Source organism: Rhinoderma darwinii, chromosome 3 (genome assembly GCF_050947455.1).
Source record: "Rhinoderma darwinii isolate aRhiDar2 chromosome 3, aRhiDar2.hap1, whole genome shotgun sequence".
NCBI lineage: Eukaryota > Metazoa > Chordata > Amphibia > Anura > Rhinodermatidae > Rhinoderma > Rhinoderma darwinii.
Genome location: NC_134689.1, coordinates 292,157,422 through 292,443,046, shown reverse-complemented (window position 1 = coordinate 292,443,046; position 285,625 = coordinate 292,157,422). Strand labels below are relative to the sequence as shown.

General features: G+C 42.8%; 3 protein-coding genes and 1 long non-coding RNA gene across 6 annotated transcripts; 2 read left to right on the top strand and 2 right to left on the bottom strand.

Annotated features, from left to right (window-relative positions):
• The first annotated feature begins 7,534 nt into the window (after positions 1-7,534).
• Positions 7,535-28,470, top strand: C3H15orf40 (chromosome 3 C15orf40 homolog). The gene is made up of 4 exons (XM_075855238.1): positions 7,535-7,849; positions 19,790-19,916; positions 20,797-20,924; positions 28,237-28,470. Exons 1-4 carry the CDS (start codon positions 7,565-7,567, stop codon positions 28,330-28,332), a joined length of 636 nt encoding a protein of 211 aa, XP_075711353.1. The 5' UTR covers positions 7,535-7,564; the 3' UTR covers positions 28,333-28,470.
• A 17,328-nt stretch (positions 28,471-45,798) lies between these two features.
• On the bottom strand, positions 45,799-50,406 carry RAMAC (RNA guanine-7 methyltransferase activating subunit). Its single transcript, XM_075855237.1, has 3 exons — positions 50,298-50,406; positions 48,393-48,551; positions 45,799-46,091 (listed from the first exon to the last, which is right to left on the bottom strand). The coding sequence occupies exons 2-3, from the start codon at positions 48,548-48,550 to the stop codon at positions 45,899-45,901; spliced, it is 351 nt and encodes a 116-aa protein (XP_075711352.1). The 5' UTR covers position 48,551; positions 50,298-50,406; the 3' UTR covers positions 45,799-45,898.
• A 26,272-nt stretch (positions 50,407-76,678) lies between these two features.
• On the bottom strand, positions 76,679-86,075 carry LOC142748108 (uncharacterized). Its single transcript, XR_012882140.1, has 3 exons — positions 85,819-86,075; positions 76,979-77,071; positions 76,679-76,764 (listed from the first exon to the last, which is right to left on the bottom strand). It is a non-coding gene; the product is annotated as an uncharacterized LOC142748108 (long non-coding RNA).
• HOMER2 (homer scaffold protein 2) lies at positions 85,724-277,102 on the top strand. 3 transcript variants are annotated; one of them, XM_075855233.1, is made up of 9 exons: positions 85,724-86,024; positions 155,749-155,905; positions 199,517-199,648; positions 229,866-229,958; positions 243,944-244,083; positions 259,057-259,213; positions 263,252-263,362; positions 270,110-270,190; positions 275,365-277,102. In XM_075855233.1, exons 1-9 carry the CDS (start codon positions 86,020-86,022, stop codon positions 275,551-275,553), a joined length of 1,065 nt encoding a protein of 354 aa, XP_075711348.1. In that variant the 5' UTR covers positions 85,724-86,019; the 3' UTR covers positions 275,554-277,102. The 3 variants fall into 3 exon arrangements, with proteins under 3 accessions (XP_075711348.1, XP_075711350.1, XP_075711349.1); XM_075855235.1 differs by lacking the exons at positions 85,724-86,024; positions 155,749-155,905 and adding an exon at positions 170,419-170,453; XM_075855234.1 differs by lacking the exons at positions 85,724-86,024; positions 155,749-155,905 and adding an exon at positions 182,954-183,106.
• Positions 277,103-285,625: the final 8,523 nt, after the last annotated feature.

Below are 285,625 nucleotides of genomic sequence, written 5' to 3'. Positions count from 1 at the left end.
ACTTAGATACCGGGCCATCCTTTTCACCCTCACCGGCGCCTCCCCTGGACCAACGGCAGAAGACTGAGGGCCCGGCCGCCTACCTTTCGCATGCCTTTCCCGGCCCAATGCAAGGACCCGTGGCGCTCCCCACAGACACGCTCAAATCTACACGTGGCACCAAACTTACATCGGCCATCGTGAAATTGCCATCAGAACCCCCACTTTGACCCAGAGCCCTGTCCGGACTGACTAGACTGACCACCTTGCCCACGCTCCCGGGAAAGGACTGCTTAACCGGGCCGCAACTCGTAACCACCGCGCAATATCCTTTTTGATCGCCTGATCGCCGGCCGGACCGCAACCAAGCCTGACAAAAGAGGATAGAGGCCAGTCAACCTCTAGGACAAAAAGACAACACCGAGAAGTGGAGACTGCCATGTTTTTGGTAGCGACGTACACCGTACAATGCCCCTGAACAATCTCCCTTCCCCCCGTACGCCCGATAGGCCAACCCGATGGCATACCAATAATAAAACAATGCCGAGCAATTTTTCGGCACCTTTTCTCCGATCACGCTTGCCAAATAGCAAAACTTGGGACCAATTGACGAACGTCTGCGGGATAAGCCTATACCGCCGACTTTCCTCTTCCCCCTTCTTACTCTCATCCCACTTGCCATTCCAAAATGACTTTAGCAAGCGGCAGAAAAGAAAATTACCACGTACATTGTCCTCCAAATCCGGTCACGGACCTCCCGGGGACCCCGCTGGAACTACAGGTGCCGCTGCCCTATCCAATCGCCCGACCAACTCGCGCAAACAACCCACTAAAACTGTTATGCATCGCGCCACCGCCCGCCGATACTTCCGCGCTCGCTGCCCCCACCCCCAACACCCGACATGAAAATTGCTGAATACGGTAGAGTAAGAGTTATACACTCACCAGGCTGCCCAGGCGCTGTGTTCCCACCAGCCGGAAAATTCTGACCGCGTTGTGACTCATCCAGCTCCCCCATCTTCCAGATCCTCTCTTGCTGCCGATTGGTACTCGCACCGACATCTCCGCACAGGGATCCAGGCACGCTGGCAGAGGAGCCGACAACCTGCCGCCCGACCTCAGGGACCCAGATTCCCGACCGAACCTGTTGCCGCGTCGTCGTCGCCGATCTTGACGTCCTCACCGATGCTCTTGAGGAAGCCTGCCCCCTGGCCGGAACATCACCATGCGGGGCGGCCGTGGACTGCATGCCGAAAAACTGCCTCTGATTGTGGAAGTGTGACAGGGAGCCCGGCCTGCGACTCCCTGTTAACCGCCGAGCTCCGTTGCGGCTGGGGATTCCTGCCAGGACGCAAGCCCTGGGAGGAGGCGCCCGTCCCAGCAGCCTGGCCTACAGCGTCCCTAAGGGCTCCGCTTGCGACGCGGGCCCGCGGGGGCCACATCAGGACTCCCCCGATCAGGTGGCGGGACCTCCGGGAGCGGCGGGGTGACCTAGCCTGAGCTACCGCCGCTCCCCTGACACCCCCTGCTTTATCGGAGCAGGGGCATTGATCCTCACCTCTCCCCCCACCGACCTGTGACCAGCGTCTGAGACAGGGGCGGGGGAGGGGAGCGCATCCCTGCGGGCCGCCGACACAGAGCACCGGGTTCGGCGCGAAGACGGGCCCGCCTGAAGGATCCGGGCCAGCGTATCAGGTAAGCCGGAGCAGGGGAGCTGATTATTTTACTTGCTGCTCCTCCCGCTGCTTCCGGCTCAATGCCGAAAACAGCGGGAAGAACAGCAACACCCCCGGCTCCTCCCCGCTCCATCTCCTCCCTCTCCCTGCCTCAACTAACCCTCTCTTGCCCTATTGGCTGTCCCTCCTATGGCAGTCATGGAGGCTTCCCGTTAAGCCCTCCGTGCTGCCGTCCAGCCTCTTCTTGTCGCTTCTTTTTCCCACGAGTGTTTTTTAAAATCAATGGCAGGCGATTTTGGAAATTTTTTGCCACGGTTTCCCATGCGGTTTCCGCTGCAAAAACCACACCAAAAAAACTCTGTTTGAACAGGGCCTTACAGTCTGCTGGCCAAAAGCACATTGTGTCATGGCCTGTTTGCATTAACTTTTTATTTTTTCTATTAATTTATTTATAGAATAGGAAATCATAGAGATTTCTAATATACATGTATTTAAAATTCTGCTCATATTCCTTTCTTATATCTTTATATTTTCGAAAAATAACAAAATGGTATAGCCCACAGACTTGTCCATAAAAAAGCACGCATAGGATAATTGAATGGACAGTCATGTGACCCCCTGGCATTCATTTGAGGCTTTATTCAGACGAATGGGAAAAACGTCCGTGCAACGCGCGTGATTTGCACGCGCATTGCACGGACCTATATGTGTCTATGGGGCCGTGCTGACATGTCCGTGATTTTTCCTCAGCGTGAGTCTGCTGAAAAAAAGTCACGACATGTCCGTTCTTTCGGCGTTTTGCGCGCATCACGCACCCATTGAAGTCAATGGGTGCGTGATTCGCGCAAGAGCTGTCAAACTCTGAATGTAAACAGAAAAGCACCACATGCTTTTCTGTTTACAAACATCCAAACGGAGTGTCTTTGAGATGAGCGAACCCGGACAACCGAACCGAACTTCACCGGGTTCGGCCGAACTCGTTTTGACCGAACCCGGCAAAAAAATTTCCGGTACGCGACGTCAGGAGATAGTCACTGTCCAGGGTGCTGAAAGAGTTAAACTGTTTCAGCACCCTGGACAGTGACTTCCGATCACAATATACATGAACGTGTAAAAAAAAGTTCTGACTTACCGATAACTCCCTGCTTCTTCCTCCAGTCTGACCTCCCGGGATGACAATTCAGTCCAAGTGGCAGCTCCAGCCAATCACAGGCTGCAGCGGTCACATGGACTGCCGCGTCATCCAGGGAGGTGGGGCCAGATGTCAAGAGAGGCGCGTCACCAAGGACGCGTCACCAAGGCAACGGCCGGGAGGGAAGTTCTCGGTAAGTACGAACGTCTTTTTTTTTTTTTTAACAGGTTGATCGATATTGTGATCGGAATTCACTGTCGAGGGTGCTGAAAGAGTTACTGCCGATCAGTTAACTCTTTCAGCACCCTGGACAGTGACTATTTACTGCCGTCGACTAGCCTCATCTCTATGATGGCGGCTGCGCGAAACACACGGAGCTGTCAAGTGGTTTCTGCGCGCGCAAAACGCCGCGTTTTTGCATCCGCAAAAACGCCACGCTCGTGTGAATCCAGCCTGACACTGCCCAGGTTTGTAACAGGTTAAGTAGTAGATTGAGGAGCAGAAGTTATAAAGTATTTCTACCTCCAGCAACATCTCATCATCATGTCTGTCAGGCCCCATGGACACGACTGCAAACCCTCTCCGTCTTTTGTGGGCCGTACTCCCATACTTTGCATGGGAGCACGGCACAAAAATGCGGCCGGCCGTGCTCGCAATCGCGGGCCGTGATTATGGGCACAGTCGTGTGCATGAGGCCTTAGTGTCTATGAGGAGCAGATCTGACATTTTTCTTACCTGTCACCTCTGTGTGTTGTGTGTGTTTTTTTTTTATTTTTACTTAACTTTATTAACAACATGGCAACATCACCTAGAGACAGGGAGTTCTTTTAGAAATCATCTAGAGACAGTGAATACAATCACAGTGAATCAATTGTTTATCATTATTCCACAATGATATCCTATTCTACAAATAAGTCAAAAAATAAAAATAAAAACTGGACAACTCCTTTAACCCCTATCCGCACGAGGACATAACTGTCCGTCGTTGCGGGAGGTTACTTCCCACATGAGGACGTACAGTTACTGAGTTTTTCCCGGTGCACACTGTCGACGACAGTGTGCACCGGGAACCGGGAGGTCAGCTGTCGCCGACAGCTGAAACTCCACTCTTGCTGACCAGCGGTCCTTTGCCGCTGCTTTCGGCGAATTAACCCCTTAACTTCAGCGATCGGGTGCAATCGCTGAATTTTGGGGGTTTCTAACATATCGGCAGACCCCGGTCCGAAATCGCGGGGTTTGCCGATAGTTACTATGGCAAACGGAAGCCAAATAATGGCTTCCGGGTCTGCAATGGACGGAAGCCCATCAGGACCAACCTTCGGCTGGTCCTGATAGGCTTCATGTCAGAGTGACAGGAAGTCACTGTGTCGTTCCCGATGGCACACTGTCGGCGACAGTGTGCATCGGGAACTTGGAGATCAGCTGACACTCCAGTGTTGCCGATCAGCGGCTCATCGCTGCTGATTTCGGCAATTAACCCATTACATGCGGGGCTCGATTGCGATCTCCGCATGTAGCGGGTTTGTAGCGCATCAGCAGCCCCCATGCAATCGTGGGGGCTTCTGATGTGGCACCCGGAGGCCAGACAACGGCCCCCGGGTCTGCCATGTATGTCCGCCTATGAGGATCAGCCTCTGCTGATCCTCGTAGACCAACTGTCAGAGTGACTGTGGCGTCACACTGACAGTTGGAATACGTTACACTACCTAGGTAGTGTAATGTATTCTAGCAGCGATCAGAGCTGCAGGTAAAAAAAATAAAGTGTAAAAAGTTAAAAAAAAGTGAATAAAAATGTTTTATAAAAGTGTAAAAATAAAAGTCATTTATTATAGGGAAAAAATGAAAACGTTAAAAAAAAGTACACATTTGGTATCACCGTATTCGTAACGACCCAAACTATGAAAATATAATGTTCATTTTTCCGCACGGTGAACGCCGCAAACAAAATAAACGGAAAACGGTCAGCATCGCTATTTTTTGGTCACCACCCCTCCCAAGATATAGAATAAAAAGTGATCAAAAAGTCGCATTTACCCCAAAATGGTACCAATAAAAACTACAACCCGTCCCGCAAAAAACAAGACCTCCCACAGCTTTATTGACGAAAAAATAAAAAAGTTACGGCTCAGAATAGCGTGTCTCAGAAAATAAATTATTTTATAGAAACTTAATTTTAAAAATTCCTTGAGGGGTGTAGATTCCAAAATAGGGTGACTTTTGGGGGGTTTCCACTGTTTTGGTCTCTCCGGGGCGTTGCAAACCCGACATGGCACTGAAAACCAATCCAGCAAAATCTGCGCTCCAAAATCCAAAAGGCGCTCCTTCCCTCTTGAGCTTTGCTGTGGGTCCAAACATCAGTTTACGACCACATATGGGGTATTGCCGTAATCGGGAGAAATTGCTTTACAAATGTGGGATGGCTTTTTCTCCTTTATTCCTTGTAAAAATGAAAAAATTCTATGTTTCCACAGAAAAATAGGTGATTTTCATCTTCACAGACTAATTCCACTAAATTCTGCAAAAAAACTGTGGGATCAAAATGCTAACTATACCCCTAGAAAAATGCCTTGAGGGGTGTAGTTTCCAAAATGGGGTCACTTTTTGGGGGTTTCGACAGTTTAGGTACCACAAGACCTCCTCAAACCTGACATGGTGCCTAAAGTATATTCATAAAAAAAGGAGGCCCCAAAATCCACGAGCTGCTCCTTTGCTTCTGAGGCCTGTGTTTCAGACCATTACCGCACTAGGGCCACATGTTGGATATTTCTAAAATCTGCAGAATCTGGGCAATAAATATTGAGTTGCGTTTTCCTGGTAAAACCTTCTGTGTTACAGATTTTTTTTCTATTACAAATGAATTTCGGCAAAAAAAATTAAAATTTGTACATTTCACCTCTACTTTGCCTTAATTCCTGTGAAACGCCTAAGGGTATGTTCACACGGCGGGGGTCCGTAACGGCTGAAATTACGGGGATGTTTCAGCCTGAAAACATCCCCGTAATTTCAGCCGTACCGGCATGTGCAGGCGCTTGAACGCCGCGTCAATTACGGCCGTAATTAGCGCTGCTATTCATTGGAGTCAATGAATAGCGGCTCCAATTACGGCCAAAGAAGTGACAGGTCACTTCTTCTACGCGGGCGTCTATTTACGCGCCGTCATTTGACAGCGGCGCGTAAATATACGCCTCGTGTGAACAGACAAACGTCTGCCCATTGCTTTCAATGGGCAGATGTTTGTCAGCGCTATTGAGGCGCTATTTTCAGACGTAATTCGGGGCAAAAACGCCCGAATTACGTCCGTAAATAGGCCGTGTGAACATACCCTAAAGGGTTAAAATACTTTCTGAATGTGGTTTTGAATACCTTGAGGGGTGCAGTTTTCAAAATGGGGTGATTTATGGGGACTTTCTAATATATAAGGCCCTCAAAGCCACTTCAGAACTGAACTGGTCCCTGAAAAAATGGCCTATTGAAATGTTCTTGAAAATATGAGAAATTGCTGTTAAAGTTCTAAGCCTCGTAACGTCCTTGAAAAACAAAAGTACGTGAAAAAAAATGATGCAAACGTAAAGTAGACATATGGGGGATGTTAACTAGTAACTATTTTGTGTGGTATTACTATCTGTTTTACAAGCAAATACATTTAAATTTAGAAAAAAGCAAATTTTTGCAAATTTTTGCTAAAACTTGAAGTTTTTCACAAATAAATATTGAATTTATCGACCACATTTTTTCACTAACATAAAGTACAATATGGCACGAGAAAATAATCTCAGAATCGCTTGGATAGGTAAAAGCATTCCGGAGTTAACATAACATAACTTACCTGCTCCTGCCGCTGCCTCCGCTCCTAGTGCTTGCTTCTGAACATATGGACGGAAGCCGCGACCGGAAGTAGTCATCTTACTGTCCGGCCGCGACTTCCGGTTCACATGAAAATGGCGCCAGATGTCGCTCGGCCGAAGACCTTCCTTTTGGACTGTGTGGGAGCGGCGCATGCGCCGTTCCCACACAGACGGCGTACGCTATAGTGAATGGAACGGCTCCCGTTCACATTCACTATGGGGATGTATGTGCCATATTCCATCTCTGTATGTGTCGTTAATCGACACATACAGAGATGAAAAAAAATCGCAGCCCCCATAGAGAAGTAAAAGATGTTCGGTCCGTAAAGTATTTCGGCCGCAAGTACCGGACCGAACACAGTGCAGGGAGCCGGGCTCCTAGCATCATACTTATATACGACGCTAGGAGTCCCTGCCTCGCTGCGGGACAACTCTCCCGTACTGTAATCATGTTTTCAGTACAGGACAGTAGTTCCACGGAGAGGCAGGGACTCCAAGTGTCGTACATAACTATGATGCTAAGAGCCCGGCTCCCTGCACTGTGTTCGGTCCGGGACTTGCGGCCGAAATACGTCCTTCAATTACGGACGTAATTAGTGTGTGTGCACATACCCTAAGGGTCTTTACATTCTAAAAAAGGAAACGCACACTTTATTGCCTGTACCTTCCATAACTTTTCTTTCACTCATAAAGACATGAACCCAGTCCTACCACCGAGACTCATGTATTGTACACACACCCAGGATGGAAACATTTTTATCAAAACTATAGCAAAGGAAAAATGGTGCCGTTGCCCATAGAAACCAATTTACTACTTTCATTTCTTGTAGAATGATTCTGCCTGCTGAGCACCGGTTGCTGTACACGAGAAGGGAATATAATGTCACCGTCTCATAGTAAATATATTCTATGCATTCATTCAGTCCTTTAGTATGAAATATTTCCCGACTGACATTGAAACGACTGAACGTGCGCCAGTCATCCGCCCCCTCCACAGCCGCGGCCTAGCACACAGTGAAGCCGGGGAGCCTCTTACACTACTGTACAGCAGAGAGGCACCTCACTGCATGCGGACAGCGCCCCCATGCGTCGCTGAAGCCGGGACTGGATCCATGCTCGTCCGGGTGTGTCGCACGGTCATCCGTGTCACTGCACCACCCCGGGCCGCAGCTTCTACAGTCCGAGCTCACACAATGCCGCGGAAGGAAAGCAAAGAGGTGACTGCTGCGGCTGTGCCTGCCCCGGGAGTAGCAGCCACACGTCTCCCGGGCGTTCCCTGGCAGGACTATTATCATTTTTTCCATTATTTTCCTATTTATGTTCAATTTCATATGATCAGTACAGCTGCGAGGCCGGAAATAGCACTGCACGAATACTACACATGGCTTGTAGTCCTCAAAGGGGAATCTTTAGATACGAGTGTGACATTGTGCCAGGCCCATAGCACTAGTTGTCAGTGTCTTGACCTATAGTCGTCTGTGATGGTAAAAGGGAGCAGTTTAGGGAAAAAATCGTTTTTGTCCACGCACTGCGTTTGCAGCATAAGCCCCCCTGCACATGCTGCAGATTTTGTTGCAAACATTTCTGCGACTGAAAATCCTAATCATCAGCCTCAAACATCAAATCTAACAAAATCGGCAGTGTGTGCTGCACATAGTGCCCCTATACAAAGTGCCCCCTGTAGATAGCGCACCATACACAGTGCTATCTTTAGATAGTACCATACACAGTGCCCCCTGTAGCTATTGCCCCTCACAGTGCTATCTGTAGATAGTACCATACACAGTGCCCCCTGTAGATAGTGCCCTTCACAGTGCTATCTGTAGATATTGCCATACTCAGTGCCCCCTGTAGCTATTGCCCCTCACAGTGCTATCTGTAGATATTGCCATACTCAGTGGCCCCTGTAGCTATTGCCCCTCACAGTGCTATCTGTAGATAGTATCATACACAGAGCCCTCTGTAGATAGTGCCCCTCACAGTGCAATCTGTAGATAGTACCATACATAGCGTCCCCTGTAGATAGCGCCTCTCACAGTGCAATCTGTAGATAGTACCATACACAGTGCCACCTGTAGATAGTGCCTCTCACAGTGCTATCTGTAGATAGTACCATACACAGTGCCCCTTGTAGATAGTGCCCCTCACAGTGCTGTCTGTAGATATTGCCATACTCAGTGGCCCCTTTAGCTATTGCCCCTCACAGTGCTATCTGTAGATACTACCATACACAGAGCCCTCTGTAGATAGTGCCCCTCACAGTGCAATCTGTAGATAGTACCATGCACAGTGCCACCTGTAGATAGTGCCCCTCACAGTGCTGTCTGTAGATATTGCCATACTCAGTGGCCCCTTTAGCTATTGCCCCTCACAGTGCTATCTGTAGATAGTATCATACACAGTGCCCCCTGTAGATAGTGCCTCTCACAGTGCTATCTGTAGATAGTATCATACACAGTGCCCCATGTAGATAGTGCCCCTCACAGTGCAATCTGTAGATAGTACCATACACAGTGCCCCCTGTAGATAGCGCCCCTCACAGTGCTATCTGTAGATATACCATACACAGCGCCCCTTGTAGATAGTGCCCCTCACAGTGCTATCTGTAGATATACCATACACAGTGCCCCATGTAGATAGTGCCCCTCACAGTGCTATCTGTAGATAGTACCATACACAGTGCCCCCTGTAGATAGTGCCCCTCACAGTGCTATCTGTAGATATACCATACACAGCGCCCCTTGTAGATAGTGCCCCTCACAGTGCTATCTGTAGATAGTACCATACACAGTGCCCCATGTAGATAGTGCCCCTCACAGTGCTATCTGTAGATAGTACCATACACAGTGCCCCCTGTAGATAGTGCCCTCACAGTGCAATCTGTAGATAGTACCATACACAGTGCCCCCTGTTGATAGCGCCCCTCACAGTGCTATCTGTAGATAGTACCATACATAGCGCCCCCTGTAGATAGCGCCCCTCACAGTGCTATCTGTAGATAGTACCATACACAGTGCCCCCTGTAGATAGCGCCCCTCACAGTGCTATCTGTAGATAGTACCATACACAGTGCCCCCTGTAGATAGTGCCCTCACAGTGCTATCTGTAGATAGTACCATACACAGTGCCCCCTGTAGATAGCGCCCCTCACAGTGCTATCTGTAGATTGTACCATACATAGCACCCCCTGTAGATAGCGCCCCTCACAGTGCTATCAGTAGATAGTACCATACATAGCACCCCCCGAAGCTAGTGCCCCTCACAGTGCTATCTGTAGATATACCATACGCAGTGCCCCTGTAGATAGTGTCCCCCACAGTGCTATCTGTAGATAGTACCATACACAGCGCCCCCTGTAGATAGTGCCCTCACAGTGCTATCTGTAGATAGTACCATACACAGTGCCCCCTGTAGATAGCGCCCCTCACAGTGCTATCTGTAGATTGTACCATACATAGCACCCCCTGTAGATAGCGCCCCTCACAGTGCTATCAGTAGATAGTACCATACATAGCACCCCCCGAAGCTAGTGCCCCTCACAGTGCTATCTGTAGATATACCATACACAGTGCCCCTGTAGATAGTGTCCCCCACAGTGCTATCTGTAGATAGTACCATACACAGCGCCCCCTGTAGATAGTGTCCCCCACAGTGCTATCCTTAGATAGTGCCCCACACAGGGCCCCCTGTCACTCCAGACCGCTAATCAAACCTCAGACGAAAAAGAATGTTATAGAGAAAATATTTCTCACCTTTTAAATCCTTCTGCCGCTCCAGTGCTGATGTTCTGGTGGTCCCTGCCAGTTCCGCAGCGATGACGTTACGTACATCGTTCACATGACCGCTGCAGCCAATCACAGGCCTTGATTAGCTGGAGTGGTCACTTGAATGATGTACATGGCCTCATTGCTACAGGACTGGCGGGGACCACCAGAACGTCGGCGCTCAAGCGGCAGAAGGATTTAAACGGTGAGTGATCTTTTTTTTAATTTATTTATACTTATATATAATTTATACATTTTTATTTATTGTTTATTTATAATCTTAACTGCAATTGGTTTAAGTTTTTACCACTCTCCAGATGCTACTTTCCCACCCAATCTGACATCGGACGTGAAGAGCCACGACTGCACGCTGGGCAGGACAGTTTCCGAGGCAACCATATGATGCCCAGCAAGTATTATGCACGGGTCCTAATAATTAGAACATGACAAATTCACGATACTTGCAGGTCTTTGGATGATTTACTCGGTAACTGTACCGCCCAGCAGTTGCAGCTCTCCACATTCTATGTCAGATCGGGTGGGAGGGTAATATTAAAGGGATACTTTAAAGAGGATCTGTCACCAGTTTATTAATTCCCTATCTCCTAAAAAATCTAATAGGTGCTATGATGCTGATAATTACAGTGTCATTTAAAAAATAAAAATAAACTTTTATTATTTTTGTAGTTATGAGCATTTTTTAAAATATTCTAATGTGGCTCTAATAGACAAATAGGAGGGGACTCTTCATTTTTCCTTTGGGTGGTGTAATGTTTTCTGTATGACGCTGTCCAATCAGCATACAGCTTCTCCCCCTTCCCTGCCCAGCAACACAGCGTGATCATATAGTATACAGCTTCTCCCCCTTCCCTGCCCAGCAACACAGCGTGATCATATAGTATACAGCTTCTCCCCCTTCCCTGCCCAGCAACACAGCGTGATCATATAGTATACAGCTTCCATTCACGACTGGTTTTTCAACTGGTGATCTCTCTGGTTGTGTCACAGCTAGAACTGTGATTCTGGTGCCATATGAAGGATTAGAATATGGCTGTTTAACCGGTTAAGGACTAGGCTGTTTTACAGCTAAATGACCAGAGCAAATTTCACAATTTTGCTATGCGCTTCTTTACATGACTATAACTCAGCAGGTGAATAAAGTTCATCTTTGAATTTTACACTCTTTTTAAAGGACAGATAGGGCTTTGTTTTAGTGGCATTTGTCAGTATATATCATTTTTTTTTTTTTCACTAAAGTGGGCAAAATTGGAAAAAAATGCAAGAATTTAACAATTGCGTCGGTTTATGCTAGCATTTTTCACACACGGTATGAACCACGGCCAAAATTAATCTCCTTTCACATTCTTCCACTTCTCCCGTGCATGGGGATACCAAATATGTGAGCCTTATTCACTGTGCGGGCATGTGCCAGGGCTTGGCATAAAAGGAGGCTTTTTGGCCTTTTCGGTCCAGGAATTTTGCATTTGATTTTAGAGCCGTATACTGTTTTCTGGGGGGCCTAATGCTGCTGAAACATTAGAAACACCCCATAAATGACTTCATTCACACAAGTAGACCCCACAAGGTTTCCTTCAAGGGGTTTATCATATTTTTAGCAAGTCCAGTTTTCTTCTGAAAGTTTCTTGAATAAGATGGAACAAAATAAAATCAGCACTTTTTTAGCAAATGCGTCAGTTTAGGCTAGTATTTTTCACACACGGTATAGACCACGGACAAAATTCATCTCCTTTCACATTCTTCCACTTCTCCCGTGCATGGGGATACCAAATATGTGAGCCTTATTCACTGTGCGGGCATGTGCCAGGGCTTGGCATAAAAGGAGGCTTTTTGGCCTTTTCGGTCCAGGAATTTTGCATTTGATTTTAGAGCCGCATACTGTTTTCTGGGGGGCCTAATGCTGCTGAAACATTAGAAACACCCCATAAATGACTTCATTCGCACAAGTAGACACCACAAGGTTTCCTTCAAGGGGTTTATCATATTTTTAGCAAGTCCAGTTTTCTTCTGAAAGTTTCTTGAATAAGATGGAACAAAATAAAATCAGCACTTTTTTAGCAAATGCGTCAGTTTAGGCTAGTATTTTTCACACACGGTATAGACCACGGACAAAATTCATCTCCTTTGACGTTCTTCCACTTCTCCCGTGCATGGGGATACCAAATATGTGTGCCTTATTCGCTGTGCGGGCATGTGCCAGGGCTTGGCATAAAAGGAGGCTTTTTGGCCTTTTCGGTCCAGGAATTTTGCATTTGATTTTAGAGCCGCATACTGTTTTCTGGGGGGCCTAATGCTGCTGAAACATTAGAAACACCCCATAAATGACTTCATTCACACAAGTAGACCCCACAAGGTTTCCTTCAAGGGGTTTATCATATTTTTAGCAAGTCCAGTTTTCTTCTGAAAGTTTCTTGAATAAGATGGAACAAAATAAAATCAGCACTTTTTTAGCAAATGCGTCAGTTTAGGCTAGTATTTTTCACACACGGTATAGACCACGGCCAAAATTCATCTCCTTTCACGTTCTTCCACTTCTCCCGTGCATGGGGATACCAAATATGTGTGCCTTATTCGCTGTGCGGGCATGTGCCAGGGCTTGGCATAAAAGGAGGCTTTTTGGTCCAGGAATTCTGCATTTGATTTTAGAGCCGCATACTGTTTTCTGGGGGGCCTAATGCTGCTGAAACATTAGAAACACCCCATAAATGACTTCATTCACACAAGTAGACCCCACAAGGTTTCCTTCAAGGGGTTTATCATATTTTTAGACAGTCCAGTTTTCTTCTGAAAGTTTCTTGAATAAGATGGAACAAAATAAAATCAGCACTTTTTTAGCAAATGCGTCAGTTTAGGCTAGTATTTTTCACACACGGTATAGACCACGGCCAAAATTCATCTCCTTTCACGTTCTTCCACTTCTCCCGTGCATGGGGATACCAAATATGTGTGCCTTATTCGCTGTGCGGGCATGTGCCAGGGCTTGGCATAAAAGGAGGCTTTTTGGTCCAGGAATTCTGCATTTGATTTTAGAGCCGCATACTGTTTTCTGGGGGGCCTAATGCTGCTGAAACATTAGAATCACCCCATAAATGACTTCATTCACACAAGTAGACCCCACAAGGTTTCCTTCAAGGGGTTTATCATATTTTTAGACAGTCCAGTTTTCTTCTGAAAGTTTCTTGAATAAGATGGAACAAAATAAAATTACCTTTTTTTTTTTTAACAAATGCGTCATTTTATGCTAGCTTTTTCACACACAAAATGGACCACGGACAAAATTCATCGCATTTCACATTCTTCCACTTCTCCCGTGCATGGGGATACCAAATATGTGTGCTTTATTCACGGGCATGTGCCAGGGCTTGGCATAAAAGGAGGCTTTTTGGCCTTTTCGGTCCAGGAATTCTGCACTTGATTTTATAGCCGCATACTGTTTTCTGGGGGGCGTAATGCTGCTGAAACATTAGAAACACCCCATAAACGACTTCATTCACACAAGTAGACCCCACAAGGTTTCCTTCAAGGGCTTTATCATATTTTTAGACAGTCCAGTTTTCTTCTGAAAGTTTCTTGAATAAGATGGATCAAAATAAAATTAGCAATTTTTTAGCAAATGCGTCAGTTTATACCAGCATTTTTCACACACGGCTTAGACCACGGTCAAAATTAATCTCCGTTCACATTCTTCCACTTCTCCTGAGCATGGGGATACCAAATATGTGTGTCTTATTTATCACATAGAGATGTAGGAGGGCGGAGGATAGAAGAAGATTATTTCACAAATCGCTTTTTTTCAAAGCTGGTTTTACAAAACTCAACAGAGTTTCTATAACACTTCCAAAATATCTGCTCTTGAAGCAGAAATCCCAAAATATTCATCTAGGGGTATAATGGGAATTTATTTTTTGGGGTTTTCTAAAATAAGAAATTTCAGGTTAATGCAAATGGAGCTCTCCAGCAGATGAACTTTAGAAAACATCAAACATGACATCCACCCCCCACCCATTCCCTCCCTCACCCTTGGAGTAAAATCAGGGGAAAAATAAAAACGTAATGTAGGGCAAATATATTTTCAACGAATTAACTAAAATCTAATAATTCAGAACAGTGTGGTATTTTTTAAAACATGGCTCAATGCACAGGCCTGGTTGCGAGGGACATGAGGGACAGAAATATCGGGAATCTTTGCGGTGCCCGTCTTTTCTGCAGACGCGGCACTTTTTCTGGGGGTTGCTTCTGGTTGCTGTTGGGGGAATCCGACTGATGAAGTGTCTTTCAGTCAGTCGCGTGACATCCTCAGACTGGGGGCATTCTCGGGTGTCCTGAACATCAAAAATGAGGCCTTCAATAATTTTTTCCTGGAAATCCAGGTATGTGTCTCTGCCGCTGTTTTTTTTGTAGAGCACAAATGAGTTGTGGATGGCCACCTGTAACAAATAAATGGCCACCTTTTTGTACCAGGTTTTAGTTTTGCGTTTTACTAAATAGGGCTGTTGTAAAACCTGGTCGCTTAAATCCACCCCCCCCATGTACTTGTTATATTCGGACACGCTCACTGGTTTGTGCTTGTCCGATGTTGCCCCTCTTTCCCTCACTGCCACTGTTCCTGCGGTATGAATCGTGCGTAGCACATACACATCTTTGCGATCCCTGAACTTGACCGCCAGCAATTCTTCAGATGCATAAGCACAGGAGTCCCCCTTTACAATGCGCTTCCCCACTAATTGCTGTGGAAAACCAATTCTGTTTTTGCGCATGGTACCACATGCCCCAGTCCTTGCAGCATGCAAATGCCTAAACAGGGGCACACTAGAATAAAAATTATCACAGTACAGGTGGTACCCCTTGTGAAGCAGAGGCTGCATTATCTCCCACACAATCTTACTGCTGGTGGAAAGATCAGGGGGGCATCCAGGAACATTTATTGTGCGGTCCCGCCCTTCATAAATCCTGAAGGCGGTGGTATATCCTGACCCGCTTTCACACAATTTGTAGAGCTTAACGCCATATCTTGCCCTTTTGGAAGGTAGATATTGGCGAAAGCTAAGTCTGCCATGAAAGTTGAGGAGGGATTCGTCCACACTTACATTCTGCTCAGGGGTGTAGAGTTGCAGAAATAAATTATTCAGGGAATTTATTAGCGGTCTTATTTTGAACAACCGATCCCGGTTTGCATCGGTACTTGGGGGGGCCTGTGCGTTGTCATTGAAGTGGAGGAACCTCATTATTGTCTCATAACGAGACCTGGGCATTACTGCAGAATATACTGGGGTGGCTTGGGCGGGTCTTGTTGACCAGTAAGACCTAATGGAGGGCTTTTTGACAATACCCATATTTAGGGTGAGCCCCAAAAAAATTTTTAATTCCTGCAAATTGGTGGGCGTCCAATCTCTGGCATGGGTGGATGAAGGTTTCTGCCTTATATATTGCGTGGCATATAAATTTGTTTCGTGGACAATCTGATTTAGGATGTCGTCCGTTATAAATAAATGGAAGTAATCCATTTGGACAAAATTTGTATTGTCCACGGTTATGCCAGGAGTGGCCGTAAATCCGTGGATTCTAGGCCCAAAAGATGGGGCAGGTGCCCATACAAGAGCCTGGACTGGAGGGACCAGGCTGTCCCGTGCTACAGCGCTACTTGGCCCTGCGCTTTCAGGTTCTGCAGTTTCGACTGCATCAGGGACAACGTCCCCTGAAGATGAACCTGAAGTGACGCTGTCATCGTCACTACCTAAAACAGGTTCCATCTCGGACGCCATCTCTGATGCGGTCTCCGACTCAGACCACAGCATGGCGTATGCCTCCTCGGCGCTAAACAACTTCCTCGCCATAACGTAACTAACACTAACACTAACTAAACAAATTTTTTTTTTTTTTTATAAAACACACAAACTAACTGCTATATATATCTACACTACCGCTAACAAAAAAATAAACCGCTATTGCTATATATATTATATATATGTGGATATATATATAATTATATACTCCCTACCTGCCTATTCTAATAGAATAAAAGAAAGAAAGGTAGATAGATAGAAAAAAAGATAGATGGATAGATAGATTGTATAGATAGATTGAAATCTATCTATACAGAGAATGTTTTAGTGTAACTGTATTTTTTTTCACTGTATTCTTCTGGCAGCAATTCTCCCGAGTCTCTTCTTCTCCTCAAACTGAAACAATGTTTGAGGAGAAGAAAAGAGGCAGGAGATTTACTGCCAGAAAAGTTAAAATAAAACAAATGTGGTCGCTGTGATAGGTTTTCACAGCGACCACATGATCAGGGACCATCAGATTGGTCCCTGATACTCTGCCCAGTGCCCAGAGCTGTTGGTAACAGCGAGGGCACAGGGCTGTGTGCACGCGATCGCGTGCACACTGTTTTCTATGCAGAAATGCATGTGATCGCTGTGATTGGTTGTCACAGCGATCACATGTTCAGGGGCCAAAAGATTGACCCCTGACATTCTGCCCAGTGCCCATGGCTGTTAGTAACAGCCAGGGCACAGAGCTGTGTGCACGCGATCGCGCGTGCACAGTCTCTGAAGTGCGGCCGTATATATACTATACGCCGGACTTTAGAGACCCTGACCGCTGGCCGTATATTTACGGCCAGCGGTCGGGAACCTGTTAAAGTGTTCCCCCTTCCCTCCAGCCTCAGTCTCTCACACTGTGTGAAGCAGCTTCATGCTGATAGGACAGCGTCAGAGGCTGTGACTTAGCTCCACCTCAGGAGAATCGCTGGTGTTACCTCCCACTTGTCTAATAAAGACTCATTTACATATTTAGAAAAAAGCTCATAACTTTTAAAATAATACACGTTTCGGGAAACAAATCTCACTAGCATTATCAGTGTGACAGCGTCTATCAGAAGTGGATAGGGCATTACTAAACTAGTGACAGAGCCTCTTTAAGTGGGTTTAAAAATCTGTGCCACTTTAGTAACAATTGTGCGTGCTCCCCTGTAGTCACTCTAGGCTGCTCAGTTTCCTGCTCCGCACCCTGAATTGTCATTCATGTGTGGGGGGGGGGGGGTGCTCATTGACTGCAGTTTTTTGGTATTGGTTATTGGTTAAAGCATGACTAAACTTTAGAAAACTTCTGACATGTCATAGTGACATATCAGGAGTTTTGATCGGTGTCGGTCCGAGGACTTAGACCACTCGATCAATAAAATGAAGCGTCAGGCGCGCTCGGGTGAGCCGCTTAGTTTCTGATTGCTTTTCCCGCAAAGCCAATGTAACGGTGTACGGGCTCATAGTCTTACTATTGAGTCGTAACACCATTACATCGGCTTTCCGAGAAAAGCTGATCAGAGACCAAGCGGCTCACCCGAGCGCGTCTGACGCTTTGTTTTAACGATCCGTGGGGGTCCCGGTGCTTGGACCCCCACCCATCAAAATTCTGACATGTCACTATATGTCAGAAGTTTTCAGAAAGTTTAGTTACCCATTTCTTTTAAGTTGGAGGAAATGTCTGGAGATATTGAGGTGTAGGGAGGGTCTGGAGATATTGAGGTGTAGGGAGGGTCTGGAGATATTGAGGTGTAGGGAGGGTCTGGAGATATTGAGGTGTAGGGAGGGTCTGGAGATATTGAGGTGTAGGGAGGGTCTGGAGATATTGAGGTGTAGGGAGGGTCTGGAGATATTGAGGTGTAGGGAGGGTCTGGAGATATTGAGGTGTAGGGAGGGTCTGGAGATATTGAGGTGTAGGGAGGGTCTGGAGATATTGAGGTGTAGGGAGGGTCTGGAGATATTGAGGTGTAGGGAGGGTCTGGAGATATTGAGGTGTTGGGAGGGTCTGGAGATATTGAGGTGTAGGGAGGGTCTGGAGATATTGAGGTGCATGTATCAGTACTGTGGCTGATATGTCTGCCCCAGTAGTCAATTCGTTTATATTATTTTAGCTTATACCTAATCTGTGATCATCTTTTTTAACCTCTCTCAGTTGTTATCACATTTGTATTAATAACAAGATAATTTTTTATGTCGAACAATGCAAAAAGTTATTGTCAATTGGTAGTTTTTCCAATTGTGACAAAATATATCTACATACTGTACATGTCCTATGTGGACTCAGTACAAGGTTTCGATCATACCATATGTGCAGCCTTCGCAGTTTCACATGGGCGCATTTGATAAAAGGGCAACTGCCACCATGGGCTTGAATTCAGACGAAGCGGATTATAGTCCCAGCCGTGTGGATGAAATTTGAACATATCTCATCCACAAACTGCTGAACGTTTCATGGACGGAAATCAGATCATGCAGCGTTTTTTCAAAACCGCAGCATGCTCAATTTGTTTTGCATGTGCACTGCCGATTTCAGCCTTTTCGATTTAGGGCCCGTCCACACGTAACGGAATTGCTGTGTTTTTTCCGTCTGGAATTGCGGACAGAAAAAACGCAGCAGTATACAGTAGCAGCAATAGTGGATCTGATTTAATAAATCTCATCCGCATGCTGTGTAAAAATTCAGAGCCGAAATTGACCTGCGGTGCGTATTTTTCATACCGCTGCATGTGAATTCCTGCTGCGGAAAGTGGACAGAATTGCTGCGTTTTTCAGAGGGGATGTCACCATCTTCCAGCAGCGAAATACACACCATATACTGCAGTAAAAAACGCAGGAAATGGTGCGTTTTTTCTGCAGCGGAAAGTCTGCTACTTTCCATGGAATCACTCCAGAAATTCTCTGCAGCAATTCCGTTGTGTGTGAACAAGCCTGTAGAAGGGTTGAAGTCTGCAGCAAAATCTGCACATAAAACGTACGTATTTTGCCGTAGAAAAACCCCAGTATTTCTGTCAAGCCTAAGGCTGCGTTCACACGAGCATGTTACGTCTGTAATGGACAGAACGTATTTCGGCCGCAAGTCCCGGACTGAACACAGTGCAGGGAGCCGGGCTCTTAGCATCATAGTTATGTAAGACGCTAGGAGTCCCTGCCTCTCTGCAGGACAACTGTCCCGTACTGTAATCATGTTTTCAGTACGAGACAGTAGTTCCACGGAGAGGCAGGGACTCCTAGCGTCGTACATAACTATGATGCTAGGAGCCCGGCTCCCTGCAGTGTGTTCGGTCCGGGACTTGCGGCCGAAATACGTCCGTCCATTACGGACGTAACATGCTCGTGTGAATCCAGCCTTAAAAGCATCTTCCTACTGTCTAATAGATCTGCATGTAAGAGACTGGGCTAGTGAGTTTCATGGATGGAGTGCTCTATGAAGAGTTATTGGCGAGTAAAGGACCCATATATTGTTCTTGCACAGGGGCTCACTGCTTCTGTGTTCCCCCTGATTCAGTATTATTTTTATGTTATCTATAAAATTAAAATGATTGTGCTTTATCCTTAATGCAATTGTCCTTTACAGGGAAAGGGTCAGAAGAAGGAATTGGCACAGGCTGCCCATCCTACAGGTCCTGTTGTACTACACAAAAGTGGCTCTGTTTTAATATCTGTACATGCCAAACCAGGCTCCAAACTGAATGCTGTAACAGGTAACTACTTAGAATAGCACTTCAGTACATTCCTCATACGTCATATTTGCTGCCCATGGTAGGCTATATCTACATAGCATAGATGGTAGTATGGCTTTAGTAAAACTGGAAGCTTGCTGTGTTACCAGACAGCCCCCCTACCCCAATGTTAGGGATGTGGCGGATGGTAGGGCATGCTACATCCCAAATCAACAGCCTCGGTTGTGTCATGGCCACTCTACAGACTGTCTAACGTATAGCCCTAGCCAGCGTAGATTGTGCCAAGAAACCTAGTGCTTGTATTGTCTACCTTTCTGGCTAGCCAGTAAAAAAAAGGCGTACCTGTCGCGACTCACATGCTGCCTTACTAGTTTTATCTCGGGTATGTTCAGACATGGTGGAAATGGTCTTTGGCAGAAATTGCCGCAAATCTACAGCAAGATTTATTGCAGACGTTGAAATTTGTGGCAAATGGAAGAAATTCCTCCATACAGAGCATGCTGCAGATTTGAAAATCTGCAACATGTCCTAAAATCCATGCAGATTTTTCCCTACACATGTAAAACACCACCCACTTGCAATGTACTGTACGTTGTTGCGAACATAGTACAGCACTCTGATACAAATCTACTCATTCTTAATCATCATATCATCTGGGCTACCAACTTTACAGGTTTTCGTCATGGCCAAGCCTTTTCTGTTCACAGGTGTGATTTCAGTGGGAATAAATATTCCTGTGTATAAGCCATAACCTATACTTAGCTGTTATGCGAAAAAATAAATCCTGCTTTTACATTCCTATCACATTTTCTCAACAACACACTATCTTCATTTCCATGCACAGATGAAATCTGCACTCTGCAATCTCAAATTCATTGACAGTATTATATTTGTACAATAGATGTGACAACAGAGGCTGTTGGAGTTGCGATTGCTGCTCCTCCATCTGACGGGGAGGCAAATGCTGAGCTATGCCGCTATCTCTCAAAGGTTCTAGAAGTAAAGAAAAGTGAAGTTAATCTCGATAAGGTAAGTCAGTAATATTTTTGTAAACAGCAGTCTCTAGCTTAACCCTTTCAGGACACAGCCTGTTTTGGCCTTAAAGACGAAGCCGATTTTTTCAAATCTGACGTGTCACTTTATGTGGTAATAACTTAGAACTTTAGCATCAATTTCTCACATTTTCAAGAAAATTTAAAGCAATTTTTTCAGGGACCAGTTCAGTTGTGAAGCTGTTTTTAGGGGCCATACAATACAAACCTGTATAAATCACCTCATTTTAAAAATTGCACCCCTCAGAGTATTCAAAACAGCATTAAGAAAGTTTCTTAACTATTTAGGCATTTCACAAGAATTAAAGCAAAGTAGGGGTGAAATGTACACATTTAATTTTTATTGCAGAAATTCATATTTAATCCTTTTGTTTCTGTAACACATAAGGTTTTACCAGAGAAACGCAACTTAGGGTATGTGCACACGAGAACTGTCTTTTACGTCTGAAAAGACAGACTGTTTTCAGGAGAAAACAGCTGCGTCGTTTCAGACGTAAAAGCTACTCCTCGCATTATGCGAGGCGTCTTTGACGCTCGTAAATCTTGAGCTGCTCCTCATTGACTTCAATGAAGAACGGCTCAAATTACGTTGCAAAGAAGTGCCCTGCACTTCTTTGCCGAGGCAGTCAATTTACGTGTCGTTGTTTGACAGCTGTCAAACGACGACGCGTAAATTACAGGTCGTCTGCACAGTACGTCCGCAAACCCATTCAAATGAATGGGCAGATGTTTGCCGACGTATTGTAGCCCTATTTTCAGGCGTAAATCGAGGCATAATACGCCTCGTTTACGCCTGAAAATAGGTCTTGTGAACCCAGCCTTAATATTTATTGCCCAGATTCTGTAGTTTTCAGAAATATCCCACATGTGGTCCTAGTGTGCTAATGGACTGAAGCACAAGCCTCTGAAACAAAGGAGCACCTAGAGGATTTTGGGGCCTTCTTTTTATTAGAATATATTTTAGGCACCATGTCACTTTTGAAGAGGTCTTGTGGGGCCAAAACAGTGGAAACACTCCCAAACAGACACCATTTGGCAAACTACACCCTCAATGAATTTATCAAGGGGTATAGTGGGCATTTTGACCCCACTGTTTTTTGCTGAATTTAGTGGAATGAGGCAGTGAAAATGAAGTTTTTTCCAATAAAAAGTAGAAATTTTCAATTTTTACAAGACATAAAGGACAAAAAACACCCCAACATTTGAAAAGCAATTCCTCCGGATTACGGCAATACCCCATATGTGGTAATAAACTGGTGTTTTGAAACACGGCAGAGCTCAGAAGGGAAGGAGCGCCATTTGGCTTTTGGAGCTCAAGTTTTGCTGCAATGTTTTTTGGGTGCCATGTCGCATTTGCAAGGCCCCTGTGGGACCAAAACAGTGGAAAACCCCCAAAAGTGACCCCATTTGGGAAACTACACCCATGAAAGAATTTATCGAGGGATATAGCAAGCATTTTTACCCCACAGGTTTTTTGCTGACTTTAGTGGAATTAGGCCGTGAAAATGAAAATCTAAGTTTTTTTCTAATAAAATGTAGTTTTAGCTCAGATTTTTCCATTTTCACAATAAATAAAGGAGAAAAAGCACCCCAACATTTGTAAAGCAACCTCTTCTGAGCACAGCAATACCCCATATGTGGCAATAAACTGCTGTTTCGACCCACGGCAGGGCTTAGAGAAGGAGCACCATTTGGCTTTTGGAGCACAAATTTTGCTGGAATGGTTTGCTGCGCCATGTCACATTTGCAAAGCCCCTGCGGGACCAAATCAGTGGAAACCCCCCAAAAGTGACCCCATTTTGGAAACTATACCCCTGAAGGATCTTATCTAGGGGTATAGGGAGCATTTTGACCCCACAGTTTTTTTTGCCAAATTTAGTGGAATTAGGCCATGAAATTGAAAAGCTAATTTTTTTCCGATAAAATGTGGACATTTTAAATTTTTACAAGAAATAAAGGAGAAAAAGCACCCCAACATTTGAAAAGCAATTTCTCCCGATTATGGCAATACCCCACATAAGTGGTCATAAACTGCTGTTTGGACACACTACAGGGCTCAGAAGGGAAGGAGCGCCATTTGGAGCTCAAATTTAGCTGGAATGGTTTTCGGGTGCCATGTCACATTTCAAAAGCCCCTGCGGAGCCAAAACAGTGGAAGCCCTTAAAAGTGACCCCATTTGGGATATTACACACCTTAAGGAATCTATCTAGGAGTATAGTGAGCATTTACACCCCCCGGTTTTTTTGCAGATTTTATTGGAATTCGGCCGTAAAAATTAGTATCAAAATGTTTTCCACTAAAAAGTTGCATTTTTTCATTTTCACTAGGGGTAAAGGAGAATAAGCACCCCAACATTTGTAAAGCAATTTCTCCCGAGTATGGCAATACCCCACATGTGGTCATAAACTGCTATTTGAACACACAGCACGGCTCTAAAGGGAAGGAGCGCAATTTGGTTTTTGGAGTGGAGATTTTACAAAATTAGTTTTCTGACCCCATGTTGCATTGAGCTAAGGTACCAGTACATTGGAAAGCCCCAAAAAATTACCTCATTTTGGAAACTACATCCCTGAAGAAATTCATCTAGAGGTATTGTGAGCATTTTGACCCCGCAAGTGTTTTGCAGAAATTAGTGCACAGTGGATGTTGCAGATTGAAAATTGCCATTTTTCCACTGATATGCCATTTTAGTGACCAATATGTTGTGCCCAGCTTGTGCCACTGGAGACACACACCCCATACATTGTTAAGTGGGTTCTCCAGAATACAGTAATACCCCATATGTGGTAATAAACTGCTGTTTGGGCACACTGTCAGGCTCAGAAGGACCGCCATTTGGCTTTTGGAGCGTAGATTTTGCTTGGTAGTAGTTTTGTTTGGGGTTTTACTGGTATTTCAGTTTATAATGTGGTGGCATATGTAATCTGTGCGGAGTACATCAGGGTATATGTAAGCTGGGCGGAGTACATTAGGGCATATGTAATCTGTGCGGAGTACATCAGGGTATATGTAAACTGTAAGGAGTACATCAGGGTATATGTAAACTGTAAGGAGTATATCAGGGTATATGTAAGCTGTGCGGAGTATATCAGGGTATATGTAAACTGTAAGGAGTACATCAGGGTATATGTAAACTGTAAGGAGTATATCAGGGTATATGTAAGCTGTGCGGAGTATATCAGGGTATATGTAAACTGTGAGGAGTACATGAGGGTATATGTAATCTGTGAGTACATCAGGGCATATGTAAGCTGGGCGGAGTATATCGGGGTATATATAAACTGGGCGGAGTACCTCAGGGTATATGTAAGCTGTGTCACGGAGCGGGTTAGTGGACCCACTAGGCCGTACCGCCGTAGCGGGGAGGCAGCTGGCCAAATAACAGGAAACCCCAGAAATACAATGTCCCGCACAAGGGTACCTGGATAGTCCAGACGGTGGCCGCAGCTCTGGCACAGATGGAGATGGGTGCAGCAGATAACGCCAAACGTGGCGGATGACACGGGTGCCGCAGGTTGCGCCAGACATGGCGGATTCCTCCGGACGTGGCGGATGACACAGGGCGTGGCGGATGACACAGGGCGTGGCAGATGACAAAGGACGTGGCGGATTCCTCCGGACGTGGCAGATGACACAGGACGTGGCGGATTCCTCCGGACATGGCAGATGACACAGGACGTGGCGGATTCCTCCGGTCGTGGCAGATGATACAGGACGTGGCGGATTCCTCCGGACGTGGCAGATGACACAGGACGTGGCACGACTAGATACAAAGGCACAGCACGGGAAACAGGAACAGGGAACAAGGCACCGGTAACAACTGGAACGGGAAACACTAAGGGACCATTTGCAAGACAGACTGGGAAAACTAACAACGCTCAGGCAAGGATTAGAAGGCCTGGGGCCTTCTTATAGACCAGGAAATCGTGGCAGTTGATGATGATGACGACTTCCTATTTGCGCGCGCTGGCCCTTTAAGGCCGGGCATGAGCGTGTGCGCGCACCCTACGGGACACAGCAGAACGGAGCGGAAGTGAGCGCTGGCGTCTCCTAGGAAGGAGATGGGGACCAGCGCTCACGGATCCATGGCTTCGGGCGTCGGGAGGTGAGTAAATCCGACATCCCGCGGCCATGGACGCTACAAGCTGTACGGAGTGCATCAGGGTATATATAAGCTGGTCATAATACAGGGTATATCTAAGTTGGGCGGAGTACATCAAGGTATATGTAAGCCGGGCGGAGTACATCAAGGTATATGTAAGCCGGGCGGAGTACATCAAGGTATATGTAAGCCGGGCGGAGTACATCAGGGTATATGTAAGCCGGGAAGAGTACATCAGGGTATATGTAAGTTGGGCGGAGTATATCAGGGTATATGTAAACCGGGCGGAGTACATCAGAGTATATGTAATCTGTGCGGAGTACAGCAGGGTATATGTAAGCTGTGAGGAGTATATCAGGGTATATGTAAACTGTCAGGAGTACATGAGTGTATATGTAAACTGTGAGGAGTGCATGAGGGTATATGTAATCTGTGAGGAGTACATCAGGGCATAATAGGATGATGTTATTAATGGGGTGAATGAATAATAAAATTAACCCCTTAGTGACCAGCAATACGCCTTTTCACGGCGGTCAATAAGGGGCCTTGGGCTAGTCCGTTGCCTTTTCACTACTTATGTAGTGCAGTGTATTGTAACTGCCATCTTCCAACTGACAGTTAGCCTATTAGGTCCTGCCTTGGGCAGGACCTAATAGGCTTCCCTACCTGGCTGACCATAAAGCCGTTGCTAGGCTTCCTGGTTGCTATAGCAACCATTGGCACCCGCGATCACTCACAGGGGGGGTAGAGAGGGAGCCCCCTCCCGCTGTCAACCAATTCAATGCGGTGGACGCCATTGACCGCCGCATTGAAGGGGTTAAACGGCGGGGATCGGCGGGTGTCAGCTGTAATGTATATTACAGTTGACACCCGCTGAAGATGAAGCGTGCACAGCTCCTGTGCCCGCTTCATCCGCATGACGGGTCTGGTCCATCGGATTGCAGTACGTTACTTGCAATGCCGCTGCACCAGAACTCTAATTTTGCAGGAAGGGGTTAAAGGGAATGTATCACCTATATTTTTTTCCTACACTCCTCAACATTGAAATTGCAACACCAAGAAGGGCAAACTGTAAGGTTATGCAAATCGAGGAAGCAGGTGTCGCTCAAATCTGCAAATGATCAAATTTCAAGCACCAAGCTCCAAACTGGCATGTGGGAGCGGCATAAAATCCAGATAGAAAGCAAAGTTTTTTAGCCACATGAAACCTCAAAAAAGCGATGCCTCCTGTTTGTTGACGTGCCAGTTCTCACCACTTGTCGCAAACTGAGAGGGACAGAATCCTTGAACTGAGAGACCTTTGTTATCACTCCGGCAAATCGCTACGCGCCTAGGCTGAGATGTCAGCACTTTTCCTGAAGGTTGGGAGAACAACAATGAACAGGAATAACAGCAAGGGGTGTGTGGAGGTGAACCTCTGCACGGACCGATCAGCTGATTGGAAAAATGATGCGTAGTGATCCATTCTGCACTGCAAGTGAAATTGAATGTCACATCCCAAGTCTAGGGCGGGGACCAGAGTCAACCAAACCATCAGAAGGCGTTTGAACAACATTGAGCTACCAGCCAGACGTCCAGCTACAGGTGTTCCATTGACAACATGCCACCGCTCTCAAAGGCTATCATGGTGCACAGCAAGACGGCAATGTAGGCTGGAATAGAGGTCTATCCTCTTCAGCGATGAGTCCCGCTTTTGTCTCGGACGCAATGATAGCCGGAGATTATCTGGAAACCAAGTGGGCAACGCCATGAAGAGGCCTTCACAAGGGAACATCACACCGGTCCTACTCCCGGGATTATGGTATGTGGTGGCATAATGTACGGTAGCCGGATCCCTCTAGTCTTCATTTTAGTTACACTAACAGCTCAGCGTTACATTGATTTGGTCGTGGAACCAGTGGTATGGCAATTTCTCCAAAGTGCCCCAGAAGCCGTTTTTCAACAGCACAACGCCAGGCTGCATATTGCTCGTGCTACTGTGAGCAACCTGTGTGGCCTAAACCTGCTACCATGGCCTGCAGCATCTCTGGACTTGTCTCCCATCAAGCACATCTGGGACATCATTGGTCGGCATTTGCAAAGGGAGCTGCCAGCAGCCAATCTTGATGATTTGCGTACCCAAGTGCATTCAGCGTGGCATAACATTCCTCAGACAACCATTAGTAACCACATTGATAGCATGCCAAGGCGTGTAAGTGCGTGTATTTCTGTACGTGGCATTTATACCCTATACTGAATAAATCAAGTTGTTTGGAATAATGTTTCCATTTTTTTATTATTTGCATATCATTAACATGTCTATCAATCGTGTGATTTCCACAATTCCAAAACTTCAATGGGTGCGTGATGCGCGAAAAACGGCGAAATATAGAACATGTCGTGAGTTTTACGCAGCGGACTCACGCTGCGCAAAACTCACGGACTGTCTGCACTGCCCCATAGACTTGTATAGGTCCGTGCGACCCGCGTGAAAAGCACGCGCGTCGCACGGACGTATATCACACTCGTGTAAACGAGGCCTAAAGCTGAGAGTCTGCAGTTTAAGCCCATATTGATTATAGAACTGTATATTCAATATGTTTTGGTAAACGGCTAAAATGCCAAAACTTGTGTCACTGTCCAAATAATTCTGTGTGTGTGTGTGTGTGTGTGTGTGTGTGTGTGTGTGTGTGTGTGTACATTTTTTTTTTTTTCATTGTTTCTGTAGAAGGTTAAGCTCATTGATTATTATTTCCACTGGGATGACCTTCTGCAACTCTTGATGTCAGTCCCTAACTGCATTGACAAGCCATTTTTGTAACTGGTCCATATGAAAATCTGTAACAATTTAAAGTACAATACAAGTGAATGGGGTTTAAAAAAAAATTCACATTCTGCAGGAAACATTTGCATATATTTTAGGGCATGCTGGAGTTTTATCCTTTTTGCAATGCAAAGGGAAAAATCTGCAACAAAATCTTCATCAAAATCCACATGTACCTAAGTTCCGCCCCGCATGAACATATCCTTATCCATTGCATCTTAACTGTTTTATTAATACTACATCACCTAATTTATGTATGAGAAGAGTAAAACCGTTCTGTGCTGATTTGGGATAGTGTGGAGCCATTTCTGACTTGCCGAAACTAGATAATATAACAGAATAATGTGATGCATATAATAAGCTAACTAACATTATTGCTTCAGGGTGGAAAAAGCCGGGAGAAAATTGTGAAGATTTCAGCTGCTATGACACCAGAAGCTGTTTTAGAAAAACTAAAGAGTGAAGCATCCAAAAGTTGAGTTGTTTTTTTTTTTACTGCTCATGGACTCTTTGAATTTGTCTAAACATTTTCCGCTGCTTACAGAGAATCTTTTTTTTTTTTTTTTATGTGACAATGTGAATAAAACAAACTTTAATAAAGACATGTCAGAAATTTTTGGGATGTGTGTCATTGAAGCTCCTGTGTCCAGGTCAAATGTTCCATTTTTGATATGCACTTCTTTAAACGATAATATTTTTGGAACCGCTTTGAATATCACCACTATTTTTACTTTGGTTTTGTTTACAAGACTTATGAGGCTTTCATTTTCTAGATTAGTTTAATTAATTCAGTGTTTTAAATTTTTATTATGAGCAAACTATTCACAAATTTTTTTTCAAAAAACTTTTTTGTAAATTTTATATATATATATATATATATATATATATATATATATACATACATACAACTACACTGTATTGCTCTGTAACAATTAGTCCTCTTCTCTTTCCGTTACCCTGGATCACAGTGAGGGGAGAGTGAAGAGGGCTATATACACACAACCATGGAAAAAATGGCAGTCAACGACGAATCAACTGTCAGTTTTTCATGGCTGTTTTGCATCAGTATGTCTCAAAATTTGAATCCATTTCCCGGCCGTCTGACCGTTCTTAACCGGCATTTACCATCCATTTTTCATGGACGTTAAAAAAATAGATGAATTTTATTCATTAGAGTTTTATGTCCCAACCCCCTGAAAACACAGTGCCCATGTTGATAGTGATGCAATACCACTGTAGATAGTGCCACATTGCCCACATAGTGTCAGTGCCCACATAGATAGAGCCCACTGTAAATAGTGCCCACATAGTGCCACAGTTCTCCCTGTAGATAATGCCCACATAGTGCCACACACAGTGCCCATGTAGATAGCGCCACAGTGTCCCCTGTAGATAGTGGCAATATATTGCCACAGTACCCACGTAGATAGTGCCACACCCCCTGTATATACAACCCCCCTGTAGATAGCACCACACGCCCTGTAAATAGCGCCACCCCCTGCTGTAGATAGCAGCATCCCCCCTGCATTTAGCAATATGCCCGCGGCAGATAGCGCCACCCCCCCCCCCCACCGTAATTGGAACACCCTTCCTGTAAAAAGCACCACTGTAGCTCCCTGTAGGACCGGAATCCCTCTGGCCAAAGATTCCGCTCCTACAGGAAGCCCCTGATGTCTCTGTCCATATATGGACAGTGACGTCAAGGGTTAACTCTAAAAGCGGAATCCCCTGCCAGAGCGGGGATTCCGCTCCAGGAGTAGCCCCTGACGTCATTGTCCATATATTGATACTGATACCAGGGGCTTCTCCAGTAGCGGAATCCCTGACAGAGTGATCTGACACAGAGGATTCCGCTCCTAGAGAGAGCCGCTGACATCATTGTCCATATATGCATAGTGAAACCAGGGGCTTCTCCAGTAGCGGAATCCCCGGCCAGAGTGTCGGCCAGGGATTCCGCTCCTAGAGAGAGCCACTAACGTCACTGTCCAAATGGACAGTGACGTCAGGGGCTCTCTCTAGAAGCGGAATCCCCGGCCAGTGCGATCTGACACCCGGGATTCCGCTCCTAGAGTCAGTTCAGGTGGTGCTATCTGCAGGGGGGTGGCACTTTCTACAGCGGGGATGGAAAGACGGCAGGGGCTCCCTCTAGGAGGGGACTCCTAAGCCAGAGCGCTGGCCAGGGATTCCGATGCTCGAGGGAACTTAGGAGGTGCTATCTACAGAAGGTTTTGCACTGCCTACAGGGGGTTGTGGGTGGCACTATCTACAGTGGGCAGTGTATTACGGGGCTCTCAAAGCCCCAGCTGACATGAGAGTGCAGTGCTGCCCACACTGAAGCAGCACTTCACTCATTAAACCCGTTCCAGGCTGTCAATATCTATACATGTGCTAACTGAACGGGGCATCGGCAGTTAGAACGTATATAGCCGTATGGCAGTCGTGAAGGGGTTAACAGAGCTCAAATCAATACATTGTTATGTAGTTACTTAGCTTAAAACTAAAAAATATTAGCCTTCCATTAACCCCTTCCCGACATCCGCCGTATATATACGGCGCACGCCGGGTCGGGGAATATGGAGCGGGCTCACAGGCTGAGTCCGCTCCATAGAGCGGGTGTGTCGGCTGTGTGTTACAGCCGACACTTCCGGGTAACGAGCGGGATCGCGTTTTAGTGCGATCCCGCTTGTTTAATCCGTTAAATGCCGCGTTCAATAGAGATCGCGGCATTTAAATTACTAAAAACAGGGGGGCGACCCCCTGTAACGTCTCAACGCCCCCCCCCGTGGCGAGATCGGGGGGAGCCGTTGGTTCGCACGGCTGCCTGGGGGCCTGACGAAGTCCCCCAGGTCTGCCATCTTGGTACTCCTATGAAGCTCTGCCTCCGGCAGGGCTTCATAGGAGACTGTCAGAATCACGATATACTGCAATACATTAGTATTGCAGTATATCGTGCAAGCGATCTAAGGATCGCTGGTTGAAGTCCCCTAGGGGGACTAATAAAAAATGTAAAAATGAGTTAAATAAAGTTGTTTTTTTTGTGTAAAAAAAAATTTAAAAGTTCAAAAAAAAAACCTTTTCCCATTTTCCCCCCAGAGCATAGTAAAAAATTAAATAAATAAACATAATTGGTATCGCCGCGTCCGTAAAAGTCTGAACTATCACAATACATCATTATTTAACCTACAAGGTGAACGCCGTAAAAAAAATAAATTGTAAACACCAGAATCTCTATTTTTTGTTCACCTAATCTCCCACAAAAAATGAAATAAAAAGTGATCAAACCATCACATTTACACCAAAATTGTATTATTAAAAACTACAGCTTATCCCGCAAAAAAATAAGCCCTCATACCACTTAATCGACGGAAAAATAAAGACGCTACGGCTCTCGGAATTTGGCGAAACAAAATAAATTTTCTTTTTTACACTTAGGTTTTTACTTGTAAAAGTAGTAAAATATAGAAAAAACTACACATATTTGGTATCGGCGTAATCGTATTGACCCATAAAATAAAATTAACATGTTGTAATTGTACAGTGAATTCCGTAAAAATGGCGCGCAAAAAACCATGGAGGAATCGCTGTTTTTTTCATTTTCTACCCCACAAATAATTTTTTTCCCGTTTCCTAGTACATTATATGGCAAAGTAAATGGTGCTAACAAAATCTACAACTCGTCCCGCAAAAATCAAGCCCTCATAGTACTATATCGACAGAAAAATAAAGGCAGTATGGCCTTTGGAAGGTGGGGAGGAAAAAACTAAAATGAAAATCTGAAAAAGGGCTGCGGCGTGAAAGGGTTAATAATCAAGCTCAAAATCTCAGTTGTTTTATATGAAATAGTAATTAACACAACTCCTTCTGCCTCCATTGGGCTGGTCTTCCTGTCTCCATTTTTGCCTAATACATTCAACTCCTTGACAGATGCCATTGTAAAGACATAATCAATGTTAGGCTGGGTTCACACGACCATATTACATCCGTAATGTACGGAACGTATTTCGGCCGGAAGACCCGGACCGAACACAGTGCAGGGAGCCGGGCTCCTAGCATCATAGTGATGTACGATGCTAGGAGTCCCTGCCTCTGCGTGGAACTACTGTCCCGTACTGTAATCATGACGGACGTAACATGGTCGTGTGAACCCAGCCTTATTCACTTCACTTGTCAGTGGTTGTAATGTTATGACTGAACAGTGTATGTATGGGGAATATATGAGGAAATGGCACCAAGATACACTATGGAAAGAAGACAAGCCAGACGAAGCAGTGTGATTCTCGGGTCAATGTTCTCCTGAAAAATCTTGGATACTGGCATTCATGTTGATGTTACTTTAACACATACCATCTACCTAAACATTGTTTCAGACCAAGTAAACCCCTTCATCGCAATGGACTTCCCTAACGGCAGTGGCCTCTTTCAGCAGAATAATGCGCCCTGCAAAAATTGTTCAGGAATAGTTTGGGGAACATGACAAAGAGTTCAAGGTGTTGACTTGGTCTCCAAATTCTCCAGATCTCAATCCGATCGAGTATCTGTGGGATGTGCTGGAAAAGTAAGTCCGATCCATGGAGGCCCCACCTTGCATCTTACAGGACCTAGAGGATCTGCTGCTAATGTTTTGGTGCGAGATACCACAAGACACCTTACATAAGCTACAGTAGATGGTCAAAAGTACGTTATTATTGAGTTCAGGTGTTTCAGCCACAACCATTGCAAACGGGCATATAGTCAAGCACACAAACAAGCAATCTACATAGACAACCATTGGTAGTAGTAGTATGGGTCGTACTGAAGAGCTTAAAGGAACAGTGTCATCACAAATTATTTTTTTATATGTTAAAGATGTTAGTGCTTTATTAAAAACGTTTATATTCATTTGTGTGTTTGTGTTTTACTTTTTCTTATTTTTACACTTTTTCTTCCCTATGGGGGCTGCCATTTTTTTTCCATTTCTGTCTGTGTCGATTAACGACACATACAGACATGGAATACGGCAGCCACAGTCCCATAGGGACTGCGAACGGCTCCCGTCCCATTGACTTCCGTGTACGGCGTCTGTGTGGGAACTGCGCATGCGCCGCTCCCACACAGTCCAATTCGAAATTGGCGCCATCCGGCGCCATTTTCCTGTGGACCGGAAGTCGCGGCCGGACAGTAATATTACTACTTCCGGTCGCGGCTTCCGGATTTGTGCACTTGGACCAGCGGCAGCAAACGGAGCGGACGGGCCGGAGGGAGCCGCGGCGGCAGGAGCAGGTAAGAGATTTCAATGTATGTTCGTGTTTGTGTGTGTTTACTACTGTATGTAAACCTACTACACTGTGTGTTAGCTCAAAAAATGGCGACACACAGTGTAGGAGGTTACACCGTTCAAACCCCTCGTTTATCCCGGCACTAGCCAGGATAAAGGAGGGGGGGATGCTGAGAGCTCACTAGAGCGAGGGCTTTTAACCCAATGTTGCACTGCTGCAATTTTGGGAATAGCTCCATCTAGTGACCAAAAATGGGTAGTATTATAAATTTAGAATTAATTTATAATATTTCCTGACTCGTGAAAAAAATAAAAAAAATTTGAACAATGTTTAATCACCCACACACTAAATGTTTAATTTAAAAAAAAACAACATGTTTTTCTGGCAACACAATGCCTTTAAGCGTGGCAAGTAAGTGAACCTCTATGTTAATGACTTCTCCAAAAGTTAATTGCCAAAAGGTGTTTCAATTAAGATTAGACTGGTAGTGTGAGGTTCACAGGTTCTTTGCCCATTAAGTAAAGGCACACAAAGCCTGGTTACTAATATCTCTGTTCTTCTCAAGAAAGATTAGTGTGAACAATGCCTCAGGGCACACAACTTTCAGAAGACCTCAGAAGAGGTGGTGTAGAGACGCATAAAGTTAGGAAAGGCTGCAAAACCATTGACAAAGACCTAGAAATGTAAAAAATTCAAGACTTGCTACTCTTCCTAGGAGTGGGCATCCTGTTAAGATCACTCCAAGTGCACAATGGCCAATCCTGAAAGAGGTTAGACAGGACCCAAGGATAGCAGAAAAAAAACTACTGAAGACTATACAAGCTGCAAAAACCTCTGTTCATGTGTCTCGTATTAAAAAAATAAAATTAACAAGAATGGAGTATATGGAAGGACACATCGAAGGAAGCTGCTGATGTCAGAAAAAACAAACAAACATTGCACCTTTCTCAACTTTGCCAGAGACCACCTGGTTGTTCCACAATGCTTCTGGGAAAATGTTGGATAGATGGACAGATGACACAAAAGTGGAACTTTTTGTCACAAATGCACAACCCTATGTTTGGAGGAAAAAGAAGACTGCACATGAAAAAAAATCTCAACAGGAAAACCTGGAGGTGGGAGCATCATGGGTTGGGGCTGCTTTTCTGCCTCAGGGCATGAATGCTTTGCCATCATTGAGGGGGCAATTATTTCAAAGGTGTATCAAAACATTGTACAGGAGAATGTAAGAGGAAAAGTATATGACCTCAAGTTGAAGAGACTTTGGGAGATGCAATTAAACAATAACCCAAAGCACACAAGTAAATCAACGAAAGAATGGTTGAAAAAGATGTGTTTTAGAAGTCTGAGTCCTGAACTTAACCCTTTTGAGATGCTGTGGCATGAACTGAAGAACACTGTGCACACAAAGCATCCCAGAAATATTAATGAACTAAAGCACATTTGCAGGGAGGAAGGTCCAAAATGTCTCTGCAGTGTTGTGCAGATTTTATTTGCAGCTACATGAAATGTTTGGTGGAGGTGATTGCTACTAAAAGGAGATCTAAAGGTTAATAAATTCAAGGGTTTACTTACTTTTTTATTTCTTGTAAACTACAACAACGTCTGCATGCGTAAATACAGTCTTAACATCACAAACTAGACATATTGTAAAATAAAGGTGAACCTAATATGCATTTCCAACATTCACCAGCGACCCCTATATGGATGAGGACCACAATACTACGAAGACACCAGACTATGATGGAAGATACCAACGGACCACACAGGATGAGAAGCCACACAACAGCTAGTGGTAAGTTATAGGCACGTGTAACACATTTCATACGTACCGGTAAATGGATTTCCCCAAACTCGTGACAATACCAGCTTATAGTGCTGACTTGGGCAAAAGGGAAATAACATGGTGTGTGATGGACGGCTATTAAAGGGTGGAGGAGGCCGGATTTTTTTTTTTTCTTCAGACACCAAATAAAGTTATCAGAGCAAGCGGTGTACCTGAGCCTCTAGAAAACCAGAAGAATAGATGTCCAGCATTCACCAGGGACCCCATTTATGGATGAGGAGCCCATTACTGTGAAGACACCTGACTAGGATAGAAGAAACCAAAGGACCCTTAAAAATGAAAAGTGACACAGCGACTAGTGATAAGTGGAAGCGATGTAACATCTGTGCTATGCCTAAGTGAGGCATGTGTAAAGAATTTCATACTTACTAGTAAATGGATTTACCCAAACTTAGGACAGCACGAGCTTATAGTGCTGTTGTTAAGGATCTGCCAGGCCCAGCTTCTGTATCCACGCCCATAGGTAATCAGTCTGCACCTGCTTCTATGTCTGTGAGACTGACTCCATCTTCCACCACTCAGGATGGCAGTGTAAAGGATCTGCCAGACACAGCTTCTGTATCAACGCCCATAGGTAATCAGTCTGCACCTGCTTCTATGTCTGTGAGACTGACTCCATCTTCCACCACTCAGGATGGCAGGCTTAGGAGTGGGAGAGCCTATCACAGCCTGGCCAGACGGAGCTAGCTCCCGCCCTCTGTCTATTTATACCTGCCTTTCCTGTTCCTCCTTTGCTTGTGATTCTTCTCTGCTGGTTTCCTGGCCCTGCTGCGGCTTCTGTACTATTTGACCCTGCTTCATATGACCCTGGCTTACTGACTACTCTTCTGCTCTGCGTTTGGTACCTCGTACACTCCTGGTTTGACCCTGGCTTTACTGACTACGCTCCTGCTCTGCGTTTGTTACCTCGTACACTCCTGGTTTGACTCGGCTCGTTCACCACTCTTGTTGCTCACGGTGTTGCCGTGGGCAACTGCCCCGTTTCCCTTTGTTCTGTGTTTCCTTGTCTGGTTGTCTGTCGTGCACTTACTGAGTGTAGGGACCGTCGCCCAGTTGTACCCCGTCGCCTAGGGCGGGTCGTTGCAAGTAGGCAGGGACTGAGTGGCGGGTAGATTAGGGCTCACTTGTCTGTTTCCCTATCCCTGTCATTACAGCTGTTTTGGGAAAAAGGGAAATGGCATGGTGTGTAATGGCTGCCTTTTAAGTGGTGGACGACGCCAAATATACTTTACCTTTAACTTAACCCCTTAAGGATGCAGCTTTGTTTTGGCCTTAAGGCTCAGAGCCCATTTTTTAAATCTGACATATATCACTTTATGTGGTAATAACGTCGGAATGCTTAAACCTATCCAAGCGATTCTGAGATTGTTTTCTCGTGACACATTGGGCTTTTTGTTAGTGGTAAAATTTGGAGGATATATTCAGTGTTTATTGATGAAAAATTGCAAAATGTAGAAAAAATTAGAAAAAATAGCATTTTTCAGAATTTAAATGCATCTGCTTCTAAAACAGACGGTTTTAATAGTTACTAGTTCACATTTCCCATATGTCTACTTTAGATCGGTATCATTTTTTGAACATTCTTTTATTTTTCTTGGATGTTACAACGCTTAGAACATAAACAGCAATTTCTCATATTTTTAAGAAAATTTCAAAACCCTTTTTTTAAGGTACCTGTTCAGTTCCGAAGTGGCTTTGAGGGGTCTATATATTAGAAACCCCCATAAAACACCCCATTTTGAAAACTAGACCCCTCAAAGTATTCAAAACAGCATTTAGAAAGTTTATTTAACCCTTTAGGCATTTCACAGAAATTAAAGCAAAGTAGAGGTGAAATTTGTAAATTTCATTTTTCTTGCTAAATTTAAATTGTATTCAATTTTTTTCTGTAACACAGAAGGTTTTACCAGAGAAACACTACTAAATATGTATTGCCCAGATTATGCAGTTTTTAGAAATGTCCCACATGTGTCTCTAGTGCGCTCGTGGACTAAAACACAAGCCCCAGAAGCAAAGAAGGACCTAGTACATTTTGAGACCTCTTTTTTATTAGAATATATTTTAGGCAGCATGCCAGGTTTGAAGAGGTGTTGAGGTGCCAAAACAGTAGGAATCCCACAAAAGTGACCCCATTTCGGAAACTACACCCCTCAAGGAATTAATTTATGGTTATTGTTACCATTTTGACCCCATAGTTTTTACACAGCACGTATTTGAATTGGGCTGTGAAATTTAAAAAAATGACATTTTTTCCAATAAGATGTAATTTTTGATAAAAATTTCTTATTTTCACAGGGAACAAAATACCCCATTTTGTTGCCCAATTTCTCCTGAGTGCAGCAATACCCCATTTGTGGCGATAAACTGCTGTTTGGGTCCATGGGTGGCCTCAGAAGGAAAGGAGCGCTGTGTGTTCTTTGGAGTGCAGATTTTGCTGGATTGGTTTTCGTGTGCTATGTCGCATTTGCAGAGCCCCAGAGGTATCAAAGCAATGGAAACCCACCAGAAGTGACCCCATTTTGGAAACTACACCCCTCAAGGAATTTATTGATGGGTAATGTGACCATTTAGACCCCATAGTTTCTTCACAGAACTTATTTGAATTGGGCTTGGAATTTATAAGAAAAAAACAAAAAAAAAAAAAAAAAACAATTCCAATGATATGTCGTTTTAGCTAAAAATGTCTTAAAATACCCCATTTTGTTGCCCAATTTGTCCTGAGTGCGGCAATGCCCAATTTGTGGTGAAAAAACTGACGTTTGGGCCCATGGGAGGGCTCAGAAGGAAAGGACCACCATTTGGCCTACTGGGGATTTTCTGGTGCGAAGTCATGTATGCAGAAGCCCCTAAGGTACCAGTACAGTTGAAACCTCTGAGAAGTGACCCCATTTTAAAAACTACACCCCTTAAGGCATTCATCTAGAGGTGTAGTGAGCATTTTTACCGGGACATACACCCCACAAACTGTAATGTGGGTTCTCACGGGTATGGCAATACCCTCAATGTGGCTGTTATCAGCTGCCTTGGCACACGGCAGGGCTCAGAAGGGAAAGATGAGGGGGATAAGATGTGCGGAGTGCATCAGGGTAAGTAAAACTGGGGTAGATTAAAAATCAAGGGATGTATGATACATTTTGAAGCACTCTTTCATACGGAGCCTTAGTTTTTCGGGACACGTGTCACATTGATATATTGTGTCCTCCCTTATCCCCCTCTTATAGCAGACTTTGTACCTCTTTTGACTTTTTCCTTTCTTGCCAGTTTGGGGAACTTCTCCTGGAAAGTGTTGCCCTGGTACGATGTGTGTGACCCCGCTTCCAGAAGTAATGGGTGCCCCCACTTCTTGGGCCCTAAAAATTAGTTTCTCGATAACCACCTCTTGAAATTCCAAGAAAGTTCCCGCCTGGCCTGCACATCGACGTAGAACGTACGCATTGTACAATGCCATCGGTATGATGTGCACGGTCAGCTTCTTATACCACACCGCATGGCCGCTGTAGGGCTTCAGGACTTGATCTGACAAGTCCACCCCTCCCATGTACCTATTGTAGTCCAGGATGCAGTCTGGCTTGGGGGTCTCTGTACTGGTACCTCGTACAGGTACATGGGTACTGGTGTGACATCTCTCTTGTCCTTGTACTTGACACACAATATGTTGCTGCTAGATTGTGCCCTGCTCTCACCCGTTCTGATTGTTTGCCCAAGCAGAGTCTTAGGGAGGCCTCTCAGATTTCTTCTAGCAGTGCCGCATGCTGCAGGACTTCTGGAAGCGAGGCAGTTGAAGAGTGGGACGCTGGTATGAAAATTATCCAGGTAGAGTTGGTAACCCTGGTCCAGCAATGGGTGCACCAAATCCCACACAATTTTTGCATTGTAAGGGGGGGCATTCTGGGGGCTGAGCACTGGTGTCCTTCTCTTCATATATCCTAAATTTGTAGGTATACCCTGATGCACTGTCGCACAGTTTATACATCTTCACGCCATACCTTGCCCTCTTACTCGGCAGGTACTGGCAGAATTGAAGCCTCCCTTTAAAATGTACCAAGGACTCATCAATAGAAATACAATTCTCGGGAGTGTATGCTTGGGAAAACCGGGCACTGAAACGGTCTAATAAGGGTCTCAGTTTATACAAACGGTCAAAACTGGGGTCGTCTTGGAGTAGGCAATGCTCATTAGGAGAAGCGAAGTATTGCCTCATTTTTATTTTAGGTTCCAGTTCAGTTCTGAAGTTGCTTTGAGGGGCCTATATATTAGACACCCCCATCAAACACCCCATTTTAGAAACTAGACCCCTCAAAGTATTCACAACAGCATTTAGAAAGTTTATGAACTCTTTAGGTGTTTCACAGGAATTTAGAGCAACGTAGAGGTGAAATTTACATATTTATTTTTGTCAGAAAATCCTTTTTATACCATTTTTTTCTATAACACAAAAGGTTTTACCAGAGAAACGCAACTTAATACTTATTGCCCAGATTCTGGAGTTTTGAGAAATATCCCACATGTGGCCCTAGTGCGGTAATGGACTGAAGCAGCGGCCTCAGAAGCAAAGGAGCACCTAGTGGATTTTGAGGCCTTTTTTTTATTAGGCACCATGTCCGGTTTGAAGGTCTTGTGGTGCCAAAACAGTGGAAACCCCCCAAAAGTGACTCCATTTTGGAAACTAGACCCCTTGAGGAATTCATTGTAGTTTTCTTGGGGTGCATGCAGCTTTTTGATCAGTTTTTATTCTATTTTTAGGTGGCGTGGTGACTAAAAAACAGCAATTCTACTATTGTTTTTTTATTCTATTTTTTTTTACAGCGTTCACCGTGCACTATAAATGACATTCACTTTATTCTGCGGGGCGATACGATTACGGCGATACCACGTTTATAATTTTTTTTTATGTCTTATGGCGTTTGTACAATAAAATACGTTTTGTAAAAAATCATTCACTTTTTGTGTTGCCTTATTCTAAGAGCCAGAACTTTTTTATTTTTCCATCAATAAAGCCGTGCGAGGACTTATTTTTTGCGTAACGAACTGTAGTTTCGATCAGTACCATTTTTAGGTACATGCGACTTTTTCATCTCTTTTTATTCCATTTTTTGGGAGGTGAAGTGACCAAACAATTGTGATTGTGGTACGGTTTATTATTATTTTCTTTTACGGCATTCACCGTGCGGGATAAATAACAAAATAATTTTGTAGTTCAGGCCGTTAGGGACGCGGAGATACCAATTATGTATAGTTTGTTTATTTATCTATTTTTATTAATAATAAAGGGCTGATAACGGAAAAAGGGAGATTTTTACTTTTAAAACCTTTATTTTCTTTTTTTTTTTACTTTATTACTTTGTCCCACTAGGGAACTTGAGGGCAGGAGGCCCTGATCGCTATTCTAATACACTGCACTACATGCGTAGTGCAGTGTATTAGAGCTGTCAGCTACTCACTGACAGCAAGCATAGTGGGTCCTGACTTTGTCAGGGCCCACTAGGCTTCCGTCGATGGCATAGCCGGACGCCATTGTTTGGTGTCCGGTTGCCATAGTCACCATCGCCGGCCGCTGTCGTGTAGCAGGCCGGCGATGGTAGCTTAACCCCTAAAAAGCTGCGATCTCTATTGAACGCGGCTTTTAAGGGGTTAATCAGCGGGGACACAGAGATCGGTTCCCGCTGTAGGAGCTGCTGAACAAGACAGCAGTTGTCACAGCTCCTGTATGTGTCGGGAGGACGGCCGAAACGGCCGTTACTCCCGAGACGTACTATTAGGTCATGGAGCGCGAACGCTATGGTTACCATTACCTAATAGTATAATAGTACATCCAGGAGCGGGAAGGGGTTAAAGGGACAGTGTCATGATTTTTTTTTTTTTAATTAATTTGTTTTTATTTAATAAAATATTATATTGACTTTATTTAATTTTTCACACACAAAGTTTTTTTTTTATTGACACTTTCTTACTGTACTGGGGGCTGCCATGTTTTATTTCATCTGTGTATGTGTCTCTTAACAACACATACACAGATGGAATACGGCAGCTACAGGGCATAGGACACAATGAACGGGAGCCGTTCATTGCTTCTGCTATCTGGCTCTGTACTGCGCAGGCGCAGTTCAGAGCCACACAGCAGAGAAGCTGGTTTGTAGGGAGATAGCAGGCGCCATTATGAAGACCGGCTGCACTGCAGGTAAGGTGTTTCCCTCCCTCTCTCTCTCACACAGACGCCCCTCTCGTGACCCCCGTGTGTGCGTGCGTGCGTGCGTGCAGCAGTGCTGTGTGTGTGCAGCAGTGCTGAGTGTGTGTGCCTGTGTGTAGCAGAGCTGTGTATGCGTGTGCGTGTCAAGTAATTGACTCAACATTTCTTTACTTACACAACGCGTTTTTTTAAAACGCGTGTGTAAAAAAACCCGCTTTGTATGTAGCAACAGCGCACTTTACCAATTATGTAAATAAAAAGCATAATCAAGCGTTTTTTTATGCGGTTTTTGACACGTAAAATGCGCAAAAAAAGTGGCAAATACACGCCATGTGAACCTGTCAACTGAAAAGTCATTCACTTCACTTTCATCATTCTTACGGTATGTTCACACGCAGTGTTTTCAGCTGTTTTTCGGGCCATAAAAATATAATAGAAATAAGGAACTTACTTTAAAAAAAAAGAAGAAGAAGAAAAAAAAGTCTCATTCGCGACACATTCCCTTTAACATCTAAGTACTCGCCTATTGAAATTTTACATCTACTGGTAATTGGATTTCCTCATTCTTATGACAGCGCTGTCCTGGGGAAGGAGGAAAAAGGTGTGGGATGGCCAGCTGTTAAGGGAGGACAGATTTTCTGTTTTGAAAAAAATAAAAACACTTTTAGTCAGCAATGTGGCAAGTTAGGTGAAGTAGTAACAACAGTAATCTATGGAGGAGGGGAAACAATAGGCTTAAAATATCTACTATCACTATAGCTCTTGCCTAATTAAGAAATGCTGATATAGTATGTGCCCCCCACTTGTGCATCCCTCCAATAGCCATATTGGTAGGCCAGTGGAAAAATGAGCACTCTGGAAGTCTCCGCAACCACTCATTTCAACAGGCAATACATAGTGTAATACTAGACTGCAGACAGGGGCAGCATACCTGAGCAATAACCGCTGAGTGACGAGGGGACTCCATCAGACCTGCCGAGGTCAGTAGGGTTGTATTTAGAAAGGGTGTCGTATGTCCCAAAATAAATTTGTGGGTAAACTTTGGAAATTTTAATCTGTTTAGAGTGTCAGATTTCATTTATTGTATTGAGGGGTGAAAGCCGCTTGTTAGTACATGGAGTTACTTGCAAATTCCCCATTTGTAAACAATTTTGTCTAGATCTTTAGCAATGCTTTTGAAGCCTATTCCAGTTTCATGCGTCTCTATAACAGGCCTTCTGAATAGTTGTTTGCCTCAAGGCATGGTTCATACTAGTCAATCTTTCTTTAGAACAACTTTGTTAGTAACTAGGCTTTGTATGCCTTTATTTAATGAGCAAAACACATGTGGAACCCACAATTCCAATCTCAGCTCAATTGAAACTCCTTTTGCTAATTAGCTGTTGGAGAAGTCATTAAAAGAGAGGTTCACTTACTTTTTATGCCTGCACTGTGGAGGAAGATTTGCTTCTCAAAACGTGCCAAATGGCGTAGCAGGAAAGTGTCCGTAGTCTAGCGTAAAGGGAGCATGGCTTAAAATGCACCATAGTTTTGGCAACAAAAAAAAACAAAACTGGGAAACTAAGCTAACCAATAATGCTGGATTCACACGAGCATGTTCGGTCCGTGAAATACGGAACGTATTTCGGCCGCATTTCCCGGACCGAACACACTGCCGGGAGCCGGGCTCCTAGAATCATAGTTATCTATAACGCTAGGTGTCCCACCACCTCCGTGGAACTACTGTCCCGTAGTGAAAACATGATTACAGTACGGGCCAGTTGTCCGGCAGCGAGGCAGGGACTCCTAGCGTCGTACATAACTAAGATGCTAGGAGCCCGGCTCCCTGCACTGTGTTCGGTCAGGGAAATGCGGCCGAAATAAGTTCTGTATTTTACGGACCGGACATGCTCGTGTGAATCCAGCCTAAGTGGTATAAGGAAGAGAAAAAGGACTAGAAATTCTAACTAGATGCATCAAATTTATCATGCACGCACCACTTTCATAAATTTGGCGTATCTTCTGACTGCCTTGTCTAAATTTACGCTGTATAAAAAAAAACTTAAAATATTACTAAATCTGCTCCAATGTGCTCAATAAAAGACATTAACATTACAACTGTTAGGGTGTTATTAGTTTAGTTACATTGTGTTTGTCTATAATTAAGTCTTCGCTAACAATCAGACCACATTTTTCTAGTAATCAATGCAGTAACCCCGGTAATTCCAGAGGGTTCTTTTTTTTCTTTTCTTGCAACTTTAATTCCTATACTATGGGTATTGTTTCAGTTTGACTTTTGTAATCTTGCTGGTCCAGCGGTGAGATGCACTTTATTGTATCATATTGGGGGAACAGTGAAAGGGGACAAATGAAGTGACGGCTAAAGTAATTTTTATTGAGAAACCATATGCAATGTTAAATACTTTTGTGTCAAAGACAAAAGTATAGAAGGTATGATACCTTTATTGGCTAACCATAAAAGTTCTATAAGCAAGCTTTCAGAGCACACAGGATCCTCCTTCAGGCAGGTTTACAAATTAGGGTATGTGCACACGTAGTGACCAAAAACGTCTGAAAATCCAGAGCTGTTTTCAAGGGAACCCAGCCTTAAGGATTTAGGAAAAACCACAACATTTAAGATGTTACACAAAGACAATTAGTACATGGTGATATATCATTAAGATAAAACGGAGGTTATAGGGGTGATGACTTAGGAGTTAAGGCATCTGGAGTCAGTCTGATGGGGGACGTGATGTGTGTCCATGTAGTAGCTCATAAATCCAGGTGTTAGATTGAGGCCTTGTGTCAATGACTGGATTATTAACAGCTTATTTTTTACTGTACCTCGTGAAAATTGAGAAATAATGAAACACACTTGAGACGACACTAATAAAAATAAAAGCAGCAACAAGAAAATAAATCTGGATAAACATCTAAGAACAGCCTATGGTTGAGCAGAAGTGAATGCGACAACAATGCCCCAAGTCAGACACAGTGACCAGGTGACGGACAGAGTTAAACAGGGAAAGCGGGGCATACTCCGTACCACCACTGACATATACACTTGTGGTAAGTACACACAGTGGACCATTCCTTGCCTTGCATTTACTGCTGGTTTCATTTAAATACTCCACTTTTTCCATGTCCCTGTATGTATTTCAATTTACTGAATAGGACAGTTTTTACATTCCAAATGTGTATCCTTCGGTAAATATTGGTACGGATATTCAGGGAGTATTCTGTTTTGCATCCTGTGCCCTCCATATTTATCTCCTATAGTTTATTTGAATAATTGTGCACATGCAAATATTATGCCTAATAAATTTGATTGCATTTATAAATACACATTGGCCATTTTGCCAATTTAGGCCTGACTTATCCATCCAACAATATTCTTTTAATAGAACCTATGCATGGTACCCACCGGGCAATGTACAGTTGCCTTCTCCAACACCCAGCATGCACTAGTGTCCCTCTACGCCCAATGTCAAATCAGGCAGGAGATTGGAATTTGAGGGACAATCTGCTGTAAATCACAGAGAAGTTCAGAGAAGTGTCAGAATTCTGAATAGACATCACGTCCTGGCTGGAGGTAATGTATATTCATTGTCAGGACACATGAGTAGCGTTATAGTGTGTATGTTGCTGCACATAGCGATATAGCTATATCGCTAGTGCAGTGTAAATGAATGGGGAGAAGTGTATGACGCTGATTGGTCACCGATTGGTCAGCGTCATACACTCCTCTATACAACGCCCACTTGGTCAAAAAGTAAAAACGCCCAGTTGTCCATTGAGAAACTCATTAGCATAAAGCTAAAATAGGTCATAACTCCGTCAAAAATGAGTTTTTCTAAATAAAAAACACTGCTGTAATCTACATTACAGCTCCGATCATATTATGTAGAAGACAGGGCACTTATAATGCGGTGACAGAGCCTCTTTAAGGACCAAGGGAATTCTTTAGATTTTAACTACATAGCTGATGGAGACCTTATATTTTGATGGTGTGATTTTTAATTTTAATAAAATAAAAAAAAATTAAAACGTTTTTTCGTTTTCGATGTTATATATAAAACATTTGCATTAGGCCTTATTTACACGAGCGCTGCGCATCTCTGACATGAAAAATGGCAATTTTTCACATCCGAGGTGCATCCGTGCTCAGCGCTGCGGGACGCGATGTCACGCATCCACCATAGTTGAGTCTATGGAGCGATGCGTGCAAAGAACGGACATGTCCTATTTTCCCACGGACCCTTCACACGGTCTGTTGAAACAACGGCTGTGTGAACGGCCACATTGAATTACATAGGTCCATGGGACGACCGCTGTTTCAACGTCCGTCCCACGGACATTAAAAATGTTCGTGTAAGTAAGGCTTTAGGATGAATTGCCCAAAGCTGTATCTTCAATGTTTCTAGATAATTTTTATTTTGCCCAAAAGGGCAACTGATCAGATAAAAGTATAAAATAATTTTCGGCAACACCACTAGTTTTCATTTGAACAAGAGTTTATTCACACAGCTGTTTTGAATGTGTCCTAAGTTCTCAAACTCCTCTAAACAACACTTTTCCACCCAGATGCCACTAAACAAACCAGAGTTGAAGAACAATGTAGAAAGCACATTCATAGATCACGATATAGGAAGGATAAAAACACTCACATTTGAGCATGTTCTAAAAATAGGTGCGTTTTATTCTAGTTCATGCAATTGCCATAGGAATTGCTGGTCATCTCCATACATGCAAACAAATACTATTACAAAAACATAACACTAATAACGATCAGGGTAAAACCTCTGGTTCCCAGAATGATAGTTATGGTGTCCTCCCTGATGGTAAGACCGTTCTTGTCTGTATTGGCTGTGGTTATCACCCCAGCCTCTATCACCTTGCTGTTGGCTATAGCTGTTGCTGGACCGATCACGTCTTCCTTCCCAGCCTCTCTGGTGTCTGTTACTTCTATACCTGTAATAGAAACACATTAAAGTTAACACCAAATATTACCCAGATGGGTTTACCTTAGGCTCTGTTCACACCTACATTGTTTTCAGTTATTCTCTTCTGTCATAGAAACAGACAAATGTAAAAAAAAGTTTTCCATCAAAGCACCCATTGACTTTAAGGGATTCATTTTAGACTCAGTTGTGCTCAGTTTGGCTCAATTCTGTCAGGTTTCCATCTTTTTGCAGGAAAAAAAAATAGCATAGTCTGAAGTGCAATTTTTTTTCCATCCAAAATGACAGAAAGGAGCTTTCAGGTTTTTTTTTGTTTTTTTTTTAACAATAAAGTCGAGACGACAGAAACAAAAAGGAATGTCTTTTGTTTGTATCTGTTAGAGCAGTTTCACACCTGCGATGGTCTCTCAGTAGTTCTGCTCCGTCAGAGGAGTGAAACAATGAAAATACCAGAAGCGCCGCTTCTATTGTACGATGGACACCACCTGCGCCAGACTGACCCCATTGGCTTTAAGTCAGGGTTTCCATGGTTTTACCGGGAGCAATATAGTTTCCGGTAATTTCAGCCAGAGCTGCGGCGGAGGCTCCTAATGGAGTCTCCAACGCAGATGTGAACAGGCCCTTATTTATTGCGTTGAACGATAGTTTTTTCCCTATTGCGCATGTTCATCACTTACTACATTAAAAAACAAAATAGATTAATAAAGGAAAAAAAAAAAAAGGATATGTTAAAAATGGAGTAGAACGGAAGGTAAAGCTTCATGGTCTTTTGACGGATTCAACACACACATCTATAAAAAAAACAGTGTACCTTCCGTTTGTTTCAGCTTGGCATCTGTTTTTGAATCAATTTCTGTTAAATTTGATAGAACCGTTAAAATACAATGTTCAACGCAAATGTGAAAAGAGCCTTAGACGAGGTATGTTTTCTTCTCTTACTACAGGGCTTTACTGTTCACACCACATTTGTGCCACGTCTGACATAAATGTAAAGATATGTTGTCGTTAATGGACCCACTGATTTCAACTCTGCAGCCCTTACCTCCCTCTAGTAACAGATTAAGCCATTAAAGAGGTTCCGTCACCACATTATAAGTGCCCTGTCTCCTAAATAATCTGATCGGCGCTGTAATGTAGAGAACAGCAGTGGTTTTTTATTAAGAAAAACGATCAATTTTGACCAAGTTACAACCTATTTTAGATTTATGCTAATGACTTTAATAGACAACTGGGCATGTTTTTACTTTTTGACCAAGTGGGCGTTGCAAAGAGAAGCGTAAGACGCTGACCAATCAGCGTCATATACTTCTCTCCATTCATGTATTCAGCACATCATGATCTAGCAAGATCAGGCTGTCACATACACCCACATTAACTTGACTGCAGTGTCTTGAGAGTGCATAGACATCACCTCCAGCCAGGACGTGATGTCTATTTACACTCCCGACACTTCGGTAAAGACTTACTCACACAGCACATTGAGATCACGCTTGCTGTCATTAAGTCCTACACAAACATTACCGAAGTGTGAATATACATCGCGTCCTGGCTGGAGGGGATGTCTATTCACCCTCAAGACACTTGAGTAAAGTTAATGTGGGTGTATGTGACAGCACATCATGATCTCGCAAGATCAGGCTGTGCCGAGTACATGAATGGTGAGAAGTGTATGACGCTGATGAGTCACTGATTGGTCAGCGTCATAAACTTCTCTTTACAACACCCAGTTGGTCAAAAGGTAAAACACACCCTGCTGGGCATTAAGAAAGTCATTAGCATAAATCTAAAATAGGTCATAACTCCGTCAAAATTGAAAGTTTTTCTAAATAAAAAAACACTGCTGTAATCTACATTATAGTGCCGATCACATTATATAGGAGCTAGGAAACTTATAATCTGGTGACAGAGCCTCTTTAAATCTAAAAGGGCAACAATGTGGAAAAAAAAAAAAAAACTAAGGATAGACCATCAATATTTTTGCCCTGCAAACCCCTTGAGAGCCATATTTAACCATACATTATAGATTGAGGGTCTCCCTAACAAAATTTTGAGGGGAAGGGATTTACACTTCATGGAGCCCCAAATCAACTATGGGACCACAGTTTCTATAGCACTACAGAGAAAACAAAGCAAGAGGTGCAGCACATTCTAATCACATTGGACACTCATGTTGTACAGTCTACACAGAAGTCCTCATGACTGACAGTTGTGCTGAACGTGCTATAAAAAGGAGGGAAGTCGTGACATAGTTAGAAGGGATGCACAAAGCAGACAACCCCTTTAAAAATGTTTCACAAGTGCAGGCACCTACCTATCCTGACTCCTCTGGCTGCCTCCCCTCCAGTCTTCAACAATAGGTGGTCTGTCTTCTGACATTTTCAAATATTCTTGATACTCGGCATCCTCTGCGGTGAAGCGGTGAGAAAACAGGTTCTCATACGTCTGCTTTATATCAGATGTGTCCGTCATTCTAAAAAAAAAAAAAAAAATGAAACAAACAAAACCTACCCGATAAAGAAATAGTCATCCAATCTCAATTAAGGTAAAAAACTCGTCCCACCCCCAGTCATTCTACTTCATGCATCCCTCCAATTCCATTCCCCTCCCTGATCGGACGTTGTGTGTGGAGAGACGCTAGTCCGTGCTGGTAATTAAAGGGGTTGTCCACTGCTGGACACCTGATTACCTATCCACCAGATAGGTCATCAGTGTAAAAATCGGTGCAGGTCCGACACCCGGACCCCATACCGATCAGCTGCCTCTGAGAACCTGATGTCCATGCCAGAAGTTGATGGCTCTGGTCAGGGAATAGCGGCCGAGCCACCGTACTGCTCCTATTCAAGTGAATAGGAGCAGAGCTGCAGTTCGGCCGCTATGCAATGTACGGAGCCAACTGCTTCAGGTGCTGAACATTGCATACTGTGCAATGACATCCGGTTCCCGCAGGAAGGCGGAGAAGCGGATTGGTGCGGGGTCCGAGCCGCAACGATGATATACAGATGGTGGATAGCTCATCAGTTGTCCAGTAGTGGACAACCTCCTTAATTATCATGGCAGCCATACAACTCCTGGAGGGTAATCCACAACAGGTGCAATTCTAATCATTAGGACCCGTGTATTATACTCTCCAAGCGTCGTATGGTTGCCATGGCAAATGTACCACCTAACATGCACTAGTCTGATCTTAAAGGGGTTATCCACTATCAGACAACTGATGATCTATCCACCAGATAGGTCATCAGTATATCATCGTGCAGGTCCGACACCCAAACCTCACACCGATCAGCTTCTCCAGTGGCCTGCGGCGCCGGATGTTAAGTCACATTATGCAATGTATGGAGCTGGAAGCAGCTGGCTCCGTATATTGCATAGCGGCTGCTCCTATTCACTCGAATAAGATCAGAGCTGCAGTTCGGCCGCTATTCCACGACTGGAGCCATCTGCTTCCCGGCATGTACGTCCGGTGCCCGGAGGCATCGGATGCGGGATCCGGCCCCCGACAGATCATGTACTGATGACCTATCCGGTAGATAGGTCATCAGTTATCCAGTAGTACACAACCCAGTGACCTGCAAGATCTCCACAGCCGCATGTCAATCTTATGTCATCGTCCACCAGCTGTGTCTTCTGTTGCAAAGGAATGGCAGCAGCGTGACAGAACACATCCTAATCAAACCGCATGGATGGGGGACAAAATATGTTTTCCACTGGTGTTCCCCTTTAAGCTTACATTACAGTTCCAAGAGTACAATGTCCTTAATTCCCATGCATCACCAATCAGAACAAATCCCCTGGGTGATGCCATCTATATAATGAATGTTGAAGGCTACATACAAAGAACTGCAGCCGGGCGCGACAGAAGTCACGAAACTTCAATAAGAACCCCAAGCAAAAAATAACGAAGAGCATGCGCCGCAAAATGAGCAGCAGCCCGTACCCGTAATGTATAGACTACCCGGGCGGGCTCTCATCGGATGTACGGAGTCTGTACCCGTAATGTATAGGCTACCCGGGCGGGCTCTCATCGGATGTACGGAGTCTGTACCCGTAATGTATAGACTACCCGGGCGGGCTCTCATCGGATGTACGGAGTCTGTACCCGTAATGTATAGGCTACCCGGGCGGGCTCTCATCGTATGTACTGAGTCTATACCCGTAATGTATAGACTACCCGGGCGGGCTCTCTGCACATGTACTCTGCCTGTAGCGTACGCACCTGAGCACAGCGTCGGAGACTGCAGCAAAGTTGTCGCACGTACACAAACGAAGCAAAAAATACTAGACCAGGCGCAGTGTAATGACGTCATGAACAGTCACGCATTTGACCATGTGACTGTTTAGTAGGCGGTCCCCAAAAATAAAGCAATGGAGTAGGCGGGGCTAGCGCTCAGCTGTACGAGGTGCGCCTCTTCCTGTACATGTTTCGCAGCCTGAGTTTTCATCCCGAGTAGTTGTTTGCGCTGATGAACTGCTCTTGTAGATATAGAATATATACATGTAACCTATAGTAGGCCCAAGCTGGACGACCAATGTAGATACGTGTCATTGGGTTACTTTGGAAGCCCCAATACAGTTGCATTTAAAGGAATGCAGTAAAGGACATTTGCTTATACATTATGATCAGGGGCGTAACTAGGAAAGACTGGGCCCCATAGCAAACTTTTGACTGGGGCCTCCCCTCCCCTGGGTGTCACACAACCCCCCCCCTTGTAGATAGTGCCTTTTTTACAGCCCCTCTGTAGATAACGCCATACAGCCCCCCTGTAGATAGTGTCATACATCCCTCTGTAGAGAACGCCATACAGCCCCCTCTGTAGATAGCGCCATACAGTCCCCCTCTGTAGATAACTCCATACAGCCCCCTGTAGATAACGCCATACAGCCCCCTCTGTAGATAACGCCATACAGTCCCCCTGTAGATAACGCCATACAGCCCCCTCTGTAGATAACGCCATACAGCCCCCTCTGTAGATAGCGCCATACAGTCCCCCTCTGTAGATAACGCCATACAGTCCCCCCTGTAGATAACGCCATACAGCCCCCTCTGTAGATAACGCCATGCAGCACCCTCTGTAGATAACGCCATACAGCCCCCCTGTAGATAACGCCATACAGCCCCCCCTGTAGAGAACTCCATACAGCCCCCCTGTAGGTAACGCCATACAGCCCCCCTGTAGATAGCGCCATGCAGCCCCCTCTGTAGATAACGCCATACAGTCCCCCCTGTAGATAACGCCATACAGCCCCCTCTGTAGATAACGCCATACAGCCCCCTCTGTAGATAACGCCATACAGCCCCCTCTGTAGATAGCGCCATACAGCCCCCTCTGTAGATAGCGCCATACAGCCCCCTCTGTAGATAACGCCATACAGCCCCCCCTGTAGAGAACGCCATACAGCCCCCCTGTAGGTAACGCCATACAGCCCCCCTGTAGATAGCGCCATGCAGCCCCCTCTGTAGATAACGCCATACAGCCCCCTCTGTAGATAGCGCCATACAGCCCCCCTGTAGATAACTCCATACAGTCCCCCCTGTAGATAACGCCATACAGCCCCCTCTGTAGATAGCGCCATACAGTCCCCCTCTGTAGATAACTCCATACAGTCCCCCCTGTAGATAACGCCATACAGCCCCCTCTGTAGATAACGCCATGCAGCCCCCTCTGTAGATAACGCCATACAGTCCCCCCTGTAGATAACGCCATACAGCCCCCTCTGTAGATAACGCCATGCAGCCCCCTCTGTAGATAACACCATACAGCCCCCTCTGTAGATAACGCCATACAGCCCCCTCTGTAGATAACGCCATACAGCCCCCTCTGTAGATAGCGCCATACAGCCCCCTCTGTAGATAACGCCATACAGCCCCCCCTGTAGAGAACGCCATACAGCCCCCCTGTAGGTAACGCCATACAGCCCCCCTGTAGATAGCGCCATGCAGCCCCCTCTGTAGATAACGCCATACAGCCCCCTCTGTAGATAGCGCCATACAGCCCCCCTGTAGATAACTCCATACAGTCCCCCCTGTAGATAACGCCATACAGCCCCCTCTGTAGATAGCGCCATACAGTCCCCCTCTGTAGATAACTCCATACAGTCCCCCCTGTAGATAACGCCATACAGCCCCCTCTGTAGATAACGCCATACAGTCCCCCCTGTAGATAACGCCATACAGCCCCCTCTGTAGATAACGCCATACAGTCCCCCCTGTAGATAACGCCATACAGCCTCCTCTGTAGATAGCGCCATACAGTCCCCCTCTGTAGATAACGCCATACAGTCCCCCTGTAGATAACGCCATACAGCCCCCTCTGTAGATAGCGCCATACAGTCCCCCTCTGTAGATAACTCCATACAGTCCCCCCTGTAGATAACGCCATACAGCCCCCTCTGTAGATAGCGCCATACAGTCCCCCTCTGTAGATAACTCCATACAGTCCCCCCTGTAGATAACGCCATACAGCCCCCTCTGTAGATAACGCCATACAGTCCCCCCTGTAGATAACGCCATACAGCCCCCTCTGTAGATAACGCCATACAGTCCCCCCTGTAGATAACGCCATACAGCCTCCTCTGTAGATAGCGCCATACAGTCCCCCTCTGTAGATAACGCCATACAGTCCCCCTGTAGATAACGCCATACAGCCCCCTCTGTAGATAACGCCATACAGTCCCCCCTGTAGATAACGCCATACAGCCTCCTCTGTAGATAGCGCCATACAGTCCCCCTCTGTAGATAACGCCATACAGTCCCCCTGTAGATAACGCCATACAGCCCCCTCTGTAGATAACGCCATACAGCCCCCTCTGTAGATAACGCCATACAGCCCCCTCTGTAGATAACGCCATACAGCCCCCTCTGTAGATAGCGCCATACAGCCCCCTCTGTAGATAACGCCATACAGCACCCTCTGTAGATAACGCCATACAGCACCCTCTGTAGATAACGCCATACAGCCCCCCTGTAGATAACGCCATACAGCCCCCCCCTGTAGAGAACGCCATACAGCCCCCCTGTAGGTAACGCCATACAGCCCCCCTGTAGATAGCGCCATGCAGCCCCCTCTGTAGATAACGCCATACAGCCCCCTCTGTAGATAGCGCCATACAGCACCCTCTGTAGATAACACCATACAGCCCCCCTGTAGGTAATGCCATGCAGCCCCCCCCCCTGTAGAGAACGCCTTACAGCCCCCCCCCCTGCAGGGAACGCCGTACAGCGTCCCGACTCCCAAAAAAATGTGACATACTGCGTGTCCTACAAAAGACATGTATCCCCTATCCACAGCATAGGGGATACATGTGTGATCGCTGGCATTGATAGGGAGAACGGGGGACCGAAAGTCCCCCGAAGTTCTCCATGACTAACCTCTGACGTCTGCGCACAAGCGCGACCGGCGCTCCATTCATTTCTACGGAGCTGCCAACACAGACCCCGGAAGTCCGAGGTTTGTGATGGAGAACTTCAGGGGACTTTTCAATGCCAGCGATCACACATGTATCCCCTATCCTGTGGATATCCTGTGGATAGGGGATACATGTCTTTTGTTTAATGGCAGAGCGGGGAGATACCTCCCTGCTCTGCCGTAGTGTTTAGTGGCATCGCGCTGTAGCTGCTGCTAGCGGAGCCTCCGGCCATGGTGGGGGCCCGTGCCGGCGAGCGACATGGGCCCCCTCATGCTGCGGGCCCCGTAGCAGCCGCTACGGCTTCTATAGCGGTAGTTACGCCACTGAATATGATATATAAGAACATTGTAGTGTTATAATACTGTGATAACTCTGCATATAGCACAGCAACTGAACTACACCAGGTACAACACCGGGTCTGCATGGAAAACCCTTACACAGTACAACTTGCAGCCTAAACGCTATTGTGTTCAATGCAAAAATGCCACAAAATTGGTCTAAACTCACAGTTGCATTCGTCTGTCATTAGAAAAAAAAAGTTTCCTGCTCAGTATACTTTTTTTTGTATCCAGTTGTATTAGAATGTGCAGATGACTAAAGGGGGTTTTACACAGGGCAATTATCGGGCAGACGAGAGTTAATATAATACTCGTTCCCGATAATTGCCCTGTGTACACGGGAACGTTCAACAGATAAACGAGCAAACGCTCAATGATCTGCTGGTCGTATCGTTTTAAAAAATATTATCGTTGTCGGCAGCACATCCTGGTGTGTAAACAGGGAGACGCGCTGCCGACATGATAATAATGTATGGGGACGAGCGATCGGAGTAACGACCGCTCGTCCCCATCCATAGCTCCATGTAACAGAAGCAAGCGAGTGCCGATCATCGATGTCTCGTTGAATGGTGCTCGCTGCATCGGCCGCTCATCGGCCGGTGTAAAAGGCCCTTAAGGCTACGTTCCCACGATAGTGAAAAAAAATGACTATTATAGGACCTGTTCACATCAGCGTTGCAGCTTTCCGTCGGCAGAACCCATGAACGGTAAGGCAAACGGAAACCATAGCTTCCATTTGCATTGCCATTGATTTAAATGGTAATGCTTTTGTTGCAAATGGTTTCCATTTGATTCCGTTCCGTAAGGTTTTTTGTTTTTTTTAGCCAAAACAATAGTGTCGACTGCTACCATGCCCCCTTTACTACAATCTGCCCCACTGCATTCCTTTTTAGGAGATACGGTCTGAAACTCTAAAAAAAAAAAAAAAAAGGAAATGCCATTCGTTTTACTGACTGTAGTATAGTGTAGTTTGGGTATACTGTATACGGATCTATTGCTTAAAATTTCAAGATTCCTGGCGACTGGAAACTCCTTTGCTTCCCTGCATTTTCAATTCCTCTTGGGGACATCTACCATCACGGGGATCATCTGCTCGACCTGCCAGCTCATCTGGACTACACTCAAGGAGATGGTGATGCCTCCACCCACACCTGAAGACCGGCTGAGGAATGCTGAGGTGTTTCAGGACGCTGCGCAGTCCTGGACGGAAAACACATCTTTGTTAAGAAGCCGTCGAACTCTGGGTCCCGTTTCTATAATTACAAAGAGTATTTCTCGCTAGTGCTGTTGGCCTTGGCTGACAGCAATTACTTGTTTGAGATTGTGGATATCTGAGCCTATGGAAGCACTGCGGATGCTCAGGACTTCCAGAATGGGTGAGCGGCTTAACAACCAACTGTTCCTACCTGAAGACCGCCCCCCTGCCCGGCTCTGCTGGACCACTCACCCTCTTCATCATTGTGGCAGACAAGGGGTTCGGACTCTCCCGGCATGTGATTACGCCCTTTCCCCAGACGAGGATTGGACATCCGTAAGCGCATATTCAATTACCGGCTCACCTGGGCCCGCCGGTAAATTGAGTGCGCATTTGGGATCCTTGCCAGCAAGTAGAGAGTTTTCTATTCGCCCATCCAGATGGATCCTGAGAATGTGGGCTTGGTCATGCAAGCCTGCGTTCTCCTAAACAACTTTACCTGGATCCATGATGCCACTTTGGATTTTGATTTGAAGAATACCTTTCCTGCTTCATCTGTCCCTTTAGACACTACGCCGCATGGAAGACCTGGATTGTCGGGGCTTGAGATTCGGTTCTTGTATGCGGACTACTTCTAGAACCCTTGAGGGTTCTGTTCCATGGCAACTATATCATATCCACTAGGGTTGCTGATTTTTTGTGGACAGTGTAACAATTCTACCTTTGTTTTACTAGTTTAGTTATGTTTGGTTTACTTAGTGTAGGGACTCGCAATACATTGAGGACCCTTGACGTGGGTTGCAAGCTAACGTATTTTTGCCAAAACATGAGGATTTTTTCTACTTTTTTTGAAGTCAGAAAATTTTTTAATTTTCCGTTATCTTTTTTTAATTTCTCTTTTTAATTTTTTTTTTTAAAACATCATTTTTATTAACATTTTTCACATTTTTTACAAACATTTCACAGAAAAATTGCGTCACAATTTGAATCTCGCGTACTTGCGAATATAACTAAAACAAAATAGAATAACATAACATATACTCATGGCATATCTCTTTGCATCTGCTTAGCAACTAAAAAGCTAAAAAGCTAAAAACATGACTTCCCCTATCCCTGAACATGACTTAGGCCATCAGATAATATCTCCGTCCCATCCATTCCCCTTCTATTATCTAGGCTCCATTTGTAAGCCTCCTAATGTGCCTGCCAGAAATTGAGTATGATACCATGCTGTGTGTCTAAAGGGCGTAACCATTTCCACCACCTCAGTCGCTGTGCATTGCGTTTCTATAAATATTTGCCATTTAGCGAATAACTTCTTGGTTCCCGTTTCTTTCCTTCTTTCTACCTCCACCCGTTCGAGAGCTAGTAATTGTTTCAAGCGAGACACAATCATGTCGAGGCCCGGTGTATCAGCTTCCAGCCATTTACACAGAAGGCACCTCAAGGCCACCAGCAAAATTGTGTGCACCAAGGGGGGCGGAGATCTCGTCCCTCGAGCCCCCTCTTCCTCTGGTGGTCGCGCCTGATGGAACAGCAGCGCTTGAGGCGTCATCGGAAGTTTCGCCTTCCAATGATCCACAATATATCTGTGTACCATCTCCCAGTATCGTTCAGTATGAGCACAGCTCCATACTCCGTGCCACAAATTCGTCAGGGGGGTGTTGCATTTGGGACAGCTCGTAATGCGATCGGCGAAGGACTGCGAAGGTAAAATATTAAAGCCATATATGGCCGAATGTATTAGTTTAAAATAGGTTTCCCTCCAGCTCTCGTTCACTATCACCTTCCGTACCGTCTCCCAACCCTCCACTATGGTCTCTCCTTTCGCCGGATCTTGCGTCCATCGTTCCCATATTTTGAACATAGCCCGTGGGCGCGGGCGGACAAAATAATCCCCGAGTGCACTATACAACCTCGAGATAGTCGCCCGAAGAACAGTTGGGCCTATGACCTCATCCAGAGTATGAGTGGTGGCTTCCTTATTCAAATCTCTGAGCCTAGAAGTACAGAACGATCGCACCTGGAAAACTTGTATAAAATCAACATTAACATTGCCCTCTAAGGGATTGAGTTTAGCTCTGATTTCCGACCCTGTTAACCATCTCCTTTCCTCTTTATGCATAAGATCCCCTGCATTACTAATACCTGCTTCCCCCCAAGAGGCAAATCTATTCCTACTGTCCACTCCCGGCAGGAATTCCGGGTGTCCCCACAGCGGCATGTGCTTGGAGAGCAGGTGAGGCAAGCCAAAACATTTACGAACCGCTTTCCAGGCTAGGACTGTATCTCTCAGGACAATGGAGGTTTTGAGACGGCACGGAAGGGAGGCCACTCTACAATGTAATAGCGCTTTTAAGTTCCAGGGTGAGGCATACTCCCCTTCCAGCTCTAAGTTGGAATAATGGCTCGTTTCATGAAGCCAATCTACTGCATGACGAAAGAGACATACCACATTGTATCCCCTAATATTGGGAAACTTCAGTCCCCCCTCCTGCTTGCCCATCATGAGTTTAGTAAGTGCAATACGAGGCCTCTTTCCTGCCCATACAAATTTTGTAAATGCGGAGTTCAGTTTGGAGACATCCCCATGCTTCAGCAAGAGCGGGAGTGTTTGAAAGGGATATAACAGTCTGGGGAAACTAACCATCTTAATTAGGTGACATCTCACCAGAAGGGATAGAGGTAACTGGCACCATCTGGCGAGTTCCGCCTGTATTTTTTTAAACAGCGGTGGATAATTCAGACCATACAGGGTTTCAGGCCCCTTCCCTATCTTAATTCCTAGATAAGTTATGCATTGTTTCACCGGGGATATCCCGCATCCCAAGGACTGCCAAAAGGCCCCGGGTAACGGTTTGCCCAACTCCAGCAGTTCGCTTTTAGCCATATTGATTTTGTATCCCGAGCATTGCCCAAAGTCCTGCAAAAAATGAAAGACCGGCATTAAGTGTTCTTGGGGATTTGACATAAACAGAATAACGTCGTCAGCAAACAAGGCTAACTTAACTGCCTGAGACCCCACCTGGATACCTTTGAATACTGCGGACTCTTCCAGAAATCTAGCCATAGGTTCCAGTGCTAGATTAAATAAAAGTGGCGACAGTGGGCATCCCTGCCGGGTTCCTTTATGCAATTGGAAGGGAGCCGATAAAAACCCTGAGGAGTAGACGCGCGCTTGGGGATTATTATAGACCCCTTTCAAAAAGATCCGAAAGGCTCCCTGGACCGTCATCTTATCCAGCACCATCGCCAGCCATTCCCATTGTATGTTATCAAAAGCTTTCTCTGCGTCTAGCGCCAAGAGTGCCGGTCGGGCCCCTGGCTGGGGATCGTGCCTTACTGTTTCTAGGACCGTCAACACCTTACGCAGATTAGTCACTGCCGCCCTACCCTTTACAAACCCCACTTGAGATTTCCCCACCAATGTTGGCAAATATATGGCCAAGCGGTTAGCTAAGATTTTTGTGAGTAGCTTCTGGTCTTGATCTATCAATGAGATCGGGCGATATGACCCCGGGTCAAGAGGATCTTTCCCCTTCTTGGGCAGCACCTTTATATGCGCTATTTTGGCCTCCGCTGGGAAAGTACCGGTCTTTAGTAAAATATTATAGTACTCCACTGAAATGGGGCTGACTTCCTCTCTTAGTGACTTATAAAATTCTCCCGTGAACCCATCCGGCCCCGGGGCCTTTCCGTTATGTAAGGTCCTAATTGTGCTCGTGAGTTCCTCCACCGTGATTTCTGCGCTCAGCAGATCGTTCTGCTCCTGCGTGAGCCCAGGTAACTTTACCTTCTCCAAGAATTCCCTACCTTTTTGGGGGTCAATGTGCGTGTCCGAATAAAGGGCTTGATAATACGTACGCAGAATAGTGTTTATTTTTTTCGGATCCGCTGTAGGGATTCCGTCGGTGTCTCTAAGGGATACAATGTGCGACGGTGCATACCTCCCATTCGCCAGGCGTGCTAATAATTTGCCCGCTTTGTTGCCAAAGCGCATAAGGTCAGCATCAAATTGAGACCGATAGATGCTTTCTCTTTTATCTAGCCACTGATCAAACTGTCGCCTGGCTTCACTCCATGCCTCCCCCAGAGACGCCGACGGATGTTGCAAAAATGCCGTATATGCACACCTTAATCGCTCGCTTGCCGTCTTGTACCCCTCAGTGGTCTTAAGTATCAGATTGGCCATAAATTGTATAATTTTCCCGCGAATTACCGCTTTTGCTGTACGCCAATACAACGACGGGTCCGTACGGTGTGACGCATTGTCCCCGTCAAATTCCGTCCACCATCCCCTTAGTTTTTGTAAAAAGTCCTCATCCGTCGCCAGAAATGAGGGAAACTTCCATATAAAATCCATTCCCTTAGCTACTGTGTCGGCCAGAGTAATGGTAATCGGGGAGTGGTCAGAGATGACAAGATCTTTTATCGTCGCGTCGCGTAATCTGCGGGAAAAAGCTTCGTTCACCAGTAAGTAATCAATACGCGACCACGATTGATGCACGTGCAAAAAGTGAGTATACTCCCTAGCATCAGGATGTAAACTCCTCCAAGCATCTGCAAGGGCAGTGTGTCTCAAAAAGTCTGGCAAGATCCTATCCCTCTGTTTATGCGAAGCGGCCCCTACTCTTCTATCTTCCCTAGAGGACCTTACAGTATTAAGGTATCCCCCTAGTATCAATAACTTAGTGCGATCCTGCTGGAGTTGGGCTTCCAATTGGTCAAAAAAACCTGTGCTGGCCGCATTTGGCCCATAGACATTATGGATACTAATAGTTTCCCCTGCATGTTCCACCACTAGATGGACCCAACGACCCTCATCATCACGTTCCTGGGACACCAATGTGAAAGCAAAATTTTTATGTATCAATATTATAACTCCCGCCTTACCATCTCTTGCCGGCGAGCCAAAAACGTGGCCCACCCAGAATATTTGTAGATATTTAAATTCTAACTCGGTAAGGTGAGTTTCCTGGAACAGGGCTACATCTGGATGCAATCTCTTCATATGTCGCAAGAGTTTGGTCCATTTCTGTGGGGATCTAAGCCCCTTGACGTTCCATGAGACTATTTTCATGTTATTGGACTATGTCTAAGATGAGCTAAGGTGTCGAAAAGCCGCGATCGGTTCGGGGAGTCGGATCCATCTTTCCCTAATCGCCATGTATAAACATAGAAAACATGGGCAAAACACGGCCTATCAAACAAAGCTAAACTCCAACTCAAAGCCAACAGACCATGTTGAAAAGGAATATAAAAAACGCCTGTGCCAAGGGCAGTCAACCCCCTAGTACACATTGGCATAGGAAACGTCACTTTTTTCTGTTGTGCACTAACACGTCCCTCCCTCCCGGACCTGCGTAGCCGAGATTACACATCACTTATCGTGACCAAGTTGCACCAGCCCTTCACCGACCAACCATCTCTTGCAGCCGATACCCGGTCTTCTATCAAAGGGTCACGCCCTTCAGCTGCCGCTCAGATTACCACGTATCATATCGACCTGAACACTGCTTCATTTCAACGTTGCCCCGAACAGCTACCCAAATAAACCCCTTCAGGAGAGAACCGGCCTTGTGAAACTCTCAGAGTACCCCACAAGTGAGCGTACTTAGAACTTAAAACAGGCCCTAACTCTGATTCCAACCCCCTGCAATGTAAATACAGCATTATATCAGAATGCATACATTTTGATCTGAGGACATTTGACGACAGACTAAAATGCTGTAGTAAAAGACCGACATATGCAATCATCAAGCATTATCTGCAATAACTGGCAACTTATCTGCTAAAGATCGGATCGGAACCTGCGAGTGCTCTACAGCGTCCTCAGAACCCTCTCTCTAAGACATAAAGGTCCTGACAACTTCACTCTTCAATCAGGAGACGTGGACCTAGTGAGTCCCGTGGCCATCTCTGCGGCTTCGGAGAATCCCCTCTATTCCTGGATCTTCCTCCGCGTTCTCTTCCGGGTGTGGGTAGTAAAGCTTCTGCCCAAGTTCGCTCCATATCCAAGCGATTTTCCAGATCCTCTACTTTGTCTCCCAACTGCGTGGTATTAGATAACACCGCTTTAAGTTTGGATTGCAGGCGTTCATTTTCATCCTCTAGCAGCGTTACCCGTTGCTCTAATTCATTAGTCCTGGACGTTACTTGTGCCAGATCCGCATGCATGCGGGTAAGAGACGCTTGCACCGTTTTTTCCAGCGCTTTTTGCAGGTCAGGAGCTATCCGCTTAGCCACTTCATGGGCCAGTGCTATATAGTCCACAGGTGCTGGTTGCAAAGAGGCTATGGGCTCTGCCTGGCTTGAAATCGGGTACAGGGGCTGGGGCTGCATCAGTTCCTCATCCTGTGAATACAGCGGGGGAGCAGTGGCGGGAAACGCCGCCATCTTACCTCCCCTGTCCACACCCGCGGCTCAATCCTCCATGGCTGGCTTGTGTGCGCTCCGGAGGAGGTATCGTTCCATATACCCCCGGGTACGTTCCTGTGTGAGGGCCGGTGTCACTGAGCTGTTTTTCGCCACCGAAGTGACTTTTGCAGGTGAGCAGGCTAGTCGGGAGCGGGAGCACACGCGTCCTGCATCGCCAGCGCCGGAACTGGAAGTCCCTCTTTTTAATTTAAAGAAAATCTTTACATTTTGTAGGCTGTTTTTCCTCCATTGACTTATATTGGATCAGTCATGTTTCCGTCAGGTATCAGTTTCTTTTGCTACTCTATTCTGACTGTCAAAAAGCAACTGAATCCTGATGAAAATGAATGGAGGTATAAACAGAGCTGAATCCGTCTCCTCTCTGCTCTACGGATTCTATGAGTAAATTTAGAGTGAGTAAACAGTTAAGAAAACGGTGGGGGGAGGAAAAGAGTCTGATAACTGGAGAAAGGTGCATTAATCTGTATGTAAGATATATTACAAAGTTTTCTTTCTCCCCTTGTATTATTGATTTATGGAAAGTTGTTTATAGTCGGAGGTACACTTTAAAGTATATGAGCATGCCGGTGTATACCTCAGGAAATTTTTCTGGCATATATTCCGCCAGTACACCATGGATGTGAAGTGAATTTAGGCTAATTGTATTAATACATACTGAGTATCACTTTGTGCAGATCACTGGAACTAACGTTAACTTGCTGAAGTTGCAGTTTATAACAGTCACATTCCAATTAAAGTGAATGGTAACTGTCACACAACTCTTGCCCTACTTTTCCTATTTTCTTTTTCTCTACCTACAGAACAGTCACATGATTGGTTCTTGTTGCTTGTGACGTAATTACACTGTGCCTGGTAAAGTTTGTGCTTTGTTCGTCTACATGAAATACATTGTGTCTACTGTATCTGCTGCTGCGTTCAGGTGAGTTCGCACACCCGTTCTCCCACTAATTATGGCAATTGTTAGGACCACCTGAATGGAGCTCCCTCAGAGGCAGAGCTAGGGGTTTAGCACAGTGGGTGCGAAACACATGTGAGTGGGCCCCAACCCAGTGGGCCCCCCACAAAGTATAATGAGCCCTTAGTGTCCTCCACATAGTATAATGACCTCTTAGTGTCCCCCACAAAGTATAATGACCCCTTAGTGGCCCCCACATATTATAATGCCCTTATGGCTGCCCCACACAGTATAGTGCACAGTGGCTCAGTGGTTAGCACTATTGCCTTGCAGTGCTGGGTTCAAATCCAGCCAAGGAAAACATTTGCATGGAGTTTGTATGTTCTCCCCGTGTTTGCGTGGGTTTCCTCCGGGTACTCTGGTTTCCTCCCACACCCAAAAAACATACCAAAATGGTAAGTAAGGACCTCTGTACAGCGCTGCAGAATATGTTGGCGCTATATAAGTAACAGAAATAAATAAATAAATAATTAATTAATATAGTGTCTCCCCTCACAGAATAATGCCCCCATAGCTGCCCTCCATGCGGTATAATGCCCCTATAGCTGTCCCTACAAAGTATAATGCCCCATAGCTGCCCACCTACAGTATAATGCTCCCATAGCTGCCCGTACACAGTATAATGCCCCATAGCTACCCCTACAGTATAATCCCCCATAGCTGCCCTCATACAGTATATAATCACCCCATATAGTATAATGCTTCCAAAGCGGCTCCATACAGTATACTTCCCTATTGCGGCCTCCCCATACCCAGTATAATGCCCCCTTAGCTGCAACCACACAGTAGAATGCCCCATAGTGTAAAAATAATAAAATAAATATTTATCTATCCCGGTTCCCACGACGAGTGGCAGAGATCACTCTCACCGCTCTGTGCAGTGTGTGGCTATGTGCAGACAGGCACAATGTCATCACTAAATTGCCCGTCTGCATCGAGCCACTCACAGCCGGAGGTGGCATTACACATTCAATGCTGGACCAAGGACCCGTCAGCTCCCTGCTCCAGCATTGGATTTAACTGTATCTGTGTCCTGAGGACACAGATACGGTTGAAACCAGGACACACCACCTCTGGGGGAACGGCCCTTCTCCCCACTATCTCAGCGGGCCCGGGGCTACTGCCCAACCCAAACCCCCCCCCCCCTCAAGCTACACTACTGTGCTCCCTGCATAGCAGGTGGTCGGGACCGCCACTGTGCAGGAAAATCTTTTTGAAGAGTCCACAGCCCAAAACCAGCAGAGCAGCTCATTCTCAGGAACAATGGAGGTTCCAGCAATCGAACTTCTACTGCTCAGAAAGTGATAGCACATTGAAAGCAATGTGTCATCTCTGTCTGTGATGGGAATAAACCCTTAGGGTATGTGCACACGTAAACTGCATTTACGTCTGAAATTACAGAGCTGTTTTCAGGAGAAAACAGCTCCGTAATTTCAGACGTAATTGCTCGTCCTCGCATTTTGCGAGGCGTCATTGACGGCCGTAATTTAGAGCTGTTCTTCATTGAATTCAATGTAAAACGGCTCAAATTACGTCCAAAGAAGTGTCCTGCACTTCTTTGACGAGGCAGTCATTTTACGCGTCGTCGTTTGACAGCTGTCAAACGACGACGCGTAAATTACAGGTCGTCGGCACAGTACGTCGGCAAACCCATTCAAATGAATGGGCAAATGTTTGCCGATGTATTGGAGCCGTATTTTCAGGCGTAAATCGAGGCATAATACGCCTCGTTTACGTCTGAAAATAGGTCGTGTGAACCCAGCCTTAATGGAAACATCCCTGTCTGTCTAGGATGATTCAAGAGATAACAGTTTCATACCTTTCCAGTGGTTTTCCAGGCCTTTTTTTTTATTTTTTATTTAGCCCTCTTATTTATGAATAGGAGGGCTTTCCAATTAGATGTTTTTTTTCTTTAAAAAAATAAATAAAAATGTCCTCCCTACAGTGGCCACTGACCTGAGTGCCGAAGCATGTAAACCTTTCCCTCTTCGTGCAATATACGGGACGCCCGTGCACTGCACAGAAAGGGTGTCCCCGCTGTGGCCATGTCACAAACTGACAGTATGACCTCAAATGGTGAATTGAGATACAAAAGATATTAGAAAGTTGCAGAACTTTTCATTTATACTGTGATTAAGCTTTACTTACATAAAAAAGAAAAACCCATTTCAAATCTTTGGATGCCATCAACATTAGATCAGAGATCTTCAGATGGTAAGATCTCCAACAAAAAGAGACATGACACATTTCATGGATCGATATTGTTGCCAGCTCAAGGATCCCCACTGATGAAAAATTATGAAATGTTTCTACATGTCAAGTTTTCTAAAACCAAAAGTACACTTTATGGCTCAGTTCTGAAAGATTCTCAGAAATGAACTGGATTTTAGAACAAGTAAAAATAAATAATTTCACAAAGCCACCTGTGCTGGAATCTTTTCTCTTTATATGTTAAAGAAAAACAAGCAAAAAAACCATGTATTGAGCATATTACGCCAGCAGGAGGTAGCAGAGTACAAAGTGCTGTCTTAAAATAACAAATACATAATATTTACTCTGTTTTCCTAAGGTGTTTTGTAATAAAGGAAGAAACACATTTATTTATTCTAGAGATCTATGCAAAATAGTTCCAGAAGAAGGAAAACTTTTTTCTTCCTTCTGGAGGAGAGCTATTTTGCATACTTTTTTCACAGAGAGCATTGCCCTTAAGACTCTCTACCAGTTGGATCTCCGCCAGTCGCACTAGTACCTTTTAAGAGCTTCTAGAAATCTAAAAACCTTTGCAAGTAACAATTATGGAATGTCCAGTTATAAAATTCAAGATTTATACATGTACACAATGAACTGTAATAGTGCAGCAGTATTCTCCCCTTCTAGGTACGGCTGGGAAATTATGAAATTAATCAAAATCACGATTAATTTAACATGTAACCTCGATTACGGTTATTGAAGGATTATTTAGGCCACACCTCTTTTTGCATGTCATGTCCCCTATTTGCATACTACGCCATTGAATTAATATTTATCCCCTGAGCCTGCTGTATACTACTGTATATAATATACCCACTGAGACTGTCCCTACACAGTATTTTGCCCCCATAGTGCTCCCCACACAGTATAATGCCCCATAAATGCCCCCACACATTATAATGCCCCTATAGCTGCCCCAACAGAGTATAATGCCCCTCATAGCTGCCACCACACAGTATAATTCCCCCATAACTGTCCTCCATGCAGTATAATGCCCCCCATAACTGTCCTCCACACAATTATAATGCCCCCATAACTGCCCTTTGTCACGAACTGTGGGTATGTGGACCCACTGGGCCGTACCGCCATAGTGGGACAACAGCTGGCCAAACAGTGTACCAAATCAATGTCTATATAGTCCAAGCACAAGGGTACCTCTGGCAGTTCAGACAGCAGTAACGGCTAGGCTCAGATGGGACCTTGGCAGCAGACACTAGGCATGGTGTAACACAGTAGGTGTGACCAATGGCACAACACGACTCAAACTTTCTAAGGCACAGGAACAACGGTAGCACGGGATACAGGATACAGGTAGCAGGTACAGGAAAACTGGCAACAGGATAACACTAAGAGGCCATTTGCAAGACTAACACGGGTAAACACAACAACGCTCAGGCAATGAGGGAAAGGGCAGAGCCCTTTTTATAGTCCAGGGTGATCATGGGTTATTTGATGATTATTTTCATGTGCGCGTGCACCCTATGGGACACAGCATAACGGAGCGGAAGTAAGCGCTGGCGTCTTCTGGGGAGGAGATGCGAGCCAGTGCTCATAGATCCATGGCTTAGGCCGTCGGGGGTGAGTAATCCCGACGGTCCGTGGCCGTGGACGCTACACCTTCCACAAAGTATAATGCCCCATAACTGCCCTCCACACAGTATAATGCCCCCATAGCTGCCTCTACATAGTATAATGCCCCTATAACTGACTTTCATGCAGTATAATGCCCTTATAGCTGCCCTCACACAGTATAATGCACCCGTAACTGCCCCATATATGCACCCAACACAGTGTAAAGTCCCCCGTAGCTGCCCCCACGCTGTATAATGCCCTCACAGCTGCCACCAATAGTGCCTGATAAAAAAATAATATACATACTCACCTAACCCCATTTCAAAGACGAGTGGAGGAGATCCCTCTGCTCCTCTAGTCTGTGCGGCACGGCTCAGACAGGCCCAATGATAACACTGCCTCGCGTCCAGTAAATGGTAGATTGGATTCAACTGTATCTGCCTCCTGAAGATGCAGATAAAGTTTAAACCGGGAAAAAAGAATTGATAAAACCATAATTCACAAGATGACGTCGATTAATTACGCTGAATTTCGATTATTTTTCTATTAATTGCCCAGCCCTACTTTTAGGGGAGAATACTGTCCATGATATAGCATGTGTTACAGCATTCCATGATTCTTTTCTCCTTACAGAATTGGTTGGAAAAAACATCTGTTTGCCTCCATGGGAAAATTTGAGGCACAGTAGAGTGCGTAGAATACTATAGGCAGTGCACTTGGAAACCATAGATCATGGATACACACATGTACATAAGTCCCAAATGCCAAAATAACCTATTGGTACATTCAGGAAGCAATTTTGCCAGCATACACATGTAAAGTGTATACTATAAACCATGTGGAGACAAGACCATATTTAAACCAAGTATACCTTGGTGCATTGACCCACAATACTTCGTACACAACCTACAGAGTGCGGGGTACAATTAGCACAACACATATATGATAGAAAAATAAAAATTTTATTGGAAATAACAACAATAAAAATGAGTCATGCAAAGCATGAATAGGACGCCTGTCAATGCAGAGAGCATATACAAACAATTATGCAGAAAATAGGACGAAAAATGCAGATTTATACACATAAAATGAGTGTATCTGGGAGGCCAAGTGAAACCCCAGTGAAGGGTGAAAACTATGTAAGGATACAAGTGTAGTACTCAAATGACGATGAGGTAAAAACATAAATTCCTTGAAGGGCCTACACAAAGCTGCACGCTGAAGATTGAAGGAAACATACCCATGTTATGCACTGTGCAGAGAGAGAACGTCAGACCCGACGCGCGTTTCGGTGGAATGCCTTCGTCCGGGGGTGACGTCTCTCCAGCGGAGGCCTCCATTTTAAGGCTCATCTGTCCAATCAGGTAAATGTAAAGATAACCACAATTAGTGATCAGTGTAGTGGGCTTGCCTGTTCTGGCGTCATGCGCCAGGTGTAAAGATGGCCGACGGCATACTTCCTGCCACGCGTCATCGAGATGGGCGTGGGTCAGCGACATCTGATGTCGTGAAACCACGCCCACCACGACAAAGACGCACGAACCGCAAGACAGCCCAGTCAATCCCCCTGACGTAAGTGCACGGCACAGCACACATTGACATGTAAGGTAAGTAAATGTATATGTCAGTAGATGCCTGATTGAATAGACAGACCGAGGAGAAAATATATAAAGAATTTAAGGAAGAGATGGAATAGCCATTTGAAGTGGTGATGCAATCACTGCTGTTATCGTATACTGACAAAAATGAAATATAATATAATAATCTGTGATGAAAAATGTTGTGAAAAAAAGGAAGAACAAACCAAATTGAAAGTGATATTAACAAACATATGAAGTAGGTCACATCTTATATTGTGTAATGTGTAGGATATGCAAAAGTTCTGATGAATATAGAAGAATCAGTGTGTGAGAAAAGTATATGTATATGCTAAAAATATACATGTGAAAATATATACACTACCGTTCAAAAGTTTAGGGTCACTTAGAAATTTCCTTATTTTTGCAATAAAAGCACCGTTTTTTTCAATGAAGATAACATTAAATTAATCAGAAATACACTCTATACATTGTTAATGTGCTAAATGACTATTCTAGCTGCAAACGTCTGTTTTTTAATGCAATATCTACATAGGTGTATAGAGGCCCATTTCCAGCAACCATCACTCCAGTGTTCTAATGGTACATTGTGTTTGCTAACTGTGTTAGAAGGCTAATGGATGATTAGAAAACACTGGAAAACCCTTGTGCAATTATGTTAGCACCGCTGTAAACCGTTTTGTGACCTTCCTTTGAGCTAGTTGAGAATCTGGAGCATTACATTTGTGGGTTCGATTAAACTCTTAAAATGGCTAGAAAATGAAGGCTATTCCATGCGAGAAATTGCCAAGAAACTGAAGATTTCCTACAACGGTGTGTACTACTCCCTTCAGAGGACAGCACAAACAGGCTCTAACCAGAGTAGAAAGAGGAGTGGGAGGCCCCGCTGCACAACTGAGCAACAAGACAAGTACATTAGAGTCTCTAGTTTGAGAAATAGACGCCTCACAGGTCCTCAACTGGCAGCTTCATTAAATAGTACCCGCAAAATGCCAGTGTCAATGTTTAAAGTGAAGAGGCGACTCCGGGATGCTGGCCTTCAGGTCAGAGTGGCAAAGAAAAAGCCATATCTGAGACTGACTAATAAAAGGAAAAGATTAATATGGGAAAAAGCACACAGACATTGGACAGAGGATGATTGGAAAAAAGTGTTATGGACAGACGAATGGAAGTTTGGGGTGTTTGGATCACACAGAAGAACATTTGTGAGACGCAGAACAACTGAAAAGATGATGGAAGAGTGCCTGACGCCATCTGTCAAGCATGGTGGAGGTAACGTGATGGTCTGGGGTTGCTTTGGTGCTGGTAAAGTGGGAGATTTGTACAAGGTAAAAGGGATTTTGAATAAGGAAGGCTATCACTCCATTTTGCAACGCCATGCCATACCCTGTGGACAGCGTTTGATTGGAGCCAATTTCATCCTACAACAGGACAATGACCCAAAGCACACCTCCAAATTATGCAAGAACTATTTAGGGAAGAAGCAGGCAGCTGGTATTCTATCTGTAATGGAGTGGCCAGTGCAGTCACCAGATCTCAACCCCATAGAGCTGTTGTGGGAGCAGCTTGACCGTATGGTACGCAAGAAGTGCCCATCAAGCCAATCCAACTTGTGGGAGGGGCTTCTGGAAGCATGGGGTGAAATTTCTCCCGATTACCTCAGCAAATTAACATCTAGAATGCCAAAGGTCTGCAATGCTGTAATTGCTGCAAATGGAGCATTCTTTGACGAAAGCAAAGTCTGAAGGAGAAAATTATTATTTCTAACCTTGTCAATGTCTTGACTATATTTTCTAGTCATTTTGCAACTCATTTGATAAATGTAAGTGTGAGTTTTCATGGAAAACACAAAATTGTCTGGGTGACCCCAAACTTTTGAACGGTAGTGTATATGTGAGTTATCAAAATAAATATGAAATGAGTGAAATAATAAGTGTTTATTAAAAGATTACATGAAAGAAAAATGTATACATGCCATCAGAATAGTGAAGTGCATATATCAAAAAATGGGCAAAAAATATATTAATGCCAAACATGAATATACCCATATTTATTTAACATATTTTTGTTAATTACTAAGAGTGTTCATGTAAACCAAAGACAAATATGGGTAAAATACAACATAAATATAACGCAAAAATAATAAAAAATAAATAGTAATAAATAATGAGTAAATCAAAAGTAATAAGAGATAATAATGAATAAAAAATGGTGAAAATGCCAAGCAGAAAATCTAGAATTAGTTCTAATACCATAGTAAACAGATGAACTTCATGTCATTTTAACATTTGGTGGCCGCCATCATCACCACATTGACAGGGTAAAGGCTAAGGAATAAGCTATGACAGTAATGTCTTATTATATGGAGAGAAGATGCTGATCAGTGGTCCATAGATGGCAGCAAGCCCTGTACATTTGTGTTTAAAATGTTTTCCACCTCCAGATGACTTTACTCTATTGGTATCTGAAAAAGTTTACCAAATATATTGCCTTATATGTTATTTCCTTACAATATTTGTAGTGGTGAATTGAGATCACTGTACAGATTTGCTTATTCTGTATGGAGATTGTATGATTTCCCTTGCTTGCCTTGTTTTCCCCTCACACTCCAAAAATATACTGTTAGGTTTACTGACTTTCTATGAAATTGTCCCTAGTATGCGTGTGATAGGAAAATTAGTTTTAGGCCTCATGTACACGACCGCATTGGTTTTGCGGTCTGCAAAACTACAGGTCTGTTGCGGTCCATCTGACAGCAAAAAGCCCTTGTTGTGCTCTCTGTGTGTCATCAGGACTCACAGATCCACAACAATTCAGCAGTATTGGTGAATCCGCAAATCCGGACCATAAAATCACATATCCTGAGTTATTGCGGTCCGGATTGGTAAACTACGGTCGTGTGCATGGAGCTATAGAAAAGAATGGGTCCGCAATTTATCCACAAAAAGCACGGTTGTGTGCATGAGGCCTTAGAGATAACTTCTCATGAGAAAAATTCTTATTATGGAGGCCTATTATCTACATTAATACAAAGGAGGCTGGAATACACATCAGTGTTTCAGCATTTTAGCCTCGAATTTCATATGAGGGAGGGATTACAAACTGTGTAAAGCACTGGAATATTTTGGGACTATATAAGTAACAGGAAATAAATGAATAAATACATTTATGGCCCTGGGTAACATGAATTCCATCGAGACACACGTTTATCCAATATAGAGCACAACATCCTTAAAGGGGTTGTCTGGGACAGTTAGATTATATCCTGAATAATTTAACATGTAAGTCCATGTCACAGAAATATACTTACATTTCCATTGCTTTTCCGATCGCCGTATCCCCAGCCGGTTACGTGATGCCTCCCACTTTCAAATTAGCAATTCCGCCAACATCAGTTCTCTCTTCTAGTGAGTGGACTCATCATTAGTGATGTCAGTGGCGGACAGATGAGGGCCCCTGTGCAAAAACAGCATATGGGCCCTTGGTCTTCAATATCTCATTATAAATCACCCCCTTATGTCTCTCTTACAATCTATGAGTAAAAATAAGCCATGAAATGTATTAGCTCAGGCATTTACATGCAATCTAATAGACAGAAGGCTGCTTTAAGGTGACAGTGGGCCCCATTACTAACTGGGCCCCTGTGCAGCCGCACAGGTTGCACCAATGGTATGTCCACCCCTGGGTGATGTCACTATACACTGGAAGCGGAGTAGTACTGCATCCTCTGTCTCCTGTGTGATAGATCCACATGATGTTTTCACCACGCATGCTCAATCTTCATCTATCACAGCGCCTGCGTCACTTGTCCTTCCCTCCCAGCTTCAGCTCAATGCCCGACTGCATTCTAAAATACTGATATCATTGTCAGAAAATAGATTGGATTTACAACCATACAGCAGCCTCAAAGAGAGCACCACATGTATTGATCTCTATGTATTTCACTACCTACAGACGGTGTCCACAGAGGCGTGTGTGTAACAGAGTATAATCATGCAGCTGCAGTCTCTGATATCTTAGCTCAGCAATGGAATTGTAATTGTAAGGCCCCATGCACACGACAGCAAAAAACCTCCGTTTTTGCGGACCGCAATCGCGGTCCGCAAAAACAGAGCCATTCACTTTCATTGAACACTGACACCTTTCCGTAGCACTACGGAAGGGTGTCAGTGCCATGGAAATGTTCCGGGAATTATGGAACATGTCCGTTCTTTCGCATTTTGCGGGCCGTGCTCCCATACTTTGTATGGGAGCACTGCCCGAAAATGCGGCTGTCAGTCAGCGGCCGGCCGTGCCTGCAATCGCGGGCCGTGATTGCGGGCACAGTCGTGTGCATGGGGCCTAAGGCCCCATGCACACGACCGTAGAATTCATCCGTAATTACGGACCATCATTATGGACCCATTGCCCACGGAAACCTTCCCGTATATTTACGGGAAGGTATCCGTGCCTTAGAAAGGCTCCACAAAAGATAGGACATGTCTTATTTTTTGCTTTTCACTGACCGTTTTTCCATACTTTATATGGGAGCACAGGCCGCAAATGCAGGCAGCTGTCCGCGGCCGTCAGTGCCAGTAATCACGGAACATGATTACGGGCACGGTCGTGGTCATGGGGCCTTAGGAATTACAAATTAAAAAATAATTACAAACTAACATTTGATTAATATTCTACCAGAAAAAAAAATCCTATTGTAAAATCTCCTTCAACGTTAAGAAACTACATTATGGATAAGACACGGCACCGCAGGTCCAAGCAGGACTCTTCCAATACAAAACTGTGTCATTGTGAATCCCAATCCAGTGAATGACAACTTATGCCGAGTGCTGGATAGGCAGGAATTCAGCAGCTTGTACTCTGTAGGCTATGTTCACACGGAGTATTTTGGGGGAGGAATATCTGCCTCAAAGCTCCAAACGGAATTTTGAGGCAGATATTCCTCCCCCAAAATACTCCGTGTGAATAGCAATGATCGCGCCGTTTTTCGCCCGCGGCCATTGAGCGCCGCGGGCAGAAAACACGCTTTCTCCTGCCTCCCATTGAAGTCAATGGGAGGTCGGAGGCGGAAGCGCCCGAAGATAGGGCATGTCGCTTCTTTTTCCCGCGAGGCAGTTTTACTGCTCGCGGGAAAAAGACGCCGACGCCTCCCATTGAAATCAATGGGAGGCGTTCTCGGGCCGTTTCTGCCGAGTTTTGCGACGCGGTTTCCGCGTCAAAAAACTCGGCAAAAGACCCCGTGTGAACATAGCCTTAAGAGGTTTGCTCTTCTTTATTATTCGGATGTCCCAGCTCTGGATGGGATTAATTCTGCTAATAGATATAAATTAGTCAATGGCTCTTTATGCAACGTCCTAATACAAGAGGTGACCTACATTTTAACATCCTGACCTGTAACAAAATTCATATAATTAAAATGCAGCTATGCCCAAGGCATTTTTATAACTGCTGAGTAAGATTTGTTAATTTCATTACACTCACTCAACACTACCCAAATATTAATTTAACAGAACACAAAACTAGAACTAAATGATCAAAGTAAATAGCTCACAGTGTTTTCTCAGTCTGCAGGATCTTCTGCATGTTCCTGAAAGAAACTGTCTTGTCGAAATCCTGCAGAGAACACAAGGGTTAATTTCCTACTGTTCTCTTCCATTTTCGGCTGGCGGATGATTGGGAGGTGGGGCTTAGTCAAGGGGCGGTACTTAGCGCTAGTTTGCTCTTATTGCAGGCAGAGCATTGAGGGAAGGATCTTTCTGCAGCCAGTTGTTTCACAGCCAAACCCAGAATTGTGAGGAGAAAGAAGGGGGAGATGGCCGATTCCTGTGACATATAGAACAAATGTTTATCTTTTTAAAGAAAATAGGATCAAAGGAAAGGAGGATATTAAGTGAGGATTTATTTTTGTCTGTATTTTCTATGTTTAGTGTTTATTTTAAGAGTACCAATCATGTCTTTTTTTAATACTTGAATTTCCCATAAAATATTTTTTAAGCATCTTATAACTTCATTCTATCCTTCCTCTCTTATTCCTCATGGAAATGTATGACTAAATTGACAAATGGACATTATCATTTCCCCTGTCAATGGACACACCCGATTGACTAGGAGAAAGGTAACACCCAATTGTGTATTCATACACTTCCAGGAGGAATAACAGAGGAAAGGCACAATGCAGAGTTCTAAACAGAGATGAATGGAAGCCATGACACTAATGTAATCAGAGCCTAAGTCATGGTATGATGTAGATGTGTTAGTATGGATCAAATGAGACTGCCACCAACATCTTTAGTTTTTCCTATTCTAAGGGCAGATACAGACGGACGTTGCGTTTTTGCGCGCGCAAACAACGCAGCGTTTTGCGCGCGCAAAAAACATTTGAGAGCTGCGTGTGTCATCCGTGTATGATGCGCGGCTGCGTGATTTTCGCGCAGCCGCCATCATAGAGATGAGGCTAGTCAATGCCCGTCACTGTCCAAGGTGCTGAAAGAGCTAACTCTTTCAGCACCCTCGACAGTGAATGCCGAACACAATATCGAAAAACCTGTTGAAAAAAAAGAAAAAGTTCGTACTTACCGAGAACTTCCCGGCCGTTGCCTTGGTGACGTGTCCTTGGTGACGCGCCTCTCGACATCGGGCCCCACCTCCCTGGATGATGCGCCAGTCCATGTGACCGCTGCAGCCTGTGCTTGGCCTGTGATTGGCTGGGAGGTCAGACTGGAGGAAGAAGCCGGGAGTTATGGGTAAGTCAGAACTTCGTTGTTTTTTCTACAGGTTCATGTATATTGGGATCGGAAGTCACTGTCCATGGTGCTGAAACAGTTTAACTCTTTCAGCACCATGGACAGTGACTATCTCCTGACGTCGCGCACCGATAATTTTTTTGCCGGGTTCGGCCAAAACGAGTTCGGCCAAACCCGGTGAAGTTCGGTTCGCTTGTCCGGCTTCGCTCATCGCAAAGACACTCCGTTTGGATGTTCGCAAACAGAAAAGCACGTGGTGCTTTTCTGTTTACATTCATCCTTTTGACAGCTGGTGCGCTGTTTCAGTCGGTTCGCACGGAAGTGCTTCCGTGCAACCTGCGTGGTTTTCACGCACCCATTGACTTCAATGGGTGCGTGATGCGCGAAATACGCAGAGTTATTGAACCTGTCGCGCTTTTTGCGCAGCAGACAAACGCTGCGCAAAAAGCAAGGACTGTCTGTACTGCCCCATAGACTTGTATTGGTCCATGCGTGCCGCGTAAAAACCACGCAGCCCGCACGGACCGAATACACGCTCGTGTGAATCCCCCCTAAGTGTAATAATCATTTGTAAATGAGTGTTATTTCTTAACATTACTTCTCGCAGCTTGCCTTGCTCGTTAACATCATTTTTCATCATCGCTGTAGTCAGTAAACTACCCAACAGATTATATAATCATAGATAAATAAGCTATATATCCCCTAGAGTCTCAATCACTAGCTTTAAATAGTCAAGTGCCACCTTCAAATAGATAATCAAGGGTTCTGCTATAAAGATAAGAGAAGAATACAATGTTAGATAATAAATAGAAAAAATCTGCCAAAGTACTTTTATTTCACTATGCACAGCTTGCCAGCTTTATCTTGTATGTAAAGAAATGGTACAAAAATCTGCATGAGAGCGAAACTATTTCATATGACAATTTTAGAAGAACTCCCTGGTATCTGCCATATATTCCTGGCTCTCCTCCCAGACTGCTTCTAAACTATGAAAACAGTTTTACATTTCAATTTAATGCACTGACATTCTACACAACCAAAGTAGCCAAACTGTGTACAATGATGTTCCCTGTATTAGAGAGTCAGGATACATGGACATATCAGAAAAGCTACTTGGCCCAGATACTATCTGAATGTAAGATCAGAGAAGCGCAGACTGTATCTTTGTCTCATCCTAAACAGTGTAGCTTTTTCCCCACTGACATCATTGCCCATAGTAATTCTGTAGGGAAGGGTATATGTACCATAGGGAATTCTTGCAGCTCCTTTGGGGCTTGTGAAGATGGCTAATATCGGCCCAATGCATCTTTCAAATGGGTGGTATTCCCTTTCCTACAAACACCACAACATACTATTTCTCTTCGTAGGAAAAGAGGGAACTCGTAAGATCTTCACCCTCGTGTCCCAACATGGTGAGGAGTGGTGAACAACATTTTTTATTTTTCCAATTGGGCACTCTTTCCATTTGTATGCCCCTGTGCTGTTGTCCAAGCACTTGTATCCATTGGGGTAAGTTTTACCCCTTATTTTAAAACAAATTAATTCTTCATGTCATGTACAAGAATGAAAACGGGTATAGGGAACAGAACATTTCTATCTGTCTTTATGTGCTTGTCTTCTGCTAAGTTACATTCTAGTCAGCAAAGATCACTTTGCCTCAGGAAAAATAGTCTGTGATGACTAAAAATAAAGCTGGTGGAAAGGGTAGTGGCACTTTAAACGCAGGAATCTCTAACGTGTCTGTGACCATGTAGGTCTGCAGCCACCACTTGAAGTCACGCTGAGCCATTCTCGTGGAATTGACAAACAAGTCCCCCAAACTCTGTTTCAGAACTGTGTAGTGCCCATTGTCCAAACTGGTCATGGGCACCTAATGAATGCAGACATTTAAAGTGGCACTATACTATGACAGTGGCACTCTAACATCACAAACATGTGGCCAGTGGGTGAGACATCACCACGCTCTTGTGGAGAGCGGAATATGTTACTCACTTAATACTGTTAATACAGCGATGTATAATTAATAAATAGCTGACCTGTGAGTAAATGTTGAGATAAGCACATCTAGAAAAGCTGCATCTTATTTTTATTTCTGTTTTATCTCTCTGTATCCTAAATGCCAATATCAGTTACATAGTCTGTAAAAGTTTGCCAGAGTCATCAAGGTAGACTATGTGGAGGTGGCAGAGTCTGAAATGATACAACACAACTAGTTGAGGCATGCTGTCAGAATGTAAAGTTAGCATCATTCTAGCATCTTAAATAGGAATTAATAAGCATTAAAGCGAACCTGTCAGCAACTTTATGCTGCCCTATCTGAGAACAACATATAGTAGTGACAGACACGCTGATTTCAGCGGTCTGTCACTTATGTGTGAATGTGCTGTCATTTTTGAGAACTTACATTTTAAGCGTTGCAGCACAATGTGAGCTGAGATGGAGTGTGTTCATGAGCTGCCGCTTCCACCGCCTAGTCACCGATGATTGACAGCTTCCCCTTAATATATTAAAGACCGCTGAATGTTAGCCTATTGTGTCCAGACAATTTAATATTTTAATATGCAACAGATTTTCATCTTTCCATAAAATATAGAAACTAATATTGATAGAATTTTTAAAGAAACAGGTTTTTTTTTGTTTTTTTTAGTTACAGAAGATTGATATAGAAAAAAATACATGTTTTACTGTAGCGTTTTACAATGCTATTAAAATTTGTCTTTAATATATAAAGCAATTTTTATAGCTAAAGCAGAGGTTAAAAATGAGAATATTTTTTTCTACTGTTTATTATTATTATTATTATTATTATTGCTATTATTGTTGTTTCTATTATTAAGACAAAAGCTGTTATAAACCAAGCATTGCATGTGGAACAGTATCAAACAACATATGGTGAACTGGAAACAGAATATCAAGTAAAAGGAAAACATATGCAACATTGTTTCTTTCTTTTGCTTTTATATTCCTTTTTCAAAAAGGTACATCCATTGTTTCAATAGCACAAAATGTTTAAAAGTCCATGCCGACTATGGAAGTTTTAAAGCACGCGGTTACCGAGGCAATCTTTCCTCAGCGTCCTTTCACGCACTTGGAGTAGGGCACGATGCAACATTTCGGTGGTCCTCCCCCTTTCTCATGCTTGAGGCAAAAATAAAATAAAATAATAATAAAATATGACCTTTCAACAGTAGGCAGCCTACTTGTTGATGGTGTCCTGGTAGCAAAGATTTGTTTACAGCCATCAAAGTGGTTTAGCAAAAAAAAAAATTAAACCTATTAACGGACATGGTAAATTTGTATCAACAGCAAGTGGTAAATGTTAGGCCGCCTTCACAATAAAGATCCTTCTCACATAAGTTGTTTTGTCATACAAAATGGGAACAGATCATTGTACAAAATAGAAGGAAAACACTCTGTAAAGGATCTGCCAGGCACAGCTTCGGGGTTAACTCCCATAATTAATCAGTCAGCACCTGAATCTACATCCCTGAGACTGACTCCTGCTTCCACCACTCAGGCTGGCAGGCTTAGGAGTGGGAGAGCCTATCGCGACCTGGCCAGACTCAGCTAGCTCCCGCCCTCGGTCTATTTAAGCCTGCCCTTCCTGTCCCTCGGTGCTTGTGATTCTTTTCGTGTGGTTTCCTGGCCCAGCTACAGCTCCTTCTATTTTGATCCTGCTCCATACAGACCCTGGCTTACTGACTACTCTTCTGCTCTTCGTTTGGTACCTCGCACACTCCTGGCTTGACTCGGCTCGTTCACCACTCTGTTGCTCACGGTGTTGCCGTGGGCAACTGCCCCTTTCCCTTGCTTTTATTCCCTTGTGTGTTTGTCGTGCACTTACTGAGCGCAGGGACCGCCGCCCAGTTGTACCCCGTCGCCTAGGGCGGGTCGTTGCAAGTAGGCAGGGACAGAGTGGCGGGTAGACTAGGGCTCACTTGTCCGTTTCCCTACCCCCCGTCATTACACACTCCCTAATGAAATGTTTGAGAATATTTCTCTTTCCTGTGATGCTTGGTAAAACCAGGAGAAAATATCACTACCGTATTTTTGCGGCCGCAATTTATCAGAATTTTTGCGGATAAATTGCGGACCCATTCTTTTCTATGGCCCCATGCACACGACCGTGATTTACATGGATAGGTGCAGGGGCCGCAATTGCGGACCAAAAAACTCAGGACATGTCATTTTACTGTCCACAAATGCGTATTCACCAATACTGGTGAATTGTTGTGGATCCGTGAGTCCGGATGACGCATAGATGCACAACAAGTTTTTTTGCAGTCCGATGGACCACTATGGATTCGTGGATTTGCGGACCACAAACCAATGCGGTCGTGTGCATGAGGCCTAATATAGATTATTCAAGTACTGCATTGGCAATAAAGTATAATTTGGTCTGTGTTCAGGGTGCAAAGCTTTGTTTACCATATACTTTATAGCTAGATGTTCCTGAGTAAGGGGCTCATGGACAGGACAGAGGCATGTACACCGAGGCTCTATGGTTGTGTCCATGTCCTGCTGTACCGGCTCTGTCGGGTGCCGTATATAAGGAGGTATTCTTTTCTAGAAGCAATGCTGCAGTCCTCCCTTGCACGCTCAGTGGTGTAGACAACATATAGAAGCTTTTATGGTAAAATCTTTGTGACACTCATTGCATCCTAGTTTGTTTGCAAGAATAAGAAATAACAGTGGGTCTAGTGAGTATTGTAATTACAACAGGGTCCGATAGAGAGTATTCCGTTTATACAGCATGTCCTAAGGTGTCAAAAAGGCTTACACTTTCTTCTCTCTCTTTAATTTTTTTGTTTAAAATAAATAAAGAGCAGTTCTGTCAATGTGCCGGGGTTGGATTATCATCACTGTGCAACATTATTCTTAACAGCTCATTACAATAGTCTCCTCACAGTCGCAAGTGTACATTACTCCAAGACATCTGACTCTTCTTAGAGTAACAGAAACCTAGGCATCTTATTTCCAGCAACACACACGAGAACCATGGCGGTCCGTCTCAGCACATTACACCACTGACAGGGATGTCTTGGTCACCAAGTTAACCTCAATACCTCTAACCTTGTGATCGGTATAAAACTGGAAAGCAGAGGGTGGTAGAGTGTTATATCTTAGGTTACTCTATATAAATTTGTAGCACATTCACTACGAATCTGATTGTAAGCAATTTGCAGCAGAATTTATTAGACTATTAATAACACTTGCATACTATACAAGATAACACATCAGCCTTTTAGATCTGTGGTGGTTTGTTTAGTAGAAAATCACCAAAATGAATTCACCGCTGTCCATTACAGTAAGATTTTCCCTTAGGCACTGCATCTTGACGTACTATGAACAATTGCAATACATGCAGTTTTTTGTCCCTTTAGAAAGGATTATCCATGTGTGAAATCATGACCAATATACATAGGCTTTACAAAGAAAAGTACATTTCATGATATACCCTGAATATTTGGTTACAAAATACAAGATCTTAGGTTACTCTATAGTCAATATATATATATAATGACAATAGAGTAGGAGGTCACAACAGAAAGGATATATGCAACTATTCCGAATATTAATAGTGATATTGACTGTACACAATAATTTTAACACCTAGCTTAAAGTTTTATATCTTTTCACTATGTAGGTCAAATAAGAAAGAGGTGCAGCACGATAAAAGGTGAAAGAATAATCCAATATACATGAGTTATGTCCTTAGGGGTCTACATATTTGCCAATCAGCTATAACATTTAAACCACCTGCCTAATATTGTGTAGGTCCCCCTTGTGGCACTAAAACAACTGACCCATCGAGGCACCAAGACGTTAGCAGCAGATCCTTTAAAGAGGCTCTGTCACCAGATTTTGCAACCCCTATCTGCTATTGCAGCAGATAGGCGCTGCAATGTAGATTACAGTAACGTTTTTATTTTTAAAAAACGAGCATTTTTGGCCAAGTTATGACCATTTTTGTAGTTATGCAAATGAGGCTTGCAAAAGTCCAAGTGGGTGTGTTTAAAAGTAAAAGTCCAAGTGGGCGTGTATTATGTGCGTACATCGGGGCGTGTTTACTACTTTTACTAGCTGGGCGCTCTGAAGAGAAGTATCATCCACTTCTCTTCAGAACGCCCAGCTTCTGCCAGATCACGCTGTGACGTCACTCACAGGTCCTGCATCGTGTCAGACGAGCGAGGACACACCGGCACCAGAGGCTACAGTTGATTCTGCAGCAGCATCGGCGTTAGCAGGTAAGTCGATGTAGCTACTTACCTGCAAACGCTGATGCTGCTGCAGAATCAACTGTAGCCTCTGGTGCCGATGTGTCCTCGCTCGTCTGACATGATGCAGGACCTGTGCGTGACATCACAGCGTGATCTGGCAGAAGCTGGGCGTTCTGAAGAGAAATGGATGATACTTCTCATCAGAACGCCCAGCTAGTAAAAGTATTAAACACGCCCCGATGTACGCACATAATACACGCCCACTTGGACTTTTACTTTTAAACACACCCACTTGGACTTTTGCAAGCCTCATTTGCATAACTACAAAAATGGTCATAACTTGGCCAAAAATGCTCGTTTAAAAAAAATAAAAACGTTACTGTAATCTACATTGCAGCGCCGATCTGCTGCAATAGCAGATAGGGGTTGCAAAATCTGGTGACAGAGCCTCTTTAAGTCCCGTAAGTTGTGAGGTGGGGCTGCAACAATGTTTAGGTAGGTGGTAGGAGTCATTGTAACATCCACATGAATGCCAGGACCCAAGGTCTCTTAGCAGAGCATTGCTTAGCGCACCACACTGCCTCTGCCAGCTTGCCTTCTTCCCATTTGGCACCAGGATGCACTCTCTCCCCCAGCAACACAACTGGTCATCCACATGATGTAAAAGAAAACGTGATTCATCATACCAGGCCACCTTCCATGGTCCAGTTCTGATACTGACGTGCCCATTGCAGAAGCTTTTCGTGGTGGACATGGGTCAGCATGGGCACTCTGTCTGGTCTGTGGCTACGCAGCCCCACACACAGGTAAAACTGTGTATGATGTGCGGAGGGAACAGGTGTGGCTGTGTATGGTGTGCGGAGGGGAAAGGTGAGGATGTGTATGATGTGTGGAGGGGACAGGTGAAGCTGTGCATGGTGTGCAGAGGGGACAGGTGAAGCTGTGCATGGTGTGCAGAGGGGACGGGTGAAGCTGTGTATGGTGTGCAGAGGGGACAGTTGAGGCTGTGTATAGTGTGTGGAGGGGACAAGTGAGACTGCATGATGTGCAAAGGTCACAGGTAAAACTGTGTATGATGTGCGGAGGGAACAAGTGTGTGCGGAGGAGACAGGTGAGGCTGTGTATGGTGTGTGGAGGGAATAGATGAGACTGCATGATGGTGTAGAGTCGACAGGTAAAACTGTGTATGATGTGCGGAGGGGACAGATGTGGCTGTGAATGGTGTGCAGAGGGGACAGGTTTGGCTGTGTATGGTGTGTGGAGGGGAAAGGTGAGGCTGTGTATGTTGTGCGGAGGGGACAGGTGAGACTTTGTATGTTGTGCGGAGGGGACAGGTGAAGCTGTGTATGGTGTGTGGAAGGGACAGGTGAGGCTTTGCTTGATGTGTGGAGAGGACAGGTGAGACTGTGTATGGTGTGCGAGGTTTGACAGATGAGGCTTTGCTTGATGTGTGGAGAGGACAGGTGAAACAGTATTATGCATGGAGTTGACAGATGAGGCTGTGTATGGTGTGCGGGGTGGACAGGTGAGACTTTGTATGTTGTGCGGAGGGGACAGGTGAAGCTGTGTATGGTGTGTGGAGGGGACAGGTGAGGCTGTGTATGGTATGGGGAGGGGACAGGTGAGGTTGTGTATGGTATGGGGAGGGGACAGGTGAGGTTGTGTATGGTGTGCGGACGGGGATAGGTGAGACTCTGTATGGTGTGCGGAGGGGATAGGTGAGGCTGTGTATGGTTTGCGGAGGGGACAGGTGAGGCTGTGTATGGTGTGCGGAGAGGACAGGTGAGGCTGTGTATGGTGTGCGGGGTGGACAGGTGAGACTTTGTATGTTGTGCGGAGGGGACAGGTGAAGCTGTGTATGGTGTGTGGAGGGGACAGGTGAGGCTGTGTATGGTATGGGGAGGGTACAGGTGAGGTTGTGTATGGTGTGCGGAGGGGACAGGTGTGGCTGTGTATGGTGTGCAGAGGGGACAGGTTTGGCTGTGTATAATGTGTGGAGCAGACAGGTGAGGCTTTCTATGATGAGAAAATCACCAAAATGAAGGACAGGTGAGACTGTATGATGTGTGGAGAGGACAGGTGAGGCTTTGCATGATGTGTAGGGGGCAGGTGAGACTGTATGATGTGTGGAGAGGACAGGTGAGACTATATGGAGGGCATAGGTGAAGCTGTGATCGGTGTTCGGAGGGGACAGGTGAGGCTGTGTGTATTATGTGCGGAGAGGACAAGTGAAGCTGTGTATAGTGTGCGGATGGGACAGGTGAGGCTTTGTATGATGTGTGGAGGGGACAGGTGAAAATGTATGATGCGTGGGGGGACAGGTGAGATTGAGTATGGCATGTGGCGTGGACAGGTGAGGCTTTGTATGGTGTGCAGAGGGGACAGGTGAGTCTGTGTATGATGTGCGGAGGGGACAGGTGAGGATGCATATGGTGAACAGAGGGAACAGGTAAAGCTTTGTATGGTGTGCGGAGACGACGGGTGAGGCTGTGTATGGTGTGCGGAGAGGATGGGTGAGGCTGTGTATGGTGTGCAGAGGGGAAAAGTGAGGCTGTGTATGATGTGCGGAGGGGACAGGAGAGGATGTGTATGATGCGCAGAGGGGTCAGGTGGGGCTGTGTATGGTGTGCGGAGGGGACAGGAGAGGCTGTGTATGGTGTGCAGAGGTGACAGGTGAGACTGCATGATGTGCAGAGGTGACAAGTGAGACTGTATGATGTGCGAAGGGGACAAGTGTGGCTGTGTATGAAGTGTGGGGTGGACAGATGAAGCTGTGTATGGTGTGCAGAGGGGACTAGTGAGACTGTGTATGGTGTGTGGAGGGGACAGGTGAGGCTTTGTGTGATCTGTGGAGAGGATAGGTGAAACTGTATATAATATGTGGAGGGGACAGGTGAGGTTGTGTTTGGTGTGCGGAGGGGATAGATGAGACTTTATATGGTGTGCGGTGGGGACAGGTGATGCTTTGCATGATGTACATCGGGGACAGGGGTGGCTGTGTATGGTGTGCGGAGGGTACAGGTGAGGCTTTGTATGGTGTGCGGAGGGGACAGATGAGGCTGTGTATGGTGTGTGGAGGGGAAAGGTGAGGCTGTGCATGGTGTGCGGAGAGGACAGGTGAGGCTGTGTATGGCGTGCGGGGTGGACAGATGAGACTTTGTATGTTGTGCGGAGGGGACAGGTGAGACTTTGTATGTTGTGCGGAGGGGACAGGTGAAGCTGTGTATGGTGTGTGGAGGGGACAGGTGAGGCTTTGTTTGATGTGTGGAGAGGACAGGTGAGACTGTGTATGGTGTGCGAGGTTTGACAGATGAGGCTTTGCTTGATGTGTGGAGAGGACAGATGAAACAGTATTATGCATGGAGTTGACAGGTGAGGCTGTGTATGGTGTGCGGGGTGGACAGGTGAGGCTTTGTATGTTGTGCGGAGGGGACAGGTGAAGCTGTGTATGGTGTGTGGAGGGGACAGGTGAGGCTGTGTATGGTATGGGGAGGGGACAGGTGAGGTTGTGTATGTGTGCGGACGGGGATAGGTGAGACTCTGTATGGTGTGCGGAGGGGATAGGTGAGGCTGTGTATGGTGTGCGGCGGGGACAGGTGAGGCTGTGTATGGTGTGCGGAGAGGACAGGTGTGGCTGTGTATGGTGTGCGGGGTGGACAGGTGAGACTTTGTATATTGTGCGGAGGGGACAGGTGAAGCTGTGTATGGTGTGTGGAGGGGATAGGTGAGGCTGTGTATGGTATGGGGACAGGTGAAGTTGTGTATGGTGTGCGGACGGGGATAGGTGAGGCTGTGTATGGTGTGCGGAGGGGATAGGTAAGGCTGTGTATGGTGTGTGGAGGGGACAGGTGAGGCTGTGTATGGTGTGCGGAGGGAACAGGTGAGGCTGTGTATGGTGTGCGGAGGGGACAGCTGAGGTTGCGTACGGTGTGCGGAGGGGACAGGTGAGGCTGTTTATGGCGTGTGGAGGGGACAGATGAGGCTGCATAATGGTGTGCGGAGTGGACAGGTGAGGCTTTGTATGGCGTGTGGAGGGTACAGGTGAGGCTGTGTATGGTGTGGGGAGGGGACAGGTGAGGCTGTGTATGGTGTACGGAGGAGACAGGTTCGGCTGTGTATGTAGTGCGGAGGGGATAGGTGATACTGTGTATGGTGTGCGGAGTGGACAGGTGCGGCTGTGTATGTTGTGCGGAGGGGATAGGTGAGGCTGTGTATGGTGTGCGGAGGGGACAGGTGAGGCTGTGTATGGTGTGCGGAGGGGACAGGTGAGGCTGTGTATGGTGTGCGGAGGGGACAGGTGAGGCTGTGTATGGTGTGCGGAGGGGACAGGTGAGGCTGTGTATGGTGTGCGGAGGGGACAGGTGAGGCTGTGTATGGTGTGCGGAGGGGACAGGTGAGGCTGTGTATGGTGTGCGGAGGGGACAGGTGAGGCTGTGTATGGTGTGCGGAGGGGACAGGTGAGGCTGTGTATGTTGTTCGGAGGGGACAGGTGAGGCTGTGTATGTTGTTCGGAGGGGACAGGTGAGGCTGTGTATGTTGTTCAGAGGGGACAGGTGAGGCTGTGTATGGTGTGCGGAGGGGACAGGTGAGTCTGTGTATGTTGAGCGGAGATGACAGGTAAGACTGTGTATGATGTGTGGACAGGACACCAGTGGCTCCCTTCCATCTCTGATAGTTCAGTGTGAACCTAAAGTAAGAAATGGAGACCCCTGTTATTACAATGTACATAATGTATGTTTGCTGTCTCCATTTCATGAATCCACAATAAGTGATCTCTCTGTGTGGTTGATGATAATATTCCATGTGACCCCAGGTGACAGTAGGATCGAAGCTGCACCTTCTGGGAGTGAGGCTGACACTTGGCTGGCAGGCGTGGGCAGGCACAGTAGTCCCGTCCCTCCTCCATGTGGGCGTCTGCCGCTGCTGGCAGCATGTGGGATCCGCTCTGTGTCGCTGCTCTGAGTCCACGATCACTTCCTACACACTTCCTACGAGAGAGGATCGCTCAGTAACCGGCAGTTACCTGATCAGCGGCCGCATGAGAGTCATGGCAGCGGGCAGCAGCCTCTAGGTCTCCGGTGTCATTTATCCTCTGCTGCTATCATTACCGTTATCAGCCGGCTGGAGCCCGATGTTAAGTAGCAGCTGATGCGAGAGCTCCTGATCCTCGGGAGACCACACACAGTCCGCCTGCTTGTGAGAGGTAGCTGCTTGGCACGGCACCATGGGGTGAGTGGCTGATAATACTTGTGCCTTCCTCTGTAGATCCATCTCACCTTATTGTATTACCAGTGCTGCCCTCACTATACTGCGGCTTCATGGAACTTTCCAAGTGCGTTCTGTACCGTTATAATGATCAGCTTTATTATAACCCAACATGCTATAGTGACGATATTATAACACAACATTCTATAATGTCCAGCTCTATTATAACACATATCATGTCCAGCTTTATTATAATATAACACTCTGTAGTGACCAACTCTATTACAATACAACACAACACTCTATAACGTCCAGCTCTATTATAACACTTTATATAATTTCCAGCTTTATTGTCCAGCTTAATGTCCAGCTTCTCTAGTGACCAGCTCTATTATAATACAACACTCTATAATGTCCAGCTCTATTATAACACTTTATATTATGTCCAGCTCTATTATAACACTTTATATTATGTCCAGCTCTATTATAACACTTTATATTATGTCCAGCTCTATTATAACACTTTATATTATGTCCAGCTCTATTATAACACAACATTCTCCAGTGACCAACTCTATTAAAACACAACGTTCTATAATGATCAGCTATATTATAACACAACATTCTATAATGATCAGCTATATTATAACCCAACTTTCTATAATGATCAGCTATATTATAATACAACATTCTATAATGATCAGCTATATTATAATACAACATTCTATAATGATCAGCTATATTATAACACAACATTCTATAATGATCAGCTATATTATAACACAACATTCTATAATGATCAGCTATATTATAACACAACATTCTATAATGATCAGCTATATTATAACACAACATTCTATAATGATCAGCTATATTATAACACAACATTCTATAATGATCAGCTATATTATAACACAACATTCTATAATGATCAGCTATATTATAACACAACATTCTATAATGATCAGCTATATTATAACACAACATTCTATAATGATCAGCTATATTATAACACAACATTCTATAATGATCAGCTATATTATAACACAACATTCTATAATGATCAGCTATATTATAACACAACATTCTATAATGATCAGCTATATTATAACACAACATTCTATAATGATCAGCTATATTATAACACAACATTCTATAATGATCAGCTATATTATAACACAAGTCTATAATAATCAGTTTATTATAACACGTTTTCTAGTGACCAGCTCTATTATAACAGTATATTCTTTAATGATCAGTTCTATTATAACATAACATTCTCTAGTGACGAGCTGCATTATAATACAACGTTCTATAAAGACCAGCTCTATTATAACACATTATATAATTTCTCTATTATAACACATTATATAATGACCAGACTTATTAGAACACAACATTCTCTAGTGACCAGCTCTATTAGAACACAACATTCTTTAATATTATATAATGCTCTATTATAATGCATTATATAATGACCAGACTTATTAGAACACAACTTTCTATAATGACCAGCTCTATTAGAACACAACATTGTCCAGTGACCAGCTGCGTTATAGCGCGACATTGTCCAGTGACCGGCCGCATAAGTCTTTGCGGATTGACATAAAAACTGAGTGGTACCGCTTTAGGCCAGTTCTCCACAGCGATATTGCGCGTTATTATTGCATGTTGTGGATATTAGATTGCAGTGCGATAGAGTACAACCGATGGGGGTTGCATGAATTAATACTTATGCATTCTGTTTTATATGCGCCTGCAATTTGCCATTGCAAATCAAAATCCAATAATTTCACACGCCCTCCTTTTGGATATTGATGCCATTTTCTAGCGATTTGCCATAATATCTATACTGAGACAACCCTGTGATCCTAGAGTATATATAAGATTCTCTGAGAACTTAGTGTGTGCATCATTGAGACTGGCGTGCGCTCTTCTGAGCAGCCAACAGGGCTATTGTTTGGGAAGTAGATTTCTTTACTCACGAGAATATCGCCATTTTTATGTTCTATTGTTGCAGCCGTTTTTGCGACAACAGGATGGCAGTCGCAGGATGGTTGTCACTTTATATTACCTTCTATGCAATTTATCACTTTCTTTTTGATTGAGCATCAGAAAGTTGGTCATTCGTTTCTGAAAAACGGATTCAAAGGTAACAACCAATATGGCTGCGCTTCTTGTTACTTGTGCAAAAACAGTCACCACAATAATGCAGAAAAATGGCACTACCTCTGTAAGGGATCCTTCACATATTCCAGCAGTGTCCGGCCAGCTGTTTTTTTGCCTGAGCCAGACACAACTGATAAAAGTGAACATGTGTTGTTTTTTTTTACCACCAGTGTACGTAGCTGAACAGAAAAATGTTGCATGCAGTGTTTCTATATGCGGCTTCAGGAGATTTTGGGCATTACTATTGATGCCGCCGGACACAAAACTGACCCTGTAGAAAATGGAACAGTTTGCCTCTGGTGTTTTTTGTACTTGCGCTGCAGGGAAAACAGACTGGAGGGCTGGAACTATGTGAACGGGTCCTAAGTAAAAGAAACAAAACTTGGACGCTATAACTTTTGATTTTCCAATAGTTAGGAATGTTTTGTGTGGAAATACTCTGTAACCGTGTACCATGTTCTTGTCTTTACTTGAGAGTATTACTTGAAGATCTGAGGTTCAGTTAGATATTAAAAAAGTATTCCCAACTGAAACATTAATGGGCATATCCAAGGGATATGGCATAAATGTCTAATAAATGTGAGTTCCAGCTCTGGGATGCGCACCTATCTCCAGAATGGGAGTCACACGATCTGTGTCCCACCTTGTGAGGTGGCTGCTGCTTCACCCTGTGAGGTGGCGGCTGCTGCTTCACCCTGTGAGGTGGCGGCTGCTGCTTCACCCTGTGAGGTGGCGGCTGCTGCTTCACCCTGTGAGGTGGCGGCTGCTGCTTCACCCTGTGAGGTGGCGGCTGCTGCTTCACCCTGTGAGGTGGCGGCTGCTGCTTCACCCTGTGAGGTGGCGGCTGCTGCTTCACCCTGTGAGGTGGCGGCTGCTGCTTCACCCTGTGAGGTGGCTGCTGCTGCTTCACCCTGTGAGGTGGCTGCTGCTGCTTCACCCTGTGAGGTGGCTGCTGCTGCTTCACCCTGTGAGGTGGCTGCTGCTGCTTCACCCTGTGAGGTGGCTGCTGCTGCTTCACCCTGTGAGGTGGCTGCTGCATCCAGAATGAATGGAGAGGGGTGCAGCTTTCTGTATTCATTCCTATGAGAGTTGTAGAAACAGCCGGGTGCGGCCATCTTTTCATTAATTTATGCATTCGTTCATTCACTCATTCTCCAACTAAATTCGCCTTCGTTCTGCAAATAGGTGCCCAGCTCTGGGACCCGCATCTATCAAACATTTATGGCATATCACGTGGATATGCCATACATGTTTTAGTTGGAAATACCCCTTTATTATTGTCTGAATTACCTTTTGTTTGGTTTATGATTGATGTAAAAGCAAGTTATTTCGGAATATTCTTCTTCTGATAAAACAATGACAATTCCTTGTGGGATCCTATTGTTTGGAGCACCAAGAATCAAGTTTATTCTGAATCAAAGCAGGGCACATTAAAAACATGCCTGTCATATTGGTGCCTGTATTCATCTCCGGTGACTGATTTCACAGATTCAATGGCTCATGTATAAAAAGTGTCAGTGGTGACAAGTGAATTCGGTCTTTAACCCCTTCCTGCAGCCATTTTGCAGATTTTCAAAAAAAAAAATTGCCGCCCCACGTTCCAAAAGCTATATCCTTTTTTTTTTTTTGTTTGCTGTCGATCTAGTCCTATGAGGGCTTGACTTTTGTGGGACGAGTTGGAATTTTTCATGGCACCATTTATTGTACAAAAAAATAAAATAATTATTTGCGGGACAGAAAATTTAATAAAACCGCTATTCCTTTGTGCTTCGTTTTTCCAGAATTCACTTTGCAATTAAAACGGCATGTTATCTTTATTCTGCGGGTCAATACGAATACGGCGATACCAAATTTTATGTATTTTTGTTTTATATTTAACTACTTTTACAAGGAAAACACCAACATAAAAAATAAAATGTATTCTGTGTGCCAAATTCTGAGAGCCATAACTTTTTTACTTTTTCGTCGATTAAGCAGCATGAGGGCATATTTTTTGCAGGGTAAACGGTAGTTTTTAATTGTACCATTTTGGGGTACATGCAAGCTTTTGATCACTTTTTATTGCATTTATTTGTGGGAGATGAGGTGACCAAAAAACAGTGATTCTGGCAGTTTTTTTTTTTTTTGTTTTTTTTTACTACGGCATATACCGTGCGGGTTAAATAATGTATTTTACTAGTTCAGACTTTTATGGACAAAGCAATACCAATTATGTTTTATTTTTATTTTTTATACAATTATTGCTTTAGGGGAAAAGTTTATTTTTTTTGTACATAAAAAAAACAACCCTTTTATTTAACTGATTTTTTTCTTTTTTCTTTATTAGTCCCCCCTAGGGGACTTCAACTAACGATCGTTGGATCGCTTGCACTATATACTGCTATACCGGAGGCAGGGCTTAATTGGAGAACAAAGATGGCAAACCTGGGGGCCTTCATTAGGCTTCTAGGCTGCCATAACAACCATCGGCACCCCGCGATTGCGTCGAGGGGCGCGATGAGCTGTTAGAGGGTGTCGCCCCCTCTTTCTAACAATTTAAATGCCGAGTTGCTATTGACCGCAGCGTTTGATGACTCAAACACGATCCCGCTCGTTACTGTGAAGTGTCAGCTGTAACATACAACCGACATCTGCATTGTATGGAGTGGGCTCAGCCTGTGAACCTGCTCCATCACCCCCCCCTGCCGCTACTCGGCTATGAGGTAGGCAAATGTTGGATGGGGGTTAAAACTGGCACATGTACTTTTTCAAGTGAATGGGGCTGAGCTGCAATACCATATACACACTATGGACAAGTGTGGCACTGTTTCTAGGGGAAATTTTTTTTTTTTTACAGTTATTGAATCCCAGACAACCCCTGTAAATTTTATTATTGTATGTGGTTCTGAGTAATACCACACTACTTTAATTCAGTCTTCGTTTCATTGTTTCATTTCTTTGTGGTATCCACTTAGGTGCATTTTAATAAAGCTGCAATATATTCTGTATTATACTGCTCATTTTATGCCTTGGGGTCCACCTTCTATGCACCGCATTATTACAATGACAAGTTACGGTTCTATTAAACTTCTGCGTTTCTCTGAATACTGTCAGCTTCTGTTTGGTTGTTTTTTTACTGTAGAGCAAGACTCATCCATCCATCAAAAGTGCCTTTCATTACCCTTGCAGGGAAAGAGGACAGAGATATGTGATGTCACCAGCGTCATTCATATAGTTTGTATAATAAATAGGATTACATCAAGGTTTCTCATGTTTTAAAGATAAGGGGTTGTAGAAGTCTGCTCTAATCTTACCAGCAGCATGATACTGACTGGGCACCTATTGAAATTCATATACATCTGCTGTCCATTGTTTTGTCTATCCTGTGTGGAGAACCGTGATCTCCACAGAGATTAATATATGTATCACATCCTTTATAGTAGTATATATGAATTTATTGCCTGCTGTTTATATATGGCCAACATATTCCTCATCGCTCAGTGCAGGGGTCTCAAACTCGGCCACATATAGAAAAAATGGGAAGTTGACGGGCCGCATTACTTTCAAATTTGATACAATACAAAATTATTGTTAATCAATTAGTTATTTGAACTACTATAACAAAACTACATTACTATAATAATACCGCTAGGTTTAAAATTTTAGATATTTCTCCACGTGCTTATTTCAACAATCCAGTTTGTGTCGCTAAATGCAGTCCGGCGGCTCAGCAGCGTTTGGCAGACACACGTGTCAAGATTGGGCAGCTGCCGCAGTGCCCTCTGCAGATGCTGCCGCAGTGCCCTCTGCAGATGCTGCCGCAGTGCCCTCTGCAGATGCTGCCGCAGTGCCCTCTGCAGATGCTGCCGCAGTGCCCTCTGCAGATGCTGCCGTAGTGCCCTCTGCAGATGCTGCCACACACACCCCAAGTAGATAGCTCCATTGGCGCTCACTCTAGGAGTGGAATCCCCAGCCAGAGCGTTGCCGACGCTTTGGCTGGGGATTCTTCTACTGTTGGAGCCCCTGACGTCACTCTCCATACACTGTAACGTCAGGGGATTCTCCTGGACGGGAATGTGATATCAGGGGCAACCCCAGAGCTGGAGTCCAGGGCAGAGCGCTAGTAGGCTCTTCCTTTGACTCCAGCGGTGCTCTTGACATCACTGGGACTTCTGCTCTGGGGAAGCCCCTGACATCACTGTCGATGTATAGACAGCGATGTCAGGGAATTCCACAGAGTCCCGGAGCAGAGCCTGTACTAGTGCTCTGCTCAGGACTCCGCTCTGGGGAAGTCCCTGACACACAGTCCATATATGGACAGTGATGTGAGAGAATTCCACAGAGTGTCGAAGCAGAGCAGATACTAGCGCTCTGCACGGGACTCCGGCTCTGGGAAAGCCCCAGACATCGCTGTCCATATGTGGACAGCGATGTCAGGGAATTCCACAGAGTCCCGGAGCAGAGACTGTAATAGCGGCTCTGTGTCCTGCGGGCCGCAGATGACTGCCCCAGGGTCTGTATGCGGCCCGCGTGCTTGAGACCCCTGGCTCAGTGCATATGTACACAAGTTAGCCTTATTACTGTGCATAGAGAGAAAAGTGTCTGTAATGGCCCCCGCTCACCACCACTGTTCCTTACTTACCTTGCTCTTGGTATCCTCCTTTTCCTGGTTGGTGCTGCTCCTCTTCTCCAAGGTCTGCGTCTGGCGGCCACTCACAATGACTATGCTAGGCTCTGGGACCTAGTGTGCGTGCTAATGCTTGCTCTCTTAAAGGGTCAGCGTGCGCCAAATCATTTTACCCAGATTTTTCTAGTTATAAAGGGTCCTCTCCTTCCTGTACTATTTGCCAAAACAGTTTGCCTAGGGAATTTCTGCTATATCATTCATTAGACTTTCTGTGTTTGACCTCTGCCTGTACCTTTTGACCATCCTTCCCTGCCGCCTGTCCTGACCTCTTGCTAGTGACCCGTGATGAACCTCTGCGCCTGCCTGACCTTTTGCTATACCTGACTCCGCTTACTGTACTTGAGCTTGCACTTTACCTGTTACGTTGGCCTAAACCAAGGGAGAATACTCTGGGGGTAGCGACCTGGGATTCCGCTGCAGCTAAGTCCAGATCCCTTTATAGGGGTTAAAGGGTGAATACCAGGTGTTCCCTTAGGCTCTGCTCCCTGGTTTAACCACCCTGTCAAAAGCCCTCGGTGACAGAGTGGGTACAGACCACCCCATCTACTAGCCATGTGACAGATTATCCCATGGGCCCCATGTCAATCCGCAGGGAGAGGGGGTTGGGAGAGAATGAACATATGCAAATAATTGTATACTTGGATTCATACATGCAGGGCTGGCAGTGCGCTGCAAGTATACGTTTTATATGCTCCTTAACTAAAGAACATTACCTAATAAGTGACAGCACCCACAGGGCAGGATACATTTCTGACAGATCCACTTTAAGTGGCATGTAGGCAGGAAACACTTTGGGTGGTTTATAACCTAGAAACAGTCATCTGTTAGTCATGTTGACCTGCTATGAGCTCACCAATAAATTCTTCCTTCGAGACACATGAAGTTCCTATTTAAATGCTCATGTCAATAAAGGGCAAATTTGAGAACACTTAAAGGGTGACATATAATGTTTTTGGTTATGACCTTGGCCTGGGAAATCTCTTCCCTTAAGTTTTCGATATTTTAATTGAATTCTTGTCGGAAACTATGTGTAGACATCCACAACAAATAATAGCAGCGAAAGTGTTGATATAAAACAGAGGCGATTATTATCCCAGCACCACAACACACAAACGTAATGACCGCTTAATAATTGGTGGCGAACCATGCCATGGACTGTTTCTTCTAAACGGCTGTATATCTGAAGCATGATGTGGTGGTTTTCCTGCGGGCAGGCTGAGATTTATGAGCATTGTGCTCCTTGTGTTGTCCCCATTCTCGTAATTAATACAGAGAAGAGAGATGAAGCGTTGTCTCCTTGTTTTATGAATGAACTTGTCAGCAGACTGCAGTGTTCCCGGTCTGCAGCTGAGCTGCTATTACCTGACTTTCTTCTCCACGTCTAGTGGGTGCAGTGATCAGACAAGCTCTCTTGTTGCCCAAGGCATGGGTTTCAGAATGCACCCCACATACTTCAGGCCCTGAGGTTCAGTATGATAGATGTCCGATGGACAATAGACTTCTCACAGCTGTCAGCCCCGATTTAACCAGTAAGGGTATGTTCACACGCTTAGCAAAAAACGTCTGAAAATACGGAGCTGTTTTCAAGTGAAAAAAGCTCCTGATTTTCAGCCGTTTTTTAATTAGCGTTTTTCGCTGCGTTTTTTTTTACAGCCGTTTTTGGAGCTGTTTTTCTATTGAGTCCATGAAAAACAGCTCCAAAAACGGCTCAAGAAGTGACATGCACTTCTTTTTCATGGGCATTTTTTAACACGGACGTTTTTTTCAAAATGGCCACATAAAAAAATGCACTGTCAGAACAGAACTCAGTTTTTGCCATTGAAATCAATGGGCAGATGTTTGGAGGCGTTCTACTTCAGATTTTTCAGCCGTTTACGGCCTGAAAAACAGCAGAAAAATAAGTCGTGTGAACATACCCTAACATGCACGTTTGGCTCTTCACATGTATATAATATGTAACGTTGTGTGGGTACCAAATTATGTATGTTTGTCATACAGCATTATAACCTGTTAGACACTTTATTGATCGTTAACTGGCTCCAGACCGGCCACGGTAATTATAAGGCGGGCGGTAAAAATCCTTAACCTGCACCATAGTATATCTGTGGTGTGGGCATTAGCTGGCTGCCCGAGCGTTCCGAAACCCTAGAGAGTAGATAGAAGCAGTAAAAAAACGCTGCTGTCTTCTATGGTTTCTTGTATACAGCGCTCAATGATTGCTGTGTATAGAATAGAAGCAGCGGCAGCTAGGGTCTAACTAGCACAGACCTAACAGTGACGATAGTCACTATAACCGGGCTGATTTCCACAGTAACTGGTGTTGCCATGCAGCCCCAGTTACGGTGGAAAAACGTGGTGTAATAGAGAAATAAAGTCCCCCATATGTCTTTTCTGACTTTTATGAGGGACAAGGCATGATCATAAAAAATAAAAGTGAAATAACGTAAAAATAAATGAAATAAAAATGAAATTTTTGTGACACTAGTCCTGAGCCAATTGGCCTAAAATAAACATGTATTATATAAAAATTTATGGTAGAGAATGACTATCACAAATAAAAGGTCTATTTTGTGGTAAAACGATATTACCAGAAAAAAATAGCTGAAAAGTTAAAAAAAAAAGCAAACCTTTTTTTTACCATTGTCAAACTAAAAGTCTAAAAATTCTAAAATAGCAAAAATGATGTGTATAAAAATGACAAAAAAAAGAAACCTGTGTTGTCTACAAACAAGTCACAAAAATCATGTTGCTAGCCCAACAAATAAATAAATAAGTTATAGCAGTTTAACTAATGCGTGCTAAAAATGGCTAAACTGTGGTCCTGAAGTCTCAAAATAACCCAGTCCTGACTGGGCTAAACAGTTAGGGTATGTTCACACGCAAACGCAAAATATGTCTGAAATTACGGGGCTATTTTCAGGCGAAAACAGCTCCTGAATTTCAGTACTCGCGTTTTTTGCGGCGTCCATTATGGATGCAATTGGAGCTGTTTTTCAATGTAGTCAATGAAAAACGGCTCCAAAAATGTCCAAAGAAGTGACATGCACTTCTTTGACATTGGTGTATTTTTACGCGCCGTCTTTTGACAGCGACGCGTAAAATTACACCTCGTCTGAACAGAACATCGTAAAACCCATTGCAAGCAATGGGCAGATGTTTGCAGACGTAATAGAGCCGTCTTTTCAGGCATAATTCGAGGCGTAAAACGCCTGAATTACGTCTGAAAATAGGTCGTGTGAACATACCTTTACAAGGAAACGTCTCCTTAAGCCCTCCTCTTTGAGAAGACCACCCCTGATCTTGACAAGTTGATGTTTTTCTATGATGGAATATAAGGGTATTGAAAATCTATGTATGTTGGCTGCCTTCTTTCCCTCTAAGGGTAAATTCAGACCTAGCATAAATACTGCAGATTTTCCGCAACTTATTTCAATTAAAAAAGCTGCAATTCCGCCACAAAAAATTGCAACTCAGAAAAAATAAATCTTTATTATACTTATTTATATTTATTCATCCCACGTGATCACTGCAGCCACATGGAATTAAACGTTATCCAAGGAGCCTGGGCTGCAGGATAACAGAGGTAGCGTCGCCATGGCTACGGGTGAGTATGAAACTTTTGTTTTAACGTGACGTTTTCTGCAGCAGAGATTTCGGCCGAAAAACTGCACCACAATTTGCGGTTTTCGGACAGAATACCCTGCGGCGACCAGGGTGGATACGCTGTTTGCTTTTATGCAGCGTATCCGCCCTGTGTGAACATACCCTTAAAGACAATATTTCACAGCAAATTTGGGTGGTCATCGTAAAGCGTTTTCACCTTATTTGATAGTTTGGGGAGTCAGGAATGATCAGTCACTTTGAGCCAATTGACCATGCTAGTAATGGATTTTTAGTAGGCGATAGAACTTTTACTAGATTGATTGTATTGTTACAATGATTCATTTAGTTTATGGGATAGACTGTGCTGAAAAATTGTTTCAGTTCATCCGTCTTAATAAGAATTGTTACTTTAATGGACTTCACAAACTGTTTGTTTCCTGAGATGGAGTGGGTTCAGATATGGCAATCTGTAGCCAGTCATATAACTGGAATGTCCTCAGCAGCATGAGTGCCCTAGTCCTGTGGGAGGTAGTGACCTGTCCACCGGTGCCTCTATGTCCGTAAAGACACAGCTGCCTGTCACTGAGAAAAATGATGTCCCAGACACAAATTGCAAGGAGCCAGGTGTTCCAGTTGAACCTAGAAAATACGTCAAGATCCTCTTGAGTGTGTGAAGAGAGGTTGTATGTCACACACACAGTTCATATGACATCTCAAGCTGCCCTTTGTCACGGCGCGGGGTGTGGACCCACTGGGCCGTACCGCGTAGTGGGATAGCAACTGGCCAAACAGGTACAATGCAATGTCTATAGTCCAGAAAGGGTACCTGAGGCAATGCAGACAGTAGCGGTGGATTCAGGCTAAGATGAGGCTCTGATAGTAGACAGACACCCGGCGGGGTGCGACACACTAGATGCAGCGGAAGATACAACACAACTTCAACTCTTGATGGCACAGAAGCACTGAATACAGGGTATAGGCAGCAGGAACGGGTAACACTGGGAACTGGAAAAAACTAGGAGACCATTTGCAAAGACAAACTTTAGGTAACACAACAACGCTCAGGCAATGATCAAGAGGGCAGAGCCCCTTTTATAGTCCATCAGCATTCTGGGCTGATTGCAGATATTCTGCAACTCTGCGCGCACTGGCCCTTTAAGGCCGTGCACGCGCGAGCCAGTCTCTGAACCAGGAAGTGAGTGTCGGCGTGTCTCAGGAGGGAGATGCCTCCGAGAACTCACACGGCCGCGGCCGTCAGAGGGTAAGTCAGAACGATGGGCCGCGGCCATAGACGTTACACCCTTACACATAAGTAGAGTTGATTGCATTTAACCGCTTGCCGCATCAGGACGAGCATACTTGTCCTGCTGATTGCCTGGGCACAGCGAGTGTGCTCAGGCAACCAGGAGCGGGGCAACGGCTGCAATACACATTGATTTGTGTATTGTGTAATACATTGAGGCCCATACCTTGTATGGGAAGACAGTCCAGGGTACTTTGAAGGGCTGTCTGACCATATTTCCTGTTAGGGCATACTTAGATATAACAACTCCCTGTGTCCTGTCAGTAATAGCATGTAGATATATGCCAGTACATTAAAGGTAAAAACCAAAAGTCCTCTTAGGGTATGTTCACACGGCCTATTTACGGACGTAAATCGGGCGTTTTTGCCCCGAATTACGCCCGAAAATAGCGCCTCAATAGCGCTGACAAACATCTGCCCATTGAAAGCAATGGGCAGACGTTTGTCTGTTCACACGAGGCGTATATTTACGCGCCGCTGTCCAATGACGGCGCGTAAATAGACGCCCGCGTAGAAGAAGTGACCTGTCACTTCTTTGGCCGTAATTGGAGCCGCTATTCATTGACTCCAATGAATAGCAGCGCTAATTACGGCCGTAATTGACGCGGCGTTCAAGCGCCTGCATATGCCGGTACGGCTGAAATTACGGGGATGTTTTCAGGCTGAAACATCCCCGTAATTTCAGCCGTTACGGACCCCCGCCGTGTGAACATACCCTTACAGGGTTATAAAAAAAAAAAAAAGTAAAATTAATAATAATAAAACAAAGTTAATGATTCTAAGAGAATCTGTAAAAAAAATATACACACATGCTCATTTTTTCCAATAAATAAAGCTTATTAAATATAGGTCCAAAAATAAAATAATATATATTTGGTATCGACGCAACCATAACAATATGCACAATAAAATTATAGAAATATTTATGATGACCGGAGTATGCTATAAAAGAAAAAACGGCAGCAGAACAGCTTTTTTTTTTTTGCATTTCTGCCAACATATACATTAGCATTTCATTTATATTACTTTATCTACCAAAATGAATTACAACTCATTTATATTAGGGCATATGAACTTTAAAGAGGGACCCCCCCCTCTATGTGTCAGAATGGAGAGCCACTCCGGTGGACCCGGCACGTCCATACATTACATGGGCAACCATTTATCTGAACGACCGACGTGTAATGCTATATTTTCACTGCAGCGTCCACTGATTACGGGCGTTTTTTTCTATCGGGGTTGTCTATTTGAGACAAACTTTTAATACCCCCTGATTCTTTTTAGTAAGCATGCATGATCATCTAATATGCACAATCATTCTGGGGATAGATTCACACCAACCAGCGGTGGTAAAGTGTATTTTTGCCAAAATTTAAAATGTTACATTATTTCTACAAGGCATTGCCAGTTTCTGGTTTCATTTATTTTAAAGATGCAGTTTTAGGAAATGTTCCCCAAACTGCCTCTATGGAAAACTATGATTGTGGTACTGTCGCAATACTGCATTGCATTTTGTTTTGTTTTTTCCTATTGTCAAAATTGCAAGAAATAGGGCATGCCACTGTGGTAAAATGCTTCATCTCCAAAATGGTATGGGTGCGTTGGTTCACCAGCTGCTGTGGGAGGATGCCAACCTGTGCAAATAATTTTTTATTGTTCTAATGCATCTAAAATAATAAATGAAGCGGCTTTGCAAATAGTCTCGATTTAAAAACATCCTACAATTTTGTGCCTACAGCATCTATGCAGAGCTACGGTATGTGTATCCATGGTTACAGGCATCAAACAAACCCAGCGTAGTCTCCTTCCTGCAGTCATCATCCCTGTGCAGTCATCTTCCCTCCGTCTTTCCCCTATATTCATTGATTATATGTAACTAAGGAGTAAAGGATGAATGGAAGGAAGTATGACTGCAGGATCAAACTACATAAGGATTATATGAAGTGTGAATCCATGGAGACGCAAGTCTGAATAGGAGACGTTGATCCAAAACTGTGGGATGTTTTGAATTCTAAATTGTTAGGCTCTTCATTTCATATGGGCTTGTCCACACTTAGCGGAATTGCTGCGTATTTTCCGTCCAGAATTGCGGACGGAAAATACGCAGCAGAATACAGTAGTAGCAAAGTGCGTGAGATTTAACAAATCTATCCACACACTGCGTAAAATTTCTGAGCAGAAATTAACCAGCGGTGCGTATTTTTCGCATGTTAATTCTTCCTGCAGAAAGTGGACTGAATTGCTGCATTTTTCAGAGGAGATGTCACCATCTCCCAACATTGGGGAAAAATTCTGCAAAATCTGCCATTTTCAGCAGTAAAAAACGCAGTAAATGGTGCGTTTTTGCTGCAGCGGATAGTCTGCTACGTTCAACGGAATTGCTGCAGAAATTTTCTCCAGCACTTCCATTGTGGGGACAAACCCTACCTTAGATGCATTATATTAATAAAAAAAGAATTGTTGCAAAAGCGTACTTATACTTTAATTTTCATGTAAATTGTGATCTTGAGGGTACGAACACACACCGCGTGAACACTGCAAGTTTTCTGCAACGGATTAATTGCGGAAAATCCGCAGCGTGGTACAGTAGAAGCAGTGTGGTTGAGATTTTAAAAAAATCTAGTCCCCACACAGCGAACAAAAGACGCTGAAAAAACGCACAAATTTACCTGCGGTGCGGTTTCTTCAGCCGAAGCATGTCAATTAATGCTGCGGAATCACAGCTCTTGTTTTGAAGATTTTCCCCATTGAATTTAATTAGGTGCTTAACCCCGCAACAAAGTAGTGTGTGCTGTGATATTTGCGGCGGAATCACCGCGATTACGCCGCAAAAATTGCAATTAAGAAAAAAAAGTTATACTTACCCAGAGTTCCCTGCTTCCTCTCCAGTCCGGCCTCCTGGGATGACGTTTCAACCAATGTGACTGCTGCAGCGGTCACATGGCCTGCAGCGTCATCCCAGGAGGCTGGACTATGCGCAGAGAAGAGGGAGGGGGTAAGTTTGACCGTTTTGTTTTTTCCCGTTGCTGCTTTACGCAATGTGGTGCATTTTTTCAGACCGCATTCCCTGCGTTGTTAAAGACGCATACGCTGCACAACTTGATGCAGCGTATTCGCCCTGCACACGCTGTGTGTGTTCGTACCCTGAAGGTGTCTGGCAGGTACTGATCCACAAACAATAATGGAACGTGTATGGTGGGCTGATCACCTTCTTGCACACTTTTTTCCTATTTTGGAGAAAGTACTTAAAGGCTGGGTTCACACGACCTATTTTCAGACGTAAACGAGGCGTATTATGCCTCGTTTTACGTCTGAAAATAGGGCTACAATACGTCGGCAAACATCTGCCCATTCATTTGAATGGGTTTGCGACGTACTGTGCAGACAACCTGTCATTTTACGCGTCATCGTTTGACAGCTGTTAAACGACGACGCGTAAATATACAGCCTCGTCAAAAGTGCAGGGCACTTCTTTGGACGTTTTTGGAGCCGTTTTCTCATAGACTCCAATGAAAATAGCTCCAAAAACGGACGTAAAAAAACGCCGCAAAAAACGTGAGTTGCTCAAAAAACGTCTGAAAATCAGGGGCTGTTTTCCCTTGAAAACAGCTCCGTATTTTCAGACGTTTTTGGTCACTACATGTGCACATACTCAAAGGGAACCTGTCACCAGCATTTCACCTATCGAATGTTACTTATCCCTCACTGGCCGCTGCTATGAAAAGTTCATTGCCGTTATCCTCTCTCCTAAACTCCTCCTCCGACTGTAAATAACGGTCTGCAAACCTTTCGCTACTTTTATTGTAATAATCCGGTGTCCCTTTGTGCGCGCACACCAGAAGAGGACATCGATTCACAAGCGCAGGATTTTGTGTGCTGGGGTAAGGCAAAGAGCTGTCAATCAAAAGTAAGGAGGTGGGGTAAACTCGGAAAGACTTGAGGAATGAAGATATGACTCTTTTCAACAGAAGATTTGACTCTTTTTTTTTCAAATGAAGATTTGACTCTTTTATGCTCATTAGAATACAGTGTGGGAACACTAAAAAACTGAATACTAAAGCTACAGAGCCGACTAAGAAGACAATTATAGGTTATATAGAAATGATTTTTCACCCACTACCACCAGGTATTGCTGGTTTAATAGGTGAAATGCTGGTGACAGGTTCCCTTTAATGGAATGGAAATGGTGAGATATATAGAACCAGAAAAGCGCTCTCCAGCTTGATGACACAGTAAGTAACTTGCTATACTGTATCTCCGCTTTCTAGGCTGCTCTTAGTTTGACACTGAGGGAATGTGTTATTCAAATTTTCTTTTTTAATATGAAAAGGAAAATGTCATATTCATTTTAGAGGTTTGGAAAGAAAAAATAAATTTTCAATTAGATGCTTGTTTGATGTTCCCAATAGGCTAGAAAATCCTAATAGTCAAAGAAAATCCATGATATCATATAAGGATTAATGTAATAAGGCTAGTACAAAGTTAAACCTGTGATTTGCATCTATTAGTTATGTTGTGGAATTAAACTTTTATAAAGTTTAAAATTAATTAACTTATAGGATAAGGAAAATAACTTCTTCACATGTATTATAAATGAGTTCACTTATAGAGCACCTGTTGCCAAATAGTTGTATTACCCATGCGATAACATTTCTGGAGCATCTTTTCTTAGAACTCTGGGTTGTGTCTTTCCTGTTATTTGTCCTAGGAATTTATGAATAAATTGACAAGTGGGTATTACCAGTTGGGGGAGTGTCTCTAAACAGACGGACAATGTCCAATCAGTGTTGAAAGAATGAGACTGTGTAGGGACCCGCCCATTTGACAAGGGGAATGGTAACACCCAGTTGGCAATTTATTCATACATTTCTAGGAGGAATAAAAGACATGGCACAACGCAGAGTTCTAAGAAAATATGTTACGGAATTGTTATTTCATGTGAAATACAAGTATTTGCTAAAACAGATGTGTCAGGAGAGGTGACAGGTTTTCTTTAACCCCTTAATAACACTGCTAATTTTCATTTTTTCCTCCCCACCTTCCAAAAGCCACACCTTTTATTTTTCCATTGACATAGCCAAATGAGGGCTTGTTTTTTGCGGGAGAAGTTGCAGTTTTTCATGGCACCATTTATCTCCAATACAAATTATTTCAGTCTTTGGTGTTTCTTACAGTGCCTTATGAAGCCCTGCCATGACGACAATCGGCACCCCGGGAACGTGTCGTGTGGGGTCGATGGCATGTCAAAGGGGGCCATCCCCCTCATTCTAACGCTTTAAGGTGCTGCGGTTGCAATTGACTGTGGCATCTAAGGGGTTAAACGAGTGGAATCGAAGTGATCTTTTATTCCGCCCGTTGCAGTGAGGTATCGGCTGTATTACACAGCCGTCACCCGCTAAGTATGGAGCGAGCTCAGCCTGTGAGCCCGCTCCATTCTTCCCCCTTAATGGCTGCCTCGTACATGTACGTCGCATGTCGTTAAGGAGTTAAAAGGAATGTGTGATCAGAGAACAAACCATCGTTTAAATCAAGTTTTTAATCTAAACATATTTTTTAAGAATTTTTTGTTTTTATTTTCTGTGTCATAATCTGTGTTAAAAAAAAATCTGGCAGTTTTCACTCTGGCCACTGAGTCTGTCTTTTCATTATTATCACAGGTGGAATTACATAGAAGTGTTACCTGTCATTTTAATCCTGCATGTGATGATAATGAGATGGCTGCTGAGAAGTGATCTCTACAGAACAGGAAGTATCAGTGTATTGTGAATGGTGGTTCCTGTTATCTATATAGAGGTGTTACCGGTCATTGTAATCCTGCCTGTGATGATAATAATGAGACTGCTGAGAAGTGATCTCTACAGAACAGGAAGTGTCAGTGTATTGTGAATGGTGGATCCTGTGTTATCTATATAGAGGTGTTACCTGTCATGGTAATCCTGCCTGTGATGATAATGATGAGACTGCTGAGAAGTGATCTCTACAGAGCAGGAAGTGTCAGTGTATTGTGAATGGTGGATCCTGTGTTATCTATATAGAAGTGTTACCTATTATTCAACTTATTTATTAATATAGAGGATGAGATTAATAGCACTATTTCTATTTTTGCAGATGACTCCAAGCTATGTAGTATTGTTCAGTCTATGGAAGATGTTCGTGAATTGCAAGCGGATTTAAACAAACTAAAAGTGTATCCGGTTGGCAAATGAAGTTTAATGTAGATAAATGTAAAGTTATGCATCTGGGTACCAACAACCTGCATGCATCGTATGTCCTAGGGGGAGCTACACTGGGGGAGTCACTTGTTGAGAAGGATCTGGGTGTACTTGTAAATCATAAACTCAATAACAGCATGCAGTGTCAATCAGCTGCTACTATGGCCAGAAAGATATTATCTATATAGAGGTGTTACCTTTCATTATTCCGCCTGTGATCATAATGAGATGACTGAGACTCCGTGGCCAGAGTGAAACTGCAAGACTAAGTTTTTTGTTTTGTTTTTTAACAATAGATGTCTGTTTTAGTAAATACTTGTATTCCCCATAGTAACCCTATACATGTCTCAAACACACACTGTGCAACAAAAATAGTTCTAGACATGTACAGTACTTGTACTTTATTGTTCTATAAATATGGATATCCGTAGAACCCACGCAAATATACATACATGATTAAAACATACTTAAAATGAGTAACATACTTAAAAACACAATCCACAGCCTTATACAGTGATATACTACTGTTGATAATATACACACATCGGTCAGGGATGTGGGATGACCTCAATTACCTGCAGCTGGCATGATGGCCAGTGGTCTCAGGAAAAACACCGACGTGCGTTTCGCACCCTTCGTCAGGAGTTGACATAGTGTAATGGAAGTAAGTTTAAATATAGTACCCTGTGTGTCGGTGACCAATGGCGCATAGCGGTTGATGAATCCGGCCCACGTGTGCCTTCCACGTCATGAGCATCAATGCCCATAGTATTACAATTCTAGAGCATTTTTTCTTGCACCCCTTGCACACGACAGGTTTCGGGCCGTGAAAAACAGTCCGAGTGTCGGCTGCATTTCCCGGCCCGACCGCGGTACAGGTGAACAGGACTCCTGGCATCATAGATATTTTACCTGTACCGCGGTAAATGCAGCCGACACCCGGAGGGCTTTTCATGGCCCGAACTCGTTCGTGTGCAAGGGGTGTTAGAACTCTGTGTTGAGAACTGGGTGTTTTCAGTAGAGGGTGCAGAGTCTGACACTGCAATTAATTCTAACGCCCAGTTGTCAATTTATTTATAAACTTCTAGGAGAAATAACAGGAACGGCACAAGACAGAGTTCTAAGAAAAGATGCTCCAGAATAATTATATAATGGGGAACACATAGTTACTAAATGTCCGGTCCGCTTCTCTTCTCTCTAAAGGAATCGAATACAAATCTAAATGTACACAATAATTCTGCTTTTACATCTTTGAAAACATAATATTCCATTCCATGCTTTCTAACACTTAAGTCCATAATTCTGTGCGGATTTAATTTTATAATCTGCTATAATCATTTTTTTAATTTTATTTTTAATATCCAAATCAACTGTATAGCCATTAAGTTAAAGGCGATGTACATCTTTTGAAATTTTTTTTTTTTTAATTAATAAAAATGTCTATCCGTCTGATTGGTGCAACTTTCTAAATACTTTTCATTAAAATTAGTTTTTACTTTTTGAGATACAGCTGCTTTGTTTACTGTATACAGAGCAGCTGTATCGTGCGCAGAGACCTGAATCAGTCAGGTCAGCGGCACTGACTGGTTCAGTGACAGCAGGTCCAGTGAGTCTCTGACATGCAGGATCCACCTGTTATCCATCACATCTAAGTCATGAACTTAGATGTGATCAGTAGCAGCTCGATCCTCTGTGTCAGAGAGACAGGACCCGCTGACACTGAACCAGTCAGTGCCGCTGACCTGACTGATTCAGGTCTCAGCACACAATACAGCTGCTCTGTATACAGAATACAAAGCAGCTGTATCTCAAAAAGTAAAAATAATTTTTAATATAGTATTTATAAATCATTTTTAATAAAATAGTATTATGAAAGTTGCACCAATCGCACTGACATTTTTATTTTAACAAAACACTATTTCAAAGTTGTAAATAGCCTTTAAAGGAAAACTCAAGCAACCTATTCAGGCAGAGTGGGATTTTCTATTCTTACAGATTGATGTCATAGGCAGACACATGCCTATTCAGCCCCTCCATCCCCTCTTCATGCTGTCATGTCTGATGCAAATCCATTTCCTAAGTAACATAGGACTTTTAGTCCTAGACTTGTGAATGCATAATGATGAGGCGCTTAGCAGCCCTTCTGGGGAAAATGAGGAGAGGGGGGATTAAAGAAACAGGCAAGAGACCTACTGATATCTCAAGTAAAGATATTCCCAAATAACTGAAAAAACTATGTTGCCAATCCTATTGTAGTCAGTGGCCACCTGAACAATCTGAGCGTAGCTGAGTGAAGACAAAGTGGCCGGGTGCTTTCCTATCACCGCTGCTACTTTATCCTAGCAAACCGCTTGTTTCAAAGTGGTAGGACCCCCGCCGATTGGACTTTGGCTACCAATGTCGAGATGATGAGACAACCCTTTTAAGCCTTATTTATATAAAGCATCTAAGCCAGCAAACTGAATATTGAGAATTGATTGAATTCTTACAAGTAACTGGTTGAAGAAGTTAGGCCTTTCCATTCTAAATTAGTATGTAGATGTGTGTAAATAATAATATGGAGCAGTCTAAATGATGGATACTCCAGTTGGTCACGTAGATTCCAAGAAGACTCTGTGACAGGAGAGTGAAGGTTCATCCATACATTTATTTGCATTGTTTTATTTAATGAAAAGGCCTGTTTGGAGATTTGTGAAATATGAAGTGGCTGTTTGACCAATGCCATTAATACACTCGAGTTCAAGGAAATGGAGCTGAGCTGCATCAACTGACCTGGCATGTGGACAAGAGTGGTGCTAGTTCTGGAAGAAAGCAGCCATGTTTTCCTAGTCTAATACAATTCCTTTAATGTTTGTTTACATCCTTCAACAGGTTTGTCTAACTTAGAATACCTACTTTTCAAATATTCTATTGGGTATTTCCCAGGTTAGTTGAGGGAGGTCTTGTTTTCAGGACCCTCGTCTATTAGTAAGGAACAGCTACAAAAAGTGTTTAAAAAGCGATCAAATGAATTAAAAAACATATGATTATTGTTACACATAAATTCACGCGGCGAATTTTGCATGACTGGTCCCGCCACAAAATCCGCCTCGGAATTATTCCTGCCATCGGCAGGAAGTTTCCTCCTCACGTTACCTTAAATGGGAGGTTCGGGCATAATCCACCTGCAGATCGGACAGAGCGCTTCTTTTTCCCGCTAGCTGAAAAAAAATCCGCTAGTGGGAAAAAGAAGCGTTCAACCTCAATTGAAATGAATGGGAGGAGGTTCCGCCGCTAAAACAGGCTATTTGAACAGGGCTCAATGTTAACGTCTCGTTCTTTCGTCGATCTGCATTTTTTTTTTTGCAAAATGTATTTTCGCGTGTAAAAGGACTATAAGGGTATGTGCACACTACCTCTTTTCAGTCTTAATGGAGGCGTTTTACGCCTCAAATTACGCCTGAAAAGACGGCTCCAATACGTCGGCAAACATCTGCCAATTGCTTGCAATGGGTCTTACGATGTTCTGTGCAGACGAGCTGTCATTTTATGCGTGGCTGTCAAAAGACGGTGCGTAAAATAATGACTCGTCAAAAGAAGTGCAGGACGCTTCTTGGGACGTTTTTGGAGCCGTTTTCTCATAGACTCTATTGAAAACGGCTCCAAAAACGGCCGTAAAAAACGCGAGTTGCTCAAAAAATGTCTGAAAATCAGATGTATTTTGTTAATCGTGTGAACATACCCTAAGCCTTCAGTAGAAAAAGTGGTCCAAATCTGTAGTAAAAAGTCTCAGCTCACACCTTGCAGCAGATACTCTTGAATCAAGCAAAAACTAAAATAGATTTGTACAGACATTAAATCAATTTTAAATAGAAGCAGATTTTTCTCCTCTGGTATTTAAACCCATCTTCCTACACATTTCTTTGCGTCGTTATGTTGCAAGTGATATGGTGAAATTGTGGCTGAGTAATACATTCCACATATCCTGTTGTCAATTCATCTTCACACCTTCAGTCTAGCGAGGAGTATGTTCAGGGTGGAGAATCTGTATTATGTTCCCTAGTGATGAGTGACCTGCATTATTATAATATAATTGTTTTATGTACCAATTTTAAACCTGTCTCCCTGACTAAGTTGCTCTGCTCCTGTGAGTTCTGTTTCAGGGTGTGTACAGCAGAATATTGCTCTATTATCTATTGGATGATAAACCCAAGAAGATAAATTACTTCTGTCAAATATTTTATGATGTTGTCTAATGCCTCTTTGTTCTTCATAACACCAATTTCTGCTTAAGGGTTATTTCTATCTCATAAATTGAAGGTATATCGTGAGAATATGTCATCATTACATGATCGGTGGGGCTCTGATTACTGGGAACCCCACTGATCATGAAATTCGAGTGAATGGGGCCAGCTGCAAGGAAAAACTGAAGGGCAGGCATTGCTAAATCAGCACTGCGGCCCCTTCATTCTCAGGATCTGTGCGGGTCCCAGAGGTCATACCGCCACAATCATAAAGTGATGGCTCATCCTAGCAATATGCCATCACTTTATAAGATAGGAATACCCCTTTTAATTGTATTAGTCCATGTATTGTTCGTCCGTTAGATTTATTTTCATTTCATCCACATGTTAAGTAAGGATTTCTAGATAACTCGGTTTTATATTAAATATCTATCTGCAGTAAACTGGAAAGGGACTGTCGTGGAAGTAAATGGCTTAAAATATATTAGACTGAAATTTAGACGAGTGTTCCAACAGACACTCAAGCCAGGAACTTTATCCAGCATCCTAATCAGGAGATTTCATACCGATATATATTGAAAAAGGAGAAAAAAACACAGACGCTACTAGTATGCTAAAAATACTCCTCTGGGGCTTTATTGCCAAACTCAATTCCAATAATATCATTCAAAAGGGGTGTAGGCTTGAGGTTAACCAATCAGAGGCAATGTGACAGTATTTCTTATTCAGCCAATAGCAGACCATAAGAATATTTAAAATACATTATTATATTTTTTCATTAAAATGCTGACATCAGGTAACATGTGGAGACAAACATACAATGGGTGGTGTTAACTGTTCTTTCCCATGAGGGAGATAACGACAAACAGTTGCATTTTATGTCTGGGCGTTCAGCCAACCCGCTAGCCGTGGATCTATGAAGGCCACATGATAAATACATAAAGATAACACATTTCTTTGAGACTCGAGCAGAACTATGTAGAGGAAAGGTCATTAAAATAATGGAGAATACATATTTTAGTAATTCGGCATCCTCCTTGATAATTCATAATGTAATTTAATACAGAGAATATAAGCAAATAAACCATCCTTCACAGGATCAATTCATAAACTGGGTATTTATTACTCATAATAGATTTAACATTTGGTTCTGGCAATCTGTTTTCCCTATGGGTACAAAACACTATTTAAAAAAAAATAATAACTTGGAAAACACAGGAATGAATGGTCAGACATGGCTTTATGCTAATCTAGTGTTTCAGGCTGGCAGGTTGGTGCATTACTTACTGATAGTAGGAACAGCCATGAGTTTGCTATTCTTCAACAGCTTGGAGTTGTCTGGGCCCCTGGGCAGTAAATTTCATGGGCCCCTTACCACCCACCCTACAGGTTTTACAAATGCCTCCCCTAACGTGCAAAGAATAGGACAAAAAAGTTTGTAATATACTTGCTGTCAAAATGTTCCACTTTTAGCCAACTGTCAGTCCTCTGCGATCTGGTGCGAGAACTAGGTCGCAGTGGTTCTGTGTCCATATTGACATCACATGCCCACATTATCAAATGGCTGTGGAACATTGGATAACTATGGCCAAAAAAAATCACTGTGGCCTAAAGCCAGTAAACGGTTCAATGTTACTACAGCTCTTTCTCTTTTTTTTTTATTTAATTAAGACATTTTGACCGTATTTTACGGACTTTTCTTTTTGCTAAAAGCCATCTTTTAGTTGTTTGTTAAATGTTTGTGGCGCGTTGCATCTGATCCTGATTCTTACCCGCCTGTTGTCTTCATAGTTCTTTGTTTTCAGGTCAAGATGTCTGAAACAGCGGAGTTAATAAAGCAGGGTTATAACTGGCTTTTGGAATCCAAGAAGAATGTGCCACCTTTAGATTTTTCCGATTTATGCCAACCGCACGAACACCACCCCTTATCCTGTCCACACATGCAAAAGTCCAAACAGTGGTACAGTATAATAATGGCATCAACACCGAATTGCCCATATCATTGTTCCGGCTACACAGAATTAGGCGGGATTCACACGACCGGGTCACGCCCGAGTGCCGGCCGGTAAAATCGGCCATTCTGCCCGGCCGATTTGCATAAAGTTTTGCATCCGTGCCGGGCCGGGCAGATCTGGACAGTGACATCAGTGGCAACTCCTGAAGGGGAATCCCCATGTGTTCGGGGATTCCGCTTCAGGAGTTTCCCCTGATGTCACTGCCCAGATATGGACAGAGACATCAAGCGCTCTGTCCAGGAGCGGAATCCCCGAAAACACGGGGATTCCGCTCCTTCAAGGAGCTAAAGTGCGGCTAGCAAATAGCAGAGCGGGGAGATACCTCCCTGCTCTGCTATAGTGGCGTCGCTGCAGTAGTAGCAGCCGCAGCAGCAGCTGCAGCTGCTAGCGGCGCCATCGAAGGTGTCGCCGGGCCAGGGCGCTTTTAAAACAAGCAGGGGAAGGGAGCCAGCGCAGCGCTCCCGCCACCTGCTGTACACCCCGGCCCTGCCACACAGTGTACAGCCATTCTTCAGAATGGCATCAACTCCTCCTCACATGCACTCTGCGTTGTGAGGAGGAGGAGATAGAGCGCAAGCTCCGGAAAACCCAGCCATCACTCGGGACACATCCCGGTGATGGCCGTGTATTACCCGGCCCCATAGACTTCTATGGGGGCCGGGTACCCGGCCGAAGATAGAGCATGTCCTATTTTTTGATGGCCGGTTTTCCAGGCCGTCAAAAAATCGATCGTGTGAATAGCCCCATTAGGGGTCTATTATTCCTAATGCAGCGGAGTGCCGGCCGATTTATGAACGGCCGGCACCCGGCCGGGAAACCCTGTCGTGGGAATGAGGCCATAATTGGACTTCTCTTGAGACACATTCTCCCCATCCTAATCTATCGTCGCCTTTCCTCAATGTTTGATATTTCTTGAGGTTTCATAAATAATAACCCTAAAATGAGTGAAGAAGCATCTATAGATGAGATTTACACGTGCTTTCAATATACATACCCATTCATATCTGTTTCATGGAGACTACCCACATAGACAAGCTGCATATAGATTGCCTATTACTTCTCCTACTGCCATGCTCCTAGGGACCAGATTTAACCAGCAAATCTGCTTTTATATCAAACTATACATACTATGAGAATTATATCAAACTAGAGAAAATAGGTGGATTACAGGACCAAGAAAGATGTTAAAACTTGGGATTATTCAGTTCGCATAAAAGACGGTTTAGGGCAATATAATTTGTACAAATATGTCAGTGGATGGTACAAAAATCTAATACATTTTTATACCTAGGTCTGCAACTATAACAAGGGGCATCCAAGAAGTCTAAAGCAAATACTGTTTCTACATCATCATAGCTGGGGATTCTTTACTCTAAGAGCTGTGGTTATGGAACACTCTGCCAGAAGAAGTTTAAATGGGTAATTCGTTTAAAGGTGTTTTCCCATGAGAGACATTTATGACATATCCACAGGATATGACATAAATGTCAGATAGATGCGGGTCCCACCTCTGGGACCTGCACCTATCTCTAGAACGGGACCCCCTAAAGCCCGTTCTACCTTTGTCTGTTCTCGCTGCCTTCCAGCCACTTTCTGGTAATATGGTCGGGAGTTACGAAAACAGAGTAACTCACTGAGCTACGCTGTTTCCGTAACTCCCATAGTAGTGAATTGCAGTTACGGAAGCAGTGTAGCATGCGAGCTATAATGTTTCCGGAACTACCGTTCAGTTCTATGGGACTTAAAAAAAAAAACAGTGTAGCTCAGCGAGATACGCTGTAACCTTTTTCATGGTTGGAATTCAGCCGCAACACAGCAGCAGAACGGGGTTTAGGGGGCACCATTCTAGAGATGGGTGCGGGTCCCAGAGGTAGGACCCGCATCTATCTGACATTTAAGACCTATCCTGTGGATATGTCATAAATGTGTCTCATGGGAAAACGCCTTTTAATGTAAGAATGGTCTGAATGCCTTTCTTTAATCAATACGTTTTTATTGAACATTTTGTAATTTTTTTTCACAAGAAACCAAACATACAAAATCACATATATAAGCAACAATGATGTTCAGCAATGTACAGAAGTGTCCTAAAACAGTCCGTAGCAGGTCATACATATAAGAAACGAAACCAAATGACAGAAAACAAAAATCTAAAATATCACATATCCATCCTTCAAAAATGAAAATTTAGACATTTCAAATAATAGGAACTAAAGCTGACTGGCAAATCTGCGCCCCTCTACAACCAGGCAACTGTAACACAATCCTATATTAGTTTAGTCCATTATTAGGATCTACAGTTATAAACACTGCGCACACATGGACCCCATAACTTCTCATATTTTGGAAATAAATGATCCTTGTATGCTACCATTTTCTCGTGGGAGCATGTACTATTAATATGACTAATGATTTCCTGGAGACGAGGAATCTCTGTACTCTTCCAATGTCTAGTGATCGCCAATTTTCTTGCAAGAAAAATATGGGCTGCGCTGTGTCCGTATGTGTTTCCCTTTGTCGTCTGGTGTTATGTGTTGTGTGTCTATACCTTTAAAAGTACTCTTATATGTACCACTTCTCACTTTACTGGGGGACTGTCTCCCTGACTATTGCACTGTCTGGATGTGAACATGGTACAGTTATTACCGTTACGTTTCTATTATCACTCAATTTTGATAGTTGGGAGGCTACCTCCTCATGTTGTTCATATACATGTATTTATACATTACATATTGTTATTATAACATGAAAATTAATGTATTGCACTGCGTGCAAATTTAAATTTTTTGCAAATATGTGAAATGTTTATATCTTGTTATATTTTCAAAAGAAAAATCTTTGATAAAGAAAAAAAAAAAAAAAAAATGCAAAATATGGGCTGCTATAGCTCTATAACCAGCTGGAATGAGGTCCAGATTCCAAAAAAGTAGAGCTAAAGATGAGGACAAAGGAATTTGTGTACCTACTATTTGTGAAAGTAAGCCAAAGGAAGATGACCATAAATTAACCAGCAATGGACAATCCCACAAGATGTGCAAAAGAGGGCCCCTAGCTCCACATCCCCTCCAGCAGAAATGGGACGTTCCAGGGAACATATGATGGAGTCTATCTGGAGTATAATACCATCTTAAAGGGAATGTCGCTAGAATTTTTTTTTTTCAGTTAAACAGTTAGTATATAAATGATTACACATTGTTTTAATTTTTTTAATTTTTTCACAAGTCACAAAATATTATAAATTAGATTCTAATTTATAAAATTTCCATGTGCTGGTCACTAGAGGGAGCAATTCCCAAAATTGCGGCATTGGCAATGTGGTAAAGCAACCTCATTGCTTTATGCTGCAAATTTGGGGTAGGCACACTCGCTCTAGTGTCCTCGCACAATCCCCCCTCCCTTATCCTGGAGAAATTCCAGGAGAAGGAGGGGGTTGAATCTTCAAACCTCCTACACTGTGAGCCACCATTTTCTGAGCAAATGCACAGTGTAGGAGGATTAGATAGTGGTAATCAGACAGTATAACACAAACATACACGAACATAACTTATCTGCTCCTGCCGCCTCCGCTCCTATTCCTTGCGTCTTCGGCTTTCCGGAAAAAGCCCAACAGACACGAAGCAGCCGAGCGCTCACATGAGTACTTCAGCTGCCTTGTTCTAGCGATTGGTGGGGGTCTCAGTGCTCGGATCCCCACCAATCCAAACTTCTGACATGTCACTATGGCATGTCAGAAGTTTGTCAAACGTTTAGCTACGCTTTAAACTTTGTTTTGCAGTTTTAGAATCCCCTTCCTATTTCGTTTTTTTCCCCTCTTACTTTATAATACCAAAGGTTCTGTTCCGGTTTCCATCCCTGCTCCATTGTCAGCTGAAGAAGTGATTTAAGGTGACGCTCCAGTCCAAATATTAGATTTATTTATACCTTTTATGATTCGTATAATTTTCTTGCATGAATCAGTAGCACATATGAATATAAACTTTGATGTGTTATTTGGGGAAACTGGCATCCTACTTTTCAGCAGCCTGTAGTTTGCCTTTCCTTGCTTGCAGGCTCTCTATAAGGCCGCTTTCAGACAGCTGCGATGTGGGCACCTTTTAGGGTATGTTCACACGCTGTGTTTTCAGCCATTTTTTGGGGCGTAAATGCCTTGAAAACCCCCTGAAAAATGGAAGCTGAACGCCTCTAAACATCTCCCATTGATTTCAATGGGAAAAACAGCGTTTCGGGCCGACGGGGCGTTTTTTATGCGGTAGCTTGAAAAAACAGCACGTAAACGCCCTGCAAAAATTGCATGTCACTTTTGGAGAAGTCTTTCATTGCCAATAGAAAAACTGCTCCAAAAAATGCATCAAAAAACGTTTGTTTTAAAAACGGCTCAAAATCGGAGGCGGTTTTCCCTTGAAAATAGCTCTGTATTTTACAGCAGTTTTTATTTTAGCATGTGAACATAGCCTTAGGTTCTGCATTGGGCTGAGTTCACATGGGGCGAATATGCTGCGTAATAGCACGCAGCGTATCCGCCTTGTGCGCCGCAGGGAATTCTGGGCAAAAAAATTGTACTAAACTGTAGTGCAGTTTTCCTTGCGGGATGTCCGCTGCGGAAAACTGCAGCACTCGACTGGCCGGTTAGCAGGCCGGCCTCCTGGGATGACGTTTCATCCCAGTAGACCACTGCAGCTTGTGATTGGCTAGAGCGGTGGTCAAATGGGATGAACAGTCATCCCAGGAGGCCTTGTGACGTCACCCAGGCCGGCCTCCTGGGATCATATTTCATCCCATGTGACCGCCACTACAGCCTGTGTTTGGCTGCAGAGGTCACATGGGCTGAGAGCGTCATCCCAGAAGGCCGCGCTGGTGGGAGGAACAGAGACTTCTCGGTAAGTATAAGATTTTTTTATATTTTTTTTGGAGTTGCGTTTCTTACGGCGGAATAGCTGTGAACCGGCCACAAAAAAGCGCAGCAACTGCTATTTGTTGCGGGATTTACTTCCTCATTGAATTTAATGGGGAATTCCTGCAACAAATAAGCAGCCTTTATGCAAATACAATTGACATGCTATAGAATAAAATTCCGCACCGCAGGTACATTTCTGAGTGTTTTTCCGCTCCGTTTTTGCGCAGTGTGGGGATGAGATTTGTTTTATCTCATCCACTTTGCTGCTACTGCAGTTACTGTGGATTTAACCGCAGTATTTACGCAATGTGTGAACTCGGCCTTACAGCCGCAATGTCCGGACTTACCGCGGTTCTACTGAACCTAACTTAGATCACCGTAGCAACCAATGGTGATCTTAATTTAGTTCAGTAGAACCAGGGGCGTAGCTAAAGGCTCATGGGCCCCGATGCAAAAATTCTTACTGGCCCCCCCCCCCCACAAACTTCTCATGGCCGACGGTCCGCAGCTTTCAGCTGCATCGCTGGGTCTCCTAAGTGACCCAACAATGCAGCACTAGCAGCCGCGGCGTCACTAAGGCTGGGTTCACACACACTATTTCCGGACGTAATTCGGGCGTTTTAGCATTGAATTACGTCCGAAAATGCGGCTCAAAAGCGTTGGCAAACATCTGCCCATTCATTTGAATGGGTCTTACGATGTTCTGAGCCGACGGTCATTTTTTTTTACGCGCCGCTGTCAAAAGGCGGCGCGTAAAAAAGACGCCCGCGTCAAAGAAGTGCCTGTCACTTCTTCAGACGTAAATGGAGCCGTTTTCCATGGACTCCATAGAAAAACAGCTCCAATTACGTCCGTAATGGACGCAGCGAGAGATGCCTGCACATGCCATTACGGCTGAAATTACGGTGCTGTTTTCTCCTGAAAACAGCACCGTAATTTCAGCTGTAACGGACGCTGCCGTGTGAACATACCCTCAGGGCTTAAAATGTCAGGGGAAATAGCCCCAATACATATGTGTCCGCCCAAAAAAAAGTGTGTATAATAGACCGCATAGCATATCTATAGCACTACGACCCGATAAACTATGGATAGGATTAGATACAGTGGCTCAGCAGACAGTATCACACATGATAGGATTAGATACAGTGGCTCAGAAGGCAGTATCACACATGATAGGATTAGATATAGTGGCTCAGCAGACAGTATCACACATGATCGGATTAGATATAGGGCCCAGCAGACAGTATCACACAAGATACGATTAAATACAGGGCCCAGCAGACAGTATCACACATGATTGGATTAGATACACAGCTCAGCAGACAGTATCACACATGATACGATTAGATACAGGGCCCAGCAGACAGTATCACACATGATACGATTAGATACAGGGCCCAGCAGACTGTATCACACATGATTGGATTAGATACAGGGCCCAGCTCGCTGTCATTGCGTCTCCAGCGCTGGACCCAGGATAGGTAAGAATAATAATTTTGCTTCTTTATGTGTTACTGATTATTTTTGTGTGTTTGTGTTTTTTTTTTTACAGGTTCGGTTGTTGGACTTCGGATTCGAGGACTTCAATGACGCCTTTTTTTTATTCTCAATAAAATGGTTAATGAGGGTTGTGTTTTTTTATTTCAATAAAATATTTTTTCTATGTGCTTGTATCTTTTTAAACTTTATTATCACCGCCTTAGTAATGGCCACTGGCTGATTGGCAACCTCCATTACTAAGGCGGGGCTTAATGTTAGCCGGTGCAGAGGCTACACTAACCCCCATTATTACCCCGGTACCCACCGCCACCAGGAGTACTGGGAAGAGCCGGGTACGAACCAGTACCCGACCATCTGTAGTGACGGGCAGGCACCGGGGTGGCCGCAGGCTGGTAGTATTAGGCTGGGGAAGGCCAAAAACAGTGGCCCTTCCCACCCTTGTAATGCTGCCTGCTGCTGCTGTGTTGTATCTGGCTGGTTATGAAAATTGGGGGGGACCCCACATCGTTCTTTCCAATTATTATTTTTTTTTTTTTTTTTTTTTAAATGACGTGGGGTCCCCCCCATTTTTCATAACCAGCCAGATACAATAAAGCAGCAGCAGCCTAGCATCACCAGGGTAGGGAGGGCCACTGTTTTTGGCCTTTCCCCTCCTGATAATACCAGCCTGCGGCCACCCCAGGGCCGACCATCACTACAGATGGTCAGGTACTGGATCGTACCCGGCTCTTCCCAGCACCCCTGGTGGCGGTGGGTACCGGGGTAATAAAGGGGGTTAGTGTTAGCCTCTGCATCGGCTAACACTAAGCCCCGCCTTAGCAATGGATGCTGTCAATCAGCCGGCGGCCATTACTAAGGCGGTAGTAATATAGTTTAAAAAAAAACAGACATAGAAAAAATATTTTATTGAAATAAAAAAAAAACCCACACAGCCCTCATTAACCATTTTATTGATAATAAAAAAAAAAGCCGTCATCGAAGTAGTCCTGGAATCCGACGTAGTCCAACGACCGAACACACAAAAAATGATTAGTAACATGTGTGTTAGGCTTAGATACAGTGCCCATGTGTGATACTGTCTGTGGGACCCTGTATCTAAGCCTACCACAACATAGGCTTAGATACAGGGTCCAGCAGACAGTAATCTTATACAGTATAAGATTACTGTGTGCTGGAGCCCTGTATCTAAACCTACAGTGTGGTAGGCTTAGATACAGGGCCCAGCAGACAGGATCACACATGGGCCATGTATCTAAGCCTACCATGTGATTGGCTTAGATACAGGGCCCAGCAGACAGGATCACGCATGGGCCATGTATCTAAGCCTACCATGTGATTGGCTTAGATACAGGGCCCAGCAGACAGGATCACGCATGGGCCATGTATCTAAGCCTACCATGTGATTGGCTTAGATACAGGGCCCAGCAGACAGGATCACACAATCTGTGATCCTGTCTCATGGGCCCCCTAAGCCTGCTACATCGTAGGCTTAGGGGTTGTACAGTCCCTAAACATTGATGGCCTATCCTCAGGATAGGCCATCAATAGCTGATGTGTCTCTCGGGACCCGCAAATCAGCTGTTTTGAAGGGGCCGCAGCACTCGTACGAGAGCTGCTTCCCCTTCATTTCACTACTCGCTCACACTGTGAATCGCCGACACGGATTCACAGTGTGACAGGAATGAAGGGGAGCAGCTCTCGTACGAGTGCTGTGGCCCCTTCAAAACAGCTGATTGGCGGGTCCCGGGAGTCAGACCCCGCCAGTCAGGGCTAATCTTACCTTCCTCTTCGGCCGCGGCGGGAGTTCTGTCGTCTCGATGCTGTGCGCGGTGCATAGCGCTGTGACGTCATGCGCTGCGCACAGCGCTTGACGTCAGGACCTCCGCTGCCATCCGGAACCAGGAAGGTAAGTAAAGTATGTTACTATAGTAACAGGGGCCCGCGGCCCGAGTTACTATAGTAACTTTTTATTGATGTGGTGCGGGGGGCCGTGGGCCCCCCTGGCTTCGGGGCCCGGTCGCAATTGCGACTGCTGCGACCCCTATAGCTACGCCAGTGAGTAGAACCACGGCAGGGCTGGTTATTGCGGCCGTAATAAGGACGCCTAAATGCTCACATTAGTGCAGTCTCAAAGTGGTCTAAATGTGCAGAAACCTCCTGAGTCTCCTAGAAATCCATCTAGCGTAATATAGTAAAAAAAATAGACCGGGTTTGAGGGGTATCTCTTTCTCATAATGTTTTGATTATTGATAGTAAAAGTAGAATTGGGAAATGTATTTGGCAATCAGATAAGTAGTGAGCAATAATTAATTTTTGGGCATATCAAACATGCTGGTCATGGATTCTTAGTAAATTGTATGCTTCTTTTACGATTAATCTTTTTGTTTGAAATAGTTGTGTGTTGACAAAAAAAAGGTTTGACAAAAAAGATGGGAGCTTTATAAATCGTGTCAAAATAAATAGCGTCTGCATTCATGTGCTGCCCGAAAATGACACAAATTGCAGCAAATTCATCAAAACGGCCACGTGGCATGATGGTAGTTTACTTACTTTACATCAGTGTTTTGCAACACAAAATGCTGCATATCGCTAATAAATTTCACATTTTAGGACTCCTGCTAAATAATTTGTAACTGGCGAAAGAGGCGTGAAAGGGGTTAAAACACGTAATAAATTTGCCACTCCCAATGAACTGCACTTTTTAGCCACAACCTGCTTAGTAAATAATTGTAGAGGCAATTTTGTAAAGTGAACTATAGGTACTACAGTGCCTTGCAGCATTGGTGCCACGGGTTCAAAATGGACCATGTCAATATCTGCAAAGCGTTGTGTGTGTGTGTGTATCCATGTGCCACTCTGTTTTCCTCCCACACCCTCCAACGAAATAAATCTTCCACTAGAGTGAAAAAAATAAAATCAGATTGACCACTGGGGACAGGGACTGATGTTAGTGATTACATCTTTGCGCAGCGCTGCACAATATTTTGGTGCTTTATTAGCAATGGGGACATATAAATGCAGAGCAGAATTTCTTAAATCAATTTGCATAAAACATTTCTAACTTTTTCTCCAGTTTGAGTATTGAAAGCTATGAGTACCAATTCTTGTGTGCCTATAGACTGACAATTTAGCCTAGCAGTGTTGTTCTCGTATTAGATTAAAATTCTAAAATCCCAGATAATTTATTGAAAGCGTATTTGGAATATTGGCCTGAATTTCTTCCGCCCCTGAATTGTGTAAAATCTAGGTGGTCTTTTTCTCAAATCTTTATTTACCAATGGTACAGACTGTTTTCACATAAGTCTTCTGTTTGAAAACCGAAGTTATTATACTGCATTTCTCATAAATCCATTATTGAAAACATTAAAATGTGTCTATTCCAGTAGCGTGTAATGAGATGTAAGCTAAAATGTAATGCTTTACTGCACAGATCTGTATTTATGAAGATGTTTGTCTTGATCTGAGATTTCATATTGTGAGTATATAGGAGATCATTTAAAGACATTCTGAAGAGAAATATGTTGTGGGAAATGGAGCTGTAAAAAATGTTTTCTAAGCGGGCGACAGTGCAGTTTATTATAGGGGTTGTCATTTTTAGTTTGGCTTCATGCCAGAATTCGCCATTCTGTTTTTCTGCCATGTCAAAGGAGCAGAACTAGGGAAAAACCGAAAGCGCCGCTTCTGTTGCACGACACTATTTTTTTTTCAGTATTCTCAGCCAGATGTACCACGAAGACCAATAACGGAGCGTACAAGGCAAATGTGAATGAGACCTTAGCCAACCCCTCGTAATATCCTCAACTCTTACATGCTGAGCTATTTAGAACAGATATGTCAACCACATCACCTGACAACGTGCCGCTCAGTTGGCCAGTGATTGGCTGTTGCTGTCACCTGATGTGAAGTGCACAGCAATGGCAATCAGATGAGGCTTGGGAAATCGTGACCGGCAGTTCAAGAATCATGACGAACATTAAAGGTTTTAAATATCACACAAAAATATACGTGCCAAAACTCTACACCTGTGGTCCGTTGTTTTACAATTTAAGATATTTAATCTATACTTTTTAATAGTTTACATACACAATAGATATAATCTGCATAAAAAGTTCCTTTTCAAATATATATTTTTTAATTTCATGTGGTCCTGAGATGTAATATAGCCCATTCTTATACACCGCTACATCTACATTTCACAAATCTGCAGGCTTCAGAGCTAAAAATTCCCAGACATTATCTGCTGGCTCAGTTTAAACTTTTAATATGCATTCCGGGACTATAGTACAGCAGGGACCATGTTGTTATTGGCGTAAGACTGTCTTCACACTGATGTCATGGTTCCATTCTGTCAGGCTTCCATAGTCCCGGACTGTCAGAATAGCGTAGTCTATAGGAAACTGATGGATCAGTCAATGGGATTCATTCCAAAAAGAATCCATCACATCAGTCATAGCTTTTGTAAACCGGAACCCATAAAGCTAGTGTGAACAGAGCCTAAGCTGTTGATGTATTTGTCAACAAGCTTTGGAATGGTCCCATTAGCACCCGTGCTGAATTGTGAATACAACTGTGGATGGGAATGGATCATAGTACAGGTTGAAGCTGTTGTTTTCCCTCAAGTATTTTTGTATTTTCAGCTATTTCTTAGCTTTAAAACGTACCTAACTTTTCTGGGGACTTTTCAGAATAAGCTGTCATGTGTGTACAGAAGGAATAACACTATTTCTGGCCATTATATGACTTGCATATGGCATTATTTATCAGATTTCCTCTCTGCAGACTCTCTCTCTCTAATTCTCCGTTGTCGCAAAGCTAGTGAGCGGAGCCTAATAGCTATCATGTCTTCTATACGCTGCACACAGATAGGAGAGCAAGATTCTCCTCTTCTATATCTATTACATATATAGAAGTTGTAGTAGCATGGAGGAGATTATACAGCAGTAATGAGTAGAGTAGCTGAGAATCCAGCTCTGGGGTGACATAGAAATCCTACCATTATGTCTGTGTGTTTCTCTCTGCTCCTGCTTCCTCCCCCTGCTCACCCCTCCATAGACTTACATGCAGCGTGTGTTGCTGAGTCACTCTCTCCCTCCTCCTGCTACTCCCCTCTCTCTATAGACTTTTATATAGCAGGTAGTGAAGTGAGCTCCCCCCCCCCTTCTGCAGTCAGTCTACTCTGCTCTGTAACCAGGGGTGGATGCCAAAATACAGGAAGGGAGACACCTCTTGACAGTAACTTCACACAGAATTTTCATGGATAAAACAACTACATTTTAACTAAGTAAATTACATAGTTGTTTTTTTTTATATCGGGTATACTATTAGATTAGCATAAGTTTGAAAAGATATTGTCCATTTAACTGTTTCTTCTGCAAGTGACAATAGGAAATGGCAACTATTATGACTCCTACAGAGGTAGTCACCTATTCTTTTCTTACCCCTACATCACTGCATTACAGGTTTGGCATTCCAGAGCTTAAACAAAATAGGTGACAAACTAGTGTTTTTTTCTTCTTCTCTTTATTCCAGTTGGAAATGCTGTTTGAATTCTATGTATGTATAAAATGGCGTTCAGAGAGAACGGCTGTTTTTCAATACAGGAGACCATCTGCATCTCCCATAATATCCATGTATTTTTAGATCAAGCTGATGGATATTTTGTGCAGTCTGTAGAATGACTTGATATTGGCATCTCTAATAGGGAACTAAAAACCTTTATCATATATACTGAGAACAAGCTGTTGGAATTCCAGCGAGATCTGCAATTTCATCCTTACTCTGCATCTGGAGTTAATGTTAGTCCTTCTCAACACTGCTTCTCCTGCTGCTCTGTCTTATGGTGGTCTCCAGTTCTCTCATGCCCCTAGACCTGAGAACAGGCTGGGTGGAGGAGTAGGTATACTTCTTTCTCCACACTGCACTTTTCAGGTCATTCCCCCGGTCCCCTCACTCACATTTCTCTCTTTTGAAGTCCACACCCTCAAACTCTTTCACCCTTTTTCCCTCCGAGTGGCAGTTATCTACCGCCCCCCAGGCTCACGCCGCCAATTCCTGGATCATTTTGCTGCCTGGCTTCCACAATTTCTATCCTCCTGAAACACCCACTCTCATCAAGGGTGACTTCAACATCCCCATTGATAACCCAATCTCCTCATCTGCCTCCCAGTTTCTATCTTTAACCTCGTCCCTAGGTTTGTCACAACTTACTAACTCTCCTACACATGAAGACGGGCATTCACTTGACCTGGTCTTCTTCCGGCTCTGCTCAGTTTCTGACTTTATTAACTCTCCTCTCCCGCTTTCTGACCACAATCTTCTCTCCTTTACTATCAAATATTCTCTGCCTCCTCAGGTCATCCCTACGTATCAGACATACAGAAATCGACATGCCATTAACACTGTGAAACTCATAGACAGTCTACAGTCCTCATTGTCCCCTATCTCTTCCCTCTCCTGTCCCAATCTGGCTACCAAACTTTACAATAACACTCTCAAAAATGCATTGGATGAAGCAGCCCCCCTACACTCCGAACCACCCGACAAAGACGACGACAACCCTGGCACACGCCTCAATCCCGCTTTCTTCAGCGGTGCTTGAGATGTGCCGAACGACTGTGGAGAAAATCGCATTTGGATGCAGATTTCCTCCATTACAAATTTATGCTCAAAGCTTATAACTCTGCCCTTCACCGCGCCAAACAAGTCTATTTCACTTCTCTCATCTCCACACTATCTAATAATCCAAAACGCCTCTTTGATACTTTTCACTCCCTCCTTAGTCCTAAAGTGCAGACGCCAATCACAGATCTCTGTGCTGAAGACCTGGCCAATTATTTTAAAGTTAAAATTGACAACATCCGGCATGATATTCTCTCCCAGTCCCCTACTAACATCGATCCCCTTCCCTCCCGCACTCCCTCTTCTTCACTCTCCGCATTTGACCCAATAACTGAAGAAGAAGTCTCGAGGCTCCTCTCTTCTTCTCGTCCTACTACCTGTCCTAGTGATCCTATCCCCTCACACCTCCTCCAGTCCATCTCCCCAGCTGTCACTGGTCACCTGACTAAAATATTTAACCTCTCTCTTTCTTCTGGTATCTTTCCCTCCTCTTTTAAACATGCCATTATAAACCCATTACTGAAAAAACCAACTCTTGACCCATCCAGCGCTGCTAACTACCGACCAGTCTCTAATCTGCCCTTCATCTCCAAACTCCTGGAACGCTTGGTCTACTCTCGCCTTATCCACTATCTCTCTGCTAACTCCATTCTAGACCCCTTAAAATCTGGTTTCCGCACTCAACACTCCACAGAAACTGCCCTTACTAAAGTCTCAAATGATCTCTTGGCGGCTAAATCGGATGGTAAATCCTCTCTCCTGATTCTTTTGGATCTCTCTGCAGCCTTTGACACTGTAGGCCACAAACTCCTACTTAACATGCTCCACTCTATTGGCCTCAAGGACGCGGCTCTCTCTTGGTTTTCCTCCTATCTCTCTGACCGCTCATTCAGTGTGTCATTTGCTGGTTCCACCTCTTCTCATTTTCCCCTTGCTATCGGGGTTCCTCAGGGATCAGTCCTAGGTCCGTTTCTCTTTTCTATCTACACAGCCCCTATTGGACAAACCATCAGCAGATTTGGCTTCCAGTACCATCTCTACGCTGATGACACCCAATTATATGTGTCTTCCCGTGACATCACCCCTGCTGTAATACAGAACACCAGTGATTGTCTGTCCGCTGTCTCGAACATCATGTCCTCACTATATCTGAAACTGAATCTTTCTAAAACTGAGCTCCTTGTGTTCCCACCATCTACTAACCTCCCTAAACCTGATGTCTCCATCTCTGTGTGTGGCACTACCATCACTCCTAAGCAGCACGCCCGCTGTCTCAGGGTTATTTTTGACTCAGATCTTTCCTTTACTCCTCACATACAATCACTTTCACGCTCCTGTCATTTTCACCTCAAAAACATCTCCAGAATCCGCTCTTTTCTTACGGAGGAAACCGCCAAAACTCTCATTGTTGCTCTGATTCACTCTCGTCTTGACTACTGTAACTCATTACTAGTCGGTCTTCCCCTCACTAAACTCTCCCCTCTCCAATCTATCCTCAATGCAGCAGCCAGGCTCATCTTTATGACCAACCGCTACACCAACGCCTCTACTCTGTGCCAGTCACTGCACTGGTTGCCCATCCCCTTCCGAATAAAATTCAAACTTATTACTCTCACCCACAAAGCTCTCCACAGTGCTGCACCTCCTTACATCTCCTCCCTCATCTCTGTCTACCACCCTACTCTGGCTCTACGTTCTGCCAACGACCTTAGATTAAAATCCTCCATAATCCGAACCTCCCACTCCCGTCTCCAAGATTTCTCTCGTGCTGCACCCGTCCTCTGGAATGCGCTACCCCAGACAGTCAGATTAATTCCCAATATCCACAGTTTTAAACGTACCCTGAAAACACATCTTTTTAGACAGGCCTATAACATTCCCTAACCTGACTCCTTTCCATGGCCCTCCTTTTAGATTAGTCATCAGAATAAGATTCCCTCACACTCCTTCTCTTCATGTCCGTCATACACGGATACTGGCTGGTGACCGGCTCATGCAGCTTTATGTTACCACCGCAAGTGTATAAAAATGGCCGGACCATTGTACAGAACAAACACTGTTACACTTTGTGTCTCCCTTATTTCCTAATAGATTGTAAGCTCTTGCGAGCAGGGTCCTCACTCCCCAGGTTTGAATTGTAAATGAACTTTGTCACTATGTAATGTCTGATATTGTTTGTTTCATGTCCCCTCTAAATTGTAAAGTGCTGCGTAATATGTTGGCGCTATATAAATAAAGATTATTATTATCAAAAAGTTAATTTATTTCAGTAATTCAATTCAAAAAGTGAAACTCCTATATTATATAGATTTATTACACACAGAGTGATCTATTTCCAGCATTTTTTTCTTTTAATGTTGATGATTATGGTAACCGTTAATGAAAACCCAAAATTTAGTGTCTCAGAAAATTGGAATATTATATAAGCCCAATTTCAAAAATGATTTTTAATACTGAAATGTTGTCCTACTGAAAAGTATGTACAGTATATGCACTCAATACTTGGTCGTGGCTCCTTTTACATGAATTACTGCATCAATGCGGCGTGGCATGGAGGCGATCAGCCTGTGGCACTGCTGAGGTGTTATGGAAGCCCAGGTTGTATGACAGCGGCCTTCAGCTCATCTGCATTGTTGGGTCTGGTGTCTTCATCTTCCTCTTGACCATACCCCATAGATTCTCTATGGGGTTTAGGTCAAGCGAGTTTGGACCAACAGTAAACCAACACCAGCAGATGACATGGCTCCCCAACCATCACTGACTGTGGAAACTCCACACTGTACTGCAAGCAACTTGGATTGATGCCTCTCCACTCTTCCTCCAGACTCTGGGACCTTGATTTCCAAATGAAATGCAAAATTTTACTTTCATCTGAAAACAGGACTTTGGACCACTGAGCAACAATGTTGGTCCACTCTGTTATATGAAGTCCAGAGTCAATGCAGCGTCTACCAGGATATTTTACAGCACTTCATGCTTCCCTCTGCTGACAAGCTTTATGGAGATGCTGATTTAATTTTCCAGCACGACTTGGCACCTGCCCACACTGCCAAAACTACCAATACCTGGTTTAATAACCACAGTATCACTGCGCTTGATTGGCCAGCAAACTCGCCTGACCTAAAACCCATAGAGAATCTATGGGGCATTGTCAAGAGGAAGATGAGACACCAGACCCAACAATGGAGACGATAGGAAGGCCGCTATCAAAGCAACCTGGGCTTCCATAACACCTCAGCAGTGCCACAGGCTGATCGCCTCCTTGCCACGCCGCGTTGATGCAGTAATTCATGCAAAAGGAGCGCCGACCAGGTATTGAGTTCATATACTGTACATACTTTTCAGTAGGTCAACATTTCCGTATTAAAAATCATTTTTGAAATTGAGCTTATATGATCTAATTTTCTGAGACCCTAAATTTTGGGTTTTCATTAACAATTAGTCATAATCCTCAACATTAAAATAAAGAAATGCAGGAAATAGATCACTCTGTGTAATGAATCTATATAATATGAGTTTCAATTTTTGAATATTGAGTTACTGAAATTAACTTTTTGAGGATATTCTAATTCCTTGAGAAGGACTAGTACATATTGTTCAAACAAAAACCGAGCGATCTGAAGGAGAGATACGCATGTGGTCCTTGTTTTGTATGCCAGTTACTTGTGCAAAGGGAAAGAACATACAGAGGTGATAAAACTTTAAAGTGCGGTTACCGATCCTCAAATCTTATGTTCTGTTTCTTCATAAGAGAGTATAAAGGTTGTCCGTATATAAAGGAGAATTCGTCTACAAATATATATTTCGTGCTTCCCACTCCCTCCGTTCAGTTTATACCTGCGCTGCTTATTATAGTCCTGAAACTACAACTTCACATCATTCAATCTGATGAAGTTCATTGCCTTTATGTGTAAAATAATTGTCTAAAAACATTCTCATTGTGTTTTTACATCATCGGAACAGATGGCAGTGCAATCACCCACATGGTGACAGTCTCTCTGTTTCCTGCAAATTAGGCTCTTCTAACAGATGTGACTCTTTATAAATCATATTTTTGGGAACTTGCAGTAATTTGGAAAGCTTCTTATGAATGGACTTTCATTTAAAGGTGCTTGCACATGATGTGGTTATGTAGCTTTTTTTCTGCTGTTTTAATTTAGCAGACAGAATTTGAACTGTGGTCCATGGGATCTTCTGAAATACCTTTTTACACAGTGAAAACTGCCGGGTTTTCAGGATGATCTGCGTTTTTACAAACCACTACATTCCCTATTTGTCGTGGATTTTATTGCAGTTTTGCTCTGAGCTTCCCCCATTGACTGCAAACATAGAAAAACTGCTATGTTAACCTGCAATTGTGTCAAAACTGTATTTTCTAATGCACTAGTAGTGCGTTATTTTGCCTTACCATTACCACCCTGAGGCCAAGTCCACCCTTTGCAGTGACACTATATGTGTGGGGGAGTAAAGATGGAGCAGGGGATTTGGAGTTCTGTGAAAAAAGAGAGAATTTAGTATTCCGAACAAAATACACACCAACATTAAAATTGCAACACCAAGAAGGACAAGTTTTGGAATTCTGGAAATCACAGGATCGCTAGACATGTTAATGGTATGCAAATGATCAAAAAATGGAAACAAAATATTCCTAACTTCTTTATTTATTCAGTATCGAATATGAGCGCCACACGCAGAAATACACGCACTTACACGCTGTCAATCAGGTTATTGATGGTTGTCTGAATGTTATGTTACACTGAATGCACTTGGGCATGCAAATCATTAAGATTGGCTGCCGGCAGCTCCCTTTGCAACTGCTGACCAATGACATCTCAGATGTGCTCAATGGGAGACAAGTTGGGAGACGCTGCAGCCCATGCTCACCGTAGCACAAGCAACATGCGGCCTGACATTGTGCTGTTGAAAACCCGCTTCTAGGAAACTTTGGAGAAGTGGCAGTACCACTTGGTTCCACGACCAAATCATTGTAACGTCGAGCTGTTGGTGTACATGAAATGAAGACTAACTGGGTCTGGTTACCCTACATTGTCACCCCACACCATAATCCTGGGAATAGGACCGGTGTGATGTTCCCTTCGGAAGGCTTCATGGCGTTGCCCGAGTGGTATCTAGAACAATCTCCGTCTATCATTGCGTCGGAGACAAAATCGGGACTCCTCGCTGAAGAGGATAGACCTCCATTACAGCCTCCATTGCCGTCTTGCTGTGCACCATGATAGCCTTTGAGAGCGGTGGCATGTGGTCAATGGAACACCTGTAGCTGAATGTCTGGCTCATAGCACATTGTCATTCAAACACCTTTTGATGGTTTGTGTCAACACTGGCTGCACCCCCTAGGCTTTGGATGTGACGTTCAATTTCGATGCAGTACAGAATGAATCACTACGCGCCATTCAACCCATCAGGCAATCCGTGCGTGCAGGGTTTTGCCTCTGCACCTCTTGCTATCAGTCCCGTTAGTTCTCCCAACCTCCAGGACCCGCTACGTTGAACAGTGCTGACATCTCAGCCTTGGCACGTAGCGATCTGCTGGAGTGATAAAGGTTTCTCAGTTCAAGCATTCTGTCCTTTCAGTTTGTGACAAGTGGTGATAACTGGCACATTGGTCAACAGGAGGCATCGCACAATCATCCCACACCAATTGATCCGATTTTTTTTAATTTTTTTTAGGTTTCATGTGGCCCCTCAAACATGCCACAGTTTGGAGCTAGGTGCTTGAAAATTTGATCCTTTGCAGATCTTAGCGACACTTGCTGCTTCCTCGATTTGCATAACCTTATGGCTTGCCCTTCTTGGTGTTGCAATTTCAATGTTGAGGAGTGTAGATTTAGTGACCTACTAATAGATACACTTCAATATTGGGAAATAAAAGATCCAGTCAAGTGTTTGGCAATATTTGACTACAATGTGGAGTAGTATAAACAGATGGATATTTACACAGCAGTCGGGTCCAGTCTGACATCGTGTTAGCATTATTACGATTATTGTGATTCATCTTCTCAAAGTTTTCCTCCTGGGGCTTCATCAGCAAATAAGTCCCACAGTGCCTTCACAAATTTATAAAAAAAAAAGTCAAGACCGATACTATGCCAATGAATAGATAAAACTGTACAATGCACTAAATACAAAAGGCTTGTGTTTCTTCTCCCACCCTGTTAAGACAATTACTCTGCCTGGTGCTAAAAAATCTTGTTAGTGGCTTAGGTTGTTCCCTTTGCGTGGTGCGTAAGACTTCATTAATCTGTAAAAGATTTTCTGTGGCTGCGGATGGCAGACACTCTTGTTTACTAGATTTATTTAGGGATCACATATGGTAATTTTATATAGGCAGCATGCTGACCGTGCCGATGTTTTTCATGTGGCGAGATCTGGATGTACTGGTGGTTTATTTGTGGGCACTAAAAGGCTTTTCACTAGTATATACAATGGCACCTGCAGCTGTATAATGATTAATTGTACTGAAATATGTACTTTATGTGGAAGGGATTTTTATTATGGTGGGCGATGTTTCAAAGGAATTTATAATACCGCATTGCTATGAAATCGAAGCAACAATACAATTTTCTGTCTATCCTTCTGTAACCTCACCTTATTGTGGGTGCGTTAATGTAACAAAATATCGCTGTGCAATATACCATTTTTTGTTTGGGAATTTATTATTTTGTGGGTATTGGTATGTAATTTCAAATTAAATATACAAGTGTAGATTAAAGAGCTCATTGTAACTAATCTGTAGGAACTTCCTGCAGATGCAGCATTCCTTACTGACAAACATCACTATTTTATTTCTTTTTTTAAATATATTATGGTAGATTTGTTCTGTGTTTATCCACAATTTCATGCGCTACAGTTTTCACCTTTCTCAGAGGTAACTATATATCTTGAGCTTCTTGGTTCCTAAATATACGAGGTGCATCCCAAAATTAATGAACGCTTGATTTCCAAAAAATCTCTTTATTCAAAAAACATACAATTAGGTTCAATCACCTTCAAAGTAAGTCCCCCTGCGACTGAACACAACGATTCCAGCGACACAGCCATTCTTCCTAGCAGTGCTGGAAATCTTCATGTGAGAGGTTGTTCAGAGCCCTCGTCATGGCTGACTGGACATTTTCAACAGTACCAAAATTGGAGTCCCTTCAGGTGAGTTTTTTGATTTTGGGGAACAAAACAAAAGTCACCGATCCAGAGCAGCTTTGATAATGGCCACGTTTTCATCTGTACTTGACATTAAAGGTCTCCGTGAGCGCTGTTCATCCTCAACGGCTTCCCTTCCATCCTTGAAGGCCTCGTGCAATCTGAAAACTTGGTCCGCCGACAAAGCAGCTTCCCAACATCAATCTCTAAGGTTTCTGAAGCTTTTTTTCCAAGTTTCACACAAAATTGGATTGCGTAACGCTCCTTGATGCTCCTCCTGCATTTTCATCAGTGACCTGGGGGGAAAAACAAGGGTGCACTCTTGTAATGTACCGTCACTACAAAAGGCTCGTACTCCACTCAGGATGGTCCGGCCATATACTTCAGATACCCCTGCAGCAACCTCCATCCCTACTTTCCTCACACAGCCCTCGTGGGGAGCGTAAAAAAAAATAATTCTCATTACTTTTGGGACGCACCTCGTATATCCGGAGCCACAGTTAAAAATCATAAACATAGCCACAGGACCGTGATTGGTAGAGAAGGTGAGGTGTAAATGTGTACATAATAACCATGCAGAATGTATATGCCATTCTGGCTCTGAAAAGGTGACCACGCCATGAGTGCTATAATGGCTGCGACTAGTGATTTGACTTTTTTTTTAAAATTCAAACATTTGCCATACTAAAGGTAACTAAAAAATAAAAAAAATACACTTTTTAAAACCTCACACAAAAAGAACATGGTTTTTTTTAATTTTATTTTTTAGCTTTACGATATCTTCTTTGATCATGTGGATATCAAGGGTATCCTCTTACAATCTAATGTCTCTGGGATCTAACATAGTTCTGATCTTGAGGAAAAGCTTGAAATTGACGCTGTCTCATTCATTATTTCCTGCTGAAATGAACAGTGCCAGAGAGGTCTGGAAACTGCTTATCCTATTGCTCTATTAAAATAACATAATGTAAATCAAATGTAAAAGTCAGAGGTAATAACTGTATGCTGAACAGTCATTAGGTCGACAACTATCTTGACCTCTTGAGTCTTTCATTAAATCGCCGCTGTTGTAATGAGGGTTGTTATAATAGAATTCAAAGTGTTTTGTTACTTTGGTACAAGATAGCTAGGTATTTGTTTTTGTGTTTTATCTATACTAAATGTAACTTGGCCTTTTAGACTTTGCTGGTACCATTCAGTATTTACTTGCTACAGTGCTCCCAAGTAATGTGGTCAAGCTTGTTAGAGGAGCTTGGTATCTCTCAGCCAAGGCAACTAATGTGTAAATCTACTGTATTCCTGCACACACATTTTGTTTTACTTATCTATACATTCAATGCACATTTTCTAAGCTCTGTACAGCACTAAATAGTGATCTTCTACAATCCTAGCTACCAGGGGAAACAAATAGATTGTTAATGTTCGATCAGTGGGGAGCAGACTGCTGGGACCCCTGCCAATCTCTAGAATGGGGGACCATTGCAACCATCCCCCCTTATCTACACGAGTGCAGAAAAAAAGATGGAGCTTGCGGTCTAGCAGGCGCGCTGTCGGTCCATACAAACTCTATTTGAATAACAAAGAAAAGTTCTATGGGGTCAGCGACCTTCGGCACTCCAGCTGTTGAGAAACTACAACTCCCAGCATACCCTGACCGCCAAAGGCTTTAATATTCCAGCCAAAGGCTTTAATATTCCAGTCAAAGACTCTCAGGGTATGCTGGGATATGTAGTTTCACCACAGCTGGAGTGCCAAAGGTTGCTGGCCCCGTCGCTAGTGGATAGGTGATGACTGTTTTTTGGTTGAATATCCCTTTAACCTTACCCCTAAATAATAATAAAAGCAGTATGGATATATTTACAACGGCTGTTAAAAACGAATCAACTGTTAGTTTTTCATGGCCGTTTCGCATCAGTTTGTATTCAAATTTTCATCCATTTCCCGGCTGTCTGACCGTTTTTCCCAGTTAAAAAACAGATTAATTCTATAGTTTTTTTTTTCTTTTTTAATTGTTTTGTCCCAACCTCCTCAAAATACAACAGTGCCTATGTAGATAGTGCCACAGTGCCCACTGTAGATAGCGCCGCACACCGTGCCCATGTAGAAGGACGCAAATACAATTGAGACCCTTTTTTTTTCTTACAGCTTTCACACTGTTTGTTTTTTGGAAGACAGCCATTAAGAACTCCCATTGACCTCTTTGGGGGCCGTCGAGCTGTGAAAATGGCAGAAAATAGAACATGTTATACATTTTGACGGCCAGTATTCGTAGGCCATTAAAAAACAGAACAAAAAAAATGGCCTGGTGAATACACCAGAGAACTTCATGTAATGACCATTAAAAAGACGGCCGTCACACGGCTGATTTTAGCTGCCGTATGAATATACCCTAACTGAATACCACCATACTATGACTAAATATGACACTTTATTTTTCAACAATATGGGTATCATCACCGCTGCTGACTGGACACACAAAGCGCTGATCAGATGCACTCACATGGAGAATAAAAGACGATTATGTCCAATGTCTCACATTTGATGTCTCCTTCTCATTGTAATCATAAGCTTTCCCAGTCCGTTTTTGGCTCATTTCTTCCCAAGCACATCCCCACTCGTGATCCTGCCGCTACTCCAAATACTATTCCTGCCTGCAATACTTTGCCTGTCTTCTATAGTGTGCCTGCTATCCTACCAAATTCCCTGAAATACTGTACTATAGTAAAAGAAAGTGCCCCACAGTAAATAGCGCCATACAGATAGTTCTTCATATTAAATAGCGCCATTCATATGGTTCCCCTTTAAAGTGCCGACAATAAATACCGCCATAAATATAATGTAGGTAACAGTGGTTTTTATTTTGAAAAACGATCATTTTTTAGCAAGTTATGAGCAATTTTAGATTTATGCTAATTAGTTTCTTAAAGACCAACTGGGCGTGTTTTTACTTTGGTCAGCCTCATACACTTCTTTACAACACCCACTTGGTCAAATCAGTGACCATTCAGCGTCATACACTTCTTATTGATCCAGCCCAGCATGATCCACAGCACAGTGTGATTGTGCATTGAAAGAAGCTGGGCTGGAACAATGAGAAGTGTATGAAAATGATTGGACACTGATTGGTCAGCGTCATACACTTCTTTACAACACCCACTTGGTCAAAAGTAAAAACACGCCCAGTTGGTCTTTAAAGAGGCTCTGTCACCAGATTATCAAATCCCTGTCTCCTATTGAATGTGATGGGCGCTGCTATGTAGATAACAGCAAAGTTTTTTTCATTTTTGCCCAAGTTATGAGCAATTTTATATTTATGCAAATGAGCTTTCAATGGACAACTGGGCGTGTTTTCTCGTTTTACCAACTGGGCTTGTATTGTGTTTTTACCAACTGGGCGTTGTGAATAGAAGTGTATGATGCTGACAAATCAGCATCATACACTTCTCATCGTTCCCACCCAGCTTCTTTCACTAAAGACACACAGCATGACGTCACCCACAGGTCCTTCAACCTTGTCGTCGGACAAAGAAGATACATCGGCTCCAGGCGTCCAAAAGGTTAATATGCTCGTCTCTAGGGAGTTTACTATGCTTACCTGCACATGGTGATGCTGCTGCAAATTCAACTGTACGCCTGGAGCTGATGTGTCTCTTCCGACGCCAAGGTTGAAGGACCTGTGGGTGACGTCATCATTCCCAGCCAGCTTCTTTCACTGCAGACAGAGTGACGTCACCCACAGGTCCTTCAACATTGGCGTCGGAAGAGAGAAGACACATCAGCTCCAGGCATACAGTTGAATTTGCAGCAGCATCACCATGTGCAGGTAAGCATAGTAAACTCCCTAGAGACGAGCATATTAACCTTTTGGACGCCTGGAGCCGATGTATCTTCTTTGTCCGACGACAAGGTTGAAGGACCTGTGGGTGACGTCATGCTGTGTGTCTTTAGTGAAAGAAGCTGCGTGGGAACGATAAGAAGTGTATGATGCTGATATGTCAGCGTCATACACTTCTATTCACAACGCCCAGTTGGTAAAAACACAATACACGCCCAGTTGGTAAAACGAGAAAACACGCCCAGTTGTCCATTGAAAGCTCATTTGCATAAATATAAAATTGCTCATAACTTGGGCAAAAATGATCGTTTTTTAAAAAAAACAACAACTTTGCTGTTATCTACATTGCAACGCCCATCACATTAAATAGGAGATAGGGCACTTCTAATCTGGTGACAGAGCCGGGTTAAGAGATACTCATTTGCCTTTTAAATGTTATTTTTTGGACTTATTTTTGATATTCAGGTTCGGATCATCAAAAAGTGTTCTTGTAAAGGTCATAATGAAGTAATAATATAGAGATGAAGGTGATTATCATCTTGGAGAGATGTAAATATTCTCTGTACTTGCTAAGGAAACCAATTATCTTGAGACAGCAGCGTGTAAACCATCAAAATAATGGAGAGAACATTTTCTGTCTAACTTGTAATGGTGGGTTGGAGATATTAATGTGATATATTTGCTCATAACTCCCAATGCGATCTGCCTCTGACTTCTCAACGTGATTATAATATGATTGCCGTATTAAAGTGGTTCGTTTTCTGCCAATAACTATTAACAAAATACATATACTTGCTGCAGATCGTCTATAATAGGCAGCTGTTGAATGACCGTGAGAATATAATTACAGATTGACCTTGAGCGTAGATGCCTCTGTCCCACCTTGACCTCTGTAAGGTTCACAGGGAGCATCTTGGTGCAGTTGGAAGATGATGGCACAATTAAGGCTCACAGCAGACGCCACCTCACCTCACTCTTCCGACATACTAGATAATAAGCAATTTAATTATGTTGTTATAGAACCTACAGCTTTTCTTGGCCAGTGATCGGGTATGATCAGTGGTGTGATCTTAATGTGCTATGTAATAATCTAAGCCAGTAGTTTCATACTGATGTGGAAATGACGATATGCAATTTCAGTTTGTATTAGCACCTTTCCAGAAACTATATTATATAAACGGTCTGGTGAGAACAGGTGAACTTGAAGTTATGAACATGTAGCATTTTCACATTATATCCAGAAATAATCTTGGCTGGATCACAAGCTGGTTACTATGCTATGAGGAGTATTGACCTTAGACGCTGGCGGGAACAATGGTGGCTGACAGCTGCCTTGCACGTTATACGATCACTAAATTGCGCAGGGATGGGATTCAAATTTTTAACAGGTTCCCTGTTTTTCGGACGAAGGCATTCAGGGGGGATGGGTTGTTTTTACGGTGTATTGCGCAATTGAAAATGATTCTAATAATAAAATAAAACAATTGTTATTCCAAATACCCCCTACATTAAAGTGGACTCTAAATAAAGAAATTCCCTGTCCAGAATGTTTTAGTGTGGATTGCCACACTATTTATATAATTACATAAGCGTACAGACCTACCCATATTATATTAAACTCATCCATTATGTATAGGCCTATATGCGCACATTCAATATCCTAAGTGTGCTCAGCCCATTTAGTTAGGCTGTGCACAGGAGAAGGGTGGAGGACAGTGCGGCGTGCGCAGTAAGCTGCGACAACTCCCGGCTAATGCACAGATACGGTGCCATGAGCAAGCTCAGTATATATATACAGCACCATAACAAAGCTCAGTACATATAAACCGCACCAGAACAAAGCTCAGTACATATATACAGCACCAGAACAAAGCTCAGTACATATATATGTTTTGAGCTTGGTTGTTCTGATTTATATATGTACTGAGCTTTGTTCTGGTGCTGTATATATGTACCGAGCTTGGCCATGGGGCTGTATATATGTACTGAGCTTGGCTCTGGGGCTGTATATATGTACTGAGCTTGGCTCTGGGGCTGTATATATGTACTGAGCTTGGTTCTGTTGCTGTATATATGTTCTGAGCTTTGTTCTGGTGCTGTATTTATATGCAGAGCTTAGTTCTGTAGTTGTATATATGTCTTGAGCTTCTCTTTAGTGCTGTATATATGTATTGAGCTTGGTTGTTATGATGAATATAACTCCAGATCCAAGCTTAGTGTGTGTGTATGTGTGTATGTATGTGTGTATGTATGTGTGTATATATATATATATATATATATATATATATATAGCACCAGAACCAAGCTCAGTACATATATACAGCACCAGCTCCGTACAGAGATGATTTGCAAACTTAGTTTAACCCCTGCCATATACGTTTTTTACGGCATAAAACTACAGCTCCCAGTATAGCCAGAACGATGGTAATGATATGCTGGGAGTTGCCGTTTCACAAAAAAGAAAGATACACATATCTCGCTGAAGATCATACAGTGACTACAGTACTGCAGTCACAGGGAGAATAAACATTTACATTTAGTGACTCACCGGTGACGACTTCTCAGATTCTAGTCGTTCTCTTTACTTTTCCATCTGGTCCAGAACTCTCTATGACGCCTCCTGGCCATGACCCATTTCTGTGGAAATTTGCTGCTCCTATGTCTTAGGAAGCTCACTTTTCAACATTTCTGCACCTATAAACGAAGAGCAAATTCTTATGGTACCACACTCTATGCCCCCAAATATAATGGTATCATACACTGTGTCCCCGAATAATAGCGCTACACACTGTACCCCTGAATATAATAGTAACATATACTGTGCCCCTGAATAAAATTGTGTCAAACACTGTAAAGTAATGCACCACACACACTGCCCCCTGTAGATGGTGCCCCTCATAGAGCCGTCTGTAGATAATGCCCCTCATAGAGCCGTCTGTAGATAGTGCTCCCAGTAGAGCCCTCTGTAGATAGTGCTCCCAGTAAAGCCCTTTGTAGATAGTGCTCCCAGTAGAGCCCTCTGTAGGTAGAGCCCTCTGTAGGTAGTGCTCCCAGTAGAGCCCTCTGTAGATAGTGCTCCCAGTAGAGCCCTCTGTAGGTAGTGCTCCCAGTAGAGCCCTCTGTAGGTAGTGCTCCCAGTAGAGCCCTCTGTAGATAGTGCTCCCAGTAGAGCCTTCTGTAGGTAGTGCTCCCAGTAGAGCCCTCTGTAGGTAGTGCTCCCAGTAGAGCCCTCTGTAGATAGTGCTCCCAGTAGAGCCCTCTGTAGATAGCGCTCCCAGTAGAGCCCTTTGTAGGTAGTAGCGTTCCCTGCAGACAGGGCCCCCTGTAGCGTTCCCTGCAGACAGGGCCCCCTGTAGCGTTCCCTGCAGACAGGGCCCCCTGTAGCGTTCCCTGCAGACAGGGCCCCCTGTAGCGTTCCCTGCAGACAGGGCCCCCTGTAGCGTTCCCTGCAGACAGGACCCCCTGTAGCGTTCCCTGCAGACAGGACCCCCTGTAGCGTTTCCTGCAGACAGGGCCCCCTGTAGCGTTTCCTGCAGACAGGGCCCCCTGTAGCGTTCCCTGCAGACAGGGCCCCCTCTAGCGTTCCCTGCAGACAGGGCCCCCTCTAGCGTTCCCTGCAGACAGGGCCCCCTCTAGCGTTCCCTGCAGACAGGGCCCCCTGTAGCGTGCCCCATGTAGATAGAGCCCCCTGTGGTGGTCCCTGTAGATAGAGCCCCACATTACAAAATCAAGAGTAAGGCCCCATGCACACGACCGTAGATTTAGTCCGTAATTACAGACCCATTCATTTTAATGGCTGTAGAAACCTTCTGTAAAAAATAGGACATGTCCTATTTTTTTATTTTATGGGCCATGCTCCCATACTTTATAATGGGAGCACGGTCCGCAAATGCGGATGACTGTCCGCAGCCGGCCGCACCGTAATCACAAATTGTGATTATGGGCACGGTCTTGTGCATGGGGCCTCAGTGATAATAAAGAGCATAACTAACATCTTTTATAAGTGATCACACAAGTGGGATAGTAAAAAGAAGAGTACGGGCACAACTGAAGTTGAATTAAAAAATGATTAAAGTAAGGCTTCTTTCACACTAGCGTTTCTATACGTTTACCTCTCTTCCATCAGAGGAAGAGAGGATCGATACGTTAAACGGAAAGCAATGGTTCCGTTAGAATTACCATTGATTTCAATGGTAATTCTTTTGTATCAGTTGCTGTCCGTTTTTCTCCGTTTACTAGGTTTCCGTTTTTTTTTAACTGAAACAAAAGTGCAGTCTGCAGAACTTTTATTTTCGTTCAAAAGAACGGAAACCTAGCCAACGGAGACAAACGGAAAGCAACTGATACAAATAATTACCATTAAATTCAATGGTAATTCTAATGGAACTGTTGCTTTCCGTTTAATGTATCGATCCTCTCTTCCTCTGATGGAAGAGAGGTAAACGTATATCAATGCTAGTGTGAACTTAGCCTAATACAATTAAGATATTAATTATATTAATAAATTGTAAAAAAAAGAAAAAAAAAAAAACCCACCGGGGGATCAAACCAGTGACCTTTCAGATAGAAGACAAACAAGCTAACCACTACAGTATAGAAGCCCTCCTATCCAATACCTGCCAAACACTAGTAGTTGAGGGCTAATTCAATAACGATGGACACTCTCAGTCTAACCTGCCAGCAACGTCTGTCTGCTGCGTGGGGCTGGAAACTGGTCAGAGACTCTGAGACAGACTGGCTGCCGCTACTGCTTCTGCATACAGTATGCACTGGGAGTGACTGTAAGACTCACCAGTCATAGCCCCGCTTGTAGCTTTCCCACGCTAATTAAGCACGGGAAAGCTACAAGCGGGGCTGCCTGTGACTAGTGAGTCGAACAATCAATCCACCCCCACCCCCCTGCCTGGTCTCTGGACATGAGGTCAGGACCAGGTGACTCACATGTTACTGGTCCCGGTACAGACCCAATGACGGTCTAGGTGTCTCTGACTGAGGTCATAGGCTCCTCCTCCGCAGCCGCTCTCCTAATTGCCGGCTGCTCTTCCCTTATTTGCACTGCGTCTGCGCATGTAAATTTTGGCGCATGCACAGTGCATATCATCGGAGGGAACAGAGGAAGTCCCGGACAGTGTTTATTTCTGCCGGACACTACGGACGGCAGAGAAAACCACTGGGTTTTTGCAGACTGTCCGTAAATTTACGGACGGTTGACAACCCTGACGTGGATACAATTGAGTGCAGGGGACCGGTTCCGGCTTCCCGCTTCACCCGATTCTGTGTATCGGCTGTCATTTTAATAACCGGTTCGGGAGAACTGGGGCGAACCGGCCGGATCCCACCCCTGGATCCAAGCAGCTGGGGGTTGTGCATAATATGGCCATATACATGAGCAATGTGTGTATTTTAAGGTTATTGATTAGATGAGTTCTTTCTTGGTCGAGTTGTCGGCTTGCCTAACTTTTGACTTATGGTTTGTTACCTGCTAGAGGCGCATTATAAAGATGAAAGTTGAATGGATACTGTAAGAGTGCTCAGTGGCCGAGATTGTTTAGCTCCAGTCAGGTAGATGGTAAGGGTAGTCATAAAATACATTTGAAGCTTATCGGCATGCTGCACACATAACCGAAGGTGCCGACGGTCATTTTGGACAGAAGTCGAGTTTAGTTTTAATAGCTGTAGTGATGTGGCCTAGACGACTACTGCTGAGTGAAAAGCATCTAATGTTTTGAGACATTTTGTTTGTGCATACAGGGCATAACATAATGTAAGCTTTATTTGTATAAAATAAAAAACTATAGATATCCGCTTTTAAGAACCGAGTGATGATGGGCAGTTGGGTACCCACTGGGAACAATTTAAATGACTAGCAAAAAGGTGGCCACAGTTATTATTGGATTTTCCAGCAGACCTCCACTTTCTCCTCTAGGCTAAGCAAGCAATAAGGGGTTATGATAGCTGCCTGACAGATGCTTCAGACTATGTCTCCAGGTGTTTGGGATAAAGCTGCTGTACAATCTCTCCCTTATTGAGAATTTTTTTCCTTTTTATTATACATATATTTTTTTCTTCCTGATTACGAGCCTGCACCATATGCTGTTTTGTACAGCTGACCTCTGCCTGCAGAGACCGGGATGGGCGGTGTAACCCCTCTGAGCACTTAGACAGAGGGAAAGGGGCTCCCTCTGTTCCCGAGTCGCCCTCCCACGACTAGACCTCTTGGTGCTGACCGGTGGCCAAGGTGGAGGAGACCTCCAGGCCTGCCGGCCTTTATCACTGTTAAGCCCTGCCAGAGGCAGGACTTATTAGGAGAGCACAGGAAAAGGCAATACTCTTCAATAAATAAGTATTGCAGTGTATTGCATGAATGTAAGTAAAAAGAAAGTAAAGATTTTTTAAAGAGGACCTGTCACCAGTTCAGTAGGGCCCAATTCCTACCTCATGTCATAGGCGCTGTCACGCTGATGTCAGAGCAATTTGTATCCCATTCAGTTTTTTACTTTATGAGCCATGTTCTTATTATGCTAATTAGGCTATACTAGCCAAAGGGGCGGTAACGCTGATGTTTTACTGGGGGCGGTATCTGTGTTGGGTGTATGGCGCTGTCCTATCAGCGTCATGCAGCTTTTCCCCTTTTGTACAGCGCAATCTCTGCTTCTATCGCGAGATCATGCTGTATGACTTTTAAAAAATAAAAACTAATTGTAATGATGGGGGTAGGGAAACAGACAAGTGAGCCCTAATCTACCCGCCACTCAGTCCCTGCCTACTTGCAATGACCCGCCATAGGCGACGGGGTACAACTGGGCGACGGTCCCTACGCTCAATAAGTGCACGACAGACAAACAGACAAGGGTACACAGAAGCAAGGGAAAAGGGGCAGTTGCCCACGGCAACACCGGGAGCAACAAGAGTGGTGAACGAGCCGAGTCAAACCAGGAGTGTATGAGGTACCAAACGCAGAGCAGAAGAGTAGTGAACAAGCCGAGTCAAACCAGGAGTGTACGAGGTACCAAACGCAGAGCAGAAAAGTAGTCAGTAAGCCAGGGTCAATATGAAGCAGGGTCAAATAGATCAAGAAGCTGCAGCAGGGCCAGGAAACAAAACGAGAAGAATCACAAGCAAGGAGGAACAGGAAAGGCAGGTATAGACAGAGGGCGGGAGCTAGCTCCGTCTGGCCAGGCTGTGATAGGCTCTCCCACTCCTAAGCCTGCCATCCTGAGTGGTGGAAGATGGAGTCAGTCTTACAGACATAGAAGCAGGTGCAGACTGATTACCTATGGGCGTAGACACAGAAGCTGAGCCTGGCAGATCCTTAACACTAATTTGTTAAAAGTAGTAAAACATAAGAAAAATATCATTCGTATCGCAGCAATTGTACTGAATAAAGTTGACCTGTACGTTTTTTGCTGCAGAGTGAATGCCGTAAAAACGAAATCCAAAAAACTATGGAGGAATTCAGGTTGTTTTTTTTTCTATCCTTCTAACTTACTTTTTTTGTTTTAAAGTTACTCAATACATTATTGTACACTAAATAGTGCCAATAAAAAAATACTACAACTTGTCCCACAAAAAATAAGCCGCATACGGCTATGTTGACAGAATAATAGTTATTGTCCTTGGAAGGCCAAGAGGAAAAAAAAGACCATGAAATAAACTAAAATTGTCGGTGTCCTTAAAGGGATCCTGTCATCAACATCTTACCTGTTAAACTCGCCTGACTCCTCAATGGCCGCAGCTGTCCAGAGTTCATTCCTGTTCTCTTCTTTCCTGAAGTCCTCCTCTGTCAGTAAATATAGTCGTTTAAACTTTTCCCGCCTTTTATGGTAATTTTTTTCCCTCTGGGATGCAGCTTCTTAACCACGCCCACTGCCACCACCTGTCCGGCCCTGACTGGCTAAGGAGCTATCAATCAAAAAGGAGGTGGAGTCCACTCTGAGATGCTGGAGGAATGAAAATCTGACTCTTTTCAGATGAAGATTTGACACTCTTCTACTCATTTGCATACGGCGTGGGACCACTGAAAAACGGAATACTAAAGTTACAGAGCTTACTTAGAACATATTTATAGCTTAAATGACAATGATTTTTCACCCACTTTCACCAGGTATTGCTGGCTTTATAGCTAAAATGCTGGTGACAGGATCCCTTTAAGGTATTATACAACAATTCTACCCTTGGGGTATAGTATGATGTATTGGCCTAAACCCTGCTCGCTTGCGGTGGCCAATGACCGCTTTATTGTGCCGAGTGTTACCGGAAAGATCGTGTGGCCACCGCAAGTGAGTAGAGTTTGGACCACCGATACGTCGGATCTTACATGAACTGTGTGTGATCTGCACCATGTCGGTTCAGCTTGTATAGTTTAAATGTTGCCTGTGTCCCAACTGGAGAGAAAGTTCACCCTATGTAATGTCCTAGGGTGCGAACACATGGCATTTGCCACTTTTTGCTGCTTACTGCAGTTATTCCCCTTTTCTTACATAAGGGTTCGCTCACATGTGGCATACTTGCATTGTATTTCCACAGCGTAAAAATATGCTGCAGTAAACGACAATGTATTCCTATGGGAAAAGCATTCTGCAACTCCGATTCCTCTAGTCCATGTGCTGTGGAATATTTTTCCCGTAGACCTATAGTGTGAAGTTTTATGCAGCGTGTGTGCTTACGCTGCGAAAATATAAGGAAAGCACGTCCCATGTGAGCGCACCCTAGGAGATGTTGTAAAAGCGCCACAGTCCTCATAAGTCAACTTATTTCAGGAACATAGAAAATACATTTAGGGACTATCCCCCAATGCTGCTTTACAGCTTTAAAGTGTAGCTCCAGTTGTATTCTCCCGCCTGAACTGATATCGGTTGGCCCTACAGTTTCCGTGGCAGCCGTACAACACCTGAATATAGTGTATTGCACCGGTCCTATTCGAGTTGAACCCGTGCACGAAACTCTCTGGTCGTAGTTTGATTGCCACGTAACTGCAGCGCTCAGTAGAACGTCTCCATGCCAGATTTCAGTTCAGACAGGAGTACAACTGGTGCTACACTTTAATCCAACGTGTTTTACTTTTTTATGTTTGATATAGTGGTGTAACACCTGGTTCTTTTCTTCTGTAAAACATTAAATTCTTGTGTTTGATATATACTAAGCCCAGATTGCACACAGATTTTTCCCATAAATTGCCATTTATCTTGCGCATAACAGTTCGGCTTGTCAACATCAAAATCGTCTCCTTGCCTGAGCAAACACGTACCTCTTGATTTCATCTTCATTGTGTGTCTTTGTTTTGAATAAAATAAGAAACGATTTTCAGACAAGCTGTAATCACAAGATGAACTCTGAGAAGAAGCTTTTCCTCACTTCCTATGGTAACAGAGAGTGTGAATGGCCTGGAAAAAAAATAGGACATGTCCTTTTTTTGCCTGGGTTCCCTCAATAGACTTAAGTCTTTGAGGGATCTGTGAAAATGGGTCCCGCACGTGTGCCAATGGGTCGTGAATAACAGCCATTTTAGATGGCTGATTTGACACCCGGTCGTGTGATTAAAGCCTTAGTCACGTTGTATATGATAAAAACAAACAAGAAAAATTCCACAGCACCGGACCACAACTGGGTGCACGCCTCAAGAGGACCAGGTCCACGATCCTCAATACTGGGCAATCGAAAAATAGACAGGGAGACAGCACTTCCAAAAAACAGACCGATTTAATCACCCGTGCAACGTTTCAGTACAACATTACCTTTCTCAAGCATGATAGTATATGATGGACATTAGTCAATGTTATGGGAATACGGCTTACCGACCAAAGTGTATTTCCTTTTTTATTTTTTTGCGTACATTCTTTTCATGACATTTTTCATTCTTTTATTTTGGTGCTGCCTTCACTTTCTCTCAAGCTGTTTTCTTTCTCACTCATGAAAACTTTGTAGGACAGTCATGGTTATCATATGATAGCCATAGTGATGCGTCGGTCATAGTGAGATAGGGGAGCACTTAGCTTGATCACATGGCGTCTCCATGGACGACACTTTACTACATAGCCGGGGTGGGCCTTGTAGGTAGCAGTGTGGGGTCGGTTAAGAATTGCAAAAGTAAATATAATAGTTTTTTTTTCTTTTCTCCTATGGTAGATCGTTTTTGATGGGGGGAAAGCTTGGAAATCCCTTTTAGATTTCATAGCTTTATATAACGTAAATTGTTTATAGAATTTAGTTTACCTTAAAGTTATAGAGTTGATTTTAACTAATCATGTATTGTCTATGACTGGACCCTATTATATAAGAAAGTCCGTATGGAAATAGCCGTAAGGTTTTAACAAATTGTTTTATGGCTTCACAAAAAGACAGGGAGACCATTAAACTAGGATACTTTTTTGTGTTGCTTTTCATGCATTAATCCCCTCTTCCCTCTCTGACATTCGCAGAGAACCAGCTTTGATAAGCCACTCTCTTTGGAAAGATTAGTGTTTTTTGGTATAATTTTAGTGACCTTATTCTGCTGTGTTCCAATTTTGTCATGAACAAATTGCCTCAATTACAACTATTATCTTCACATCAAACATACACCGTGCTCCTACCTACTTCAGAGTTGGTGGAGTTTCATCAGCCTGACAATGCGGCATTAGAAGCTGCTGAAGGGTAAAGCAGTGTCCTGTCCAACAGTGCCCTCCGATTGCAGCAATAACTTATTTATTCCTCTCTGTATGATTGGCTATAGTGCTGCGTGAACACTACGGTTTATTAAAGGCAGATAAAATACCTTCTGCATCTAGACATTTGGGGATTTTACTAGAGACACTTTTTTATTTTTATTTTTAGAAGGTCTGTAATCGGAAACAATGGACCGTGTGTGTGTGTGTGTGTGTGTGTGTGTGTGTGTGTGTGCGAGCGCATGTATATGTATACGTGTGTCCTTATTTACATTGGAGAATGTTTACGGATGTAACTTTAGGACTAATACTTATAATGGTAACCCAGTTTGTAGCATTGGCATAAATATCTTTTCAATAGTGTCAACCAGAGCTGTCCAACGTATCCGTAAGAGAGAACTAGAGGAGTTTTTCACTCTACCTTTTTAAGATGATTCGAGAGGCTATTACTACAATGGGAATACTTTTAGCTGGCACGTTGCACCTATGAGGAATGAGCTAGCATAATTTGGTAGAAGTACTAACCAAACTTGATTATTGAATTAAAACACCTTTTATCATTTGATCTGATTGGTGATCAATTTGTTGTATATCATTTGGTGTGATTGGTGATCATGTTGTATAAACAATATTCTTATACGCGATTAGCATTAATGTGACTTGTGTGAAGAAGTCAAGAACCGTGACCTTTCCTCAAATCCTTATCTAAATTGAGTTAAAGTTTAGATTGTTCCTCTCATTGCCTTGACAAATGTGACTGTTGGATGTAATGTCACACAAGGTATTTGTTAGCCAATAATAGAAGCAGATAAGAAAGCAATGTCTAAACTGCTGACTGTTAAGTCATTGAGATGTGGCCTTCTGTTTGTTTATTTATAGGCATGCTAGCGTTTCAGGTTTTTTTCTTCTCGATTAGTTCATCTATATCTTAACATTTGAGGCTACTACTATAGTCTTTACATACATATCCTGGGGTCTAACACTAAAGGCTAGTATTGCCATAGGTTGGTTACCTAACTACCATTTCAGATACACATTCTTAACATGGTTATGTCTTTTTATCAAAAACATTTCGGGTGTAGCTGGAAGTACACTAGACTTTTTCCTCCGGATCATTTTTAAATGGGTTGTCTGGTTTCAGCAAAATTTTATTTTATGCATAATTAAAAGGTTTTTTTTTTAATATAACTTTCCAATATATTTTCTCCATTAATTACTCACCATTTTTAAAGGGAATGTTTCGCTAGAATTTTTTTTTGTTTTTGTTAAACAATTATTATTTGAGTAATTACACATTGTTTTTTAATTTTTTTCACAAGTCAGGAAATATTATAAATTAGATTCTAATTTATAACATTTCCATGTGCTGGTCACTAGAGGGAGCAATTCCCAAAATTGCAGCATGGTCAATGTGGTAAAGCAACTTCATTGCTTTATGCTGCAAATTTGGGGTAGACACACTCTCTCTAGTGTCCTCACACAATCCCCCCTCCCTTATTCTGGCTAGTGCCAGGAGAAGGAGGGGGTTTGAATTGTCAAACCTCCTACACTGTGTGCCGCCATTTTCTGAGCGACTGCACAGTGTAGGAGGATTAGATAGTGCTCAACAGACCGTATAACACAAACATACACAAACGTAAAACACACATCACATACACGAACATAACTTACCTGCTCCTGCCGCCTCTGCTCCTATTTCATGCACCTTCGTTTTCTTGAACATATGGCCGGAGACCGCGGCTGGAAGTTGTCATCTTGCTGTCCGGCCGTGGCTTCCGGTCCACATGAAAATGGCGCAGGATTTCTCTCTGCCAAAGACCTTCCTTTTGGTCTGTGTGGAACGGCTCCAGTTCGCATTCTCTATGGGGATGTATGTGCCGTATTCCATCTCTGTATGTGTCGTTAATCGTCACATACAGAGATGAAAAAAAAAATGGCTGCCCCCATAGAGAAGTAAAAAGTAGAACACAAGAACACAAATAAATAAAATTTATTTTAATATCATACTAAAAGCAATTGGATAAAAAAATACAAAAATTCATGACACCTTCCCTTTAAGATCTCTGCTTGTTGTTATTCAGTATGAATATTGATTGTTTACTTCCAGTGGATACAATTATATCCTTGTCACATGATGGACACACAGGTGCTGGGATTCTTAGAACACACAGCTCTGATACACATACTGTAACTGTAACAAGCTGTGTACCTGTGAGTCCATCGGATGACCATGGACAGAATTTTATCTACTGGAAGTAAACATGAATGTTCTCACTAAATGCTAATTTGCAGAGATCTTGAAAACTGAGGAATTAATTCAGAAAGTATATTGGAAAATTCTATAACTTTTAATTATACTTCAAAGATCATTAATTTGCTGAAACTGGACAAGCCCTTTAAATATAATCCAGAGGAAAAAGTCTACGGTATTTTCAGCCATGCCCGCAGTTTCTTGATAAAGAGACATAACCATGTTATATCATAGTCATGCACTTTTTTTGTTCTTGGTGGAGACCGGATAAGTCAGCCAAACGGCTGTGTTGCCCTTTTAAAATCCAGCTGCCCTTAATAGGTGAGGGTAGTAAATTTGTTTATGATCACATTTTGCAGTTTGATCATTTTACATAGGATAATAGTGTTGACGATTTATGGTCCTAGATGTTATGTAGCTAGTATATGAGTAGAGAAGTTGAAGCATCAATAGCCAAATGCAGTAGAATAGGCTAATGAAACAAGAACATGGGCAACCTGACTTGTAGTGTATATGACCAATATAATATTTAATGGATTATTTATAGTACTTTGAGAAATTCGTGGAAAGTTTGCTTTTTACTTGAAATATCTTATATTTTATATTGGCAGAAATTACATTCATTCGTTACATTTTTGATCCTTATGAAGAATATCTGTAAAATTCTAACCTATTTTGATATTGTAATAAAATGAATACTGACTCTCACATCTTATACAAATGCTTTATTTCCCCTGCGGTGGCACTGCAGAGTAATTGAGCACTTGTAGCCAGGCATCCCCACAGATAATGGCTGATTCGGGTACCTGCAGCAGGACAACCTTTGATGAATTGTTTAAGGTGGACAACCCAAATAAAGCTCTGCCATCAAAGAGATTGAGTTGTCAGTGTTAACTAGGGCTGGGCAATTAATCGGTAAAAAGTACTAAACCGAAATTCCGCACAGATACCGAGGGTCATCTTTCGCATTTAGTGTTTTTTTTTTTTCATATTTTTCCCAGTTTCAACTGTATCTGCATGCTTGGATCGAGTGATACAGTTGAATCCTATAGTAGGGCAGGGGAACGTCCGTTCCCTGCTCTACTATTCGCTGTATAACGCTGGCCGCTCACGGAGCAGTCATTGAGGACACAGTGGACCAATAGAATGTCTGAAACACCGTTATATGGCAGAAGTCCAGCGGAATCTGAAAATATGTGCAGTACCACACAGATCGGAGGAGCAGAGGGATCTTCTCCACTTGTTGTTGTAACAGGGTTAGGGGAGTATGTATTTTATTATTTTTATTAGGCAATATTGGGGCGGTGTGGGAGCGGCTATGGGGGCATTATGCTGCGTGGAGGGCAGCTATGGGGCAGTGTCAGGGGGTATATTATATACAGTAATGTACAGCAGGCTCAGGGGATCTATATTCAATGGCGTGGTATAGTTTACACGTAATTGAAGATAGGCTTCGTTCACATATCCGTTAGGGCTCTATTCTGACGTTCAGTCTGAGCTTTCCGTCAGAATGAAGCCCTGACTGATAAAAACGGAAACCATAGGTCCATCTTTTTGATGGAATCAATAAACGACGGTATTGATTCCATCAAAACGACGGAACCCTTGCACAATTGAGACAAAAGGAAACCGTTGGCACCGCATCCGTCACCATTGAAATCATCCATTCTGACGAAAAGGCTCAGAGGGAACGTCAGAATAGAGCCCTAATGGATATTTGAACGAAGCCAAACATGTTCAATTAATCATGATTTTTATTTAGGTCATAATAGCCCAGCACTAGTGTCCACTCAATACTACTAAAGTTACAGGGATTTAAAATGAGCAGTTGTGCAAAGTAGTAAACCAAGTGAGTGTGGTGTTTTTATTCACAGATCACGTTTCTTCGCGGATAGCAGAGATCATGTTATCCCTGGTTACCGCCGTGTAACAAGTAAACAAAAAAGATTAATAAAAATGAAAGCTTTAAATGGGATGAGTAAAACTAAATCTCAACCCAAAATTCACAGTAACCTCGGCTTCCGCTCATCAGTACTTCCATCACCATCCAGCATGACCAGCAATCATGCTATAGAACGTCCATAAAATGTACAATGTAAGACAAAAATAATTCCTTGCCAACGATTTGTTTTCCTGTTCCTATCTGCTGCTAGGCCTATAATAATAAAAAAATTCTGTCCATGCTTTGATTAAACTTTGTACTTCCAATGTATTCCCCAGCGAAGTCTCAAATATGATGTGCTGTGTAACACAAGCTTTATGCGATGTGAAACTACAGCTCCCAGTATGGCCTGAACAGTGGTAAGAAGTTGTTTCCAAAAATGGTACCACCCATCATCTTGTTGCATACCGTACAAGTGAATCCAGTACTGATCAGACGCAGTCAGAGCCAGAATAAACGTTGACGTTCAGTTACTTACAGCTGATGTCTTCTCTGATTGTAGTCATTCTATTTCCCTTTTCTTCTCAATCCGGCCCTGTCCCTGCAAAGTTTGCCACCTTTTTTGGCTCCTCTCTTTTGTATTATCTTAACTCTTTCAAACAACACATCCTCGTAATTCTGTCTCGGTATTGTGCCTGCTACTGCCCCTATTACTAGGTCATGCCGCTGCTACCTGTTTATATTTATATTGTATTGGCATAGTGTCCCTTAAAATAATAGCCACACAGGTAGTGCTCCCAAAAATATTAGTGACGTGTAGATGGTGCCTTAAAGAGGCTCTGTCACCAGATTTTGCAACCCCTATCTCCTATTGCAGCAGATCGGCGCTGCAATGTAGATAAGAGTAACGTTTTTGTTTTTTTTTTAAAACGAGCATTTTTGGACAAGTTATGACCATTTCTATATTTATGTAAATGTGGCTTTCTAAAGTACAACTGGGCGTGTATTTTGTGTGTACATCTGGGCGTTTTTACTTCTTTTACTAGCTGGGCGATGTGAATGGGAGTGTATGATGCTGACGAATCAGCATCATCCACTTCTCTTCGTTAACACCCAGCTTCTGGCAGTGCACAGACACAGCGTGTTCTCGAGAGATCACGCTGTGACGTCACTCACTTCCTGCCCCAGGTCCTGCATCGTGTCGGACGAGCGAGGACACATCGGCACCAGAGGCTACAGTTGATTCTGCAGCAGCATCAGCGTTTGCAGGTAAGTAGCTACATCGACTTACCTGCAAACGCCGATGCTGCTGCAGAATCAAATGTAGCCTCTGGTGCCGATGTGTCCTCGCTTGTCCGACACGATGCAGGACCTGGGGCAGGAAGTGAGTGACGTCACAGAGTGATCTCTCGAACACGCTGTGTCTGTGCACTGCCAGAAGCTGGGTGTTAACGAAGAGAAGTGGATGATGCTGATTCGTCAGCATCATACACTCCCATTCACAACGCCCAGCTAGTAAAAGAAGTAAAAACGCCCCGATGTACACACACAATACACGTCCAGTTGTTCTTTAACTTTAAACACGCCCAGTTGTACTTTAGAAAACCTAATTTGCATAAATATAAAAATGGTCATAACTTGGCCAAAAATGCTAGTTTTAAAAAAAACAAAACGTTACTCTTATCTACATTGCAGCGCCGATCTGCTGCAATAGGAGATAGGGGTTGCAAAATCTGGTGACAGAGCCTCTTTAAAGAGGCTCTGTCACCGCATTATAAGTGGCCTATCTTGTACATAATGTGATCGGCGCTGTAATGTAGAATGTAAAACACACCCAGTTGTCTATTAAGAAAGTCATTATCATAAACCTAATAACTCTATCAAAAATGATCATTTTTCTAAATAAAAAAACACCGCTGCAATCACATCATGTACAACATAGGGCACTTATAATGTGGTGACAGAGCCTCTTTAAGGTTACGGCCCCCAAAATTATTGTCATATGTATATGAGCCCCAACAAAATTGTACCAAGCAAACAGTGCCCCTGAAAATATGACCAGATTTCTATTACCCCCTAAAATAGTGCCATTTATTTTTATGTGCACCTGTTTTTGTACCCGGTGATGCATCCACTGGTGCTGGACGGCTTTGGCCTGTGCTGTCTGGGAATGATGCAGACCGGCATGATGATATCCTCTAGCCTCAAGTAGGCTGGAACTCCCTTATAACCACTGGTACAAGTTAGTTTTACAATTGTATTCACATTCTAAGTACACAGATACAAATTAACCTGACTGGGTAGTCGTTATTCTTCTTCCAAACACAAATGCCTCATCCAGGTAGCGTCCCCACAACACACATGCACATATGACACACTACACACAGGGTATGCACAACAAATACACACACACTACACAAACTATACTTACACTTAGCCCTTATTCACACGACAAGGTCTCCCGGCTGGGTGACGGCCGTTCATAAAACGTCCGTCACACGGCTGCAGTAGGAACAATAGACACCTAATGGGGCTATTCACACGACCGATTTTTTTTTGACGGCCCGGGAGACCTGCCAGTCAAAAAATGGGACATGCTCTATTTTCGGCCGTTTACCCGGCCGCCCGGCTCCCATAGAAGTCTATGGGCCCGGGTAATACACGGCCATCACCGGAATGTGTCCCGAGTGACGGCCGTGTCTTCCGTCGCTCGCGCTCTCTCTCCTCCTCACAGTGCAGAGTGCATGTGAGGAGGATGGTCCTTTTTTGCTCCCTGTAGGAGTCAGAATCCCCAATGCCCGGCCGGGGATTGGGGATTCCGCTGCAGGAGAAGTGAGTGACTACACTGTCCATATATGGACACAGCGACGTCGCTCACTTCTGAAGCGGAATCCCCGACCCTGTGGCCGGGGATTCCTCTTCAGGAGAAGTCCGTGACTACACTGTCCATATATGGACATTGAAATCAGTCACTTCTCCTGGAAGGGGGGCGGTGCAACCTACAGGGGGCTGTGTGGCATTACCTACAGGGGACTTGGTGGCATTACCTACAGGGGGCTGGGTGGCATTACCTGGGCTTTCCGCTACAGGAGAAGTGAGTTACTACACTGTCCATATATGGACACTGTGACGTCACTCACTTCTGAAGCGGAATCCCCGACCCTGTGGCCGGGGATTCCGCTACAGGAGAAGTGAGTGACCACACTGTCCATATATGGACATTGAAGTCCGTGACTTCTCCTGGAACGGGGGGCTGTGTGGCATTACCTACAGGGGACTTAGTGTCATTCCATACATGGAGCTGGGTGGCATTACCTGCAGGGGGCTGGGTGGCATTACCTGCAGAGGGCTGGGTGGCATTACATACATGGGGCTGGGTGGCATTACCTGCAGGGGGCTGGGTGGCATTACCTACGAGGGGGCCAGGTGGCATGATCTACAGAGGGCTGTGTGTGGCAACAAATTTAAATGAAATTCACCCGATTTTAAAGCGGACAGGGAAAAAAACGGATGCAAAACGGGTCAAAATCGGCCATTAAAAACGGCAACACGGCCCGGAACTGAATCGGAATGGATAAAAAACGGCCGGGAAAAACGGCCCATTAACAGCCGTTTTTATAGGCCTGTGAGCTTGCTTTACAAAAGAGCTTTAATATTATAGATGGCAGCAATGATACTTCATATATTCATTTTACCTTTGTACAAATCCATTCCTTTTCCACTTTCATGTATGTTTATATTTTTTGTTTTCTAGTCGGCTTAACCTCCGCAGACCTTTCTCATTCCTGTCTGACAGAAAACGCATAAAGATTTACAAAGCAATATCTCTGCACAGCTTTCTTACGAAGTAAAAAGAATAGAATATGATTGGGGTTTTAAAATATTGATTTTGTCATTGTGAGAGAACGGTACAATACTGCAGGAAAACACAATCCATGCTTGTAGTCAGAGTTTAAGTATTATTCAGCTTCTTGGAAATCATATTCTAGAACTTGGCATTATGCATCCTCTCCATGCTTTTTTTTTCCGTTGCGTTTTTTAACTACATTAATATTCGTGTATTATAGGCTTTTTATAGATCTTTCAGTGTAACAGACCTAAGAAATAGTTTTTTTTCCCCAATGCAATCCTTCAGAGATTGTTGGTAGAAACTGTGGGTGAAAATCTACTAGACTTTGGCAAAATCGTGAAAAATAAATGACTCACAAGTACAGATTAGAGGTTGATGCTTGTTGTTGGAAAAGTAAGGGTATGTGCACACAACCTTTTTTCAGATGTAATGGAGGCGTTTTACGCCTCGAATTACGCCTGAAAAGACTGCTCCAATACGTCGGCAAACATCTGGCCATTGCTTTCAATGGGTCTTACGATGTTCTGTGCAGATGAGCTGTCATTTTACGCGTTGCTGTCAAAAGACGGCACGTAAAATTACGCCCGCGGCAAAGAAGTGCGGGACACTTCTTGGGATGTAATTTGAGCCGTTTTTCATTGACTCCAATGAAAACCAGCTCCAATTATGTCCGTAAAAGACGCCGCGAAAAACGCGTTCACTTGTAAAAACATCTGAAATTCCGGAGCTGTTTTCTCCTGAAAACATCTCCATAATTTCAGACTTATTTGGCGTAGTAGTGTGCACATACCCTAAGGGGTATTTTCACACAGGTCAGATACGCTGCATAAATGTACACCGCGTATCCGCCCTGGATCCCGCACTGAATTATCGCCGAAAAATGGCGCCAAATTGTGGTGCAGTTTTTCGTCTGGAATGTCCGCTGCTGAAAACAGCACGTAAAAAAAAACAAACTCTCTACTTGCCCATAGCCATAGCGACGTGTCCCTATGACGTCCTGCAGCCCAGCCTCCTGGGATGACATTTCATCCCATCTGACCGCAGCAGCCCGATGAAGCGTCATCCCTGAACGCACGAGTATAGAGACCTGTTTCTCATACATGACCCCACTGTCCCTGTTGTACCAATGTGTGCACTGATGTGACAACAAATTGGTGGCTGCAGTAATGATGTTATGGAGCATCATGACCACAGTCACCTGATATGTCTACACTGTGAATGCCATGTCCATGCACACGGAGGGTAGTAGGTGACCGGAGCAGACTAAGTATATTCTATATTTTTATATGCGCAAAACTCCTTAAAGCCCCACTGTTGTCATTGGGGAGAATTTATTAACGTTTTTACACCACTTTTGTGTTAACTATGGAGCACACCAAAAACTATTGCGAATGCCTGGAAAAAGGCACAGTTCTTACTAAAAGATACGGCGGACTCTTCTGTTTCCCCTAGGACTCCGTTATGGAACAATCCATGGTTGCCTCACTTGGTGTCCCTGCCGGGAGCGATGATGTGGGCTAGGGTAGGGGTTCGATTTGTAGGCCAAATATACTCTGTGGGCAGTGGGGTTGTCTCCTTCTCTGAGCTAGAGGAGAGGTTTGGGGTCTCGAGGACGGCTTTTTATCATTATCTCCAGTTGAGACATGCCTGCTCGGCTCAGTTCGGATCTGTCATGCCAGCTTTGGGGTTTTCTGGATTGGAGTACCTGCTCGGCACCCCAGACCTTCCTAAGACCCTTACTCAGTCGTATGCCCTGTTGCTGTCCTCTGTAAAACGTCCCTTTGATAAGGCGTATCTGGGGTGGAAGAGAGATATCCCTGATTTGTCGGAGGAGGAGTGGAGGGAGGTGGAGCTTTCCTTCTTTGATTCAGTAGTTAGTGCTCGAGATTTTTTAATACAATCACGGTTTCTACACAGAATTTACTATACTCCGGTTAGACTTCAGAGAATTGGGGCCTCTGGGGCGGACAGCTGTTTTACGTGTCAGTCGGACGTTGGCATGTACCTCCACTGTGTATGGTCCTGTCCTAGGATTTCACTATTCTGGTCAAGGGTTGTAGAGTTTATGCATGATAACTTTGAGTTTCCCCGAGTTCTCTCTCCTCAGGTGTGCCTCTTGGGCATCATGAATGACTTAGTACAAGGCTATTATGACAAAAAAAAATTCTGATATTTGTTTTGTTCTGTGCGCGGAAGGTTGTAATTATGGAATGGAAGGCCACGGTGTGTCCTAGTCTAGAGCATTGGTTGCAATTGGTAAATAAGTATATACCATTATATCAGAAGTTATACATTAGCAGAGGGTGTCCTGACAAATTCGGGAAGATATGGGCTAGATGGATGGAGGTTTCAGACACTGCTGTCTGATCGACAGGTGTGAATGTAGTGTGACTGGTTGTTTGTTTTGTCTGTCTTGGCAATAATGACGGTCAAATGTTGATCCGGTTTTCTTTGCAATACACTTATATGCACCTGTGATCCGTTAAGTTTTCATGCTGGCTTTTGCTATGTGACTGTATTTTTATCGATGATGATTGTTATTGCCAACTAGTGTGGTTGGTTGGTCAGTATGTTATGTATGCTATGTATGTTTTTGTGCGCAATTTTGCACTTTTGTACATTTGTATTTTGAGAAAAAGTTAATAAAGAAAACCTTTTAAAAAAAACTATGGAGCACGCCATATTTGTGCAATAATTTTTACGCCAGCTCCGCTCAGTTTAATACTAGCATATGAAATATCAGCCTTAATACCTTCCCCCTATATTCTCTGTATAGCACTGCGGAACATGTTGGTTCTATAGTATATAAGTGACAGATTATAAATATTGTGTGGATGATATGTGCACGTACAAGGTTTATTAGAATATGAATGCATTTTGTGACCTGATTACCCACTGAAAGTTTTGGGTGTTTTTTTCTCCCCAGAGAACAACCCATCTTCACCACAAGAGCACATGTCTTCCAAATAGATCCCAGCACCAAGAAGAACTGGGTCCCTGCAAGCAAACAAGCAGTAACGGTCTCCTACTTCTATGACAGCACAAGAAACAGCTACAGAATCATCAGCGTTGATGGGACCAAGGTACGAACATTTTCAGCTGGTTATAAATAATAATGACTTTTTACTTCTCCAACGTATCAAAAAGGAATGTCTATTCACCATTTATTTTGCACTTCTGCTGGTGTGCTGCCTCTTTTTTTTCTTTTGGATAAGTTTCGGAGAATTTTGCATGACTGTGTCTGGTGGGATCCATGGTCCAGATCCTTGAGATTCAGCACCCATTAGTCCTCTTGCTGTGCAGCTCCTACCTTGCTCTATTTTGACTCTGTTTTGCAATCTTGATTTTGTGACTAAACCTTTCATTAAGGATGACTGTTTTTCTACACAGAAAAATGTCTTTCCTGTCACTGCCCGGTCATGAGGAGTGGGTAGTTCGCACTTAATTTTGTTTGTCGTTGGTTGATGATTCAGTAACTGCTTGCCCACCTTCATCAAAGCTATCCGAGGCTTGTGAGAACTTAGTATTTGTAGATGAATGATGTAAATATTGTACGTTACAAGCAATCAGGGAAATGGTGTTATCTACTACAGTCCTGTTATCTCTCTTGTAAATGTGTAGACCTCTCAAGTGGTCTAAAACAAGAAAATGCATGTGATAAGCAAAAAAAAAAATACCGTAGTGAGTTTCCCATACGACACCAGTCATTTTGAAACATACACTGCCTTTGAACATTGTTTGCTTCTAGCTAGCTGTACATATCCTCTTGAACTCTATTTACATTTGGATATAATCTACATAAAGAGTTTAGTAAGTTTGCAGGACTTTGCGAGCGCCAATCAACGAGACATTGTTGATCGGCGCTCGTTTGCTCCTGTAACACAGAGCTATTGATGGGGACGAGCGGCCGTTACTCCGATCGCTTTTACTTTTTTAAAATTATATGACCAGCACATGATCGAACGTTTGCTCGTTCATCTGCTGATCGCTGCCCCTTTTTACACAGGGAAATTATTGGCAACGAGCGTTATATAAATGCTCGGCTGCCCGATAATCGTCCTGTGTAAAACCCCCTTTACACTCAAGAGCTACATTCCCATTTCTGATGGTTGCCATTGCAGAGCTCTTAGGGTACGTCCCCATGTTGCAGCAACCGCTTGCAGATGAAACCACACCCACATGTGGTGAGTGGGGTTTTAAAATAGTTTGCTAATTGGCTGCACAATTTTGCCAGTAATACAGCAGCTTTAGCATAAAAAATGCATGGCCAATCATCTTAATGAACACTAGGTTTTGTGGGAAAATATTATCGGGAAAATCGTGTGGTCAATTAAAAGCGATTTGAAAATTCTGTCCATCGAATGTAGGCATGGTTTCATTCAGATGTGGCCGCCACAATGTGGGAGCTTACCTTTATAATGCAGAGAGATAATTTAGTTTTTCCCACATCAAATGCTTGGTAAAGCTTAAACTTCCCAGAATGCACATCACCAGTGCAGAAAGACAGGCAGAATTGTGAGTGCAGCTCTGGACTTCAATACAATATCCGTACAATAAAAGTAATACAATGTATTTACAAAGTTACTGAGCTTTTTATGTAGATCATTCTGTAGTATGTAAATTCGTTTTCAGTGTGGTGAACAAATGTATTTAAAAGTTCTTTATTTGTAAAGTTACTTAACTTGAATGAATTTTAAATTTACAGCATTATTTATATTACATCTTCATTCATTGTTGCATTCAGATCTACTGGCTGCTTCATCGTGCTAAGCTCACATCTCCGCTGCCTGTCCTGCTGAATCAGTGTCTGTATTGAGTTGGCTATTCTGATCTGTATTGTGAGATATGGTAATTCTACTTGACACAAATCTTATGTAGAAAAAATAACTTTCTACCAAAATTTGTGGCTCAGCTCAGCTGTTATTGGTGTACATGCTACCATAGCTAGGTAGATTACAAGCAGCACTAGTGTCATTGCACATGGATTCAATCTCAAGATCCGTTTTGAATAGAGTTCATATCTAGTAAATTATAAAATTACTTTACAATGTGACGGTAAACTGTAATTCTTTACAGGATTGGTAAACTACCAATGCAGAGAGAAATGTCTTTTTTGGGTGATGGCCCTTTTACAAGGCAGTACCAAATATCATATTCTCACTGGACAATCCCTTTACTTGTCATTGCAGCAGCTTATTCCATTAAAAGCAATTGATATTTCACATTCACATTTATTCCATGACATTCTGCTGCTTGTGCGTGGTTTTTTTCATCACGTCCGCTAGCTCCGTAATCTATTTTTACTGTATGCCATCTTGCTTTTTCGAGGGACAAAAGCAACGTATTTAGACTATCAGAAATAATTGTTTTATATGGTTACAGTGGCTGCCTCTGCCTGCTGTTTTGCTTCTAGAATAAAACTAATATTCCCATGTTTCATTCTGCATTGGCGTAAAAAATCAAGAAAATTAATTTCATTTTCCATTTGTCATTCATCTATGGGAAAAGTTCTTTTGTGATGTCTAAAGAATGTGCACAATGGCAGCCTTGAAGGCTTTTCATGTTGGTCCAATTAAAGGTTTCACTTTCTTCAAAGGCTCCATGTCTTTAAAGCTATTATGGCAGACACAAAGTCCTCTGTCTATACTATAGCATTCAGATGCCTTGCTGAAACAATAACTGTTCGTCTACTACAATGCGAATAAGTGTGTTTTTATGAATATGCCGCATGTTCTGCTGTTTGACTTCGCTGTGGGCCCAACTGCACTCTGAATCATTCAGTATCCCCATGGGCCAACTATGACTCTGATAATAGAGTAGTTAATGTCACTTCTGGCAGTGATGAATACTAGACTCGCATAAGAAGTACAGTTGCAAGAAAATTAAGTGAACCCTTTGGAATTACCTGGATTTCTGCATTGATTACTAATAAAATGTGGTCTGATTGTTATCTAAGAGACAATTATTTACTAACACAATGTAACTAAAATAATATCACACAAGCATTTGTAATGTTCATGTCTTTTATCAAACACAATGAGTAAATATCCACAGTGCAGGGAGTAAAAGTAAGTGAACCCTTGAATTTAAGGTCAGCATTGTGAGAAACTAGACCTGGACCGCACAATCCACAGTATATACGTTGATCTGAGCCGCTAGGCATAATTTAGAAACCTGAACATGAGGTTCTTTGTAAACATTTTGATCAAACTGTATAAGCCCACTTGCCACTTCACGGCGACCTCTTTAAAGTGGGTCGATACTCTAGCGGTTGCAGCACCGCATGGCGGCTACCGCTACCGCAGCACCGCTCCTGCAGAGGGAGCAACCCAGGGGCCCAAAAGCACCCATGCCTTCAGACCGTGCCAAGCCTCCTTGGCTCTGGGCCACGTCCCCCCACAAGTGCAGCACTACAGCAACAGACACCACCATACAGCACCACAACATGTGAACAGATGGAATGAGCTCACCCTTGAATTTAATAACATGTAGATCCCCTTTAGCAGCAATCGCCTCTACCCGACATCTGTAGCGGCAAATAAGATTTGCACAACTTTGAGAATTTTAGACCATTTCTCCCCGCAAATGTGTTTCGGTTCATCTGTATTTCTGTGATGCTTTGTGTGCACAGCCTTCTTCAGGTCAGACCACAGCATCTCGATAGGGTTAAAGGGTTATTTCCAACTTAGACGTTTATGGAATAGCCACCGGAAGGCTGCCAATTTCCAGGCAAGTGCTTGGCTGTTTCTGTAATTCCCTTAAAACCGAATGGAGAGAGCCGCGTGCATGCGCAGCCCCGTCTCCACTTTGTCCCCACTGAAGTTGGCAGCCAATACTGCCTCAACAAGCGAAATTAAGTTTGGGTGAGCTGAGACGTGCATCTGTCAGACATTTATGGCATCTCTACAGGAGAGGTCATAAATGTCGAAGTTGGGAACAACCCAAAGGTCAGGATCCTGACTTGGAATTTCCAAAACACAAATTTTCTTTTTCAACCATTCGATAGCTGATTTACTTGTGTGCTTTTGGTCAATGTCTTGTTGCATTGTCTCTTCAGCTTGAGGTCATGGAATGCTGCCCTTGACCTCTTGCCGCGCTGCGCCACCATAGTACGTCGGGAGCGGGACTGCATTTCTGCACTCCATCGTACAATTGCGGCGCAGTCATAAACTGTCACTGCAAGTGACGGCAGCGACAGAACAGTGAGGTCAGCTGTCATGGACAGCTGACCATCTCTGTCAATTGGCTGGGGAACCAATCAGAGCGGTCCCATGCCTGCGATCGCTGTAACTAGGCTGTCAGAACTGACAGACCAATCGCCGCAATTTCCAGGAAAAATTTCAGTAAACTGTTACTGCTAGTGACGATAGGTATGAAACAGAGATGGCAGCTGTTGTTCCCCTGGCCGATGACAGATCGGTCCCTTGCCAACAATTGCTGTGACTGGTCTGTCAGTTTTAACAGACCAATCAGTATTTTTTAGTAAAAAGAAACTGGCTAGATATTAATTAGCTCTGATCACCTCAGTGTGTGACAAAAATCTGAGGAGATTAGAGCTGTGATGTGAAGAAAAACATAGTAATCCCTTACTGTGTCCCATCTGTCACCCTTAGTACCCACCCCCCAGTGACACTTCCCACAGCCCCACTGTAATCCTTCGTTTTTTTAATCCTTCGTTTTTTTTGGGGGGGGGGGGGTTTATGTTTGAGATAAAAATAAAAATATTTGTTTTAGGGTTAGTTAGTGATCGTTAGAAATTTTATAGAGTGAAAAAAACCGAAAAACAGTTATGTCTTGGCGCCTATATTCCGCAGAGGAGGCGCATTCTATTGTCTGTTCAGACACAGACCGTGACAAGGAGATCAATTTTTTGTTTTTGTGATCGTCACTGATATTGAGAATATTGAGGAACCTCCTCAAAGGCTCGGAAGGGTGGTGTTGAGTCAGCCTACGGCAAGCCACACCATCTGGCCACCCCCCCCCCCCCCTGTACGTTTTGGCCCCTATATTCCTGATTTTAAAAGTTTCCAAAAGATAAGAAAAAAGATTGTCGCTGACGAAGACCACAGTTCTCAAATGGGTTCAATTATATCAGTTAAATCAATTAACAGATGCTGCTCAGTGTTGTAAGATAAGCAATAGCAAGACCATGTAGGTGGAGAAAGTCCACAGCACTCACCATTCAGTAAAACGTTTTCATATTTATTGAGGCAAAACCAGTAAAGGCAGCAGGGATGTGGAGCACGAGCCTATGGCCGGTTCGCACGTACCCACATTTTTTTTTTTTTTTCACGGCCTCCGATGGAGGCCTTGTCAAAGCGTGGGTGCACACGAAACTGCCACAGGCTTGTGCTCCATATCCATGCTGCTTTTACTTGATTTGCCTCAATAAATACGAAAAGTTTTAGTGAATGGTGAGTACCGTGGCATTTCTCTACCTACGTTCTATTCCTTATTTTGCTGAGCCTTCAGGAATAAGAGTGGACACCATGGGTTACAGGGAAATATATTTTTTGGGAATTTTTTTTTTGTCTTCTGAATTGACTCAATGGTTGCACAAACCAACGTATACGCAACGCAGTTTCTTGCCACTCATCGCATGTTTGGAAGAACTACATCTCCCTGTGACTAGCTGTCACCAGGGACCCTGCTGCTTTGATCCCCCCCCCCCCCCCCATGTGCAGCCATTATCAGGTGAACCGCTCAGTGTCTGATAATGTAGATCCACTGCAGCACTGCATATAAAGTTTTACAAGGTTTCCTTGTAAAGTAGAGGTCAGTGGTGCTCCAGAGCGATAATGGCCATTTGCAGCTGACACGTGATTTTCCGGCCATGAAGAAGAAAACACAGTAGTTCGCTGAGCTACGCTGTTTCCGTAAGTCCCAAAGTAGTGATTGGCAGTTACGCAAACAGCGTAGCATGCGAGATACGCGGTTTCCATTACAACCATTCAGTTCTATGGGACTCATGTTGTTTTCTTTTTCATAGTTGGGAATCATACGAGTCAACTGGAAAACAGAGGTAGAACAGGGTTTAGGGGGGGCCCGTTCTAGAGATAGGTGCAGGTCCCACAGTTGGGATCCACATCTATCCTGTGGATATGTCATAAATGTCCCTGATGGGAAAAAACCCTTTAACTGCTATTAGGGTAGTTAAAGGGCTTGTGCAGACACATTTTTTTATTGATATCCTATCCTTAGGATAGGTAATCAATATCAGATCGGTGTGGGTCCAACTACTGGCACCACCCTAATCAGCTGACTGACTGGTCACCGGTATTCATCTACCAGGCACAGCACTGTGCACACCACTTGAATGGAACCGAAACTGCAATCCCAGGCACAGACTCTACAGATGTGTACGGTTCTGTGCCTGTTAACTGTGAAAAGTCAACGGCCATGAACGCAGCGGCCCCATCAATCAGCTGATTAGCTGGAGTTCCGGGATTCGGACCCCCACCGATCTGATATTGATGACCTATCCTAAGAATAGGCCATCAATAAAAATAATGTTCGGAAAACCCTGATAGAGCTTTACTGCCTCTTCTCCCAGCTTCATAATATGTAAATAATAGTGCCATGGGCCAACCCTGTAAATATGTTACCTTTTTAGAGTATATACAATGTAGCGTTTAATTTATATACATTTTTGGGGGTTGATTTGCCTATTTTTTTATTAATATTCATATTTTTTTTGTTTTAATAAGAGGTCTATTAATGGGACTTTTGATTCTCACTTTGAAACTATAATGCATTAGAATACTTGCGCATTTCAATACATTAATGCATATGTTTCTAAAATGCACAGGCATCTAACTGTTACTACAATATTGTCGGCCCAGGCGATCAACATGCGAGGGCTGACGGGGCATATCAAGCTTCAGAGCTATTTTTCTTTTGCTTTCGTTCACACTCTCTTGGATGCTTCATCTGAGGGGTTAAATGGCTTGGATTGGAACTTTCTGCCATTTCTGGGAAAGTGAGTGAAGGCGCTCCTCCCTGCGCCGTACATTTACAGTGCAATGTGGGAGGGGTTAATTATTGCGTTTTAACGTTGACATTAGTTATTTTGTTTGAGTTGGTCATTGTCATCGTTCATTATTGCTTTTTAGATCATTGTCATTTGCCTGGAGTTCCTTGTTTCTATTGTCCCCTTTTACCTCTACTTCCTTTACCTCCATATGTAAAATACACATGGATGAATATTACAGAGATTGTTTTATGTTGAATTATTATTGTTTATGTGAAGTGTTGTATTGTCTTTTGTATGAACTTGTTAGGAAAGAGAATGGTACTATGAAAGGGTTTTACCAGTATCTATGATGAGTCATTAAGCAATGAATGCATCACTCTCATGATTCATGTAGAAATGGAGGCTTATATGACTTACTGGAACCCATTGTCACATTATTCCAGTGCTCCCACATATTCACCTCCCCAAGGTCAAATAACGCTTCCTAATGTTTGGCTTCTTTCTCCAAGCTTCACACATCTGAGCAATGACTCGCATCTCTTTTGTGATTTCTTAATAATTGAGCAGTTCACATCAGCTTTCACATAACATAGGGGATCTTTGTTCATCACATTGGGAATCCAGCTAATCCAGTGGACGAAGAAGTGTTAACTCTGATATTACACAAACCAAAATTTCAGTAAGGTAAAGTACAACTGGACTAAAGGTGGTCATATACATCAATTAACTGTTGACCGACAGTCATTTCTCCCATAAACAACCATGCTCAACCAAGCGTGCATGTTTATTTCAATGAGGTGAGGGGAATAAGCAGCGGCCAGACTCCTCTGACATTGGTTTGTTAGATGGGTGAACATCAAAAATTAGGTACATGTAAATGTGTGTTTTCTGCAAAAAGTGACTGACTTCTCCAGTGGTGAAAAGCTGTAATTGTAAGGTAAAATCTTATTAGATAGCCGATCTAGGACACCATGGGACGTGTGACAGAGAAATGGTGCTGCTTGGATGTCGTAGCTCATGTGAGACCTCATGAGGCCGAGAACTATCAACTTTGCTACATTGAAGGTATTTTAGGCCCTAGGCAGTGTTCTTCCCAGACACCATCTTGGGGTGGGTAACCTAATACACTAGTGCGGCAACCTCCAAGACACGCAATCGGAACCACGCACCTTGAGAGGAGGGTGGAGCTCAACAAATGACATAAAAGGGTGTAAATCTTGTTGCCAAGGGTTGGGTGTTTTTGCGTGGAAAAGAGAGACTTGTCCTCCCTTCTTGTAACCTAACAAGGGAGTGTTGTTCCTAAGTTACGGGTGGAGTGATGGCCAAACTCTGTCACCTGGATTTACAGCTTGAAAGGCTTGCAAAGCTGAATTGACAAGCAGGATGGAAGCCCCTGAGGCCTACTGAGAGCCACATACACCAGGTGGGACGAGAGCCGCAGTGAACAGACCTACTATGTGTACAAGAGTTTTATATGGGGGAAGTCATAATCACCAGCAACCATTGTAAAAAGTTTCCATTCGTACAGACTGTGTTGAATGCTTGGGTAACAGTTAAGGATTTTGCCTCCTCAAGTGAAGTCAATTTCCAGTAAAGGTTCGATTTGTTGTATGATCCCTGTCTGCGACCTCATTATACTGTTAGAAGAGGGCCGTAAATTGTGGACTACTTTGGTTGCAAACCGTACCTGACCGGTGGGACGCGTGCAGACTAGGGCCCCACTTACAGGTTTATCTCCCCTTGGAACAAAGGACAGGACATGAGATCTAACATGCCTGGTCCTTCTTTCCCTGACACCTACCATCGGGGGAGTGTCGGGAAGACCCCATAAACATTACATTGTTAGCCGATCCCGCTGCATTTTGTTTAATGTGTATGAGCATCTTAAGTTATAAAATGTAGCGTAAAATTTAATTGGTCACTTGCCTATAGCCGCCAAGTCTAAACTTAAATATCTCCATATCTAGATAACGAAGCAAATCGTATAACATGTAAACCTAATCTATCCGAAGGGTCTGTTTCCTTTATAGATGGATAAGTGCTGCAGGGGTGAAATAAAACAGTGCTTAAAAAGACGGTAGAGAATCCGAAAGGTACAAAGGTATTTAGGTTTCGCATTTAAGGTAAAAAAAACAAAACTGCGAAAAACACATGCGGTGTGTGGAACTAGCCTAAATATGTGTACCAGTTCTTTTTTTCCCTCTTAAATTTTCTCTCCCTAATACGTTAATGAAGCTTTATGGAAGGTCATTTCACCTCAACTTGAATTTTAATAGTCGCCCTGGTGTATTTTGTGTTATTGGATCATTAAGCAATATCTTTTCCTTTTTTGAATTCATATGAGTGAAAGCAATTGTTTTCCATGCTGAGAAGCTCATACCTACAGGGGACATCTTTTGCCGCAGGGAAGAGTGTGTACAGATAAAATGAATCCATTCCATCACAGATTCCAGATCAATTAGACTCTACTGGGTACTGTTGGCTGTCTTTAGCTAAAGTGACAGAATAGTAAATCAGAAGAAGGTTTTCCTGCTGCTTAGGCAGAAAGCACGTGGTAGCATTTGGCTGGGTTCACATCTGCATTGTGGCTTCAGTTTATAACAGAAGGCACAACGCTGTTACTGATCCGTCACTCAACTTACAATGGGGTCAGATGTGAACTAGCTTTGAAGGTATTGCAATACTGAATTTTTAACTAGTCTGAAATTAAGAACCCTGTACTAAAAGAGGAGCTGTCAGCTCTCCTGACATATAATTTTAAAAAAAAATTTTTTTTTGTATTCCTCAAACACCAATTTTGGAGCATTTTATTCTCAGAATTTGCCATTGTGCCGTTCCTCTGTTATTCCTAGAGATGTATTCATAAGTTAAAAACTGGGTGTTACCATTCCCCGTCAATTGGGGGGTGTCCCTACACAGTCTGACATTTGTCACCACTTATTGGACAATACAACCAAGCAGGAGAGAATATTACATAGATGTTCAATATCGATATACAACGGAACGCATGATGTGAAAAACACAATAGCCCCCAGGCTAAGGCGGAAGCCGAAACGTGCGTTGGGGCAGGACGCCAATCTTGAGATTCAGCATGATGGGTTAGTATGTAGCTCTGTATCCTAGACTATTTGCACTTAGCTCTTTATGTTATGAATTGGGAACTTTTGGAGTAGCGTTGCACTATAGTGTTCTAGTATATACTTGATCTCTATTGGGGACTATTGATAGTCTCAGTAGAATATCTTTTCAGTGGGATGCATAACGTCTGATATTTACTCTGCATTATGCACTTTTAGATTGTGTTTTTCACATCATGCATTCTGTTGTATATCGATATTGAACATCAATGTAGTATTCTCTCCTGTTTAGCGATCTTTTTTCCATCTGTGTAGATTAATTTTTTTAACATATATTGTATGTAACTTTTTAGAATTGATGAAATAAAAACTTATATTTTATATTTGACATAGCCTCTGTTCTCTATTTTTGGTACTAATTATTTTACAAAGAAGAGCAACGAAGCTAATAAGGGGCATGGAGAATTTAAGTTATGAGGAAAGATTGAAAGAATTAAACCTATTTAGCCTTGAAAAAAGAAGACTAAGGGGGGACATGATTAACTTATATAAATATATTAATGGCACATACAAAAAATATGGTGAAATCCTGTTCCTTGTAAAACCCCCTCAAAAAACAAGGGGGCACTCACTCCGTCTGGAGAAAAAAAGGTTCAAGCTGCAGAGGCGACAAGGCTTCTTTACAGTGAGAACTGTGAATCTATGGAATAGCCTACCGCAGGAGCTGGTCACAGCAGGGACAGTAGATGGCTTTAAAAAAGGGTTAGATAATTTCCTAGAACAAAAAAATATTAGCTCCTATGTGTAGAAATTTTTCCTTCCCTTTTCCCTTCCCTTGGTTGAACTTGATGGACATGTGTCTTTTTTCAGCCGTACTAACTATGTAACTATGTAACTATAATGTACGGCAGTATAGCAATACCAAAGGAATGGCACAATGCAGAGCTCTAAGAAAAGATGCTTCAGAATTATTATTTTCGCGGGGAATACAAGTATTTACTCAAATAGACAGAGAGCTGACAGGTCCCCTTTTAAAAAAAAAAAAAAGATGGATAGAGAAGAATTTAGGGAACGTCACTGGTGAGCTACAACTTTTAGAAGGAGCTGGTTTCAACCAAAGTCTTCATGTGGCACCAACATTTTCTGTATTGCTATATTCAGAATGTATTCCACTGTGAGTCTAATTTAAATATATCCGGAATGCACACAACTAATCATTTCATAGGGACAGAATTACTTGTTTTTTTGGAGTATGGTTGACCAGTGAGCTGCAGTGTCATACCCAGAGACACTATATATAGAGAATAAAAAATTTGTATTTTTTTTTGCATACAAGAAAAATGTTTCACAGCTACTCTATACATAGATTTGATCAGGCAGAAATTAAAATATTTCACTCAGATTGATCTAATTATTCCCAGTGATGTGCTGCGGAGTATTAGCAGTTCTAATGTCCTGCTGAGGGGAGATTGTGGCCATTTATAGCTGCTGATCTGAACACGGAGAACAGTTACTTCCTATATCTCTTTGTTATTTGTGATTTTATGTAAAATGAGGCCACACTGGTCAACGACTGCAAGTGTTTTGCATCTTGTCTTCATTATATAATATAACAAATTAAAAAACTTTTAAAAAAACAGCTGATTTGATTCATTTTGCGTTAATGCCAAACAAAATGAAGTCCTGAAACCATTAAATGTGTTTCCTTAGAGCACAATCCAAGAATATGTGAATCAATATCTTGTTTTATTATGGATAATTAGCCTGATGTTATTATTCAGCAGATCCTGGTGAGAAGAGGCACCCACTTCTTCCTCTGGCTCTAGCTGAATGTGTTATTGTAGATACCCCTCACTGTGCATGTGTTCATTAGACAACTTATTCCTCAAGGCTTATGACTGCCTACACGCTTCTGGGTTTTCTCCCCCTGTATTTTATTTCCTACCATTTACAAATGTAATTTTCTTTTGTATTGACCTGAGACTTAATGAATTCCAAAACAGAATTGTGGATTAAAATGCAGTTAAAAAGCAGAATGAATCACCCTAGTATTAAATTAAAAAAACAAAACAAACTTCTGCATTCTAATGTATTTAATAGTTTTCAAGGCCGAAAAAAGACCATCTGGTTCAGCCTATTACGCTGCGATGTTAACACAGAGGAAGGTAAAAACCCCCATGAGGCAAAAGCCACTATACCTCATCTTAGGGAAAAATTCCTTCCCGACTCCAATATGGCAAACAGAATAAATCCCTGGATCAACGATCACGATCTATAGTAATCTAGTCAACATAACTTGTAATATTATTATGAACAAGAAAGGCATCCAGGCCTCTTTTGAAGGCGTTCAGTGAATTTACCATAACTTTCCTTGGCAGAGCGTTCCGTAGTCTCTCTGCTCTTACAGTGAGTTTGTGTAGAAACCTTCTTTCCTCTGGTTATACACTCCTCAACATTGAAATTGCAATACCAAGAAGGAAAAGTGTTGGAATGGGGGAAATCACTGGATCGATAGACGTGTTAATAATACGCAAATGATAAAAAAAAAATGGAAACATCTTGATTTATTGAGTATGAGTGCCACACGCAGAAATACACGCACTTACACACCTGGGCATGGTATCAATGAGATTATTAATGGTTGTCTGAGGAATGTTATACCAGGCTGAATGCGCTTGGGCACGCAAATCATCAAGATTGGCTGCTAGTAGCTCCCTTTGCAATTGCCGACCAATGACGTCCCAGTTGTGCTCAATGGAAGACAAGTCCAGAGACACTGCGGGCCGTGGTAGCACGTTCAAGCCCCACAGGTTGCTCACAGTAGCACGAGCAGCATGCTGTCTGGTGTTGTCGACTTCTGGGATACTGTGGAGAAATGGCCGTACCACTGGTTCCACGACCAAATCAATGTAATGCCGAGCTGTACATTATGCCATACCACACCATAATCCTGGGAGTAGGACTGGTGTAACGTTTCCTTGTGAAGACCTCTTCATGGCATCGCCCACATGGTCTTCAGACCAATCTTCACTATCATTCCAGACAAAAAAAGGGACTAATCGCTAAAGCGGATAGACCTCCATTCCAGCCTCCATTGGAGTCTTGCTGTGCACCATGATACCTTTTGAGAGCGGTGGAGTGTGGTCAACGGAACAACTCCTGGGATCAGTGGCTGATTAAGTAGGCCATAGGCCCTGGGCTGTTCCCCAAACTTGGGCCCCCCTTCCCCACCGCTGCTCTGCTGTGCCTATAGTGAACAACACCTTTTTATGCGAGCATTGACAAATGGGTGTTACGATTCCCCTTGTCAAAGGGCTGTGTCCCTACATACTGAGTGTCTCCAACCATTGCTGACCGTATCGCACTTCCTCTTGACAATGGGAATGGTAACACGCATTTGCCTATTAGTCCTGTGTACACAAAGATATGTAAAATACAAGGATTTCCTACAACAGACATGTCAGAGGGGACAGATCCCCCTATAGATCCAGTGACTCACAGGTGATGTCTTCTCTGATGGGAGTCGTTTTCTTATCTGACACAGACCATTATGGCGACTTCTCCTGATCTTTGCCTATCACTTCTGCAGCCATTTCCAGCCTCTATAGAAACACACAAATTTAGACACCAAGGCCCAGAACCATACATTAAAGGGGTTGTCCAGGCACAGACTTGTTAAATAAAGACCCCTAAACTAATGCAGACCCCATAAACTAATAGACCCCAGACCTGACCCCCCTACACTAATGACCCCAGAACCCTAAATAAAGACCTCTAAACTAATACAGACCCTAGAACAGGCCCCCATAAACTAATACAGATCCCAGACATCAAACTAATACAGACCCCCCTAAATACAGACCCCCAGATCCCTTAAAGTAACACCGACCCCTAAATATACAGACCCTAAACCCCTTAAACTGATACAGAACTCAGACACCCTAAATACAGACCCCCACATCAGACCCCCTAAATACAGACCCCTTAAACAAATCCATCCCCTTATATTTACATAGCAGCTCGCCTCAGTCTTCTCTGTGGAGTCTTGCTGCTGCTCATGGAGCTGCGGTCATGTGACCAGCAGGTCTCTAAACAGTAGTAAGAACTTCAGAGATGAGGTCATGTGACCTTATGTCTAAAAGTCCTTTTGCAGGACATATACAATGCTGTTTCGTCACGGTTTTTGCCGCAATTTGCCGGGCGGAGGTTAAAAACTCCATATGATGATCCGCCATTGATTGGGAGAACAACGAATGGGAATGATAGCAACGTTGAACAGTGCTGACGTCTCGGCCAGTGGCGGATTATCATTAGGGCGCCCGAACCCCCTCATGCCCAGTGGCGTCGCTAGCACCGGAGGGAGCCCTGGTGCCAGGACCGCACCTGTCAGGCGAGGGGAGCTTCGCTTCTACTTTGCAGCCGTGGTTTGTGCTGCTTTAGAAGCTCCCCCTCCAGCCCCCCTTCCCTGCTCTAAACATCTCTCCTCTGCTGCTAGCTGTCGGGACATGGGGGAGGGGAGACTGTCGGCGGGCTCTGTGTCGTGCTGTGAGCAGGAGAAGAGCTGCAGTGAAGACATAAAAGGTAAGTGTATGTATGTTTAATGTCCATATTCATGTATGTTTAATGTCCATATTCATGTATGTTTAATGTCCATATTCATGTATGTTTAATGCCCATATTCATGTATGTTTAATGTGTATATTCATGTGTGTTTAATGTGTACATTCATGTATGTTTAATGTCCATATTCATGTGTTTACAAGGTGTACTTTGTGTATAATGTGCATACTCGTGTGTACTTTGTGTACTATGCATACTTTGTGTATAATGTGCCTACTTTGTGTACTTTGTGCATAATGTGTGTACTGTGCGTACTTTGTGCATAATGTGCGTACTTTGTACTGTGCGTACTTTGTGCATAATGTGTGTACTGTGCGTACTTTGTGCATAATGTGTGTACTGTGCGTACTTTGTGCATAATGTGTGTACTGTGCGTACTTTGTGCGTACTTTGTGCATAATGTGCGTACTTTGTGCATAATGTGCCTACTTTGTGTACTTTGTGCATAATGTGCGTACTTTGTGCATAATGTGCCTACTTTGTGTACTTTGTGCGTACTTTGTGTACTTTGTGCATAATGTGCGTACTTTGTGCATAATGTGGTACTTTGTGCATAATGTGCGTACTTTGTGCATAATGTGGTACTTTGTGTACTGTGCGTACTTTGTGCATAATGTGCCTACTTTGTGTACTGTGCGTACTTTGTGCATAATGTGCCTACTTTGTGTACTTTGTGTACTTTGTGAACTGTGCGTACTTTGTGCATAATGTGCCTACTTTGTGTACTTTGTGCATAATGTGCCTACTTTGTGCATAATGTGCCTACTTTGTGCATAATGTGCCTACTTTGTGCATAATGTGCATAATGTGCCTACTTTGTGCATAATGTGCGTACTTTGTGTACTGTGTGTACTTTGTGCATAATGTGCCTACTTTGTGTACTAGTGTTTAGGTACTGCTAGCAATAGTTGCGGCAGGGTGATGGTGGAGAAGGGGGGCCCAAGTTTGGGTAACAGCCCAGGGCCCATGGTCTTCTTAATCCGCCACTGGTCTCGGCCTATTCGCGTAGCAATCTGCCAGAGCGATAAACCAAGGTCTCTAAGTTGAAGGATTCTGTCCCTCTTAGCAACATGATATAAAATGATAGGAAAGGAAAAGATTAAGGGAGGTATTGCTGGGATTTTTTTTTGTGTGTATTTTCTAAGCGTTCCTTTTAAATGGTGCTTTACTTTACGCCGAGAATAATAAATTTCAAACGTGCTCCATTTTTTGTTTTGTTGTTGTTGTAAAAGCCAATGGGACTATATTCACGTTTAACTTTTGTTGCTACGTGACAATGAACTATGCTACATTCTGGCTGTGCGGTTTGCATCTCCTGCTAGCAGCACCCTCCCAAGGGCCTTTTTGGTGTATATTGCATTTCTTAAGCGCGTGGCTTGTTTTTTACTGCATTTGCTCTTTCCCTCCTTGTAGCAGAGTTAGTCCCATTTCTACACGCCGCATCCTCACCAGAGCTCAATCATTGGGAATATCCACTAATCCAGCATCGTATGCCAGTCTATTGGAATTTTACAGTGTCTCTTTCTACATGTATATTTTGCAATTGAAAGCTTCTGCACTTGTAGTAGTGGCTTACAGGTCACTTGTTATTGAATTGATCTGTGCTACCCTAGATGGCTTTGCAGGTATATTGACTGTGGAGTCCGTGTAGAGATTATAGTGATTAGGCAAGAGACTAATCGTCCTAATATAAACCTATCTAAATGAGCTCCTGAATTCATGGTAAAAGAGGTCAAGCAGGCGGTACACAAGATTAAAATGACAAAATTAATTGTGGTTGGCAAGATGAATGTTCTGAAGGTTTCTGTTGAGACTTCTCATTTCGGTGTATGCCGTGGATGTGTATACTGTTTGTATAGATGTGGATATGTAAATACAAACACATTTTTAGAAGTCTAATATCTCTTGTCTTGGTGAACAAATTCTAGTTTTTGATAAAGTTAAGAGGTTGGAAACTAAGGAACAAGCTCACCCTTTGCGGTATACTTAATGCTAAAATTCTGATGCGAAGACCAGCTGTGGCAGAGGAGGGAGGAAAGCATAGAGGGAGTTCAGACTCTGCAGCTGCGTCCTTGCTCTCCGCTCTAGGATTGGAGCTGCAAATAAACGAACGAAATCTGTCCTGAGATCTGAGCACAAGAATACGGCTGGGGAAATTCTAGTCTGACTCTCTACATCCCCCAGTCCTACAAGTCTCTGCATCAGCAATATCATATTTGTTTACAACTATTTCAATATTTTATGGTATAATAAACCATAAATTGCACGTTGCAATTTATTAATTGCTAATAGAAAACATTAGATTCATGACCGGTCTTGAAAGTTGGGTCACCTTGCTGCTTGCAGTTATTTGTATATAATTTTGGAGAGTACATAAGTTAAGACAAGGCTAGACTAATCCGGGCACCATGGTGACTCTTAAATATTCCCTAGACACTGGGCCTTCCTTGCAATGTTGTGTGCATTTGTCCGCCTAAGTGCCTGTAACTATTCTGTCACTGACTGTTTCCAATTCTTTTATCCTGGGATGGTAATAGAATGCTCTTGATGGGACAGCATCTTTTTTTTTTTCCCTTTTTTTTTTTTCTTTCTTCCCCCTTCTCTTTTTAGACTTTATTATTCTTTGTTTCCAGAAATAGAGGCAGGAATAGCAGCTTATCATAGTCATGGGATAGGCTGCTGGCATGTAGATCTAGTTAAGGGGCTATAATATGGTTATTTCTGCGGCTGTGACAAGTATATGGGCATTGATTGGGCTACTATATAAACCCTGATGGAATTATGATGGACAGTGTTGAGCCTGTACTACCATGTGGACCCTGTTTGAAAATACTGTTCTACCACTGTTAGTGCTCTGCTATGGCTACTGTAGATCTTACATCTACGCACAGACTTATTGATAAAACTTACTGCTATACTGTATGTTATAATTGTGGTAGAGGTTACAAAGCAGAATTTTTGTCTTGAACAGATTTTTTATTTATTACGTGTGAAGATTAAACCACCTTTTAATACAGCTATAAAGCATGTAACTCTAGCACTTAATGGTAAAAAAATAAATCTCGAGTGTAATTAAAACATGTTTCAAAAGTCCAGAAATAATAGTTCCTTATATTAACGCGTTTCAAACACAAAGGTTCTTGGTCACAGCATAAAGTGAAATTACGCACGTGTTTTTTTTTTTTAAAAAGCATCCTGTACCCATCATGCACTACGTTTACTTAAAAGACACCGCTCATTAGTGTGACATCCACGCAAAAAAACCCGGAAAGGGGCAAGTCTAAAAACCAGGAACTGGCATTCAGTCCATTATTACCCCAATTTCCAAGAAGGGGTTATATGTGTAGCCAAACACAGTACAACTATTGGAGAAATTCTATCCACTAGTTTATTTAAAACCACAGTAACTAATAAAACATTGTGTCACAAACCTGCTTTTTCAAGTGTGGGGCCGTTATATGTGTGAGTTTATGCGCAAGAGTAATAGCCTTTGTTCGAAAGATAACAAAAATGTAATTCAAAATTTGGGAGTTTTATGAATTGTGAAAACAATGACTTAAATTCAGTACGCTGAATATTTAATGCGGTCCACCTTTTTAACCCCTTAATGACCGCCAATACGCCTTGTCACGGCGGTCATTAGTGGGCTTTATTCTGATGCAATAGCCTTTTCACGGCGCTGCATCAGAATAAATAAACAGAGCAGGGAGCCGTTAAATCTCCCTGCTCTCAGCTGCCAGATGTAGCTCAGGGCTGGGGGCATCCCATATTAGTATCGATCTCACCCGTTTAACCCCTCAGATGCGGTGCTCAATAGCGAGTGCCGCATATGAGTGGTTTTGGAGAGTGGGAAGGAGCGCCCTCTCATCCCACCGACACCCGGTGATAAGATCACAGAGTGTCTGTGTCTCAGATGGCAGCCGGGGGCCTAATAAAGGCCACCAGGTCTGCCTGTAGTGAATGCCTGCTAGGCTATGCCAGAGGCATGTCCTAGCAGATGCCTGTCCGTTTTAAACGGCCAGGCAGTTATACACTGCAATACAGAAGTATTGCAGTGTAATATGCGATCATCCGATCACTTTGATAATAAAGTCCCCTAGTGGGACTAGTAAAAAAAAAAAAAAAAGTTTAATAAAGTTAATTAAAAAAAATATGATAAAAATGAAAAATCCACTTTTTCCCCTTACAAAATGCTTTACTATTAAAAAAAAACAAAATAAAGCAAAAAAGTTACACATATTTGGTATCGTCGCCTCTGTACCGAACCTGACTATAAAGCTATTACATTATTTAACCCACACAGTGAACGTCGTAAAAAATTAAATAAAAAAACAATGCAAAAATGTTTTCTGTGAATCCTGATTTTAAAAAAAAGTGATCAAAAAGTCGCATCTACTTCAAAATGGTACCAATAAAAACTACAAGTCGTCCCGCAAAAAAAAAGCCCTCACACAACTGCATCTGTGAAAAAATAAAAAAGTTATGGCTCTTCAAATATGGAGACACATATTTTTTTAAAAGTGTTTAGTGTTTTTACTGTGTAAATAGTAAAACATACAAAATCTATATAAATTTGGTATCATTTCAATTGTAACAACCCGCTGAATAAATTTGCGTTATTTATACCACACGGTAAACTGCGTAGATTTAGGAAACAAAAAAGTGTGGCGAAATTTCAGATTTTTTTTTCTACCCCCCCCCCCCAAAAAAAAGTTAATAAAAGTTAATCAATAAATAATATGTACCCCAAAATGGTGCTATTAAAAAATACAACTTGACGCAAAAATAAAAAAGTTATAGCTCTTGGAACGTGACGATGGAAAAACGTAAAAAATAACTTGGTCATTAGGGCCCAGAATACATGCAGGGGAAGGGGTTAATACAATTTAGTTGCCTAACCACTGTGGATAAAGCCAATGTGAGGGTTTCATTAGTTATCTATTATTGAGTCACTGGAATTTGGTAAGATCATTAAAAGGGTTTTCCATTCCGGACAATTTTGTTTGTTAGACGGTTCCCTGACAGGAAGGGCCCTTTTACGCCGGCCAATTATTGGGCAAACGAGAGTTCACAGAACGCTTGCTACCGATAATTGCCCTGAGTAAACAGGGCAGTGATCCGCAAATGAACGAGCAGACGCTCGTTCATCAGCTGATCGTATCGTTTGAAATACTGAAAATATTATCGTGGTCTGCAGCACATCTCCCTGTATAAACAGGGAGATGTGCTGCCGACATAATAGAAATGTATGGGGGACGAGCGATCGTAGTAACGAGTGCTCATCCCCATAGCTCCTTTTGAAAGGAGCAATCGAGCGTTGATCGGCGCACGTTGTACCGGCCAATATGGGCCAGTGTAAAAGGACCTTAAATTGATCACCGGGTGTCCTACTGCTGTGGTCCCCGCTTATCAGCTGTAATCTGTGGGGGAACATGGCAACAAGTATATAATTTCCCTACAGCGCCACCACAGGAGAAATTAAACACTACATCATACTTTTTGAAATTAATGGGCTGTCCATGTAATGCTTGGACATGTTAGTTCCTCCAGAGGTAGTCATTCTTTCAGCTGCTCTCTACTCTAGCTGATATGATAGTCTTGAACTCCAAATAGAATATTTTATTCCTTTTTTTTTTTTTTTTTTTAAACCAGACACCTTTTTTTAAGAATGTTCTCTTACTGCTAGATTATGTCCAAATCCAATACCTGGATTATAAATGGGTCATGTATGGATAAGATAATTAGTGCTTACAATGGTTCTATCATATACATTCATTGTAACAGATTTGTAAACGTGTTTGAAATTGATTACATCTCCGAGCAATGATCGTAGCATTAACTAGTCTCACGAAGGGTCTGTGGACCCACTGGGCCGTACCGCCTTGGTCGTAAGGCAGATGGCCAACGGGGCGCAGGTCAATGTCTATAGTTCGTATAGGTACCTGTGGCAGCTCGGACAGCAGCAGGGCAGGCTAGGCTTGGACTAGGCAGCAGGTAGAGGTGAAGCAGGTCAGACGTGGGATACAGCATGACACGACTTTGGCACAGCACAGTGCTCGACCAGGATGGTATGGAATGCAGGGAACAGGAAAACACTAGGAGGCCATCACACAGACAAATTTAGGAAACATAAACAAAGCGCAGGCATAGAAGCAGGGGACTGGAGCCCTCTTATAGTCCAGGGTACTCACGGGTTCAAGTTCATCAGAAGTCCGGTGCGCTCACTGGCTCTTCAAGAGCGGGCACGAGCGTGCGCGCGCACCCTACGGGATCCGGCTGAGGTGAGTGGACGCGAGTGCTGGCATCTCCTGAGGAGGAGCCTGGGGCCAGCGCTTGCCGACTCGTGGCTGCGGCTGTCAGGAGGAGATTGGAGCGGACTGCCCACAGCCACGGACATTACAACTAGTGACAGACACGCTGATTCCAGTGGTATGTAACTCATGTCTTTATAATTTAGTGATTTAGGAAAACTGGGTGGACAGAGTCTGGCGTATTGATGAGTTGTCCCCGTCCAGCCACCGTTGATTGACAGCTTTCTACTTATTAATGTGCATAGGGGAGAAAGCTGTCAATCACTCCTTAGGCTGGATTCACACGAGCACATTACGTCCGTAATGGACGGAAAGTATTTCGGCCGCAAGTCCCGGACTGAACGCACTGCAGGGAGCCGGGCTCCTAGCATCATAGTTATGTACGATGCTAGGAGTCCCTGGCCCTCCGTGGAAGTACTGTCCCGTACTGTAATCATGATTACAGTACGGGACAGTTGTCACCGCAGCGAGGCAGGGACTCCTAGCGTCGTACATAACTATGATGCTAGGAGCCCGGCTCCCTGTAGTGTGTTCGGTCCGGGACTTGCGGCCGAAATACGTTCCGTCCATTACGGACGTAATGTGCTCGTGTGAATCCAGCCTTAGAGGTTTCAAAGATGACGTGTTGTCTGAAAGATGGATTTTGAGACATCTGCCTATCAATGCCTTAATCATGGAAACTCTTAGTTCCTAATAAAAAGACTAAATGATTTGACTTGGCCAATAAACCAGCCATATACATTGTGTCAAGATGACAGGTAGACTTTATTGTTTTTAAACATATTGTCCACTTTAAAGCTTGCCTGACTATTTTTTTTCCCAAGATTTAGTGAATGGAATTTACCGCTATTTGTAACAATGACTCAATTCCAATAAAAATGCCATTGTCACTTAAATATTTTCATTTCCGACCTCCACAGTAAAGGAATGATGAGTCATGTACGCAGCTTAATGGCTCTGTGATGACAAGTTTCTCTGTCAATAAGTACTATGCATTGTTCTATGTTACTGCATATGACAAGCAGCGGAGACTTCTACATTCCTTACAGTGCGAGACCACAAAGCATATTCTACAATAATCATCGGTTCAATGTTCTCTCCCTATCACTATTACCTGTAGCGATGGAAATGGACTAAGTGAAAAGCAAAATAGGAAATCATATGAGGACTAAAGTTATTTCTCGGGTAATAGAAACAGAATGAAGAAAAAGTATTTTCTTTTAGCAAACAATTACCAGTCTCACGGTGATAAACTGGGAGTTTTAGGGTCTCCATTATCAAAACGGTACATATGGTATATAAAGGTTGAGTGACGTAGAAAACGGGGGGAAAAAAACCTGCAAAAACCAATATTGTGACCGAAACCTTTTCTAAAATGAATACTCAGGCAGAGGATGGAGGAGTTTATAGCCGAAGACTCTAATGACCCCAGTAAATTTCTTTCTCTCTGGCTATTTTAAAATGATTTCCAAAACTGCAGGGCCTGATTGTATGGTGAGATCATTTCTTCTTCCCTTTGCTCAGAGCCCTCTTATTTTTCTTTTTCATTCATTATTTTTTTCTATTCACACCCTATTCTTGGTGTGACCGGAGTTGGACTGTGTAATGACCTCCTCATTTGTTGACTTCATTGCTTATTGTACCACCTGGCCATTTGTATGCCTACCTATTTGTATACTGTTGTGACGTTGCTTTTCTTTTTTTTTTCTTTGAAATCAATGAGTGTTTAAACATAAAATGAATACTCCGGTAAGATGAGGCATAATTTTATACCTGTTTAGGACTTCTTTATCAAAACTGGCAGGAAAAACTGGCCCTGTTGCCTAAAGCAACCAACCACGGTGCAGCTTTTAATTTTCCAGAGCAGCTTAAGAAATGAAAGCTAATCTCTTATTGGTTGCTACAAGGCTTGTTTATGTGTTAGACCGTTTTGATAATGGACACCCTAAAGCATCCTATTTCATGATGGTTGCTAACTAAGGGCACGTTCAGACATGACAGAATTTTTCCGCTGCAAATGTTGGTGCAGATTTGGGGCAATTACGCAACGAATCTGCGCCAACATTTGCATATTTGACAGGTAATTCAGACCTTGCAGATATCACAGCGGACTTGCCACAGATATCAGTTTTTGCATTGCGAAGGCTGAAATACGCAGTGAAATTCCACTTCTTCTCCGCCATGTACTGAGCATGCTGCGGTGGGAAAAATCAGCACCGATGCCTAATTTCCGCACAGTAATTTTCTGCAACGTCTGAACTAAGTTTCCTAAAAATGTATAGAAACAAATGTAAAAAACGGCCGGCCCATCGTGTTTCTACGTCGGTCACTAACAGGCCTTATTCCGATGCCATAGACTTTTTACGTTCGGGCATCGGAATAAGTAAACAGAGCAGGGAGCTGTCAAATCTCCCTGCTCTCAGCTGCCAGAGGCAGCTGAGGGCTGGGGGCATCCCTGCTCTGCCGGGTGAGATCGATATTAGTATCGATCTCACCCGTTTAACCCCTCAGATGCGGTGCACAATAGCGTGCACCGCATCTGAGTGGTTTTGGAGAGAAGGAGGGAGCTCCCTCTCTCTCCCACCGACACCCGGCGATACGATCGCCGAGTGTCTGTGTCTCTAATGGCAGCCTGGGGCCTAATAAAGGCCCCCAGGTCTGCCTGGAGTGAATGCCTGCTAGATCATGCTGGAGGCATGACCTAGCAGATGCCTGTCCGTGTTAAATGGACATGCATAATACACTGCAATACAAAAGTATTGCAGTGTATTATAATAGCGATCGGAGAATCGCATATTATAGTCCCTTAGTGGGACTAGTAAAAAAGTGAAAAAAAAGTTTAATAAAGTTAATGAAAAAAATGAAAAACCCAGCTTTTCCCCTTACAAAATGCTTTACTATTAAAAAAACAAAATAAAGTAAAAAAGTTACACATATTTGGTATCGCCGCATCCGTAACGACCCGACTATAAATCTATTACATTATTTAACCCGCACGGTGAACGCCGTAAAAAATTTAATAAAAAACTATGGAAAAATTGTTGTTTTCTGTGATACTGACTTTAAAAAAATGTGATGATAAGTGATCAAAAAGTCGCATCTACTCCAAAATGGTACCAATAAAAACTACAAATCTTCCCGCAAAAAAAAAGCCCTCATACAACCGCATCGGCGAAAAAATAAAAACGTTACGGCTCTTCAAATATGGAGACACAAAAACAAATAATTTTGAAAAAAAAGCGTTTTTACTGTGTAAAAGTAGTAAAACATACAAAAACTATACAAATTTGGTATCGTTGCAATCGTAACAACCCGCTGAATAAAGTTATTGTGTTATTTATATCACACGGTAAACGGAGTAGATTTAAGACGCGAAAAAGAGTGGCGAAATTTCAGGTTTTTTTCTATTTCCCTCCCAAATAAAAGTTAATAAAAGTTAATCAATAAATAATATGTCCCCCAAAATGGTGCTATTAAAAAATACAACTTGTCCCGCAAAAAACAAGACCTTATACAGCTATGTTGACGCAAAAATAAAAAGGTTATAGCTCTTGGAATGCGACGATGGAAAAACGTAAGAAATGGCTTGGTCATTAAGGTTTAAAATAGGCTGGTCATTAAGGGGTTAAAAGCTGGCTCCGTGTTTAGCATTGTTGACTTGCAGCACGAGAGATCTGGGATTGAATTTGACCAAGGGCTACATTTGCATGGAGTTTGTATGTTATATTCAGGACCATGATGTATTGTTTATAAGGTATGCCAAGTGCAAACCTTACCTAGCCAGGGTTGATCTACCACCAATGCTTGAACTACAGGTTTCCTAAAAGGGGCGGAGTGGCAAACTGGCTTGAATTATTGTGGAGATCCCCAATTGGACTACCCCCCCCCCCCACCCCGGACTGTGAAATAAAAAAAATGAATGCTCATGTCCCCTCATGCTTCCTCAGCGTGTGGCGTCTGAAACTAGGTCCTGACGCTGGACAGCGGCAGGGCGTGGTTTTTGATGCAGCACTGATAACATTGAGTGCTGTGTCGCATATGGCTCTGATTCTGCTTGGCGTCAGGACCTCGTATGAGCCGCTGCACGCTGAGGGAGCCTGAGAGGAGCATTGAGGTGAGTATACTTTTTATATTCTGTCCGAAGGAGCAGTGAATGGCGCATGGCTGCGGTTGTTGCATCAACGTTGTGGTGCACAACCATGGTCGTTGCGTTACATGACCAAAAAATGAAATGCCAGTCTTAGTAAATCTGACCCTAAATTTTGATTTATAACCTATTAATGCAGCTGGTTTATAAACGTGAGGTATGCATGTGAAGGAATAAATTTTTTCCTGGCTTAAAAAGGATCTGTCACTAGCTTAATAATGCCCAATCTCCTAACTCATGTAATAGGTGCTGTCATGCTGATAATTCCAGTGAAAATTGTTTCCCAAAACGATTTAAATGTTATGAGCTTTCGTCTAGATATGCAAATGAGGCTAAACTGGCCGCTGCTCTCTCTCTGGGTGGTGTTTTGTGTTGTCTGTATGATGCTGTCCAGCATCCTATAGCTTCTCCCCTCCCCTGCAGAGAGTGATCTCCGCGTCAGTCGAGAGATCACGCTGTGTTTTACACTTCTGGCCGCAGTTCCTTCAACACATCGCCTCAGCGCTCATCCAGGAAGATGGTCCCTGTATCGACGGTCTCATCCAGGGACCTTTCTTCCTGGATAAGCACTGAGGCGATGGGTTGAAGGAACTGCGGCCAGAAGTATAAACACAACGTGATCTCTCGATTGACACTGAGATCACGCTGTGCAGGGGAGGGGAGAAGCTATATGACTCTGATTGGACAGCGTCCTACAGAACACATAGACACCGCCCACAGAGAGAGCAGTGTTACCGCCCCTTTGGCTAGTATAGCCTCGTTTGCATATTTAGAAAAAACCTCATAACTTTAAATAGACTTTTTGGGAAACTATTTTCACTTGAATTATCAGCGTGACCGCGCCTATTAGATTAGTTAGGAGATTGGGGCTTACTAAAATAGTTTAAATAGTCAGTTTAAAGAGGATCTGTCACTCTCACTAAGTTTTACAGGGGTTTTCTCACAATTAACATTAATCACTACCACTGGGACCCCCACCGATCTCTAGAACGGGGGTCCTGAACCCCCTGTTTCTCCTCACTGCTCATTCCCTTTGAAATCTTTCAAACCCCCATTCTAGGGATCAGTGGGGCTCCCAGTGGTGGAGCCCCTAGTAAACATAAATGTTAATTGTTGGAAAACTCCTTTAAGGGGTGTAAGTACAAAAAACTTTACCCCATAGCAAACTTTTTAATGAGTCCCCCACACAACATGAACACTTACCATCCCCATGGAATTTTTTTTAGCACTCATTAATACCACTTTACAAGGACCGAATAATATCTCCATGACCACATATATCTTTATCCACAAAGGCCATTGTAACCAATTATTTCACCATACAGTGTTCACATACCAGGATTACACCGGCGCATTGCAGAGTGTAATCACACTGTACTCAACAATTACATCCATGGACTCACAGGTGACGTCTTCTCTGACTGGAGAGGTTCACTTTCCTTTTTCTCTCTATGTGACACAGACCTTCATGAGGAGTTTTCCTGGTCACAACTTGTCTCTGTGTTTGCTGCCCAGACATCTTCAGTTCTTTGCTTTTCCAGCACATCCTTACCCTTTACAGAAAAATCCCATCCTGCTACCACCTTTAACTGTACCCTACTGCTGCAAAAAATTGTGCCCCATATATAGTGCTGTCCAAAATAATAGTGCAAAACGAATAGGGCCTTCTGCTGTAATACTTCCCTACGCAATAAAAGTGCCAACCCTTGGCCCCACACGGTTATAGCCCTCCTTTGTACTCCACACACCCTCCCTGTGAATGTGTGGCATATTCTCACATTAATAGTGCCATTTTAGTGCCCTTCGCACAGAAAGTGTTTCCCTTAGATCCCCACTCACAATAAAAATTCCCACTTAGTTCCCTTCACACAATAATAATGCCCCTTTAGTGACCACACACAGTAGTGATGCCCCCTTGGTGCCTCCCCCACAGAAATAATGACCACTTAGTGCCCCTTCACAGTTAAAATGCTTCCCCCACACAGAAATAGTGCCCCTATAAAGTAATACTCGTCTAGCCCCGTTCCCAGCCCAAAAGGAGCAAAAAATTAAGCAGGCCTCTTCTGGCTTGTGCCGGCAGACACAATGATTTCACTGCATCGCGACGGCCTGCGTTGGTGCCCTCACACTCTACCATCGACTTTTCACAGGGAAAGGTGAGACTTGGAGCTGACATCTCCCTGCTCCACCATTGTGTTCAACTATATCTTAGTACTGGGGATGCAGAGATATCGTTGAAAGTGGTGCTGGGCAGTCTGAACCCCTGAGACCACCAGGCCCTGAAGCTGCTATGGCGGTAGTTATGCCTTTGTTGAATACTCTTAAAAATAACACTGTGTAAGCAAAGATTTGACCTTAGATAGTCCAAATCTCCAGACTAACAATTCTATCTAGAAGCAGATTGTCGTTTATAAATATTAAAGAGGCTCTGTCACCAGATTTTGCAACCCCTATCTGCTATTGCAGCAGATCGGCGCTGCAATGTAGATTACAGTAACGTTTTTATTTTTTAAAAACGAGCATTTTTGGCCAAGTTATGACCATTTTCGTATTTATGCAAATGAGGCTTGCAAAAGTACAACTGGGCGTGTATTATGTGTGTTACATCGGGGCGTGTTTACTACTTTTACTAGCTGGGCGTTGTGTATAGAAGTATCATCCACTTCTCTTCAGAACGCCCAGCTTCTGGCAGTGCAGATCTGTGACGTCACTCACAGGTCCTGCATCCTGTCGGCCACATCGGCACCAGAGGCTACAGTTGATTCTGCAGCAGCATCAGCATTTGCAGGTAAGTAGCTACATCGACTTACCTGCAAACGCCGATGCTGCTGCAGAATCATCTGTAGCCTCTGGTGCCGATGTGTCCTCGCTCGTCTGACACGATGCAGGACCTGTGAGTGACGACACAGCGTGATCTCTGGAGAACACGCTGTGTCTGCACTGCCAGAAGTTGGGCGTTCTGAAGAGAAGTGGATGATACTTCTATACACAACACCCAGCTAGTAAAAGTAGTAAACACGCCCCGATGTACGCACATAATACACGCCCAGTTGTACTTTTACTTTTCAACACGCCCAGTTGTACTTTTGCAAGCCTCATTTGCATAAATACGAAAATGGTCATAACTTGGCCAAAAATGCTCGTTTTTTAAAAATAAAAATGTTACTGTAATCTACATTGCAGCGCCTATCTGCTGCAATAGCAGATAGGGGTTGCAAAATTTGGTGACAGAGCCTCTTTAAAGTTAGAAAGTTGAAAACTAGACCTGACAGATAGAAAATGCACCAAATTAATCACAGTAGAGCACTCTAGATATAATTTTTTTTTTCTTCCTTACGCTACCTCATGGCTGGTGTACTTTGCACTGATATTTTGTGACACAAGAATGGCGCACGCCATTAAAAAAAAAAAAAAAAACAGGTGCGTTTTATGGCTCCTGTTTGCCACAGCCCTTTTTTAGGACCCTTTTAAAAATTTCGAGTGAGGTGTAAGAAGTGCCTAAAATGTTTAAATAATATAAATTGTTGCACACTTCCACTTTTAAGCGGATCAGCATAACCGCGCATCCACGATGTCACCAATATATATGTGTGTATGTGTATATATATATATATATATACACACACTACCGTTCAAAAGTTTGGGGTCACCCAGACAATTTTGTGTTTTCCATGAAAACTCACACTTATATTTATCAAATGAGTTGCAAAATGACTAGAAAATATAGTCAAGACATTGACCAGGTTAGAAATAATGATTTTTATTTGAAATAATAATTTTCTCCTTCAAACTTTGTTTTTCTCAAAGAATGCTCCATTTGCAGCAATTACAGCATTGCAGACCTTTGGCATTCTAGCTGTTAATTTGCTGAGGTAATCGGGAGAAATTTCACCCCATGCTTCCAGAAGCCCCTCCCACAAGTTGGATTGGCTTGATGGGCACTTCTTGCGTACCATACGGTCAAGCTGCTCCCACAACAGCTCTATGGGGTTGAGATCTGGTGACTGCGCTGACCACTCCATTACAGATAGAATTCCAGCTGCCTGCTTCTTCCCTAAATAGTTCTTGCATAATTTGGAGGTGTGCTTTGGGTCATTGTCCTGTTGTAGGATGAAATTGGCTCCAATCAAGCGCTGTCCACAGGGTATGGCGTTGCAAAATGGAGGGATAGCCTTCCTTATTCAAAATCCCTTTTACCTTGTACAAATCTCCCACTTTACCAGCACCAAAGCAACCCCAGACCATCATATTACCTCCACCATGCTTGACAGATGGTGTCAGGCACTCTTCCAGCATCTTTTCAGTTGTTCTGCATTACACAAATGTTCTTCTGTGTGATCCAAACACCTCAAACTTCGATTCCTCTGTCCATAACACTTTTTCCAATCTTCCTCTGTCCAATGTCTGTGTGCTTTTGCCCATATTAATCTTTTCCTTTTATTAGCCAGTCTCTGATATGGCTTTTTCTTTGCCACTCTGCCCTGAAGGCCAGCATCCCGGAGTCGCCTCTTCACTGTAGACGTTGACACTGGCGTTTATTTAATGAAGCTGCCAGTTGAGGACCTGTGAGGCGTCGATTTCTCAAACTAGAGACTCTAATGTACTTGTCTTGTTGCTCAGTTGTGCAGCGGGGCCTCCCACTTCTCTTTCTACTCTGGTTAGAGCCTGTGTGTGCTGTCCTCTGAAGGGAGTAGTACACACTGTTGTAGGAAATCTTCAGTTTCTTGGCAATTTCTTGCATGGAATAGCCATCATTTCTAAGAAAAAGAATAGACTGTCGAGTTTCACATGAAAGCTCTCTTTTTCTAGCCATTTTGAGAGTTTAATTGAACCCACAAATGTAATGCTCCAGATTCTCAACTAGCTCAAAGGAAGGTCAGTTTTATAGCTCCTCTAAACAGCAAAACTGTTTACAGCGGTGCTAACATAATTGCACAAGGGTTTTCAAGTGTTTTCTAATGATCCATTAGCCTTCTAACACAGTTAGCAAACACAATGTACCATTAGAACACTGGAGAGATGGTTGCTGGAAATGGGCTTCTATACACCTATGTAGATATTGCATTAAAAACCAGACGTTTGCAGCTAGAATAGTCATTTAGCACATTAACAATGTATAGAGTGTATTTCTGATTAATTTAATGTTATCTTCATTGAAAAAAACTGTGCTTTTCTTTCAAAAATAAGGAAATTTCTAAGTGACCCTAAACTTTTGAACGGTAGTGTATATATAAAATGTAATAAAATCTCAAAAAAAAATATTATTTCTTACATATATACTTAGGCCACAACAAGGCAATCTCCCCTTAGCGTTTACTTCCATACCCTCAGACCCGGGTACGCTGTGAAGTTTCCGGGTCCTTCCCCCTCCTCAAGCATAACCACTTGTGAGAAGTTCCTCATTATATTATTCAGTGATGTGTTAGATACAAAAACTCTAAGGTTATATAGATATTTTAGGTATTCCTATCGCATCATCTCAAAGCATCTTAAGTCTACAGTTTTTCTAATCCTATGCTTCGATAATCATTGTTAAACATATTACATATAAATACATGAGTTAAAGTACATAAATATTCATATATAAAACTATAAATGTATGAAAGAATCACATATTGACATTTAAATTATTGATTGTTGCAAAGGAGAATTCAGTTCATGCGGATTTAATAGTTGAATCCTAAAAACACTTCTCTTTGTAGTGTTTCCTTTTAAAAGCAGCTAAATCCATCTTATTTTTCACCCCCTCTAGTATTCACCATCTCAGATGTGACACATTGTTTTTTTTTTCTCCAAAAAAAAAAAGTGTCTTTATACATTTGTTTAATTAAATATTAGAACCGTATCGCCTCATTCTTATTTTTGGTTTGTTTTTTTATTTTTTCTCATAGTTACGAATCACGGATTTTGTGTTAATTAATTACTAATTTAATTTGTCGTGATGTTTGATCTACATGGACAGTTTAACAAATAAATCAAATTCTTGCTACTTTGATCTATAGCTGCCAGGCAAAAATTTATAAACATGAGGTACTTTGTTAACATTTTGATCAAATTGTATAAGCCCATTTGCCACTTCATGACGGCCTATTTTAAAGTGGGTCCCTACTCTATTGGTTGCAGCACCGCATGGAGGCCACTGCCATTGCAACGCCGCTCCCACAGAGGGAGCAACCCGAAGGCCCAAAAGCACCCATGCTGCCAGGCCACACTAAGCCTCCTTGGCTCTGAGCCACGTCCCCCCACAAGTGCAGCACCACAGCAACAGATACCACCACACCGCACCACAACATGTGAACAGATGGAATAAGCTCACCTTACCATGCGCTCCTAGCGGCCAACTAGGAGTACAAGCAAGAGCAGAAACACTTATGAGGTCATTCCCTAATTTAAATCGCCTGGGGCAAATTTGTGGAGTGCTGGTACCAAGTAAAAAAAAAACAAAAAGAAAAACCCACGTACCGTTTCCTTTTACTGGCCGATGTAGTTAACCATCCTTCTACTATTTAGGTCTGCTTTGATTAATCTATTTGCTATAGATAATCTCTTTCGGGAAGGGAACAGAGGGCGATCTGCAAACGAGTTACCAAATGTCTTGTTTTAGACCCCAGTATTATTGTTTAATATAACCAGCGTGGCAATTGTATGTCGATAAGTAAACCAATTTTTCCTCGATTTTGTTTTATTGTCTTTTCGATGTTTGATTTATGGTATAGATATAATTTGGTTTCTCTTGCTATTGCTTTAATTTTCCTTTTGGGGTAACCCCTTGCAAAAAATTAACTTATCTGTTCGGCATTTTGCTTATATCGTTTTTTTATTAGATTTGGTAAGCTTTTAATTAATTGTATGTGGAGCATGAAAGCTTTTAAAAATGTAACATATTGTTACGAACTATCTCTTTTGTATAGACTGTGTATCATGAGCTGTGGGTATGTGGACCCACTGGGTCGTACCGCTGTAGCGGGATAGCAGCTGGCCAAACGGAATACCACGTAAGGCCCCATGTACACGACTGTATTTTTTCCCTTCCGTAAATACTGGCCGTAAATATGGGTCCTTTGTCACACGTTTTTAACCCGTATTTACGGACCCGTGGCCGTACACATGGGTTCGTTGTCATCCGTAATCCACCCGTATTTACGGACCCGTAAAAAAAGCGAGGCTGGAAATAATGTCACAATCATGTCCAAACCCCTTAAAAGGGTCACATGATCGCTCAGACGCCATTTTCTCTGCTTCCCTTTATTCAAAAATTGAAATCCCCTGACGTCGCCTACCAACGCTCCCGTAATTACGGGTGCACACACGTAGCCATCCGTAATTACGGGAGCCCCATAGACTTCTATGGGCCTGCCCGTGCCGTAATTACGGCCTGAAATAGGACATGTTCTATATTTTTCAACGGCCCGGACACCTACGCAAACGGGAAAGTACCCGCGGCCAATAGAAGTCTATCGTAATTACGGGCGTTTTTACGGTCGTGTGCATGGGGCCTAAAGTTTATAGTCCGAGAAAGGGTACCTGTGGTAGAACAGAAAGTAGCAATGGCTAGGCTTAGATGGGACCTTGGCAGCAAACACCAGGCGTGGTGTTCTACAACATGACTCCAACTCTTTTGAGGCACCGGAACAAGGTAGCACGGGATACAGGTAGCAGGAACGGGAACTCTGGGAACAGGAAAACCCTAAGGGATCATTTGCTAGACTGATACGGGAAAACACAACAATTCTCAGGCAATGAGTGAAGGGGCAGGGCTCTTCTTATAGTCCAGGGGGATTAGACAATTCTAAACATGTGTGCACGCTGGCCCTTTAAGGCCGGGACCAAGCTTGTACGCGCACCCTAGTGGTCACTGCAGGCCAGGACGGCCACGTGTGCTGGCATCTCCGGGAAGGAAGGCGTTGGCAGGATGAGAGGAGTCTGTAGTCTACGGTCGCGGACGTTACCCTGTGGTTTCTAGTTTCATACATACATAGTTAGTACGGTTGAAAAAAGACACCTGTTCATCAAGTTCAACCAAAGGATGGGAAAAGGGGAGGTAAAAATTTGTACACATAGGAGCTTATATTTTTTTGTGCTTGGAAAATATCTAAGCCTTTTTTAAAGCAATCTACTGTCCCTGCTGTGACCAGCTCCTGCGGTCGGCTATTCCATAAATTCACCGTTCTCACAGTAAGGCCGGATTTACACGAGCGTGTGCCTTTTGCGCGCGCAAAAGGTACTTAACAGCTCCATGTGTCACCCTTGTATGATGCGTGGCTGCGTGCTTTTCACGCAGCCGACGCTCATAACTCTTTTATATTTTGTATGACGCAGTTGTATGAGACTTTGTTTTTTGCGGGACGAGTTGTACTTTATGTAGGTACCATTTTTTGGTACAAATACATTATTGTTTAATTTCTAAAAAAATTTATTTTATAAAAAGAGATCTGAGGACGCTCCCCTGATGAGATAGGGGTGCAGAAACGCGTAGGGAATTTTGCTTCTAAATGGCAAACAGACCAGCATTACATTTGTTACTGCCTTTGTATAGCGTCGTATTGGTGTATAAACACTGAACCAATATACTTCAGACACTTTATCAAAGGCTTATGATCTGTGTTGCCAACGCCTGTACTCAGATCCTTTTGGCATTAGTGCCCACTTTTTTTTTTTTTTTTTTTTTTTTAGATCAAATTAAACTTATTTTAAACATTTATACAGGCAGTGTCTTTCTATTTACCGTTTAAACCTACACTATCCACACTGTATTTTTGGAATTCACATCAGCACCTGTCACAATCTAACCCTATCTCGGACACACAGTAGACTAGAACCTAGTAAGTTTTTTAAGTGTTGGAGGAAACCATGAAATTTCACTGTCTAGTTTGATAGAAATTGGAGGAAACCATGCAAACAATGGGTGAACACACAACTGCATGCAGATATTGCTCAAGGTGAACTTCGAACACAGGACCCAGTTCTGCAAGATAACCGAGCTAACCACTGAGCCACCATGCTACACGTTAAAAAGTAGATCTGCTACACGGAAATAAAAACGGAGCAAACTTTAGAGCAAACAACTCAAAAAAGAAAGTAAAACGCAAATCATCCTTGCACGACTTCTGACAATTTTGAAAGTACAAAAGTTCTCTGGGTCTTTTATGAAGTCGCCTTGTGTATATATGAATGATTTGGACTTTTTATAAGTATTGCTTCTGTCCAGAACATGGCTTCATCCAAAAAGTAGCAACAGGTGCACCGTAAGCTGTTATAAGCAGACTCATCGGTGTCTGAACACGTAAAAGGAAAATTCCACAATATTTCTGAAGGCAGCTTTCATATGAAACCATGTTGATGCAGGAAGCCTGACTGCCAGATCTGTCTGAACTAGCAGAAATGATTAGGTGGAACCTAGCAATTTTCAGATCATTTTAAGGGTGTGATCATATTCATTTGACATGTTGATATTGCATATGATATTGCATATGTCTTAAGGCCATTCAGTAAAGATACACACAACAAATTCATAACCTAGTGTATTCCATCACCTACTTAATAGGGAGATTGCTTTGGCAGCATTTATTTCCAATCATTGCACAATTAGCTTTCAACATTAACACAGCTCCACAAGGCGACAGATACGTGGTTCGCTTATGCATTGGAAAAAACACTCTTCCTTTTTTCTCGTCCTATAATTGTTTTTCCCTCAATGACTCATTCCTAGCACGGAGCATATTCTCTAATAGAAGTGACCTTTTCAGGCTGGTGATGATAGTTTTAAGGTTAATTCATCCCATTCACTGCTGAATGAAACAAGGGGTTTGTACAAAAGCAAAACATTCATATTGATTTTCTGCACATTTTACTTTATTATGGGTTGAATTCACTCACTAACAAAGCCCAGGAATATTTAATCTGATGTTGTTAAGAAAAATGACTCACTTAAGCTTTACCTTAACTAGAGAAATATATAGTCCATTGCATAAATATTTAGATATTGAGCAAAATATTGCAGTTTCAGCTTTAAATGGTCACTACATTTTCAACAAACTTTGCATAAATTAATACTGTAGTACAAGTGAAGAATCTTTGTAATATATGTTATTCGAGAAAAACTCTTCTTTCTCCACTTATCAGGCCCTTCTCCCCCTGCCTCCTGCACTAATCATTCATTCTCAATTCACCGCTAAAATCCTGCAGATTATCAGCTCACTGAGGAATCGGGTCACATGCTGCCCATAGAAGTCCACAGAAGGGGAGGGGAGGAGTAAGAAGGAGCAGAGTGAGAGACACACACAACTACTGCTGTAGCTTCTAGTAAGTGTTTTATCTCACCCAGTGCTGGATTTACATTCACACTGCTGCTTACTGCTGTATGATGTCCTCCATGTTGCTGCTGTCTCAATATATATGTTAACATAGTACAGGGAGAAGAGGAGAAGTCTGCTCTCCCATGTCTATTTATGGCAGACCTGATAGCAGATCGGCTCCACCCACTAGCTCAGGGAAAACTGAGCATTAGAGAGAGCCCCTGCAGAGGAGAAAACTGCTAAAAAAAAAATGCTATATACACATCATATAATGGTCAGAAATAATATTTTTCCTCATTTACATACATATGGCAGCTTATTCTGAAAAGTCGCATGAAATATTAACATCCAATTCGAATGAACAGTTCTGGAATTACAACCGTTTTAATACAAACACCACTCAGGGGTGAACTTAGCCCCTCTGCTGCCTGAGGCAAACTATAAAAAGACGCCCCACCCCCCATCTATCAGAGTTTTCTCATTACTCGCTTTACACTACAAACACGCAATATATAATTTTTTTTTAAATAGGAAAACATTTGTTGTTTATTTGCTAAAGTGCTGTTTGAGGTATAGAAAAGATTTAAAGAATTCTACTTACTGTATTACTTTAGTATCATAGATCAGCAACGCAGCATTAACACGGAAAATGGTTTAACCACTTAAGGACGCAGCCTAGTTTTGGCCTTAAGGCTCAGAGCCCATTTTTCAAATCTGACATATTTCACTTTATGTGGTAATAACGTCGGAATGCTTAAACCTATCCAAGCGATTCTGAGATTGTTTTCTCGTGACACATTGGGCTTCATGTTCGTGGTAAAATTTAGTCGATATATTGTGTTTATTGGTGAAAAATTGCAAAATTTAGAGAGAATTTTGAAAGAATAGCATTTTTCAAAATTTAAATGCATCTGCTTGTAAAACAGACGGTTATACCACCCAAAATAGTTACTAGGTCACATTTCCCATATGTCTACTTTAGATTGGCATCGTTTTTTGAACATTCTTTTATTTTTCTTGGACGTTACAAGGCTTAGAACATAAACAGCAATTTCTCATATTTTTAAGAAAATTTCAAAAGCCTTTTTTTTAAGGTACCTGTTCGGTTCTGAAGTGGTTTTGAGGGGCCTATGTATTAGAAACCTCCATAAAACACCCCATTTTGAAAACTAGACCCCTCAAAGTATTCAAAACAGCATTTAAAACGTTTTTTTTAACCCTTCAGGCATTTCACAGGAATTAAAGCAAAGTGCAGGTGAAATTTGCAAATTTCATTTTTCTTGCTGAATTTCAATTTTATGCAATTTTTTTTCTGTAACACGGAAGGTTTTACCAGAGAAACACTACTAAATATGTATTGTCCACATTCTGCAGTTTTTTTAAATGTCCCACATGTGGCTCTAGTGCGCTCGTGGACTAAAACACAAGCCCTAGAAGCAAAGAAGCACCTAGTGCATTTTGGGGCCTCTTTTTTTAAATAATATTTTAGGCAGCATGCCAGGTTTGAAGAGGTGTTGAGGTGCCAAAACAGTAGAAATCCCCCAATAGTGACCCCATTTTGGAAACTACACCCCTCAAGTAATTCAGTTATGGTTGTTGTTATCATTTTGACCGCACAGTTTTTTCACAGCACCTATTTGAATTGGGCTGTGAAATTAAAAAAAAATTCATTTTTTTCCAATAAGATGTCATTTGTGATCAAAATTTCTTATTTTTACATTGAACAAAATACCCCATTTTGTTGCCCAATTTCTCCTGAGTGCAGCAATACCCAATTTGTGGTGATAAACGGCCGTTTGGGCCCATGGGAGGCCTCAGAAGGGAAGGAGCGCTGTGTGTTCTTTGGAGTGCAGATTTTGCTGGTTTGGGTTTCGGGATTATCACTAATAATCCCCCCCATAGAGCCCTGACTAGTTACTATAATGAAAGGTTAGGGGGGTCTGAGCATCCGACTGACTGCTCTAAAAGGGGGGGGGCAGAATACTCCCCCTCCCCTATAGAGCCCTCTGCAGTAAGCCAGACGCTCAGAACGCCCCTCCCCTGCATCCCCCTATCCTTCCATTATAGTAACGTGAGGGCTCTATGGGGTGGATTATTCTCCTCTCATAGAGCCCTTGGCTGTCAGTAAAATGCCCAGACCTCCCTTGCAGTATACTCCCGGGTCCCGGTCCCCCAGCTAGGGCCAACCGTCACCTTTTAAATTAGTGAAGGCAGGAGCGTGAGCGCTGTAAGTGGCGCTCAGTTTTTAATACAGGCCACTGCTCACCGCTCACCTCGTGCATCTCGTTACGCCTCTTCTTGAGAAGAGAGCACTCGACCGCTCCTTCTGCAGACCTGCTCCTCTCTGGCGGCGCGTGCTGCATGCAGCGTCAGAGAGGAGAAGGAGTGTTCTTACAGATGGGCACCATCATGCGGCACATCAAGTAAAATAAGGCATGCCCCCTCCCCCCGGTCCAGTCCATCCCTGGTTCAAAATGCGACCCAGGGGCGTAACTAGGAAAGACTGGGCCCCATAACAGGCAGACAAAAACTCTTGACTGGGCCCCCCCAGGTGCCACAAGCGGCCCCCCTCATAGATAGTGCCCCCTGTAGAATGTGCCATACAGCCCCCCTGTAGACAGTGCTATACAGCCCCGCCTATAAACAGTGTCACACCCCACTTGTAGATAATGACCCCCATCTCCCCCTTGTAGATAGTGCCATACATCCCCCCTGTAGATGTCGCCATAAAGCCCCCCCCCTGGTATATAGCGATATAGAGCTCCCACTGTATATAGTGCTACACAGCCCCCCTCCCTTGTATGTAGTGCTGCACAGCCCCCCCTTAGTAGATAGTGCCACACACAGACCCCTGTAGTTTGCGCCACACACAGCCCCCTGTAGATAGAGCCATAGCCCTCCACCTTGTAAATAGTGCCACACAGCCCCCCCTTAGTAGTGCCACACGGCCCCTTGTATATAGTGCCACACAGCTCCCCTTGTATATAGTGACACGCAACCCCACCTTGTGTATAGTGCCACAAGGCAATGGCGCATCCGAGAATGTTATATCAGCCAGGGGATGTCAATCAAACATGGAAAGTTGGGTTTGGAGGCAGGACTATGTGACTTGTCAGGATAGCGGCACCGCCCCATGACCCTTTAATGAGTAATTAGCTTATAGTGTGCGCCGTTTTAAAAGTGGATTTAAAGATTTTGCTGCATCTGAGAAAAAACATACAGGGGAAATATTGTCAGGTCATGTATTACCGCATGGTGGCGGTTTAAGGGGTTAAAACTACCTGACAGGTTCCCATGAAATATACAATGAATTGAGAACAATTCCATCTGCCCTGCAATTTTGTGATTATAGATATATCTTATATAATTACAGCTCCAGAACCAAGCTCATACATATATACAGTACCACAACCAAGTGTGTATATGTATATATATATATATATATATATATATATACAGTACCTCAACCAAGCACCATACATAAATACAGTACTAGAACCAAGCTCTGACATATATACAGCATCAGAACAAAGTTCATACATATATATACACAGCACTAGATCCAAGCTCCTAAATAAATACAACATATATTTAGTGCAACCCCTGCTATATAGGTTTGTACGGCGTAAAACTACAGCTCCCAGCATGGACCGATCAATGGTAAGGATATGCTGGGAGATGCTGTTTCACAAAAAAAATCATACCACCCATCATCTCGCTGCAGATCACACAGTGACTACATACAGTGAAGGAAATAAGTATTTGATCCCTTGCTGATTTTGTAAGTTTGCCCACTGTCATAGACATGAACAGTCTAGAATTTTTAGGCTAGGTTAATTTTACCAGTGAGAGATAGATTATATTTAAAAAAACAACTGAAAATCACATTGTCAAAATTATATATATTTATTTGCATTGTGCACAGAGAAATAAGTATTTGATCCCCTACCAAGCATTAAGAGTTCAGCCTCCTCCAGACCAGTTACACGCTCCAAATCAACTTGGTGCCTGCATTAAAGACAGCTGTCTTACATGTCACCTGTATAAAAGACTCCTGTCCACAGACTCAATTAATCAGTCTGACTCTAACCTCTACAACATGGGCAAGACCAAAGAGCTTTCTAAGGATGTCAGGGACAAGATCATAGACCTGCACAAGGCTGGAATGGGCTACAAAACCATAAGTAAGACGCTGGGTGAGAAGGAGACAACTGTTGGTGAAATAGTAAGAAAATGGAAGACATACAAAATGACTGTCAATCGACATCGATCTGGGGCTCCATGCAAAATCTCACCTCGTGGGGTATCCTTGATCCTGAGGAAGGTGAGAGCTCAGCCGAAAACTACACGGGGGGAACTTGTTAATGATCTCAAGGCAGCTGGGACCACAGTCACCAAGAAAACCATTGGTAACACATTACGCCGTAATGGATTAAAATCCTGCAGTGCCCGCAAGGTCCCCCTTCTCAAGAAGGCACATGTACAGGCCCGTCTGAAGTTTGCAAATGAACATCTGGATGATTCTGAGAGTGATTGGGAGAAAGTGCTGTGGTCAGATGAGACTAAAATTGAGCTCTTTGGCATTAACTCAACTCGCTGTGTTTGGAGGAAGAGAAATGCTGCCTATGACCCAAAGAACACCGTCCCAACTGTCAAGCATGGAAGTGGAAACATTATGTTTTGGGGGTGTTTCTCTGCTAAGGGCACAGGACTACTTCACCGCATCAATGGGAGAATGGATGGAACCATGTACCGTCAAATCCTGAGTGACAACCTCCTTCCCTCCACCAGGACATTAAAAATGGCTCGTGGCTGGGTCTTCCCGCACGACAATGACCCGAAACATACAGCCAAGGCAACAAAGGAGTGGCTCAAAAAGAAGCACATTAAGGTCATGGAGTGGCCTAGCCAGTCTCCAGACCTTAATCCCATCGAAAACTTATGGAGGGAGCTGAAGATCCGAGTTGCCAAGCGACAGCCTCGAAATCGTAATGATTTACAGATGATCTGCAAAGAGGAGTGGGCCAAAATTCCATCTAACATGTGTGCAAACCTCATCATCAACTGAAAAAAACGTTGGACTGATGTGCTTGCCAACAAGGGTTTTGCCACCAAGTATTAAGTCTTGTTTGCCAAAGGGATCAAATACTTATTTCTCTGTGCACAATGCAAATACATATATATAATTTTGACAATGTGATTTTCTGTATTTTTTTTTATGTAATCTATCTCTCACTGGTAAAATTAACCTAGCCTAAAAATTCTAGACTGTTCATGTCTATGACAGTGGGCAAACTTACAAAATCAGCAAGGGATCAAATACTTATTTCCTTCACTGTACATTACTGATTAGAGGCAGAATAATCATTTACATGAAGTGACTCACCGGTGACATCTCAGATTCTAGTTCTTTTCTTCTCCCTCCAGTCCAAACCTCTATGATGGATTTCTCCCGGCCATGACCCATTTCTCAATTTTTCCGCTCAGCTGTCTTCAGCTTCTCACTTTTAAAACATTTCTGCACCTTTAAACAAAGTTAAAATTCTCAAATCCTCTAAATATAATAGCGCCATACACTGTGTCCCTGATTATAATCGTACCGTACACTGTGTCTGTAGATAGTACCTCACATATAGCTCCCCCTGTATATAGTGTCCCACACACACGGAACATGCCCGGCCAATCAGCACTAATGCATGTATTTGTACCTGCGTGCTATAGATGCAGGTACAATTACTGCAAGACAGGGTGGCTGTCGCTAGCACCGGGCACCCTCCGGTGCTAGCGACGCCTCCGGGCATGAGGGGGCCTGTGTTGCCCAGCCCATAAATGTTAGAGGCTCGGCGGTGCGGGCCCCGTAGTAGCGTCGCTACAGCAGTAGCAGCCATAACGGCTGCTAGCGGCGCCACCGGGCGTGTCAGCTAGCGGAACGGGCCCCCTCAAGCCACGGGCCCCGTAGCAGCTGCTACCGCGGTAGTTACGCTACTTATTGCGCCCCCCCCCCCCCCATTTTCGGTCAGGTGGCGCCGCCTGAGGCTGTCTGCTCACCTCGCCTCATGGTAGGTGCGGCACGGACACCACTCTTAATCCATGATAAAAGTAACCGTGTCTTCCAAAGTGCTTAGGACTGGATCCTTGTACAGCTGCATAATCTCAGTGTCCTTGCCTAGTACAAATTGGGTAGGTTCAGACTTACATGGAGGTCACCACCAGCCAGTGCAACTCCATGATACACTATCCTTTAATACTGGTATGGTATAGTATAGTATAGCAAGTTGAGTGTTTGTGATCTTCTTTACTGTGCCAAGTATTTTACCATTTACACTAGACCGGAGTATTATTTGTTACAGGTGCATCAGTAATTGCTTAGTGGGTGGTTCCCTTTTTACATTGTTGCCACATATGCCTCATTACAGGTATGGTCAATGGGAGATACGATTATATGTTCAGTTTTATACCCAGAAAGATTATCAAAATTAGTCTAGTTTAGTTTGGAAAAAAGATAGTTGAGGGGTGATCTAATAACTATGTAGAAATATATCAAAGGTCCGTGCAGAGATCTCCCTCATGATATTTTTCATGAAGTTTTTTTTAAGGTTTCTGCACAAATATAGAATTGGAATTCTTTACTGTAAGGCTATGTTCACACAGAGTTTTTTGACGCGGAAACCGCGCCGCAAAACTCGTCAAACGGCCCGAAAATGTCTCCCATTGATTTCAATGGGAGGCGGAGGCGTCTTTTTCGTGCGAGCGGTAAAACCGTCTCGCGGGAGAAAGAAGGGACATGCCCTATCTTCGGGCGTTTACGCCTCTGACCTCCCATTGACATCAATGGGGGGCAGAGAAAGGGTATTTTGCTGCGTTTTATGCCCGCGGTGCTCAATGGCCGCGGGCGAAAAACGCAGCGAAAATGCGGCGTGCAGGGAGAGGAAAATCTGCCTCAAACTTCCAAACGGAATTTTGAGGCAGAATTTCCGCCTGCAAAAAACTCTGTGTGAACATAGCCTCAGGCTGGATTCACACGAGCATGTTCGGTCCGTAATGGACGGAACGTATTTCGGCCGCAATTCCCGGACCGAACACACTGCAGGGCGCCGGGCTTCTAGCATCATAGTTATATACGACGCTTGGAGTCCCTGCCTCGCTGTGGAACTACTGTCCCGTACTGAAAACATGATTACAGTATGGGACAGTTGTCTGGCAGCGAGGCAGGGACTACTAGCATCGTACATAACTATGATGCTAGGAGCCCGGCTCCCTACAGTGTGTTCGGTCCGGGACTTGTGGCCGAAATACGTTCCGTCCATTACGGGCGAACATGCTCGTGTGAATCCAGCCCAAGAGCAATGAGACTATGGAACTCTCCACCAGAGGAAGTTGTCATGGTGAATTTAATAATAGAATTCAAAAGGCGCCTGGGCGCCTTTCTCGAGTGTGATAATATTACAAGTTTGGCTTGAAGTTGGGAAGAATTTTTTTCCCCTAAGGTGAGGAAAATGGTCTTTTGCCTCATGAGGGTTTTTGCCTTCTTCTGGATCAACATTGCAGGATAATAAGCTGAACTGGATGGACTTGTCTTTTTGCGCCTTTATGAACTGTTTATTTATAAAATATTTGTTATGCTTTATCCTAAATACCGCTAAGGCCCGATGCACATGATCGTGGTTTTCATCCGTAATTACAGATGAAATTGCGAACCCATTAATTTCTGTTGGCCACGGACACCTTTCTGTATATCAACGGATGTGTGACCGTGCTTTAGAAATGATCCGTAAAATATAGAACATGTCCTATTCTTGTCCACAATTCCAGCGCAGGCTCACCCATAGAAATGTATGGGTACTTCCGCAATTGCGGACGGCTATGGATGTGTATCCGTAGCTGTCTGATCTGTATTTGCAGACTGTAAAAACCCTTATGGTCATGGTCATGATCATGGTCATGTGCATGAGGCCTAAGTCATTATTCTGTGTATCTGTTTTTAGATTATTTGTTGAGCTTAGCAGCTTTGTTTACTTTGATACCAATGTTGATAGTCTGATATCAGAGGCTATTTGCAGCTCAAATTTGTTACTACGAGTGGTGTGACTGTATTTTTATATATAGCATTTTTTTTCTTAATTGTGTAATTTAACATTTTTTTTAAACCTCTCTCAATAGGTTACTTTCCTAAAATATATTAGAACTTGATAAATGAGAATAGTGCCTAATTAAACGCCAATTACTAAAGTTTTTCCTTACTGTTTGTTTTTATTTTTTATTATACTTCAGGTAATCATAAACAGCACAATCACACCCAATATGACTTTCACAAAAACATCTCAAAAATTTGGCCAGTGGGCTGACAGCAGAGCAAATACAGTTTTTGGTCTGGGATTTGGATCTGAGCAGCAGCTATCCAAGGTAAGTACACTGATCTATATTAAATGTTGCTTCTGAAAACACAAAAAAGTTACTGTTCTCTTAATGATTACGTGCAGAATCTTATTTATAACATTAGAAAATGCTTCAGATTTTCCCTGCCTTTCTGAGATAGGAAGTAATTGTCTGACAGCAAGCATAGTCAGCCATACTATCTCACATGGGGATATTTTTTCTGTCAACTGGTCAGACACTTCCTCACTCTGCTCTCCCGGACAATGAGTGTGGAGTGTGGAGTGTGGAGTGTGGAGTGTGGAGTGTGGAGTGTGGAGTGTGGAGTGTGGAGTGTGGAGTGTGGAGTGTGGAGTGTGGAGTGTGGAGTGTGGAGTGTGGAGTGTGGAGTGTGGAGTGTTCTAATTATCTGGTATGAGTGAACAAATATTTATTTGCCCATCAAGATTGTGTCAGGCAGACTAGGGCTGTAATACGATTTTATAACCTATATAGTTACCAGCTTTTGTCACTTTCGTTTTTAAGTCCATTTTTAGGTGACTATTAGGCATCATACATATTGCAGAGCCATTTGAATGCACCCTGTATATATGTGTATGTATATATACACATACAGTTAGGTCCAGAATTATTTGGACAGTGACATAATCTTCATGATTTGGGCTCTGCATGCAACACATTGGATTTGAAATGAAACAACTGAGATGCAATTGAAGTGCAGACTCTCAGGTTTAATTCAAGAGGTTGAACAAAAATATCCTGTGAAACGTTGAGGAATTGCAACCATTTTTCTACGCAGCCTCCTCATTTCAGGGGCTCAAAAGTAATTGGAAAAATTAACATTACCATAAATAAAATGTTTTTTTTTTAATACTTTGTAGAGAATCCTTTGCAGGCAATGACTGCCTGTGGTACAAAAAAGAAGGATTTGATCCAGCGCTGCAGTGATGTACTTTAAAAAGGAACGTATTCCCACTTTTATTGGTATCAAAGGATTTGTTAAAATTTCAATAACAGGCTTGGCGTCAAGGCAGTATTAGGTAGGTGTAATGGGCCTACGCGTTTCAAGCACGGCTGGTGCTCTTAGTCATGGCATTCATTCACTGCCTGTAGTCTGGAGCCCATGGACATCACCAAACTCTGGGTTTCCTCCTTTATGATGGTTTGCCAGGCCTTTACTGCAGCTGTCTTCAGTTGTTGTTTGTTTGTGGGTCTTTCTGTCTTAAGTTTTGTCTTAAGCAAGTGAAATGCAGCTCAATCGGGTTGAGATCTGGGGATTGACTTGGCCATTGCAGAATATTGCACTTCTTTATCTTAAACTCCAGGGTTGCTTTCGCAGTATGTTTTGGGCCATTGTCTATCTGTACTGTGAAGCGACGTCCAATCAACCTTGCTGCATTCGATTGAATCTGAGCAGAAAGTATATCCCTAAACACTTCAGAATTCATCCGGCGGCTTCTGTCTTCAGTCACATTATCAATAAACACTAGTGACCCAGTGCCTTTGGCAGCCATGCATGCCCATGCCATCACACTGCCTCCACCATGTTTTACAGAGGATGTGGTATGCTTTGGATCATGAGCCATTCCGAGCCTTCTCCATACTTTCTTCCTCCCATGATTCTGGTACAGGTTGATCTTAGATTCATCTGTCCACAGAATGCTGTTCCAGAACTGGGCTGGCTTCTTTAGATGTTGTTTGGAAAAGTCTAATCTGGCCTTTCTATTCTTGAGGCTGATTAACGGTTTGCACCTTGTGGTGATCCCTCTGTATTTGCTCTCATGAAGTCTTCTCTTTATGGTAGACTTAGATACTGATACACCTACTTCCAGGAGAGTGTTCCTCACTTGGGTAGATGTTGTGGAGGCTTTTATCTTCACCATGGAAAGGATTCTGCAATCATCCACCACTGTTGTCTTCCGTGGACATCCACGCCTTTTGGAGTTCACGAGTTCCCTCAAGAACGTGCAAACTGTTGATTTGGCCTCTCCTAACATTTGTGCTCTCTCTCTGATGGATTTCTTCATTTCTTTTTTCAGCCTAACGATGCATTGAGGGCTCATTTGACCCCATGTTGTGGGTTCACAGCAACAGCTTCCAAATGCAAATGCCACACCTGGAATTAACTCCAGACCTTTTACCTGCTTAATTGATGGCTTGATGAGGGAATAGCCCAAGCCATGGCTTGAGAAAGGTTCCTGTTGAACCGAAACGTTGCTGTGTTGAGGTGAAATAAATCCACTTTTGCTTTCATCTACCTTGAAGTCCTGGTGCCGTTACTGTGTTCTACATTTTTCTCTATATATATATATATATATATATATATATATATATATATACCTCCTTCCATCGATATATATACATATGTATATATGTATATCTATGTCCATCGATATTATTTATATATATATAATTATATATTTATCGATTTGCCCATACAAAAATAACATTGGCCTATGTAAGTCTCATTAAGCTGTTTCTGAAGTATACAATTAACATAATTTAAAAAAATGTTTTCTTCCTTGAAAACACACATGTATAATTTTAAAGCAGCACTTGTTAAAAAAGAAATAAAAATCCTACACCTACAGTAATCTAAGTTGGATTGTGACGAAGGCAGCTTCAAAATAGCTCTGCAAGTAATTCCCATAGCAACCTCCTACTTGACAGAACATCTCACATACACGTCCTCCTACATTCATTAGAATATGTTGTCTGATTTATCCAGACACTTTCTATAGGATCATTGTGACTTGACTTTTTTCCTGTACCCCATTCATCTTTTTCTCAGTTCTAACAATGAATTTATCTTTTAATTAGAGGAAAAAAAGAAGCTGAAGTTAAATATGGTTCTAATAGGAAGCCGTCCCGAAGATTTACTTTATTTAATATACCGTAATTTAATATTTACAAGTTCAGTGCATTGTTAGTCCCTAGTTTACTTGGATATTACCCAGTTTACTTAGATTCCATAAATGGATTGATGGAATAATAAGAAAAAAATGTGTATGGGTGTGTATATATTGTGTATATATTTCTATAGAACTATGACCTCACTCTATATTTAGTGACGTTCCTTTAATCCTGTATCTGATACAGAAAGTTTGATAATCAGGCACTTTTTTTCAGCACAACTGCAATATAATGTGAAATGTCAAAATACTGAACAGTACCAATTGTTTGATTATAACACAGGTTCTTTACTCTTAGGGCCTGTTCACATCAGCGTTATCTTTCCATTGAGGGGTTCCGTCTGAGCTGTCCATTAAGGGAACAGAAAGGCAAACGGAAACCTTCGACTGCGCTATTGGTTCCGTCAAAACAACGGAACCCTTTCACAACGGTGACAAACGGAAACCATTAGCCAAGTTTCTGTCACCATTGAGATCAATGGTGATGCAAACGGAAGCTGAGGTTTGTTTGCCTTTCCGTTGAGGGGTTCCCCCGACAGAAAGCTCCGATGGAACCCCTCAATGGAAAGAAACCCTGATGTGAACACAGCCTTACCGTTAATTTTATGTACTCATTTATGATCGTCAAATAATCCAGAATCATTGATAATCTGATTCAGCGTCTTCATATTAGGTCCCATTAAAGGGGTTTTCCCCCCATTAAATATCATATTAATTGTATAGAGCATAAAAAAAAATTAAATGTTTTCCGTTTACGTGCTGTTAAAAATAATAAAAAATGATCCAGTGAAGAGTTATGACTTTTACTGTACTTAAATTGTATTGCGCCACTTGGTGTTCAAAGTGTATATCAATGTGTACTTCCACCTACTGACCTGGGTGCTAGTGGGCACGCATGCTCAGTCACTCTCCCCTCAGCCAGGTCTCTTCATAGTGATCCTGTGTTCACTGCAGAGTAGCCAATAAAATAGCTTTTTGCCCTGTTTGTCAGGGTAGGAGCAGAGCCTTTGCAAAAGTATGGAGGTATAGCTGAGGACACTCCTTCTCAGCTTGTTAGGATTGTAAATCTCTGCATCCTAAAAGCAGGTAAGTACCCTGCACATACCCACTCAGCCTTTTTTGTTTGTTTTTTGTCTCATTATATTAGTTTCTAAGGGAGTACATATTGGGTGTCACAAAGTAAATATCTTCACTACTCTGCATTCCATGTTGCCTATCTGCAAGAAAGTAAGGAAAGACTGCATTGGGGAAAGAGACCTAATCTGCTCAGATTCCCCCCCCCCCCCCCCCATGCAGCACCGTAAGCAACATAGGGAAGCAAAAAAAGAGGACAAAAGTTTTTGATATGCTAGAAACACCTCAAATTACTATTATAGTAGCTACTAACAGCATTTCTGTCCTTTTTTATGAAAACGCTTAATGGAATAGCCCCTTTTCGTTACAGGGAAAATGAGTATTAAATGCTGGGTTCCCATCAAGAATAACTGTTGATGGCGGTTAATGAAACCCCTCCTGATTTGTTAGTTATTGCATGCTACTTGTGACAGGAGATAAGTGAATATTAGAAGGGTACAAGGTCATTGGTGTACTGGGACTCAAATGCCTTGTGCCTCCATATTTTCTCTGTCCATATCTCTTTAATAAACTGGCCTTTTAATAATCATTAGCTAGACAAATATGGGCATAGAGGGTACAATAATCTGTGCTCACTGGGTAGTAACGCCATGTATTTTAAATTGTAAACCAAAGCAATTTTTTGCAAAGACATGATTATGCTTTGGTTTCAAATGATCTTTTTTTACTTTGATTTTGGTCTCTTAATTACATCTTGACGTTAAGAGGCAGATTTATGAAGACTGGCATTTCATACCCCGCATCTTTTGGCTGGTCGTGCGCCAGCAGCGTCAGGTTCTTATATGCGATGAAGCACTGGACATCCTGGGTACTGCCCGGCATCGGGACCTTGTTTCAGAGGCGTATGCTAGGTTCTCCTGGGGCAAAGGTGTAGTTTGGCGCGCCAGCCCCCAACTTCTTTCCCGACATCTCCTTCCCCATCACCATTTTGATTTCTCTACCAATCAATGAGGAGTAATTTTTTATTTTTTCTCATTTTTTTATTTTATGTAACTCGAACATAATATCTTTTGTACATTTTGCAAGTCTAGTACGATAAGGTAGTTAACTTAACAATAAATTAAAAGAAATGAGGTCAGTGTGCCTGACTAAAGCAGATTGTATAACTGAGGCTAATGAGACTATAGGGTGACATAATTAACAGCCTACTCTTGTAGACTGTGCCACATAGGCCCTCCTGTAGACCCAGCCCCCCTGTAGATTGTGCCACACAGCCCCCTGTAGATTGTGCCACACAGCCCCCTGTAGATTGTGCCACACAGCCCCCTGTAGATTGTGCCGCACAGCCCCCCCGTAGATTGTGCCGTACAGCCCCCCTGTAGATTGTGCCGCACAGCCCCCCCGTAGATTTGCCACACCGCCCCCCCTGTAGATTGTGCCGCGCACAGCTCCCCCCCTTGTAGACTGTGCCATGCACAGCCCCCCCCCTGTATACCCTGCGGCACACAGCCCCCCCCCCCTCCCCTGGGTAGTAGCTAGCGTAGATGTCCACTGTAGTTTATACCAGTTTTCTGGTGTAAACCATAATAAATTTGTCGGCCGCTGTGACACCATCCACTTGATTTTTAAGCCACGCATTTTTTCCCCAGAAGTCCCCAAGGTAGTGAAAACTTTTCGGCCTTTTGCGACTCCAGAAAATCGTTTTCTAGCGTAGAAAGGTTAATAAATTCCCCCCAAAAAGTGCCCATAGACATTAGATCAACGTCATACGACATTGTCTTGCCTAGCTTACCATCTAATGTGTAAAAGGGTGACCTGTCTCTCCCCCGATGGCAGCTGTTGGGGGGAAAGAAAGATCAGGCATTGATTTAAAAATGTGCGATCCTTTGATCCTGCAGGAAATATGCCACTTTCAGAGTCTGGCAGCAGCTTATTGCCCTCTCTCCAATGAGAACACAGTCACGCTTAGCCAAGCTGAGCGTGTGTGGGGAGGTCAGGAGAGAAAGCTATCGGCTGAATGAGTGTTCAGCTGACAACTATCTAAGTATTATTGCCATGTTTAAGGCCCTTTACATGGGCCAATTATCACGCAAACGAGAGTTTACAGACCGCTTGTTCACAATCATTACCTTGTGCAAATCAGTTGAGTGAGCAAACGCTCGTTCATCCACTGATTTGTATAGTTTATGCAGCTGAAAATATTAGTTTTCGGCAGCACATCTCCTACTGTAAACAGGGAAACATGCTGCCGGCTGATAGAAATTTATAGAGATGCGCGATCGTAGTAACGAGCGCTCGTCCCCATACATAGCTTCTTGTGAAAGCAAACTATTGACAATTAACTAGCAGTCTCGTTGATCGGCGCTGGTTTACACTGCCCACGTCGGGCCCATTAAGAAAATACTTAGTCTTGCTGTCATTTGCCGAGTCAAGGCTATTCATATCTTTCACATAATCCTATTCGTGGTGTTGAGGTCAAATAGTCCTCTTACAATACAGTAGCTGGGGATGTGGCCTATTCAGGTGATAAATATTGACAACGCAACTTAAAGGGGTTTTTATGGTCTTTAAAAATTGTGTGCAGACGGTGTAACTGCACTCACTTGCTAATGTGCTGTCTGTAGCTGAAATGTTTCTGTAAACCATTCTTGTCTGCAGTTGCATGACCAGACTTCTGGTCTTTATCTCCTGCTTGTATGACGTCTCATATACAAGTGGTTATCTACCCTCTCCCTGCAGATTCCCTGCAGACATTGTGACTAAAACTTCGCTGCAGACTACAGCTCTGCCTTAAACCAGCCAAGCAGCAAGCACTGAGGAAAATAAATAGCATCACCTATAGGTGGTGACTTGCATTTCATTTTTGACCTCCCAACTGGACAGTCGCTTTAAGCTCTATAATTATTATGTTTCTGAAATAAAATAAGGCAGCGTTGCAATCCCCTGAGCAAAATGTATTGCCTAATCTGCTTTTGTTTTACACAAATTTGTCATCTCCATCAGAGATCTGCTCCCCATGACTTCATCTACTATGTTCTCTGTCTGGAAATAATATCCAATCTCTAAAATCTGTTGCCACCCGCTAACTCTTGCGTTTCACATTTTAGTGGCAGTCAGGTGAATTTTAGCTGTTGCTTAGAGAAGATGATCAATGCCACTGAGAGGAGCTCTGATCAGTAAACTAGACAGGATCAAGGCAAGAAAAAAAAAAAAATGTGATGGGAGTTTATATGGCAAAGCTTGTGAATCTGAGCTGAAATTACTTCCATAGTATAATGCTTTAATATAATGAAATGGTTGTCTGCTCACTGTACTTGCAGCATACAACCACCTGTCTGGTGCATGGCCGTGTGAAACAACTATTGCAGAACAAGAGAAGAAGAAGATCCAGCACCCAACACTCAAGCTTTTAGTGTCGACAACAATAAAAACGAAAATTTTCAGCTTATGCTTATCGAACCACAGTTCTTACTAGTTTGTTCTTTGACTTTCTTAATTATCCTGAGCCCCTTCCTCTGGGTTTTTTTCCTCTTATTTTGGTGAGGGCCACAGACCTCTGTACCACAGAATAAAAGCAGATGGTAAAGAGGTATTATGACCTATTATGCTCTTTGCACAATAAAGTACTTAGTATATGCAGGGTGACATCCTCATCCTATATATTGACCTACTTCATTTATTAGGTGTTTAGGTCATGGTCTAGGTTTTTACACCTTGGCTCTGTTATGATACAGTATGTGATATTGCGCTCTGTATATTTGTATATAGAATTTTTTTCTACTGACACTGAAAACATTGTATGTGATAGAGGGATATTTTAAAATTATAGTTTTATGCTAAAATGTAACGCCATGCATTTTCTACTATTTTTTATCTGTCTTATCTTCTTGAGTACACAGCATGCAAATTAACATGGTTTGTGTGTGTGTGTGTGTGTGTGTGTGTGTGTGTATGTGTATATATATATATATATATATATATATCAGGGGTCTCAAGCACGCGGCCCCTGGGGCTGTCATCTGCGGCCCACGGGACACAGAGCCGCTAGTATCGGCTCTGCTCCGAGACTCTGGAATTCCCTGACATCGCTGTTCATATGTGGACAGCTATGTCTGGGGCTTCCCCAGAGCCGGAGTCCCGAGCAGAGCGCTGGTGTCGGCTCTGCTCCAGGACTCTGTGGAATTCCCTGACATCGCTGCCCATATATGGACAGTGTGTCAGGGTCTTGCCCAGAGCGGAGCAGAGCGCTGGTGTCGGCTCTGCTCCTGGACTCTGTGGAATTCCCTCACATCGCTGTCCACATATGAACAGCGATGTCTGGGGCTTCCCCAGAGCCGGAGTCCCGAGCAGAGCGCTGGTGTCAGCTCTGCTCCGGGACTCTGTGGAATTCCCTGACATCGCTGTCCACATATGAACAGCGATGTCTGGGGCTTCCCCAGAGCCGGAGTCCCGAGCAGAGCGCTGGTGTCGGCTCTGCTCCGGGACTCTGTGGAATTCCCTGACATCGCTGCCCATATATGGACAGTGTGTCAGGGTCTTGCCCAGAGCGGAGTCCCGGGCAGAGCGCTATTATCGGCTCTGCTCCGGGACTCTGGGGAAGCCTCTGACATCGCTGTCCATACATCAACAATGATGTCAGGGGCTTCCCCAGAGCATGAGTCCCAGTGATGTCAGGAGCACAGCTGGAGTCCCAGGAAGAGCCTACTAGCGCTCTGCCTGGGACTCCAGCTCTGGGCAAGCCCCTGACATCACTGGGGCAGCCTCTACAGAGGACACTGGGGCAGACTCTACAGAGGGCACTGGGGCAGACTCTACAGAGGGCACTGGGGCAGCCTCTACAGAGGGCACTGGGGCAGCCTCTACAGAGGGCACTGGGGCAGCCTCTACAGAGGGCACTGCGGCAGCATCCACAGAGGGCACTGCGGCAGCATCCACAGAGGGCACTGCGGCAGCATCCACAGAGGGCACTGCGGCAGCATCCACAGAGGGCACTGCGGCAGCATCCACAGAGGGCACTGCGGCACTATCTAAAAAGGGGCTGCCCAATCTTGACATGTGTGCTAACTGAATCGGCGGACTGCATTTAGCGACACTTAAACTGGAAAGCTGGATTGTTGAAATAAGCACGTGGAGAAATATCTCAAATTTTAAACCTAGCGCTATTATTATAGTAATGTAGTATTATTATGATAGTAATATAGTGTTATAGTAGTTCAAATAACTAATTGATTAACAATAATTTTGTATTGCATCAAATCTGAAAGTAATGCGGCCCGTCAACTTCCCATTTTTTCTATATGCGGCCCACTTACCCGGCCGAGTTTGAGACCCCTGATAGATATATATATATATATATATATATATATATATATATATACATACACACACACACGTGTGTGTGTGTGTGTGTATATATATAGATGGATAATAAAAGTCTACACAACCCTGATAAAATGCCAGGTTTTGTCATGTCAAAAATTCAGTCCAAGATGAATCATTTCAGAACTTTTTGCACCTTTTAATGTCCCCTATAATCTGCACAATTGTATTGAAAAATAAACTGAAATCTTTTAGGGTGAAAAAATAAAAATAAAGAACAAAAATAATGTAGTTGCATAAATATGCACACCCTTAAACTAATACTTTGTTGACTTACCCTTTGACTTTATGACAGCGTTCAGTCTTTTTGGGTAGAAGTCTATCAGCGTGGCATATCTTGACTTTGCATTTGTTGCCCACTCCCCCTCGCAATCTGTCAGATTTGGAGCGCTTTTTCAAGGAAATCTCCTGTGTACAGCCCTCTTCAGGTCACCCCACAGATTTTCAATGGGATTCCGGTCTGGGCTCTGGCTGGGTCATTCCAAAACTTTGATCTTCTTCTGGTGAAGCCATTCTTTTGTTGATTTGGAGGTATGCTTTGGGTTGTTGTCGTGCTGAAAGGTGAAATTCCTCTTCATCTTCCGCTTTTTAGCAGATGCCTGCAGGATTTGTGCCATTATTGACGGATATTTGGAACTGTTCATAATTCCTTCCACCTTGACTAAAGCACCAGTTCCAAAAAATAGCCCCAAAGCATAATGCTGCTTCCCCCATGCTGCACTGTGGGTATGGTGTTCTTTTAGTGTTGGCTTTGCACCAAACATACCTTTTGGAATTATGGCCAAAAAGTTCAACCTTGGTCTCATCAGACTATAGCATGTTTTCCAACATGCTTCTGGCAGACTTGATGTAGGTCTTTGCAAAACATAGCTGGCCTTGGATGTTTATCTTTGTTACAAAAGGCTTCCGTCTTGCCACCCTACCCCACAGCCCACACATATGAAAAATACAGGAGATTGTTCTCACATGCACTGCACAACCAGTACCTGCCAGAAAGACCTGCAGCTCCTTTAATGTTGCTGTAGGCCTCTTGGTAGCCTCCCGGACCAATTTTTGTCCTGTCTTTTCATCAAGTTTTGAGGGACGTCCAGTTCGTGGTAATGTCACTGTTGTGCCAAATGTAGTTCTCTTCTTCATGGCTGTCTTCACTGTGTTCCATGGTATATCTAATGCCTTGGAAATCCTTTGGTACACTTCTCCTGACTGATGCCTTTCAAGAATAAGATCCCTTTGATGTGTTGTAAGTGCTTTACGAACCATGGCTTTTGCAGTCACATGCAACAAAGAAAATGTCAGGAAAATCCTAATAGAACAGCTGAACTTTATATGGGGTTACTCAGAATCACTTAAAAAAATGACAGCTGTGTACTGACCACTATTTAACATGAGTTTAAATGTGATTGGCTAATTCTGAAAACAGCCACATCCCCAATTAGAAGAGGGTGTTCACACTTATGCAACCACATTATTGTAGTTGTTTTTATTTTTATCCTCTAAGTGATTTCAGTTTGTTTTTCAATGGAATTGTACAGATTATGGGTCACATTAAAGGTGGAGGAGGTTCTGAACTGATTCATCTTGTACTGACAAAAACCTGGCATTTTAACAGGGGTGTGTAGACTTTTTGTATCCATTATAATATCTATATCTATCGATGTAATCTATATAGTGTGTGTGTGTAGCGGAGATTATCTTTTCATCATCACTTGCCTATAGTGACGGTATTTAGTGCCGTGTGTTTGGATGCCAGAGAAAATACTATATGTAACAAAAAGAAAAAATATTATCCTTTTAATAACCCAAAAAGAAATGCAATATATATTGCACGGTGCCGTCCAAAATAAATATAGCAGAAAAGAAAACTAAAAACTAATGGACCAACCAGCACACTTTGGGTAAAATAAATACAAGATAAGACTGTATTAAACAATTTATACAAAATTTATTTATTAAGATTTTTTATATATATATATATATATAAAAAGTTGGATATAAATTACATTATCCATGCACAATGTCAGATTGGTGGAAATTCATTGTGCATATAAATGGATTACTAACATTCATAGAAATGAATTACTAACAAAGTTGCAAGAGCTATTGCGATATACCGACAAATTATTGCATGCATATAAACATTGTTTTACAAAATGATACAATAACATTATGTGGTTTAAGGAGAAATGACTTACAAGAGAATATAAGCAGGTTATTCCCTCCCAACGCCGGCTATATGCTGTTCACATTGTGCGTTTAAACAGGAGATAAGGCAGACACTCCCAAGATCTGTACTGTGCTGTTCACATTGTGCGTTTAAACAGGACATTGTGCATGGATAATGTAATTTATATCCAACTTTTTTATATATATAAAAAAAATCTTAATAATAAATAAATTTTGTATAAATTGTTTAATACAGTCTTATCTTGTATTTATTTTACCCAAAGTGTGCTGGTTGGTACATTAGTTTTTCGTTTTCTTTTCTGCTAAAATACTAGATGTGTCTGACCCACATTTCACGTATTGTTTCTCATTATTTCATCTTCTGGGAAGCATTATTGCTGAAGTCTTTGCAGAGCTGACGATGAATAGATAAGTGTCTGTCTTGTGCCTGTTTTCAGGTATGAATGCTGCCGGCAGCATGAAGATATATTCTCCTTTAGGCTCAGAGGGCTATTAGCAGTTCAGCAAAGTACCCCCTGGATCACACTTCACATCTATTCTTCCCTAAGTTTTATTTGCTTCCTGAGAAACAATACAAACTTTTGGTATAATAATCCTCTATTGTTCAACGCATTGTATCAATTGCTAGAGAAAAAAAAATGACAATTTTTAGTTTAGAATAAATGGTGGGGGATCTGCCAATTGTTAACATAGGGTCAGATTAAATGCTTACAAGTTGATTTAATTGCAGCAAATATTAAGCATGGCAAGGGTTAAGCTGTCTGCTATTTTTTTTTTCCATAGCAACCAATGCATCACTGAAAACTAATGATGGTTTAAGACTACCAAACCTACTGCTCTGAATCCCTAAAAATAACTTGTTTGTCTTGAGCACGTCTATACTGCAGCCTGTGCTGACATCACACTACGTGTCTCTATGGCTTTCGTAGTGTTTCAGTCTCAAGTTCAACCATATAATAACGTGGCCTTCTAATAGCTTCACACTGTGTAAGCCGTTTTTTTTATTTGGTAGAACCTGTATGCATTTTAACAATTTTCCACAAATAATTGGCAGCAATGAAATACCACCAATCTAGTATTCATGAGATGTGAAATATTTCCCTAAGGTAATTTATTCCTATGGATATTATTTGAGCATACAAAACGGTTGACACCCGTCAGTGTAGGATTCTTTTATTTGAAAGTATGACTCAAAGCTTCGCTTTTAACCTGTCCGACAGCCTCCTGGAAGTCATCTCGTGGAGGAGGGGCTTTGACAACCTTGGAATTTTGCTTACATCTAACCACTTGCATAATGATGTGACCACCCTCACTTCCTAGCAGTATAGCAATCTGGATTGCAGAAGACTTTGCTATTGGTACCAATGGCTAATTGAACTATGGCAGCCAACTTCCATATTATGCAGATATTTGTAGAGAAATTTCTGCACCATTAAAGTCACTGGGAGCTTTAGCCAAGTTCCGTATTTGTATATGTAAGCTTTACTATATTAGCATCTAGAAAACCTAGATTACCAATCTTGCAATTTATACTTGCATAAAGAAAATCCCTTGTATGACTGGGCTTCTCTGAAGGCCTCACTCACACATTGCACCTTTGGTCAGTATTTTGCATCAGGATATTATAACCATAACCATGGAAAGATTTCGGGTGGATGAACACTCGGCAGGTTTTTGTTTTTTTTACAGAAAGTTCTGCGACTCCTTTACTCTGTACAGGTGAATTTAATGCAGTCTCTGATGCCTCTCTGGATTGCACTAGAGGTAATGATGCAACCCGGTAATTCTCAACCCCTGGTGTCCTGTGTTGAATCTGACTGATGTTTACAGATGGTTTCATAATACTCTGAAATTCTCTTATTATTCTACAGTACATAGATAATTTTCTAGGATAGATTTAGCATTGGCATCCCCGATCTATTCTCATTAGGCCTTATTCACACGAACGTATTATACGTCCATCATGCGCGCGTGAAAATCACGTGCGTCGCACGGATCTGTTAGGCAATGGGGACGTTCAGACTGTCCGTGATTTTTACGTAGCGTGTGTCCGCTGCGTAAAACTCACGACATGTCCTATACTTGGCCGTTTTTAGTGCGTCACGCACCCATTGAAGTCAATGGGTGCGTGAAAATCGCGCACGGCACACGGAAGCACTTCCGTGTGCCGCGCGTGATTTGCGCTACAGTTGTAAGATAAATGAATGAAAACATAAAAGCACCTCCTGCTTTTATGTTTGTAAACATAAAAACAGAGTGTCATAACGAAGCCATATGCGCGAAAATCACGCAGGCACGCACCAAATACTGATGCCACACGGAACTGCTACGTGCGCAAAACGCAGCGTTTTTTGCGCGCGCAATACGCGCAGGCTCGTGTGAAGAAGGCCTTAGTCTGAGGCATTTTATACACCGCTAGTGGAATCTCAGATCACTCAGCTCTACTGTTTACCATATCTACGAGTCCCTCTCCTAATTACAAAGGAAGCACCCAGCGTTGCTTTATTCACCTGTGCTGCGTGCGTCAGTTAGAGCCGCTCACACAGAATATTGGTTGCGTACTCCAGACCATCTAAATGTACATATTGGATGGAATGCTCATAAGGCTAATCAGGCCACCATCAGCGCAGCGTTTATGGTCGGCCTAGATATTCCGCAACAGCATCGGACTACCAGAAAAACACAATTGATCGCTGTGGAACAGGAAGCTGGGACCACTTTTCAGGCTTACCCATCTTATTCACACAGACTCCATTAGGCCCATGTTCAAAGGGAACTCTTTCTGTTATACAAAGAGCAATAAAATGTTGTCTGAGGTAGCAGCTGTTTCTTAACTTGGGTATAAGAACGGGCGGCTGTTGGCGTATCTGGCTCATGCTGACTGTCCTCACACTTCAATACCATGTGTTTTAACCCCAGGGGCACATTAACCCACTAAAAAATTACTTGTTTTTAAAACAATTTTCAGGATGTCTAAAGCTCTAACTGCACATTCTCAGAACATGCAGCTAGCTCCTTACTTTGAGCTCTCCCGCTAACCGATGATCAGGCTTCCATGTTGGATGATTTGATCACGAGTGTAGACATTGATGCAACTATTATATTTTGTCATTTCGAAAGACTCTTGGCTTGGATGGTCTGGTGGGTGACTTTTTTTAAAGCGGTTTTCTAATACTTATTATTTTTTTCACTGCAATGGTTCTCAATTTATCTGTTAATGCCCCCTGAATATCGTTATCTACATTTTCATTTTTTAATTTACTATTATTCTCTTTTGTTCACATTGAGATCCTTGTTTCCCTCTGTGTGTTCATTGTCTTGCTCTTCCGGTCATACAGTTCCCAACATGCACTGCTTGTGTCCCAACATGCAATGCGCTGGCAGCAGGGACTCATCATGCCTACTACACCCAGCTATAAACATTTTCTAATCTCCGTTGCCATCTTACTTCTCTGATTAGATAAGTGAGAGCGAACGATAAGCGTGCAACACGCTCTTTCATAATGTTAAAAAAAAAAACCCTTTGTTTAACCCCAGAGTTGGAGTCCCGGGCAGAGCGCTAGTATAGGCTGTGCTCCGGGACTCTGTGGAATCCCCTGACATCACTGTCCATATATGGACAGTGTTGTCAGGGTCTTTCCGAGAGCCGGAGTCCCGGGCAGAGTGCTAGTATAGGCTTTGCTCCAGGACTCTGTAGAATCCCCTAACCCTGACATCTACTGACAGCTACTGGCTCCTGACATCACATAATTTCTTCTGATATTTTCTGGTCCGCTGCTTCATGTCTCCCCTATGGTGATCCCCAAAAAAATTTAAGCTCCAAGATTGTATAATTTGTTTTTTTCTACTGTCAAGGCCAAATACCCCGTTTCAGTCTGACCATGCTCCAGGTCCTTCAAACACCATGGAGGGCTTGCAGCACCTAACATGGACTGCAAGGACCCATTATCCACTTTACCTGCCCAGGACCTTAACCATCCTTCTTTGAATTAACACACCAACACCTTCTTTATGCAAATGTGGAAGTGGCCACAGCTTTATTATTATTTACAACCATCGGCATGAAGACATATATATATTTATTTATTTTCTCTCCTCCTGAAATGCCGATGCTCCCTGTCTCCATCAGGCATGTAGGGTGCTACCTCCGTCTTCATCTGCCGTACTTTCCGCCAGCTGTGACATCTACGAAAAAACCAGAAAAACGCCAGAACAAGAATATAACCGTAGAAATTTTTTAAAACAAAACCAAAACCACCAGGGGAGGGAGGGCGGGTGTTTCTTCCACTGCAGCTTGAAGGTAAGAGGGCTTCCTGCTCCAAACCTCTGCCTTATATCTTCTTAACCACGCCCCTCTTACCCCTTGTTGACCAATCCTGATCCTGGGCATTATTTTAAACCGTTCCATCCTTTCTTAACCCCTTGCAGTCCCTGACACTCTCCCTAGGCGCTTCAGTGTCTACAAGACTGCAAGGACCCATTATCCACTTTACCTGCCCAGGACCTTAACCATCCTTCTTTGAATTAACACACCAACACCTTCTTTATGCAAATGTGGAAGTGGCCACAGCTTTATTATTATTTACAACCATCGGCATGAAGACATATATATATTTATTTATTTTCTCTCCTCCTGAAATGCCGATGCTCCCTGTCTCCATCAGGCATGTAGGGTGCTACCTCCGTCTTCATCTGCCGTACTTTCCGCCAAGAAGGGGGAACTGAGAAACCTACTCAGTCCCCCGACCACCCCCACCAAGCAACGCCAGCCCTCTCTCGGCACCATCCAAGAGATCCAATAAAAAGATATCGAGCCCGATATCATTCAGATGCACTCCATCCGGCGCCAGCAGATCTGCATTATCCCCCTCCAGGGATTGGTGTCGCAACCCGATCCCCCCCTATAGAGCGAATGAACCGCGACACCCGCACATTAATTAACCTGCGCACTCTCTCCAAAGCTGCCATATTCCTCGCTCCTCGCCACACCGTGCGCGCCACTATTTCGGACCAAACTATCACGCAACGGGCGAACAGATCCCGAAAACGCGCCAAATCAGTTCGTATTATTGACAATAACTCAGCCATTTTCACTTGGCCGATATCATTTCCACCCGCATGGATGATTAGGACAACAGGTCCGTACGTGTGCCTTGTAACTGCCACTACTTCTGGCAGTAACTGCACCCACCGTAATCCCCGGACACCTCTCCAATGGACGTCGGCCTGTGCGAGGCCCAAATTCGGACCTAATGGCCTTCGACCCGCTCGAACCGCTGCCCAATGCACATACGAATGCCCCAAGATCCACACTTGGGGGCGCCGCAACCCTAACAAAGAAATTAAGCTACATTCCGGTCAAATGAAAATTACAGGCAGGGTTAACATAACACTCCATATAACAGGAAGGAAAGCAGGGGGGGGGGGGGGAAGGGGAGGGGGGGGGGAGGGGAGGGGGCGACCTTTCTTATGAAAACTTCCAGCTTACACCATCTTTAAGACCAGATCAGGTCGCACATATGACTTATAGCTATTAGAGCGCCATCTACCCAGACTCATGATAGCCGCTGAATCCAAGCCCAAGGCATCCGCCTCAGTTGCCGCACCTATCCTAAATGAATGTGTACCAAACTCGCCCGGCGGCAAACCTAGATACTTCAAGCCGGCCTTAAAAATCGCCTCAAATTGAAAACGCGACATCGCGGATCCATCCTGATGGATCAAGAATTGAGTCCCGGGCACTCGGACCAACACGAATTCCTGGACCCATTTTACCGGGCAATACTGCCCCCCAATCCTCCCAATCGACAGCCAAGCCCCCCTTCCTACCACATCAGTCTTTGACCTCCGCACACAGACCCTGAGAGAATCTCCCAACGTTACTACATCCGATCCGAGAAGACCACCGCTCGCACTTACTCTGTGCGGAACCAACTCACTAACCCGTAAAGCGGCAAAGAAAGCCAAAGAAAACGCCGCGCCGAACAAGGACACTTCATATTCATCCCGACACACAAAACATAAAACGGCTAGCAGCCGACCCAAAAGTGAAAAAGATACTGGCCGCCTCGTGTCCCTTGAACACGCCTCTTTTTTCCACCCTTTTAACGACTGCCGAACTACAAATTCTTTTGTAACATCTCTGCATCCCCACAATTTTAACATAAAGGCCACTCCTGCTAAAAACTTGCTCGCCGTGGCCGCACTACCCCCTTCCTGACGTATTTGTACCAAACTTGCTAACGTGACGTCCAGGTGACACCCATCCTGTGATGGGAAGTCATTCCCCGCAATCTCCAACCACCGATCCCACGCTCTGCAATGACTCTTCCAAGTCGCCGGTACCACCGAACCCCTCAACAGTCTCATAAGTTGTCCTCGACCAGGGCCCATAAGTGAAGGGGGGGGGACACCCCTTCTGCCAAAGCTGCCGGGTGCAATTCCCGAAACCGGGACATCTGTGAACGAGACAAAGCATCAGCCATCACATTACTGACACCCGGAACATGTTTTGCACGAAACCACACATTCAAACGCAAACACTTCAAAACCAACCGTCTTAATAAAGCTAATACCGGCAACGAACTAGACGACAACCCGTTCACCGCATGCACCACCGCCATGTTGTCTGTCCAAAATACAATCCTCTTATTCACCATCACGCTACCCCATAACTCTATTGCAACTATAATAGGAAACAATTCCAATAGCGTTAAATTACGTAAGACTCCCAAATTACTCCAATGCAAGGGCCAAGGGGATCTACACCAACTTCGGCCCAAAATTGCTCCAAAACCATCACTTCCGGCTGCATCCGTAAATAATTCCAAATCTACATTAGACAACTCAGCTTCCTGACACACCGACCTCCCGTTAAACGAACTCAAAAAAGAATGCCAGACAAACAAATCCTTCCTCATACAAGAGGTTACCCTGATAAAATGATTTGGCTTCGAGATACCTCTAGTGGCTAAAGACAAACGCCTAGAAAAAACACGACCCATTGGAATTATACGACAAGCAAACACCAGCAATCCCATTAACGACTGTAACTGTTTTAACGTCACTTTTTTCGACCCCATGACCTGGTCAACCTGCGTCACTAGCCTAGCCAATTTATCATCCGGCAAGCGAAAAATCATCCGCTCGCTATCTATTTCGATACCCAAAAATGACAAAACCGTTACAGGACCTTCCGTCTTATCCTCGGAAATAGGTACCCCGAAACGCGACATCACCTGTCGAAACACTCTCAGCAACGTGCTGCACAACCCCGAGCCCCCCGGGCCCACAAAAAGAAAATCATCCAGATAATGAATGACCGAGTCACAACCAGACTCTAAACGAACTACCCACTCTAAAAATGACGCAAACATCTCAAAGTAACTGCATGATATTGAACAACCCATAGGAAGGCACATATCCACGTAAAACCCTTTGTCTAAACAACAACCCAGCAGGTGAAAACACTCCGGATGAACCGGCAGCAAACGAAAGGCCGCTTCAATATCAGATTTGGCTAACAACGCCCCCTGTCCAGCCGCCTGTACCAACCTTACTGCAACATCAAAAGACGTATACGAAACCGCCGCCTCCGCCCTAGAAATACCGTCATTAACAGAACCACCGCGAGGAAAAGAAAGGTGATGAATCAGCCTAAACTTTCCTCGTTCCTTCTTTGGAACTAAACCAAGGGGGGAAACTCGCAGATTCGTATACGGCGGCTCGCTGAATGGACCTGCCATTCTTCCTAATTCCACTTCTTTAGCTAATTTTAGCCGCGCAATGCCCACATTCTCATTGATCGACTTCAAATTGTCAGCCAATGACAATGTCGCAGAATATTCAAAAGGAATCTCAAAACCAAACGAAAACCCGTTAGTGAGCACCTCTGCTTCCCGCCTCCTGTGGTACCGCTCTAACCATGGGCCCATCTCGAGCACGTTCACCGGCGTTCTCCGCTGCGCCGGAAGGAGGTGCCTTGACCGGCTGCTTACCTCTCCGGAAACACCGGAGCGCCGAATGAGCGCCCCCACAGATGGAGCATTCATGTCGAAATTTGCACGTGGCAAAGAAACGACAGTGGCCCTCATTGTAGAGCCAACAGGCACCTGTGGGCCTAGCGGCCGCAACTCCAGGGGCGGGGCCCGGCGCTGCGGCCGCACTGGGAAAGGGGCGTTGTTGCCTACTCCCTTGCGCTAAAATAAGCTGCAACCACACGTCCGTTGCCTTCGTCGCCCAACTAATCTCAGGCGACAAAGCCAAACGTCGCCGAAATTCTTCATCATATCGCCACCAGGCCGCACCACCGTGCAGCCTGTGGGCGCTGAAAATTGTGTCAAAATAGACAAACAACTCGGCCCCTTTTCCAGGATAGCGTTGGCAAATAACATGAGCCAGTGTAGCGTAACACTGTACCCAGTTGCCAAATGTTTTCGCTACTTTTGCTTTCCTATCCGAACCTCTCTCAAAGCCCCGCTCCTTGTCGACAGTCACCTGCTCCACCGAGACCAAGGACCAAATATCCACAAATTCATTCCTCCAAATCTTGTCCTTGACCTCAGCTGACAAATGAGTCCCGAGAGGAGCGACTCCACAAAACAATGAATCTCTAAACGTCAAACTAGCTAAAGCATTCTCTTTCTCAGACGGGGGCATAGCTCCCTCTGGTGGCACAGAGGGACACGACGTTCCCTCATTCACTTTCAACCCAGCCACCACGGCTTTTAAAACAGACATCAAATCCGCACCCGCTGCATTAGATTTATTAAGCCATGCGTCACCGCAGGCCGACTCACCGCTCCCAGAGGTCCCACCGACTCCAGAGGGTCCTTCAGCCACTTGCCGCGGCACTGGAACCACGGCCTGCACCTCCTCCACCGGCCCGGCGGGAGGTACAACCTGGGACAGCTGCTCCTGATCCACCGACAAGCGCTGCACCTCCCGGCGTCGACTGCGTCTCTGCGGCCGTGAGGATCTCCTCGACGACCTCCTCCGTGATCCGGATGATGCGGACGTCGTCGCCGACGAGGAGGAGAAACCATCGCTGGAAGACGAGGAATAACGTCGACCACGCCTCTTCCCGTCACCTGACCTGCGACGTCCATGATGGCCGTGCCGGCGATGTCCACCAGCCCGGCGTTTCCTCCCTCGCCTGGAACGCTCCCTTCTTGGACCTGGAGGAGAGAAAGATGACAAGGCAGGAGAAGGGCAAATAGCATCCAAAACACCCTCACTCCTATCTTTCCTAGCACACTCCCCCCCTGCCCCTGACCCGTGCTGACAGGGGCCCGGGGGGGACCGGGGTGGAGAAGCGACAGGCACCGCAGAAGCCCCCGCCCCCTGGCTGGGCTGCTTGCTCACCGTCCGCCTCCCCGCACCCGCCGCCATCTTTTTTCGTGCGCCGCCATCTTGTGTCCTGGCTGCACTGCGCCTGCCAGGACGTCCCGCCCCTGTTCCCCCCGCCGCCAATTCTGGATGCGTAGAGAACAGCACGGGGAAAGATGGCGCCGACCCCGGCTGCACACAGGCCCCAGAAGCAAGTCCCAGCTCCTGTGAACATGCCGCATGGTAAGCGACCATGTCGGACCAGTCGCCTGAGTCCGCCATATTCACCCCACTGTCACGATAGTCGGCCGCTGCCTCCGCGCCCGCATCAGCAGCTCGAGGCGGGTTGTACCGTGCCCGTGCCGGTTTAACAGCCGCCCTCTTACCGCCATGGGGAAGGACGCCAGCGCGACGAGTGGACGGGGGGGAGGGGGGCACTATGTCGACCGACGAAGCACCCATCGACATAGGCCTAGGGGACCTGCTGGGACCACCGCATGACTGTGCAGCAGTCACAGCACCCCTCATAGCAACAGGGCTAGGGCTTAGTCTAACCGGAGGGCGTGTAACGCGCTGCGGCCTACCTCGGGTAGCCGCTCCCGACTGTTCCGTGCCCCGCTCAGCTCCTCGCCTCTCTCCTTCCTCCAACAGGGATTCCAGCCAGGCAGGCCCCTCTGCCGCTACCCGCTGTGCCACCTTCCGCAACAGTTCTTCTGCCATCTTCTTACCGACCACGCTCTGAATCTCCACAGCAGCAGCAAAGGTGTTTCTTCCACTGCAGCTTGAAGGTAAGAGGGCTTCCTGCTCCAAACCTCTGCCTTATATCTTCTTAACCACGCCCCTCTTACCCCTTGTTGACCAATCCTGATCCTGGGCATTATTTTAAACCGTTCCATCCTTTCTTAACCCCTTGCAGTCCCTGACACTCTCCCTAGGCGCTTCAGTGTCTACAATACCTATATTTTATTGCCTCTGAGCTGGGCCCCCTTTATCAAGATTTCTTCCACTCAAAACTATTGCCTAGGTTTGGATGGTAATGCAGGAAATGTTACAAGCTGTGGCAGAGCCTGCTCTCTCTCCTTGAATCCCCCTTTGGCCAAATCCACGTCTACTCTAACTTCCTGGGGTCGAAATGTGGGTGAGGGCAGGGGTGAAATATCTAGTTCATATATTTCCTGACACTAAAGGCCTTCCCACATTCACTGAGTTTATGGAGACCTTTTGGGGTCACAAAATCTGCATTCTTTCACTTTCTCCAACTCCGTTATGTCCTCCCGGCTCAATTTTGCGCTGTAATCTTTTCACACTTTCTCTAAACTCGAGGATCAACTTGGTACCCCAGACCTCTCCAAGCCCCTAGCCAGAGCTTATGCCCTCTTACAGGCTCCTGGATCTAAACCGTTTTGATAAATCATTCACGTAGTTTGTGGCAGATATCCCTGATTTGTTAGCAGAGGATTGAAAGGAGGTGACACCTACTTTGACTCAGTGGAGAGTGCTACGGATTATTTAACTCAAATATGGTTTCTAAATAGAGTATACTATGCTCCAGCTAGATTAGAAAGTGGACTGAATTCCTGCATTTTTCAGAGGTGAGATCACCACAAAAAAACGCTGCAAAATCTGCACTATTTTCTGCAGTAAAAAAGAAAGGAAATGGTGCTGTTTTTCCGCAGTGGATTGTCTGTAGAAATTTTCTGCAGCAAATCCGTTACGTGTGGACAAGCCCTTAGTTGTCAAGTAGATGTTGGTTCATATCTGCATTTTGTTTGGTCCTGCTCCAAACTACTGCCTTTTAGGTCTGAGTTTCTCCAATTTTTCAATGACTCAATGATTTCAGCTTTTCCAGAATACTAGATATCGCTGAAGATGTGATTCAGGGCTTTTCATTTTTGTTCCGATTTCTACTCCTTTTGTGCCCAGAAAGTTGTCATATCTTTTGAAATCCACAGACCCACCCTAACTTGGATACAGTTGGTTAATAAATTAGTCCCCTATACAAAATATTGTTCATAAACTGGAAATACCCATACAAATTCAATAAAATTTTATCCCAATAGATTGAGATAAAGGATACAACTAAATTACAACTGGTGTATGTACAAGGCCAATGTCACTTTTTAAAGAGGTTATCCAGATTTTTTTAAATTGACATCAATCCTTAGGAAAGGCCATCAATATTAAATCATGGGGGTCCGACTATCGGCACCCCTGCTGATCAGCTGTTTGAAGGGCCCGTGGCACTTGTACGAGCGCCGCAGCCTTTTTCTTATGTTACATGATTTTCCTTTCCATTCGTACTTGCGCTCCGTTACATTTGTAGTGGTTGTGCAAGGTAATGCATCATGGCCTCGTTCAAGTATGGCATTTTAAGTACTGGTTTATAATACAGTTGTTACCTTTTACTGTAACGGTACAGTCACACGTGCCAGATTTTGTTGCTGGTGTTTCTGCGACTGAAAATCGGCTCCATCTGATTTCTGCAACAGCTACATGGATTTCTACAAGTTCCATTCAGATGAATGGAACTGATATTCAGTGGCAGAAATTTCTGCAACAAAATGTAAGTGCGCCCTAATCCTGCCTTTGATAATACTGCGATGACTGCTGAAAAGTGAGGTGCTCAGTGACTAGTCCGAAAACTGCACGATTTTAGTGAAAAAAAAAAAATGTGACTGCCAATCGGGACTCAGAAAAGAAACACCAGAATCTAATTTTTTTAATTAAAACAATGATCTTTTGTTCTTTCTTTTTTTTAAGCATAGCAGAAATGCTGCAAATTAATTTTCCTCTTCTATATTAAAAACCGGATGGAGAAGTCTTCATAATGTTAGATTTAAAACCAGAAAACTTTAAAGGCCATTAAGTTGCCTGTGGTTGAAATGCCAGGTTTATTAAATGTTTCCTGCCTCCCGCTAATCATCCTTTTGTGCAGCACTGATTGGTGTTGATCAATAAGTGTCAGATTTGGCAGTTTCTGTTTAATAACTAGTAGCCAATCCACCCACAAAACATTTCTGTTTCTCAGCAGCACCTGTTCTATTTCCCCATTAATTTCCTGGAAGATCTCCAAGAAATGATTCTCATTTGAAAAAACAAACCTAATACAGGATTTTCACAGTTTTTGTCGCCATCTGACAAGTCCAGTGTTAATCAGCTGGTAGACTGCAAATCCCAAATTCCTTTAAATATTGCTTACCCCCTTAAAAGGCACATATCACCAAGATCTGACCCCCCCGCCCAAACAAAGTATAAAGTCCGAAAGGGTTTAACAAAGCCTGTGCCCCAAATCCATAATCCTGTCTAATGGAGCACCTGTAGCTCTACAATGAGTCCCTGAAGTTTTCCCTCGCTGTATAGTAATGAGAAGAGATGAGTCCGCTGGGCGTTTTTGGCTAGAGATGAGTCTGAAGTTCTTCTGACAGTCAGTTACCGGCACCTCCTCTTGCGTGTTTAACAGCTGCCCCCTGCCTACTACAAATGAAATCCTGCGCATGCCGGCTCAGTGTACTATCCGGAACGTGCACAGAATCATGCCCACAAGTCCCATGTAGCTTGGCTTTGGGACTACGCATGCAGTGGGTTAGTGGTGTTGCAACATCACCTTACGCAATCTCGTTGGATCCCATCTACTTTTGGGATTTGCAGTGAGTTTTTGGGGACGCGGGGGGCCGTCGCTGTTGCATTTTCATCAGCATGGAGACATGGTTACAGCCTGAAGAGAGCAGCCCTGATGATGTTGAACAGTTCATTTACAAAGTAGGCGGTAAAACTTCAATTGTGGATTACATAGATACATCGCTGATTTTACAAAAATAAAAAACACTGGTATACTATTTTAGAGCATCTACTACTCAAAGATACAGGCGTTTTGATTAGAGTCCATGCGTGTAACAGGTTCCCTTTAAGGACGTGGCCAAATTTTTAAGGATGCAGCGATTTTTCTGGTTTATTCGTTCCAAAAGCCATTTTTTTTATTTTTACTATTGCACAATAACACTTTTTGTAAAAAAACAAAAAACTTGTCGCCACATTATGAAAGCCATACCTAACTTTTCTTTTTTTTTTGTACTGTCAACTTTTTTTTTTTTACATTTTATTGCTTTTCTTTGGGAGGCAAGATGACCAACATATTTACTATGTGGGATAATTACCATTTTCATTTGTGGTATGGGTTTGTGGTATGGGTCGTTACTGAACACAAATTATGCATCATTGTGTTTTGTGTTTTTGTCTTTTTTTTTCCCATAAAAAAGCATTCTGTAAGGGCAAAAAGGTTTTGTTTTTGTTTTTTTGGGGCGTATGTTTTATTTTTTCTTTACATTTTTCTTTAGAGTGTAACTAACGTTTCAGGGGGCTTTTCAGAATAAGCTATCATGTGTACATGAAGAATAACATTGTCTGGCCATTATATGACTTGTATGTGGCTTTATTTAGCAGATTTCCCATCTGCAGGCTTTGTCTAATTCTCAGTTGTCTCAATGCTAGTGGATGGAGCCTAACGGCTATCATGTCTTCTATACACAGCACATAGAAGAGTAGAATCCTGCTCTCCTATCTATCACATATATATAGAAGCTGCAGCAGCATAAGGGGGATTATACAGCAGTAATGAGTAGTGTAGCTGAGAATCCAGCACTGGGGTTACATAGAAACCTTATGTTTCTCTGTTCCTGCTTCCTCCCCCTGCTGACCCCTCCTTCCTCCCAATGCTCAACCCTCCTTCCTCAACCCTCCTTCCTCCTTACATGGCATAGGCTTACATGCAGCTTGTTTTGCTGAGTCATGCTAATACTATCTCTGCTCCCTCCTCTCTCTGTAGAAAGTTATAGCCAGGCAGTGAAGTCACACACTCCCACCTTCTACAGCCTGTCAATTCTGCTCTGTAACCAGGGTCAGCCAATGCTTGTCCACCCCCTGTTGTCAGCTGATTACAGGAAGGGAGATGCCTAGTGGCAGTAACTTAACATGGAATTTGCGGACAAACCAACTAAATTTTAGCAGTAAGCAAATTACAAAGTTGTTTTATATTAGGTATACTATTAGATTAGTTGTTAGATAATTGTTAGATAAGTTGTTTGAAAAGTTAGTGTCCGTTTAAATGTTATTAAAGTTTTTTTTTTTAGTTTTTTTATAGTCTTGCATTGGCACATACGATCCCTTGATCGCTTGTACATTGCAATACTCATGTATTATACACGGATAGGTTGCTTATTAGGCCCTGCCTTATGCACTCGTACATGGTAGACCTGGGGGCCATTATTAGGCCCCCTCTGCCAGAGCAGCCTTTCTGCACCCCATTATTGCGTCACAGAGGGAGACAATGGGTTTACAGTGGGTTTACCCTTTGTAAAATCATTTGGGTGCAAGAGTCACTATCGACGACAGCAACTAAGTGGTTAAATGGCCAGGATCGGTGCGATCTTTGATTTGATGTTAAAGAGGGTGTCAGCTATAAAGATACAGCCGAAACCTACAAGTGATAGCGTGAGAACAACCTGGTTACCGCAACTTATTACGCCGCTGTGTGGGTAGGGACTAAAGAGATATTTTAGTTTTAGCAAATAAAAGTTATTCTCCGTATAATGAAAAGTTATGCAATTTTCCAATATGCTTTCTTTATCGTTTCCTTCCTGGTTTTCTAGATCTCTGCTTGCTGTCATTCCATAGGAACCTTCATAATTTACTATAAAATCTGTCCTGGTCATGTGATGGACACACAGGTGCAGGACTGATTAAAGTTAACAGTATGCATATCAGAGCTATATCTTGTAATGAGCCATGTACCTGTGTGTCCATCACATGCCCAGGACAGATTTTTATCCATTGGAAGTAAACTATGAAAGTTTCTATGAAAACTATTAGGCTGAGGTTTCACATACGCAACGTAATCTCCCTGTGCGCCAAACTGTGGTGCAATTTTTTGCCCAGAATGTCCGCTGTCAAAAACTGCTGCATTAACCGTCCTGCTAGCAGGCCGGCCATCTGGGATGATGTTTCATTGTACTGTGCATGCACATCTGCACGTCATTCTAGAGAATGTCAGCATGTCAGAGACCTCTACATTTGAAGACCAGGGGGTGCTATTACAAGCAGATAATTACCATATTTGTGCAAGGAAACTTTTTTTAATATTAATAATACTATACAAAGTTACTCTAAAATCTATATTGAGTTTATATATTGTCATTTCTATAGATGGCCCAAACCCTTTAAATTTAGACCAAGCAGAGAGAAAATACTCCATACTTATCGCAGTGGTTCACACAATATGATAAATCTAGTGCAACTTGTTAGATAAGGCTTCGTTCACATCTGCGCTAGGGCTCCGTTCTGACGTTCCGTCTGAGCTTTCCGTCGGTACGGAGCCATGACAGAAACAAACGGAAACCATAGGTTTCAATGGTGACTGATCTGGTGCCAATGGTTTCCGTTTGTCTCCGTTGTGCAAGGGTTCCGTCGTTTTGACGGAATTAATAGCGTAGTCGACCATTGAAACGGCACTTTACCTGCAAAATTGTGCGCCCATTAATGAATACAACCTTTTCAGTTGTACGATTTTGCCCGATAATTGCCCGGAGTAAAAGGGCCTTAACAGAGCTTTACTAGAATGACGTGCTGAGACGTATTCATTTGAACAACAGGTGGTGCTATTACAAGCAGATAATGACCATATTTCTGCAAGGATTTTTTTTTTTTATAGCAATACTGTACTAAGTTACTCTAAAATCTATATTGAGTTTATATATTGCCATTTCTATTGATGGCACAGCCCCTTTAAAGGCTATGGACACCTTTTGTGGACGTTTTAAACCGCTTGATTAAGCACTCAGTAGATCAAACTGTCCATAAACTACACTGATGGGTTTTTACTGTGAATGAGACAGAGCAACCTGCAATTTATGCAAATACATATAGACTGCAAAGTAAAAATGGTCCAACATGGTGTCAGGTGTCAATAGCCTTTAAGACCATATTGATCTGAACCAGTATGTCTTTGTTTTTAAATACAATTATTTTGTGACCGTTTATTTATCATTACTTTGGGACATCAGTTCTGTCATGATTGTTTTATATAATCTCAAGATAAGAATGATTTATTTTTTTATATATAGGATTTAGCCCCCTCTTCAAATAGAAGTAAAAAACACGTTGTCAAACAACTTGCAGGGCTCATGGACGCTGCCGTATTACGGTTTCTATTGAGGTTTGTTGGGCCTTACTGTAACTCCATATGCTTCATTTTATACAAGTTTTTTTACGTCCGATCCTGAAAGACAATAAAGATTGTGTCATGCTACGTCTGATGCCGTATGTACTGTGGTATTTTCCCCTAGAATCATTGCAAATATTTGTTAATGTCACTCGACAAATTTATTAGCAAATGTTTCCTACAGTTAAGGCTATGTTCACACGGGGTCTTTTGCCGAGTTTTTTGACGCGGAAACCGCGTCGCAAAACTCGGCAGAAACGACCCGAGAACGCCTCCCATTGATTTCAATGGGAGGCGTCGGCGTCTTTTTCCCGCGAGCAGTAAAACTGCCTCGCGGGAAAAAGAAGCGACATGCCCTATCTTCGGGCGCTTCCGCCTCCGACCTCCCATTGACTTCAATGGGAGGCAGGAGAAAGCGTGTTTTCTGCCCGCGGCGCTCAATGGCCGCGGGCGAAAAACGGCGCGATCATTGCTATTCACACGGAGTATTTTGGGGGAGGAATATCTGCCTCAAAATTCCGTTTGGAGCTTTGAGGCAGATATTCCTCCTCCAAAATACTCCGTGTGAACATAGCCTTAAAGGTCTATTCTCAACTTATACATTTATGGCCTATTTACAAGATAAGCCATAAATGTCTGATAGGTGTGGGTCCCAGCTCTGGGATCCGCACCTATATTGGGAGCGGGGTCGCCCAACTAAGATTTGTCTGGCGATGCGACCGCCAGCTGGCGATTCCAGGCAGGGATTAAGTGAACAGCGGGCTATGCGTGTGGCTCTCTCCATTATCTTCTATGGGAGTTCCAGAAACAGCCGAGCATCACTTGGCTATGCCATAAATAATAATTTCAAATCTTCAGGTAAAGTTTTACGAGCATTTTAATAGCTGCTGAGAAGGAACAGCACTTTTATAGGCTTCTGCTTTTACTAGGTTTGTGATTATAATAATAGGTTATGATTACTGTGGAATGGTATTTAACACCTGTTTATACTTTCCTAAGAGCGTTAAAGAGGGTTGTCCAGTTTCAGCAAATTTAATGTTAGATTTTGTATAATTAAAAGTTAGACAATTTTCCAATATTCTTTCTGTATTAATTCCTCACGGTTTTCAAGATCTCCGCTGTTATTCAGTAGAAACATTCATTGTCTACTTGCACTGGATAAAATTCTGTCTATGGTCATGTGATGGACACACAGGTGCACGGCTCGTTACAGTTACAGAATGTGTATCAGAACGGTCTACTAACGATTCCAGCACCTGTGTGTCCATCACATGACCATGGACACCATTGTATCCACTGGAAGTAAACAATAATTGTTCCTACTGATTGTGTGAGGACACATCCTATTGATAAGGAGAATAGTTACGACCAGTAACCAGTTGTCCAGTTTTTAATAGCACAACTCCAAATTTTAAGAAAAGATGTTCCAGCATTATTTCATAGGGAATGCAAGTATTTACTAAAACAGACCTGTCAGGAGAGCTGATTGGTCCACATTAGCTGTTTTTTTTTATAACCGTTTATTGTGTATGACAAGCAATCAGATGTTTGCCTGCATTTGCAGAATGTCTGCTATATATTCATTTGTTGCATTGCAGGGCTTAGGCTCTGTTCACATCTGCAGCGCTGCTTTGGCTGAAAAAACGACAGACGCCATGACTGAAAGCCGATAGAACCCATTAAAGTCAATGGGTTCTGTCAGATGCCATTGGTTTCCTTCATGCGACGGATCCGGCGGCTCTGGTTTTTGGTTGTACTGCTCCTGTGACCTGAGCAGAGCGAAGGAAAATCCAAACGCAGATATGAACAAATGATTACCTATATAAAACAGTCCTAACTATTCTTTAGATTCACACCATAATTGCAGCACAATGAATTGCAATTCTGAACTGGGACATGGGTGATGTATTTAGGCTGGTGGAGCTAGAATATTATTAAATGTACAATGCCCTGGTGTCTGAGGGGGGCAGGGGGGAGAATTCCATACTAAGGCCTATATGGTATGCACATGGTTTAAAACAAAAAGCATGCATATCGTATACACATGAATATAACTTGGAAAAAAACGACAGTCATCTTGAAGTAATTTTTTTACCCCAAAAGTTTTTCGCAAGAATGCTTTTTTTAACACTAAAAATGTGTACATTTTTTTTTGCAGTTTGCTGACAAGTTTCAGGAAGTTAAAGAAGCTGCAAAACTGGCCCGAGACCGATCACAAGAAAAAATGGAAACGTCTAGTAATCATTCCCAAGTACGTTCTTGTTGTTCTACTGATCACATACAGTTGGTTTTATAAGGTTCACTGAATATCTCTGTGGGACATCAAAAGGACTGACCAGCAAGATCTTACATACCGGCACCCAATTTCAATTGCCTGGGAAAAGAAGAAGCGGACATGCTGGAAGATAAGCCACTGCCAGTGATGTCTTGCAGTGGCTTATTCCCCTCTCCCTATTGAAATAAGCAGGTGCCCTCAGCCGAATTGAGTGTGTATCTTTTATGGTGCAGTCGGCAGAAACAGCTGTTGAAGTCAACGGGCGTTCGGCCGACAGCCATTACATGTGTAAGGCTTTAAAGCGTACCTAAGCTTTCTGGTGAATTTCAGAATAATCCATCATGAGTGTACATGAAGAATAACAATATTTCTGGCTATTATATGGCTTCTATATGGCTTTTTTTTTTTTTTTGAACAATTTTCCCTTTTGCGTGTTCACTCTCTAATTCTCTGTTTTCTCTGAGCTAGTGGGTGGGCCAGAGCACACAGAGAACAGAGAATATGCTGGTCCTCTAGGTTTCTGTACCACGCTCGTAAAAGCAGAAGCAGCACGGTGGACATCATACAGCAAAAAGGAGAAGTGTAGTAGACAATGCAGCACTGGGGTGACATATCTCTTACCCGCAGTCTGAATCTTCTCTCTCACTCTCTCGCTGCTTAGCACAAGGCCTCAATATAACAAAATGTGAAAAAATTGAAAGGGTCAGAAGACTTTCCGAATGCATTGTGTATACTCCCGCTCTCTCATTTTGGGACTGGAAAGATGTTTTTGTCCTATGTACAATTCATACAGGTAAAGAGGTTCTGTATACAACAAGAAAAAACAGTATGCTTAACAGATTGAATAAATTTATAAAAGGGACGATATAGCCGACCAGATATTTCAGCCATATTTGGTTAAACGAAAAACAAGAACCTGGTCTGAAAAATGTGGCCGTAAACCTCATTCAGATAACCATTCATAACAGTTTTTGTCCTGTACAAAAAAAGAGGAGGCAAGGATTCATATCTTAAAAAACGTAATTGCACGCCACCTCTTTCAAACCGAAGACCCCATGAGTCTGAAGATGTCCAAGTACTAGCGGAAAGATGTTTTATTTGCCTGCTCCCTGTCGAAGAGAAACCTATAGAAAATATGCTGCGTAAGAGGTAAACACAGGATACACAAAAATTCACTCTACTGTAGCCCCAAACGTCCCACAAAACTGGCCTCCGTCTCCATCCATGTTTTGAAATGTTCACACCACTCCCACATTATTAGATTAATAATAAAAGACCAAATTATATATATTATATTCCTTGGATATAGTGTATATTTTATTAGCATTTTGTTTCTTTTGGCTGTTCTTTTGACATTGTCCTGCCATATATAGCTGTTATTTCCATTCATATTACAGTTTGTTGTTACTGGCATCATATTTTTTGTGTGAAGGATTTCTAATAATCGAGCTGTTTCTTAAAAAAAACACTGTTTTATCATGGTTTTTGTTTGAGTTTCCGCAGGGCTTCTTACATCCAACATTATTTCTAGAAATACGGACGTTATTTTGAGGAATAGTGATCCTTTACTGTTCCTATAGATGGTTTTGAACACTGTCCCTTTATGAATTCTGTAGGTGATTGGTTGTTTTATGCACATAGTAGTTCCTACCTTGCCGGGCAGGGGCCTATTATGGAGTACCGAGTAACTTGGCACGATCGTCCCTTATATAGAGATTGATGGGGCTAAAGAGACATTGTATAACCAGTTATTACAGAAAAATAACTTGTTATTATAGTCCTACAGGTGTCTTTTTCATCTTGGGGACAAACTCGAGTTTGCCACATAGTTTGATAGATTTTCCTCCATTATTTTTATATATTGCCCTTCACTCCAGTACAATTTATTTTCCCCAATATAATTTATTATATATCTGACTGAAACGCTGGTCAAAATGACACAAATGTGGGACAACAGCTTTGTTAGCAAAAAATAATCCTATAGACGAGCAAATGCGTTTTTAGGGACATGCCTCCCTTATGAGTAGATAGCATTCCCTTTTCTGTATGGCCCCCAAAAATAATGCGGCATATTTCTAACGTAGTAACAAATTTGTTCAGAGATTTTTTTTGTCCTGTTTTATGTGAAAATGTATTTGCAGAAAACCATATATACCCATATTCTCTGAGGTAATTCTCATTATTTCCTCCTATAAAAAATTGCGGTTAGCATTCTCACTAAACCACTGAATACCTTAAGGGGTGTAGATGAATACCTTAAGGGGTGTAGTTTTGAAAATAGTGTCATTTCTTTTGGGTTTCTAGGCTTCTGGCAGCTCATTGCTGCTACAAGAGATGGGGTCTGGAATTCATTCAACTGTGCCCTAAAAGATAAAGGGTGCTCCCTCTGTTTTATGCCCAATGGGTCCAGTAAGCAGATTGGAGCCACGTTGGGGGTATTTCTAAACACAGAAGAACAAGTGCAATAACATTTGGGGTACCTTTCCTCAGTTTCCTTTGCTTTATGCAAAAAAAAATTAAGGAAATGAACATATTTGTCAAAATATGGCACATTTTAATTATTCACAATGGCTTTGCATTAATTGCGCAAAAATTGGTAAGGTCAAAATACTCAACAACCCTGGATGAACACCTTAAGGATATTGTTTTAAAAATGGAGTCATTTATAGTGTTTTCTATAATTCTGGCAGCTTAATTCCCCTACAAGTATGGCTTGAAACCTTTTCAAGCAAAATTTGTGTTTTGAAAGCTACTCGTTGCGCCCTTCCTTTTGGGCCCTACTAGGTGTCCATGCAGTGCAATTAGTGTTTCACTGAGGATACATTTGAACACAGGAGAATCTGGTTAATACAATTTGGGATGCGTTTCATCTTTTTTTGTGCACTTTACATAAAAAACTGAAATATACATATATATTTTTTCACCTGCTTTGCATTACCATATTTTCCAGACTATAAGACGTGCCCAGGTTTTGGACAACAGAAAATAGGAAAAAATAATTTCATATTTTACTACTTTTACAAAGAACAAACTTTGTTAAAAAAATTGTTCTGTTTCACCACATTCTGGGAGCCATAACGTTTATATTTTTTCATTGATTGAGCGGAGTGAGGGCTTATTTTTTGCGGGACGAGCTGTCGTTTTTATTGGCACCATTTTTTGGTACTTACGATTTTTTGATCACCTTTTTATTTCATTTTTGTTAGCACGATGGTGACCAAAAAACAAAGATTCTGGTGTTTTTAAATAAAAAAATAAACAAATAATTCTAGTTAAATAATGGTATATTGTAATAGTTCGGACTTTTACGGACGCGGCGATACCAGCTTTGTTTTTTTTACAATGTGCGATCACGTTGTGGGGAGGGGGCCCGTTCCCTCCTAAATGTTTAAATGCAGCGGTTGCTATTGAGGTTTTACCATGAGAGACATTTGACATGTCCACAGGATATGTCAGATGCGGGTCCCACCTCTGGGGCCCACACCTATCTTGAGAACGGGGACCCATAAACCGAGTCCTACCTCTTTGTTCTCACGTTGCTTCCCGGCCACTTACTGATTACATAGTCGGGAGTTGCGGAAACAGCGTAACTTGCTGAGCTACGCTGTTTCCGTAACTCCCATAGAACTGAATAGTAGTTACGGAAACAGCGTAGCTTGAGTGCTACACTGCTTCCGTAACTGCTATTCACTACTATGGAAGTTACTGAAACAGAGTAGCTCAGCAAGTTACGCTGTTTCCATAACTCCCGACGATGTAATCAGTAAGTGTCCGGGAAGTAGCGTGAGCACAAAAAGCTAGAACGGGGATTAGGGGGCCCGTTCTAGAGAGAAATGCGGGTCCTAGAGGTGGGACCCGCATCTATCTGGCATTTATGACATATCTTGTGGATATGTCATAAATGTCCCTCATGGGAAAACCCCTTTAAAGGTAGTCTGTCACCAGATTTCAGTATTGAACTACCAACAGGCTTTTATAGATTAGGCTAACCTGATTCTGACGTATGTGTGTATAGGGAACACGTGCATGCGCAGTAGTGCCGATTACAACGATGAGCATAAAGAATACACTGTGCATGTGCCTAATCTTTAATAACCTGTTGGTAGTTTAAATATGGACATCTGGTAACAGGCTCCCTTTAACTAGTTAAACGGCCAGGAACAGCGCGATCGCTGTTCCTGCCCGTTATAGCAGCATGTCAGCTCTAAAACAGCTGACACCTGCAGTGTATCAAACGGGCCCCGCGCGTGATCCCGCTCCAAACATCACCCTGCTCCATGATGTCCCGGCACGTCATGGGTCGGGAAGGGGTTAGAGAAGTGGTCAGAAAATGCCAACTATAAGACGCAGGGGCCTTTTAGCAAGGTTTATTTTTGCTAAAAAGTGCGTCTTATAGTCCGAAAAATATGGTCATTCTTGCAAAACCTGTGGCGTCAAAATACTCGCTACACCCCTAGATAAATACCTTTTTAAGGATTCTAGTTTTCAAAATGGGGTCATTTTATGGGGGGTTTCTATCATTCTGACACCTATGGCCTGGTGCCGTAAAAAACAAAATGTACTTAGAAATTTTACAATTTTAAAGTTGCTGCCAAAATATAGTAAAGAGATGTAAAGCTGAACTTGATCAAATATTTGCATAGAGATGATGTAGAAAAAAGAAACATTTTACAATTTTTTTTATTTATATTTTATAATTTTTTTAATAAATATACAGAATTGTACTGGTCTACTTTCACCATCTAAATAAAGCATAATATGTGATGGAAAAATGGACCCATAAAGCCAGTCCTAGCTTTTTGTGCTCACACTGCCTCCCGGCCACTTACTGATTACATGGTCGGGAGTTGCGGAAACAGCGTAACTCGCTGAGCTACGCTGTTTCCGTAACTCCCATAGAACTGAATAGTAGTTACGGAAACAGCGTAGCTTGAGTGCTACACTGCTTCTGTAACTGCTATTCACTACTATGGAAGTTACTGAAACAGGGTAGCTCAGCAAGTTACGCTGTTTCCATAACTCCCGACCATGTAATCAATCAGTAAGTGTCCGGGAAGTAGCGTGATCACAAAAAGCTAGAACGGGGATTAGGGGGCCCGTTCTAGAGAGAAATGCGGGTCCTAGAGGTGGGACCCGCATCTATCTGGCATTTATGACATATCTTGTGGATATGTCATGAATGTCTCTCATGGGAAAACCCCTTTTATAATTTTTTAATAAATATACAGAATTGTACTGGTCTACTTTCACCATCTAAATAAAGCATAATATGTGATGGAAAAACAATGTCAGAATTACTTCGATGTGCAAAACCATTACAGAGATATTCTCCAATGAATTCATACTTACCAGATTTCCAAAATCGGGCTTGGTCATTAGGGGTTTAAAGGGGTTGTTAACTTTTTGTCAACGTAGCCCGCACCCCTTTCCGTAGAGGCATTCCTATCTCATATGGACACCCTGCTCAGATTAGGAGAATCTTCGAGCTACATCAGACACACGGGTTGAGACCTATTCCATTACTTGAGTGGGTTTGGGCCTGTTCACATCAGCGTTGCCCTTCCGTTGAGGGATTCCGTCGAAGATTCTGCTAATCTGAGCAGGGTGTCCATATGAGATAGGCATGCCTCTACGGAAAGGGGTGCAGGCTACATTTTTTTGTGAGAAGAAGCAGGTTGCTGAATTTCAACTAGATGACTGTGTTAGGAATACATTTCCTTAATGTCATTCACAACCTTATCTCAACTTTCTTGTATCATTTTAAACATAGATTCTCACTGTAAGACCCCATGCATATGATCGTGCATTTGCATCTGCATATTATCCGCAATTAAGTATAGTATAGGGCACATTATATCCTATGGGCCATTGCACTCAACCGTGCTTTTCACGGCCATGCATTGCTTTGAGACCGGAACGGAAAAAAATAGGACATGTCATTTTACGGGCCGCATTTGCAGTCCGGGCTCCTTAAACTCAATGCACTCTTGCGTGTTCACGGTCCATGATTGCGAATGGCCCGCAGATAACACTACTCAGGCCATCTTTGTTGTAATCCCGGACCGTGCACACCGCTACAGTCGTCTGCATGAGGTCTTCGTTTGGCTACAGGACATCTTGTGTTAGGAGAGACCCAGGCAAGGAGTGTAGGGCTACACAAAAATTGTATTGTGCCAGGTAACCATGATATCTAATATTTGTACATAAACATCTATGTGGGCCTAGGGGTAACTTTAGCCAAATACATTTTAAAATGTATGTATGGTATGATGGTTTAACACTTGTTTTTTGTTTTTTTTTTTAACTTCTTGCATAATTCATCCAGACCACTTCATTCTAAATACTTTTGAAGACCACTTCTGATATTACAACTGTACTGTGGTGGGCTTTACAAAAAACAATAACACATAGTTTGTACGGTTGAAAAAAGACACATGTCCGTCAAGTTCAACCAAGGGATTTCTACACATAGGAGCTAATATTTTTTTGTTCTAGGAAATTATCTAAGCCTTTTTTGAAGCCATCTACTGTCTCTGCTGTGACCAGCTCCTGCGGTAGGCTATTCCATAAATTCACCGTTCTCACAGTAAAGAAGGCTTGTCGCCTCTGCAGGTTGAACCTTTCTTTTTCCAGACGGAGGGAGTGCCCCCTTTTTTTTTTTTTGAGGGGATTTTACATGGAACAGGATTTCACCATATTTTTTGTATGTGCCATTCATATATTTATATAAGTTAATCATGTCCCCCCTTAGTCGTCTTTTCTCAAGGCTAAATAGGTTTAGTTGTTTTAATCTTTCCTCATAACTTAGATTCTCCATGCCCCTTATTAGCTTTGTTGCTCTTCTTTGTATTTTTTCCAACTCCAGGGCATCCTTTCTATGAACTGGAGCCCAGAACTGGACTGCATATTCTAGATGAGGCCTCACTAATGCTTTGTAAAGTCGTAATATTACATCCCTGTCCCGCGAGTCCATGCCTCTTGTGATACACGACAATATTTTGCTGGCCTTTGAAGCAGCTGTTTGACACTGCATGCTGTTATTTAGTTTATGATTTACAAGTACACCCAGATCCTTTTCAACAAGTGACACCCCCAGTGTAGCTCCCCCTAGGACATATGATGCATGCAGGTTGTTCATACCCAGGTGCATAACTTTACATTTATCTACATTAAACTTCATTTGCCAAGTGGACGCCCAAACACTTAGTTTGTTTAAATCTGCCTGCAATTCACAAACATCTTCCATAGTCTGAACTATATTGCATAGCTTGGTGTCATCTGCAAAAATAGAAATAGTGCTATTAATCCCATCCTCTATATCATTAATAAATAAGTTGAATAATAGTGGTCCCAGCACTGAACCCTGGGGTATACCACTTATAACCGGGGACCATTCATAGTAGGAATCATTGACCACAACTCTCTGGATACGGTCCTTGAGCCAATTCTCAATTCAATTACAAACTATACTTTCTAAACCTATAGTCCTTAATTTACCCATTAGACGTCTATGGGGGACAGTGTCAAATGCCTTTGCAAAGTCCAAAAACACTATATCCACAGCGGCCCCTCTGTCTAGACTTCTGCTTACCTCTTCATAAAAACAAATCAGGTTGGTTTGACAGCTTCTGTCCTTAGTAAAACCGTGCTGGCTGTCACTTATGATACTATTTATTGTCACATAATTCTATAGTCCCTCAATAGCCCCTCAAACATTTTCCCCACAATTGATGTTAAGCTTACTGGTCTATAATTACCCGGCGAAGACCTAGAGCCCTTTTTGAAAATAGGCACCACATTTGCCCTGCGCCAGTCCCTTGGCACTATACCAGTCATGAGAGATTCTCCAAATATTATGAAGAGGGGGACAGAAATAACTGAACTAAGCTCCTTAAGAACTCTAGGGTGTATCCCATCTGGTCCCGGGGCCGTGTGTATGTTTATTTTATTTCATTTAGTTTGCACCATATCTACATTCATCAAATTCACATAAAATCAACTGATATATTAACAGCACTGGCAGCGGCTACATCAGCTGCTCTTTCTTCTGTTGTATATACAGAGCGGAAGAACTCATTTAGTAACTCTGCCTTCTCTTGATCCCCTGTGACCAACTCCCCATTACCACTATCTAAGGGTCCTACATGTTCAGACCTTGGCTTTTTTGCATTTATATGCTTGAAGAATTTTTTTAGGATTTGTTTTACTATCCTTGGCGACCTGCCTTTCATTTTGTATTTTTGCTGATTTTATTATCTTTTTACAGATTTTTATTAAGCTCTTTATATTTTACAAAGGCTACAGCTGTACCCTCAGATTTGTATTTTTTAAATGCCCTTTTTTTGTCACGTATTGCCCTTTTTACAGAAGGTGTAAGCCATGTGGGGTTTAATTTTAGTCGTTTATACTTGTTACCTGTAGGAATAAATTTTGCATTATAATTTCCCAAAGTAGATTTGAAAATCTCCCATTTATCATTTGTCCCATTATTTAACATTAGTTCTTCCCAGTCTATATCCTGAATTGCAGCCCTCATCCTGGGGAAATTGGCCTTCTTAAAATTAAGTGTTTTTGCCCTCCCAGCCTGTGTTTGTTTTTTACAGTATAGGTAAAATATAACTATATTATGATCACTGTTACCGAGGTTTTCATGAACATTGACATTCCCAACAAGCTCTGCATTATTAGAAATGTCAAGATCCAACAGAGCTTCACCTCTAGTCGGGTCTTCCACAAACTGGCTCAAAAATTTTCCTGCAACAGGTTGAGGAAATGTCTCCCCTTTGCAGTTGAAGCCGATCCATGACACCAATTAATATCCTGGTAATTAAAATCTCCCATTATCGCAACAGTACCCGCCTGTGCAGCCTGCTCCATCTGTTTATATATTTGACCTTCCATCTCCTCAGTTATTTTGGGGGGTCTATAGATTACACCAAAAGTAATTTTTTCAGTGTTTACCTCCCTTTGTAATTCCACCCATAAGGTTTCAACCTCCTCGCAATCTTCACCCTCTAATGTCTCATTCACACTCACCTTCATATCGCTTCTCACATACAGACATACACCACCACCTTTCCTATTCGCCCTGTCTTTCCGAAACAGTGTAAAACCCTGTAGATTTACAGCCCAATCATGTGAAGAGTCCAGCCATGTTTCAGCAACACCAACTATATCTATATTTTCTTCCAGCATCAAGGCCTCCAGCTCCCCCATTTTGCTTGCTAGACTTCTGGCATTTGTGAACATACACTTTAACTTGCCTTCAAATGTTTCACTTTCAGTATCAGAAATTTGATTATTTGACATTTGTGCTTTTTATTTTCACTGCTGTTTTGTAACGAAAGGATCTCCTTATCTTGTTGCCTAGTCCTCTCCCCACCGTCTGTTTCTCCCCCCACCAATATAGTCTGACCCCTCTCTAACCTAACTACCCCTTTATTTTCTACATTGGCCTCCCTCCTCAGCCCTAGTTTAAACACTCCGCCACCCCAACTAGAATTCTCTCCCCCAGCAAAGCGGACCCCCTTCCATTTAGGTGCAAATCATCTGCATAATACAGTTTGTACCCCAATGAAAAGTCAGCCCAGTGCTCTAGGAACCCAGAGCCTTCTCCTCTACACCAAGACTTAAGCCATGCATTTAACTTCCTGAGCTCCCGCTGTGTTTCTTGTGATGCGCATGGCACAGGCAGTATTCCTGAGAATACAACCTTGGAGGTCCTTCCCTTCAGCTTGTAGCCTAGTTCTTTAAAATTATTCTTAAGGCTCCTCCACCTACCATTTATTCTGTCGTTGGTACCGACATGGACCACAACAGCTGGATCATCACCAGCCCCTCCCAGCAATTTGTCCACCCGTTCCACCACATGCCGAACTCTGGCACCAGGGAGACAGCAAACCATTCGGTTGAGGCGGTCTTGGCGACAAATTATTCTATCCGTCTTCCTGATTATAGAATCCCCTACAACTATCAATTGTCTTGGCTTACCTGCATTACCATCCCGCCGACTACTAGCTGGGCTGTTCTCCCGGCTGTTAGGGAGATCAGTATCCACTAGGGCTGCCATTTCTGAGACTGGTACCCTCGCATCATCACCCAACTTGGCAATTTTGCTTGGAATGTCAGAAACCGGATCAGCCTTCCTTTTCTTTGACCCCTTTCTACTGCCCCTAACTACATTAACCCAGCTACTTACCTGATCCTGCTCACCCATGTCTTCACCCTTCAGTTCTAACCCACTAACTGCATGCTCCGTGAGCAGCAAGCTCAGCTCAAGACTGTCTATCCTTCTCAGTGTTGCATTCTGCTCCTCCAGATCTCTAATGCGAGCTTCCAGGTGAACAACATGCTCACATCTGCCACGGAGATATTCACCCTGGAACTCCGGCTCCAGTCGTGTATACATATGGCAAACTGTGCACTGAAGAAAACCTCCAATCTTGCTGCCCATTATCCCAGTTACAACAAAACAGTGAACAATTGTCAAAGTAAAAGAAAAGAAGAGTACTTACTGGGGCTTCAACTCCTCTTTTCAACTCCGGTTTTAGAACTCCACTTAGATCACAAGCCACTTAAACCACCAAGCTTGGGATTTAATAGACCTGGCCTTCTCCCTTCACAATCATTTAACAGCTTGGTCTCCAGATTTTTCTGAATCTGCCAAATAGGAATTCATACTCTTGTTCCATTCTTATTAACACCGCTTCATAAAACAACATGAAAGTCTGCAAATCCTTCTGTAATTCCTATAATTTTCGGAGCTTACATACTGGAAGGCAAGAATTTCTGTTCTGGAAGATGCCTACCACTAAAATATATCAAATCCACAAAGTTTTTGACGGAAAAATGTAAAACTACTATTCTGTTCTAAGTATGTACAGTTTATTCTTCATTGTCATTGTCTACAATCCTTCCTTCCATTAATCATTTCTAAACAGGACTTATATACGTTGCTGGCCTCTTTGTGCAACTGCGCGTGTGTGTGTGTGTGTATACTGTATGTATAGATATATACATGTCCTAGTAAACACTAGGAGGATGGCTGGGATTTGACACTTTCTGTTGGTATTGTTTTTTAATTGCATTAAGTTCTTTGTTAAAATCACTCCCATTTGTTGGTGCACTCAGATACATTAACTCCTACCTGCCCATCCTAGTAAATTAAGGTTCTAATTGCAGGGTCCCTATGCCATTAGCCCTTTAATTTATATTCCCTCTGATGGCATGCATGTCATTGAAGGGTTGCCTGTCACACTGACAGCTTAATCTTGTACTGTGACAGGGAATTGAAATAATCAGTTCCCTATTTCTAGAAAATCCTGAATACAGCACCCATATTGAGCGCTGTGTTCCCGAATTCAGAAGACGCTACATCTGCATTCCGACATTGCTAAAGAAATATGTGATGTCATTGAAGATGTCGCAGGGATTGTTTGTGCAGAGCGCTCGAGGCCATGCAGAGTTTTACATTTGACAGTTTACACATATTTGCATTGCATGGAAGAATTTAAGAATTAATATTTGGTGTAAATATTTTAAAATAATTTCAGTTTCTAACCAGGTTTACCTAAAAAAAGACCTACGAAATAAAAAGATAACCGCTCCAATTTAAAAAAATAAAATAAAAAATGTGGGTAGTCTAACAAATAAAATATTAAACTTTAAATTAAAAACACCCCTGGTCATTAAATGGTTAAGGAATTGCAATTCTCCTAATAAACTTTGTGTGAGAATTACTTTTGATGCTCCGCATTATCACTTGTAATGATTTTTTGTATTTGAAAGTGTATGTTTTTTGTGGACCTGCGAGTCCGACTCGGATGCTCTAACGTTTCAATTTGTTTCATTCTGTAATATGTAGACTTTTGAATAAAAAGAGATTGGACAAAAAATTATTTCTCTTGTTGTACGCAGGAGATATCTAAACATTGAGCTTGGTAGCCATTGGGAAGACAGAGTTCCCAATTGAGAATGGTCTCCAGGTGAAGCAGCAGGATTTTTTCCCTAGGGCTATTTCCGGTTATACTAGGGAATATATGTTTTATTAGAGAATATACACTACCGTTCAAAAGTTTGGGGTCACCCAGACAATTTTGTGTTTTCCATGAAAATTCACACTCATATTTATCAAATGAGTTGCAAAATGACTAGAAAATATAGTCAAGACATTGACAAGGTTAGAAATAATGATTTTTTATTTGAAATAATAATTTTCTCCTTCAAACTTTGCTTTCGTCAAAGAATGCTCCATTTGCAGCAATTACAGCATTGCAGACCTTTGGCATTCTAGCTGTTAATTTGCTGAGGTAATCGGGAGAAATTTCACCCCATGCTTCCAGAAGCCCCTCCCACAAGTTGGATTGGCTTGATGGGCACTTCTTGCGTACCATACGGTCAAACTGCTCCCACAACAGCTCTATGGGGTTGAGATCTGGTGACTGCGCTGGCCACTCCATTATAGATAGAATTCCAGCTGCCTGCTTCTTCCCTAAATAGTTCTTGCATAATTTGGAGGTGTGCTTTGGGTCATTGTCCTGTTGTAGGATGAAATTGGCTCCAATCAAGCGCTGTCCACAGGGTATGGCGTTGCAAAATGGAGGGATAGCCTTCCTTATTCAAAATCCCTTTTACCTTGTACAAATCTCCCACTTTACCAGCACCAAAGCAACCCCAGACCATCATATTACCTCCACCATGCTTGACAGATGGTGTCAGGCACTCTTCCAGCATATTTTCAGTTGTTCTGCATCTCACAAATGTTCTTCTGTGTGCTCCAAACACCTCAAACTTCGATTCCTCTGTCCATAACACTTTTTCCAATCTTCCTCTGTCCAATGTCTGTGTGATTTTGCCCATATTAATCTTTTCCTTTTATTAGCCAGTCTCTGATATGGCTTTTTCTTTGCCACTCTGCCCTGAAGGCCAGCATCCCGGAGTCGCCTCTTCACTGTAGATGTTGACACTGGCGTTTTGCGGGTACTATTTAATGAAGCTGCCAGTTGAGGACCTGTGAGGCGTCTATTTCTCAAACTAGAGACTCTAATGTACTTGTCTTGTTGCTCAGTTGTGCAGCGGGGCCTCCCACTTCTCTTTCTACTCTGGTTAGAGCCTGTGTGTGCTGTCCTCTGAAGGGAGTAGTACACACCGTTGTAGGAAATCTTCCGTTTCTTGGCAATTTCTCGCATGGAATAGCCTTCATTTCTAAGAACAAGAATAGACTGTCGAGTTTCACATGAAAGCTCTCTTTTTCTAGCCATTTTGAGAGTTTAATCGAACCCACAAATGTAATGCTCCAGATTCTCAACTAGCTCAAAGGAAGGTCAGTTTTATAGCTCCCCTAAATAGCAAAACTGTTTACAGCGGTGCTAACATAATTGCACAAGGGTTTTCAAGTGTTTTCTAATCATCCATTAGCCTTTTAACACAGTTAGCAAACACAATGTACCATTAGAACACTGGAGTGATGGTTGCTGGAAATGGGCCTCTATACACCTATGTAGATATTGAATTAAAAACCAGACGTTTGCAGCTAGAATAGTCATTTAGCACATTAACAATGTATAGAGTGTATTTCTGATTAATTTAATGTTATCTTCATTGAAAAAAACTGTGCTTTTCTTGCAAAAATAAGGAAATTTCTAAGTGACCCTAAACTTTTTAACGGTAGTGTATATTCTAATATAGTTCCCTTCTATAGCTACAAGCGTACCTCCGAATAAATGTATGCATTCTGCTTAAACTTTAATTGAATCACATGGGTGAATACATAGAGCTTTATTTAAAACCGTTAATAAAAAGATATAGAAGAATAAAGAGGACGTTAAAGTGGAAGTTATATTGATTTTTTATTTCTTTTTTTAATTTTTTTTTAGCGAATATGAAAACGGTATGAACTCTTGTTAACATTAGTAATTTGTGTTGTACTATGTAAGTGATGTTTCATGGTCATGTATTTTTAGGAATCAGGACGGGAAACTCCATCATCTACTCGGGCATCCAGTGTGAATGGGACAGATGATGAAAAGGCTTGCCATGGAACTCCTCCTGACTCCGAGCTGAAAACTGAAAATGATAAACTAAAAACTGCCCTAGCACAAAGGTAAAATACATTGCATATTATTGTGTTTTTCTCAATATTTTTGTCCTCCCTTTTTATAAACTCATTTTTGTCCTCCCTTTTTATAAACCCGTCTTTCCTTATACTGTCCCTGAGTTTTGTTGGTGAATAATTCTCCGACCGTACTTGTTGTTTCGGATGGTGTAAATATTTTTTTATCCACGGATGCTTGTTTAATGTTGCTTATATTCTGCATCGCTGTATAGCGATTGTCACCATTATTAACATCATTCCTTTTCCCCACCCCAATCTCCCCATCTCATCCACACATACACGAATAATGCCAAATCAATAGGAAGCCAATTAACCTCTCAGTATGTTTTTCGAATGTGGGAGGAAATCCACGCAGATGTTGCCTTGGACCCTAGTACTACAAGGCAATAGTTCTGACCACTGAGCCACTGTGCTGCCCAATCTATCGAAACTGCACAGTTTCCAAGTCTTAGATGTTATAGTATTATGGTCACAACGAACGGTTGGGCCGTATTTCATAGATATAATATCTTGGGCAAATTAGTTATATTCGTTCTGCAGAAATGAAGTCTCCGATATTGCTGTGATCAGCATAAGTTCTGCTGGCAAATCTTAAGGCTAAATAAAGCAATGCTAGGGATCACTTTACTGCCAAGTTCTATCCTCACTAGCCTTTTTGCTATTAAAGGGGTTTCCCCATAAGGGCTACCCGGGTCCATATGCTCGATCAAGGAATATGGACCTAATAGAGGGGGATCACCTGTTCGAGAGCACTCTCAAGCAAGCAGGTTCTCTTGCTCTGGTGGACTCGGGCCATCCATGCGTTGCAGGGGAAATAAGCAGTTGGCCACATATTTCCCTGCCAAAATCAACTGTCTGCAAGGGGACTAGGGAATGGGGTTCTGTGGGTAAACAACCCTTTCAATCTCAAGACATTTGTTATACATTCTACAGAATTAATTAAAAATTGTGAAAATTATTAGTCAATATGTTCTTTTGGAAAATTATTGTATGATCATGTGTTAAGTAAAAAGTTACCTGTGTCTGTAAGTTGTGATAAAATTGTTTTGATGAAAGTGTCCATTTGTCAGATCTTGTTGGGCAAATGGACCGTGTAGGTGTATATAATGTTACTCAACTATGTATGACCATTTAAAGTGGTCATTCAATTTTTCTGGCCTAAGCCATTACTACCATGACTACTTTATGGATACAATTTCCTTTTTTAAATTCGTGGTGTTCTTTTTTTTTTTTTTTTTTTTTTTATTGACCACATCGTTAACCTCTTTCGCCCATGGACTCGGGGAATAAGCTAGGCTTTCTTTTACCCAGGGCAAAGGTTCAGTTTTATGGTCCTCCAGCACAAACTAACTCATAACTTAAAATGTTGTCTATCTACATGCCCAGGTTTTGCCACACAGAATTCACCAATTAATACTCACTTTGTATACAATAGTTCCAATCACATAGAAGTGCCCATAGCTGTTCCTATACAGTAGTGCTAACCCACGTGTAAGTTTGCAAAGATTGGCATCATGTTTAGTAGTGCCCATATCAGTATTTATAAAATAGTGGCATCCATAGTATTGCTCATTAACAGTGCCAGCTATAGCGCCCAATAATACTATGAGCATTATACTCTCAACCTAGAGTTCTCATAGATGGTGCCATTTTCAGTAAAAACAGTTCCACATCCTATTTCCGGCAGCTCTATGCTCTGGCTAATAGATGGGGGGTCTCACTTGGAACAACTTCTTTATTCTCGCTGCTGATGGCAGTCGTGCACCACCTTTGTCCCCCCAGGCACTGGGACACATGCTAAACCCCTGCATGAACCTACTATCTAATATTCTTTAATAAATATATGTGTTTACCTATAACGTGGTCTTCTTTTTAGTGTTTTTACCAACTAAAGTTAATTTTGTTCCTGACAGTATCTACTGCATCTGTTTTTCATATGACTTTGGTTATAAATAGAATAGCATTGCTTTTATTTTGAGCCTTCAGCTATTGTCACTTAAATTTTAGAGGTATATGGCCGCCATTTATCCAGAAGGCAAAATTCATTATGGTTTATCCCATGGGCTGTAGCATGAGCAACGTTTTCCTGGAAAGTCGCAGTAAATTAAGGTGACATTGCTCACTGCTCACATATGAGGAATAACAGAAAAGCCGTAAGGAATCATTTATTCTTGGCACTGAACAAACCATTGTCTTTGACTGTCTCTGTATAAAATTTGCTCTAAGAATGTGACAATCTTCTACTAAAAAATGTTTTATTAAGTCGTTGACATTTGCAACAGAAAACATTATCGCCCTACAGTTACTAAAATATTCTGCTCGGAGGTCCAGATGGAAAAATCTGGAGAATGTATTTGATTTGCCTTATTATTTTGCTGTAGTTTATTCATACCGTGTTGTGCATATTTGATACCATGCACCTCCATTTCATGAAAACCAGCTGAGATCGATCTTGTTTTATAGTCACAGGAAATCTAAGGACTCAAACGTTCTTCCCGTCTTTATTAAAATGCATTGTACAGTTTTCTGTTTTATGGAGGATGTGAAACCATATTGATCCTTGAGTTTTCTTTTTCTTATTTTATTTTTTTGAGATTCACCACAGAGGATGCTACTCCACACATGTTCTATAAACCAATTAATAGTCAAATATATACATACTAATCATAGTCCTCACCTGAGATAGCTCTCATAATCGAGATAACCTACAAAAACCCAACAGAGCTAAATATCCCATGAAAATATAATAATTTTTATTAAATACAAACAAGTTAAAAACATACATTTGATGGATCACCCTTAAACACAGTAGAGAGCATATTACAACATAAAGTAAGTCCGTGTCAGATGTACTACAGAATGCAACACGTAACTCCATAGAGCTGGAAGCTTACACATGTATAGGGAACATGGAGTCGAGTTTCCGTAGTAATAACGAGAACTATAGACGTGAAACATACCCAATACGAATAAAGTTACATGTGCAGTAGCCTCCATACCAGGCAGAGCAACGCAACCTACTAACAACAAGTTTGGAAATGCTGTGCTCCTACGTGTTTCGCCGCAGCTTTGTCAGGAGGCATAATCCGGAAAATATAAAGATAAATCAGTTCTATCCATTGGTCAAGATTTCTTAACATGCCGGCATTAGATGAATGTCGGCCAAACGTGCCAATTTCGGCAGGACTGTCCGACCAGCTAATGTGTATAGGGGTGTCCTGACTTTCTTCCGGCGGCAGGTGTTGGGGGAATGAAGGTTCTGTGATGGTGGATTTCAACAAACCGATCCTTTATTTCTGCAGGAGAGAAGCCACTGCCAGCAAAGTCTGACAGCTGCTTATTCCCTTCTTCCCATTGAGAACCAATGCATGCTCGATCAAGCCAACAGTGCATGTGTATGTCGGGTTTGAGCGGAAAAGCTGTCAGCAAAACGAGCTTTCGGCCAACAGCTATCTAAGGTGTATGGCCACCTTAAGACTAGTGCAACAGGCAACTGTCTAGACTGTAGCTGTTTGTTATTTTAGTGAACTACAAACCACAATGTGAAAGAGACTGGGATGAAGTTGTGTCCTTATGTACTAATCATCCTAATGCTTTGTCCACCAGTCCACTAGACTATATTGAATCGGTCCATATCTTTGACAATGTTGCAAGGTGCGAATATCAAATCAGTGATAATGTTGGTAGAGTTACATCTGGAAAAGTTTACCATTTAGTGCAACGCTTGTTTGTCCAGGCAAGATGTGAATCCATTAGCTTCAACAGGATTAGATTTTGGCAGCACCTCCTAACAATTAAAATAATGTACAGGTGCAAATCTGTGACTGCAGTGTAAACAAACCTAAATGTACAGTAGCACCCTGCGGGTGTTAAGATCTGTGAGGCATTGAATACATTAATTATTTTAATTTGCATTACTGATATATTTACTATACTCGAAAATATGTGGTTTTTAGCGCACACTTCTATTACGTTGTGTGGGCCCACCCGCCACAACAACCAGCTTTTATTTATTTTATATATATATATATATATATATATATATATATATATATATATATATTAAAGCCAACCTTGGAGAAAGCGAGCGGAGTGCATGGGGCAGGTGAGCTCACACAAGACCGGTCATGGCAAGTGGGCTTACATAATTTGATCAAAATGTGCGCTAAGAACATCATATTTACAAGTGTAGTAAATACTTTGTGCATCTTTGTTTGCTAGTTCTGGGTATTTTTCTTTGGCCAATGACCAACCGATGACTAATAAAAAAGGTGATCAGTCATGTTAGATTTTTATCATATGGTTGTAGGCTGGTACTACTGCATGTGTGTATGACGTGATATGATTATGGCTGTTTATTCACCATTTTCTAACTATCGCTGGTTCAAGTCCCCTAGGTGGACTAATAGAAAGTGTAAAAAGAAGTAAAATAACTTTTTCAGGAGTGTAAAAAAAAAAAATCTTACGTTTAAAAAAAAACCTTTTGCAATTTTTCCCCAAGCACAATGTAAAAGATAAAAAAAATAAAAAATTGGTTTCACCGTGTCTGTAAAAGTCCAAACTATTACAATATACCATTATTTAACTCGCACAGTGAACAGCGTAAAAAATAAGTTTTAAAACACCAGAAAGGTTGTTTTTTTGTTCATCTTAGCACTGAATTTTTTTTTTAATAAAGATTGAACAAAAAATCGTACGTACTAAAAAATGGTACCAGTAAAAACTACAGCCCGTCCCGCAACAATTAAGACCTCACACCGCTCAATCAACAGAAAAACAAAAAAGTTATGGCTCTAAGAATGTGGTGAAACAGAACAAATTATTTTTTTTAACAAATTGTTTTTTTCTTTGTAAATGTAGTAAAATATAAAAAACCTATATAAATTTGGTATCCCCGTAATCGCATAATAAAGTTACATTGTCATCTTTACGGTGAATGCTCTAAAAACACAACCCAAAAAACAATGGAGGAATTTTGATTTTTTTTTCCAATTGCACCCCACATATAATTTTTTTTCCATTTCCTAGAACATTATATGGTACTTTAAATGGTGCTAATAGAAACTACAACTCCTCCTGCAAAAAATAAGCCCTCACACCACTCTACTGAAGGGAAAATAAAACCGTTATGGCTCTTGGAATGCGGGGAGTGAAAAACGAAAACGTAAAAATAAAAATGGCTGGGTCATTAAAGGGTTAAACAAAGAATGGGCTATAGAGGTGCCCCATAGCAAAAAAACGAAATGGGTCCTCCGTATGCTACTGAGTTAAACACTAGGCCATTCTTTTATGGGTGGAATGTTTGTTTCCTTCTCCACCCACCCTCGAGTGAAATCCCCACCCTCTTGTTGCTAACTGCAGTTTGTCTGGGGAGGGGAGTCCTGTACGGGTTCTTAACACCAAATGGCAAAGGTGAGGGGACCAACCTGAGTGTCTCTCCCAGGGCCCCATAGCCTGTGCATTGGCTGCTTCTATGGTATGTACGCCCTTGGGGCAGATTGATATTGCTTCATGCTGGTATTGAGGGTAACATCATCAGGTAAAGGTAACCTAGGTGAACAAAGCTACATGGATTAACTCCAACCTAGTCAACAATTGTCACTTAATGTGTTCTGTTTTTGTGTTAAGTTCAGAGTTAAAGAGCTCTATATGCTCCCAAAGTTTCACTTACCTGAGTGAAACCATTCTGCAGATCCCCCACTGTCCTTCGCTAGGTTGCAGCTGAAGTCTGTACTAGCCCGACAACCAAGCAGCACGGCAACGTGCCACCTGGGGGTTTGTACAGGGAATACACTATCCCGCTAACCCTGCAGTTGATAGAGTATTTCCTTTTGTGACTCCCAAGTACTGTTTTACAGTCATGGCTAGCACAGACTTCGGCTGTCACCTTGCGGAGGGATCTCCAGAAAGCATCATTCAGGTAAGTAAAACTTGAGCTGTGGCCAAAAACTCAAATATTCAGCTAGTTACGTTGTAAATAAATTAGTGCACTATGCATACAACGGCGGATCTCCATAGCCATCCAGTCATTTCTTTGCACCTGAGATTTGGTTGGTTGCCATGAATCACTGCTTATTTACATTCACTGTGCAGTTTTAATCAAATAAGCAAATCTTTATATGTATTCGGAAAAAACAACCCCCTGTTTTAACCAACACTTGAGTCTCGTATTTATAATTTATACTGCAGTCGTGATTGCTTGTGATGATTCATAGGTTCTTTCTTATTAACGGACTGTATGGCATTTGGATTGTGATTCTATTAGTATTATAAACAATAGGAAAAAGGGATAAGGATAAGAAAAAAGTGCAAAAAAGTTACTTGGATTACTAGATCTCTTAAAAATGTTTGACCGGTAACAGCAGGCCTATAACAGGGAAATATCGGGTAAACGGTCCCTTACATTAAAATAGGCAATTGTAAATGATCAAATCCCATTTATATTTTTGTTTCTATATTATATTTATTGTTATACCGGATGAATAACGTAGTCTACTACAGTATTCATCCTGTCAAAACGATGGAACCCTTGCACAACGGAGACAAACTGAAACCATTGGCACCTGATCCGTCACCATTGAAATCAATGGTGATGGAAACGGAAACCTTTGGTTTTAGTTTCAGTCAAGGCTCCGTTCCGACGGAAAGTCCGACGGAACGGAGCCCTGGTGCAGATGTGAACGAAGCCTAATATGATAAACAGTAGCGCACATGTAGCTATTAAATTTAAGTATCAAAAAGTATCCTTGCTGTGTTGTATTTGATATTCACATTCTTGATTGCTCAAGCATTCTCCGCTCCCGGCTATATACTACAAGGTATGCCAGAAGAGACAGAGTGCCGCGCTCAAACAGCTGACACGCTCCTCGCAAGTCAGCTGATCGGCGAAGAATCTACCGCTCTCTAGTTCAACGATACAACCGGCACCTGAGCTCCATGGTGTCCGGCTGTACTCGCAATCTCACACTGGGAGAGAGATTCTATCTATAAGATAATATTCGCAGGAACCAGCACTGAAATCCCTAACTTTTCCATCAATTGAACTATCCCTGATCTGATGCCGGGTCCGTCCCGACGTACATTTCGCTGACGGTTCTAGGGGCGGGAGCACTTCGTTTCTGGCGTCTTTTATGGGCTTATATTTGCCCATTACTGTGCAGAAGGTGATTTGTATTGCACCATAAATTGTAGGATTATTTGACATTGTGAATAGAGTACTAGAATTACTGCATTGCTGATCAATACTGACACTTGTTGAACTTGTAGCTGATCTTACAGATGCCAGAAAGTAGTTTCATTAGGAGTGCGTTCAATAATGTAGACATTGCTTACAGAGCTGCTTTTAGCTCTCTTGGTTTTTTCAATGTGGAACTTGCACTGTAAGATGCAAACAACACTTCTCGTGGAGCAGGAGATATGTTCTTTAATGTTGTAATATTTCCCTGTACCATTTGTGAATCCTTTAATCTTAACAAGGCTACCCACACATCCCACAAGGAAAAAATCCTTGGAATTTCAGTTTTTCCTACGAATACAATCTCTTGAGAAGTGACTCTCCACTATATGTTGATCAATTGTGTTACTCTTCCTATAACCAATGGAAGCTGTAGGGCTTAGATGGTTTTTTAGATCTTAATAAAGAAGTAGTATCTTCCAGTGGTTGATTTCATTTATCTCATCCCACTTCTCATGTAATGTTGTGATAAATCTAACTATATTTTCATCATTTCCTACTTTCTCTTTACCAATAATTTTACCTCTTAAAAAAAAGTATAATGCACCCCACGGTATAATGCCCTATATAGTGCCCCACACCGTATAATGCCCCTTTAGTGCCCCCCATACAGTATAATAATATTTAATATATTATAACCCCTTCAAGGACACAGTATTTTGTCCTCTAATTGTACCCACACAGTATTATGCCCCCTAAGTGCCACACACAGTATATTGCCCCCTGTTGTACCCCTGCACAGTATAATGTCCGCTTAGTGGCCCCTATACAATATAATTCCTCCCTCCCCCGGCTGCCACATACAACCCCCCCCTTGTAGATAGTGCCCCCTTGTAGATTGTGCCATACATCCCCCCACCTCCTCCTTATAGATCATGCCATACAGCCCCCCACCTCCCCCTTGTTGACAGTGCCCCCAAACAAAAAAAATTTTTACTCACCTAGGCTCCGTTCCCTTGACTAATAGAACTGCTCCACGACGAGATCCTTGCATAGGCCGGCGTGATCCTATAGCCTAGTACAGAGTTTCCCAACCCAGGCACCACTGTAAAAATAAAATCCTCAGAGCACCCCTACCAAAAATTATTTTGAGAAAGACAAAAAACGGGTGAGACCAGCACTACACTAGTATGGTATGTGGACACAAGTTTTTGTTTTTTTAGGGCAAAAAAAATTCCTTCAGGAATTTTGAAGCAAATTTTGAATTAAAGCGTATTTGACCTTTTTTATTTTTTTTTATTTTTTTAAAGCTAATGCAAAAGCACTCCAAACTGGCACCGCAGGTATTTTCTGCCTCCTATTAATTTCAATTGAAGCTCAGAGGTGGAAACCACCTGAAGACTATCCGCCTGCCACTCACCGTAAAATGACTATAAGTCCCCACTCTCACTAAAATGACCATCAGCCCGCCACTCTCACTAAAATGACCATCAGCCCGCCACGCTCACTAAAATTACCATCAGCCCGCCACTCTCACTAAAATGACCATCAGCCAGCCACTCTCACTAAAATGACCCTCATCCCATCACTCACAGATTCTCCCTGTAGATAGTGCCACACAGCCCCCTTGTAGGTAGTGCCACACAGCCCCCTTGTAGGTAGTGCCACACAGCCCCCTTGTAGGTAGTGCCACACAGCCCCCTTGTAGGTAGTGCCACACAGCACCCTTGTAGGTAGTGGCACACAGCCCCCTTGTAGGTTTTGCCCACACAGCCCCCTTGTAGGTTTTGCCCACACAGCCCCCTTGTAGGTTTTGCCCACACAGCCCCCTTGTAGGTTTTGCCCACACAGCCCCCTTGTAGGTTTTGCCCACACAGCCCCCTTGTAGGTTTTGCCCACACAGCCCCCTTGTAGGTTTTGCCCACACAGCCCCCTTGTAGGTTTTGCCCACACAGCCCCCTTGTAGGTTTTGCCCACACAGCCCCCTTGTAGGTTTTGCCCACACAGCCCCCTTGTAGGTTTTGCCCACACAGCCCCTTGTAGGTTTTGCCCACACAGCCCCCTTGTAGGTTTTGCCCACACAGCCCCCTTGTAGGTTTTGCCCACACAGCCCCCTGGTAGGTTTTGCCCACACAGCCCCCTGGTAGGTTTTGCCCACACAGCCCCCTGGTAGGTTTTGCCCACACAGCCCCCTGGTAGGTTTTGCCCACACAGCCCCCTGGTAGGTTTTGCCCACACAGCCCCCTGGTAGGTTTTGCCCACACAGCCCCCTGGTAGGTTTTGCCCACACAGCCCCCTGGTAGGTTTTGCCCACACAGCCCCCTGGTAGGTTTTGCCCACACAGCCCCCTGGTAGGTTTTGCCCACACAGCCCCCTGGTAGGTTTTGCCCACACAGCCCCCTGGTAGGTTTTGCCCACACAGCCCCCTGGTAGGTAGTGCCTCACAGCCCCCTTGTAGATGGCACCCCGCCCCCCTTCCTGTAGATAGCACCATTGTAGCTCCATGAAGGAGCGGGATCCCCAGGGATTCCACTCCTGGAGCGCTCCGCTGGATGTCTCTGTATATATATGGACAGTGACATCAGGGGCAACTCCTGAGGCGGAATCCCTATCCACAGCGTTGCCGACGCTGTGACCGGGGATTCCACTCCTGGAGAGTCCCCTGACGTCACTTTACATATATGGACAGTGATGTCAGGAGCTTTCCCAGGGACAAAGTCCACGGGTAGAGCACTTGTGATGATCTGCCTGGGGACTCCGGAATAGCAAAGTCTACTACGCTATTTCTTCCTTCAAAAATAAGGTGTACCGACGTCTACCAGCCCGACGTAGGCTAAAAGGACGTAATTGAGCCCTGTGAATTATCGTTCTAGGTTGTTAATAGTGTACGTTAGGAGATTTCCTGACGTACACGATAAACTTAGGGCAACAGCATGTGAAGGGGGCCTTAAGGGAGGGGGAAGCACTTGTGAGGATGTAAGGAGAACTAATACTCCGTTCTTACATTGCCATTAAAGTTCAATGTGTTTTTCCACAGCAAAAATCTGAGGCTTACCCTTTGATTTCTGCCGCAGATGTGCCACAAGCGTGTAGCAATTCCGCACGAGAATAAGGCCCTGTTCAGAGTTTTTGCCGCATTTTTTGCAGCGGAAACAGCTGAAATCGCCTCCTATTGATTTCAACGGGAGGCGAAAGTGCTTTTTCCCCACGAGCGGAAAAAACGCTCGCGAGAAAAAGAAGCGACATGCCCTTTCTTCGGGCATTTCCGTCTCTGACCTACCATTGACATCAATGGGAGGCAGAGAAAGCCTGAAGGAATTTCGAGGCAGATTTTTCTGCCTGCAAAAAAACTGTGAACAAGGCCTAAGTCCCGTTATCATTCAAAGTTGCTTATCCTCGGTTTTCCATGTAATATAAGTCGCATGCTACTTATTGCTGTGGTGGATTTGTTATCATGGTGCGGACAAAATTACACGTGGAAAATTTTTCACATGTGAACTGGGTTGCGGAAACCTTATATGCATGGGATGCAAAATGATCGGCATGTCATCGGAATCCGTATCAAATCCAACATGTGTGAATGAGGCCTTATATACACGAGCGTTGCGCATCTCTGACGTGAAAAATTGCGTTTTTTTACGTCTGTGGAGGTATGCGTGAAGCGTAAAAAAATAGGACGTCCTATTTTCTCACGGACCCTTCACACGGTCTGTTGAAACAACGGCTGTGTGAACAGCCACATTGAATTCCAAAGTCCGTGGGACGGCCGTTGTTTCGCTCGTGTAAATAAAGCCTTCAGGTGAGTTAAAAAAAACTGTTAGGCACACGATACTTATAACATGCAAATTTGTCATGGGGGTTTTTTCGTGCGGCAAATCCGCAGTGTAATGCAGTACCAGCATAGAAAATGAGATCAAGAAATCTCATCTACATGTCGCATTTTCTGCACAAAAATTTACCCGCGGTGCGCATTTGAAAATATGGTACATGTCCATTTATCTTGCGTTTCCGCTTGCGAATTGTTTGACTAGTTTAAAAAAATAAAAATAAATCTGCAGCATAAAACCTGCACCTATTTCCGCATCAAAATGTAAAAAGCGCACCTAAAAACTTATAAAAAAACGCACTATTAGGTGCAGATTTTACCTGCGGAATTACCTGCGGTTGTGATGCAGATTTTGTGCACCAGATTCCTCAATGTATGCATTGCAGAATTTTCTAGGGATTTACAGCAAATTAACCCTTCACATTGTAAAGGATGAAATACGTTACAATTCTGCAACATAATAGCAGCTGATTTAACCCATTCTCTCCTCAGCCATTTTTCGGATTTTCACTTTTGTTTTTTCCTCACCACCTTCCAAAAGCAAATTTTTTATTTTTCCGTCTATATAGCCGGATGAGGTCTTGTTTTTTGCGGGACAAGTTGCAGTTCTTCATGGCACCACTTATTGTACCGCATAATGTACTGGGAAGCTGAAAAAAAAATTATTTGTGGGGTGAAATGGGCAAAAAACAGCGATTACGCCATTTTTTTGCGGGTTTTGTTTTTACGGCATCCATCAGGCGGTTAAAACGACATATTCACCTTATTCTACAGGTTGATACGATTATGGTGATACCAAATTTTAGGTTTGTTTTATGTTTTACCTCTTTTAAAAAAATAAAACTATTTTCTAAATCAAAAAAATGTTTTGATGCCATGTTCTGAGAGCCATAACTTTTTCATTTTTCCATCAATTTAGCCATGTGAGGGCTTAAATTTTGCAGGACAAGCTGTAGTTTTCACCAATAACATTTTGGGGTATACAACTTTTTTATCACTTTTTTTGAGCGCTAAGGTGACCAAAAACCAGCAATTTGCGTGATATATATATATATATATTTATTTATTTTTTTACGGCAATTACCCAGCGGATTAACCCCTTCCCGACATTTGACGTATCCATACGCCAAAGTCGGGTAGGGGAAATATGGAGAGGGCTCACGGAATAAACTCGCTCCATACGATCCGCTCGTTTAACTCGTTAAATGCCGCGGTCAATGGAGACTGCAGCATTTAAATCGTTAGAGGGGGCGACCCCCTCTAACAGCTCATCGCGCCCCCCGCAACGCAATCGTGGGGGGGGGGGATGGTTGCTATGGCTGCCTGGGGGCTTAGTGAAGGCCCCCAGGTCTGCCATCTTTGTACACCTATTAAGCCTTGCCTCCGGCAGGGCTTAATAGGTGCCTGTCAGAATCCCGATATACTGCAATACATTAGTATTGCAGTATATCGTGCAAGCGGTTGAAGTCCCCTAGGGGGACTAATAAAAAAAAAAAAAAAAAAATTCGTTAACGTTTTGGGGTTTTTTTTTTGTGTAAAAAAAAAATTTATATTAAAAGTTAAAAAAAAAAAAACCTTTTCCCATTTTTCCCCAGGAGCATAGTAAAAAAAAAAAGAATACACATAATTGGTATCGCCGTGTCCGTAAAAGTCTGAACTATTACAATATATCATTATTTAGCCTGCACGGTGAACGCCGTAAAAAAAAAAAAAAATTGTAAACGCCAGAATCTCTATTTTTTGGTCACCTAATCTCCGACAAAAAATTAAATAAAAAGTGATCAAACCGTTGCATGTACCCCAAAATGGTATTCTTAAAAACTACAGGTTATCCCGCAAAAAATAAGCCCTCATACCAATTAATCGACGGAAAAATAAAAAAGTTATGACTCTCGGAATTTGGCGACACAAAAGAAATTTTCTTTTTTACACTTAGATTTTTACTTGTAAAAGTAGTAAAATATAGAAAAAACTATACATATTTGGTATTGCCGTAATCGTATTGACCCGCAGAATAAAGTTAACAAGTTGTTTTAATTGCACAGCGATTTCCATAAAAACCATGGAGGAATCGCTGTTTTTTTCATTTTCTACCCCACAAATAATTTTTTGCCATTTCCTAGTACATTAAATGGCAAAATAAATGGTGCTATGAAAAACTACAACTCGTCCCGCAAAAATCAAGCCCTCATAGTACTATATCGACGGAAAAATAAAGACGTTATGGCTTTTGGAAGGTGGGGAGGAAAAAACGAAAATGAAAGTCTGAAAAAGGGCTGCGGCGGGAAAGGGTTAAACAACACTATATTGTGATAGTTCAAACTTTTAAGGAAGTGGCAATACTAGTTATGTTAACGTAACATTGATTTAGGGAAAAAATTTGAAAAGGGGGGTTTTCGAACTTTTTAATACTTTATTATTTGATTTTATTTAATTTTTAGTCTTTTTTTTTTTGGAACATAAAAAAAAATCTTTAATTTCTTTTTACTTTTCTTTATTAGTCCCCCTAGGGGACTTGAAGCAGCCATCCACTGCAATGATCATCCGCTGCATGATATACTGCAATACTAATGTATTGCAGTATATCGTGATTCTGACAGTCTCCTGCCGGAGGCAGAGCTTCAAAGGAGCACAAAGATGGCAGACCTGGGGCTTTCATTAGGCCTCCAGGCTGCTATAACAACCATTGTTAACAGCCGATCGTGCCGCCGGGGGGTGGGGTTCTTGGCTTGTATTAGGGGGCGCCCCCCTGATTCTAACACTTTAAATGCCGCGGTCGCGATTGACCGTGGCATTTAAGGTGTTAAAGGGGCGGAATCAAAGTGATCTGTGATTCTGCCCGTTGCAGTGAGGTGTCGGCTGTGTAACACAGTCGTCACCCGCTGTGTATGGAGCGAGCTCAGCCCGTGAGCTCGCTCCATACTTCCCATACATACCTAACCCTTATCACGTACAGTTACGTGATATTGCGTTAAGGGGTTATAAATCAGCAGCACGTCCTAAATTCCATGCAGATTGTTTTTCTGCTGCATGTGCATGAGGTTTTGACAAACCATGCACATGAGTTAGGGCTGCTTCAGACTAATGTGTTAATTGTCCTTGTGTAGGAAGTTTTTTTTTAATGGCCGTCACATGGCTGCATGTATTTCTATGGGGTTATTCACATGGTCGTTGCTTTAACGGACCATGTGAAGGGCCTGTAAAAAAATAGGACATGTCCTATTTTTGTGCATTTTCACGGATTCCTCAATAGACTCAAGTCTATGAGGGATCTGTGAAAACGGGTTACGCACGGGTGCAAATCAGCCGTGAAAAACGGCCGTTATTCACGGCTGATTTCACACGTGTTCGTCTGAATATTGCCTTATATTGTAATTTGTAGTGAATTTTCAGTCTGCAATCCGCATCAAAAATAGGAGACAAGTAAGCAGCCTTATTCAGACGTCCATGTTCGGTCTGTGATATACGGACCGTGTATCGGCCATATTTCTCAGACCGACCACAGTTCAGGGAGCCGGGTTTCTACCATCACAGTTATCTATGATCATAGGAGTCCCTCCCTCCCCGTGGGAACACTGTCCCCGGTCCCGTACTGGAAGCATCATTACAGTATGGGACCGTATTCCTGCGGAGAGGCAGGGACTCCTAGCAGCATTGATAACTGTGATGCTAGGAGTCCGGCTCCATGAATTGTGGTCGGCCTGGGAAATACGGACGATACACACTCCGTATATCATGGATTTCTATGGGTGCCGTATTACAAGTTTGTGTCTTGTAATATCACAGTTACATAAGGACTTACACAAATTTTAGGTTGACCAGATTTTGCTGGATCAGTGTATCCCAATATTTAGCCAAATTTCATGTACTCATAAAACACAAGCAAAAGATTATATATTTGTCTATTTTAACAAAATGTTGACTAAATTGTTCTCTCTCCACTTATCCATTTTTCTCTCAGCACCTCCAATGTAAAGAAGTGGGAAACGGAACTAGATACTTTGAGAGAAAGTAATGGCCGGCTATCCTTAGCCCTGCAAGAGTCCATTGCAAGTGTAGAACATTGGAAGGAACAGTTTCTAGCATGTAAAGATGAGAATGACCAACTCAGGAACAAGGTAAAGTGTTCAGATATGGTTCATCTACTAATGTGACCTCTAATAGAGATTGTGCTCCTCCTACTAGACTTTTCCTCCACCTTTGACACAGTTAACCACTCCCTAATGTTACAAATTCTCTCGACCCTTGGCAACAGAGACTTGGCCCACTCCTAGATCTTCTCCTACCCCACCAATCATACATTGTGTGTCCCACTTACACACCACCTTTTCTTCTCGGCATCTTTCTGTTGGTGTCTCTTAAGGCTCTGTCCTGGGTTCCTTGCTCTTCTCCATCTATACCTTTGGCCTAAGACCGCTCGTAAAATTCCAGGGCTTTTAGTACCACTTTAATTCTTACTACACACATATTTACCTTTCTTGGCCAGATGTTATCTCTATGCTATCCAGAGACCCATAGTGTCTTTCAACTATCTCCTCACGCTTTCTAAAACAACATGGGGAAAACTGAATTCATTATCTTTCCTCCATCTCACTCAACCCCCTTACAAGAACTATCAATCACTCCACACTATCCCCACTCTCCCCTTAGGATAACTTTTTATTCCAACCTATCCTTCAGACCACACATCCAAACCCTTACCTCAAAAACATTTCTAGATTCTTCTCTTTCCCAATCCTGGGTCAACAAAAATGCTTGTACATGACCTGATCCACATAGACTTCTGCAACATCCTTCTTAGTGGCCTCCCATGTAACACTCTTGGACCCCTCTAATCCATCCTCCACTCTGCTTTCCAATATACCTCTCCCCTCTTTCCTCTAGTGCCTTCCCCCTCTGCCAGTTCTTTCACTGGCTACCCATTGCCCAGTGAATTCATTTCTAAACACGGACCATGACGTACCAGGCTGTCCATATTCTGTCCCCTCCATACATCTCTAGTAGAAAGCATGTTTGTACTTATTTTGGAATGTAAAAGGTGCAGTTACAGTATACAGTGAAACTTCTCTCGAAGACTACCTCTAATCCAGTTCAGATCCTTCTGTGATTAAATTTTTATTACCTTTTCTCCTATGTAAATTGTCCCTCTTTGAGACAGCCACCCCTCAAGAAGGACATTCTTCACTACAATATTTGGTGGTCTTCTCAGAGATTTCACTTCTATTACTTCAGTCAATCGACACATGTGGATGGGTAACAAGTACTCTAATTGGACGTTCTGACAAATATATAGTTGTTAGTACTGTTGCCTTGCAGCACTGGAGTTTTGGGTTTGAATCCAACCAAGGGCATCTTCTACATGGAGTTTAAATATTCTTTGTGTTTGCTTGGGTTGCTCTGGGTACTCTGGATCCCTAGTCACTGTAACTTTATAATAATATAAAGGTGCAAACAATGCAGCACTATCCATTCACATTGAAATGGAAAATAAATTAATATGTTTTTTCTATATTCTGTTTTTATCTATATTTTTCCTCTTTGTATTACGGTTACTCTATACCATTTCATCCCAAAGCCTAATGGTTTTTTTTCCATTTATCGTTTACTCTTTGCTTGCCAAGTGTCCTTATTAAAAGTTTATTATGTCCTAAAGTGTACCATGTGGGTACTTCATACATTTTATTAATAGCCAGCATGTCTCCCAAACTTCCCTCCTGCTTGCTCCAATTTTCTGAAACATTTCCGTGAGCCTATTAAATAAATGGAAAGTGATTTTATGAATATTTCATATAACAGCTTGCCTCTGTATTCCACTGTTCAATTTGTTCACTGCTTTCAAATCTAAATAAGTGTTACTATTTATATTTCCAAACTAAATAAAATGATAGGTTACATTCATATGGTGGAATTGGAGTACTGAACCCTGTCATCAAGGATATATTGCATGGCAGCAAGGAAGTGATTAGTCTGAATGTATTAACACTTAATTGACATGATCAGTTCTGACTTTTCACAATTGTGCCTGTTCTTTTTTTTTTTTTTTTTTTTCTAGTATAAACTGTGTTTTATAACAAAGGTCTGCACATTTTAAATATTTCAGTTTATAAAGGCTATGTATACCTTTGAATTTTTTAAATTTTATTTTTTACTAAAAAAAAATTTCCGTGTTTTGTGCAACTTTGTAAATACATTTTATTCATTATTTTTACTGTTTGAGATACAGCTGCTTTGTATCCTGTATACAGAGCAGCTGTATCTTGTGCTGAGACCTGAATCAGTCAGGTCAGCGGCACTGACTGGTTCAGTGTCAGCGGGTCCTGCGTGTCAGAGTGGTTACCGATCAAATCTAAGTTCATAACTTAGATGTGACAGATCGCAGTTTTGTTATTGTCCATAGGGATGTCATGTCTGTGGTAGCCATTAGACAATACGGCCATGTAATTGTAAAATTTTTCATGGTCAGTGTTATGTAATGAACATAATGTGCAAGTTTTGTTTATGATCTCCTTGATTCTCAAGCTATAGGATAGTTTAAAGTGGTTGTATAGATCATAAAAAATTAACAATGTTTGCCATTTACATGTTAAATAAACGACCTAGTGGAGTGTTCACATCTACCTAATGAGCTGAGTGCTGGTGGACACATGCTCAGTCACTCTCTTCATAGTCAGTTCTCTGCATAGTGATCCTCTGTTTCCTGCAGAGTAGTCAATAGTTTTTGTTTGCCCTGCTTGTCAGGGAAGGAGCAAAGCCTCTGCAGAAACATGGCAGTCTAGCTAAGGAGACTCCTTCCTCTTTGTTAGTAAATTGTAATTCTCTGCATCCTGACAACAGAAATGTACCCTGCGCAGGCCCACTCATCCTTATTTTATTACATTTCATTACATTATTATTGCTTTCTAAGGGAGTGCATACTGTGGATGTGACACAATATATAGCTTCCCTACTCTGGAATTGCAGCCCTCATCCTGGGGAAATTGACCTTCTTAAAATTAAGTTATTTTTCCCTCCCAGCCTGTGTTTGTTTTTTACAGTATAAGTAAAATGTAACTGTATTGTGATGACTGTTACCTGAAGTTTTCACGAAAAGTGACATTCCCAACAAGATCTGCATTATTAGAAATGACCAAATCCAACAGAGCTTCACCTCTAGTCTTCCACAAACTTGCCCATAATTTTCCTACGACAGGTTGAGGAAATTTCTCCCTTTCGCAGATGTAGCCGAACCATGACCCCCAAATAATATCCCGGTAACTAAAATCTCCCATTATCACTACAGTATCAGGCTGTGCAGCCCACTCCATCTGTTTATACAGCTGACCTTCCAGCTTCTCCATGATGATAGGGTTCTATAGATTACACCAAAAAAACATAATTGTTTATCTCCCTTTGTAATTCTACCCACATGGTTTCAACCTTCTCACAATCTTCACCCACTGTTGCCTCTTTCACACTTGCCAAAACATTGTGAAAGTCATAGGAACGACAAAAAAGTATGTGTGCACTCTGCAAACACCAATGGCACCTGTCGCCATTTTCTTGTGTACTGTATTGTTTTTCAGTCACAGGCTTACTTGCACTTGTATAAACGTTTTGTTTCATTTTGCGGGAATGGGGAATGTGCTGATCAAACGCTCTTGTCTCATATATATATATATATATATATATGTGCGTGCGTGCGTGCGTGCGTGCGTGAAATTACCGCAGCACTCCAAAAGTTGATGTCAAACAAAGATGTGGTTTATTATGCCATGTTTCAGTCCTCTCACAGGACCTTGAAAGAGGTCCTGTGAGAGGACTGAAACGTAGCTTGTCTTTGAAACATGGAATAATAAACCACATCTTTAGTTTGAGATCAACTTTTGGAGTTCTGCGGTCATTTCTACATATATCTATAGGACCATTTGGATCAAGGTCAGGATCGCATAGCACCAATTTATACATTTACGAGGTGCTGCTTTTTTCCTCTACTATATATATATATATATATATATATATATATATATATACTACTTAAAGTACTTGAGAACGAATGGTACAGAATTTTTGAGTATGTAACCGTATCAACAGAACGTGTCAGATCTCTTGCTAGTGTGCTCTGAACATAAATGTTTCGTTGTTATAAACAAATCTATCCACTGGGTTTTGTTTTTAAGATTGGAGAGCTGGAAGCACAATGTGATGAGATAGACAAGGAACGCGAGAGGAATGAAGAGCTCAGTAAAAGATTGCAGGAGCTGGATGCTGAAATTCAGGACAAGGAAGCTGTAAGTTGGACTCTGGAATTATAGTAAAATCATCTGTATTTGACCTTGATAAGCTCCTTGAGCTCAAATCTCAAGACTGCCCCAGTGATCAGCTGATTGCTTCAGGTCCGGCTACTGAAACCCCTGGAGATCAGTGATTATCAAGCCACCACACACATCCCCATTCAGCGATAAATGAATGGGCAACCACTTTGTAGCACCTGTCTCCACTCTGACTAATAGAGGGTGAACACCCTCGGACATCCATGAAAGGGGTCACTCGCACACTTGAACAACATCATTCACAGTTTATTTATAGAAATAATCTATAAAGTTGAGTAAGTTTATAAATACAAGACATTTCTTATCTTGTACTGGTCCTGGGTCACAGAGCGTTTATAGCCCAGAGCTGCATTCACAATTCTGCTAATTGCTGTTGTAATCTATCACACTCCTAGCTGGATAGGATCCGCTCACACTATTGCTGGGTTCTGTTCCTTTGGGTTTTCAGTTTTTTTAAATGAAGTAATAGTGTAGTCAGCAGCCCAAATTTTTGCTGTCAAAAACACAGGATTCATTGGGACCCATTTGAAAATTGAGGAGTCCTACCTGTCATAGCCCTATTAAGAATAGAAGCCGTGATGGTTGTGTGAACAGCGCCTTTTCTGAGCAATGAATCCTGTGATGACATTCTCTATGCTGCATTACATAATCGCAGCTAGTTATTTTTGTACATCTGATTGAGTTATGTTTAATATACTTTAAAGAATGCAACTTGCTAAAATAAGCTCTGTACAAGTATAACCAGAGTTGTTTGGTTAGGACAACCCCTGTCCTGTAACATGTTTACCAGTGACTAGCTGATCACGACGTCCTGCTGCTTCTGGTGTTACCGGGAGAAACCAGCGGCCACTACTCCGCATTGCCGCAGGGGAACTTACATTATTACATTACCACTGATCTGTGTACAGATGCACCAGATTTTTCCAGAGTGACAACCGCTTTTTGATGCAGTTCTGAATTCTGACTCATGGAGGGGTATCCCAAACTGGGTATAACCTAAAGCTCTTTGTCCCTAAAGCAAAATCTGCACCAGAGCCCCTTATTAGATACCTTTCATGGTGCTGGTGTCCATTTATGTGGCAGATAGACTCTTGATTGCCTTCAGTCAATGAGGGCCAAGTGTCGCTGAACCTCAGCACTTCCTATTACTACACACCTGGAAATAGGACATGTGAAACGGGGGTTGTCTATCTTTGAGATGTCTGGTGAAATTCAGCTATGGATGAGAATAGGTAAAGCTATTTTTGAATAATTAAGTTCTACAATTTTCCAATATATTTTCTGTATTTATTCCTCACCGTTTTCCGTTTGTCTGCTTTTTGTCATTCAGTAGGAACATTCATTGTTTACTTCCAGTAGATAAAATTCTGTCCATGGTCATGTGATGGAGACACAGGTGCTGGGATCATTAGAAGACACAGCTCTGATACACATACTGTAACTGTAACGATCCCAGCACCTGTGTGTCCATCACATGACCAGGACAGAATTTTATCCATTGGAAGTAAATCATGAAGGTTCTTACTGAATAACAACAAGCAGTGATCTTAAAAACCTTTTTAACTTTTAGTTATAGAAAAAATTTCAATTTCCTGAAACTGGACTGCCCCTTTTTAAAGAATATACCATCATGACCAGTGCATGCAGTGCAATGTATTAATAAAGAAATGTTTTATGTCAATTACTATTTATGTATACATAAAATGATAAGCTCACATTACCTATTAAAATATACAATGTAATTTCTCAGGAGCAGCACAATTTATGACTATGGCCTCACTAAGTTTTCTAAAAGGACTGTACGTTGCAGCGGTGGGCAGAAAGGGCTCAAGAATTTCTGTGTAGTGTGACTCAAAAAACGAAATTTCAGAACTTTTTCTTAGGTTTTTAATGGTATGCAACATTAATGCGTAAATAAGAACGGTGCATTTACAGCAAAATGGCCAGGGACTTCTGATTGACTTATTGATTTATGTGTATCACGTTGCTATACATGATGCTTATTTCCATAAAATGTGCCCTCTGTCATTGTATTGCACACTGTTCTAGAATATATGAATTATTAATGTTTTATACCTACTGGAAATTCTATGAAATGACATTGTCAGTGACTCTGCTCCCAAAAGTCTCTAATGGCATAAAAAAAAATGCCTAGAACAGCATGAAAATAATTGTGTCTGAGAAGAGTGTCATTTGGCTGATTGACAAGGTACAATTTCCAAGGAATAATTGGTCCACAACAGCATTGTGTATTTCCTTTAGTCACTGCAGATGAAACACTTGTCTTACTCTTCTAACACGTTTATCTCAGAGGATCATGTGCTGTGGTCTAGTCCTGGTTAGAGTATAGTATCCTAGGTCTTAAAGGGGTTTTCCCACAGGGACAATGTCCGATAGATGCGGGTCCCACCTCTGGGACCTGCACCTATCTCTGGAATGGGGCCCCCTAAACCCTGTTCTACCTTTTTCTGCTCCCTCTGCCTCCTCGGCCACTTCTTGACTATATGGTTGGGAGTTACAAAAACAGCGTAGCTCGCTGAGCTACTCCGTTTCCGTGATTCCCATTGTAGTAAATGGCAGTTATGGAAGCCGCGTAGCTTCTGCCGCAACACAGAGCAGTAGAACGGGGTTTAGGGGGCCCCGTTCTAGAGATAGGTGCGGGTCCCAGAGGTGGGACCCACATCTATCTGACATTTATGACATATCAAGTGAAAATGTCATAAATGTGTCTCATGGGAAAACCCCATTAAAAACAAATCAGTGAGGTCAGTTAAGAGGGGATGTATGGTACTTATTTTATTGAAAAGTTTTGCTATTTTTAGTTATACATTAATAGGTATGTTTAAAGATGGAAAATATTTAACCCAGGCCACAGTTTTGTTTTTTTAATAGGGGCCCTTACAGCTTTATAACCCAATGTTTTGGGCCCTAACAGTCTTGTACCTATAGTACAGAGCACACTTGGGTTAGATTACAACATTTAAAGGGGTTTTCCCAAAAATCACTTTAATGACCTGTGAAGTAAGCCTGCCACCAATTGTGAGGATGTTCTGGTAATAACTAACAATGGATTGTGGCATTGGTAGGTCTCGCAATGGCTGGGCCTATATAGTCAGACTTCCATGGCTTTACTGATGTCATACAGATTTTGGAATAAATCTGTTGTACACTCTTATTATATGATAGGTAAGAAATATTGAATGGCACAAGGATTTGGTTGGAATCTAGAAGTCTCTCCGTTTGTTGGCTAGTCTTTAGCATGCACGATACGTCCATGTATTGCGTAACGAACATCAAATCCATTGTATGACAAATGTCTAGTTGTATATTGGCTCAAATCATTGGCCGCAATACATTGGAAGCGCAGTGAGGTGTTTGGAATATACAAGATTAAATCTGGGAGAATAAGTCCAGTTGTAGGCCGATTATAGGAATCTGTACCACGTTGTCAGTGTAGTTATGTCAGTAAGTTGCTTTACAATTATATGGCATGTTTTTAGAGTAAACATTAATAAGATCATTGATGTAGCATTGTCATCATTGCCACTGTATGTTGTGACAAATTGAGAAAATCCTGCTACACTTTATATTTTGACATCTGTACAAAATTCTAATTCGTACACTAAAACATGAATAAATGTATGAATTATTTGGGATTTTTGTTAAGCGGAATACAAAGTTGGGGCTCTTAACCCTTTCGCTTTTTGACAATTTTCATGCTTTTGACGCACACAAAACCTGAATTCTAAAATAAATAATAAAATTATATCTTCGCACATTGTGAAGTGGTTGTTTCCGTTCTGTAAAGTTTACGTTTTGTTTTCACGGAAACAGTAGCACAGTCGATAGCACTATTGTTTCTGTGGAAAAAACACAAACTTTATGGAACGAAAACAAACTGAAATGGAAGCAATACCATTGAAATGAATGGTAATGCAAACGGAAGCGATAGTTTCTGTTCGCCTTTCCATTCATCTATTCCTCTGATGGAAAGGTTGAACAGAATGGATGAACTGAACTCGAACTCGAACTGATGTGAACAGGCCCTAAGAAGGGATAATGATTTTTTTTAACCCCACGTATGAACTAGTGCAAACTCTTTTTCATATAGGTGTCAATAATGATTGAAATTAAAAACACCAATAGCTATTCAGTTTAGATCAGATCACAGCTTTGTCTAACCCACACTAAAAAAATAAAAATAGTCAAATTCTGGTTAGTATGATCAACACATCGAATCAGTCGCCCATAGAACTGCTGGGCACTCTGTCAAGGCAATATCACCCGCCACCCTTCTGTGTCCAAACTCTAAATGTTCCTAGGTTGCCTGACCGATGAAAGATAATAGTCCTAGTGCTTTAGCTGTTAATATATAATATCTCTCATGCCCTAGGGTGATGTAGGGTCACATTTAAAATCTCTTGTAGTCTAGAGTGGTTTACGGAGGAATAAGAGTATTTCCGGTGGCCTGTGCTGGTTTTAGTTAAAAGGTTAAAACCTTTATTCCTGGGATTTAAGGTAGCAAATGGTTTATCAGCAACACCCCTGGTGGTTTACAGTAGTGAGGCACTGAATACTAGCATCCCTAGTGCTTTGCAGTAATGAAGGTGTTAATTATAGCAACCATGGTGATATAGGGCGGAGAACCTCCCTTACCGGATGCCCAGTGGTTTAGTGGTCCAGCGAATATTGATATATAGTTATCCACAGCACCAAATAAGAGAACTATGTGCATGTCGTTGTGCTCTATTCTAGAATTCGATATAAGCCTATTGTTTTGTGGATTTGTGATGTGTTAAGGCAATGGTGAACCTCACTGATAGTATAGAAATAAGCACCTACTTATACACAGGCCATATTTGAAGTCACCTAAAAATGGTCTTGTTTTGTATAGTTCTATCATTGGGATGCTTGAAATGGCTTTGTCTTTCACTTAGAACGTGTTTGAGAAGAAGTACTTGCTTTTTACATTGATCTTGTTGACACTTGAAGCTTTAAATGTTCAATATGTACCCAGCACGTTCTGTGTATCTGGGACTGCTGAATGGAAAAAAAACTAAAAATAACAGACTGCCGTAAAATGTTTCTTTTAAGTTTCCTGCTGGTAATATAAATTATAGCTTTATAACTATAAAGGAAAACTATAATCCTGTTTGCACTTTAACATATCCTGTGAATGTGGAATATACTATGTTGACAGACTACACAGTATAGAAGTTGTTTCATACACAGAGATGCAGTAAAGCGGTATATTAAAATGCAGGTATTAACGTTTTATCTAACAAATATACAAATTACAGATACTTAAATTAAGTCTTTATAATAGCGTCTTTTTTTTTTTTTTTTACTACTAGTACACTGTAGAGAACTTACATTTTCTACAGTAGCTTCATGTGTAGTCTTAAAACATTACCACCCATAATTTGCATAATGAGTCTCATTTGCTGTTAAAAAAAAAATTGTGGGACCCCATTTGATCGCATCACAGGGATTCCCTGAGATGCAATCGAGGGACATCCTTATATGGACAGACAGCCCAGGGTTTGTTGAAAGAACTCAGGGCAGTTTGACCATATTTCCTGTAAGGGCATACTTGGGTACACCCTAACAACTGCCTCAGTACACAGGCTAATGTATTGGCATATAGATATATGCCAGTACATTAAAGTTAGAAAATCGAAATTAAAATTAACTATCCCACTATAGGATTTTAAAAAAAAATGCTTAATAAAAAATATGTAAAAAAAATACACACAAATACATATTTCTTACAATAAAAAACTTTTATTACATATAAGCCCCAAAACAAAAATAATATACACATGTGGTATCGTTACAACTGTAAAAACTTGCACAACAAATTTATACCATTTATGATCAGTGTATGCTGTAAAAAAAAATAACTAAAAGATACTGCAGCAAAACTTATTTTTTTCGTGTATTTTTGCCAAAAGAAAAATTTATATAAATTAAATGTCAATGCACCAAAATATGGCACCTACATTAAGTACAACTTGTCCCGCAAAAGACAAAACAAAAAATACATGATGACCTCCAGGATGCAAAAAAGGAAAAAAAATTAAGAAATTGTGCTGGTCCTCGAGGCCAAAATTGGCCTAGTCCTTAAGTGGTTAAAACTTTCTTTGTGAATGGTGGATAATCCTGATGTCACTTATATGTAAGTGGCTCCTACACATATATCTATGATGGATTATCTGGTATTATTTTCTGATTACCTTTGTTTCACCTTGAAGCGGTTTATTATTTCGCTTACTTTTCCCCAGTAGATAGAAAACCTGCAAGCCTTGGCAAATAAAAAGTTGACTTTAATTGGCCATAGAGGAAGTCGTGTGCGGAGCCCCTTTGGAAGCAATCCAGTAGTGACTATATAGACTGCATGCAGTGTCGTTTAATGATGAGCATAGCAATGCCCTGTTCAGCATAGTGATGACTCTGTGATAACTATTTCTGGTAGATCTGCAGAATTGATAATCTGCGGCGATTTCTTGTTGTTATTAAAGGGGTTTTCTGTCGATCAAGATCAATCACTGTGTAGTGAAAAGTTCTGCACGTTTCTAATATATTTTGGGTTACAATGTTTAACTATTTTTGGGACCTTTACATGTTGTCCCTAAATGGGAACAAACTTTTTTTTCTTTGTACTAATTGTACCCAGAACTAAGGTCTCGACTTGTGTTACTGCAGGAACTTGAAGATCTCAGGAAACAAAGTGAAGTGATCCCACAGCTGATGATGGAATGTGAGTCTGTGGCGGACAAGCTGCAGGTAAGAAAAATTACTTCCAGTATTTAAGCGAAATGCTTTTTGCAGTGTCCACTATTTAGCCTGGAAAAAATTTTTTTAAGTCAAGAGTGTGCAGGCCGAAGATGCATAGAAATGCCACCTTTGTTCTATCTGGTCGAAAGTAAAAGTACGCCCACTTGGGCATTAAGAAAGCTCATTAGCATAAACCAAAATCGCTCCTAATGTTGTGAAAAAAGATCGGTTTTTTAAATGAAAAGCATTACTGTCACCTACATTACAGCGCCGATCTCCTTATGTAGGAGATAGGGCACTTATAATGTGGTGACAGAGTCTCTTTAAGATAAATTTTTATGTGATATGTTGTTATACTGAAAATCGCAGTCGACTCATTTTGTCAATACGGTTGACAAAAAAAAGTATACTAGCCTAAACTGGTCAAAAGTATGCCAATAGGACACTAGTTGTCAAATGTCTGGCCAACAGAACTCTGGGAACATTCATGGGTTGCGTTGGCCATTTGGTTAGGGTTGCTTCATGGGAGTGGGAGGGATAATGCGGCACACATAGCACGGCTCGCAGATTGTTACCCTAATACGTAGGTTAGGCATGTAAATATGGTAACGGATATGTCAGGAGTATTTCCCGAGGTATATGCCGAATGCAATACCTGGATGCAGTGTGAATACACACTAACTTACTTTCTCCTGCATTGGTACCCCTATCTATGGTCTATGACATTCTAATGTTCATTTCCCACCATATTTCCAAAGCCCAGATTTGGCCACCTGACTATAAACCAGTATCCTTTCATGTTTAATCATTAATGACCTTGCTCAATAATTTAACGTCTTCATGAAAAGGCGACTTAATTCATTCTTTAATAAGGTTTTAGGGCCTAATTTTCCTGTAATGATGCAGCTCATTTAGCGTTTATTCACTTTGTCATTACGGATATCACATTGCCATGTAATATCAGAATTTCACACCTTCTGCCACCTCAGGATGGCTTATTCTGCATTAATTCATAACCTTGAAGTCTTATTATTTTTCCTCTGAAAAATGTATCTGCATGTGTTTAAAAATAGTTTCTTTTGAGAGCTCTTCATCTTTCTTTAAATTTGGCATTAAGAGGATTTTAAGTTAAGCAATTTTTACAAAAAAAACTTGGTGGTAAAGAGAGCAGAACGGTTGTCTGTGAATCTGCCATAATTGGTGGGCATGGGGGGAACCGAAGGTCATGTCATAATTAGATCGTTACATTCATGATGGCTTTACAATACAAGAACTGCAGCGCCCTAGACACTGCCATAATAGACGAGCATGTTGCTATACAAGAATAATTCTATTTTGCTAGGGGTGAGCGGACATCCTTGAAGGCATAAAGGTCTAGATTTCTGAAAGGATGCGGTTCATATGTCTCTCAGTCCTGCTTGTGATGTGTTCAATTCTTCTTCCCATTAGTGGCAATAGAGCACGTAATATAACATAATGGAGCCTATAGAAATGTAACGTGCATGGACTTCTGGTTTTCGTTGACATTAGTGTCATGTATTTTTCTATCTTGATGAGAATAAAGAATAAAGATACTCACCGCCCAATATGGAAATTCTAGCACCCGCTACATGGCCAAAAGTATGTGGACACTACTAATTATTGATGGGTTTATACATTTAAGCCACACCCATTGCATAACGGTACATACGGTCATGCCTACAATTGTGAAATCTCCATAGAGAAACATTGTGTATAGTAATACAAGACATGCAATGTCCGGAAGAAGCTAGCATTAACATTAGCATTATTGGTATATTAGAGAAAAGACTATCTGAAACTAAGCGGCTCCACGCTCACCCGAGCGCTTCTGTCGCTTCGATTTAGCGATCGGTGGAGGTCTCAGTGCTTGGACTCCCACCGATCAAAACTTCTGACAGGTCACTATGACGTGTCAGAAGTTTTATGAAAGTTTAGTTACCCTTTAATTATACTCGCCTCACCACTCCTCTTTCCTCCGGGTCCCCTCATCACTCCAGCACGGCTCATACAACGTACTGAAGCTGGGCAGCGTCAGGATGTTGTATGCGAAGCACTGCTGATGACAAGTGCGGCGACCCCTATAAGACCCTGATGCTTCTTAGTGTCAGGACCTTGTATAAGCCGCGCCAGAGTGATGAGGGAACCCAGAGGTGAGGCGAGTATGTGTTCATTATTTTATGGCCGATGTGGGGGGGGGGAATGAATTGTGACACATTAACTAAGAGGCTTTCGCCAGATTACGCCAACTTTTCTTACTATTAAGACTGGCGTATGAGACGCCAGTCTTAATAAATTCCCCCTTCTGTTTCTACCTAAAGCTTATGGAGGGGGGAGATCTTTTATTTTCTCCAAGAAGGAAAACTTCCTATTTACTTCCTATTTGGTGCTAAACGTTAAATTTGCTGTTGAAATGTAGTTTGCAGTATATTCTATTAGCGGTGGACAATTTCTGTATTATGAAGTTCAACTAATGGCGTCAATTCTAGTATTCCAGTGTTACCTTGTACTTAATTATTGACGGTTCCCTCCTTCTAGAGATTATCAGTTGTCTAGATCTTTGTAAGCGCATTATGTCAATTCTTTATCTCCTATGAAAATAATCACATTTGCATTCAGAACATCGTACAGTTTGGCCTGTTACAGTTGAATTATTGTCATTATTAAAAAAAGAAATATGGAGGCATGCTGGCACTGTGCTAACATTAATTTTACTCTTCCATCCTACAGCTGCCATTTCTGTTGTACTTTTATGTAACGTGGGATTTATTGGATGTAATTATCACAATTGTGGAGTAATGAGAAACTACATTAGGCACATGAGCTCTGCCTAGGACTGTATTTTTTTTCTTAAGTAAAATATCTAAGAAATGTATTTTTGTAATACAATGGCACATTGAGTTGCATAACAATCCCGAGGCAAGGGACTTCTCTATGGAGACCTGTCCCCAGGTGTAGCCCTGTGAATGGTTGTCATGTCACTGAAATTACAAGCTCCATGTCTCCGCTGGCTGAGGTCCAAATGTTGTCCACACCATTGATTTCACTAGCAATGCACAGCAGACAGCCTGGGGCTCAACAATGTCAGGTCACTGATTTCAATGGTTTTCCCAATACTGGAAATGACAGAAGAGTAAATGATGCTCTCCAGTGTCAGGAAGAATATTCAGCCAAGATGAAAAGTTCCATCTATTCAGTCTGGATTTAAATAGGATTTTCAATATCTCACTATAATGGGAGCAGTATTATATGTATACTTGTGACTTATCTTCCTATGGAATCCTAAAGTGAATAGTCAGCAATCAATGTTTTACAAGTATACAGAAGAAGATCAATGCAGATCTAGCGCATCATGTTTTAGTCGATCTACTACAGTCCATTCAGTGGGAAATACAATGTTTAGACCGGGACAGTAGACGTTCCCTGAACAGAAATAGATGGAATAGATCAGCAGGAGCGAATGTGCGGCTGGTTGTTTGATCGCACATCGCCCTGCAGCTCTTTTGCTTATGCACAGGCTGTGCAGTGTATATTCTGATGTAGTGCATTGTGGCAGATGTAGTTTTTACAGCAGACTGTACTGTAGTCTAATGTAGAAAAAAAATAACGTTTACCAGACTACCATGCATACACGGCCTGTTATCACCAGTGACTGGGCCTGTTCTTGGGATCAATAAACATTCTTATGGGGACGACCACTATACCCTTTTCATATTTTTGTTTTCCTCCCCACCTTCCCAAAGCCATACCATATTTTTATTTTTCCATTGACAGCCGTATGTGGGCTCTTTTTTGCAGGACATGTTGTAGTTTTCAATGGCACCATTTAATGTAAGATATAATGTACTGGCAAACTAATATAAATTCTTTGTGAGGTGGACTGGGAAAAAAAAAAATCAGTGGCTCCTTTTATTGGGTACGCTATACTCTCAGAATATAGCATACATTTTTATTTATTTTTCTGTCAATGGAGCAGTGTGAAAGCTTGTTTTGTGGAGCGAGTTGTAGTTTTTATTGGTACCATTTTTGGGTACCTACGATTGTTTGATCACTTTTTTTTATTTAAATTTTTTGGCGAGCTAAGCTGACCAAAAACTATCAAGTCTTTTTTTCGCCATGCGGGTTAAATAATGTTGCATTAGAGTAGTTTGGACTTTTATGGACACAGCAATAACAACAGTTATGTTTGTTTTATAGTAGGGGAATAATGGAAAAAGTTTTTGTTTTTTTTACTTTAAATATTTTTTTTTAAGATTACAAAAAACTGTTTTTCTTTTTTTTTAAAAAAAATTATTTTTCTTTAGTCCACCTTAACTTAAACAAGCGTTTTTTTTTTTTTTGTTTTTTTTTGGTATCGTTGGACAATACACTAATATACCTATTGAAGTGTATTCTAATGTCTGCAGTCTACTTTTCTACAGGCTGTTCTTTCCATGTTGCGGGGGGCCAATGGGATAACGGCTTAGATGCCGTGGTTGCTTTTGACCGTGGCATCTTAGTGGTTAAACGGCTGCGATTACAGTTCTCTCCGATCCTGTCCTTTAGGGTATGTTCACACATTTAGCAAAAAACGCCTGAAAATACGGAGCTGTTTTCAAGGGAAAACCGCACCTTATTTTCAGGCGTGTTTTTAATCCAACTCGCGTTTTTCGCTGCGTTTTTGGAGCGGTTTTTCTATAGAGTCAATGAAAAACTGCTGCAAAAACGCCCCAAGAAGTGACATTCACTTTTTCGCGGGCTTCTTTTTACGTGCCGTTTTTGGAAAACGAGCCGTAAAAAAAAACACCCTGTCGAAACAGAACGCCATATTTTCCATTCAAATCAATGGGGAGATGTTTGGAGGCATTCTGCTTCCATTTTTTCAGGCAATTTTCGAGGCGTAAACGCCCCGAAATACACCTTTTAAACACTCCCTGTGAACATACCCTAACAGTGAAGAGTCGGCTGTAACATAGTTGACACCCGCTGGGTATGGAGTGGGCTCAGATTGTGAGCCCACTCCTTACGCCCCCTTCCAGGCTATGACGTATAGTTATGTCAAATGTCAGTAAGGGGCTAATCTAGTGTTAGGTCTATAGCTTATTTTCATTCTGCACCTGAAAGTTAATAAAACAAAACTGAATATGTCAAGCCGTATCATGACCATGATCTGTTTTTATCTCCAGGATGTGGAGCAGAGAAACGAAGACCTAGAAGATAAAGTGAGAACACTAAAAATAGAAGTGGAAGAAAGTAAGCATAGACAGGGTCACCTGAAACTGGAACTCAAGCACTTCCTGAACATACTCGATGGGAAGATTGATGATTTGCATGAATTCCGTCAAGGACTTTCAAAACTAGAAATAGATAGTTAGTGTGTGTTGGATTGTATTTTTTATACACCCAAGATCTGTACTCGGCAACAGCAGGAGACTGAAGGCTGGAGGATGCTGTGTTACTTCTGTTTTGTTTGGATTGCTGGTATCAGTTTAGTCTTTTGGCAACCAGTAGTGGCCTAAACCTTTTGAAGCCATTTTTTACTGTTTCTACAAAACCAGAGCCATCCATGGTATACAATGCATCAGACAAAAATGGTAAGGACCAGAACATAACCATTAACTATAAAATACCCAATGTATGGTGTTCATATGTAACCACCCATATTGATCCAGAAAGAATGAATGGCATTAAAATGGTTTGAAGACAGGCAGTAGCATCGGTATATTGCCTCTTCTGTCCTCCAGTCCCGCGACTCTCAAAAATGTTGGAATGGCAATAAGAAAAAGCACATAAAGAACACTGGCCTGTATTGCGGGTTCAGGCAGCACTGCAGTAGTTGCAATAAATCCAATAATATGATGGCCATGGCAGAGTTAGATATATCTTTCGTTTACTGGTGGTCAGGTCTTGGAATAAAAACGAACAAATGAACTGACGATAGGGTTACCAAAACTTAAAACTGCCACTATTCAGTTCTTAGAACTAGGGTACGCCAATAGGCTATAGAGAAATATATAGAGGACTCTACTGAGGATATTATATGGAAAATAGTGGCAAGAAGACAACCATACCATTATATTTAATATTTCATTGGTCATGTCTATTTATAGAGTATATTTATCATGTCATTATCATACATTGTTATAGTAAGGGACATATTTTATTAAAAAGAAAAATTATTTCTCTAGAAGTCTATTTTCATAGTGTGGACTTTTCAATTACACATAGCAGAAATATCTATAGTATGGGTTGAACTGAAATTCATGACCGAATAGTCTTTTGGTTGACTTGGAACCGGTACCTCATGAAGGAACATTAGATTCATGAATATTAATGATGTAATATATACATAATTTCTAGCAAACTTGTTGGCTATAGTCTGGTTCTTCCCATATAATGGATGTTTCCGCTATATGCAGATAATAAGCCTACTTGAATAGTTTTATAGGCCTCTTCTCAGGCAGAAAAGAACGCATCATTAATTTGCACAGGTCAAATAAAATGCACAGTATGCTCTTCCACTTGTTGTATACTCTTAGAAGCACTTTTTCAAGAGTTGGGCCCAATCTCTTCAAATTTCTCAGCGGTGTTCCAGAGACTCTTTACCCCAGTAATGTAGCTGGCATGATGGGACTGCCATGTTAATGCCTTATATTTATGGAACACACTCTGAAAAGATGTATCATTTCCCTTTTATTCTATAATAAAGGGTGTTTTGTTGTGGTTGGTCTACCAATCATTTGTGAGTATCAAAGTGTGTACAAGCCATGGCTGAGAATGTCTTTACTTGCACAGACCTCAAAGTTTTTAATTCAATGTATACAGGGCTGTTCCTTGAAAAACAAACTAGAGTATTCTGCCTCCTTGTTCTAAAATGTAGTTTATATTGTAATGAAAAGACAAATAAAATGTTTGAAGAAGTAATTGTTTGCTAGATCCATTACCTGGAATAACCAAAACCTTATGTGCACATATTGGTAGTTAGCAAGATTTACTGCTGCTACTGAAGAAACCAGTCATGTAGAAATTTGACCGAGAAAACTGGATGACCACCACTTTCGTTCTACTTATTTGGCTGAAATAATAAAAATGGTGGGTTGTTTGTGTTCCTACTGCAGAAAGCACATTGCGAGAAGGTTTCTGCATCAGCAAGCTGCCTCCCAAATGGACACACCATAGGCAAAGCAACACTCTTTTTCTAATTTACTTCTTTCACTGGCACTCAGAAAGAGGAGGGGGGGGGGGTTGATGCAATTTAAAACACATAGAAGACTTTTTTGCATCCTTTGGATTATATGGGGCAGAATAAGAGCAAGGAATTGGAGTGTATCATGATCATGGAGAACAACTAGGAGACCCTAGTAGTTGGCAGGGATATAATTGTATAAAGCAACGTCTGATGTGCCTAGGCACAGTGGTCCCAATTTCCCAACTACTAATAGAAGTGTATAGCAATTAAAATATAACTTTTAATGATGAAGTTTAAACAGGAGACGTACAACATATAAGAAGTTAAAAGTTACACAGAGTCGGCTGGCACGTCATTAGGAATGAGGTATGTACAGCGTGTCTCATAGATGCAGTGTGACTGACTCGGTCACCAGCTGCAGACTGCTGTTTAACCATTAGGTCACACTGAGGTTAGGTGAACTGCTATGCCGATAGTGATCGTTAAAATTGCGATCCCCCCCCCCCTCCCGACATGTTTCACTGCAAAAGCAGCGTCCTCAGGGGATAAATCAGGGCTAGTGGGTCGGCATAGCAGTTTATCTAACCTCAGTGTGACCTAATGGTTAAACAGCAGTCTGCAGCTGGTGACCGAGTCAGTCACACTGCATCTATGAGACACGCTGTACATACCTCATTCCTAATGACGTGCCAGCCGACTCTGTGTAACTTTTAACTTCTTATATGTTGTACGTCTCCTGTTTAAACTTCATCATTAAAAGTTATATTTTAATTGCTATACACTTCTATTAGTAGTTGAGAAATTGGGACCACTGTGCCTAGGCACATCAGACGTTGCTTTATATCATGATCATGATCACGATCGCTGTCTCTCTAATATTTTTTGTCTTATGGATATTTTCAACTGTAGCCCGGTGCGTAGCTAATCTGTAGCCAAACTACTAGTCATGCTGTTTGCCTTATTGGATAGTCCCCCCGTCCCCCCCCCCCAAAAAAAAGCACAGTATGAATAGCTTTTAATTCAATGAATTTGTATTCTGCACTGTGATTTTTACCCAACTAAGGTTTCTAATTTTCAGCTAAGGTTCCACCAGGTAACATCGAGGGTGATTGATGGAGATACCACCTGTCGGCTTCCTTTAAACAGGGGGTCAGATTTACTAAGACTGGCGTTTCATACTCCAGTATTCGTTTTCTGCCCCGCTGGAGTAAGATGCAACAGATTTATTAAGAGCTACATGCTTCTTAACACATCTTCTGCTGGCCATAAGTCGCGGTCGTATGCCATCCATCGGGGGGCACACTATGGATCTAAAAATTATCGGTCTAAAAATGATACTTTTTATTTTTTTAGTCTGATGGGGGGGCAAGGTACGGGGCCGGCCACGTGCCTCTACCTTGCTACACCTCACATAGGGAAATTTGCTCCAGCCAGGATTTCAGCTAAATTATAATAAATTTGTTGAGACGCTGTTGCCCCTACACTTTTTATAAACGATGCCCCTTTTTCAAAAAGTGGTGAGGGTGACGTAAAAAACTAAAGGTTGCAATTTATAATGCAAATTGCGACTTTTGGGGCTTTGTGCGACTTATCAACCTTTTGCGTAGAAAAATCCCCCACCAGAGTTCCATATCTCTATTGACTACTGCAGCTTTGGCATGGTAAAGGTCAAGACAGGCTTTTAACTTTACTCCTTATCATCTCATAAAAACCCTACTCCATCCCTTAACATTTACTGGGAACAGAACTTGACCTCTCGTTTTTACCTAGGCAGTGGGAACTTATCCTCCTACTTTCTTTTTTTTCTTTTTTAACCAATTAGTGATGTATCAGAAAACAGGCTAAAGACCAAGAGTTAATTTTCTCTCTGCAACTGTGCTAAGTGGGCGAGCTCTTCCTGTTGTGATGTAAGAACTGTGCTCTGATCAATCCGCTGCCTGCTGCTCCCACTCCCCTCTCACAGCATGATTATCAGGCACAGGCTGAGGCAGAGAGACTAACACTCCCCCCCCCCCCCCTCCTTTTCTTCTTGCATGCCTTCTGTTACGGTGTTGCTGAAGACAAGCTTTTTACTGACCTGAGGAAGTTTACAAAAGTTTACAGAGAGTCTGTAGGCAAAGAAAGGAGGGCTACAGTCTGCTGGAAGGTGACGAAGATGCCACTTTACCCTAATAAGATGCCACTTTACCCTAATAAGATATATTATGTGGCCAGTCACACACTGACCCATGAGCTAGTATTACAAAGCAGCTTTTTGTTCTAGTTCATAGAGGGGAGGGATCCCCAAAAATAAATGTGTACTCTCTTAGCTTACTTTCCACCTTGGCTTCTCAGAGCTGTCAGGCTTTGGTGGCTAACATCGCCAGCTGTGCCCATCCACTCCATTTAAACCGCCTTCTTAGAGTAGTCTGAAAATCACAGCAACTTCTGTCGCCATCACTACCGCCAAGCTTGTAGTGAAAAGAGGATGTCATGGCTCGAAGGACACTTTTGTTCACTTACCCACTGAAGTAAATATTTAATATAATACTCACTGAATTTGCTTTTGACAAACAGATATTTTCTAATAATTTTGTTACTGAATCATTAAATAGTTCCTACCAGAACAGGGCTGGTTTTAGACCAAGTGTGGCCCCAAATCTGGAAATATTGTACCAACAAGTATTAGTTTAGTCTTTTTAATTCTTTATCAGCGGCACATAAGACAAATTTCGCTATGCAGGCGGAACACGTGTTTATGTGGTATTCCCCTTTCGGACATTTATGGCATATCCACAGGACAGCCCACTGGGCTGTGGCCACTGTCTGTGGGAGATCTATGTAGCAGAACGCGCTCTCTTGTTTCCGAAAAATCCAGCCACCTTGTCAGATAATGGCTGGAGCCCAGCAACAGCGGCAAAAGGTAAGACGGGGGGTCAAGGGGCCCCGTTCTAGAGAAAGTTGCAGGACCCGTCTCTTTTGGACGTTTATGGCATGTCCTGTGGATATGCCATACATGTCTGAGATGGGAATACCCCTTTAATTCAAGGGTATATTGCAGACAATTACCAAAGTGATATTCTGCAGGAACAACAATCTCTACGGTCACACTACAATATATTTTCAGAATAATTACCCTTACCAACGGCCTCCTTCTTATACAATTAAACTAGAAGTTTGCCCCACCAAAGTAAGAACTTTCCCCCGCTCTATTAGGAACAGTCTTTTTTTTTTTTTATGGGAATTTTTATTTGTTGTATCAGAGGTTGCGTTTTAATATCCATCACACCACTTTTCCTTACTTTTTCTTTGTGGTTCATTATTTATTTTTTCAGGGCATGAGTTTCTGTCCTATTAATATGAATTACAACTACGCACATAACTTTTTATTTGAGTGACGCGAATGTGTTATACGGCAATCACATGGACCTGTGTAATTCAATGGTGACATTGACACGGCCATTGTTTCAACAGACCGTGTGAAGGGTCCGTGAGGAAATAGGACATGTCCTATTTTTTTTCACGCTTCACGCATCCCTCCATAAACTCGTCTATGGGGGATGAGTGATAACGCGTCCTGCAGCGCAGAGCACAGATTCACCTCGGACATGAAAAACTGACATTTTTCACTTCCGAGATGCAACACTCGTGTGAATCCGGCCTTACTGTGTATAGTAAGTCCACACTTGTGCCAGGCTTCAGTCTATAGAGGACATTTATCAAACAGAAATCTAGTGGTGCTATTATTTTGTGACTGAGATCACATGACCATTTGCGCCTGTTATTCTCTTCTGCCACTAAGCTGCTCTCATTTCTACAGTGCGATCAGTGTTTGATATAGGTCCTGTATACACTGTAATGTCACACAAGTGTGGACTGCTTTTACATACTAAAATTTCATTAAACTTCACAAATTGTTGCTGTTTACTTACACTCCTATTGCTTCTCTTTAGCTCCAGCCACCACTGTACTGTGTCCTGACGCCATCAAAAATTACAATGTTGGGTGCGACAGTGTCAGGACACAGAACAGCGGCACCCAAGCTGAAACATAAGTACCAGGAGGGTAAGTATTAGGGTATGTGCACACACACTAATTACGTCCGTAATTGACGGACGTATTTCGGCCGCAAGTACCGGACCGAACACAGTGCAGGGAGCCGGGCTCCTAGCATCATAGTTATGTACGATGCTAGGAGCCCCTGCCTCTCCGTGGAACTACTGTCCCGTACTGAAAACATGATTACAGTACGGGACAGTTGTCCTGCAGAGAGGCAGGGACTCCTAGCATCGTACATAACTATGATGCTAGGAGCCCGGCTCCCTGCACTGAGTTCGGTCCGGGACTTGCGGCCGAAATACATCCGTCAATACGGACGTAATTAGTGTGTGTGCACATACCCTTAGAGATGAGTGAACAGATTTGGCACCAACTGAATTCGGTCCGAATTGTATAAACTTTTCTGATGAGCCGTAATCCTGTAGGTTATAGAACAAAAAAGGGTAGAAGAGGAGATTTAAACAAAAAAACAAAAACACCATACTCACCACCTACCCTGGTTTTCCGTAGCAACGCGCTCCTGTCATCGGGTGAGATGACGTTGATGTCCTATGTGATCGTTGCAGCCTGTGACTTGGCTGCAGCGATCACATGGGACAGCTACATCATCTAACCTGCCGGCAGGTACACGTCGCTACGAAAGACCAGGGGAGGTGGTATTTTTTTATTTTTATATTTTTGTGGAATCTCAATTCCCCGATTGCTTTGTTGGATTCTGACAGGACAATGGAGGGACTTTCATGGTGAATTTATTCGGATCGAAACGCATTACTCTGGGCCCACCAGGAATCACTTTTTTCACTGTCTGGAGTGCTGCCATTTTTCGTGTGTGTGTATAGATGGATAAATAGTATTACACATACTGTATATACATAACATATATACAAAACACCTACACACACAACATATCTGCACATTATGCACACACATTACACATAGACTAACCTTTTCTGCAGTACTGGAAACTTCTTGTGCTTGAGCGTCTGCAGTCTCCCTCCCCCTCATGTCTGGCCCAACTGCTAAATACTCGCTGTAACAAATGACTACAATCCAGCCTGAGGCAGGAGAGGGAGGTGATGCAGGACCTGACAGAGACTGAGCAACTAGCCGGGTCTCCGGTGGTCGGGCCTCCTATGCTAGCACACAGTGCTGTCAGCCTGGGCTTGCAGTCTCTACACTGTTTTTCAGCAGCACGCATCCTCGAACATTAGTGCTGAAGCAGGGGGCCCTTTAAGAATTGGGGCCCTGGACAATTGCCCAGTTTGCCCCCCCCCCCCCCCCCCCAACGCCGGCCTTGTACCAGACATCAATTAATGCAGACAGTTTGGATCACATCAACGATGGCTCCCTCCCAGATGCATTCCTCCTCTCTATGATAAATCCTGACATGTCTGAAAGTTCCACTAATCATCACGCGGAAAAGTTAAGCTTCAGCAATAAAAGCATAATGTACCCATAATTAAATTGGATTATTGCAGGTTCTTTATTCGCACCGCCATAAATCTTGTGATAATTGGAAATAACATATTTAGTACAAAACCGCAAAATAGTTAATTTCTTCCCAAGACTGGGCCTGGTATCATCACATCTTAATGGTATTCATTTTGTTTGTAGATATTGATGGTTCTCTTGGAGACCGTTTAACTGCTATCTTTTTGGACAAGGGGCCATAAAATTCAAGCTAGTGTATGTAAATCAGAAATATAGAGACATCAAAGCTATTGGACTGTATTTTCATGTAAAAGAAAAACCTACATTTATGTTTTAGTTAGAAGTCAATTGTAGCTCATAAGAGGAAGAAGTCTTCTCCTTTCCTACCATTACTATTTAGTGAGAAGAAAGTTTCTCAGTGGCTACTCTGGAGAGTTATGGCCAGCTTGTGCTCATGTGTGCTCCATAGATAGAAAGAAACTTACATCACTTGATAACTTTAGGCTCATGCATGCAACTGTTAGTTGAATGGGGTTTGAAGCCATAATACTGTGATAATGTTATCCTATGGAGGCCTCTGTAAACTCTAAGTGACACTGTATGGGAAGAAAAAATAATCTGTATGCATGCCAATTTCCCCCAAAGAAGTCAACGGAGATTGTACATTCACATCCATGTAAAAACCGATGTATGGAGAGCCTACAAGTACCGTTTTTCTCCCCACGTTTACTGGCAAGGAGGACTGGTTTTGAAGCAGCAAGTACTTCAGAACTCATCTGGTACCCGTACAAAACCCTAAATGGAACTCATAAGTAGTGAGGCGTCCAATGGAACATGGCACAGTTTTAGATTGGAAGCATATGAAGGTACTGTAATGTCCCATTACACTTCTGTGTGCACTGTATTACGACTCTGTACAGCTTGGTGGTTGTATGGAGCTGTAATATGACAATGTGTTTTCAATCTGTTTTTATTGATAGATAGATATATCTGAAAAAGGGTATACAACATAATATGAGAACATTGGCTACGCAGAGCCCTTGCTAATTATCAGCAGAAATAAGCAAGAAGAACAATATAACATAAAGAAAAAGAAAAGAAAGGAGGGGGAGGGGGAATGTAAGGAAGGGGTAAGTGGTTAGGGTATGACATACGGGTGATCCAGATAAGTATATGAAATGACAATAAAAGCATTGTGTGACAGCATTGTTTGTGCGATTTTATTACACCTCACGTATACCAGGATAACCGGACCACGGTCAGCTACATACTTTGACCTGTAATGTGCCAGAGAACGACCTACACCATTTGAAGCAGCGCTAAAAAAATCATTGTAACGTTTAGAGCAGACATGGGCAAACTACGGCCCGCGGGCCACATACGGCCCGTTAGGCTTTTTAATCCGGCCCGCCGAACTTGTCCAAATCATAGTAAAAACCTCCTTTTTTTTCCCCTTTCCCTGCAATGCCCACGTTTTCCCAATAGATGGCGCACTCAAAACACATTGACCGTTGTTAACTCCTTAACGCCGAAGGACGGATATATGCGTCCTCAGCAGCTGCTAGTTCGCGCAGGAGGACGGATATATCCGTCCTGTGATGGCGCGGGTACTGCCAGTGTACCCACGCGATCAGCGGCAGGAGCACGGCTGTTATACACAGCCTGGCTCCTGCTGCAACTGCCGGAATCGAAGCGCGCTCCGATTCCGGCAGTTTAACCCATTAAATGCCACTGTCAATAGTGACAGCGGCATCTAATGTGTTTGACAGAGGGAGGGAGCTCCCTCTGTCACCCGATCGGCGCCCCCGCAAACAAATCGCGGGTCGCCGTCGGGTTTCCATGACAGCCGGGGGTCTAACAAAGACCCCCAGGTCTGTCTTCCGCAACTGTCTGTTTGGCGATGCCGGAGGCATGACCTAACAGGTTGCCTGTCAGTTTTACACTGACAGGCAATAATGCTTTGGTATACTAAGTATACCAAAGCATTATATATGCGATCGGCACATCGCATAGTGAAGTCCCCTGGTGGGACTTAAAAAAAAAATGTCAATCAGTTAAATAAAGTTTGTTGAAAAAAAATAAAATAATTACAGTCAAAATCAAATAAAACTACTTTTTTTGCCCAAAAAGTGGTTTTATTCAGTAAAAGTGTCAAAACAAATAACACATACACATATATGGTATCCCCGCGATCATAACAACTTGACCAATAAAATGAACACATTAATGAAACCGCCGGATGTACGGCGTCCAAAAAACAACGGCAAAATTCTCTCTTTTCTCCCATTCCCCCCATAAAAAATAAAATAAAAGTTAATCTATAAGTCCTATGTACCCCAAAATAGTACTAATGAAAACTACGCATTGGCCCACATACGGTCACATCGACGGAAAAATAAAAAAATGACGGCTCTTGGAACGCGGCGATGCAAAAACAAGTAATTTTTTTCTAAAAGGGTTTTTATTGTGCAAACATAGGAAAACATATAAAACCTCTACATATTTGGTATCCTCGTAATCGTGCCGACCCGTAGAATAAAGGTAACATGTTATTTATGCTGCATAGTAAAGGGCATAAATTTATAACGTGAAAATTAATGCTGGAATAGCTGCTTATTTTCAATTCTCTCCTAAAATAAAGTTAATAAAAGTTAATCAATATATTGTAAGCATCTAAAAATGGTGCAATTACAAAATACAACTCGTCCCGCAAAAAACAAGCCCTTATACGGCTATGTCGACGTAATAAAAAAAAAGTTACGACTCTTGGAATGCGACCATGAAAAAAC

Bases quoted from the DNA above. Each gene is read 5' to 3' on its own strand.
- C3H15orf40 (XM_075855238.1), top strand. From the start codon at position 7,565: ATGAAATATTTCCCGACTGACATTGAAACGACTGAACGTGCGCCAGTC. The intron at 7,850-19,789 runs GTGACTGCTGCG...TGTCCTTTACAG, and splicing joins CGCGGAAGGAAAGCAAAGAG to GGAAAGGGTCAGAAGAAGGA. The intron at 19,917-20,796 runs GTAACTACTTAG...TTTGTACAATAG, and splicing joins CAAACTGAATGCTGTAACAG to ATGTGACAACAGAGGCTGTT.
- RAMAC (XM_075855237.1), bottom strand. From the start codon at position 48,550: ATGACGGACACATCTGATATAAAGCAGACGTATGAGAACCTGTTTTCT. The intron at 46,092-48,392 runs GTAGGTGCCTGC...TTTCTATTACAG, and splicing joins AGCCAGAGGAGTCAGGATAG to GTATAGAAGTAACAGACACC.
- HOMER2 (XM_075855233.1), top strand. The intron at 259,214-263,251 runs GTAAAGTGTTCA...TTTGTTTTTAAG, and splicing joins ATGACCAACTCAGGAACAAG to ATTGGAGAGCTGGAAGCACA. The intron at 263,363-270,109 runs GTAAGTTGGACT...GTGTTACTGCAG, and splicing joins AAATTCAGGACAAGGAAGCT to GAACTTGAAGATCTCAGGAA.